This window comes from Myotis myotis, unplaced genomic scaffold (assembly GCF_014108235.1).
Source record: "Myotis myotis isolate mMyoMyo1 unplaced genomic scaffold, mMyoMyo1.p scaffold_m19_p_3, whole genome shotgun sequence".
Taxonomy (NCBI): Eukaryota; Metazoa; Chordata; class Mammalia; order Chiroptera; family Vespertilionidae; genus Myotis; species Myotis myotis.
Genome location: NW_023416335.1, coordinates 111964481 through 112252838, shown reverse-complemented (window position 1 = coordinate 112252838; position 288358 = coordinate 111964481). Strand labels below are relative to the sequence as shown.

Here is a 288358-nt window from a genome sequence, read left to right as displayed (position 1 = left end):
GCGGAGCCTAATAGAGAGGTGAAGTCTGTACCAACCAAGGGAAACAGAGGAAGGTCTGAGCTCTGAGGGTTGCTCTGGCCCCTGAATGCTGTGATCCCAAGCACCAAAAGCCCTCTCTTCTCTTCAAACTTGCCTTTGCTCTCCCTGTGTCTTTGGGTCTGTGGTTTCTACACTCCATGAGGGTTAGAACCAAGGGCTGTCCGCTCTGCAGCCTCCTCCGAGCCTGGCGTAGTCTCTAGAAGGTCTAAACGACAATACGAAAACCACCTTTTGTTGCTAATGTGTTTCTTTCAACACTACTGTGACTTTATCTAATTTACATGCTCATATTCCCAATAAGGACTCTGCCAGGGAAGAATGTGGTCTATGGGTTGAGGAACTCCTTAAATCCCTGAATCTGGTTTCCTGTACCCAAGACTGGCTGTGGCCCTCAGTCAGGTCCTGCCAAAAAGCCCGGGTTCCGCAGTCCTGACACACCTATTTGAAAGTCTGGCTCTTGATTTTCAAAGATGAGATGAGAGTCTTACCCTTCCTAGAATGACAGCCAGCAGAGCTGCCAATTTAACTGTGATCTACAGTGAAGGTGAAGCTGTTTTCTCTGTGAAATCCCAGCGGCTATGCAGGCAGCAAGCAATTCAGTTTTCTCTGAAATATCTAAACTAGGCAGTAGGAACTTCAGCACAGTCTCAGACAGGATACCCAGGAATTAGGTGTGCTGGTGTTGGCCTTGGACGAGCATAAAGGGGAGAGAACCCACAGACACTTGGAACCCTGCTAGGCTACCTACACGCAAGTGTGTGTTTTTTTAAACATATCTATCCCCAGAGCAAGTGGTTTCTTTCTCCCTCTTACTTGACCTGGTATCTGAACTTCATATTAATTAGCATTCTCTCTCTCTCTCTCTCTCTCTCTCTTAATTTCTAGCTGAATTACTATGATTCCATCAAAGCCTACATTTCAAGCTCCAACAAGAGGTCCACTGCTCTAGTAATAGGGACCGCTTTCACACCTCTTGGATTCTTTTCGTGTGTCAGATTCTCAGATGTATCCCATTTTTATGATTTCTGCATTGCAACAGGCATCGCACACTCTGCTGACAACTGCTCATGCAGCTTAACATGTGACATCCTCCACTGTTGCTGAGTAGGCAGAGTGAGGGAGGGCACCCATCACAGAGAGTGCTTCGCATGTACTGGGAGCTCTATCAGTATTTGTTGAGTTGTAAAGTAAGAGCAAAATCCACTTAAAACAATCTCAGGCGTCATCATTTAAGCACCCCTAATATGCTACATAATATTAAATACACAGTAATATCAATATATGACAACTAGAGGCCCGATGCATGAAATTCATGCAAGAGGCTTGGCTCTCGTAGCCCCTTACGGCCTCGGCCGACCCTTGCAGCCCCGGCTTCATCCAGAAGGTCCTCTGGATGGTTGTCCGGAATGTGGTCCAGACAGTAGTTCTGCTGTTTGGTCTAATTAGCATATTAGCTCTTTATTATATAGGATGGTCTTGGGGGCTTTGTGTGAAGTGGGACTTGGAAGTCTTTAAGAATTCAAAAGGCATGCTGGATTTAGTAACAGCTTTCTGTGGTGGCAGCAGGAAGACCCAGGGCTAGAAGACATTTAGATTTTCTGGAAGCTGGACTTTCACCAAGTAAATTCAGAGATGGGCCAAGGGAGAGCCCAAATTCCAATCCATGCCTCATCATACAGCCCTTAGTGCATGGTCAGTCTGGACATAGACTTGACCAGGCTGGGCTTGGTTCTCTGGAGCAGGGTGTGTGGCAGGGTATGTCTGTGCTAGTCACGTGGGAGCCATTTTGTGTGGACCAGACTGAGGAGTTATATCCCAGAACTGGCTGAACTTCAAGAGGCTGGGCTGGCCACAGATTTGAACCAGGAATCCAATCCCTTTACAATGGGACACTCCCTGGGTGCAACCTCTGCCTGGCCCTGGCACAGTCTCAGGAGAACATCGCAAACACTGTGCTAAGCTCCTACCATGTAGTCTTTTATTTAATCTCCAAAACAACCTCATGATTGGACCCTATTATTAGACCCATTTTACAGATTAATAAGCTAACCTAAAGCAGAGAATTTTCAGATATTGTTCAGGGCTTCCCCCCCCCCCTTATATTGAAAGAAATCCAACTCAAACTGACGTAAGCAAAAAGGAGAATTTTTGGATAGCTTATTTAACTTGAGAAGGGCAGCAAAGCTGCTCCATCTTGGGAACTCTTAGAAACAGGGGATCAAACACTCCAAATCTGTTTCTCTTCCCTCTGATTCCCTTTGGATGTCAGTTCCCTCTGAAGACAATGAGCCCCTGCCTCCCAGGGCTTTGCTGCCAACAGACTGGCCAATGCTCATGGTCACCAGTACAATCACCCTGGGAAGGTTCTCATTGCATCAGTTTGGTCCATCTTTGGGACAATCATAATCATACTGATGAATGAGGGCAGGGGCAATAAGACCCTGGCAGAACTCATTTGAACCAGGTGATTGGTGTTTGGGAAGATGTGCTTTCCAGAAGTGGGGCAGGGATAGCAGGTCTACAAAAGAGTGAAGAGTGACTATTGCACTGAGTGAAGCAACTCAGAGAGGGCAGGCCGGGAACTTGAACCAGGTCAGTATGTCTCCAGAGCTTGTGGTTTCAATCCTTGGGTCTGCAAAATGGCAGCACTTGGAAGTGTGGCGGAAGTGCAGAGAGAATCTCAGGGCCCCTCAGAACTGAGGAAGCAGAGTCCACCTTTGAAGAAGGGCTGTGGGGACTGGTATACTCAGGTCTGAGAAGCATCCTCTAATCCCAAGAATGTAATTTTTCCCATCTTTTCTCTATTATTCTAATATGTTTTATAATTTTTTCTAATAATTTGCCCCTTAAAGATCTTTTTCTTAATTCTTCACAATTAATTTATTAAGCTTTATACTTATTTTGTGAAGCTCTTGCGAGTATGTTGAAACGCTCCATCCAATTACTCAAAATCACTATCATCATATTTAATTTTCAAGTTGTGACTAATGATGGTTTCTTATATGGCACTTACTAATGTATAAAGAACTTTCACATTAGCAGTGGCTCTTGGTCTTGGCTGCCCACAGAATCATGTGGGGAACTTCATAAAATCTGGTTAATGAGGTCTTTCCTTCAGGATTCTGACTTAATTGGTCTGTGATAAAGCCTGGGCATTGTGACTTTTAAAAATTCCCAGTGACTCTCTCACTAATCATCCGAGAGATGCAAATCAAAACAACAATGAGGTACCATCCACACCTGTCAGACTGGCTATCATCAACAAATCAACAAACGACAAGTGCTGGAGAGGATGTGGGGAAAAAGGAACACTTGTGCACTGCTGGTGGGAATGCAGACTGGTGCAGCCACTATGGAAGACAGTATGGAGTTTCCTCAAAAAACTGAAAATGGAACTCCCATTTGACCCTGTGATCCCACTTCTAGGAATATATCCCAAGAAACCAGAAACACCAATCAGAAAGGATACATGCACCCCTATGTTCATAGCAGCACAATTCACCATTGCTAAGATCTGGAAACAGCCTAAGTGCCCATCAGTAGATGAATGGATTAGAAAACTGTGGTACATCTACACGATGGAATACTATGCTGCTGTAAAAAAGAAGAAACTCTTACCATTTGCAACAGCATGGATGGAACTGGAGAGCATTATGCTAAGTGAAATAAGCCAGTCAGTGAAGGAAAAATACCACATGATCTCACTCATTCATGGATAATAGAGACCATTATAAACTTTTGAACAATAATAGATACAGAGGCAGAGCTGCCTCAAACAGATTGTCAAACTGCAGCAGGAAGGCCGGGGAGGGTTGGGGGGCAGGAGGAAGGGGGGTAAGAGATCAACCTAAGGACTTGTATGCATGCATATAAGCATAACCAATGGACATAAGACACTGGGGGATAGGAAAGGCTAGGGGACTGTCAAGGGCGAGGGGAAAAAAAGGACACATATGTAATACCCTTTGTAATACGTTAAGCAATAAAATAAATAAATAAAAAATAAAAATTCCCAGTGACTCTAATAAGATTAAAAGCCACAGTTCAAGGTGGTGTACCCCACCCATCTGCATTTTTTTTTTTTTTGGCACTTCACAGTGACTAGTTTGCAGCCCAGGTCAAAAACCACTTATATGTGTTATATTTATTATTTGGTAGCCAGGTGAGATATGAATCATGTGCACTCCCATTTGACAGGTGAGGACATGTAAACCCAGAGAAGTTGCCGATGAGGTCAGTTAGTTGGAAAAGGTTGAATTGAGACTCAACTCCAGTTTCTCTGACCCCAGTGCCAGTTTCTACCTGCCACTCTTTAGATCTCAGTCAACAAAGCCCTAACCTTCAAGCCCTGCAGCTTGTTCTGGAACAGCCTCCATTCAAAGAAAGATTCTGACCCTGAAGCAGAATAAATCTCTGATTGTGGTAAAAAGAAATGCTGTCATTCACCTTAGGGTAGTGAGGAAGTTGTAGCCAGTACAAGCTGCCTGTGATTGCCAGGTGGGTTTCCTGTCTACCTGGGCTGAGAAAAAAAAAGTCAGTGAAGAGCCCAGACAGACACTCTGCTCCACTGCCTCGCCTGGCTCCTGGACAGGGAGATCAGGAAGCTGGGAAGGCAGGAGTTTATCACCAAGAGGATAGTCATGACTTTTGTGTCACCCTACATGAGAGTATCTCCAGGTATTCATTTGTTCTTGACTTTTCTAATTGTCCCTCACCTTCTCTCTATCCTCCCTGCAGCTCCATCCCTGACCCCACCCCTGAATTTTAAGAGCCTGGTTTGAGCTCACCAAACAGTGCATTTGTAATGAATAAAATATTTAACACCATTTTATGGGACTCAGGAGTCAGCCACCCACACAATGACGACAGCCATTTATTCAATCTATGATGCCTTTCTGCCTAGCCCTGACTGTGGGTATTTCTGAAGCTTTTGGAAAGGCTGAAATCCTAGTTTTGTCCTCTTTTACTTTCGCATCTTGTTCCAGTTGCCACAGAGCATCATGGAAGATCAGTAAGGAATCATCTGTCTGTGAGACACCGCCTGGCTGCTTTGTTGACAGGAATCTTCCCTGAGGCCCCTCCACCTTGGATTTATAGTCTTCCAGCTCCCATTATCGTTCCAGGAGAGCTTCCTTTATACATTTCACATTTGCTGATATTTAAATCAACAGAGTGTTAGAAAAAGATGTGCATGGCTGAGAAGTTTCTTGGAAATTTTCATTAGACTTTCTTGGAACTAGGAAACTATGGTTTTCTAGAACATCTATGGATATGAATTTTAAGAAACTGAAACTCAGCTTTCAGAAACTGATTAGGTCAAAATTCAGTGTATTTGGGGGCAGAACAAAAGCAATGAACCCAGATTCCTCAAGAAATCTAATGAGACCCTCGATGTTGTGATAAAGAACCAACTAGAAATTAAGCATACACTGACTGAAATAACGAATATTATACAGACACCCAACAGCAGACCAGAGGAGCACAAGAATCAAGTCAAAGATTCGAAACGTGAAGAAGCAAAAAACACCCAACTGGAAAAGCAAAATGAAAAAAGAATCCAAAAATGCGAGGATAGTGTAAGGAGCCTCTGGGACAGCTTCAAGCGTACCAACATCAGAATTATAGGGGTGCCAGAAGATGAGAGAGAGCAAGATATTGAAAACCTATTTGAAGAAATAATGACAGAAAACTTCCCCCACCTGGTGAAAGAAATGGACTTACAGGTCCAAGAAGCACGGAGAACCCCAAACAAAAGGAATCCAAAGAGGACCACACCAAGACACATCATAATTAAAATGCCAAGAGCAAAAGATAAAGAGAGAATCTTAAAAACAGCAAGAGAAAGAAACTCAGTTACCTACAAGGGAATACCCATACGACTGTCAGCTGATTTCTCAACAGAAACTTTACAGGCCAGACGGGAGTGGCAAGAAATATTCAAAGTGATGAATACCAAGAACCTACAACCAAGATTACTTTATCCAGCAAAGCTATCATTCAGAATTGAAGGTCAGATAAAGAGCTTCACAGATAAGGAAAAGCTAAAGGAGTTCATCACCACCAAACCAGGATTATATGAAATGCTGAAAGGTATCCTCTAAGAAGAGGAAGAGGAAGAAAAAGGTAAAGATACAAATTATGAACAACAAATATGCATCTATCAACAAGTGAATCTAAGAATCAAGTGAATAAATAATCTGATGAACAGAATGAACTGTTGATTATAATAGAATCAGGGACATAGAAAGGGAATGGACTGACTATTCCTGGGGGGGAAAGGGGTGTGGGAGATGCGGGAAGAGACTGGACAAAAATCGAGCACCTATGGATGAGGACAGTGGGTGGGGAGTGAGGGCGGAGGGTGGGGCGGGAACTGGGAGGTGGGGAGATATGGGGGGAAAAAAAAGAGGAACAAATGTAATAATCTGAACAATAAAGATTTAATTAATTTAAAAAAAAAAAAAAAAGCAATGAACCCAGATTGAGAATTTCTCCATTGTAGCCTGGGCTCTGCCTCTAATAAAGCTGAGACTTCGGGCCTCATTTTCCTCTACTGCTCAATAAGAGCATTACACATGAGCTCGAAGAGTCCATCCAGCTCAGATTCACAGTTCCCGCATTCTGCTGTAAGTCTCCTGTCCATCCCTCCCTTCTCTCACATTACAGAAAGCAGGGGCACTAGAATTGCTTACAGCCTGAAACCACTGTTAGGTGTCTCTGGAGATGTAAGCAACCCTTTTATAGAAAGAAACACCTGCCCACGTGCACACCCATCAGTGTCATTGCAGTCCCTCTGAATTGGGTATTTAAGGCACGCCAGGCATGATGATAAGGTGACAATGTTGAGACTCAGCCATTGGAGCGGAAGTCTGAGGGACAGTTGCATCACACCCTTGAGGATACCCCTGACCCCACCAGGACCATTGCTGTCAGTTACCAAGTTTACATCTCCAGCCTCTCCCTGTACTTCAGTCTGATATTTCCAACTTCTTTGGATTCTAAAAATCATCTCCACTGGGCTATCATGGACATCAAAATTAAATCCAAACCTGAATCTCTCTCTTTTCCTTCATACCATCGTCTCCATTTCAGTTGTCCTAAGCCATCCTCCAGTGGCTCCAGATTTTGCTCAGGCCAAAATCTTGTATTCACTCTTGACATATCCATCTCACAGTGCACATCCAACCCATTGGCCCTGCCTTCATAATACACCTTGAACCTGGCCTCTTCTCCCAGCCTCACTGCTACCATCTAGTGAACACCACTGCCTTCTCTTCCCTGGCTTGCGGCAAGAACCTAACTGCTCTCCCCACCTCCATCCTACCCCGATAGTTCCTTCTGCACCCAGCAGGAAGAGAGAGCCTGTAAAACTAGAAGTTAGGTCTGTCCAACTCCACCACTGGGTTCCCATTTCACTCAGAGTTAAAGCCAAAGTTGTCCAGGGCTGTGTGTCAACCCAACCCTACATCCCTGGCCTGATCTCCTACTGTTCTCACTGCCCCATGCTATTCTGGCCCAGCAATCTCCTTGATTATAATTAGGATCTTTTCACTGGTTCTTCCTCTGCTTGGAAGGTTCTCTCTGCAAATACCTATGTCGATCACTTTTTCACCTCCTTGCAGTCTTGGCTCAAAGTCACTTCTCAGTGAGGCTCTTCTTGCCCACTTTGTTACATACTGGGACAGCCAGCCCCTGCCCCTGACATTTCAAATTCTTTTTTTCTTGTTTAAATCCATACATCTAATCATTTCTAATGTGCTTTATAATTTATCTTCTATGCTTGTTGTTTATGATGGTCTGTCTTCCGTCATCAGAAGGCAAGTCTCACAAAGGGAGGGGCTTTTGTCTGTTTAGTTCACAGTTATGTCTCAAGTGCTTAGAGTAGCACATTGCATGTAATAGGTGCTCAATAAATACTTACTGAAATAATTTATTTGTGAGTCAGAATTCATAACAAATTCATCTCTCTCCCAAAGCAGCGCTCTGAAACATACACCTGGAAAACTGGGTTCTGTAGTGGAAAGCTCTTCAAGGGCCTTTCTTCTCTTGTGGCCTTCTTCTTCCATCTCCCATCTGCCCCCCCCCCCCCATCCCTCACCACATGTGTCCCTAGTGTCCTATGCCCACATCACTTCTTAAGTTGGGTAGTATGTATGTACACACACACACACACACACACACACACACACACACACACACACTCCTCTACTATGTGCTATAGCACAAGCATCCCCACCCATAAATGGCCACTAGAAAGTCATACCCTGTCAGGAAACAAGGGAGATAGTTCCCCCCATTCCACAACTCCTTTTGAATTAGTTCTGGTCTCCATTTCTGTTAAGAGCCCTCCCATAGCCCCTTAGGGGTCCTCCTGGACTTCAAAACTCAGCTTAAGGCAGCTATATATTCTGAAATAAGCTCATCACAGGCAAGAGGGAAAACCATCACAGAAAAACCAACAATTGCAAAGTAGGGACTGCTTTCAACTCATTCGTAACTTAAGATGATTCAAGGCAGAGATCTTGGGTTTTGTGTTGGCCTTGAATGTCTCCCTTCCTGCAAACCTAATCAGGGTTCCACTTGGTGACAGCAGATCTGTGACCTCCCTCCATGCTCCAGAAATTGATGGAAAGGAGGAATAAGCTCTAGGGAAGGATGGGAAGGAGAGGCCTCAAGATCCAACTCCAAACAGGAAGGGTGAAAGTCTGAGTTTTGGGGGAACACACCTGCTGACCCAATGGATGCTCTGAGCCCATGACTGTGGATGTGGCCTCTGGGTCAGCTCTGATCTTAGAAGCCATAGTGAACAATCAGAATTCAGCCACCAGCACCCAGCACCCAGAAGTCTTATCTGCTAGTTAGTGTGCTGGGGATCTGAACCCACCTTGAATCTGCTCTAGGTTTCCATGGTGATTGCTTAAACTTTTCATCATCTCTCCTTCAGACCTTGGGAGAGAGCAATGCTCACTGGTTTCCATAACAACCATTTAAACATGGATCTCTGTCTGGCTCTGTTGGAAAAGCACTGCTAGAGATTATGCAAATGAACTGGCTACTCTCCCTTTACTTAAAAATAAAAATAAAGCAGCACACCTAGTTAGAAGTCTCAGCTCTCTGCTGGAAATGAGAAGGGTCTAAAGAGAGTGCTTCTTTGTTTTGACACCTCAGGTGCTCACCCAGATACACAGGCTCACTCTGCTGTCTTAAGTAATTATCCTCCCTGCCCCCTGGCTTAGCAGATGGAAGAGCTGCAAGTTCCGCTGTGTACCTGCCTGCTGCACAGGAAAGGCAGGAGGGAAGGACCGAGGCACAATGACTAGCTGACCACCCTGCCCTATCCAGCCCTTCACCACAGTTGGAGGAAGCCATGGAGAATAGTTGTTGCCTCAACTCACTTTCAATATGCTGACCAAGGATGGCCCAGGACTTAGATTACAGCCCCAAATAATGTGGAAATCACATGCCCCAATTGTTTAAAATTGATTCTGCTTCTCTACTGAAATTCATGAACTGGAGACTCCACAGAAGGACGGGGGAAAAGCTGAAAGATGAGGCCCATCCTCCCTTCCTGACACTGCCCTGTCCTCCAGCATAGCAACATGCCCCTAAAACAGAGCTTCAAGAGGCAGCAGTGGGCCAAGCAGCCACAGAGTGATTTAAAATGGGTACCAGCATTTAAAATTCTGGAAGTTTCCAATGAAAATAGAGATGTCCTACTTCTCTCAAAAAAATCAGTAGGTCTGCATTGGAGTCCTGCTTCACCAGGTGGGCAGGATGGCAGCAGCACTGCCCACCTTTTGGGCAAAGTTCAACCTTGCTGTGGTTGAACTTTTGTGAAAAGCAGAGTCTTCTCCCTGATTCCCAGAAAACCATAGAACTTTTAACTTGTGATGGCAGACACAAGACTCAGACAAAACCAGTTATCCCTCAACTAGTTGCTAGAGTCACAAAAGATGAAAGAAAATTCTTATTTGGTGGTAAGGGGGAAGAGGAGGCTGAAGATTAAATATTTTTCCACCTTCTTCTTGCAGAGTCAGCCACCTTGGACAAGGCTGAGGTCAAAGGTCAGAGTGAGCTGGGTGGGGTGAATGGGACATGCACTGGCGAGTACATTGGGGATTTCCTTCATGATCTTCTAGTGAGACTGATGTCTAAAACCTACAGGAAGGCCCTTGATTTCTTCTGCACAGTGCTCCTATTTTAATTCTATTGTTCAGTAGATTCAAAAGCCAAAAAGTCATTTGACTAAAAAATATCTGTACAAATAATTATAGGACAAAATTGGCTGCTTCGTTGATGAAACTGAATGGTTAAGTCAATGAGCCCAATTTAGGAGTCGGACAGTTACAGGTTTGAGGCTTGGCCGCACCATTTTCCTGATGACAAGATGTGTAATCTCTCCAGGTGTAAGTTTTCTTACCTGTAGGATGAAGGTAAGTATGCTTTCCTCCCTGAGCTTCTGTGGGGGGTCAAAGCAGATCCTGTATAGAAGGACCCTGGCACGTAATGGCTGACCCTTGGTAGAGATTTAATAAGTTCATTTCCTGAGAATGAGAGGCTTCTTTATGGTTCCTTATCCCCTGGGTGACCCTTCTGGCCACTTTCCAGAGAAGGAGGGAGACAAAAGCTTGTACACATTGTTTTCACTCTTCAGACTATCTATGCTGAACAGATTGGGTTGAAAGGGGAAGGAAACATAATCAGTGCTATAGGTGAACCTGAGACCTTTACAATTCAGTCACTTGTCAGGAATTGACTGATCATATGAAGAAACTGTGTTTTGTTTTTCTGTAAATATTTTAGGGTACACTATGGGAAAAACAAATGTCAAGCTAAAGATCAAAAAGATAAAGAATGTGAGAAAAGGTGTCAAAGCAAGAACAGGACAGGTATTCCTTGCTTGGTCCCAAAAGTGAGCAGAATGTGAGCAAAGGGTGTTTTTCATCTACATAGAAATCAAGGCATTTTCATTTTGTAAGAGAAGGAACTTGCTGCTGACAGGTGGGGTGTATCCAATCATTAGGGTTTGGAATCCTTATTTGCCTGGGTAAGTTTATTTCTTTGTCCAACCAACAGGGCCACTGATCTAGTAAGGCACACAAGAGCAGGACTGGGGGTCACTAGCTTCCTTTGAAATAATTTAAGAACCCCTGTCCAAAGTTGATGTGCCTTAGGAAACTTCTGTTTATGGCCATTAAAGGTTTATTCCTTGGGACTAATAAGCAACTCATTTAAAAGTAAATATCCTGGAAAGATAAAGAGACTGCATGGAGTCATCACTCACTCACATTTTCCTTAATCAGATTGCTACCTTCTCAACAGTGAACCATGATCAGTTGCACAGAAACTAAAGCTCCCAGGAGTTAAGTCACTTTTTGCCAAGTCGTCAGTTTACTTTCCATGTACCTAGCTCAGCCAGGCCTAGGTTTACACCCACTTGTGCACTAATTCAAATGGGTTAGCCCCATCTGAATGAATAACTCCACCACCCTGAAGGATAGCAGAATTGACATAAGGAAAGAAATTGGTCTGAAAAGCCTGGATGTAAGGACGCAGAGGAACGAACTGCCCAAACAGGGTGGCAAACTGTCACTGTCACACCCTCCATGTGTCACCATTGTGCCCCCTAGACTCAGGCCCCACCTTCCAATGGGAGCATCTCCAGAGCAAGAGCTCAGTAACGCTTTCTTGATGATAACAATAACCACCACTTTATCCAGCTTGTACTTTGTACCGGGCACTGCACAACACATACATCATCTCTAATCCTCACATCAACCCCATTTACAAATGAAGAAATGAAGTTCCCAGGAGTTAAATTATTTTTTTTAATATATTTTATTGATTTTTTTACAGAGAGGAAGGGAGAAGGATAGAGAGTTAGAAACATCAATGAGATGCCTCTGCACACCCCTTACTGGGGATGTGCCCGCAACCAAGGTGCATGCCCTTGACCAGAATCAAACCTGGGACCCTTCAGTCTGCAGGCCAACGCCCTATCCACTGAGCCAAACTGGTTAGGGCTAAATTATTTTTTGAAAGTAAGGCAGAATGAGGGTTCAAATGCAGATCTGGCTTCTTCTAAAAGCCAATATCATACTTATTGATAAGAATTGAATATAGAGGAGAGTGGGAAATGGGAGTTGCCTTCTCGTGCACTGATAGTAAGGATTTCAAGGTAAGAACAAGTCACCCAGGGTGTGCCAGGGTTCCTTGCAGGGCCTTTGCACCAGGCATCAGTGGAGGACCCTTGAGTGACCCAGGCCCCTCTCAGTAGGAACAGGCAGCAGCAAAGCCATGCTGCCTACCAGAGAAGCCTCTGGGACTGATCCTGCCCCTGTCACTTGCTAGCCCCTGGATCCTGAGCAAGAGCTGCAGTCTCAGTTTTCTCATTCAAATGGTGATAAGCAGAGTACCGACTCCTAGAACAGTAATCAAGGTTACAAATGAGATCATTCCACACAATGGCAGGTGCCTAATAAGGAAGAAAGATAATAATTTTCTACTCATTTCTATCACCTCAGGCTCCAATTTGTCTGGTGATTGAGAACAATTTACTTTTTTTTCAGTCACTTGGTTAAAAAAAAAATGTGCTCACCTCAGCCCTTCTTCCTTTCCCCCATCTCCTGGTCCCTGACCACTACACACCCAGCCTGGGTCCTTGGGCACACTGTGATTCCCTCAGAGCCCCTTAAAATAAACTTATAGTAGAAAGACACACACCCCATCTGAATGCTGCATAAAGTGACGACTTTCATGGGATCCACTCCAGCCCATCCTGAGTGCCCCCTCATTTCTTCCTCTTATAGAGACATTATCAGCAGTGGAGAAGCAAGGCCAGGCTTCACCTCATGCCCAGTTGTGTTGCTGTAACGAGGTGTTATTTCCTTCAGTCTTTTTCATCACACAAGATACTTGTCTCTTTGTAGAGGCATATACATAGCCCTCCTCCAGGCTGAATAGACTGTCAGATCCCAACCAAGTTTAGTCTTGCACTTTTATTTAGAAACTGAAGGCCCGGTGCATGAAATTCTTTCATAGTGGTGGTGGGGGGGGGGGAGGTCCCTCAGCCCAGGCTGCACCTTCTCGCAAGCCGGAACATCCCTCTTCCAATCCGGGACTGCTGGCTCCTAACCTCTGGCCTGCCTGCCTGATCACCCCTAACCACTCTGCCTCATCACCCCTAACCCCTCTACCTGCCGCATCATCCCTAACCCCTCTGCCTGCCTGCCTCATCACCCCTAACCACTCTCCTGCCTGCCTGATCACCCCTAACCACTTGCCTGCATGCCTTATCACCCCTAACTGTATGTCCCTAACTGCTCACCTGCCTGCCTGATGCCCCTAACCACCTCTGCTGCCACAGCTTCCTCCAGAAAGACATCCGGAATGACATCCGGAAGGTCATTTGGCTGTCCCGTCTAATTAGCATTTATGCTTTTATTATTATAGATAGCAGATAGAACTGCTTAGTGCTCATCTGTTCTTTTTCTTTTCTAGAAAACCAACAGGTATGCTGAAAAGCCACATGGCTCCAGGGATCTACATCCAGGCGTCTGCTGAAGACAACAAAATGTTCACCATGTCTACTGACAACACCACTAAGGTCTTTGCTCTTTTACATTTGGACACTTTATTCTGTGTGGTTTTTCAGACAGAGGTGTTCCTTTCATGGTCCTTTCACCCTCTCTGCAGCTTCAGGGGCTTCTGCTCAGCAGATGCTAAAATGGTGTTTACATTTGTGAGCTTACTTTGGAAAGGGAGGACATGTGGACAGTTGACAGGTCGCCTCTTAGAGAATCTGGTGTACTATGTTGGGACAAATAAACCTTACAGGCTTTAGCCCACTGCTTGCATACTGTCCAGAGGTTCCCTGTGAGAGTGTGTGTTGAGGAGGGGGAAGGGAGCAGGAGACAGATCGGGGACATAAGGGAGGCAGCAGCCCTTGCCCCTAGCATTTATCATCTCATTTTGCGATTCACATAAGATAAATGGTCCCTTTCTGAAATGTTGTCCATAAGGCATAGGATCTAAACATCTCCTACCCTGGTGGAGTGTAGCAATATCATGATCTTCATTTTTGCCTAACACCTCTCTTTGCAACCAAGGTCCTGTCCTCCTTTAAACTTTGGTTAGCCTGTGATCTTCCTAACAGTTTTTTATATAAAAAGAGATATCTGGAGGAACCAAGATGGCGGCATAGGTAAACACCGGAGATTGCTGCCTCGCACAACGACTTCAAAAATACAACTAAAAGACAGAAGGGACATCACCCAGAACCACAGGAAGGCTGGCTGAGGGGAAATTCTTCAACTAGAAGAAAAGAGAACAGCATGCCAAGACTCAGAGGAGGCGCAGTGCGGAAAATACAAAGGTGTGGAGATGCACGCGGAGAAGGCTGGCTGCTGAGGGCGAGGTTGTCTGTTTCAATCGGGAGGGAGTCTCAGGCTCTGAGCTCCAGTTCTGGGCAAGTCTCTAGGGACCCAAACTCAAACAGGAGAAGCGGGACTATCTGGCATCGGTCGGAACTCAAGGGCAGCTTTCTCTCCGAGGTTTGCAGCGGTTGCTGGGACTCTGAGAGGCAGAGCTTCTGGGAACAGGACTGAGAGCAGCCATAACTGCTAGCTCCGCCTTGTTGATCCCCTGGGACCTGCCCCGCCCAAGCCCTGCACAGAGGCATTTGCTGGATAGCCTCAGGCAAGGGCTAGATTAGCACTTCCCTAGAGGACAAAAGTCCTCCCACTGCAGACACAGCTGATTCTCACAGCCAGTTGGCCTGGAGGTCAAATTACCCCCAGTATTTCCTACAACAATCAAGGCTTAACTACAACAAGACTGCGCACAAAGACCACAAGGGGGTGCACCAAGAAAGCATAAAATATGCGGAGACAAAGAAACAGGACACAAATGTCGATGGAGGATATAGAATTCAGAACCACACTTTTAAGGTCTCTCAATAATCTTCTAGAAACTGCCAATAAACTTAATGAGATCTGCAAGAAATCTAATGAGACCCTTGATGTTACGATAAAGAACCAACTAGAAATTAAGCATACACTGACTGAAATAATGAATATTATACAGACTCTCAACAGCAGACCAGAGGAGCGCAAGAATCAAGTCAAAGATTTGAAATGCGAAGAAGCAAAAAACACCCAACCAGAAAAGCAAAATGAAAAAAGAATCCGAAAATACGAAGATAGTGTAAGGAGCCTCTGGGACAGCTTCAAGCGTACTAACATCAGAATTATAGGGGTGCCAGAAGATGAGAGAGACCAAGATATTGAAAACTTATTTGAAGAAATAATGACAGAAAACTTCCCCTACCTGGTGAAAGAAATAGACTTACAAGTCCAGGAAGCGCAGAGAACCCCAAACAAAAGGAATCCAAAGAGGACCACACCAAGACACATCATAATTAAAATGCCAAGAGCAAAAGATAAAGAGAGAATCTTAAAAGCAGCAAGAGAAAGAAACACAGTTACCTTCAAGGGAATACCCATATGACTGTCAGCTGATTTCTCAACAGAAACTTTGCAGGCCAGACGGGAGTGGCAAGAAATATTCAAAGTGATGAACGCCAAGAACCTACAACCAAGATTACTTTATCCAGCAAAGCTATCATTCAGAATTGTGGGCCAGATAAAGAGCTTCACAGATAAGGAAAAGCTAAAGGAGTTCATCACCACCAAGCCAGTATTATATGAAATGCTGAAAGGTATCCTTTAAGAAGAGGAAGAAGAAGAAAAAGATAAAGATACAAATTATGAACAACAAATATGCATCTATCAACAAGTGAATCTAAGAATCAAGTGAATAAATAATCTGATGAACAGAATGAACTGTTGATTATAATAGAATCAGGGACATAGAAAGGGAATGGACTGACTATTCTTGGGGGGAAAGGGGTGTGGGAGATGCGGGAAGAGACTGGACAAAAATCGTGCACCTATCGATGAGGACAGTGGGTGGGGAGTGAGGGCGTAGGGTGGGGTGGGAACTGGGAGGAGGGGAGTTATGGGGGGGGGGAAAAAGAGGAACAAATGTAATAATCTGAACAATAAAGATTTAATTAAAAAAAAGATATCTCACTGATTTGTTTCATTCATCATCTCAGAGCTTTTCCAATAAATATGACAAGTTTTCACAATTCATCCACCTTCTTTCCCAGGATGTCATGGGGCCAGAGGGTAAGAGTTCAAAGCAGTTTGAACCAAAGATGTTGGAACCTCAGAGAGAGGTGAGTATCACTGTTTTGTATCAGCTCACTTATGTAATAAATGATTGATAGATGTGATGTATATACCCTCAAAATTCATACATTAAAGTCCTAACTCCAGTACCTTAGAATGTGACTATATTTGGAGAAAGGGTCTTAAAAGAAGTAATTAGAGGTCATATTGGTGGACCCTAATCCTGTATGATTTGTGTCTTGGAGATCAGGACACACAGACTAAGGACATGTGAGGGCATAGCAAGAAAGCAGTCATCAGGACTCCAAGAAACTAAATCTAGCCACATCTTGATTTTGGATTTCAATCCTCTACCTTACACCAATACAAAACTTCACTCAAAAGGGATTATAGACCTAAATGTTAGAAGAGCTATAACTATAAAACTTTTTAGGAGAAATCATAGGAGTAAATCTTCATGACCTTGGGTTAGGCAATGTGTTTTTAAATATGTCATCAAAAGCATAAGAGACAAAAGAAAAATAAAGTTGGACTTCATAGAAAGTAAAAACTTGTACTTGAAAGGGCATCATAGAGAGAACCAAGATGGCGGCATAGGTTAACGCCGGAGTTTGCTGCTTTGAACAACTACTTCAAAAGTGAAACCAAAAAACGGAAGGGACATCACCCAGAACCACAGGAACGCTGGCTGAGTGGAAGTCCTACAACTAGGAGGAAAGAGAAACGCATACGGACACTCAGAGGAGGCGCAGTGCTGAAGTCAAATTCTGAGGTGCGGAGCGGGCTGGGAGCGGAGGGCACGGTTGGCGTTTTCAATCGGGAGGGAGTCGCAGACTCTGAGCTCCAGATCCGGGCGAGTCTTTAGGAACCCAGACTCAAACGGGAGAAGCGGGACTGTCTGGCTTCGGTCAGAGCGAGTGCAGCTTTCTCTCCGAGCTTTGCAGCGGGTGCTGGGACTCAGAGAGGCAGAGCCCCTGGGGACAGGACTGAGAGCCGCCATAACTGCTCTCTCCGGCCCACCCTGTTCGACCTGCCCCGCCCAAGCCCTGCACAGAGGCATTTGCCGGATAGCCTCAGGCAAAGGCTAGATTAGCACCTCCCTAGAGGACAGAAGTTCTCTCACTGCTGACACAGCTGATTCTCATAGCCACTTGGCCTGGAGGTCAAACCCTCCCTGGAATTAGCTACAACAATCAAGATTTAACTATAAGGCTGCGAACAAAGACCACTAGGGGGTGCACCAAGGAAGCATAACAAAATGCGGAGACAAAGAAACAGGACAAAATTGTCAATGGAAGATATAGAGTTCAGAACCACACTTTTAAGGTCTCTCAAGAACTGTTTAGAAGCCGCCGATAAACTTAATGAGATCTACAAGAAAACTAATGAGACCCTCGATCTTATATTGGGGAACCAACTAGAAATTAAGCATACACGGACTGAAATAACGAATATTATACAGACTCCCGACAGCAGACCAGAGGAGCGCAAGAATCAAGTCAATGATTTGAAATGCGAGGAAGCAAAAAACACCCAACCGGAAAAGCAAAATGAAAAAAGAATCCAAAAATTCGAGGATAGTGTAAGGAGCCTCTGGGACAGCTTCAAGCGTACCAACATCAGAATTATAGGGGTGCCAGAAGATGAGAGAGAGCAAGATATTGAAAACCTATTTGAAGAAATAATGACAGAAAACTTCCCCTACCTGGTGAAAGAAATGGACTTACAGGTCCAAGAAGCGCGGAGAACCCCAAACAAAAGGAATCCAAAGAGGACCACACCAAGACACATCATAATTAAAATGCCAAGAGCAAAAGATAAAGAGAGAATCTTAAAAACAGCAAGAGAAAGAAACTCAGTTACCTACAAGGGAATACCCATACGACTGTCAGCTGATTTCTCAACAGAAACTTTGCAGGCCAGACGGGAGTGGCAAGAAATATTCAAAGTGATGAATACCAAGAACCTACAACCAAGATTACTTTATCCAGCAAAGCTATCATTCAGAATTGAAGGTCAGATAAAGAGCTTCACAGATAAGGAAAAGCTAAAGGAGTTCATCACCACCAAACCAGGATTATATGAAATGCTGAAAGGTATCCTTTAAGAAGAGGAAGAGGAAGAAAAAGGTAAAGATACAAATTATGAACAACAAATATGCATCTATCAACAAGTGAATCTAAGAATCAAGTGAATAAATAATCTGATGAACAGAATGAACTGTTGATTATAATAGAATCAGGGACATAGAAAGGGAATGGACTGACTATTCTTGGGGGGAAAGGGGTGTGGGAGATGCGGGAAGAGACTGGACAAAAATCGTGCACCTATGGATGAGGACAGTGGGTGGGGAGTGAGGGCGGAGGGTGGGGCGGGAACTGGGAGGAGGGGAGTTATGGGGGGAAAAAAAAGAGGAACAAAGGTAATAATCTGAACAATAAAGATTTAATTAAAAAATAAATAAATAAATAAATAAATAAATAAATAAATAAAAAGGAATACCAAAAAAAAAAAAAAAAAAAAAGAAACGGCATCATAATAAACGTGACTAGACAACCTTCAGAATGGGAGAAAATCCAGGATGGCGCAAAAGTAGGTTTACAGTTGTGAGTATGTAAAGCACAGAGTTCATTATTATTATTAATTATTGTATTACTTTCCATATAAATAACTGTAAGTCTATAATTTTGCCTTTATCTATAAACTGTTTTTCTGTAAAGGAACTTGTATCTAGAATATAAATAACTCTTAATGCTCAGCAATTAAAGTGAAAATAGCCCAACTTTTTAAATGGTCAAAGGGCTTGAATACAAATTTCTTCAAAGAAAATATTTAACTGGCCAATAAACATATGGCAAGATGATCAACATCATTAGTCATTCGGAAAACGCAAACCAAAATCACAATGAGAAACCACTTCATACCCATTAGAACGGCTGAAATCAAAAGATAGATGATAACAAGTGTTGTAAGGATGTGACTCAATACTTCTGGTGGAAATGCAAAATGATGCAGCCACATTGGAAAAAAAATGGGCAGCTCCTCAGTGTTAATCAGAGTTACCATATAACCCAGCACTTCCACTTCTAGGTTATACCCAAGAAAAATAAAAGCATGTTCACACAAACACTTGCATATGAAAATTCATAACAGCATTATTCATAATAGACCAAAAGTGGAAATAACCCAAATATCCATGAATTGATAAATGGATAAACAAAACGTGGTATATTCATTCAATAAATATTATTCAGCAATAGAAAAGAACTGAAATGCTAATACATTTACAACAAGAATGAATCTTGAAAGCCTTATATCAAGTGAAAGCCAGTCACAAAAGACCATGTACTGTATGATTGCATTTATATGAAATGTCCAGAATAAGCAAATCCACAGCGGGGTAGGGGGAAGCGCGAGGTAGCCGGGTTGGCTCAGTGGATAGAGCATCTGCTTGTGGACTGAAGGGTCCTGGTTTCAATTCCGGTCAAGGGCATGTACCTGGGTTGAAGGCTCCTCCCCGGCCCGGGCAGGGCCCTGGTCAGGGCATGTGCAGGAGGCAGCCAATTGATGTTTCTCTCACATCGCTATTTTTCTGTCTTTTCCTCTCTCTTCCACTCTCTCTAAAAATCAATGGAAAAATATCCTCAGATGAGGATTTTTAAAAAAAGTTGCTAAGGGAGCGGTGTGAGGTGAGACTAGGGATTGGCTGCTCATGGGTATGGGGTTTCTTTATGGAATAATGAAAATGCTTTGAAATTGGTGGTGAAGGATGTACAACTCTGGGAATGTGTTTTTAAAAAACCCCACTGAATTGTATACCTTAAAATGCAAATTTTGTGGTATGTAAACTATATCTCAATAAAGCTGTTATTTTTTAAGATGAGGGAGGGAGGGACAGAGGAGTCAAGAATGACACCAAGGTTTTGCACCTGAGCCAAAAACTGAGACAGGAAAGGGAGTGGGTGAGAGGAGTTGAGAGTGGATGTGCTGGATGGAGTCATTCTGAGTCGAGGGGAGACATTTAGGGTTGGAGATATAAATCTGATAGTCATTAGCATTTATATGGAATTATAAACCCTGGAGTAGATGAGATCTCAAAAGGAGTGAGAGTGGGCAAATGACAGAAAAGTCCCAAGGTCTGAGCATGGGGGCTGTGATATGCTAGGATTTTTCTGGGTGGGAGCCAGCACAGTCCTCTATAGTGAGTTTGTAGTACACATCCATGGCAGTGATGGGGATATCTATATATTTAAAAGGCTAATATGCTAAGTGTCCATCGAACTGGTGGGGGCAGATGGTCAACGCAGGAGCTGCAGTGACACACACTGGCCATTTACAGAAAAATGGCACTGTGGACCTGGTGCCCACAAAGCAACACTTGGCTTCCTCCAAGTGGGACACAGGCCCTGCCACCACCCCAGAGTGATAGCCCACCAAATCACAGCCAATATTGCCAAGACCCCATGGCGCAAAATGCAGTCCGCAGCCCAGCCCAGCCCTCAAATGGTGGCTGTGGGCACCAGGTAATGACGTCATGTAGCAACACCTGGCTTCCTCTCCCTAGCGACTAGCCTCCTGGGAGTTTCTTCAGCCCAGGAACACAACTTGGTTTATAGCCAGGTGCAAACATTTTACACTTTAACCAAATGTCTGTGAAGCATTTTCCCATGCCTCATCTCATTTGATCTCACAGAAGTCCTGGAGTAGGTAGATAGGAGACTCAGTGGAATTCTTTTTTCTTTTCATTAGCTGGAAAATGGAGACTTAGAAAGCTTAGGAACTTGACCCAACTGAAAAGAAGTAAGAAATGGTGGACCTTGAAAATGACTTCAGGTTTTCTCACTGTGCAGAATATAGTCAAACCCTCTGTTCTCCCTGCATGATCTACAATAATAATCTGCTTCATGTTGATATTCACTGCTGTGTTCCTGACAATTACCTGAAAGAGAAGTTGGGGTGCTTCACTGGGCTGGACAAAATTTAGCTAAATCAGAAAGCAGGTCTAATTAAGCAAGTTTATTCTATACCAATAAAAGGCTAAGTTGACTCGCACATATGCGATACATATAAAGTTCTCGCTGGCGCCAATCGCATGTGTGTGTTTCCATCTGTCATTGTCAATCGTGAATTTAGTTGACACTTCTATTATAGAGAAAGGGCGAATAGAGATACTAAAATATTTTTTTCTTATTAATTTCTTTTCAATGTGCACGAATTCATGCACTACTTTCATATAAAAGTGTATGTAGTTTTTTTTTGTCAGTCCCCTCAGCCTCTGCTGCAACCCCCCTGCCAGTGTTCCAGCACCACTTGGGCTGGCGGTCTCCACGGGAGGGAGCAAGGCGATGGGTGGCTGGACAGGCAGCCGACAGGGGCAGCCGGTGGTCCTGTGTGCTGGGCAGCAGCTCCATGGGGTCAGCATGAGGTGTCAGGTGCTCCGAGGCATTCCCAGTGCTGCACCGAGAGGACCTGTCTCCTGTGGACTGGAAGTTCTGTGGACTGGGAGTTTCTGGAGAGCCGTGTTTGTGAACAGCTGGCAGTAATTTCCTAAGTCCCATCTCTTCATTTTCCTTTGTGTTGCATTTCGTTTCATAACATCCAGAAACCATGAACATAAACAACGTTAGTAATGAAGAGTTTGACTGCCATTTCCTCAATGAGGGCTTTACTGCCAAGGACATTCTGGATCAAAAATTAATGAAGTCTCTTCTTCCAATGATAAGGATGCCTTCTATGTTGCAGACCTGGAAAACATTCTAAAGAAACATCTGAGATGGTTAAAAGCTCTTCCCCAGGTCACCCCTTTTTATGCAGTCAAATACAATGACAGCAGAACCATAGTGAAGACCCTAGATGCCATGGGACGGGATTTGACTGTGCCAGCAAGACTGAAATACAATTGGTGCAGAGTCTTGGGGTGCTCCAGAGAGGATCACCTATGCAAACCCTTGTAAACAAGTATCTCAGATTAAGTATGCTGCCAATAACAGAGTCCAGATGATGACTTTCGATAGCGAAATTGAGCCGATGAAAGTTGCCAGGGTACATCCAAAGGCAAAAGCTGGTTTTGTGGATTGCCACCGATGACTCCAAAGTGGTCTGTCCTCTCAGTGTCAAATTTGGTGCCACACTCGAGACCAGCAGGCTTTTCTTGGAATGGTCCAAGGAGCTAAACATTGATGTCATCAGTGTCAGCTTCCACGTGGGCAGTGGCTGACCTGACTCTGAGACCTTTGTGCAGGCCATCTCTGATGCCCGCTGTGTCTTTGACATGGGGGCTGAGATTGGATTCAACATGTACCTTCTGGATATTGGTGGTGGCTTTCCTGGATCTGAGGATGCAAAGCTTAAATTTGAGGAGGTCGCCAGTGCAATCAACCCAGCCCTGGACAAGTGTTTTCCATCAGACTCAAGAGTGACACACAGCTGAGCCAGGCAGATACTATGTTGCATCAGCTTTCACACTTGCAGTTAATATCTTTGCCAAAAAAACTGGAACTGGTCTTAAAGGAACAAACAGGCTCTGATGATGAAGACGAGTCAAGCGAGAAGACCTTTATGTATTTCGTGAATGATGGAGTATATGGGTCATTTAATGGAATACTCTATGATCATGCGCACGTGAAATCCCTTCTGTAGAAAGGCCCAAACCAGATGAGAAGTATTACTCATCCAGCATCTGGGGCGGCGCATCCACCTGTGACGGCCTCCATCGCAGCGTTGAGCGCTGCGGCTTGCCCGATATGCATGTGAGGGACTGGATGCTCTTGGAAAATATGGGTGCTTACACCGTGGCTGCTGCTACTACTTTCAATGGGTTCCAGAGGCCGAGGATCTACTATGTGATGTCAGAGCCGACATGGCAACTGATGCAGCAAGTCCAGAACCACGACTTCCCGCCGGAGGCGGAGGAGGATGCGGGTGCCCTCCCTGTGTCCTGCGCCTGGAAGAGCGGATGGAGCGCCTCCCAGCAGCCTGCGCGTCAGCCTAGGTAAACGTGTAGACGCCATTCCTGTGGCTGTTATGTAGTGTAGCTTGACTTAAGGGATTTGGGAGGACCATTTGACTTAATTATTGCTAGTTTGGAATGTCTTAAGTGGGGTTGGCGCAGATGGAATAAGGTGGAAAGCCTAAGTGATGGGGCACACTTATGTGTTCCTGAGGAAACTATTTGAATATTTATTTTATATGGATTTTTATTCAGTTCTCAAACAGGCTACTGCAGAGCGCCCCTCAGCTGCCAGGCAAGCATTTGTAGCTTGTGCGTTAGCAGAACCGGCCCAAGGCTTAGTGTTGTGACCTGTTTTAACAATAAAGTACCTTGGAAATTAAAAAAAAATAATAATAAAAATAAAATAAAAGTGGATGTTGAGTTCACAGACAGTGATACAACTAGGACCCAAACTCAATACAGCCCTCCAAACAAGTGGTTAGAGCATCTGCTCACATACCAAAGGGTCCCAGGTTAGATTCCCAAACAAGGGCAGGAACCTGGGTTGCAGGTTTGATCCCCAGCCCCAATTGGGGTGTGTGCAGGAGGCAACCAATCAATCTCTCTCTCTTTCTCTCTCTCTCTCTCTCTCTCTCTCTCTCTCTCTCTCTCGCTTTCCCCCCCCCCCTTCCACTCTCTCTCCTCTACCCTCCCCTCAATTAGTCCTAACTGGTTTGGCTCAGTGGATAGAGCTTCGACCTGCAGACTGAAGGGTCCCAGGTTCCATTCTGGTCAAGGGCATGTACCTTGGTTTTGGGCACATCCTCAGTAGGGGGTGTGCAGGAGGCAGCTGATCGATGTTTCTAACTCTCTATTCCTCTCCTTCTCTGTAAAAAAAACAATAAAATATATTTTTTTAAAATGGTAAGATTTGTAGACTTTAATTTGTACTTATTTTGAAAGTCAAAAGCATCCTCTCAAACTACACAGTTGGAGACTTCATAATTTTAGTGAGCATTTTAAAAAAACTTGCTGCCATCAAATAATCATAATTCTGTATGAGGACATGTCTTCTATTTTCTCTTCCTGGTCCTCTCTACCAGGTATTTTTTCCAATCTAAACTCATGATTACAAGATTAGCATCTTGCCTATGATAATTCAGGCATATTGAATTCCTTCCCAAATTGTGTTTAAAATATATTGAAGTCTTGTCTTGGAAATACGGTATGTAATTTATTTCAGAAGATATTATTGCTATCAAATAAAAATGAATCAACTAGGAACCAAAGAGCTAAATTTTTAGCATGCCTGATCAGATTGTCTCCATTCTTTGAATTGATTTTTCAGCCCAAATATTTCACTTCTGCAAATCATGGGGGCATACTGAATACTTCAGGAGTCTGCTGGTGTCTGGCATTCTCTGAGAGTAAGCCCTGGATGCAGATTTCTATTTTCAGAAATTTGCTGTGAATTTAATGGATTCAGCAATGGTACTCTGTTCCCGGACTCCCTGCCTCTCCTTCTCTGCTACTTGGTGCCCCTGGACTCACCAGCTCCTGCACAAAGACTTTCTCCTCCCAATTAGCAGATACCCTAGATGTCCACAGCCTTGAACTCACATCTCAAGTCCAGTTTTACTACCAGCTCCTGCCAGAAAAATCCAAGGTGGACCAGGCTTGGGTCCCCATGTCTACCACTTACAGTCAGGACAGACAGCAGGTAAGTTGGCAATGCTTGATTTGTCACAGCTAGTTTTATTTAGGGGGTTTAATGTCAACATGCCAAGTCACCTCAACGTCATAGGAAGAGCTCCTCCCTATCTTTTTCATTCACGGATCTTGCCCGGGGCCCTCTGTAGCATCCCACCAGAGGTCACTCTTCCCTGGCTCCAGAATCTCCTCTACCCTCCCCTCATCAAAACTCTCTTTCTCACTGTGGCTGGTGTTTCTCAGTGGTTAGAGCATCTGCTCACATACCAAAGGGTCCCAGGTTAGATTCCCAAACAAGGGCAGGAACCTGGGTTGCAGGTTTGATCCCCAGCCCCAATTGGGGTGTGTGTAGGAGGCAACCAATCAATGTGTATCTCTCTCTCTCTCTCTCTCTCTCTCTCTCTTTACCCCCCCCCCTCCACTCTCTCTAGAAATCAATGGAGAAAATATGCTAGGGTGCAGATTAAAGAAAAAAAAAACTCTCTTTCTCTCAATAACATTATCTCATAATGTGAGAAGAAATAAACAGATAAATGGATTCCCATCATGGTATATGTGACTGATAATACAGTGTGTGTTACCTTCCTATCCAGGTGGGAGGCTATTCCTTAATGAGCAGCCCTCAGAGTCACCTTTTCCAGGATTATCTCTACTGTCACCCCTATGGCTACCTCCCAGGATGCATTGCTCCCATTTTATGCCCCAAAGCCCAGATGAAAAGGTAGGCTGGATCTTTCAAAATGAGTGTGCCTACTACAGGGGAGAACTAAAGGAAAATAAAGAAACTATAAATATATCAAATAAAAGTCTGGCTTTAAGAGGTAAAGGCTTCAAATCTCATGATAACTGATTTGCTTCCTGGAGTCTTAACTGATGGGAAAGAAGCCCCATGCAAGCACATCCCACCTACTCTAATCCTTAGATTCTCCTGTGCAGCTCTGGAGGGAAATGGGCCTGAGACTGAGCCCTGGTTTAGCTACTGACTAGCTCTGTTAACTCAGGTGAGTTACTTAACTGCACGGGAACCCAAGGATGATGCCTACCCCCCAAAGCTGATTTAAGAGGGTGTTAGTTTGCTATGCTGCTGCAACAAAATACCACAAACAGGGGGGCTTAAACAACAGACATTTATTGTCTCACAATTCTGTAGACTGAGTCCAAAATCAAGGTGTTGGCAGGGTTGGTTCCTTCTGGAAGGTTTAGTCCAGACCTCTCTCCTAGCTTCTGATGGTTTCTGGCATTCTTTGGCATTCCATGGCTTATAGAAGCATCACCCCTCCCCCGCCATCTGCCTTAATTTTCATGTGACAATCTCCCTCTGTGCATGTTAATCTCTACATTTCCCCTTTTTCTGAAGACATCAGTCATGTTGGATTAAGGGCCCACCCTACTCCAGGGTGATGTCATCTTAACTAATTACATTTGCAACAGCTCCATTTCCATATAAGACCCCACATTCTGAAGTACTGGGGGTTATTCAACATAGAAATCTAGGGAGGGAGACATAATTCAACCCATAACAAAAATAAATAAAACAGGGTATATGACGCATTTAACACAATGATTAACACAATGCCTGGTGCATGTTAGCTCACTAAACAGCAGCTGCCTTTGTGATGAAAATGACCTTTCCAATTTTACTGTGATCCATCTGCTTCACCTAGACATGCAGCCATTCCTCAGAGATCTCATCAGATCATAGTACCTCAAGATAATACTAGATTCATGGCATGATCTATGTACTCATTATAATATTAACAATAACATCATCATTCTAATAATACTATACCATTAGACTATGTTCTAGCCACTATCCTAAGCATTCTATTTTTATTAACTTGTTAATTCCTTAAAACAACTCTATAAGATAAGTACTGTTATCATTGTCCCCATTTTACAGATGAGTAAACTGAGGGAAAGCTAGTGTTGTAATTAGCCTGAGGCTAGCCAGCCATTAGTGATAGAGCTGGGCTTCCAATCTAGGCAGGGGTTCTGGACCTCCATGACTTTGGCCAATAGCCACAGTAAGTTTGTTCCCTTGTCCTCCAAATGTCTTCCCAGTGGCCATTTTGAGGACCTGTGTTAAGAAATGGGAACAAATCTGGGGGACAGAGGTAGCTCCATGCCACAAGTCAGACCCATAGTGTCAGCCTCTGCTGTGACATCTCCTCGTGGGGGCTTGGCTGCAGGTGTCCCCATCCTCATGCAGGGTCAGCATGGCAGAGGTGTTCAGGAAAACCGGCCCCACTTCCTGCTCCCTTTACAAAAATCAACACTGGAACCCCTTCGGTGAGGTGGGAGTGTCAGACTTTGGTCAAGCTGAACCAGACCTCCAGAGCAGAAACAGAAAAACACACAGAAACACAGAAAGACAGGCTGTTCAAGACCTCCTTTAACTCTTCCCTGCTTCCTCCTCAGATCTGGAATCTGGAGACTGACCGCTGCTTGTTTTCTGCTTCCTCCAAAGCCAGCAGTGCTAGGGAGGAGCTGGCTGCTTGCCTCCCTGCCCCGTCCCAAAGCCCTGTGTGTGGCCACAGACACCCTTGCACTTCTGCACCTGAGACTGAAGTCCCCTCCTGGTCCCACAAGGTCAGCTCTCTAGGGGCACTGCTGAGCCCAGTGCTGCTGCTTCCTACCTTGCACCTAATGTGACCCGTGAAGGTCTCTGTGCAAGCTCCCAGGCTGAATGCCGTGTTGCTAGCTTGCACTATGTACTTGGTGAGCCCTTTTAACATGTCCCATGAATTACTCCAGCACCACCTCCCTATATTGTCCCAAAGTCTGAAATCTGCCCCGTAAGCTGTATGTATTCTAGAGTGAAGAGCCCGAGAAGCCCAGGGCTGCTGATTCAGACCCAATTTGCAGTCCCATAGACCCAGCAGTGCCACACATCTGAGACTCTGTCTCTAAAGTGGGACAGCCTTTCAGAGACAGCAAACACCCAGGTGATTAGATGTGTCCTTATGGAGGGTTCCCTGACCGGCTTCTCCCACCCAGGGCCTCAGTGTCAGAGAGCTGGAATGCCTTCAAGACCTAAGTCTGCCACCTTGGGTTCCTTTGCCACATTGCTGTTGCCTCTTCAGCAAGAAAGATAGGTGCCTACCCACTTTAGCTTTTCCCACTCAGAGAAGTCACCAAGACTCTGCTCTCTCATCACTGAACGACCACTCCAGGTGTGTATCTGTCCTAACTGGGCTGATACTGTCTGGCCTTACTGAGCCTCCCAGGTACCAGAAGCCATCTAGTCCAACTCTGAAGTTTTGCAGATGAGCAAGCAGAGGCTTAGAGAAGGGAACGAATTACCCAAGGCCCCTCAGAGAGTTAGGAGCAGAGCTGGGAGCAGTTTTCCTGTCTTGAGATGTGTGATCCCCTGACTTCTCCCTCCACCACGCTGCTCCCACCAAAAGGGCAAAAAAGGCCTGAAACTTTAAAGGGGGAGCTTCATACTCTAATAAAATAAGACACTAGAAGGCACCTTGGCTACCCTGCCTTCCCCAGGGCCTGAAGAAAGGGCATTTCTCAGATGGTTCTGAGGCACCTACAGGAAGTTAATAGAACTGGCTTTGCCTCCCTGGGCCCAGTGGCCTTAGGGGAAGTCACAGCCTTCCTTCAGACTTGCCCACCTGGCAACCCTGGCAGGGAGGCCACCTGTGTTTTAAAAACTTTCTCTTTGGGCTGGTACTCCCAGACTCTACTTCCACATACTGAAGCCAGGGACCATCATGAGAAAGTTCTAATCATCCTTCTGCCAATTCTGTTCTTTTTTAAAATTAAATTTATTGGTGTAGCATTGTTTAAAACATGACAGGTGTATCCTATCTAATAAAAGAGAAACATGGTAATTAGCCATACATCCGCTACCCTTCCCATTGGCTAATCGGAGCGATATGCAAATTAACTCCCAGCCAAGATGGTGGCCGGCAGCCAGGCAGCTTGAAACTAACATGAGGCTTGCTTCCTTCAGTGACGGAGGACTCCAACGTTCCCCGCCTGCCGCTGCCGGCCTCTGAGCTTGCAGTTTGAAACATTGTTACAAATATAGAAGCTAAACAAATCCCCAGAAACCTGCTTTCAGCCAGCCGGGATCTCAGAGCTGGAGTTGAAACAGTGTTTCGATTATAGAACCCAAACAAACCAGATACCTGCTTTCAGCAGCAGAGGCTTTAGAGCTGGAGCCAAGCCTCAGAGCTAAAGCTGGCCCAGAATAAAAAAAAGAAAAAGAAAAAGAAAAAAAGGAGCAGTTGGGAGCTTCAGTCACCCCCAGCCTGAAAACAGCCCTCAGCCCCTCACCCAGAATGGCCAGGCACCCCAGTGGGGACCCTCACCCTGAAGGGTGTGTGACCAGCTGCAAACAGCCATCATTCCCTCATCCAGGCTGGCCAGGCACCCCAGTGGGGACCCCCACCCTGAAGGGTGTGTGGCCAGCTGCAAACAGCCATCCCCCCTCATCCAAGCTGGCCAGGCACCCAAGCAGGACCCTCACCCTGATCCAGGACACCCTTCAGGGCAAACCAGCCAGCCCCCACCCGTGCACCAGGCCTTCTTTCCTATATAGTAAAAGGGTAATGTGCCTCCCAGCACCGGGATCAGCTGAGCCGCGAGGCCTCCTGGCACTGGGATCAGTGTGACAGGGGGCAGCACCCAAAACCCCTGATCAGCCCTGCTCTGTGCCTGATAGGGGGGAGCTCCCTAACCCCTTGATCGCCCTGCAACTCTGTGTGTGGCAGGGGGTAGGGCCACAACCTCCCTATCTGCCCTGCTCTGTTCATGACAGGGGAAGGCGCCCCAACCCCCTGATCAGCCCTGCTCTGTGCCTGATAGGGGGGAGCTCCCCAACCCCCTGATCACCCTGTGGCTCTGTGTGTGACAAGGTGCGGTGCCCCACACCCTGATCCGCCCTGCTCTGTGTGTGACAGGGGGCGATGCCCCAACTCCCCTATCGGCCCTACTCTGTGAGTGACAGAGGGGAGCTCCTCAACCCCCTGATCGGCCCTGCTCTGTGCGTGACAGGGGGGAGCTCCCCAACCCCCTGATGGGCCCTGCTCTGTGCATGACAGGGGGGATCTCCCCAAACCCCTGATCGATCCTGCTCTGTGCATGACAGGGTACGGAGCCCCAACCCCCCTGATGGGCCCTGCTCTGTGAGTGACAGGGGGCAGTGCCCCAACCCCCTGATTGACCCTGCTCTGTGTGTGACAGGGGGCGGTGCCCCAACCTCCCATCGACCCTACCTTGAGTGTGACAGGGGGCAGTGCCCCAACCCCCCAATTGGCCCTACCCTGAGCGTGACTGAAGGTGGCATCGCAACCTCCCGATCCGCCCTGCTCTGTGCATGACAGGGGGTGGCGCCCCAACTCCCCAATCGGCCCTGCTCTGAGCCCGACCAGGGGCTGCACCTAGAGATTGGGCCTGCCCTCTGCCACCTGGGAGCAGGCCTAAGCCAGCAGGTCGTTATCTCCCGAGGGGTCCCAGACTGTGAGAGGGCACAGGCCGGGCTGAGGGACACTCCCTCCCCCCGAGTGCACAAATTTTTGTGCACCGGGCCTCTAGTAACTTTATAATATGGCATATACAGAGTGTGCAAAAAGTGAGTTTACAATTATTCATATGGGAAATATAATAATTAATAAGTAAAAGTGTCTGGCATTAAGGTGGGTGCTAGAGGGGATCCTTTCTCCAAGACAGAAATACTGGCATAGGCCATTATTTCTTTTTTGAGCTCTCCCCCCACAGAGTTGGCAAGCAGACACCCTATCTGAGTCTCCATCAACCTATCACTCTTTGCCCTCTCCTGGTTCTTCCCTGAGACCTCACCCACCAACTTGTGGGCCCACAGTTTGCAATGGCTTTTTCTTCCAAATGGCCTGTCTTGGCTTATGCTTCAGACTTTCCTAAAAATCTCATAAACAAGTAGGATCTGGCATCCATGTGCCCTGTATCTCTCACTAAGTGGCCCCAGGCCTGACATTAATGGTGGCCTCTCCTGGGCACCTCCAATCCCAGCACAAGTAACAGCCACCTTCAGATCACATTGTAGCTCATGCTGGTGGCCCCAGGCAAAACACAGGCAGTGGCTAATCTTGGCCTATACCTTCTGGGAGGCCTCCGAACCAGTGCACCTGGTAGACAACTTCAGACCACATCAAAGCACCACCCAGCCACCCCCACAACCAACACACTCAAGGAGAAGACCGAGCTGGGCCCTTGTACAGCTGATCCTCCATAGTTGCAGGCAGTTCTCCCAGCTGATTGGCCTGGGGGAAAATCCCTCCCATTGATGTGCCAACAGCAATCAATGCTCAACTACAACAGGTGTACACAGTCCACACAGAAGGGGGGTGCACCTGGAGTGCCCAGCTCAGGTGAATAGGGAGGCTGTGGCACTGGATCCTATATGATGTCTACTATATTAGGCCACTCTACCAAGCCGGGAGACATAGCAGTTATACCTAACACATAGAAATAAACACAGAGAGGCAGCCAAAATGAAAAGACAAAGGAACATGTCCCAGATAAAAGAAAAAAAATTCCAGGAAAAGAACTAAACAAAATTCCAGGAAAAGAACTAAACAAAATGGATACAAGTAATCTACCAGATGCAGAGTTCAAAGCACTGATTATAAGGATTCTCAGTGAACTTAGGGGTAGAGTAGATGAACTTACTGAGAACTTCAACAAAGAGATAAGAAACATAAAAATAGAGATAGAAAACATAAAAAAGAACCAGTCAGAAATGAAGGACACACTAACTGAAATGAAGAATAATTTATAGGGAATCAACAATAGAGTAGATGAAGCTGAGAATCAAAACAGTGATTTGGAGTATAAGGCAGCAAAAAAACACCAAATCAGAGCATCAAAAAGAAAAATAACCCAAAAATATGAAGATAGTGTAAGCAGCCTCTGGGACAACTTCAAGCATACCAACATTTGCATCATGAGTGTGCTGGAAGGAGAAGAGAGAGAACAAGAAATTGAAAACCTATTTGAAAAAGTAATGACAGAAAACTTCCCTTACCTGGTGAAGGAAGTAGACATATAAGTCCAGGAAGCACAGAGAGTCCCAATCATAATAAACCCATCTCCTGCACAGCAACTCTTCCACTGTAGTCACAGCTGGCCCACACAGCTGATTGGCCTAGAAGGTCAATCCCTCCCAGTGATGCCAACAGCAATCAAGGCTCAACTGCAACAGGACAGTGCACACAGCCCACCCAAGGGAGTACCTAGAGTGCCCAACTCAGGTGCCTGGCAAGGCTGAGCCACTGGACCCTACAAGACACCTACTACACAAGGCCACTTTACCAATTCCAGGAGACATAGCAGCTCTACCTAATACATAGAAACAAAAACAAGGAAGCAGCCAAATTGGAGAGACAAAGAAACATGCTGCAAATGAAAGAACAGAAAAAAATCTCCAGAAAAGGAACTAAATAAAATGGAAGCAAGCAACAGAATTCAAAACAATGGTTATAATGATGCTCAAGGAACTTAATGAGAACTTAAGGAACTTAGTGACAACTTCAAGGAACTTAGTGAGAATATCAACAGCATAAAAAAGGACCAATCAGAAATGAAGGATATATTACCTGAAATGAAGAAAAGTTTACAGGGAATCAACAGTAGAGTAGAGGACGCCAAGAATCAAATCAGCGATTTGGAATATGAGAAAGCAAAAAACACCCAATCAGAACAACAAAAAGAAAAAATAACCCCAAAATATGAAAATAGTGTAAGGAGCCTCTGGGACAAATTCAAGTGTACCAACATTCACATCATAGGCATGCCAACGGAGAAGAGAGAGAGCAATAAATTGAAAACCTATTTGAAAAAATAATGACAGAAAACTTCCATTACCTGGTGAAAGAAATAGACATACAAATTCAGGAAGCACAGAGAGTCTCAAACAAGATGAACCCAAAGAGACCCACACCAAAACACATCATAATTAAAACGCCAAATATTAAAGACAAAGAGAAAATTTAAAAGCCGCAAGAGAAGAGGACTTAGTTACCCATAAGGGACTGTCAGCTGATTTCTCAAAAGAAACTATGCAGGCCAGAAGGGAGTGGCAAGAAATATTCAAAGTGATGAATAGCAAAGACCTACAACCAAGATTACTCTACCCAGCAAAGCTATCATTTAGAATTGAAGGTCAGATAAAGAACTTCACAGACAAGAAAAAGCTAAAGTAGTTCATCACCACCAAACCAGTATTCGAAGAAGAAGAAGAAGAAGAAGAAGAAGAAGAAGAAGAAGAAGAAGAAGAAGAAAAGATTAAAAATATGAACAGTAAAATGGCAATAAATACATATCTATCAACAATTGAATCAATCTAAAAATCAAAATAAATGAACAAGAAATCTAATGAACAAAATAAACTGATGAATAAAACAGAACCAGAGGCATGGAAATATGGAACTGACTGACGAATCTCAGCAAAAGAGGGGCAAGGGAGAGATTAGCCAAAGAACTTATATGCATACATGCATTACACATGGACACAGACAATAGGGTGGTGAAGACCTGGGGTGGAGCGGGATCCAGGTGGAGGGGGGCAAGGTGCGGAAAAGAGAGTCATCTGTAATACTCTCAACAATAAAGATTTTAAAAAAGAAAAAAGAAGCATTTACCTTCCAAATTTACCAGAATCACCCAACTCCAAGGAAGCTAGCCTTTCCACTATCTCAGCCTCTAGCACATTCCTGCCTCAGGCTCTGTCTAACCTTTTACCATCCCCACCCTGGAATATCCTGCCTTTTCCTTCACTCACATTAGCAATCCTTGAAGGCCCAACTCAAGTTCCACTTCTGCCATGAAACTTGTCTTTACCATCCTGACTCTGGCATCTGCCTCTCTCTGATCCCCACAGTACCTGGCACATGGTGTGGGGCTATATTCTCACCTTCCCTGCTGTTTCACATGCACAAGCCTCACCTCTCTAACAATCCAGCAGGCACTTGAGGGCAGGGATCAGAGTACCTATTTCCTCCTTCTTTCCTTCCTGATCTGTCAAAACCCTTCTTAGTCTTTAAGATTCAACCAGAAATCATCCCCCTCCTCAATTCTGGTAAAAAGAATGGCTCCCTTATCATTTGGCCTTTGAGCTCTATGGTAACACAGGCCCTCTCACAAGAACAGTGCTTTTGATATTCGTTTCTTCTAATACTTGCTGAATTAAATTACTGAATTGAGAATTTAGTTTGTAGATTTGTTGCTGTGTGAAATCATTGTACCTTTATGCCTACTGTCACAATCCATAGCTTCTAAACCACATGGCACTTTTCATATTGTTAAGGACAGAATACAGTAGATCCTCGGGTTATGTTGGAGATCCGTTCCTATGGCGGGCGCAACATAAACACCTATGTTACTCACATGGAGCACATACACAGCAGTAATGAAGTGAAACAGTAAAAAAATAAAAGAAAAGAAAGATAATTCCTGACCTTTACTTGTGGTAAATAAATAATAATAATAAAAAAATAAAGCACATATGTACATTCATCAAAATAACGGAACTTTTTTTAAAATAAATGAATGGGAGATGGCGATGTAACCAGGAAACGACGTACATCGAGTCCGACGTATCCCGAGGACTGTCTGTATAGCCAAGCTCCTCAGGCAGTCTGAATTTATGAATACCACTATCCCACATACAAAGTGTCTATTGTAATATTATGGAGAGCAGATGAAGGCACCTAAGCTGTAGACAGCCCTAGGACCCTGGTGTCATAAGAGGACAGAAGAAGGGAAGCAAAGGATACACTACTGAAAATCTGAGCCAAGCAATTTGAAATTGACAACAGTGTGAGAACCCTCTGGTTTGTGGTTTGGAGACTCCAAAGTTTCTCCAATGTCAATGGGGCAGCCTCTGACAAAGTGGCAGATTAGAGGGAACAGCAGTAGTCCTAAGAAAGGCTGCTGTCCTCACACGTTTCTCCTTCCCCATTGTCACTGCCTTTGAGGTGTGGGCTACCCCAAGAGGAAGCCCTTCCTAAGGACTGAACCAGTCACCCTTTAAAGATGATTCTCACTCAAAAGTAGCTCAAGAAACAAGGCTGAAAAGATGTAACTGGAAGACTGGAACTATTTGAACTAAGGAGAATCTTAAAGTTCAGGGTTTAGATCCTCCCAAGAAAATGGGTCATCTTTTTCAATCAGCTTTGCATTGGTGGCAAATAAATTTTGCTGCTCAATATTCAATTTATACCTATTTTACCCAAGCCTAGATGGTCAACAGATTTTTATCCAACGATTTCTAAATCTTTTGAGTGTTAAATGATCTGAATTGTGTTCACCCAAAATTTATATGTTGAAATCCTAACCCCGAGTACTTCAGAATGTGATTGCATTGGGAGATAGGGCTTTATTAAGTTAAAATGAAGCTGTTAGGGGAGGGACCCTAATCTCATATGACTGGTGTCTTTATAAGAAAACAAAATTTGGACACTTAGAGACACAAGGGATGCACTTCTACACAGGAAAGCTATAGAGAAAAGTTAGTGAGGATAAAATGAGGAGAGATGCCTCAGAAGAAACCAAACTCTGCCAGTACCATCCTCCAGAATTGTGAAAAAATTTATTTAAGTTCTACTCTCTCCACCCCCAGTCTATGGTATTTTGTTTTGATGCTCCCAACAAACTAATCCACTCAAGTAAGCCAACTTGTATGGGAAGTAAACTGTTAGCTTTCATATCTACGACACTAGACCTCTAGATATAAGTTGTCTTTAATTTGACAGCCAGTATCTCCAAGTCATGTGTTGTTGTTTTTTTCTAATTTCCTGATACAGGTGCTGAAAGTGTGGAACTTTAAAACAGGAAGACTGCTGTCTGAATTTATTGGGGTTTATGGCAATACTGGAATCATTTCTCTGACCTTTGACTCCAGTGGGAGAAGGTAAATGCCTTCTCCAGTTTTTTTCGACCATTGGGCAGGTGATCCCTGACATGCTATCTGACGGGAGATCCTGTTTCCTAGACCAGTGATTGGGAGCAGAGATGGCTGAAAATATGGGGCTGTAAGAAGGGGCATTGTCTGCCCATCCTGAGACATGAAAAGTCACTTTCTAACAAGGGTCCCCATCAAATAATGATGCACAGTTAAGCATTTGTTGTCAATGTAGAAGAAATCAAAGGAGATAAGATCTAGGATGCCTTAAACAATGCTTTTTTCCTGGCATTTCATTTCCAATGACACTACAATTCTACTTAGGGGGGAACATACTTGGCATAAATCAATGTGCTCCTGGCTATGCCTCTAGCATGTGTTTCTTCACTACGTGGTTTCTACTTGGTTTCTCAAAAAAGCTTCACCGCCCTAACCGGTTTGGCTCAGTGGATAGAGCGTCAGCCAGTGGACTGAAGGGACCCAGGTTCGATTCTGGTCAAGGGCATGTACCTTGCTTGCAGGCACATACCCAGTAGGGAGTGTGCAGGAGGCAGCTGATCAATGTTTCTCTCTCATTGATGTTTCTAACTCTCTATCCCTCTCCTTACTCTCTGTAAAAAATCAATAAAATATATTTTTTTAAAAAGCTTCACCTTTCAAAACCTTTAAAAATAACATAAGTCAAAATCAATGTGAAGAGCTAAAGCTAGTCTCTTTTATGTGTTATTGTGATTTTTTCAATGATACTTATTCTACTTATTCCTGTGCACTTGCTATGTCTGTTTTTGGTGAAATGAGCACAATTCTGGCTGGTAAAACTTCCTATGAGAAAGGTAAGAGGCAAACATCAGAGTATAAATGAAGTAGGAGTAAAAAAAGACAAAATTTACTCAAAGGAACGAGTGTGTGGTTCCCAGATCTGTCTTTGACCTGCATGCATTCATGTGTTCATTCACTCACTCAGAAAGTGCTGGGTTCTGCAAGGGTCCCTTCAGAAGAAGAGGAGCTCTTCCCACAGCTGAGAAAAGGCAGAACTAGCTCTTTCAGGCAATGATGGTGGCAGGAAATCAGCAGGACTTTGATGGCTTCAAAGACACCTACCTGTGGTGTCCTAAGTGAGTAAGTCCTAAATTTTTCCTAATCATCAGCTGGATTAAATCAATATGCATAAGCTGATTCAGGACTAATTGAGACTTGTTTAATATAATGTTGATAATGTTGTCATTCTAGACAAAAAGCCAGTGAAGTCTGTGATTGTACCTACTTGAAGTGAACTAAAATAAGTGAGTTATATTCAGTGTAAATATCAGAGGGGCTTCTATATCACATTCCCTCACCCCTAACTGATGGTTACCCAATCTATCACTGTTCATCCCTGTAGTTGCTTCCTCCTTCCCCTTGGCTTGTCTCTATGCCCTAGAACCTCTTGAAATAGAAGAGAAGACAAAATGCCATCATCCATCAGCATCTATATGGGTTATGGCTTAGAGGTGGGGGAGGGGATGAATTGACAGGGGAAGTTGGTTACAGCCAAGTTTTCAATCTACCTGTGGCATTTTATGTCCCCTGCTTTGCTATGCAGAATAGTCATCAATTTCCAAAAGTCTTTAAACATCAAAAGTAATTTATTTATTTGATGCACAGCCTAAATCTTGCATCCTCAGATTATTTGAGAGATAACTTTCTGAGATGTCTTGGAGTTGAATCTGTTCTTCGGTATCACAGGTTCTGGAAATGATGGCTTTTTTTTTTTTTTCACATTCAACCACTATGAGTATTATTATGAAGGCAAAGCTGTGTAGACCATGTGTAAGAGCTTGTCAGCTGACATATGATTTGCTGAAAAGCAATCACCCAAACGTCAGGCGTGGATTGCTTTTTATTCCCACTGGCATCAGGGGAATTTGCTTTGACATTTTGAAAAGCTGCATCACTGGTGGGGTGAGGAGCAGGGTCCTACAACATGCCAATGCCTTCTCTCTGAAATTTTGAATGTGCTGGCAGCTCATTTCACTGCTTGTACATCTCCTGTTTTGCTTTGGAAAAGGAAACATCATGAGACTTTCATCATTTCTAGAAGCTGCAGCCATATTGGCAAGATGACCTGGTGAGCCCTGGTCCATGGTCTGGCTCTCAACCCGAACAGTGGCATATGATGAGGGTCTCCTTCACAGAGGGGTGCATCTTCTGATCCTGCCTAGGGCAGCCTTAAGCATCTCAAAGGCCTCTGTACTGCAGATTCATAATTATGGTGCAGGTAGAGCCAGAGCACTGAGCAGTAGGCAGCTACTTCTGCTCTAGGAAGAGTGATGGTCCCATGTTCAGGTTGAGGTGTGAGGTCACAAGAGCAAATCCATGTAGCTCTCCCTGAATCCAGCTGGGGGTCCTGTGGTGTAGGAAGGGCAACTGAGGATGTAGTGGGTGTGACTTTCCTCAAAGAGGCATCTAATTCCTGCTTCTGCCTATCATGCAATATTGTACCCACTCACTACCATCTTTGGGTGTTTAAGGAGCCTAGGAGATGATATCATGCTGCCCCACAATCAGGGGACTTATTGTGATTCTTATCAGCACTCAAAATGGCCCCAACTTTGTATAGCTTCCCAAGATTGAATGACCTTCCTCATAATTATCTGGATACCAAGCCAATAAGACAAGTGTTAGGAAAGGTCACTGCACCAAGTGCCTCTGTCCCACTCTACCTAATGATCCCTGTAAATATTCCAAAGATATTAGTCACAAATTCCATGGACCTAATCCAGTGCCTGAGTAATAGCAGCTACCCAATAAATACATGTTCATTCAACCAGCATTTGTCCAATGCCTATAATGGGCCAAGTGTATGTTCTCTGAAGATGCAGTGATGAGCAAAATGGCCATCATGTGGTTTCTGCCTTCTTGGCACTTGCAGGTTAGTGAATATTGAACAAAAGAACAAAGTTATGCAGAAAATACACAAGGGAAGCGTGGCCATTGCAAGAGTGGAAGTCATACAAGAGTCAGTGAAGTGTTACTTCATCCAAATGTTTTTTCATTCAGTTATCAATTTGTTCAGCACATGTTTATCAAACACTTTCATAGTGCCATGCTTAGTGAATGAGCACAAAAGACACAAATGGGGAAAAGTGTGATCCTGGCTCAGATTCTTACAGACTGTGAGAAGATAAAATAAGAAAATAATAACCATACAATGTGACATGATGTAATAATGTATAAACTGCGGAGAAGCACAGGGGTGGGAACTACTAACTTTTCTCTAACTTTTCGTAAGGGATATTAACTATGACAAGGATTTTCCCAGGAGACGAGGGCAGGGAAAAACATCTGGATGAGGGGAAGGGCATGAGCCATGTCCTGAAGTGGGAGAAGCAAGTTGTTTGGAAGGTCTATGAAAGTTCGAGGGGGCAGAGCATCAGATACAGGAGGAAATTAGGTCAGAAAGTTAAATTAGAGCTTGAAAGTCATGCTAAGGTGTGTCCTCTTCATTGTGCAGGCAGTAGGAAGTGGGGGGGGGGTGCAGGAGGAGGAATGCAGACTTTGGTGCTCACAGTCTGTGAAGGAGGCAGGATTGGCGGCAGAAGGTTGTGGGAAGGAGAGAGCCATTGACCTCTTTTCCAACATTCGTCCAATGAGACCTTCACAGCTGCTTTCAAGCAGAAGGACATCTTAGGTCTTCAAGGTCTCTCTATGGGGAATTATGGAGACAAGGGAGAAAGGACACCTTTCCAGGGCAAGAGAAGCCAATTCTCTTCACATGAAAACTGTACCCGTGAGAAAGTTGAAAGGACAATGGCCAGGGACACTTTGAAATCTGAAGCACTGGTCTTAAACCATTTTGGTTTTTTATCTTTCTTAAGGGTCCTTATCCAAAACTCCCTCTTTTGAAGGAGAGTAGATGTTTTAGTTCCTAACACCACATGTAAGTCACCATGGGGCAGGGGCAGAAGGGCCGCTCAGGGAGGGAGTCAGGAACACCACTTTTTGGAGTTGGACCTGGGGCTGCTGGAAAACCAAACCGCCTTGGCCAGAGCTTGTGTTCCATTGTTGCATTTCAGCCCCTAACAGGGCTCCTTATAAGTCATCTGTTTACCAGCAATACGGGGAGGGGAGGGAGCTGCTGAATAGCAATTCCCTGGGGAGGGGGATAAAACAGACCAGAGGAGGTGAAGCACCTCTTCATCCTCTGGGCGGGGCCACAGGTTCCAGGTGAGTCCCTGGTGTGAGCAGCCACAGAAGGAGGAACCTTTCTGCTCCCTTGGTTGTGGGGGTGACGTAAAGGGAAGTTAGCTTTGGGCAACTGGGTATTTGATTTCTTACTCTGTTCCTCCCTGTCCTTTCTTTCTCAGAAACACTGCACGGGGAGGACATCCTCTGTGTGGCTCAATGCCCACCTTTCTTTCTTGCAAGTTCTAGCTATGACAGGGAGATTATCATTTGGAATGTCATCTCAGGCCACATGTACTGCAAGTTGAATATACCAGCCCCCAGCAGAGCAGGAGCTAGAAAAGGCAGGCAGAAACAAAAAACAAAACAAAACAAAAAGGCAGGCAAGGGGCAGGCTCTGCAGCCACTCCACACAGGCCCCAACGGGCTTAGACTACTGGTCAGTTGTCTAAAGAAACCTCAGATCTGAACTGCTTCCCAGGTGAAAGGGAATGGCCTAGTTTCAGGTTTAACTTGAAGGATGGATTCCCAAAGCTAGGAGGGAGCTCAGGAGTTCTGCTAGCTCATTCACATCCCCAGGCACCTGTCCATCAAAGCCCATCTCATGGGCCAGCTCGCCCCCTCCAGGAACCCTTTTCTCATCCACTGCTGTCCTGAGGGACTCTCTCTCCAGCTGAGATTCTTGAACTTTGTTGGTACAAAGCTCTCACAGCACTGATTTTACTCCTCCATCTTCAATACCACCACCCACATGCTCCTTCCACCCAGCTAGCAAGCCTGCTCCCACAGTCCACATCAGACATCATCTCCCGATGTGCCACTCATCTGTGTGGCTCACAGATCTTTATACCACTCTCATCTCAGCCCCTTCCGGGTGCTCTGGCTTCCAGGGTTCTCCCATTGCCCAAATTCTCCTATAACCCCCACCTGGGTCTATCTTACTACTTGTACATTGCTTTGCCAAATTTTCCCCACCCAAAATTTTCTGCCCCACTCTACAAAATTTTCTGCCTTGGTCTCATACCTCTTTCTCTGCTAATGTGATCATGTGTCATGCATTCACTATTCATTCAAAAACTAGTGATGAGCTCCTGCTATGTGCCAGGCCCAGTGCTAGGTGCTGCCTGGTAGTCACATCCTTCTCCAAGTCATGAACCTTCTGAAAAATACATATGGGAGACAAATGGGGCATTCATTTATCTATCAGTTTCCTTGCTGGCTGTGCTGGGTTGGAGAGCAGGCTGGAACCACAGCCCATTGGGCTTCCTACCACTTCTTTTCCCACCTGCAGACTCCAAGGTCATTATTCCCAAGTGGCAATCTGCAGGTACTCACCTGCCATCAGCCAGGGGACCCACTGTCTCATACCCATCGAACCTGACAGGGGAGATACAGGGTATTGGGTATTTTTGCATACAATTGGGGATTTCTTACATCTCCTGAAGCCTGACAAGCAAACCCTTAGAGAGCCATGAGCTCCAGATTGCAATCTCCTGCTTTAGGCATGTGATAATTTACCAGCCAAGGAAATGCTTGAATGACTCATTCCATCAGAAACTATCTTTGAGCCTCTCTTTTGGACACAACCCCATGGAAAGTGGGTGGAGGAGTCTAGAAAGATATTAAGCCTGGTGCTCCCTTCAGGGCTCAGAGTCTAAGTTCAGAGATAAGATGCACATGCCCAGTACATGTAAGATAATGATACAGCATTATCTTCTCTGTGCTTGAGAGACACTGGAGGACAGTGGTTAGAACTTGAAATCAGTGGACACAACAGGATTAAAATGAAATTTTTACCTGTATACTTACTATCCTATCTATTCCTGTCTCTCTTCACTATAAAAAAAAAAAAAAAAAAAAAAAGATTTTTCTATGGAGCTCTTTCTGAGAGTGCCTACGAGTTTTAAAAATCTCTGGGGGAAAGTGGTGCATTTCCTTCTAAAGTTTTATTTTCATTGCCATTAAAATGAAAATAAAGTCACCAGCCAAGAACACAATGTTGACCTTTCAGCCAGCAGCTCTAAATTAAAACCCTGTTTGCAAGAGCATTTACTACTTAAAGTTATGTGACAGCTGGTTTTGGGAAACTCCTTTTCTGCTCCCAAAATGCTCAGCCATCCATAGCTACCAAGAATTCATGTCTGTGTTGCAAAAATGGGATGTAAATATGTGAAAGTTTCTCATTCTTCCAGGAATGACAGTACTGGCTCTTCCTGAAGGTCAGAGTAGAACACGATGGTCCTTACATGGGGCTGGTTAAGAGGTCGCCGTCATATTTGGAAAACCATCTAGACAATTCTTCTGAAGTCATTCTCAGTAGAGAGGGGAGCTGAGAGAGAAAGACAGTTGTGCAAGCAAAGCTGGATGAGCTGAAAACAGGATATTCCTGCCTTTTCAACATTTTACCTTCACTGTTCATTATATTGGGGATTGTTAGCTTCTTCCCCTGAATCAAGGAGAAAGAATTCAAGAGTGAAAGAGAGAGACCGAGGGATTTCAACCAGACTAAAATCCAGGAAATCGGTGAGTTCACTGGGAGACTACGGCCTTTTTCTTTTCTTCTTTTTTGATGTGGTAAAATACACATAACATAAAAGTTACTATCTTAATTTTTTTATTAATCTTCACCTGAGGATATTTTTTTCCATTGGTTTTTAAAAAAAGTGAAAGGGAAGGAGGGGGTGGGGGGGGAGAGAGAAAGAGAGAGAGAGAGAGAGAAAAAGAGAGAGAGAGAGAGAGAGAGAGAAGAGAGACACATCAATTGGTTGTCTCCAGCATGCAACCTGAGGCGGGCCAGGGATTAAACCTGAGACTCTTCGGAGCTCAGGCTGATGCTCCAACAACTGAGCACATCGGCCAGGGCTATCTTAATTATATTTAAGTGTATAGTTCAGTGGTATTGAATGCATCCACAATGTTGTTCAGCTATCACCACCATCCATCCCCATAACTCTTTTTATTTTGTAAAACTGAAACTCTATACCTATTAAATTATAAGTCCCCCTTTTTGTACTCTTTCCCTGGTTCCTGGCAACCACTATTACACTTTCTGTCTCTATGAAGTTGACTCTAAGTACCTCATATAAGTGGAATCATACAGTATTTGTCTTTTTGTGACTGGCTTCTTTCACTTAATATGGCATCTTCAAGTGCCATGTATGTTGTAACATATGTCAAAATCTTCCTTTTTAAGGCTGAAGAATATTCCATTGTATGTATAAACCACTATTTGCTTTTCCATTCATCAGTTGGTGTACACTGGGTTGCTTCCAAGTTTCTGCTATTGTAAATAATGCTGCTATGACATGGGTGTGTACAAACATCTCTCTGAGATCCTGCTTTAATTCTTTGTTCGGCTATACATTCAGAAGTGAATTCCTGGATCATATGTTAATTCTATTTTTAAGTTTTTGAGGAACCTCTGTTCTGTTCTCCCACAGTGGCTGCCCCATTTTACATTTCTACCAGCAGTGAATATGGTTCTTATTTCTCCACATCTGCACCAATACTTGTTATATTGTTTGTTAGTTTGTAATAACCATCCTAATGGCTTGAAGTGGTATCTCATTGTGATTTGACTTGCATTTCCTTAATGATTAGTGATGTTGAGAATCTTTTCTTATACTTAATGGCCATTTGTATGTCTTCTTTGGAGAAATGCCTATTCAAGTACTTTGCCCATTTTTTAATTGAGTTGTTTGTTCTTTGTGTTGAGTTTTAGGAGTTTTCTATATATCCTGGGTATTAATCCCTTATCAGATATATGATTTGCAAATATTTGCTTTTATTCTGCGGGTTTGCTTTTTACTTTGTGGAGAGTGTTTTTTGATGCAAAAATTTAAAAAAATTTTATGGAGTCCAATTGTTACCTGTGCCTTTGGTGTCATAGACAAGAAATCAGTGGCAAATCCAATGTTGTGAAGTTTTGGCCTATGTTTTCTTCTAAGAATATTATTGTTTTAGGTCTTACATTTAGGTCTTAGGCTAAGCCCTCAAAGGCCCCCCATCTGCTTGGGTTTCCCACGTCTCTCAGCAGCTCCCTCAAGCCCACACCAACTCCCCAATCCCTGTCCTTCTCCAAAAGTCCTGGAGTGCTGAGGCAATGCCTTCACATCTGACTACACCACCTGAAGCTGGGCTGGTTCTTAACCAGTGAGGCCACCTGCACTGCAGTGCACACCACGCCTGCTTCAGGTGCAGGTCCAGGGCAGCTCTGTGGCACGGGGACAGCCACAGAAGAGAGCAAGAGAAAGCTGTGAGCTCTGTGGGAGCACAACAAAATCTCTCTTGTCACCAGGCCCAGACATGTGTTACTTGCCTCACCTTTCTGAACAGTTGGGCAGTCAAGTTGGCAGCTGCTGCTTCCCTGCTGACCACCGGGCCCCAAGGTGAGAGTGGGCCCCACAGGGCTGTGCTGCTCTTTCTCAGGCAGGCCATTCCAGGCTCTACTTTGGCAAGTGAGAGTCCCTCAGCATTCACAGCTCCCCTCTGCTCCTCTGGCTGTTCATTCTCTCTCCTTGGAGCCCAGGCTGACTAACCCCTGCAAAGTTCCAAAAGCACAGCACCCTTTCTCTGCTGCTACCACCCAGACGCTTTCACCTTCTGGAGGCTATTTGGTGGGGCTGGTCCCATGGCAAACTTCACTCCTGTAAGTTGGGCAGTTGATGGAAATAACTTCCACGCTTCAGGTTTGTTTGATTTTTTTGACACCATCCTGGCTGTGTGACATGGGAACTCTGCTGGGCTCCAAGTCCTTAGCTTTTACTTATCTACACAGCATTTCTAATTACTGGAGATTAATACGGCCGTCTAGTTCTTACTATAAACAAGTAACAGCATTTCACTTGCCATCATCTGACAGGTAAGCTTCATCTGTGATGGGCCGTGTGTGTGTGTGTGTGTGTGTGTGTGTGTGAGAGAGATGGGCCCTGTGTGTAGATGTGTATGTGGGGGGTGGGCAGAGGGTGGGCATGTCTTTCAGTCTAGAGACAAAGTCCAAGTCAGCAGCTTTGAGGAGACAGCAGGAGACGCCCTTGCCTATGTGGCTGACCAGGAAGGCTTTGTGCATGTCTGTGACATCAAGGACCGTGGCCTGCGGGGACCAGAGCCTCGGCCTCCCAAGAGTAAGCAACAGCTCTTCATGTTAAATACTGTGCTGGGCACAGCCTCACTTTTAGTTTACTATTCTGGTTGGTAAAATTAAAATGTGCCAGTGAGAAGGGGTCTTTTAAACCCTTTAGGAATGGATTTAGAGACAAGTATTTTTATGAAGGTATTCAGTGTTGGCAAGAACACAGGAAAATAGGCAGGCATAGCTCTTGGATAGTTGGCACATTGGTGCATACTATATGAAGGGCAAGCTAACAGCATGATCTAGAGCAAGCATGTCAGACTCACGGCCTGTGGGTCGCACACAGCCCACACAAATATTTTTGTGGCCCAGCCAATATAGCAGCATGTAAGAAATGTTTTAATAAAAATGTTGTAACTTAACTTTTACAATATCCTGTTATACATAATCTATATATAAAAAAGCCTAAGCGACCAATCAACCAGTTGCTATGATGCACACTGGCCACCAGGGGCAGATGCTCAATGCAGGAGCTGCCCTCTGGTGGTCAGTACGCTCCCACAGCCAACCTCCCACGGCCAGCCAACCTCCTCTGGTCCCTCTCCCGGGCTGGCAAACCTCCTGCGGTCCCTCCCTTCATCTCTCCCCACATCTGGCACACCCATCTGGCAGCCAGCATGCCCTGGTCAGCAGACCCTGACCAGCAGCTGGCTGGGCCCCTGGCCCCAGCCAGCAGGCTCCAATCAGAACTGTCCCAATAGGCCCTGATCGCTGGCCAGGCCTAGAGACCCCACCCATGCATGGGTTTTGTGCACTGAGCCTCTAGTTATTAATAACGAACTACAACATTTACTAATGACCAGTTACTATAATAGTGTTGCATTCATTTCTCTTACATGTCTTATGTCCCTTACATGCAGGCGCACCATTTCTCTCCACTAATACTAGCAGCAAATATTTTAGTAGCCAATTGCCACGTCATTAGTCTTGGACTGACTTGTTTGGTGTGTGCAACAGGAAATATTTTGCTTTCGGAGAACAAGAAAAGTAGATTTATTTGCATTATGCTTATTAATTTTTGCAATTATTCAGTGTCTGGTAAGTTAATGTTCAAGAAAAATATTAATTTTATTAAAATGTTCTATTATTTTATGTTAATGATTACTCATTTATTTCAGCCCTTTGTATTCAGCATGTCTCTATTGAAATAAACCTCTGTTTCTATGAAAGTTTAAGCTTTTGTGTTTTTTTGCAGCCCACACAAATTTAAACCTTGTTTATTTGGCTTGTTAGCCTTTGAGTTTTACATGCTTGATCTAGAGCTTCAAACCAGCAAGTCTGCTTCGAAGGATTTGACTGAAAGAAATAATTAAAAATATACAAATATTTAGTTATAAGGTTGTGAATAGACATGCTGTTTATAAAGAGAGAGTACCTAATTAGAGACAGCCTAGATGTCCAACATAAGGGGAATTGATTAACTAAGTGATGGTGAAATGCATTGGAATATCATTGAGTCATTAAATAATGATGCTGTATATGAAAATAATTTCATGGGAAAACTTTTCATGAAAAAGTTAAGTGAAAAAATCAAATCGCAAAACAATGTCTTTGTTAAAACAAAGAAGTATATGGAAGGTTGAAAATCTGGAAAGATATACACCCAGATTTTAATGAACATTCTCTCTGTAGATTACATTATAGATATATTTTATTCATTTTATTTTCAAATCATTCTTCTCTAATTTTTCTGGATATATAATTCTTTGGTAATAACAAAAATATGTTAATAATTTTAAATTCCTTTTATACCACTATGAAAGTGCTCGTTTTTTAGGAAAAAATAAAACAGTACTAAAGAATAAAAAATTAAAAAAAATAGAGAAGTTTTTTCTGTGACCTCCTCTACAACCTAACCTGCCATTTCTGCCCACTAGTAGCAGTGTTCATGAATTTCAATTTCCATCCATAAATTATATATATATATATATATATATATATATATATATATACACACACACACACATACACACACACACACCCTGTCAGGAAGTACATTTAAAAGCTGGCCTTCCTTATGTGAGAAATGCTTACCTGTCTGAATTCAAATAATGGGCTCAGAGACAGAATTATGGCAAATCCTGTAATCAATACTTTTTATTGATTTCAGAGAGGGAGAGAGAGGGAAAGAGAGAAACATCAATGATGAGAGAGAATAATTGATCGGCTGCCTCCTGCACGCTCCACACTGGGGATTGATCCCACAATCTGGGCATGTGCCCTTGACCGAAATCGAACTCAGGACCCTTCAGTCTGCAGGCTGATGCTCTATCCACTGAGCCAAACCAACTAGGATGAAAATGAGACTTAATGTACCCTCGAGAGCAGGTGTCTGCCTGGTTGGCAAATTTTGTAACAGGGATAACTCACTGGCCTTCAGTGGCTTTAATGTGAAAGTACTATTTTATTTTATTTTTCTTTACAAAAATTGCTATTTCTGCAGCCTACGGATCTGATTCTTCAAGGAAAAAGACTTGGGCGGTAGGGGGTTAAAATGTTTTGTTTCCCACATTTTTCTTTCTGAGTAGACTGTAACAACATGAAATCTCAAATATAAGAAGAGATCTTAAAAACACAAACAAACAAAAACCCCTACAGTAAATAAATGAGTATTCTCAAAAGTATGGATGGGGACGTTAGCCTTAGAATCTTGTTTCACACTCACCCAGCACAGAAAAATGACCTCTGGTTCTGAGTGGCATAAAGCCCACACATCAGAGTCAGAGGATTCCCTATGTTCACAAACCAGCGAAGAGCAAACTAAGTCCCCAAAAGATAGGAAGCAAGCAAAGTACATCAATAACTGAAATTACATTACAGACACACAGACAAGGACTTTCACTAGCTAAGAGTTTCTGGTGGCTGACACCCTGAGAGGGAAAGCAGGAAGAGTCCCCAAAATTAAGAATTCTCGGTAGGAGAAACCAAGATGGCGGCATAGGTAAACACCAGAGATTGCTGCCTCTCACAACCACTTCAAAAATACAACTAAAAGACGGAAGGGACATCACCCTGAACCACAGGAAGGCTGGCTGAGGGGAAATTCTACAACTAGAAGGAAAGAGAAAAGCATACCGAGGAGGCGCAGTGCGGAAGTAAAATACTAAGGTGCAGAGGTGCGTGCGGAGCAGGCTGGCGGCTGAGGGCGCGGTTGTCGTTTTCAATTGGGAGGGAGTCTCAGGCTCTGAGCTCCAGTTCCAGGCAGGTCTCTAGGGACCCAGACTCATATGGGAGAAGCGGGACTGTCTGGCAGTGGTCGGAACTCAAGGGCAGCTTTCTCTCCGAGGGGTTTGCAGCGATTACCGGGACATTGAGAAGCAAAGCCTCTGAGGGCAAGACTGAGAGCAGCCATAACTGCTAGCCCCGCCCTGTTGATCCCGTGGGACCCACCCCGCCCAAGCCCTGCAGGGAGGATTTTGCTGGATAGCCTCAGGCAAAGGCTAGATTAGCACCTCCCTAGAGATCCAGGAACCAGGAAGCCCAGAGGTCAGAGTGGGACCATCCAGTTTGCAGCTCTGTGGAAACATAAAGGACACACTCAGGGGGCAGACTCAGTGAGCACCAAAGCCCCATTGAAGCAAGTCTTGCCCCAGAGGGGTGTCTCTACACAGAAGTTCTCCCACTGCAGACACAGCTGATTCCCACAGCCAATTGGCCTGGAGGCCAATTCCTCCCAGTGATACCTACAACAATCAAGGCTTAACTACAACAAGACTGTGCACAAAGCCCACAAGGGGGTGCACCAAGAGTGTCCACCTCAGGTAATTGGGGAGGCTGAACCACTGGGCCCTAGAGGACACTTAGCGCAGAAAGCCACTCTATCAACACAGGGAAGCATAAAAAATGCGGACAAAGAAAAAGGACACAAATGACAAAAATGGAGGAAAGCAAACTACAGGATATAGAGTTCAAAACCACACTTTTAAGGTCTTTCAATAATTTTCTAAAAACTGCCGATAAACTTAATGAGATCTACAAGAAATCTAATGAGACCCTCGATGTTGTGATAAAGAACCAACTAGAAATTAAGCATACACTGACTGAAATAAAGAATATTATACAGACTCCCAATAGCAGACCAGAGGAGCGCAAGAATCAAGTCAAAGATTTGAAATACGAAGAAGCAAAAAAACACCCAACCAGAAAAGCAAAATGAAAAAAGAATCCAAAAATATGAAGATAGTGTAAGGAGCCTCTGGGACAGCTTCAAGCACACCAACATCTGAATTATAGGGGTGCCAGAAGATGAGAGAGAGCAAGATATTGAAAACCTATTTGAAGAAATAATGACAGAAAACTTCCCCATCTGGTGAAAGAAATAGACTTACAAGTCCAGGAAGCGCAGAGAACCCCAAACAAAAGGAATCCAAAGAGGACCACACCAAGACACATCATAATTAAAGTGCCAAGAGCAAAAGACAAAGAGAGAATCTTAAAAGCAGCAAGAGAAAGAAAGTCAGTTACCTACAAGGGAGTACCCATACGAATGTCAGCTGATTTCTCAACAGAAACTTTGCAGGCCAGAAGGGAGTGGCAAGAAATATTCAAAGTGATGAATGCCAAGAACCTACAACCAAGATTACTTTATCCAGCAAAGCTATCATTCAGAATTGTGGGCCAGATAAAGAGCTTCACAGATAAGGAAAAGCTAAAGGAGTTCATCACCATCAAACCAGTATTATATGAAATGCTGAAAGATATCCTTTAAGAAAAGGAAGAAGAATAAAAAGGTAAAGATACAAATTTTGAACAACAAATACACATCTATCAACAAGTGAATCTGAAAATCAAGTGAATAATATGATGAACAGAATGAACTGGTGATTATAATAGAATCAGGGACATAGAAAGGGAGTGGACTGACTATTCTTGGGGGGGGGGGGGTGTGGGGGATGCGGGAAGAGACTGGACAAAAATCGTGCACCTATGGATAAAGACAGTGGGTGGGGAGTGAGGGAGGTGGGTGGGGTGGGAACTGAGTGGAGGGGAGTTATGTGGGAAAAAAAGAGGAACAAATGTAATAATCTGAACAATAAAGATTTAATTTTTTTTAAAAAAAAAGAATTCTCAGTAGCTGCTGGGGCATTCCTGCAATCTCTGCCAGGTGTTCAGTCTCACCACAAATAGCTGCCCCTGCCCCCCAAGTGGGACGTGCCCCATCTTTAAACAAGTTAAACCAAACAACAAAGAGACACAGAACATCAACAGAAACACACTTATATACAACTAGAGGCCCGGTGCACAAAAATTTGTGCACTTGGGGGGGAGGGGGTCCCTCAGCCCGGCCTGTGCCCTCCTGCAGTCTGGGACCCCTAGGGAGATAACGACCTGCTGGCTTAGGCCTACTCCCGGGTGGCAGAGGGCAGGCCCAATCCCTAGGTGCAGCCCCTGGTCGGGCTCAGAGCAGGGCCGATTGGGGAGTTGGGGCACCTTCCCCTGTCATACCCAGAGCCAGGCCATCAGGAGGTTGTGATTCCACCCTCAGTCACGCTCAGGGTAGGGCCGATTGGGGGGTTGGGGCACCATCCCCTGTCACACTCAAGGCAGGGTTGATGGGGAGGTTGCGGCGCCACCCCGTCATGCACAGAGCAGGGCCAATCAGGGGGTTGGGGCATTTCCCCCTGTCACTCACAGAGCAGGGCCCATCAGGGGGTTGGGGCTGTGTACCCTGTCACGCACAGAGCAGGGCCCATCAGGGGGTTGGGGCCCCACCCTCTATCACCCACAGAGCAGGGCCGATCAGGGGGTTGGGGTGCAGCCCTCTGTCATGCACAGAGCAGGGCCCATCAGGGGGTTGGGGTGCCGCCACTCTCACACTCAGGGCAGGGCCGATGGGGAGGTTATGGCTCTACCCCGTCACACGCAGAGCAGGGCCCATGGGGGGGTGGGGGTTGGGGCACCGCACCCTGTCACACACAGAGCAAGGCCGATCAAGGGGTTGGGGCACCACACCGTCACACACAGAGCCGCAGGGAGATCGGGGGTTTGTCACGCTGATCCCGGTGCCGGGAGGCCTCACAGCTCCGCCGTTCCCGGTGCTGGGAGGCATATTACCCTTTTACTATATAGGGTAGAGGCCTGGTGCATGGGTGGGTGCCAGCTGGTTTGCCCTGAAGGGTGTCCTGGATCAGGGTGGGGGTCCCTACTGGGTGCCTGGCCAGCCTGGGTGAGGGGATGATGGCTGTTTGCAGCTGGTCACACACCCTTCAGGGTGGGGGTCCCCACTGGGGTGCCTGGCCAGTCTGGGTGAGGGGCTGAGGGCTGTTTTCAGGCTGGGGGTGACTGAAGCTCCCAACCGCTCCTTTTTTTCTTTTTCTTTTTTTTTTATTCTGGGCCAACTTTAGCTTTGAGGCTTGGCTCCAGCTCTTAGGCCTCCGCTGCTGAAAGTAGGTTTCTGGCCTTTGATTACAATGTTGTGATCCTGCTGGCTGAAGCCTGGAAGGTTTCTGGGGTTTTGTTTAGCTTCTATGTTTGTTACCATAGTTGCTTGCAGCTCAGAGGCCTGCAGCGGCAGGCGGGGAATGTTGGAGTCCTCCGTCACTGAAGCAAGCAAGCCTCATGTTAGTTTCAAGCTGCCTGGCTGCTGGCCACCATCTTGGCTGACAGTTAATTTGCATATTGCCCTGATTAGCCAATGGGAAGGGTAGCGGTCGTACGCCAATTACCATGTTTCTCTTTTATTAGATAGGATATTTACAGGTGTGTACAAACCACAGATAAAAGCCTCACACTGTGCTCCCTGTCTGTCCTGTCACAGACACCACAGAATGCCCTGCATAAAAAATAAACCACCGAAGTAGAGCAATGCCCCCTGTCCCTGGTTGGGGACTGCCCACCCCCCTCCAGAACCTCAGCATTCTCCCCAATGGACTATACAGGGGAATGTCTTCCATAGGCCTAGAATTTTTGTTTCTCATCCTCAGAAAGTCCCCTGTGACTAAGTGCTCAATCCCTCATATTGGAGATTTCTTGAACTCCCCAAGATCTTTATCCCTCTCTGGCTGCTTCCCTCTCAGGAGAACAGAACTGCAGATCAGAACTCCACACACGCTTTCTGTCCAAGACACATCCCAGTTACATATACTCGACCTCCAAGGATACCAATCACCAAGGAAGTACTTAAAGTCCAATTTCCCACCTTGGCCCATGCATGAGATTTGTCTGGTTGCCACGTGTGTACCTGTTTTTCTGTCCTCCTTGAGTCATTTTTGCCATCTTCTGAAGAAAAAGTTGTAGGCCTATTCTATGGAGTCTGCGAAGAGACACAGGTCTCAGGCAAAAAGGCCACCCCAAATCAGGTGGGACTCATGTCCCCTTCAACCAGAGCCACCCTCTCCGTGTACATAGAAGTCCCAGATGCGCCCCCAAATTGTGAGAAATGCTCACCTGTCCAAATTCAAATAATGAGCTTGAAGTCAGAAATATGGCGATAACAAGACTTTTGATACACTCTCGAGAGGGGGTGTCTGCCCAGTTGTACAAGCACACCTGGGGCAGCAAACACAGCCCACTTATCCAGTCCTTCCTCTGGTTCCTCATTGGCTGAGCATCATGGGGTCACCTGTTTCCTCATATGTCACCTAGGTCTTGCTGTCTCCCATTGGGCCATTTTAAAAAAATTGGGCTGAGGCGTTCTCTAGTTGCTTCCACCTCCCCCTGTCTGGTTGAGGCAGGTGCCTGCGGGGTTTTCACCATGATGCTGGCCCACGGGCATAGTTTTTTGTTTCTCTATCCTCTTCCCTCCTCCCTACATTCTGTTAGCCCTGGGGGAATTCAGCAAATTCCATCAAAAGCCGACCATGCTGAAGATGGATCACAGAGGACCATTTCCTACACTGACAAATGAAAGGGAGAAATGACGGGTTTAGTGTCAAAGTCTATAAAAGCCAAAACTGGAGCAAGAGGCTTTGAGGGCCAGGGTAGATGAGCCTTGATTTAGAGCTCAGTGAATTATATGCATTTCCAAGAAATGCTTGCCCTGTAGTAAATGGAAAAGAAGGTCATTTCATGAGCTATTGCTCACTGGTTATGTTACAACTCATAGCAGGACACCTGCTGTGCCAGCAAAAGGATGTCTCTTAGGCTTTTCCTTGGCAGCCTTCTAGAATGCTGATCACATGGCATAACCTTGCCACTGGCCTGCGTACAGCCCCAAGGGACCAGGCAAGCATAGATCAAGGACTCCTCTCTTGTCACATTTATACAGTTGAGCCCTCAAAAGCATTCCCAAGGTTATAAAGAGGGGCCCCGACAGCTCTCAGATGACTCAGATGTGGCCACACAGCAGTGTTGGCCCATTTAGAAATATAATAATTTCTGTGTGCATTTGATATAGAGAAAATAAATGAGTTCATTAATTTTTATAGGCCCACAATTTGGAAAACAAAAGCATAGGGGGAGGTGAAAACAGAGAAACAAGGTGGGGCGGGTGGGGGGGGGGGTGTGCTGACATGCACAAAAGCCTGGGTTGGATGCTGCTCCACAAGGACTGAGAGAATCAGACTGCAGATGTAGGAAGGGTGAGTGAGGGAGGGCAAGGTGGCAGAGAGGGGAGAAAGGAGAAGGGAGGGGGAGGGGGCAAATGAAGGAGAGGGAAGGTACTCAGTTCAACAAAATCAAAACATACAACTTGCCTAATGTTTGCTCTCCAAGAGTGACCTTGATGTTGTGTAAGAACACTACATGTTTCTATGTTTATTATTCTGTCCAATTTGACTATAAGTATCTCTGGAAACAGTCTGTGAATTCCTTTCAAGAACACACACACATACACACACACACAGAAAACAAATGAATAAATTAGCCCTAGGCCACTCTATGGGAATCCAAACTATTACAGAATAAGCAGTGCTGGTTATGAGTCAGAGTCACCTGGGTTCTACTCTCAGGTTCTCCTTAATCAGTTTGTGACTTCCTGCAATCACTTCTTTTGATCTATAAAATGAGGGTGTGATTAGCTGATCTTGAAGTTTTATTCAGCCCTAAAACTATTATGTTTCTTTGAATATTGGTTTTGCAAAATGAAACACGTTGATTGGATTCTTGGTGTCAGTAGCAATTCTTCCAGGATGCCAGCATATCAAACACAAGCACAACAAAAAGAAGTTGACCGAGCCAAAACCGGTTTGGCTCAGTGGATAGAGCGTCGGCCTGCGGACTGAGAGGTCCCAGGTTTGATTCCGGTCAAGGGCATGTACCTGGGTTGCGGGCATATCCCCAGTAGGAGATGTGCAGGAGGCAGCTGATCGATGATTCTCTCTCATCGATGTTTCTAACTCTCTATCTCTCTCCCTTCCTCTCTGTAAAAAATCAATAAAATATATTAAAAAAAAAAAAAAAAAGAAGTTGACCGAATGCAGAAAATCATCCACCTGGAAAACATCCCATGAGTTGGTAGTTGGAAAATGGAGGGAAAATGCTCTTATACCCAACAGATTCAGCTACCCTGGGTCTTATTCTAACATGGAAAATCCATGTAACTGACAAATTATCCTTGTTGCCTGTCAACTGTGTGACCATGGGTTCCAATTCCCATACCTGATTCTTCTTCTTCCAGCCTGGAAAGACCTCTACCCCTCACTCACTTTCCAGAAGACTGCATCCTTGAAGCTGAGGTGGAAGAAGACAAAAATCAATGGTATGCATTTGGCACTGGCAGGTCCACCTAAAAAGGAAAATGTCCACGTCAAAGCAAAGGTCCTCATGACATAAGACAGCCTTTCCTAGACCATCATGTCATCTGCATGAGTCACTTGTCCCTAAGCCCCCGAGCCTGTGAGTATAGTGAAGTCACCACTAAACTTTTACCAGTTAATGTATTATCTGCATGATTCAGGACACTCCAACGAGCCCTATTTTTGTCTGGTCATCCCATGTGGTCAAGGGCCGCTCTCTGAGGTCCTACAATGTACTCCATGGCTGACATTGCTGTTCTCGAGGCTGTTAGAGGCAGGACTGCCTCACTGCTCCTTTCACAGGAGCTCTGTGGAACCACCTGACCTCCTGAGGGTGTGGATAGAATTAGGCCCTGGGGCTCCCAAAGCTGGGAAAACCTGGGGACCATGAAGGTCCTATTACAGAATAAGCAGTGCTGGTTATGAGTCAGAGTCACCTGGGTACTAAGGATAGTAAGAATCCAATCAGCGTGTTTGGTTTTGCAAAATATTCAGAGAAACATATTTTCAGGGCTGAACAAAACTTCAAGATCAGCTAATCACACCCCTCATTTTACAGATCAAAAGAAGTGATTGCAGGAGGTCACAAACTGATTAAGGAGAACCTGAGAGTAGTAAGGATAGTAAAAAGCTAGAAAAATCCCTTGGCAAGTGGAATGGGGAAACTGAGACTGACAGCTGAACAAACTGGCTGAGCAATTTACAGCAGATACAGAAGGTCACCTTCTTAGAGATAACATCCAGGCCTCAGTTGTATTTCAGCTCCGGGCCCAAAAAAGCAGCAAAACCAGATGGGTGACACCAGTTGCAATGACTAATGACCCCTTTCCCTGGTGCCGACCAATTAATAAAGACCACGTCCTGAAAGAGCACACCTGGAAAACTGATGAATATTCTGCTGAAACCCTCCCTTGAACCCTCCCCTAAGGTTCCCACCTGCAAGAGAGAGAGAAAAACCCTTAAGAAAAAAGACCAAGCTTGCGCTCTCCCTCCTGGGAGCACACCTGCACCATTCCCTTCTTTCTCTTCTTCCCCCTCAGGCCTGCATCTCCTAAACTCTAAGGGTACCCACAAGACTTGCAACCAGGGGAGCAATGGACAGTGGCAGCTAGTCCAGGGCCCTAAACCTGTCTCTAAGGCCCCCTTTTCTCTGACTTCCAAGTGAGTTAAAGCAGCCCCACCTAGGCTCTCTCCTGTTGCTTCTTCTATGCTAAGCCCTTTCTTGTTTCACTGTCCCCAGCTTTAATAAATGTACTCTCAAAATCACCAGGTCCCATGTTATGAAATCTGTCCTGCATGAAGTCAAGAACCCACACACTACCACTCAGGGTTAGGCCCCCTGTCTGATAACACTACCTGCCCTTATCTCCCTACACTGGGCCATGCTGGTTCTATAGAAAAGTAGGCAAAGAATAAATGCCTCTCATTCCTTGGTCTAATCACCAAGTTCAGGAGATGAAGTGTGGTGATGGTTGTACAACAGTGTGAATGTATTAAGTACTGGCACTTATAAGTAGTTAAGATGGTAAATTTTATGTTATATGTATCTTACCACAACTAAAAATTAAACAATGAGGAGGTTAAAAATGGCAGCGGAGTAAGTGGAAGCTACACTAACACTCTCTCACAACCAAATTGGAAATATAACTAAAATACAGAAAAACCACCCTGAAAAATCTACTGAAGACTACCTGGAAAGAACCCAGATAACCAAAGATGGAAAGTGGAGACTGCATAGACACTGGTAGGAAGTGAGGAGATGCGAAAGGAGTGGCTGGGCTCCCACAGACAGCACCTGAAGGTCTGGAGGGATATATCAGCTGTGGGGGGTTCCCATTGAGAACTCTGGGGTCTAAACCCCAAGCTGAGTCCCCCAGCCCAGAGCACCAGAACTGATAAAGGTGCCCACATAACACCTGGCTGTGAAAAGCAGCAGGGTTGCTGTTTTCCAGCCAAACATGGCTGGAAATGCAGGCACTCTCTTAAAGGGCCAATGCACAAATTTTCCTGTGCAGCCACTCACCTTGGGTTCCAGCAGAGGATGGGCAGTGTGGACTGGAGTTGTGTGAGGAGAGTCCAGGGTTGGGAACTCCAGGGTTGGAGCTTGGAGGCAGCCACTCTACTTGCCTGTGCTGAGTCCTTCCCTCACACTGTAGAGAACATCTTTCTCCTATAGCCCTTTGCTATCCAGGTGGTTTTGGCCTGGGGGAATGGCAGTTATTGCATCCTTTTGGAAGAACTTCCGCCCCACCCTGTGGTCCATAGCCTAAGGCCAATCAAAGCTGACAACAATCAGGCTGCAGGCAGAGGTGGATCTCTGGATGCTTTGAGTCTTTGCCTGATCTCCTTCTGGGCCTGGTGCACATCTCAGACCCTTTCCAAAGGCATCCAGTCCCAGCAGAGGCATCCACAAGCTTTGGATTTCTGATAGCCCTAAACAGGGTGCTCAGGGCCAATCAGAAACAGCGTCTGACATAGTCCTGCACTAGAGATTGGGAGTCGTAGCACATCTATCTAATACATAGACACAAACCCAAAATGGGGAGGCAAAAAACAACCCCCAAATAAAAGAGCAAGATAATTTTTCAGAAGAGATAAATGAAATGGAGATAAGAAATTTATCTGATATAGAGTTCAGAATAATGATGCTAAGTATGCTCAAGAGCAGGAGAAAATGTATAGTAACTATGAAAAAATAATATCTTTATTTCCAGTCATAAATAAAGAATGACATAGCACTAATAAAGAACACATTGAAAGAGTAGGGGAAGCTGAGCATTGGATCAGTGAATTAGAAGGCAGGGTAGAAAAATCACTCCATCAAAGAATCAAAAAGAAAAAACATTAAAAAACAGAAGGCCTTCTTAAGGGAGCTGTGGAACAACATGAAACGTATAATATTTGCATAATAGAAGCACCAGAATGGGAAGAAAGTGAGTGAGGGGTAGAGAAGTTGTTTGAAGAAATAATGACAGAAAACTTCCCTAACCTGGTAGAGGTAAATTCATACAAGTTCAGGAGGCACATAGAGTCCCAAGCAAGAACCCAAACAGGCCCACAGACACATCATAATTAAAATGACAAAAATTAAAGACAAAGTGAGAATCTTAAAGGCAGCAAGAGAAAAGCAATTTGTTACGTACAAAGAAGCTCCCATCAGGCTGTCACCTTATGTCAATCCCTCTACAATAGCCCAGATCACTCAGCCAAATGGTTCACAGGAGCACCAGAGAGCAGCAACTGCATTAGGCAAAGACTAGCATTGCAATAGTTCTAGTCTTTGCAGGTATTAGTGCAGCAGATGGAGAGATAGAGACTGGACACATTACACTATCTCTGGGCTTCACCTAGCCTCCTGAAGCCACACCCAAGCTCCTGGTGAGGTGATCCATCTCCTTCGCTGAAACTACCCTCGCCCACGAAGAGACTGCCACACAAGCACTGGGGACACCCAGCAGGCATCAAGCTTCAGGGCTCAGTAACCTGGGCAGGGGGAATACCTACATCCTCTGCCTGCTTCCTCTCTGAATGATGGCCCAGGAGCATTCACTTCTGGAAAGCAGCAGGTCAGCTTGTCAGGCCTCCAGAAAGCCAAGACAGGAAGTGAAAACCAACGAACCCCACAGTGGTGAGGAGGGGGATGCAATTAGAGCAAATTCTGCTTACAGTTCAGATTTAATATTCGGAAGGGATAATTATGAAATAAGAGATTGCCTGATTTCTCTTCCAAGTCTGTGAATGGTTCATTAGCTCTTATTTGACATTTGATGATTGAATCTGATTGGCCTTATTGTGGAGTTGGACTTCAAGAAATCCCAAAGACAGAGCAATCAAGTTTCACAATGATCTCCAACTGCAGATTTAAAAACATAAATGGCAGCTGCGCCTGGACCTCAATCCCATGCATGCTGTGGGGAACTTGTATTTCATCCTCACTTAGTGAACCTCACTCTTGCTTGGTACGGCGGGGCCCCTGGCTCAGAATTAGGATTTCCTCGGCAGTTCAGCCTGGGCGCTGCCCACAGAGAACCCACAGACTGAAGAATCACAAAGACGAGCGTGCCCCCATCTCTCGTGGGGCCACTGAGGCACCGGAGAAATGTGGGATGGAGGTCACACGCTGGGTAGGATGCAGGCTAACTGTACAGATGGGTCATTTGTAACAAAAACAGAAATGACAAAGGTGGCCGATGCTTGGTTCCATGATGAGAGAGAGTAGGGCTACAGGAGTTCCCAAGAAGAGAGCAGGAAGGACCATGGACACAGCTGGCTTCCTGGAAGAAGGGACTTGAGCGGGACATGGAGAGGGCAGGGGAGGCATCCTGGGCATGAGATGTGAGAAAAGGGCTGGAGGAGTGCAAGAGCTCCCCCACTTCCTTGCTGGAGGCAGAGAGTGTCTCCTCAGGGTTCCTGCCACACAGCACTGTCCTCGTCTGTCCTTACCAGGTCATGGGCACTTTGAGGGCAGGACTATCTTACCCATTTCTGAGCCCTGGTACCCAGTAAATGTTTGTCGGCCAAATGAAGAACTGCATCTAACCCTGTTACATGCTCTCAGTATGTGTTTACTATTACTGTTCTAATGGTGTACAGGAACTAGCATCTATGGCATTTCTTTGAGAGACCAGGATTCCAGGATTCCAGGAACCTCTGTGGGGTAGTGTTTATGGAAAGTTAGTAAACCTACCCCCCAATGTTCTCTGTAAAAGGAGTGTTCTACAGCCTAGGGCTGTGGGAGGAATCTGTGAGTTTGAACCGAGAGAGCCCGTAGGTGAGGCCCTGGCCCATCATCAGCTCTGGGGGAATGCTGGCTGGCATCCTGTGCTCTTGCTTCATCCTCCTCATCCTCATTTTGCAGCCAAGGTGTGTGTTTTTCAATCCCACAGCTGATAGCACTGTCCCTCAGAGAAGCGAATGATTGGCTCTAGTTTACACAATAGTGGGACCTTGGCTCTGCCTGACTTCAAAGCCACAGCATCCAGACAGGTGCTGGAGGGAGGGGGGACTTGCAAAAGGGAGAACAGTTCAATCTGGCTGCTGAGGACTGGATGCCATCCCGGGTCCTCCATTAATTCCCCAGCTCCCAGGCAGCTGCAGTAAGTGCTGCTTCCCTCAGCCCCCTGCCCGAGGAGCATCACTAGGAACTGTCACAGTCATGTTGGTAGGACTCCCCTAGACATAAATATAGGGACAGAGAGGTTTTCCATCACTCCTCAAATCAAACAGCATAAATGTCTACTCAACCAATAACTCTCAGGGAGATATGGATTCATTAAGGAACCAGGGCAGTTATTCTCTCTCTGCCTGCGGTGTTCCCTGCCCTTCACCAGGCAGCAGCCCTGATTTTTTATTTATTATTTTTTTGCATTTAAACACAATACCCAATCCCCTAGCAAGAACATAAACAAACCTGAAAGGGGCATGTGTGTGTGTGTGTGTGTGTGTGTGTACAATGTGGGTAGACTGAGAAAATGATCCGAAGAGAAGACATAGATTAAATGAGATTCAGATACTAATATTGGGGCACAAATTTGGTTCTGGGTTTCAATTTGGTCATAGCAAGAATAGAACATTCACTGGGTCACCAACTTCTCCAGAAAAACGCCAAAACTGCATTTAGGAGGCTGTTGGGAAACCCACCACACCTTGGTTTATACAACTCCCCAAACAAGGTCATCCAGATTGGCTCTGCTCCAATATACTGATCCTTATTTAAATTTGTAATTTCTCCACTTTACGCTTAAACCAATGGTTCTCAACCTTCTGGCCCTTTAAATACAGTTCCTCATTTTGTGACTCAACCATAAAATTATTGTCGTTGCTACTTCATAACTGTAATGTTGCTACTGTTATGAATCGTAATGTAAATATCTGATATGCAGGATGGTCTTAGGTGACCTCTGTGAAAGGGTCGTTCAACCACCAAAGGGGTCACAACCCACAGGTTTAAACTTAAATAGTTCAGAGCTCTGGTTCTAGAGCCAGACCTCCATTCTCACTGGGTCCACTTCCTCCTCCCCTCTCCTCTCCATCCCACTCTGATGGAATTTTCATAGACTACTTTCCTGAAATTGATCTTGTCAAAGTCACCAACAACTTCTCTGTTGCCAAAACCAGGGGCAGTTCTCAGCCTTCCTCTTAGCAGAGCTGACCCAGGGGAGCATGCTCTGGTTCCTAAACTCTTTCTTCACTTGGCTTCAAGACATAAGTCTCTTTTTGGTCTCCATCTACTGCTCTTTCTCCATCTGCTTTGCTGGGTCCTCCCGCTCTGTCTTACCTTTAAATGTTGTAGTGCCCGGTTATGGCTCAATCCTGGGACCTCTCTTCTTTTTCATTCAGTCACTCCCTCATTCCAGTTTTGGGACTTTTAAGTATCAGATACTCCCTGATGACCACAACATGTGTACCTGTAGCCCACATCTCTAGTTACATGTCAAACAGGCATCGCAAACTGAACATGTCCAAACTTTTGGTTCTCTTATCAGACTGATTTCCCATCTCACTAGATGGCAACACCATCTGATTTTGAACAACCATCCAAGGAAACAGAAAATCCTGTGGTCTCTGACTTCAATGAACCTACAGAATCCAGCCCTTCTTTACTGCCTCTATTCTGACCTCTCATCTGAGCCATTGGCACAGCTCTGTGAGTAGTGGCTCTATCTGTTTTCCTGGTTGGTGTATCCCTAGTAGGTCTTAGTAAATATTTTGTTAATTAAATTATTGAATGCCCTAGAGTTTGCTGGGCTTATAAGACTCAAAAAATATATGTACCTCAATAAATAAATGATTTCACAACTATAAAAATAATAACAACCAACAGTTTTTGAATACTCACAGTGTGCCAGGCCCCTTACATATGACAGGAGATGAATGAGAATCATAGAAGTAGGAAATTGTCCAAGGTCAACATCTAATGATTGGTGGAGTAGATATTTGAATCATAGTCATTTATTCAAGTTATCAAGTATTTGTTGAGCACAAGCTATGTGCCATATATTGTTTGGGGAAGAAACAAAACAGACAAATTTCTCACTCTAATAGAGATTATGTTGTAATAAGAAAAAAAATGCAAGAAATGAAACATACATTAAGACAGCCACTACAAGAAAGTAAGTTAAAGAAATGATTGTGAATAAGGAAAGCTCTTGAGAAAGGATGGTCTGGAAAGATGTCTTTGGGGAAATGACATTTGAGCAGAGACCTGGATAAAGTGAGGAGATGAGCTTGGGTAAAGACCAAAGACCCCGAGATATACAATATTTGGCATATTTGGGTGACAACAAAGAAGCTAGTGTGGCTGAAGCCCAGAGAGTGAAGAGCAGAGAATTTGGACTTGAGGGCGTAGATATGGAGAGGCACCACCGCAACCTTGGAGGCCAGTGGATTTTACCCCGAGTAAAATGAGTAGCCATTAGTAGTTTTGAGCAGAGGAGAGAAATTATCTGACTTGGATTTTAATAGAATCACTCTGGCTGATGTGTGGAGAAAGGCCTGAAGAGGGGCAAGAGTGGACATAGAGGGACCTTTTTGGAGATTACTCTTGGCCAAGCTGTGGTGCCCAGTTATTTGGTCAAATACTAGTCTAGACATTGCTGTAAAGATATTATTTTAGACATGAATAACATTTTAAATCTGTAGATTTTAAGTAATTAATGTGGGCAGGCTTCATCCAATCAACTGAAGGTTTTAAGAGCAAAGACCAAGGTTTCCTAAAGAAGAATTTATCCTGAAGACTGCAACACAGAACCTCTGCCAGAGGTTCCTGCCTGCTGGCTTCTTTTGCAGTTTCAGACTCAAGACTGCAACATCAACTCTAATCTAAATTTTAGACTGCCAACCTGCCCTACAGATTTCATAGTTGCCAACAATTGAATGAGCCAATTCCTTAAAATAAATCTAGAAAGATAGATCAGATGATTGAGATAGATAGATAGATGATAGATAGATAGATAGATAGATAGATAGATAGATAGATAGATGATAGATAATAGGTGATACATAGATAGAAAGATGATAGAGTAGAACAGGATATTTATCTCTCTCCCCTATTGTTTCTCTTTCTCAGAAGAATCCTGACTAATACCAGGTTGTTGCAATAATCCATGAGAACAATAATCAATGATGATGGCTTAGACTTAATAGCAGTGGAGATGGTGAGTTATGGGTAGAATCTAGAAGTATTGTGAAGGTAGAGCTACTGGATTTGCCTATGAATTAAACTTAGCAAGTGAAAGGCAGGCATCGAGAATGATTGCCATATTTTTGGCCTGAGCAACTGGCGAAATGGTAGTGCCCTCAACTGTATGGAAGAAACTGAGAAGCTAGAAAAATGAGTTCATAGCTGACAGAAGTCAGGCTAGGGAGTGGACAGGGCACCTACTGATGGCATTAAAGTTCTAGAGACTGGATAAAATCACCAGTCTTGGTGACTGTAGACAAAGGGAAGTGTCCTGAGGCCTGAGTCCTGGAACCCCTGCAAGCATGTCAAACTCACGGCCAGTGGGCCGCATGCCTCATTTAAATAAACGAGGCATGTGGCCCGCCAGCCGAGAGTTTGACATGCTTGCTAGGGCATTCTAAAGTCTGGGGGGTCAAAAAGAGAAAGAAAAACCAACTAAAAATACTGAGAATATGGGCCAGTGAAATTGACAGAAAATATGGAGAGCTTGAGTCAGACACTGAGTGGAGAAAGTGCTTTATTCCAAGAAAGACGGAGTGGTCAGCTGTGACAATTGCTCCTGGGAAAATGATCAGTTTGGAGTAAGGGAGAGACATGGATTCAGGGGCACCATGGTGGTGGGCACTTAACAGGAAGTCCAGTGCGAAGAAAGGAGCAGCCCAAACATGTACACACAGGCCAATTGTCACTCACTCTGATTGAGGCTTCCACACAGAGACCAGTCACAATCACTTCCCACGTTCCTAAAGGAAGTGTCCTGAGAAACATCAATGTACAGCGGCTCAATGGGCACAACAGCAAGGGTTTGTGTCTGTAGTTTTGATGGATGGAGGGTCATTCATGAAGCAAAGAGGAGGATATGGATTGATATATGAATTTGAGTCACGTCAATAGATAAGTCACAGTTATTCCCAATGAAAGAGTGACACATGATGGGCCCTGGCTGGAGGGGCTGGAAGGTGAAGAAGTAACAAAGACCATGGCCACAGGAGCCTCCAAACTCTACAATTTGTTCCTTGTCCCTTGGTGTGGGGCCAATAGGGCTAAGTTTACTCTGGTGGAAAGCGCAAGGATTTGGGAATCAAGCGGCCTCATGACAAACTCAAAAGCTAGAGATGGGTAATCTTTTACAAATGAGAACATGAGATCACAGAGGTGATGCACTTGCCCAAGGTCATACAGGTGGTCACACCTGGCTCTGGACAGATGGCAGGTCATGGTGTTTCAGCTGCACAGGACTAAGATCAGAACTGTTTTCTCTGTAGGGTCAGAGATGAGGTTTGTCAGGGAGGACTCCATGGAGAAGGAAAGGCAGGAAAATCCCGCTGGCTGCATGGCCTCCACAGGCCAGGCACATGCTATTCACCAGTCACGGGCTCCGTTGGGACGAGATTTTTCAGTTTGTCCTCACAATGGCCACTATGAGGTTGCTCATGTTTCATTTACTTATTGATGAAGAAATGGAGGCTCAGAGAAGCTAAGTAATTTATCTAAGATCACACAGCAGATAAGTCATTTAAATCCAAATCTTCTTCCCTCCAAGGCCTAAGTTCTTTTTCTTTTTTCTCTTTTTGAAAATATATCTTTATTTCAGAGTGGAAAAGAAAGGGAGAGAGAGATAGAAACATCAGTGATGAGAGAGAATCATTGATCGGCTCCCTAACCCTAACCCTAACCCTTCTGCACACCCCACATTGGGACTGAGCCCACAACCCAGGCATGTGCCCTGACCAGGAATTGAACCATGACCTCCTGGTTCATAGGTCGAGGCTCAACCACTGAGCCATGCCGGCCGGGCTAAGTCTCTTTTTCTATAACACCATAAGCTGATCAGAAGCAAGAATTCCATATATAAAACTTTCTCACCCCTCTTACTCTCACAGTGACTGTCTCTCTCTCTCTCTCTCTCTCTCTATATATATATATATATATATATATATATAGAGAGAGAGAGAGAGAGAGAGAGAGAGAGAGCCACTTTAAAATGGAGCCGAGCTGCCATGCCAGAGGAACTGCCTGGCATGTCTTTTGCCTCAAATCTCGGGAATGTTAAAACAGGGCAAACTAGCTTATAAACTGGGCCTAAAGCAACATTGTGCCCCAAAGAACTATTTGCAAGGATAACAAGAAAGCAGAAATTATGAATACCAGACTGATGGCTACCAGACTGAAAATTTAAAACCTTGTTTAGAATTTACATCACTATCTTATGTTATCTGCATTAATAGAAATGCCTTCCTCCTATTGATATAATCATTCACCTTCCTTTTCTCATCCTACTCCTTGCCTTTGTCTCCTAGTCAGAACATTATTTGAGCTTCTTCCTGAATCAGTGCTTCACAAATTAATATTCTTTGATATCAAATAAATGCTTATTGCCTCTCACTTTGAAAGGACTTATGTTTAGGTTCGCATGACATTAACATGGTGCTTGGCTTTGGTGGACCTTGGGTTACTCATCTGTGAGATGGAGACAATCATTACACCCATCCTATAGAACTGAACAAGATTAATGCCCATAAAATAGCACTGTGCCTCACACACAGTGCAGGTTCAAGAAATGAGAGCTGTTGTTACTGATGACTATTTTTAGTCCACAGATGAGAAAGCATGGGAGAGTCCATTAATTTCTTCAGTCTCCAAAGAGTAAAGGCTGAAGCCTGGATTCAAAGCAAGACATAGGAAATATCAAGTTAACTCTGCTTTTCCCATTTCACCACAAGATAAGAAAGGAAATGAGTTGCAGGCAGGTGGAATGCATCTGTGAAAGCATGAGAAGAACTTAGGCCTGTGCAGTAGGGTTGGTGTGAGGGAGCATGATGAGATGCTAGGCACAGGTTGGAAAATGGGCCTTCCCTGTTATGCATGGCTGCCTACTATATACCAGGCTCAGTGCCCTGCAGAACTGAGGCCTGGCAGGAGCACCGTTTACAGCTGCCTGAGTACGCACTGGAGATAACCCCTGTGGACTTTACTATCTTGTCCCTGACTCAACCTTCAACAATGGAAGCGTAGGTTCTGCATTGCCTAGAAAACAACTTTGAGCTTAAGGGTCTTGTTGTGGCACTTATTACCTTGAGAAGAGGGCGAGCCCAAATGGGCCCCATCACTCCCTTAGCAACCTCATGATGTGACTTTTCCATGATCTCACAGCTGCAGGCTTTGAACCAGGGTCAATCTGTCTCCAAGGCCGGGCTCTTTCCTCCAGGCTGGGGGAGGCTATTGGCGTCTGAAAGACATAGGCAGGTGAGATGAGCCAATCGTGGCCTGAGGACATCCAGGCCCCCTGGGAGATGCAGGCAGAGGCAGCTTGAAGACCTGGGCCCAGACTGATCAGAAGGATGGTCTTTAAACAAAGCTGGGAAGAGGGGGTGGAAGAAATGTGGGTTTAGGGCACAAAGAGTTCTGTATCTGCCCTCCTTCCCGGGGCCAGCCGTCTGCATCTTGTGCCCAGAGAACCATGGGCTGACCTGGGTCAAAGATACCTGAGTCTCCACTCTGCCATTGACTAGTCCCATGACCTGGGGCAAGTCACTTTAACTCTGGAACCTCATCTTCCCTGTTTGTGAAATGGTCTCCCTATTATCTTACTTGCTTAGGTATCTGGAGGAGCAGAGGAAAGTGGTGTGGTCCAAGGCTCACCCAAAGAGCCCACACACAGCAGGCTCTTGACACACATGCCCTGGGCCTCCTTGCCTTCGCTCCCCTTCTAAGAATGGACTCCAGGCTTGTCACAAAGTCAGCCAGGGGTCAACTCCACCCCAGCTGCCCAGTTAATGAGTGACCAGGATGCATAGTTTATAAAAGCTGCTAACCAGAGAAGCAGGTAGCAGCTGAGTGTATGGCTATGGTGGGACACAGAGGGAGCAAGATGGGTGGCAGGACTATGTCAAGGCTTCAGTCAGAGTGGCCGTGGCCCTCCTCATGCTCCTGCATAGCACACAGTCTGAATACGTCCAGGTGAATCCTTCCAGCCAGAATGGCCTTTGACTAAAAGTTCCCATGGTGGGAGGTTAGGAAGGAGAGAGGATGCTGGGAATTCATGAGGTACAAGGGGCACAGGGCCTAGGATTCAGCCCAACACACATTCACAGCCCAGGGACTAGGACAGCTGGGGGTGTGGATGGCCGGCATACCTATGGTTATGGTGATGGTGACAATAGCAATAATAATAAACTGCTGTTATTCAGCATGACTCTCCTCAAGGCTGGCCCATCCTGGTCAGAGGTCAGTGTGTGGAACAAGATGTGAAGCCTGTCCTTGAGACACTCTGAAGGCAGAGGGGAGACCCCTATATGCTCCCACAGCTCTCCATGTTCACCCATGTATGGGTGCAAGGGTGTAAGCACCAGAAAATTTCCCTGGCAGGTAACTTGAGTTGACATTGCAGGATGAACAGGAGGCACAGAAGACACAGGCTGCTCCCAACAGACGGCCCAGCATAGGAAAAGCCCAGCGAGCAGACAGCAGGGGGCCAGGTCTCCTTCCGGGGTGCCCGTGATGCTGGAGGAATCACAGAAACAGGTCTCTCTGTGTGAGTTTGCTGCTGGCCTCTCGGAAGTCTGTGCCTCCCACTCCTAGGGGTAGAGCCTCCCTGAGAAGAATAAAGGAGGTCCTGAGAGAGCCTCCACCTCCCCTGGCAGCCTGGCCACCCAGCTCCCACGAGAAACCCAGGCCTGTCCTCTATGACCAGTTGGACTCAAACCAGGACACAGATACTAGTCAAGCTAGCCAATCAGAGCAGAGTTTCTACCCAGAAAAGAGCTAAAGCTAAGACTGATGAACTGTGACAGTGCTATCTCTGCATCAGAGTCCAAACCTTCCTAAAGCAAGCCTTGCCAATTACAACTAAGAACTAATTACAGCAGAGGGCTTCATATGACCCACCAAGCAGAGCAGAGTCCCCTAGTCTCACCAATCAGAGCAGAGCCCCACCTCTGAATCCCACTAATCAGAACACTTCTCTCCCTCAAGTGTCACCAGTCAGGGAATTCCCAATCACCCATCAGAGAGGCAGCTACTCACCCAGCCTCTGGAGGATCTTATTGCCTTGGGCTCCTTGCAAACAGGCTTGACTTCTGCAGGAAACTTAGTAGAGCCACAGAGGGCAGGAATCACAAACTGACTTCAAACTGACTTTGGCTCCCAGTGCTGTGCTCCTGGAGCTCCTGGAGGCACTTGAGCGTCTTCACTGACTCAAGAGAAAAGGAGAACCTCCCATCCTGAGAGAGACATGTCCAGAGCATGAGGCCAAGTTGCAGCCTGCTCCCTGAGTCTTTCCTCCGGAACTGGCCCCTTTCCAGCCCCAGTGGCTCAAGCAGTGTTTATGCATGTTATGAAGAACGGAGAAAATGAATGTGACATGTCAGGGACACAATAGGTGCCCAATATGTGGGAGCCATTGTACTGATTTTTAGCGAGAGGTACAGAGCTGGGACCAGGACCAGGTTCCACATGGACATGCCCAGACTCTTTTCACCCCTGCCTGACAGCCATGTGGGCTGCTCACCTGGCCCTCAGCTCCAGCCTGCAGCCTGGTTGATGTTTGAGAAGCAATAAAAGGCCTCCCGAGGCCTGGGTGTGACAGAGAGTGGGGCCACTGCTGGGTGCCAGACTGCCTGTCGCTGGCATCCAAACTGGGGGCACACCATTCCCCTAGGACCTCCAGGATGACCATGTGAGTTCTGAGACCCAGGCCAGTGCTCTGGCTGAGTACAGGACTGAGAATTGAATCTGAGGAAGGATAGTGAGAAGCTAGAATTCCTTGGCAAGTGGAATTGGGAGCTATGACAGATAGCTGAACAAACTGGTCCAGCAATTCACAGCCAGATACAGACGGTCACCAGGGGGCCCTAGCAATGGTCAAAACTGGTACCAGACCTGGCCCCCAGCATGGCCTTTCCTCCTCTGGCATATCACTGGTCATGCCTGACCTTTCTCTGACATTTCCTACCTAAAGATAACCTCTAGGCCTCAGTTATATTTAGCTCCATGCCCAGTAAAGCAGCAAAACCAGGCAGGTGACTCTAGGATCAGCTACAATGACTAATGACCCCCTGCCCTGGTGCCGGCCAATCAGTAGAGACCACGACCCTGAAAGGATAGACCTAGAAAAGCTGATGAGTATTCAATTGAGATCCTCCCCTAAAACTTCTAAACTTCCACCTTTAAAATCCTCAAAACAATGGTCCCAGCTTTTCCCTTCCCCACAGGCATGCATCTCCTAAACTCTAAGGGTTCCCACGAGACTTGCAACCAGAGAAGCAATGGGCAGTGGCAGCTCCTCCTGGTCTAACCCCCTGAACCTACCTCGGAGACCCCTTTTTTTCTGACTCTCCCAGGAGCTGACAGCAGACCAGACCCACCTTGCCTCACTTCTTTCCTATAATGTTTCTAGAGAGCCAACGCCACCCCACCTAGTCTCCTGTTGCTTCTCCTACCCAAAGCCCTTCCTTGTTTTACTATCCCCAGCTTTAATAATCATACTCTTAAAATCACCTGGACTCAGAATAATCAACAGAAGACTGGCTGCAGAGAACCCTGATAACTGAGGACATAGAGACTGCATAGAGCAGTGGTTCTCAACCTGTGGGCCGTGACCCCTTTGGGGGGTCGAACGACCCTTTCACAGGGGTCACCTAAGACCATCAGAAAACACATATAATTACATATTGTTTTTATGATTTAATCACTCTAATTATGTTCAATTTATAACAATGAAAATACATCCTGCATATCAGATATTTACATTACCATTCATAACAGTAGCAAAATTAGTTATGAAGTAGCAACGAAATAATTTTATGGTTGGGGGTCACCACAACATGAGGAACTATATTAAAGGGTCGCAGCATTAGGAAGGTTGAGAACCACTGGCATAGAGACTGATAGGAGGGGCAGAAGTGCAAAATAGCAGGCCAGGCTCCCCAAAAACAGCAACTGAGGTTCCAGAGAAATATCTCAGCTATGGGGAGTTGCCACCAGGGAACTCTGGGGTCTAATCCCCAAGCTGGGCCCCCAGCAGAGAGCGCCAGAACTGAGAAGGTTACCCACATAACATCTGGCTGTGAAAAGTAGTAGGGTTGATGTCTGACGGGGAGAGAGGACTGGAAATTCAGGCACCCTCTGAAAGGACCAATACAAAAAATTCCCCGTGAAGCCACTCACCTTGTGCTCTGGAGCTGTGCGAGCAGAAACCAGGGTCTTGGGCTCTGAGGTTAGTGCTCAGAAGGCAGACTCCACAGTTTCCTGTGCTGAGTCATTCCTTCGTGCTATGGAGGTTATCTTTCTCATGCAGACATTTGCTAGACAGGCAGCTTTGCCTGAGGGGAAGAAAGTTGACCCACCCTATTTGAAAACACCTTGCCCTATGGTGCGGAGTTTCTGAGGCCCAGTAAGCGACTGAGAATAACAATAGGTTCCAGGCAGAAGCAATTGCCCCACCTGTTGAAAAAAAACTCATGCCACACCTGTGGATGATTACCTAAAGGTAATTGAAGACAGAATCATTTCAGTCTGTAGGTAGAGGAGGTCTCTGGAGGCTTTGAGTCTTTGCCTGATCTAATTAATTTGACACTGCCCTGCACTAGAAATTGAGAGGTGTAGCAGATCTACCTAATACAGAGTCACAAACTCAAAGAAACAACCCCCAAATGAAATAACAATTCTCCAGAAAAAGAGATAAATGAAGAAATTTAGATGATTTAGAGTTCAGAATAATGATGGTAAAGAATGGCATAGTACAAATAATAATGAGCACATTGGAAGGAATACACAGCAGAATAGGAAAGCTGAGGATCAAATCAGTGAATTAGAAGACAGGATTGAAAAATATCACTCAATCGAAGAAACAAAAAAAAAAAACAAAAAATGGCAGAAAACTTCCCTAACCTGGTAAAGGAAAAAGTCACACAAGTTCAGGAGGCACAAGCAAGAACTGAAACAGGACCATACCCAGACACATCATAATTAAAATGCCAAATATTAAAGACAAGAGAAACCAAGATGGTGGCATAGGTAAACGCCTGAAATTGCTGCCTCACACAACCACTTCAAAACTACAACTAAAAGACAAAACGGTCATCATCCAGAACCACAGGAAGGCTGGCTGAGTGGAAATTCTACAACTAGAAGGAAAGAGAAAAGCACACTGAGACTCAGAGGAGGTGCGGAAGTAAAGTACAGAGGTATGGAGGTGCACTCAGAAAGGGCTGGCAACTGAGGACATGGTTGTCTTTTCAATCAGGAGGGAGACACAAGCTCTGACTGCTCTGAACTCCAGATCTGGGCGAGTCTCTGGGGACCCAGACTCATCCAGGGAGAAACTGAACTGTCTGGCATCTGGCAAAACTAGAGGGCCGCTTTCTCTCAGAGGTGCTTGCAGCGATTACCCGGACACTGAGACTCGTGGCCTCTTAGGGCAGGGCTGAGGATCAGCCATAGCTGCTTGCTCCACCCTGTTGATTCCCTGAGACCCCGCCCCACCCAAGCTGTGTGCAGAGGCTTTTGCATATGAATGGCCTGGCCCTTTGCAATCTAAAATTGCCTAACAAACTGCAGCTGGGTCAGAGAAACCCAGAACATCCAAAAGAAGGCCCAACGCCCCACAGCAGCTTGCATTGCTTCACAGCTGGGCCTCATCTGGGCACCTCCAAACCCCAAACAAAGAAGAGGAATCTTCAGATCTCTCCATAGCTCCTGCTGGGTAGCCTCAGGCAGAGGCTAAATTAGAACCTCCTTAGAAATCCAAGAGCCAGTGTACCCAGTGGTCAGAGTGAGACCATCCAGATTACAACTCCTCAGATCCATAAGGGACACACTCAGTGAGCACCAAAGCCCCACTGAAGCAAGTCCTGCCCCATAAGAGTGTTTCCAGTTCTCCCATTGTAGACAAAACTGATCCTCACAGCCAATTGGCCTGGAGGTCAATTCCTCCCACTGATACCTAGAACAATCAAGGCTTAACTACAAGACTGTGCACAAAGCCCACAAAGGGGTGCACCAAGAGTGTCCACCTCAGGTAATTGGGGAGGCTGAGCCACTGGGCCCTATAGGACACCTAGCACACAAAGCCACTCTACCAACACAGGGAAGCAGCCAAAATGCAGAGATCAACCAAATAACTTGTATGCATATGTGCATAACTCATTCCACAAATGATAGAAATGGAGGAAAGCAAACTACTGGATATAGAGTTCAAAACCACGGTTATAAGGTTTTTCAAGAATTTTTTAGAAACTGCCAATAAATTTAGTGAGACCCTCAAGGATATGAACAAGGACCAACTAGAAATTAAGCATACACTGACTGAAATAAAGAATATTATACAGAGATCCAACAGCAGACTAAAGGATCGCAAGAATCAAGTCAAAGATTTGAAATACAAAGAAGCAAAAAACACCCAACCGGAAAAACATGAAGATAGTGTAAGGAGCCTCTGGGACAACTTCAAATGTACCAACATTCGAATTATAGGGGTGCCAGAGAAGAGAGAAAGATATTGAAAACTTATTTGAAGAAATAATGACAGAAAACTTCCTAAAAGTCTAATCAAAGTGTAATATGCTAATAATATGCTAAGGCTGCTCAACTGCTCACTATGACCTGCAATGACCACCAGGGGACAGACACTCTGACCAGTAGGTTAGCTTGCTGCTGGGGTCCAGCTGATCAGGACTGAGCCAGACAGGCCAGACACACCCTTGGAGCCCTCCTGCAGTCCCTCCCTGGCTGGCCAACCTCCCACATCCCTCCCTGGCGCCAATCATGCACTGGTGGGGTACCTTGGCCTGGCCTCTCTCACAATCTGGGACCCCTTGGGGGATGTCAAAAAGCCGGTTTTGTTCCAACAGCAGAATGGCCAGTCGCTATAACACACACTGACCACAAGGGGGCAGACACTCAATGCCAGAACTGCCCCAAGTGGTCAGTGTGCTCCCACAGGGGGAGCAACTCTCAGGCAGGTACCTCTCCCACCTCCACAGCAGCGCTAAGGATGTCCAACTGACGGCTTAGGCCCACTCCCAGTTGGACATCCCCCAAGGGCTCCTGGGCTGCAAGAGGGTGCAGGCTGGGCTGAGGGGACACCCCCCCCCCAAGTGCATGAATTTTGTGCACAGGGTCTCTAGAGCAGAAATAAATGACATAGAGACTATATATAATACACACACATACTAGAGGTGGGGGGGGGGTCCCTCAGCCCAGCCTGTGCAGTCTGGGACCCCTTGGGAGATAACGCCTTGCTGGCTTAGGCCTGCTTCCGGGTGGCAGAGGGCAAGGCCCAATCCCTAGGTGCAGCCCCTGGTCGGGCTCAGGGCACGGCTGATTGGGGAGTTGGGGCACCGCCCCCTGTCATGCAAAGAGCAGGGCAGATTTGGAGGTTGCAATGCCACCCTCAATCACGCTCAGGGTAGGGCCGATTGGGGCACCACCCCCTGTCACACACAGAGCAAGGAGGATCAGGGGGTTGAGGCACCACCCTCTATCACCCACAGAGCAGGACCGATCAGGGGGTGGGGGCGCCTTCACCTGTCACGAACAGAGCAGGGCTGATAGGGAGGTTGTGGCCCCGCCCCCTGTCACACACAGAGCCGCAGGGCAATCAGGGGGTTTGGGCGCTGCCCCCTGTCACACTGATCCTGGTGCTGGGAGGTATATTACCCTTTTACTATATAGGATAGAGGCCTGGTGCATGGGTGGGGGCTGGCTGGTTTGCCCTGAAGGGTGTCCTGGATCAGGGTGGGGGGGTCCCCACTGGGGTGCCTGGCCAGTCTGGGTGAGGGGCTGAGGGCTGTTTTCAGGGCTGGGACTGAAGCTCCCAACTGCTCCTTTTTTTCTTTTTCTTTTTTTATTCTGGGCCAGCTTTAGCTCTGAGGCTCCAGCTCTTAGGCCTCCGCTCCTGAAAGCAGGTATGTGGTTTGTTTCGGTTCTCAAAACTCTGTATCAACTCCAGCTCTGAGATCCCAGCTGGCTAAAAGCTCATTTCTGGGCGTCTATATTTGTTACAATGTTTGAAACTGCAGGTTCAGAGGCCTGCAGCGGGCCAGCGGGGAACTTTGGAGTCCTCCATCACTGAAGCAAGCAAGCCTCATGTTAGTTTCAAGCTGCCTGGCTGCCAGCCACCATCTTGGCTGACAGTTAACTTGCACATTGCCCTGATTAGCCAATGGGAAGGGTAGCAGTCATACACCAATTACCATGTTTCTCTTTTATTAGTGTAGATAAATCAGTGAGACCAAGAGCTGATTCTTTGAAAGGATAAACAAAATTGATGAACCATTAGCCAGGCTCAAGAAACAGAGGACCCAAATAAAATTAGAAATGAAAGCAGAGAAGTAACCACTGACATCACAGAAATGCAAAGAAATTGTAAGAAAATACTGTGACGCTCGAAGTACATACACCCTGGGCTGGCCCCCACCTCGGCAGCAAGCCCCAGACAAGCCTGATCCAACGGCCGGCACTCAGGGAGCCCAAAACCAAGCATGTTACGTCCTCCACTTGCGTTGAAAGTTAAGCTATACAACATGGCAGGCACAGTCTCCAGCAAACACTGCAGTCCCGACGCCCAGGGAGCAGGCATGTAGCCAGAATGGTCACGGGATCAGCCACCTCCAGCCCTTGGCGCTCTCTTTGGGCCCTGCAGCCCTTACACATAGTGCTCTCCAGGTCTGCGGAAAAAGGCTGCCGAAGCATTTCACCCACACACTGCCCCGGGCCGGCCCCATCTCGAGATGAGTGCCAGTAAAAGTCGGGACCAATGACCGACACACACTATGCGTGCGCGAGGGCGAGTTCTTCTTCCTCTCCAGGCTCAACGCTGGCTGGGGAAAGAACAGCAGAGGCGTTTCATGCACATAATGCCCCGGGCCGGCCCCAACCTCAATATTGAGCGGCCAGCAACCGACACCTACGTGTGTGCACGAGCCTGTCCTCTCCTTGCTCATCAAGCACCACCCAGGGTGCCGGCCTCATCTCCTGGGAAGGTCTAGCATTCTGGGACCAGACTCCCACTCGCTCCTGTATCCTTGGCAGAGCACTAGCCCAGCTCCGGTGGGCTGAGGAGAACCGATAGGTGCTGGTCTGACCAGTTCAGTTCCGTGCAGCCCCACACTTGGTCCGGGACTTCTGCGTGAAAAAATCACCTCCTACAGCACTGGAGGTACAACCTAGAGTGAACAAATGCAGCATGGATGGTCACGCGTGACCGGCACAACCTTGATACCAACACCGGCCCGCTGGAACTCCCTCTCACGCATCAGGACCACGTCCCACCTCTTAGGCTACTGCCCTGACCCTCGGCGTGGAACTGAACCAAGGATGTGCCTTACCCGGACCGTTGACAGGCACACGGCAGCTTCCACAAGCACGCGGACCCTAAGGGGAGTGGCTCCTGCGGACGGACGGAACCCCCTGTAGCTTTTGCGAAACGGCCCACTGTGGCTCCCGCGAGCAGGCAGACCATTCAGGTGAACCCTATACGAGCGGTATTTCTCATGGGCGGGCTCCCACGATTGGGTCTACGGTCAGCAGCTCCCGTGTGTGGACACCCTGTCTCCCACAGACAGGTCCAAGGCAGGGACGGGACAGGCGGCAGGCTCCGCGGACGGACAGGTACACAAGCTGGTGGTTCCCGCAGCCGGACAGAACCCCTGCAGTTCCCGACGGGCCCACGGCTGGAGGGCCCTACAGGCGGCGGCCTCCACGGGCAGACAGGCCCACAGCCGGTCAGAACCGCTGCAGCTCCCGCGGGCGGACAGGACCACAGCCGGCGGTTCCCGCAGCCAAACGGAAACCCCGCAGCTTCTGCAGACAGGCGGACCCTACAGACAGGTGGCTCCCGCAGGCGAGCAGGCCCACATCCGGTGGTTCCCGCAGCCGGACGTTCTGGAACCACTGCAGCTCCCGCGGGCGGAGAAGCCCGCAAGCCAGTGGTTCCCACAGCCGGGCCAAACCCCTGCAACCTCTGCAGGCGGGCAGGCCCACAGCCGGTGGGTTCCGCGGCCGGGCAGAACCCCTGCGGCTCCCACGAGCGAGCAAGACCCTACGGGCGGTGGTTCCCACCCGCGGCCAACTGGACCCCCTGCGGCCCCCACAGACAGGCTCACGGCAGGCTCGCAGGCTGGCTGGCCGGTGGTTCCCGCGGCCGGCTGTGGCTCCCCCACAGCGGGACCGGGACAGGATGACCCCATGGGCATCGGCTCCCGCGGGCGGAACCCTGGCGGTGTTGGTACCCGCCTGCTCACAGCTCAGCCAGAAGTTGCCCCAAGGCATATAGTCTATATGACTGCCGGTACAATCTCCAGAGAACCAATGAAACGTGGACACTCGGAGTAACCGGGGCGATCCTGATATCGCCTCCGGGCTCCTGGAACTCTGCCTCGGGCAACAAGATCAAATCTCATCCCTTACCGAATGCCCCGGAGCTACGGAGGAAGGCGGCAATATAAAAGTGGCCACAAGGTGGCGACTGACAATAGGGTAAAAGTCAAAGAGAGACGCAGCTGAAGGGTGGGGGAGTGGGCGAGAGAGCACCTCCGCCCCCCAAAACCCCCCAACTTCATCTCTTTCATCTCGGAGAGTCTCTTGTCTGGCTCCGAGCGGGTGGAAAGCGTCCAGCACGGCCCAAGGCGTCCACCGGGGACCTCCTGGCCGGCGCAGCGAGACCCTGGCCGCAGAAGGGGCATTTGGAAATATTTTTTTCAGGGAGCTGCGGGGAGGGGGACAGACTCCCCACGCAACTTCCCGGGAACGTGGAAACTCCCCAGACACGCGGGCGCGGGCTCCTGGAGGACTTATCTGCCCCGGGGCGTGGACCCTTGCAAGGCCTCAAGGGACTGCCATGGCCTAGGCGGATTTTAGTGTATAATTAAAACCGGGTGCTAACACGGAAAACACACCCTAATCGTTTTTATTTTTTCTCCGCACGTTTTCATTTTTGTGCTTTGCCTTTAAGGATCTAACAGCCGAGCTCCTTGCCCGGAGACCAGCAGACGGAGCCGGATCACACTAGTCCCAGAGCCAGACGGGTGCAGAAGCCAACAGATGAGCCACTAACCGGACAGGGGGCCCGGTGTGCGCAGACCCTGTCCTTGGGTCAGTGTTCAGAGGCCAGTGGTGCCTGGTGATTTGTGCTTGGCGGGGACCTAGATGTCACCCAATCAGACCTGCCAACCTTATGCTTTCTCTCCCCTTTCCCTTTCATACCCTACCTGGCTGAGTTAAAAATTCTCTCTGGTCGATATACCTGACGAGGGAGGGGCCTGTCCCCTGGCTGGACCTGGGGGCACAGGCAGCTCAAACGGGGGATCACAGTTCTCTGTGGAGTCCCCGAGACTCTGTCAGTTTCCCTCTCACGACATTTGACAAAGGAAGGAAGCAGAGGTGGTTTGGGCCTGACCTCTCCTCCAGGCAAGTGTCTGAGCCCAAGACACAGAGCTCCTCAACTGCTCCTGATGCTCAACACCTCCTTCCTGCAGCGGTTACTTTAACACTAGATTGCCCAAGGAAGTCATTTTGACTGCTTTTTAATTTCAATTAGAAAAACAATTATGTATATAAGGACACAATGTCTTAGAATTTTGTGACTTTTTGTACAACATATAAATGCGTTTATTAATAATTGTAGTTACCTCCCCCTCCTTCATTTCCGGTATATATATATGTGTTATACCTATATTGCCCAAAAGCAGTCATTTTGACTGCTTGGGGAAATTTTAAATAATCAAATGACTCTTATTATTGAATTGAGTAAATTTCTTATATGACCAGCTCGGCTCTGTATTGAAATAACAGTTTTCATTTTTTTCGATTACCGTCACATGATAACATACAAGTACATGATAAATTGGCGATACTTGATAAGTTGCAGTTGCTCAATAAGGTAAACTAGTACTTGGTATTCGAATCTTTATGCAGTGATACTTGTTCTAATAGGTTGTTTATTGTATTTCTTTTGCTCCCTAAATTCATGAAAGAAATGTCGAAGAGAAGGGAGTTACTGGAAAAGCTAACGAACATAAGTGAAGAGTGCTCCGATATAGAATCAGATGCAGCAAATTCTGAAGTATCGTCTGAAAATGAAGCGGATTATATTCAAAGTGAAACATCTGACACTGAAGATAGCGATGAAGAGTCGATCACCAGTGATGAAAAAGAAAGTGCCATCAATATGCCCAGGACAAGGTGTAGGGTGCTAAGTAGTTCAGACTCTGATGAAGAAACTGAACACACCATTCAGGAGACCGAAACAGCTGCCGATGGTACTGTGTGGTCAAAATTTGACGAAGGTGGTATTCCTGGAAGGTTACCATGTACTTGTATTTTCAAGGGTGTGAAAGGGCCAACAGGCTACGCAAAAAGGAACATTATGGCAGATAATCTTATCAGTGCATTCTCGTTGATAATAGATAACTATATTATCAAACATATAAAGAAGTGCACAGAAGAAGAAGGCCGCCGAATTTTGAGGAACGATTGGACAACATTACCGGAAATACGTGCATTTATTGGGATTTTATATGCTCGTGGAGCCTACGAGGCAAAAAATTTAAAACTCAGTTATTTATGGTCAGCAAAGTGGGGTCCCGAATTCTTCAGGAAAATTATGGCCAGAGAAAAGTTCAAGCAAATCCTACGATTTATTCCTTTTGACAGAAGAACCGAAAGAAGTAGGCACCTACAAACAAATAAGTTTGCCTTGGTTTCGGAAGTATGGGACAAGTTCATTGAAAAGAGTCAAGCTTGCTATCAACCAGGGCAAAATATAACAGTTGACGAGCAATTATTTCCGTCAAAAGCCAGGTGCAGGTTTACACAGTATATGCCTAATAAACCCAACAAATTCGGCATCAAATTCTGGCTTGCATCAGATGTTAGTAGCAAATATGTTTTGAATGGTTTTCCTTATTTGGGGAAAGATGAACAGCAACCATCGTCAATGCTTCTCAGTGAACACGTTGTTCTGAAATTTGTCGAGCCATATACAGGCTGTGGAAGAAATGTTACGACCGATAACTTTTTCACCAGCATGTCACTCGCGACAAAATTATTGGCCAAACAAACAACTCTACTTGGAACTATTAGAGGAAACAAAAGAGAACTACCCAAAGCAGCCAAACAAACGAAGGATAACATGCCTCGTTTTTCCACGCTGCTATATAAATCAGAGAATTGTGTTCTTACAATATATAAAAGCAAACCAAATAAAAGAGTAGCTGTTCTAAGTTCTAGGCATAAATTTGTGAAAATTGATAAGAGTAATAAAAAAATGTTACCGGAATCTATTCAATTTTATAACAGCACAAAATTTGGAGTTGATATGGCGGATCAAATGGCCAGAAAATACACAGTAAAAGCTAGTTCTCGTAGATGGCCCCTCCAAATATTTTTCAATATTTTAGATTTGGCTGCTATAAATGCTTGGATCCTTTACAAAGAAACGACAGGAATACAAATACAACGAAAAGAGTTCTTGTTTCAATTAGCAGAACAGCTTTCCACCGAATACAGAGCTGCAAGACAGAAAAATTCATCAGAACATGAAGACCCACAAAGATCAACTGCAACATCATCAAATGCAACCCATTCTAAGAAACGCAAGATTTGTCAAGTACGACTTTGCCACAACAACAAAACAAATAATATATGTGAAAAATGTCAAAAGTATGTTTGTGGAAGATGTACACATAAAAAGATTTCCACTTTCATTTGCATGAAATGTACAAATAATAATGCATAAATTATTTTTTTTCCGAGTGAGGTACATTTTTTTTGTTAATATTTACTAATACCTTGTTATATAACTGTAAATACTATACAAAATATTAAAAATTAATTTTAAACAAATTTCTTTACACATTATTCTTTCACAATGCAGTCATTTTGACTGCTTTTGGGCAATATAGGTATATACTAAATTTCAGTCTTTCTATTGTTAATGTCACTAAACATCTAGAAACAAAATGCGCTTGGCCATGGCATGTGTTATGCAAAGAACCCAGAGCACCGGCTGTGAAACACCTGGGTTTATAGCAGGACTTACGTTTGCATCGCATCGAAGTTTTCCTCTATGTCCCATCCGGCCTGCAGGTGGGATGCACTTGGGGCTGCCTGCCGGTGCCATTATTTTGCTGCAGCCCCGACTTCCCCACTGCAGAGTTCTATAGGAGACAAAACTAAGCCAAGCAGGGCCCTCAGGGGGAGGAGCTGTGCCCTGGGGCAAGCAGCTACCATGAGGGCTCACGCCTAGAAGTAGTTTCTCTGTGGCCTTTCTTAGTCCACGGAGCTGTCCAGGCTCCCATGGCCTCACAGGCGGCTTACACATTACTCGTGGCCTCACCATACCCCTCGGGGTGGGAGGGGGAGGGGGAGGGGGAGAACGGGAAGGGGCCCACACTCCCATTTCCCTTTCAGCATACATGCCCGTTTCTCACTGAGGCAAGTGAAAGAGTTACTGGACACTGTCTAGAAGCCCAGGGACCGGGGGGAAGAAAACAGATACTGCTGGTTGGGTATAATCCCCTCCTGTTGACCCGTGTGTACCGCAGCAGCTGGCTGCCAGGCCCAGCTGGGTCTTATGGACCCAAGTGGCCATAAAAGCATGTCCCCTTGGGACTTCCCTCCCCTTCGCCCTGAGTCAGGTGTGGGGGACTGGGGTCCTACTTGGGGGCACACAAGCAAGGCAAGCATTGTGTGTAGACAATCTTGCCACCCCACAGTTCATATGAGTGCCAACAGATGAAAGGGAGCGTTTTGAGAGCAGCAGAGAAAGCATGGGCCCCCTCCTCCCGCTGCAAACTTCTGCCCCGAGGGCCTCTGCAGCCTCTGCAGTGTGATCCGGGCAGGTTTGCAAGAGGACAAGACGTCCCCGCCGGCATCTAGGACCTTATGCAGCCCGTTTACACCGGCTGATGCTGTTCTTGAAACAGGAATTTCAAGGGTGACATAGGGCAGGTTTAGCACATTTTAGAAATTAAGGGGACCATGGAGGAAGCACAGGGCTGCAGAGCAGCAGAAGGTATATTTCCATGGAATAGAGGAGCTGAAATGCTGCAACAGGTGTATTTCCACAGAATGAGGGAGCTGAGATCAGCAAAAGGTCTATATTACAAAACAAAGGAGAGGTAGCCCTTCATCTAGAAGGAGAAGAAGAAAGCCCAGAGGGAATAGGGAGACAATAAGGAAGGAGGGGAGAGGACCTCATGTGAGGTCCAACCTTTGAGCCAGGAGTTACTGTAGTAACCAGTCCAAGCGAATAGTAACCAGTCAGAGGGGATATCAAGGCACAAAGATCTGCAGCCTTTACAAGATGTCCCGCTTAATTATTTTGCAAAATCCTCATTATCAGCTGGTACACCTATGTATAAGCCGCAGGGAAAAGGAACTCCGTGGGACCCTTCCCCCCCCCCCCCCACGTGGGAGTCTGTACTTGTTCTTCAATAAACCTCCACCTTTGCTCTAACCAAAAAAAAAAAAAGAAAGAAAATACTGTGAGCAACTATATGCCAACAAGCTGGACAATATGGATGAAATAGACAAATTCCTAGAAAAATACTAACTCCCAAAACTGCATCAGGAAAAATCAAAAAAACCTGAATGGGCCAATAACAATTGATGGAATAGAAGCAGTAGTCAAAAAAACTCCCAGTAAATAAAAGCCTGAGTCCAGACGACTTCACAGGGGACTTTTACCAAACATTCAAAGAACTAACACCTATACTCCTCAAACTATTCCAAAATATCCAAGAAGAAGGAACAGTTGTAAGCTTAATTTTTTTTCCCCAAGAGGCCAGCATTATTCTAATTCTAAAACCAAATAAAGACACTACCAAAGAAAGAGAATTACAGGCCAGTATCCCTGGTGAACTAAATGATAAAGTCCTCAACAAAATATTAGCAAATTGGAGCCAGCAATATATTAAAAAGATCATAAATCATGACCAGAGATGTAAGACTGGTACAATATTCGCAAATCAATAAATGTGATACATCACATAAACAAATTGAAAGATAAGAGTCACATGATCATATCAATAGATGCAGAAAAAGCATTCAACAAAATCCAACAACCATTTTTTTAAAATATGTTTTTACTGATTTCAGAGATGAAAGGAAAGGAAGAGAGAGATAGAAACATCAGTAATGAGGGAGAATCATTGATTGGCTGCCTCCTGCCCATCCCCTACTGGGGATCAAGCCTGCATTCCAGGCATGTGCCCTTGACCTGAATCGAACCTGGGACCCTTCAGTTCACAGGCCGGCACTCTATTCACTCAGCAAAACTGGCTAGGGCCCAACAACCATTTCTGATAAAACCATTTCTCAGCCAAGTGGGAAGAGAGGGATCATATATCAACATAATAAAGGCCATTTATGAAGAACAGAAAGCTAACATCATACTCAATGGGCAAAAACTAAAATCATTTCCCTTAAGATCAGGAACAAGGCAAGGTTGTCCGCTTTCACTACTTTTATTCAACACTAGAGGCCCAATGCACGAAATTCGTGCAAGGGCTCAGCCATCGCTGCCATGTGGCTTGCCTCAGCCCTCGCTGCCACAGTGGCTTGCTTCAGCCATCACAGCTTTGGCTTTGTCCGGAAGGTTGTCTGGAAGGATGTCTGGAAGGTCATTCAGCTGTGTGGTCTAATTAGCATATTATACTTTTATTATTATAGATAGTACTGGAAGTACAGAGATCAGACAAGAAGAAAAAATAAAATTGAAAAAGAGGATGTAAAACTATCAATATTTGCAAGTGACATGATATTATACCCCAAAAAACCCTAAGGACTCTACCAAAAAGACTATTAGATTTAATAAATGAGGATGTAGAGAAAAGGGAACCCTAGTACGCTGCTGGTAGGAATGCAGACTGGTGCAACCATTATGAAAAACAGTATGGAGTTTCCTCAAAAAATTAAATATGAAACTGCCATTTGATCTAGTGATCTCAATTCTAGAAATATATCCTAAGAAACTTGAAACACCAATCAGAAAGAATGTATGCACCCCTATGTTTGTAACAGCACAATTTACATTAGCTAAGATTTGGAAACAGCTCAAGTGCCCATCAGTAGATGAGTGGATAAAAAAGCTGTGGTACATTTACACCATGGAATACTATGCAGCTATAAAAAAGAAGGATCTCTTACACTTTGAGATAGCATGGAAGGACCTAGAGAGTATTATGCCAAGCGAAATAAACCAGTCAGAGAAAGGCAAGTATCACATGGTCTCACTTATATGTGGAATCAAATGAACAAATAAACTACTGAACACAATAGATTGAGAGACAAAGAAGCATGTAACAGACTGTCTAATATCAGAGGGAAGGTTGGGATGGGTGGATGGGAAGAGATCAACCAAATAACTTGTATGCATATGTGCATAGCTCATGGACACAGACAGTAAGGTGGCGGAGGCCTGGGGCTGGGGCGAGGGCGGCTAAAAGGAACCAATGGGAGAAAAGGGGGGACATATGTAATACTTTAAACAATAAAGATTAAAAATAAAAAGAAAATGCATGTCAAAAATAAATAAATAAATAAACAAATAAATAAAAATAAATGAATTCAGCAATGTAGCAGGATACAAAATTAGTGCCCAGAAATTAATGGCGTTTTCATACACCAATAATGAACTCTCAGAAATAGAAACTTAAAAAAATCCCATTTACAATTGTAACAAAAAAATTAAGATATTTAGGAATAAACTTAACCAACGAGGTAAAAAAAAACACCAGTATTTGGAAAACTACAGAATGTTGAAAAAAAACATAGAAGATGTAAACAAATTGAAGAATAGACCATGTTCATGGATTGGTAGAATTAACATAATTAAAGTGTCCATACTACCAAAAGCAAAATATAGATTCAATGCAATCCCTATCAAAATACCAATGGCATATTTCACAGATCTAGAAAAAATACTACAAAAATTTATATGGAACCAAAAAGACTCTGAATAGCCCCAGCAATCTTGAGAAAGAAGAACCAAGTTGGAAGGATCTGAATACCTAATATCAAGGTAGACTACAAAGCCACTGTACTCAAAACAGCCTGGCACTGGCATAAGAACAGGCATATAGATAAGTGGAACAGAACTGAAAACCTAGAAATTGACCCAAGCCATTATGCTCAATTTATATTTAACAAAGGAGGCAAGAATATACAATGGAGTAAGGACAGTCTCTTCAATAAATGGTGTTGGAAAAATTAGACAGATACATGTAAAAATGAAATTATACTGCCAACTTTGAGTTTATTTTGAGAATAAACTGAAAATAAATAAAAGATTTAAATATAACTCATGAAACCATAAAAACCCTAGAAGAAAATGTAGGCAGCAAAATATCAGACGTCTCACAGAGCAGAATTTTCACTAATCATTTCCGAGGAAAAAATAAATAAATGGGATGACACCAAACTATAAAGCTTCTGCACAGCAAAAGAAATCAGCATCAAAATGAAAAGGAGCCCACTGTTTGGGAGAACATATTTGCCAATGATACATCTGAAAGGGGTTAATTTCAAAAATATAAAAAGTACTCATGCATCTCAACACAAGGAAAACAGACAACCCAATTGAAAAATGGGCAGAAGATCTGAACAGATATTTCTTCAAAGAGGACATACAAATGTACAAGAGACATATGAAAAAATGCTCAATGTCACTAATCATCAAAGATGCAAATTAAAACAATGAAGTACCACCTCACACCTGCCAAAATGGCTATTATCAATAACTCAACAGACAATAAGTGATGGTGAGGATGTGGAGAAAAAGGAGCCCTAGTACACTGATGATGGGAATGCAGACAGTGTGGAGTTTCCTCAAAAAATTAAATGTGGAACTGCCATTTGACCCAGTGATGCCACTTCTAGGAATATATCCCAAAACACCAATCAGAAAGAATATGTGCATCCCCATGTTCCTAGCAGCACAACCTACAATAGCTAAGATCTGGAAACAGCCAAGCACCCATCAGTAAATGAGTGGATAAAAAGCTGTGGTACATTTACACCATGAAATACTATGCAGCTATAAAGAAGAAGGATCTCTTACTCCTTGAGACAGCATGGAAGGACCTAGAGAGTATTATACTAAGTGAAATAAGCCAGACAAAGACATGATCTCATTTATTTGTGGAATCTAATGACCAAAATAAACTGATGAACAAAAAAGATCTAGAGACAGTGAAGTGTTGGTGGTGCATTCCTCTTTGGGGGGGGGGGGGGGAGAAGGACACCATAATTAGAGCAGCAGGTGAAGAGCAGGGAGTGGACACAGGGAAACTGAACGGTCTCTAGCCTCTGGAACCCAAACCGTGCAGTGCTCAAGGTCATGCCATGGTCAACTGTTTCACCATCACTTCCACTATCCCCTTCCCCCACTTCACTTAATTTCCAAGTTTCTAGGTCCATCTTTGTTAGTTCTTTCCAATATCATCTTGGAGAATACTTCCAATTCTTCTCCAGTGAATTAATTCCCCTTAGTTCCCTTCTGTTCCTTAGTTTCCTCATCAGCATATTAAGGAGTTGGGTTAGGTCTCTACTTTGCAGGCAGTGTATTGAGAGGCCTGGATTGCTTGGGTAGAGGAGGGTTGGAGGAAGGCCAAGGCACTTTTCTATATTGATAGATATTGTGCTTTTCTTAAGATGTCACTTGGGGAAAAGGTGGGGCATGGGCCTGCTATTTAAGATGATAGATATGGAGATAAACAGACAAATAAAAAGGCTTGAGAACCTCTGGACAAGTTGTCCCCGGGGGTCACTTCCAGATTTAGTATTCGCTGGTGCTGCTTACTTTGTCTGCCTTATCTCTCCACCCCCTTTACTCTTTTTTTCCCTGCATCTCCTCCCTTCTAAAAATAAGCATTACCAAGTTTCCATCTTTACTTCCAAACTTACGTTGAACTTGAGAACCAAACTTGAGGCCTTGCTCTTGTCTTCATGAGATGCTGTGAGGTCATGTGAAGGAGAAGGGAGAAATAAAATCAATCTGTAATTTCTCCCATTGTTATTCTTTTCCTTATTGATACACATTGAACCACAGATTGTTGAGAACTTGACCTCCTGGAGTTACGAAGTATTCTTGCTTCCCCTCAGTACGCTGTGCAGTGCAGAATCTTGAGGAATGGGAGCATGCTATTTTTAATGACACCACAATGTTTATATGGCTTTTATCATTTTTGTTTTTGTTTTTAAGGCAAGAGGAACCATTCAGATAGGTTTTTATGTTCAAAATGTACTCTGGAGTTCCATCTTGGGGAATAAGAAGGCATTTGTTCCTCTTTCTGCTGCAGTTTTACTTAGTTTCCACTGATACTAGCTCTAGAAGAGTCTGAATCAGCCATAAAATATGCCCATTCAGGAAACTGGCAAATTCATTTTCATTATTCTTTGCTGGAGGGGAAAGTGCAGATTCAAGGAGAGCTGGCAGGGAGGTGGAGTGGGGGGAGATGTTTGAGAAATGCTGGATAGAGCACGCCATTCTGCCCCTGCTCTGTGTGGTCTTCCTAGGCCATGGGGATTTATTTGAGGAAGAAGTGACTGGAACTATGCCCCCACACTGGCGGTGCCTACCTGGTAGAGTTCTGGACACTAGTTGGGTCAAGAGCAACCTAGTGCCTGACCCTTGACTGAGGCCCTTCTATCCTGGCTACACACAGAAAAGAGAACAGCCAGGCTGAGACCGAGCATGTGGACACCTCACCTGCTGATTGGCTAGCCTGAGAAGCAGAGCTTTCTCCCATTGGTTGGTTCAGATTGGCATAGGTAGCAGGTGAGGGCAGTCTTGTGGCCACCAAAAACCCTTTGCCTCGCTAGTTCCCTGGGTTCTAAATGCCCCCACCAAAACAAAACAAATGAAAAAATAAACCATTCTTGTGCTCAAGTAACACAGTCTAGTGGGAGAACTATAAACAGATCATGATAAAATAATACTTTACTGCCCTAACTGGTTTGGCTCAGTGGATAGAGCATCAGCCTGCAGACTCAAGGGTCCCGGGTTCGATTCCAGTAAAAGGGCATGTATCTTGGTTGCGGGCACATCCCCAGTGGGGAGTGTGCAGGAGGCAGCTGATCGATGTTTCTCTCTCATCGATGTTTCTAACTCTCTATCTCTCTGCCTTCCTCTCTGTAAAAAATCAATAAAATATATTAAAAAATAATAATAATACTTTACTACACAGGAGAGACACACAGGGAGTTCCCAGGGGAGCTAACAGGAAGCTTTCAGGAGGTTTTGCTGGGATTCCTGGGGCAAGGGAGGCCTGGGCAGTGGGAAGGGACAGGTGAGGGGGTGTGAGGTGGGGCTGGGCGGTTATGTGCGGGGAAGTGTGTGCATGTATGTGTGGTGTACATGGCATGAGATGTGTGATGTGTACATGTTTGTACACCTTAGGGTAGGAGGTTCAATGGGGCTACTGTAACCAGGGAAACTGGGTGTGGGTGCCTTGTGACCCCTGGGCGTCACTCCTTCCCCACCAGAAGTCACAGCCCTGCTCCACCATCTGTGGCTTCCAAGGATGGGCTTATTACTGTCAGTAGGGACCCTCTTTCCCTCTTCAACAAGCCCAGAGCTCCCCAACCAACTGCAGAACAGCCTCAGGCTGACTGTTTTGCTTACTTGACAAAACTGCTATGCCACCCTGATCTCTCCTCTTGAAACCAAGTGGGGGAAATGATGCACCTTATCAGGGACATGACCTGTGCGCACTCCCGTCGAGTTGGTCCCAGTGGCCTGAAAGACCCTGCTCAAAGGCCTGCTCCCACCGGCCAGTGAAGGTCCTCAGCCCTGTGTACCCACCCCCCGCCACCATGAAACAAACCAAAACTGGGATTGGCCATCTGTGAACTTCTATCTCCAACTCCGCTCTTCTAAAGAGGTCTTTATGTCATGGACCTTTAGTTGGTGTGAGGAATGGTGTTTGAAATTCACTATAGGCTAAAAAAACCTCTAGGTGGCATGTAGTCAATTCTTTGCAGCAGCTGAGGTGTTTTGGAGGTCCCAAGAGGGAAACAGCAGGGTCAACGAGGGAAGAACTAGGTAGCACAAGATGGACAGAAGGGAGGGTCCTATGCTAGGCTCTTGAGCTATAAACAAATAATACAACTGGGCCTCTGTACTCCCACAGGAGCAGGTGATGCAGAACTTTGAGAAGAGGTAGCATATAATTTAGGGTGCCCTGCGGGTGGGGGAACACAAGAGAGCAAACAGTTCACCAGGCTCTGTGCATGACTTGTCTGTCCACACTTGCCACCCCAGGATTGGATTTTATGAGTAATTTCAGATTTTGAGTATTCCCAGTTTTCAATGTTGCTTTTTTTTTACACCTGGGTCAGTGCATGCTAATTTTTACCATTCCGCTACCACAGAGAGGAGAGGCTTTGGTCAGATCCATGTTCTGATGGAACTTTGAACTTGGTCAGACTTTCACCCTTTTTCCACTTGTGAAACAGGAAATATCCTCCTAAGGATTACTGTGAAACCCAAGTGAGAGAACCTGGCACAGTGCAGGGTCACTGGAAGGCATTAAGGCATTTACTTCTCTTTGTGTAGACACAGGGCAGCCTCTACACCCCCACCCCAAATGTCAATAGTGCTGAAGTAGAGACCTTGCCATAAAGGAATCCACAGCGGTCAGCCCAGGCCATGTTACCTAGGCTAGGATTAGATGGAGATTCAGACAAGCTGAATGATCTGCCTAAAAACCATAGTGCTTGGGATGAGGGGTGGGGCCGGACAATCTGGATTGCACTTGAAACCAAATTTTTTCCTCCCCAAAAGCTGCTTTTTCCACCATACCATACAACCACCTGTCATGAGGTAGAGTAAGGGTTAAGGGGCCCACACTTCACTACAGCTGAAAGTATTGTCATAAAGTAACAATTTACGTGAAAATTAAACATAAAATTCAATCTTTGTTAGAGCATTTATCCAACTTGGTCTATACATACAATTGTGTAGGCCACTATTAATATAAAATAATCCATGTTTTTGTCCTACATCCAAAAATGCAATTCTGAGGTCTGCAAACTAGTCAGTTGAGCCAATTTTTGAAATACTGCTCATCTTTACAGGAAAGTAAGGCTCAAAAATTTCTAACCTTTAATGAAAACAAACTGGTTTAGGCCAGACTGACACTACCCCCATTATCATCATCAGGTACTATTTGAGAGAGAAAAAAACTTTTTTATTCAGATTTTTAAAAAAAATCTTTATAAGCTTCCCAACTCTATACAGAAACCTATCTTCACCTCTCAACAGTATACAATGTACACCTACTGAGTATATATTAGTGGGCATTAGGGAGCATTAGAAAAACTATGAGACAGATTACAAAATTCAAGGCTTCTAAATGATAAAACAGCTAAAAGAAATTACAAAGTGGGGAAGAATGTTTGAATAGTGACAAGCGGTTAAGAATCTTAACATGTTATATAAAATCAACATTCCACATTTACAAATGAGAATGCATAGAATATTCAGTTCTTGAAATACAGAGGCAAACGAATTTAAAATGATGAAGTCCACACTAGACACACAAGTGAAGTGTGCGCTTGGAGTGTGGGCTTAGTTAACATTTAAGTGTCCAAGTTCGTTCCCAACTCTGATACTTCCCCTGTGATCATGGGTTAAGTATTAAACTTTGGTTGTTATCACCCCTGCTCCTCACTTCAGTCCCAAGACTACTTCAATCACCTTCTTAGACAATAAAAACCAGGTAAGGTTTACTGCAGCATTATTTAGAATAGCAAAAACTTGGGAAACACTTAAGTCCACCAATTGGTAAAAATACTTTATGTCTTTAATAGAATGGAATTCAGCACATCAGTAAAGTTTTAACAAATTATATGGAGTGTGCAAAAATAGGTACACAAGTGTCAATGAAGCTATTGTAATAATCATAACCAGCACGTTTTTTTCCCGAGGAACTGTAAACCTACGTTGCCCACCCCTGTATTCATTTATTTGCCTGGGATAGTTTTAAGACAGCGGACTATACAACACTATAACATAATACCCACAATGACACAGACCCCTGTCATTAGAAGGCTTCGAAGATAGGCAACAAGAGTTAATGCTTTTTTCTGGGTGGTGGATTCTAAATTATGTTCAACTTAATAGTTTTAAATTTTTAAATGTGATTAAACATACGCTACTTTTCTATCAGTAGAAAGTCATTTTCGGTTAGCAAAGAGGTAGCATATATAAACAGCAAAAAAGAAAGTGATTTTCACAGTGACTTCATTTCTCCTATAATAGTTTATACCACTCTCCCCAACCCCATTTTTAAGTCAGTGACACAACCGTTTAGAAATGACATCATAGATGAACTTTATTTTAAAGCTCATAAAAGGCTTTACAATACCAGTAACACACAGATCCTACATTTCCTCCATTTGACACCTCCACTTGACAGTGCACTGTGTAACAAGTGATACATTTGAAAGATATGTTCTGCATGCTGCTAACACATTTCACTAGCGCTTACATTACTCAATGCATTTTAATAATATCAAAGCAAAAAGTCATCTTCTATTGGACAGAATTTTAGAAAGCCCTTGTGAAATCAGATTGTATTGTTTATAAACATCCACACACATGCTGAAGTGGAGAGCAAGATGCAAGAAAACTACCTTGGCAAGAACAAATGCTTAATGATTTTACCCACAGCCCTCTTGAACAAGCAGTACAGTTTGTTTTAGCTTTCCCAAAAGACAAGTCAATTTCATCTTCAGTGATACAAATGGTAATATAGCACAGGAGCTTAGTATGAATTCACAATTCCACAGGAATCTGAAAGTTACCAAGGCAATTTTCCCTTTTAGGATCATAAAGACTATAGACGTAAGCTTTTCCTTTTTCCATATAGTACACAAAAGTTCTAAACATTCTTTAAAAAGAAAATATAAATAGTTTCAGTATGTCCTGTAGAGTCACATACTATGGCAAAAATATTTTATTAATTAAAGGATGAAGCCAATTTAATGTTATCTAGTCCAAGTCCATATTAATGGAACTCTTCTCATTAGGGTAACATTCACCATTCTGATGTGGAGGTTCAGCACCAAAATTATTTTTGCCTTGATCTAAATCGTCTTCCTTCTTATCAGTGTTTGGGCCATTTGGAGTTCTTTCCAGTTTGGGTGATTCGATTTTTGGTTTGGGTTGTGTTACAACAGGTTCACAGGTATTATTCAACTCCTAAAAAAGGAAAACAAAGCTAGTAATCAGACTGACTCAGATCCATATAGTTCATTTTCAATTACTTTCCTACATGCTTGAACCAATACTTTTCTACCAACTCCAATTACACTTACCTCAAAGAATCCCATTTACTTATTACACTTGCTCAAAACTATAGCTTGAAGCCTGATCAAAGAGAAGTGAATACTACCCTATGATGTCTCATGGACTTGCTAAGTATTCATACTTTATAATCTTTGCAATAGTATTAAAAGGTAGGAATTATTATACCCACTGATGGAAAAGGGAAATGATTCATTGAGGTAAAGTAACTTTGTCTCAAAAAAAACCCCCCAAAAAACAAAAAAAACCAAAGAGCTGAAATTTATTGTAGCCCACTTACTTCAAAGGCTTACGTTTCCGTAATCTTTACTGTGTCTGAAAATCCTTCCAGACAGAAGGCAGTTCCCGTTTTCTTTTTCCCCCTCAACTTCCTTCAAACTTCAGGCACTTGGCAAGGCCTTCCCTGTTAAAACCCTTACTTGGGTGCCCTCCACTGTCCAGAATTTCCTAACCCCTTCTAACTCTTATTTGTATCATTGGCACTTTATAAACCATCTCATATACTGCCATACGTGTTTACTGTCAAGTCTTCTTCACACTAGCAGGGCAGGGACTTCCTTTGTACACTGGAAGTTTAGCACCTGGTACAATGACTGACATGTGGCTGAACAAATACATTTGTTAAGCTAAATTAATACAATGAAAATTTAACAGAAACTTATAAAGTCTTCTAAATTTTGTGATATCAATTGTAAACCAAGAAATCTGGTTTTGGGCAGGAGGAGGGGAAAGTCTTATGGAAAAAATGGCCATGTTCAGGGTTCAAGTGATTGTAACTTGAGCCTCTAAGAAAACACAGCAATGAATAGACAATAACACTCACCTTTATTTTTGCTTTAATTTCCTGAGCACATATAACTGGATCCTGATCGAGACTCTTTCTAGCCTGTTCATTCATGACGTTATTCATCCACTCCATCACTTCATTCACGGATTTCTCGACCTTTTTCATTTCCGACTCATCAATATGGTTATATTTTTCATCCTGAATGGAGAAAGCATGGTCATTCGGCAGAGTTAAGTATTTAACATTGATAACAAACTTGACAAAATTTTCTATGAAGTTCAAATACCAAGAACAAATTTCTCATTTAAGAACATCATCTGTTCACCCTACAGGTTCCTCAACTTCACTATTAGCTGATTAAAACCCGCAGTCCCTTCTTTCTGGTGATAAAGACTTACGCTCTTTCTGAAGTCGGCTGCTATCTTGGCGTAGTGCTGCAGCCTCTGACCTAGTTCTTCAAATGCTTTTGGCCGTTCCTCAGCTTCTTGAAATCGAACTTTAATTGGCGTGCCAATTTTCTAGAACAAATGTAACACATTAGTACTTCTCATCATATTTTAAAAGTCTACAGTCTAAACCACAGGCACCGCTTTCATAGGGGAAAGAAGGGCCTACCATTAATTCTTCTAATTTGTCCACATAGGCTTGTTTTGCTTGGTCTTCTCCTTCCTCATAGAGCCAGTCCTCAGTCTTGGTGAGCAGTTGCAAAAATTTCTGATGGTCCTGTATGTGAAACATGAGAACCAACATGATGAAGAGTCACAGTCAGAAATGTTAAACATGAAGTATCTGTTCTCATTTCAAGAAAGGCACATGGGTCAATGGATTCTACTCATTAAAAAGTATGAAGGAGCAACATACTCTACCATCAGCCCCTCCTACCCAACTCATAAACTATGTGCTGCTATTCTAGCCTTAGGTTTGGGTTATCTCTATCTCAGAATCACCACCATAACCAATTTAGGAAATGTTAGGGCAGAGATGAGAACTGAACCATCACAAAAATCTTAGGACTAAAATAGATTCGTAAGATTAAATTCTTTTAACTTTAGAATTAATCTTTCAACCATCCTAGATATCTAGCCATTTTTTTCCCCCCAAGTCCCATCTTTCACAATTGTGCTTCTGGGATTTACTCAGAAGCCTACTGACTTTGAGAGCTTAGACAAGGGCTAAGGAGAATGGGGGCTGATAAACTTTGGAATGAATGGATAAACAAGATTTTTGGGATAAACAATAAGAGCAAGCTAGTCATAAAAAAATTTTTTTTGAGGTCTCTGAAAGCAAGGGCTTTCAATTTATCTTTTAAGCCTCCGTAACTGTGAATGGTAAAAACTAAAGAATCATTGGTATTAGCTAGATAGAAAAATTGTACACCACTAGTGAGCCTCTCTCTGGGGTTTTGTTTATACAATTTCTACTTTAAGTTGTTTTGTTTATCTAGTAGAGGTTCAAAGCTAAGTTTGATAATAAATACTTTATAGCTGAATAAAAACCAGACTCTAAACATACCTGCTCACAGATGAATTTTTCATATGGTCCGCAGAGCTTATCCCGGAACTCATACACATATTCCTCCACTGCGTTTTTAGCATCGTTTCTTTCCTTCTCCAATTTATCCTGCATTATCATCTTACCCTGTCAGGGAACAGAAAAGGTTAATTCCAGCTTTCTGTTATCTGTAACAAATTGTACCAAAAAAATTAGTATTAACAGTTCTAAATTATATCTTATAAAACTCTTACAACAAACCCTACAAAGTTCTTCATTTTCTAACATTATATAAAAAAATTACATAACTTTCTCATTTGAGATTTAATACTAAGGGGACAAAAACAATTCATGGCTTTTATATTATTTTGTTTTCTTTTATGAAGTTACATGGTTATCTCATCTTGGGATTAATATTGACCAATAGATAATGATCAGACCACTCTGCCATATTTGAAAATCAAGGATAAATTACTTATATTTACTGTTAAATTTCTAAACACAGTGTTCCTATCTGAATACAGGGAAAATGAATCTTAATTATCTCACACACTCTATGGAAAAGCACATGTTTTAACAGAAATATTCAATGTGGCCTAAAATACGAATTGTACTGTGCCCAGTGCTAGAAAATACTGGCATCCAATTTCTTTATAAGGACTTGGGATCAGTTTTATACCAAGCAGAATGGTATAGATCGCTTTTGTTATAAAGATGAAAAAACATAAAATTTGTTTAAAAATTTTAATTAAGCCCTCACCAGACAGCTCAGTTAGTTGGAGAATCATCCTAACATGCGGAGGTTGTGGGTTCGATCCCCAGGCCAGGGCACATACAAGAATCAACCAATTAGTGCATAAATAAGTGGAACAACAAATCAATCAATAAGAAAATAAGCTGAAAAGCCATTGATTTTGGTTTCATCCTATCTCTAAAACTGTATAAAACTTGGGATACTGAAAAGGATTACAGCCATTTATTAGAAATATGGACAATAGGGCCAAACAACTAAATACATTCTAAAATAAAAGTATTTATTGGAAGTACCTACCTCTGTTTCAATGTACATATTAAGCAGGTCTCTCCCCAGCTGATAGACCAAGTTGGCCTCAACAGGTAGCTCCACATTCACTACCTTGATTTTGGGTTTTTTAGCTTCTGGAGGCTGGTCAACTTTCTTTTCATTTGCCTTGGGAAGGGGGGTAAAAAAAAAAGAAAAAGAAATTCTTAAAGAATCCTTGAAAAACAAAACAAATAAAACTCCTTATCATACTTGATGACACAGGCAAAAATAAAATCCCCACAACTATGAAGTTAGAAGTAGGTATAAGCTTAGCTGATTTCCACCCGCCTGTTTTTAATGAGGGCTGCAATGACGCATAAGCATGCCACACTCTCATTTGAGAATTCACCCATACATTTCTCTTTTCATATTAAACTTAATCTCCCCTGCTAAAGCTTTTCTCCATTGGTCTTTACCTTGTCATCCCTTTAAGCAATGTTTGTGACTCTGAAGAGTCAAAAATATTATTAAATTGCTGCATCTTTATATTACAGTCTAGAATCTGACAATAACTGCAGACTGACCAATGCTAGCAATGTTAGGGTCAACACTATCTCTGTAATATATACATACTTAGTACCTAAGTCCTTACGTCCCAGTATTATACCTGCCTTGATTACAATTAGCACCATACTGATGAGTGCCTTTCAAAATGCCCTACTGAATTTGGAGATTACACACATGTATCTGTCTGTATATATACATATATCCCCATCCCTACTACGTGCCTCTGAGTCATATTACTTCTCAAAAGCAACTCCCCATGGTCAAGAAATAAGAGTCTTAAAATTGCAAATAGAACGATGCAGCTACTGCTAATTATTGTAGATTTTTCAAAATATTTAAATACAGGGCTAAAGAAGTAAGCATCTCCTATGGCCTTTAATTTTCCAATTCCAAGTCTTTTCTGTGTATTTCCAATTCTGCAGGTTCCCACTTGCACAAGTAGAAAATAGACTGGAAGATAACCAGGAGATATATCACATGTATTCTGGTTGGCTGGTTTGGTCAAGTAGGAAGAGAACCAGCCCACGGGTCACAGAAAGCTCTGCCAATGGATAACGTTGGGGAGCTATTAGGATATTAAAATTCTAGGCAGTTTATAGAAAAAACTGGAATTTGAAAAAGGTTCAATGGTTTGCCTAAAATTACAAAGACAGAGATGGGATGAGAACTTTTGTTTCCCAGACTTCTATTTCAGTGATCCTTAGAAATCCCACACCTGTTAACTGCTGTAAGCTGTCAGTAGCAATGACCCAGTCAGTCTGCCTATATACTCTCTCTGTCTTCCTCCCTCTAGTGCACAAGAGAGCTCTCCAATATTTTGTGCACCCTCTGGGGGCATGACCACAAGAAAGACAAATGGATCAGTTGATATCTACACTTAGCAAAACACGAGAACAACAGATGTTTGGGAAACGATTGGATGATAGTCTATGTCTGGCAGTTAAGAGTATCTGGCAATACAACATTAAGCCAACTACTGACAAGACCAATTATTATCACAACGTGGCATTTGACGTGGCATGAACAAGGAACCCTCCGAGGAGGTGTGTGAAAATGTTCCAAAGGGCCTGATGCTAGTGCTTCCTCCTAAGCTAAGAGCATGAGGCGCTACCAATGGCATGTTCCAGACAGGTATCAACATTATCAGCACCATCAGTTAATGTCAAAGTGAGTGAGGGGAGTGATGCTAAAATCAAGGAGCTGTTACTACAAACAAAGCAGTGCTGCTCCACTGGCATCATTAACTCTAGCAGGAGAAAACAAGGAAGGCTTTCAGAAACCAGAACCAGGACCAATTTCACATTGGGATCCCCACAGGAGCAATCAGGACACAAGCACATTCATAACTGGAAACTTCCACCAAGTGTAAAATGTATTTTGACACCAATGAACAATCCTGTAATTCATCAAGGGTAAAGAATTCAACACTCACAATGAGAAAACCAAACCACTAATGGAAGGTTAATAATTTGCATACAACTTGCTTGCTTTCTGAAAAGCACAGAGTGATATGGAGACAAAGGAAACTTTCTAATATTCATCTGACCATGAAATTTAAAGGTTTGATTAGAAAACGACATTTTTAAAGGGACACAATACAACTATTTAATTTAGCTTCCAACACATGCTGTGGAAACAGGGTAAAAGAACACTTACTTTGAAAGCAATCTGGTTATTTCCAGATCATCCTAATTAATTTATTCAAATTTGACAGGTGATTTGAAAGGAGGAGAAAGTTTACTAGACTCTTGTAGCCCATGTATTTATTATAAGACTAATTCAAGTGGAAACGAATCACACAGCCCTGCTCTTCACAGGTACTTTTGGCACTAGAGAAGACAACCAGTGCTACGTGTTCGTCTCTTGTTGCTTGGTGCGGCAATAAACCAAGAGAAGCCTTCAGGTCTAAAGCAGGATATTCAATTCCCTTAGTTGAGCTTAAGTACCTTCAGCTAGTTTTAGTTGAAAAATACATGGAAAATCAACAGGAGAAAAAAAAATCCTACTTAGACTAAATAAGACAATTTGGTGCTTGCTCTTGAAACTGCAGATTTAATATTATTAATGATCACATGTTGCAACATTGTCCAATGGAATGAACTAGAAGTATCACTCACTTTGTCAGCATCTGGGGTTTTGTTCTCTTCTGAGGTAAGTTCAGGTGAAGGGGGAGACTGTGAGGTCTGTTGACCATCAGTTTGTACCTGGGGCTGTGTTCCAGCTTCACTGCTGTCTTGCTGGACATTTTTCTGAAATGAAAGCCCAGGCACAAAGGATGTAGAAAGCAGGTGTACTTGGAAAATGTAAAGGTTACAGGGTACCCGAAACAGTATGTTCAATTTCTGAAATCTTAACAGGTGGGGAAAGACACTGGATAAAAGCAAAATGAACACAAATATCTGAAAACTTCTTTGAAATTTTAAATCCATAAAAATTATTCGAATGACAGCACTTCATATAGTTAAATAACACAAATAGTAGGCATTCTGATTGATGTGATGACATAACTCTCTTTTAAGAAACTTCCACCTAGCCTTGTACAGATATTGACTCTTGAAAGCAAAGGAAATAGGTTTACCCCAGGCCTGTCCCAGAGAAAAGCTTCCAAAACCTAATTTCACCAGAAGCCATCATGCATGTGGACATATCTCCTTTTCAATGAACTGAACAGTTACATGAAAGAGCCAACCATCAGTTATTCAGGGGCTCATCATGACAGCTCATAGACACGCAGACCCTCTGTCCCCACGCTTGTCATCTGACCAGTTACAACCAAATGATCTCAGATGAAAGATCACCGTATATGCCACATGGCAGTGACTGCAATCCTTCCTGCCCCACCCTCAAGACTCTTTTCTGTCAGAGCTTTGAGATTCTAAGGCTTAATCACCAGCCAACATTTGACTTCACAATATGTGGTCTATGTTTTTTTAAAAAAGTGTTCAGAAGCCAGGCACTCCTGATATGTCCAGAAGGTCCTAAGAGTGACACAACAGGCATTAGAACAATGGTGTTTGTAACCAAATGAGAAAGTACACGGCCCTGGTCATTTTACTCATTGTACTGAATTTTTTCTACATGAGAACAACACTAAGGCTCAGGTACTAATGTTCCTACGTGTTCCAGAGGTCTCTGACCACTATTGTCACATCTTAACTAAAACACTATACTGCCTGCCCCCTCATTTAAGCGATTTTTTTTATTATTACCCAGAAGTAAACTTAATGGTTGATCTATTTTAAAGTTTCTGAAAGGTCCTCTGTTAGCACTCATGCTAAAGGAAGGCTAAATTAAGAACATGAGCAGTAACAACTTTCTGTGCTATAGAAAGACACTTCCCTTCCTTCCTCCCACAATACAGCAAACCATGAAAAAAAAAAGCAAGTAAGTTCTAAATTGCCAAAACCAACTGTGACATTAAAAAAAAAAAATCAACTTTAATATTTGGTATATATTTCACCAAATAGTTTTTGTAGTAGTTTTTTTTTTCTCCTTAATCACCAGCCAACATTTGACTTCACAATATGTGGTCTGTTTTTAAAAAAAATAATATAAAGAAATTACTCCATTGTCATATGCCAGTTCAAATTAATCATAATTCACCACACTCCAAGCTATATATGAACATCATATAGCAACTGCTAATTATCATGATTATCCAAAAAGCTAACCAAAATTAAGCAAAACCTATTTTAACCCTTCTCTTATAGATTAGGATTAACTTAACTATGTATTCAAACTCAAAGGTTCATCCACACTTACCTCAGCCTCTGGGTTTTCTGGAGGTCTCTGGTTCTGACACTCTACATCTGCTTCCACAGAAGGCAGCTCACTGTTCTCAGCAGGGACTTTCTCCACCATAGACGCTGTAGAGATGGTGAAAATGCCATGGGTGTTGACTCGCACTTTCACTTTCACTCTTGATTTTTCTCCATCTTTCTGTGCAGAAACATTCTGAACTATGAAGCGACCTAAATAGAAATAAATTGACAATTTAAAAACTAAATCTACATCTCTGTAAAGAAGATAAAGGCTTCTTCACCCTGGCTGGTATGGCTCAGTTGGTTGGGTGACATCCTTTGCACCAAAAAGCTGCCAGTTCAATTCCCGGTCAGGGCACATGCCTGGGTTACAGGCTAGATTCCCAGGTAGGGGGTCAGCAGGAGGCAGCCAACTGATGTTTCACTCTCACATCGATGTTTCTCCTCCCTTCTTCTCTAAAAACCAAAAAAGTCTTAAAAAAAAAAAAAAGACATAGGCTTCTAAGAACTTAAAGCTTCGAAGTACTGCTATTCCAAAACCTTGCCGTTTTGGAACTGTATTAGATTTAACCTCCCACTTTACCAACTGTATTAGATTTAAGCCTTTTCATGTATACTATAAGCATAACCTCTTAAAATAGACAAGTCTCCAGTATAATTATAATATTTGGGCTTAATCTTAATATGCTGTGAAATGTCCAAAGGCCAAGGACACATTTGTGATTGTTTTTATTTAACATTTATGACCCAGCCACTATGTGTAAAACACTAATAATGACCAGTAGTCACTGCCTCCTCTTATCCTACTTCTCCAGGCAGGTGAGCACAAACTACAGGTGAAAATCCATTAGCAAGTGAAAGGCTGAATGTTATCAGGCCATGCTGCATTTTCATCCTATAGGGCAGTGGTTCTCAACCTTGGCTGCACATTAGAATCACCTGGAAATCTTTTTAAAATCCTGACTTCTGGGCCTCATCCTCCGGAAATTGTTTATTAATGTGGCCCCACCCCATAACAAAGAAACAGAATTTCCAGAGGATGAGGCCCAGAAATCAGGATTTTAAAAAGATTCCCAGGTGATTCGAATGTGCAGCCAAGGTTGAGAACCACTGCTCTAGGGCTTTCAGGGAATACATTCTTTCTGATTGAATAATCAAAACAGTTTTCTAGGTTTTTAAAAAGGTAAGGTGACCTAAAACCTTTATCAAAGCTTGAAATTATTACGCACAACAGAGTAGTTCCAGAGCACTACTGAGGAGTTGAATGCTGACTCTGACCTAGATAATCTGGGCTCCAATCCTGGCTGTGAGACCAGCTGCAAGTTACTTGACCTTTTCATGCTTGTAGTGTGAACATACTATGTGCAAAGCACTATATGGGCCCTGATCGGTTTGTCTCAGTGGATAGAGCGTTGGCCTGGGGACTGAAGGGTCCCGGGTTCGATTCCGGTCAAGGGCATGTACTTTGGTTGTGGGCACATCCCCTTGTGCGGGAGGCAGCTAATTAATGTTTCTCTCTCATCAATGTTTCTAACTCTCTGTCCCTCTCCCTTCCTCTCTGTAAAAAATCAATAAAATATATTTAAAAAAAAAAAAAGGCACTATATGGTATTGAACAGCCATGTACTTAAGGTGCTATCTACACAAACACAAGAAAGTTACAGGGTGAGATGTTGGAATAGACCTTCGTTAATGATTAATTCATTAGTTCAGGAAATGGTTGCCATTAAGACCCATTTAAAGAACAGCATTTATGCCTTGGGACTGTGGGTGTGGCTCAGTGGTTTAGTGTCAACCTATAAAACCAGGAGGTTCACGGTTCAATTCCCAATCAGGGCACATGCCTGGGTTGTGGGCTTAAGAAGATGTCTGAGGCTCTCCCACAGATTTCTACAGTTACTGTGGGTCAAAACAGATGTACAGTGTCAAGCCTCTCAAAGAAAAATGTACCAAAAAAGACGTACTTTTTAAAATATGTAGGTACATTTGAGAAGTAGCTCAATGGTTGCTAAGCCAGGTTTTATATTGGAATTAGGTGGTAATTCCTTAAATATTAATGATATCAGAAGAGGAACAATGCCTAAGTGTTCTTAAATATAGATCCTTAGAAAAACAGCAGCACTAACTAGCAAGTCATTTTACCTCTGTAGGCTAGTTTATTCATCAATAAACAAAGATTTCTCCATCCTAAACTGAAAATGGCCTTCACTTGGAATTATGTTCCACTCAACACTGTTAAGAATATGAAAAAATTTCAAGTTTGTGCATGTAAATACAATTAATTGCTTTACCTATTTTTGCTTCTGGATATGGAACTCCTTGAGGATCCGAATAGAAAGCTTCCAGTTCAAAAGGTCCGCTTCTCAAAAAGGTGAGAACTTTGGAGAAGGGAGCAGCATGGTTTCGACCGAACACTTCGTGAACACTAGCAGAAGGAAAGGCAGTCATTATGTCAAGTACTTAAGCTTATTGTGCTACATAAACAGAACAGGAACATTCCAAAGTCTGTATCAAGTCTATCTCACCATTTATAACACCAAAATGACAGAAATACTTTGATAGGTTTGGCTGTTGAAAAATCCCAGTTAGATTAATTAGACACATTAGCATAAAAGTCATTCTTTTATATTAAATCACATTACCTAAAAGTTATTTTCTCATACATACCCTTCAGTGACTTCTGAATCATGGCTCCAGACCAGAGATATGGGAAAAGGAACTGCATCTATGATGGAAAACTCTCTAACTTTAAATGCTGGAGACAGGATTGCACACTTCAAAAAAGAAAGATAGAAAGGAAGAATTATCACGAGTACACGAATAATTCCACTCACCTTTTAACAAAACTCAATTCAAACTGGATGAATAGGTTTAAATTCAAATTCAAACTTGCTGACAGTATATGTCAACTATAAAAACTTCCCAGGTTTCTGGGAATTAGTTGGCTAAGGAGGCATACCCCATTCTCAAGGAAAAAAACTAAAACAAAAACCCCACGATGGTTCCTGATGATACAATAGATAACCAGAAATAAGTAGCTACAAATTCTTTCCTTCTTTTAAGTTTTAAAGGGTAGTCCCTCTAAATACCTTTCTCCATAGAATCTCTTGCTTTATACAAAACAAAAAACTATGCTGCCCTAGCTGGTTTGGCTCAGTGGATAGAGCGTCGGCCTGTGGACTGAAGGGTCCTGGGTTCGATTCCGGTCAAGGGCTCAATCCCCACTGTGGGGCTGGCAAGAGGCAGCCAATCAATGATTCTGTCATCACTGATGTTTCTATCTCTCGCTCCCTCTCCCTTCCTCTCTGAAATCAATAAAAATATATTACGTAAATAAAAAAACCTATGCTAACCAGATCAAAACTCAAGCATATTAACTTGAAACTTTAGTTAAAACTATTTGACTATGTCCTAAATATAAACTAGTATTAATTTTTTAAAATCACTGACTTCTAGATTTGGTGTTTTTGCTTTGTCAAACATCAGGCCTCTGAGCTGCCTTCTTACCTGATAAGCAGGTTAAAAGCAATTTGGAGGGGCAGCAGCTGTTTCCTAAAAACAGTTAACGAATACCCTTACCCTGCAAACTTCGCCCCACATCAATTCTACATTACACCACATTGCCATTCAAATTCCCTCCTATGTGCTTTGTAACAACTGTGACCCCCAACACCCTGCAGCTAATTTCTGCATAACAGCCATTTTCTGTGACACCCCAGAATCATGCCAGTAGTTTCTCATCCCGTTTGAGAAACACTGGTTCTACTGTAGTCCTTTAAATTTCCTGATCTTCTACATTTGAAGATCCTCTTCTCCCTGTAGCCTTATGGACTTATTTAAAAATAACTCCCCTGTGGTATCTAATTAGGCACACCATGATACAATGAGGTGGAAGAGGTTCTGGCATGTGAGCAAGAGAAGGGCTTAGGAAACATACCTGCAGTGCACAGCCTCTGGCAACTGCTTCATCTGCATTGAGTGTTGTGCTAACATCTTTTCCAAAGAATTTGGCAATTTTTTCTTTCACAGCTGGAATTCGTGTAGTGCCTCCAGTGATCTCAACAGCACTCACATCTTCTACTTTGAGCCGAATCTGTTCCATCAGTGAATAAAGGGGAACTTCTATCTTTTGCAGGAGTTCAGCACAGAGTTCTTCAAATTGTGCCCTTAGTAAGAGGAACACTTTTTAAGTCTTAGAAAAATTACATAAAGGCCAATATCTTGTTTTAAAATAATAAATGTTATCAACCTGGTGAATTTCATTTTTTTTTAATCACACAAGTTTAACTCTTGTAATTTGCAACTTTTAAAAAACATAAACATATGAAACAGGTGCAGAAAGAGGGTAGAGGAGAAAAATCAGTTCTACAGGGTATCACTGGAAAAATCACTTTTACATAAAAGATTGACATTTTACTCCTAAATTATTTCCGTGATCCAATTCTCATTACTCTATTTATTTCCACTGATTTAAAAATATTTCTGTAAAATATTTGGTGAAACCACAATTCAATTACTGGCTCAGAAGTACTAAAAAGTGGAAAATACCGAAAAGACTTTCATCAGATCTTTGCAGAAGTGCCCCTCGCTGTAAGCGGGTTCACAGTCTGTCCAGCAGGCAGTGCACAACTGTGGGCCAAGACACACAGCACTCCAGTCAGAACCAAGCCCTGGCTCTAAGCCAGTCAGAGCTCTTCCCATTCATTCTAGCAGATTTCAGAACGCACCTGTTCATCTTTCCCATCACGTCCTGGTCATTCATGAAACACTCAATGCTCAGTGGCAGGTCCATACTGTTGGAGCTCATTAGCTTTTTCAATTTCTCACACTCTTGATACAGACGAAGAAGGGCTCGAATTTTGGATTTTGCATCCAACTTGTACTTAGTTTTAAATTCTGCACAAAAATGTTCTACTAACTTTTCATCAAAGTTTTTTCCTCCCAAGAAAGGATCAAAAGCTGTTCCCAGTACCTAATTTAGTTAAAACAACAACCTGGTTATTTTAAATCATTTTTTTTTTTTACTACATCGTTAAACATTCCTACTCAAACAACTGAAGATTAATAGGCTCAATATTCTATCTAAAAGACAACATGAAATCCAAGTCAGTTAGGAGAAATATAACTAAAATTCAAATGAAATACTGAATCTCTAAGATAGCTTTGATCTTTAATGATTACACAGATGACCTGAAAAAGCTTTTCTTCCCTAAACAAGAACATTAGAGCAGTGGTCTCCAACCTTTCGGACCTCGCAGACGTCCGCAGACCACCGGTTGGCGACCACTGCATTAGAGTATGCTGAGCCATCATCTTTGGGAACAATTCCTTATTCATACCATTACCCAACACTCTTCATTTCCAAGAAGACCATAGTCAAGAAGCTCAGTAGCTTAAGGTAATGACAAATATAACATTTAATAGGTTTTGGTCAGTTAATTCCCATTTTTTACTTTACCTTCAATTTCCCCTTGTTAAAGGCACAGGCAGAGACCTGAAGAGCTGAGTGTCCCATGTCAACAAAAACCACTATCCGAGGTTTCTCATCCAGGCCTGGGAGATCGGGCTTATAAATTCCATAGTTCAAAGCAACTACAAAAAAATTAACTGAGTTTCAATTCTTTCATTCATGTTTTCTTAGGAATGTCACTGTTATAACTAGTGTCCTGGTGCACAAAATCGTGCACGTTGAAAGGAAATTAATTAGGAGAAATATTTTAATATCGCTATTCACCCTTTCTCTGTAATAAAAGTGTCAACCAAATTCACGATCGACAATGACAGATCGAAACACACGCATCTGATTGGCGCCAGCGAAAGCTTTATATGTATTGCACATGCGCGAGTCAACTTAGCCTTTTATAGATATAGAATAAACTTGCTTAATTAGACCTGCTTTCTGATTTAGCTAAACTTTTCCCAGCCCAGTGAAGCACCCCAACTTCTCTTTCTGGTAATTGTCAGCAACACAGCAGTAAATATCAACACAAAGCAGATTATTATTGTAGATCATGCAGGGAGAACAAAGGGTAAAATATTTAACTGCAGCAGTGTTCAACTATACTCTTCGCAGTGAAAAAACCTGAAGGTCCACCATTTCTTACTTTCAGTCAGGTCAAGTTTCAAAGCTTTCTAAATCTCCATTTTCCAGCTAAGGAAAAGAAAATAGGATTCCACCAAGTCTCATATCTATCTACTCCAGGGCTTCTGTGAGGATCAAATGAGATGAGGCACATGAAAACGCTTCACAAACATTTGGTTAAACTGTGAAATGTTTGCACCTGGCTATAAAGCAAGTCGTGTTCCTGGGATGAAGAAACTCCAAGGAGGCTAGTCGCTAGGGAGAGGAAGCTGGGCTATACAATATGACGTCATTACCCAGTGCCCACAGCGACAGTGTCTAGGCTGGGCTGGGCTGGGGGCCACATTTTGCGCCATGTGGTCTTAGCAGCGTTGGCTGCAATTTGGTGGGGTGTCGCTTCGGGGTGGTGGCAGGGCCTGTGTCCCACTTGGGGGAAGCCGAGTATTGGTTTGTCAGCGCCAGGTCCATGGTGCCGTTTATTTTAAAATGGCCAGTGTGCGTCATGGAAGCTCCTGCATTGATCATTTGCCCCCTGGTGGTCAGTGCATGTCATAGCTACCAGTCAGATGGATGGACAATTAGCCTTTTATATAATAGATTACATATGTAGAAAACTTGACTATACTTCAAACATTTAAAGATGAACACACCGCTTTTATACCTGACTTCATACTAGTTTTCTTGGCATTGATTACCCTTTTCTGATTTTAGAATAATGCTCTATAATTTTTCAATATATGGAGAGAAGACATACAATGACATGCAACCACAACCAGTTATCAGACACATTATACCAATACTCACATTTTAACCATGACCTGCTAGGACACTGCTCATTCAGAAAAATTAAGGATATACAACTACAGTAACTCCATTTCCTACCAATTATATTTATATACAAGGCAAATAAATAACTGATCTCCCTTAAAGAGTCTGTTAGCTTTTTCTGAACTTTGAAGCTATTGCTTTTCTAAACATTTATACCTAAGAAAACGTCTTTATTGAAACTTTAATTAAAACTACTGGAAATGTGTTGAAAAAAGTCTTATTTGTTTTGCCCAAAACTAAAATGTAACTACTTTTTGTTCATCTGAAATTGTAATAAACTGATAAAAGCTCTAGGACGTAACAGTGACCACTTTGCTCAACATTATATCCACACTTAAACCCGATGCCTAGCAAACGGCACAGCTTAGCATTTCAGAGAGATGATCAATGCCTAACCATATATATTCGGGAAATACAGGAGGGAAACTATTTTACTATACCAGTTATTGCAGACAAGGTAGTTGTGAAACCCAGAATCATAAGATTTGGAGAAAATTTGTTTCTTAACTATAAAAACAATGTAAGAAAATTTAAAAACTAAATCCAACACACATAATTCAAAAAATAAATATATACAGGGTAGAGCAAAAGTAGGTTACAGTTTACAGTTGTTTATATGGAAAATAACACAATAAATAATAATACAAGAACAACTCTGTGTTTTGTGTACTCACAACTGTAAACATACTTTGCCCCATCCTGTGTGTGTGTGTGTGTGTGTGTGTGTGTGTGTGTGTATAATATTTAAAGGAATTTATAAATATTTAAAGGAATTTTCTAATGAAAACAGATTAATAAATCTGACAAAGTGCCAATTTCTCATTAAACGTAAGCATCTGAAAAGCTGGAAGTTGTGCTTTCAAATCTAATACATGTTTTTTAATAAACTGTATTTCTACATCAATGTGAAAAAATGTTTAGTAATTGTTTCTGATATGTCTTAATTGTAGTTATGATAGTATAGTTACTCCACACAAAAAGATTTTGCTTACCAGCTGTCATATCATTCATGAGTCTTAAGCAGTTCAGACCAACAATTTGTGCAGCATCTAATACAGATCGCCTCTCAGCATCTGTGAAGAAAGAGGGGACCTAAGGACAAGAAAAGAATTTTAACATACCTAGAACACAAAAAATATATACAAATTCCTTATAACAACTTGTACTAAATTCATAGGTGCCTTAGCTAGGTCATAAAACAGAAATAGACCTTTAGGCTTAGTTACTTAGCATTCAGAATAGTAACTTACTTTTGAAAAGACTGTCCTAAACTTAAAATATCAAGGGAAGGTTTTTTATGCTGTTGAGTGAGGCACTTCTAACGATTATTTTTACCACTTTTCTAGGACAGCATTTTAACTAGGATACTCTTCAAGAACATATAACATTACATTCATAGAAGCACTTAACTATAAAGTACATAAGGAAGACTTGGTGGCTTTCACATTTCCCCCCCTAAGTATTTGTAGATGCTTCAGAAAAAGACAAGAGCCAATGTGGGTCTCTGCTCACTTTTCAAATCAGAACACTGCTTTCATCAGTTTTTTCATCAAGTTAAAGAAAAATAAAACAGGAAGGACCACTGATTTATAATTTAACTAGAGGCCAGGTGCATGAAATTCATGCATGGGTAGGGTCCCTAGGCCTGGCCAGGGATCAAGGCCTTCCAGCTGCCGCTGGGGCCTCCCTTCATTCCGCATCGCCCCCTTGTCAGAGCACATCATAGTGAACAAGAGAACTCCCAATGGAACTCCCGCAGGGAGACTTTGCATATTAGCCTTTTATATATAGACTAGAGGCCCGGTGCACGAAATTCGTGCACTGGGGGGTGGGGCGGGGTGGGGTGGGGTCCCTCAGCCCAGCCTGCCCCTCTCACAGTCTGGGAGTCCTCAGTGGATGTCCTACTGACGGCCACAGTCTGGCAGTAGAGGCTCAGAGCAGTTGCTGTGTGTGTCCTTGCTGGGGGCCTGCCCTCAGCTGCGTAGGAGGTTCAGAACAGGTGCCCCTCTGTGTTGATCTCTCAGGCTCCTGGCCTCGCCTGCGTGTTGTTCTCTCCCTTGAGCTGTGGCCAGGGTGAGGCGCTGCCTGCAGGCTGCGCTCTCCTGCTCGGGGATCACCATGGCGACCGGGAGCAGGCCCTGCTGGGTGCTGCCTGCGAGCTGTGCTTGCCTGATTGCGGATTGCCGCGGCAACCCGCAGGCAAGCCCTGCTGGCGGCTGCCTGTGCGCAACGCTTTCCAGCTCCCAGATCCCTGCAGCGACCCGAGAGCAGGCCCTGCTGGGGGCTGCCTGCGGCCGTGCTTGCCTGCTCCAGGGCTGCGCCGCCAAGGCAATGCCTGCTGGGCTCACGATGCCAGGGTGACGCCGCCAGCGTCCTGCCCTGCCACTATGGGCGCCGCCATCTTTGTCGTGGAGTTACTGTTAATTTGCATATTACTCTTTTATTAGATAGGAGTCTTTAATTTTACCAGAGATTAATGTAATTTCTCCAAGCAACAGGCAGGCAACCCTCTAGTACAGCGGTTCTCAACCTGTGGGTCGCGAACCCTTTGGCAGTCAAACAACCCTTTCACAGGGGTCGCCTAAGACATCCTGCATATCAGATATTTACATTACGATTCATAACAGTAGCAACATTACAGTTATGAATAGCAACGAAAATAATTTTATGGTTGGGTCACAACATGAGGAACTATATTTAAAGGGCCAGAAGGTTGAGAACCACTGCACTAGTAGATCACGTTCTGTCTTACAAGGGCTAGAGGAGAAATTTTAGCTGTCTCTCTCTATTCTTTCATATCCTAGAATATACTGCCATAAAGGCTCTAACTAGTCTGGGCAAGCCACCCAAACCATGCTATCACACAAAGACCACAGTGTAGGTCAGTCCTGGGGAAGAGTTCATAAAGTTACCCTAGACATTTGGGAGAACAGAATTTAAAACTACCTTTTTGGTGTCCAAATAAAAGGTGGCCTTTGTCCATTTCAAATATTCCTTGATAATTTATCAATTGTCCATTGAAGGTAGTATGCTGGCTAGTGCTGAAATTCTAGTTTTGGCACTACTGGTAGGTTACATTTTAAAACTTCTAATGCACTGGTTCTCAATTTGAGGGTGGAATTTAGAAAAGCTCTCATGTATGTATACAAGTTGTCTAACAGTGAAGTAACTATTAGAATATCCCCATTCTACTAATCAGTCTGTATTTTCAAAAAGCCTCATAGGAGATTTTGATTTGTATCTCTGGTCAAGAACCTTTGCAACTTCTGGCTAAAAATACAACTCAAACCTCCTCTGAAATAATCCTGACTATGCTAACAAGGCCCATAGAATTTTGATCCCTAGTAACAGAACTGCTTTCACAAATTGTATACTTGAGAGTAACATAAAGCAGGTTAAAATAAGACACATTGCCTTGAGGAATTCTACTTACTGAAATAACACAATCTGTTACTGGTTTCTTGAGGTTGTTTTCAGCAGTTTCCTTTAACTTAGTCAACAGCATGGCTGTTATCTGTTCCACACTAAACAGATGTTCTTCATCCATGTACATTACCTATGTTGAAGAAAGAAAATGTTTTAACCAGTGGTAAAGTTACCTGCTAATATTAACTTCCAAATATTATCACATGTTCTTTCCCAGAAAATCTCTATTTTTATAGATGTTTAGGGAAGAAGGAGAAAAGGAAAGGGGGAAAGGAAAGGGAAGCAAAGAAAAAAAGGAAAAAAGAACTTTTCCCTAGAGATGAAGAGGAAAATAAAAACTAGAGCAGATTTTTCCCCACCCAAAGTACTAGTCAAAACATTATAGAAAGTAGCAAATTTCTACTCTAACTAAAGAGCTGAACCACTGGGTTAAATATTATTCTGTGTAGATCATAAGATGGGAATGCTTCTGCAAGTTTAAAAAAAAGATTTCTGGTGGGGTTACAAGGTTGCACTCCAAACAATGCAACTGAGCTGCACTGGACAGACTTTTAGTTTGACATGACAACACAACTTAGGATTTTTAAACACCACTAAATTTTACAATTGTCAGGAAGTTACAAGAAATACAAATTAAATTATAGCAGTATATACTGTTTGAGTAATTTTCAAAGACAATTTAAAGATATACCTAAAGTTTAAAAAAAGCTACGTGGGAAACAAAGGAATAAAAAAACCATATTGTCCAATTAAGAAATGAGAGTTAAATTTTCATTAAGAATTAAGTACCTTTCTCTACAGATGAGTTAGTTTCCTATTAAGATAATAAGTTAGTTGCTCAATTACCTTTATTCCAACTCCACCATTTTTCATCTGAACCAAATCATAACTTAAGTTTTCCTTCTCTTTTTGAATAAAGGGGTCATTAAATGCTCGGCCGTGAAACCTCTTGAAGTGAGACACTGTATTGTTTGCATGAGTGATTTGCTGCACAAGAAATTAGAGATTTTAAATTATTTTCTAATTTCAACACCTTTTAGTACTTAAACAATTTTACAAACAGTTTCTTGTAGAACTCAAACCATGTGGTTATAAGTAACTTTCCCAGAGCCCTGAATTTCCCCATCATTTATTCTTTCTCCTTTTCCTATAGGTAGGCAGTGAGGATGAACAAGAGGCAGTATTGTCACCAAAGACTAAAACAGATTTCAAAATCTGCAAGATAAACTGGGACTTTATTTCATTCTTGTTCTTCTCTAAACTCGTTTTCTACCCATTGAATGAATAAATAAGGAGATCTAGATGCACTACAGTCAAATTATATTTTTTTAATAAAGCGTTCATTGTTATAGTTTAATAAATTGCTAAGTGGGAAGGACATATGTACATTTTCTGCTCACATTAAGTAGTAACAGGTGAAATTAATTTCAATAGCTATTTAGCCTAATACATCTAAAATACTATCATTTCAACATGTACTGTAAATATTGGTGAGATACTTTATAAAATGTAAAAATATCAATGAGATATTTTAGTTTAAGTGTTCAAAATCTCATGTGTGTTTCACTTCCAACTAGGCACATTTCAAATGCTCAGCAGCTATCTATAGCTAACAGCTACAATATTAAGAGCACAGGTCTAGACAAAAAGTTCTCCGAGTCATACCTAATTATTAAGTAACCTGAAAACACTTTTAAACACAGAACTTGTAGAAGGAATTTTTAATTCTTAAATGAGTGTTATGTGAAACTTCACATAAATTAGATAAGTTAGAAAGTAGTGAAGTTACTAAAAATTAAGGTTGGCAGATTAGACAATAAAAGTAGATCTTATTCTCTTATTCAATAAAACAAGAAGGGAACAGAAGGAAAAAAATAACCATTCTAAGTAAGGGCTGATAAAGATACTCACATTACATTTTGGAAACTCAACAACAGACAGGCTTAGGTATTTCAAATTCCTGCATGTCCTTGAGATTTCACCTTTAAAACCTCCCCCTTAAAAAGTGACCAGAATTCTCTTAAAGAACATACCTGATTTTTGGCTGCAACTCCAATTGTTCTGTTTTTTGACCCAAATGATATGACTGACCTATAAGAAATAAAAAACGTTTTTAAAAAGTTTTTTAAAAAATGTGGACATTTTTAGCTGACAAGAGAGAAAATCTAATATAAAGTTCCTACCCATGGTTTGGGGCGGGGGGGGACAAGTGTAGCACAACTTTGGAGTCTAAATTTGGTCAAATACTCAGAGGGGGGTATGGGTCTGTCCATTTAACTGCTACTGAAAATCCAACCTACGTGGCAGTCCTACTCCCCCAAAATAAGTCTGCCCAGAGCTCAATTTCCATGTGTATTTTTACATCACATTTCAATTCTCCAAGCCCCATTATTAGAAGGTTCTGAAAATGCTTTGAATAAAGGGTGTTATTAACTTGGCCTATAAGCTTAACAAAAAGTATGGTGTGTAACTCAGGGGTCCTCAAACAATGGCCTGCGGGCCACATGCAAATACAAATTTTGTATTTGTTCCCGTTTTGTTTTTTTACTTCAAAATAAGGTATGTGCAGTGTGCATAGGAATTTGTTCATAGTTTTTTTTTAAAACTATAGTCCGGCCCTCCAACTGTCTGAGGGACAGTGAACTGGCCCCCTGTTTATAAAGTTTGAGGACCCCTGTTGTAACTCTACTTTCTCAGTCACGAAGCCTGCACAAATCTAAATATCATTGTTACTTCTGCTGTCCTGATAATACCATCTGCCTCTTTAGAATCACAAGTTTTTCTATAAACCTATACAAGTAGGCCTAAGTTATGCTTCTGGGGTGTAAAAGCACAAAAGAGAGTCATTCATGAAAGACTCTACTTCAGAAAGCCAAGTAAAAATGATGCAGAGAAGTACCACAGCAAAACTGAGCATAAACGTGAAGAGCCAGTTACATTAAGTCAGCTTTGAAGAGATGAAAAGTGCCGTAACTGTGAGCGCGCCGTCCCACAAGGGAAACAGAGTGAGGCACAGAGCGGAGACACACACAGGAGCCACAGGAGGTACTGTAGGTGAATTAGGTTTTAGATTCCACAGCAGGTAGTTGTAATGGTAAAGAAGATGAACAAAATGGGAGCATACTGAGGGTATTAAGTACCAGGCCAAATCAAGTTTAAATTTGCTCTAACACAGACATCCTAGACCTAGATTTTCTGAGCAGGTGTCATGTAACATCCCAAAAGCTAGGGCAGTGTTCAAGCAAAGACTAGAGCTTTTAAGGTAACTTCCAAAACATTATGAGTTCAAAGTAACTACACACTTGCAGAATGAATTTACTCATTTTCTAAGGAAAATCCAATTAATTATATTAAAAAGAAAATTACCAGTAGCCAATGCAGTTGAAATCAAATATCTATCTTATCTATCTTATCAAAAACATTAAAGGGAATCCCAATACTGCCCTCAGTTTACATTTTTGAGAGCTGTACCTGCTGTTTTAGTTTCGAAGTGGTCACTAACGCCACAGAAACCATTTTTTCCCTGCCTTCAGTTTTCTTTTTCATAGGGATCAGAGAACAAAGATGTCCACTGCACCTAAGCATGGAAGCCTGGGAGTGTCTTCTTCCTCACTGTTCTCCAATTACAGAACCCTTTGCCTGGCTAAAAGCAGGTAGGCTCAGAGTATGCGAAGGGAGTAAGTCCTCCCGGTACTGCTAGGATTGTCAAGTGTTTGCTTATTTTGATTTTCCATTAACTTTCATGAATGTTCATCTCCACTGATACAAGCCCAGTCATTTTACCTTTCCGTTCAATGTTTCATTCTACGACTTTTATCTTGGGTTTAAGGCATGTGAAAATAAATTAAGGCATTAAAAATAATAACCTACGTGAATTTCCCTGAAATGTAATCAGTTGTTATCATTAACACATGTAAGCACGTTGGCATGTTGGCTTCAGAAAATAAGCCCGGGGAAAAGGTTGCTTTTTAAAATGCCACCCCCTGCCCACTCCAGGCAGCTGGTGAACAGAACATTCAATTCAGTAACGACCTCCATCCTATTAAGTTCTAGCACTCTAGCACAAAAGTAGGCTACTTTTACTTTCTCTTCTTTAAACTGTGAAAATTTAATAAATGTTAGAATAAGATGTAGGATTCCTTTTTCGTAAAATGAGCAGAAGGACGTTTCCATCTTCCACGGCGATGCCGGCAGGACAGCGGCGTCGGGAACCAGCCGCGCGCTGGGACAGGGAAGGTTCATCTGCGGGAGGAGTGACTGCGGGCGCTAACAGGCTAGGCAGGGCGCACGGGCTCTGGAAGCTTCCAGCTCGTTTGGAGATTCATCAGGCGGAAGAAACCGCTCCGCGGCGGGGCCCTCCGAGCAGCCAGGTGCGGCGGGGGCGGCGCGGGGGCGCAGCTGCAGCTCCGCTGGGAGAGTCCAGGCGCGGGCTCGGCCGCTGCCCGGCGCCCAGCGGCGGCCCAGGGCGATTCAAATCGCGGCCCCGCGTGGCCCCCGGAGTCGCCTTCACCGGTTCCGATACCATAACCAGGCCGTGGGCAGGCGTCCATTCGGCCGCGCCCCGGGGCCCCCCACGCCGCGCTCCATCCGCCCGCTCTCCTGGCCAGCACGCCCCCAGGAGCCTCTCGCGCCGCAGCCCGCTCCGGGCTCCTTCCCTTGCCCGTGCCCTTGCCCAGCACCCCGCAGGTTCCACTTACGGGGTGCACCGGTCGCTGAATTCGTTGGCGATGGTCTCGATGCCCCCGGCCCGGGCCACCGCGATGTAGCAGCTCTGGGAGCCCACGTCCAGCCCCACCACCGACATGACTGGCTGGCGGTGCGCCTCCGCCCCGGGTCTGGGTGCGCGTCCTCCGGCCGCTGCTCGCGGCTCCCGCGGGGTCCGACTGCTCCTCGGTCACTGCGCGCCCCGGCTTCCCGGGAACAGCGGCGGCTCGCAGAGGCTCACCCGGAGGCAGGCGGCGCCGATTCTCCGCGGGCCGCTCCTGCGCCGGCCTTGATCCGCAACCGCTGGCTCCCCGCTGCGCGCCCCAGTACCGACCCAAAAGGGGAGGTCTCAGCTCCTCAGCTTTATGTATCGCACTGATCAGAAGTTTCCAGAATCTGCGGCATTTACTCACCGGCGCCTCCACCGGCCCCTCCACGTGCCACTTCCGCTTCCTTCTTCTCGAGCCTTCTCGAAAGATTCCACCCAATGGGGCCCTGGTCCCTGCAGGGATGACCGCCGTTGCCATGGCGCAGGAGAGCCGCTCCGGAGCTATTGGCTCAGCCGGCAGGGCCACCCGCCCGCGCCTCCCCCCTCCCTCCCGGCCCCAGGCTCTTGGCTGTTAATCCAGCGGATAATGAACAAGGACTCGAAAAATCGTCATCTTCGTAGTTTACTCGTGGGTAACGCTGTCCGACCCCTGGACTCTAACGAGAGACTGAGAGGAGTGAGAGGACGGAGGAAACCCCCAAGCTGAGGGGGCGACCCGTTGTCAGGAGAGCATATAGGGAAATGTAGTCTGGCTGGCTGTCCGTGTGCGCCTTGCATGCTGGGACCTGTAGTCTCGGCCGCGGTGCGTGCTGGGACCTGTCTTTGTTTTGTAGAACTCTCGCGAGAGCCGGCTTTTCAGCAACGCGTTTGCGCACGTTCTGAAGCCTTGGTAGTGCTGTGTTGTGTGCTGGTTTGTTTTGTATTCATGTCTGATATTGTCTAGGTTACCCCACAATTGGGGATTATGGACAAGGAATTTCCGTTTAAACCGAGAATAATAAGCACAGGGTCTCTGTTAAATGTTCTTGTATTCATCAGCCGGCAAGTTATTCTTTTGTGGAATATCTGGGTGTTTCTTTTTGTTTCGTAACGAAAGCATTTTTGGATATCACATGATTTACAATTCTGGGGTATCACTTGCTACTTACATTTGACTTGCGCAGACTTTGTTCTGTCCTGCCACTCCTAGCCATAGTTCATTACATAACGTTTTATTTGTTTGATCTGAAACACTTTTTTTGGTCTCACCCTGAAAAACAATGTTCCTGTTAACTTTTCAGTAAAGACTCAAGCATGAAAAGAAAAGAAAAAAAAAATGTTGGAGCTCTGCTACCATTTCAAGTCTTTTATACCCGTCCACGTCTAAGTTTGCCTGATAACTTCTTTCCCTCAGGCTCATAGAAGTACAAGCACAGTTCAAACGCACTTAACTAGGTAAGTTAGGGGCTGTTACCTAAAGTCACAAAAATCTAACTCCTGCTGAGGATGGCAATCCTTAGGTTAAATCAGAGACAAGACTAGAAACCCGGGTTTATGTTACATATAAAGTAAATTAGAAGTGTTTTTTGTTTGCTTGTTTTTTATGGATGACTTGGCACATAAGACACCTTGCTTAATCAGGTACTGCATTTAACTCACCTCTAAAATAGGAGCAATAATAGTAGCTATCAAAGGTGATGGTATCCTTTGCTAAAAATTTATTTTTATTATTGATAGTATTACAGGTGTCCACAATTCCTCCTCTCCCATGGTCCCCCTCCACCTGGCTCTTGTCCCACCCCAGGCCTTCACCATGATATTGTCCATGTCCATGGGCTATGCATATATGCATATTCGTTCTTTGGTTAATCTTGTCACACACACCCCACACCCCCACCCTCTGAGATCTGTCAGTCTGTTCATGCACCCATGTCTCTGTCCTAATTGGTTCATCCGTTTATTTTGTTCATTAGATTCCACATGTAAGTGAGGTCATGTGATATTTGTCTTTCTCTGACTGGCTTATTTCCCTTACCATAATGATTTCTAGGTTCATCCATGCTGTCACAAAGGGTAAAAAATCCTTTATTGTTGCATAATATTCAATTGTGTAAATGTACCACAACTTTTTTATCCACTAATCTACTGATGGTCACTTGACTGTTTCCAGATCTTAGCTACTGTAAATAACACTGCTATGAACATAGGGCTGCATATATTCTTTCTGATTGGTGTTCCAGGATTCTTAGAATATATTCCCAGTGGGATTGCTGTGTCAAATGGCAATTCCATATTTAATTTTTTGAGGAAACTCTACACTGTTTTCCATAGTGGCTGCATTTCCCCCAGCAGTGTACTAGGGTTCTCTTTTCTCCACATCCTCTCCAGCACTTGTGGTTTGTTAATTTATTGATAGTAGCCATTCTGGCAGGTGTGAGTTGACACCTCTTTGTAGTTTTAATTTGTATCTCTCTGATAATTAGTGACCTTGAGCATTTTTTCATATATCTGTTGGCCATCTGTGTGTCCTTTTTGGAGAAGTGTCCATTTAGGTTCATTTAATTGAATTCTTTGTCTTCCTTTTGTTAACTTGTATGAGTTCTCAACACCATTTATTGAAGAGACTGTCTTATTCCACTGTATGTTCTTTCTTCCTTTGTCAAATATTAATTGAGCATAATGGCTTGGGTCAATTTCTGGGTTCTCTGTTCTATTCTATATGTCTGTTCTTGTGTCAGTACCTGGATGTTTTTATTACAATGGCTTTGTACTATAGCTTGATATCTGGTATTGTGATCCCTCCAACTTTGTTGTTCTTTTTCAAGATTGTGGGGGCTATTTAGGGTCTTTTTTGGTTCCATATAAAGTTTTGGAGTATTTGATCTAGGTCTGTAAATTATGCTGTTGGTATTTTAGTGGGGATTGCATTGAATCTATAGATTGTGTTGGGTAGTATGGACATTTTAATTATGTTAATTCTACCAATGCATGAAAACAATATATCTTCCCACTTGCTTATATCTTCCGCTATCTCTTTTTTCAACATATTTTAGTTTTCCAAGTACAGGTCTTTTATCTCCTTTGCTAGGATTATTCCCCTAAATTTCTGAATTATTTTTTGTTATAGTTGTAAATGGGATTATTTTTTTGTTGTTGTTGTTAGTTTCTCTGAGAGCTAATTATTGGTGTATAAAAATGCCGTCGATTGCCCTGGCTGGTTTGGCTCAGTGGATAGAGGGCTGCAGACTGACTGGTCCAGGCTTCCATTCTGGTCAAGGACACATACCTCAGTTGCAGACTCCTGGGCCTGGTCCGGGGTATACGGTAAGCAACCAATCGATGTCTCTCTCTCACATCAGTATTTCTCTCTGTCTCTCCCCCTCCATTTCACTCTCTTTCAAAATCAATGAAAAAATATCCTCAGGGTGAGGATTAACAATAGCAACAAAAAAATGCCACCGATTTCTGGGTGTTAACTTTGTATCCTGCTACATTGCCAAATTCATTTATTAAATTTAGTAGTTTTTTGGTGGAGTCTTTAGGATTTTCTATATACAGTATCATGTCATCTGTTAATAATGACAGTTTTACTTCCTCCTTTCAAATGTGGATTTTTTTACTTTTTTTCCCTGTTTGCTATGGCTAGGACTTCCAGTACTTTAAGAGCAGTGAAAGTAGACATCCCTGTCTTCTTCCTGTTCTTAGGGTTAATGGTTTTAGTTTTTGCCCATTGAGTATGATGTTGACTGTAGGTTTGTCATATACTAGTATAGCCTTTATTATGTTGAGGTATTATCCCTCTATTCCCACTTTGCTGAGAGTGTTTATCAGAAATGGTTTTGGATTTTGTCAAATGCTTTTTCTATGTTTATTGATATGATCAAGTGATTTTTTAAAAAATCCAGACCTAAGGATATTTTTCCCATTGCTTTTCAGAGAGAGTGAAAGGTAGGGAGGGAAGATGAGAGAGAGAAACAGAGAAACATCCATGTGAGAGAGAGGCTAATTGTTATTTTTAATCTCTTAAGTGGCCTCAGGGCAAGGTGTTTTCTAGTAGGGCGAGTCAACTGTTTTCCCAGCAGGTAAGGCAACTGTGTATATGGGAAAGATGTCCTCTTCTGTGTAAGGGAATGACTCAGCCCAGGAAAATTGGGGTGTCTGCCTTTTGAGCTCTATCTCCTGAGTCCCCAGTCTTGGCTTCTGCTCTCATAGCTCCCATCCACTTCACCCTCCCTCTGCCGGAGCACAGGTGGGTGGCTCCACAGGGAATTTTGTGTGTTGGCCCTTTAAGAGGGTGCCTGAATTTTCAGCTGTTACTCCCTAGCAGACAGCACCATGCTGCTTTTCACAGCCAGATGTTATGTGGGTACCCTCCTCAGTTTTGGTACTCTCTGCTGGGGGATTAGATAGATCCCAGAGTTCTCAGTGGCAACCCCCGACAGCTGAGATATCTCTACGGGACTTCAGTTGCTGTCTGTGGGCACCTGGCCAGCCCTTTCACACCTCTGCCCCTCCCACCAGTCCCTATGGGGTCTCCACTTTTGGTCCTTGGGTATCAGGGTTCTCTCCTGCGAGTTTTCCATTGATTATTCAGGAAGTTTTTCTGTATTTTAGTTGTAATACCAGTTTGTTCCTGAGAGCATGTCCGTGCAGCATCCACTTAGTCTGCTACCATTTTTAATCCCCCCTATAGTCTTTTACATGCTGATTAGTTCCCACTAAGTTACTTGTAGATCCCATAAGTTCCTTGTAGTTCTCACTATGTTCCTTAAACATCCTTGTAACCATTACTCTGAATTCTATGTCTGATAAATTGCTTACCTCCATCTCATTTAGTTCTTTTTCTGGAGATGCCTTCTTTTCTTTTATTTGGAGCTTGTTTCTTTTGTCCCCATTTTGAAATGTCTTTCTGTTTGTTTCTATGTATTAGATATGAGTCCTATGACTTTCAGTCTTCGTGAGGGTTGCCTTTTATATTAAATGTCTTGTGGGACCCTGTGGTGTGGGCTCCTTGAACTCCTGAGCTGGATGTTCTAGGAGTGTCCCTTTTGTGGGTTATTTTGGCTCTCCTGTTGTAATTGGGTCTTGACTGTTGTCCCATTCATCACTGGTATCTCCTCTCAGGCTGGCTGGCTGTGAGGGTCAAGCCTGACCATGTTGTATGAGCTGTTATACAGGTGCAGTCTTGAAGTAGGTTCTGCCCTTAGTTTTTTAAAAAAGTCTCCTCTTAAGCTAGTCTTCAGCTGAATATTCCCAAATTTATATTTAATTCCAGCTTGATTCTGGGAGAAGGTGTGAGAAAGACCCACCAATTCTGCCTCCATCTTATGCCCCTTTTGTTTAAGTTTAAAAGTCTTGCTCTTTGAAAGGACTCCTAATGAAATGATGGTAGAAGCCCAAGCAGCAACTGACCCTGCCACCTTTTGCTGTATGGTACGGTACTCCAATCTACTGACAAGGTGATTGCATTCTTAAATTCGAAAATATAATTAAGTATAATTATTTTTGTTGGACTTTACAAAAAAACTCCCCCACCACCATTTTTTATGCATATCAAAACCTTATATTAAAATCCATGGACTCAGCATTTTTTTTTCCCTAGGGGAGAATGTGAACGAGTCCCCTCTACCACAAATTATGCAGTCAAGTTTCCCACAGTTGGGGAAATCCCAGGGTCAGCACACCTGGATTACATGCTGATGTAGTTGCCACCAAGTTACTTGTAGATCCCGTTAAGAATTTGTTTTTATTGAGCAAGTCATACTAATTTTACCCAGGTGTGCCAAGTGAGATGAAATCCTCCTCCTAGAAAGTTCAAGAGAGATGGTTACCTGCTTGCAACAGATGGGTTAATGATCTACAGAGGATGGTGGAAGTGATAGAATAAATAACATTTTTCAGGATTTGCAAAGAGTGAGCCTTGCCCTAGGAAAACCACCTGCCTTATCCTGGTATCTCCCATGCCAGGTAAGTATAGTAATAATGGCATTTTTGAACAGATACAGAACTTTGAGATTTTTTGGTCTGATTCTCATATTCTATATGAAGAGACTTGTACACAAAAGAGAAAGGAACAGTTTTAAGTCTTTGGAGTCAGATAGATTTGGATCAGGTTTAAGTCCTGGGGCAATAGTAATATACTCAACAGTACAGCTTGTAAGAGCACCAGCCCTCCTGGAGTTAGACTTCATGGGCTTGAATTTTGACTATATATACTTATTAACTTGCCAACTGTGTGACCTTGAGAAATTACTAAGCCTTCCTGTATCCCACTCCATAGGCTGTATATAATAATTGAAAATGTATGTAAAGCATTAAACATGTCTTTATTAGGTAATAGCTATGTAATCTTCCAATTCTTCTGTGGCTCTCGGTTTCCTCATCTGTAAAATGGAGAGCATACCCATCTTGATGGGAATTTAGAACAATTAGATATAAATAAAACATCTAGTATATTAGTAGGCATTCCACAAATCATAGTATTAGTAAAATTATTCAAGAAAAGCCAGAACTTCTATTTCAACTCCTATTGCGGTGGAAGCTAATTTGTACATTTTTTATAGCACCTTTTATTTAATCAGTCCATCTTAACTATTTATTAGAACAGGTGAGTGTGTAGGGGCCATCAGTATGAGACACTTTACTAACTTCCTGAAGAGGAAGCTGGTGGCATTTAAAATTGGGTAGAAGTTGGAGCCCAGTTTTTTTTTTTAATATATTTTATTGATTTTTCACAGAGAGGAAGGGAGAGAGACAGAGAGCCAGAAACATCGATGAGAGAGAAACATTGATCAGCTGCCTCCTGCACATCTCCCACTGGGGATATGCCCGCAACCCAGGCACATGCCCTTTACCGGAATCAAACCTGGGACCTCTCAGTCCGCAGGCCGACGCTCTATCCACTGAGCCAAACCGGTTTCGGCTGGAGCCCAGTTTTTAAGCTAGTCCTGAGACTAGCCCTATCTCTGGATTTAAGTTATGTGAATTTAAACATCTCCTTACTCTTTAAGCCAACTTGAATTAGGGGTTTCTGTTATTTGCTGAACAAAACGTCCTTATTTCCACAGCAGGTAATCCTTCCTTGACCATATTATCTAACGCACCTCCCAGTTACTCTCTGTCATTTCCCATGTGTTTCTTTTGCACTGGATACCACAATCTACAATTATCTTATTGACTTATTTCCTTTCTGAATTGTGTGGCTCAGGAAGGCAGTGACCTTGTTTTTCTTCTTCCCAGTGCCCTATAGATGCTCAATAAATATTTGGCAAATGGTTGAATGATAAAAGCATATTATAAACTTAATTGGGAAAAAGAGACATTTATCAGCTTTTCTCTAATACAGGTTTTCTCAGTCTTGGCGCTGTTGACATATTTGGCCAGGTAATTCTTTTGTGGGACACAGACCTGTGCATTGTAGGATGTTTAGCGTTATCCCAGGTCTCTGATTGAGAACCATTGCTATAATATCTACAAGATTTTATTTAAACTTAACTGGCAAAAGAATAGCATAATCTGAGGTCATGTTTTTGAGATAAAATGGAGTAATGTTTGATTTCTGAAACACAGAGTCTAAGAGGTGACATACTGTAAATGTGTTAGACAACTCCAGCTGTCTTCCATCCCATTGGTGGGGAGGGGTGGTGTGTCTCCCATTTAGCTACAGGACATGCTTGCTCTTGTGAAGATGTGTCCTGACTATTCTAAGAAGTTAATTTTGACTGTGGTTGAGGAGTTTTTTTTATAATTATAAATTATTTCCTTCAGGAAAAAACTCATCACTTTCTTTGGCCTTAGTTTTCTTATTTAGGAACTAATAATTAGAATGCCTGCAGTTACTGACAATTATTAAGTAACTCTTACATTTATGGCCACCTTAACAATTCTATTTTTAGTAGAGGAAATAAAGAAATTTAATATTTGGATAGCCAGGATCATTGTTGCCCTATATAATATTCTGATTTTCCACCCTCTAAACAAAATTCATATCCTAGAAATAGATTCCTCTTGTCTTCTTTTCTTTGTTTCATCAGCACATGTGAGAAAAAGAAAAGGGAGGAAGAGTTAGTATCCTGTGTCTTCTCTATTTTGAACTATAATGAGGTAAATTAAAGTCCTTATACATAAAGATGAGTCATTTCAGTATAGACTATTTGAATTTGCCCTGTTGAAAGGAGGTGCCTTCATTTAGGGGGGTAACAGTTATCAAACTGTTGGTGTATTTTTTTATGTCAGATAGATTCTGAAACCAGAATATGTCTGAGTTCCAGAGATGTTGGCACTATTATGGATGCCATCCTTGGGTGGTACATTGAGTTCTTGGAACCCAAATGGGTTAATGATCCATGGAGGATGGTGGGAGTGGTAGAATAAATAACATTTTCAGGATTTGCTTTTACTGAGCAAGTAGGACTGATCTTACCCAGGTGCGCCAAGTGAGATCTAATTCTCCTTCTAGAAAGTTCAAGAGAGCTGGCTACCTGTTTGCAAAGTCAACTCTTGGCAAGGATGAATATAATCACAAAAGTCAGTTGTCTAATAGCAGACTAGAGTGATGTGGAAAAGAGACAGACATGAGAACTAAGAGTCATGCAAATTGAAGTTGCTTTATTTAATTCCCCAACATAAAGGAGAAACAGCAAGAAGGGTATTTCTTGCTGATTCTGAATGATGAGTCTCTCCAGAGTCATTGCTTATGCCTCCCAGCTACTTTCTACCTCTGAAGATGTAAGGCTTAAGGTATGTTAGAAGGAGTGAGGAAAGCATTGGAGAAGACATACCTTCCAACTTTAGAGAGAGAGAGAGAAGAGTGCAATGACTGTAAGGAAGCCAATATTGCCAATTAATGACCCTGAAGCCAGCTATTTATATTGTGTAACGTCAAGTCTGTTTATCCTGAGTAAGTTTGTAAATGGGTATCTTTCATTAAAAACGGGTACATTCCACAAATATGTTATTGTACTTTATGCTTGCAAAGGCTTTCTTCCAAGGAGTTCATATATCAGCTCTTGTTATTTTTCGACTATAGTATAAAAATTTCTTCTTTATTTCTGAAGGGAGGTGGAGGGTCAGTCACAAAAGTCTGTCTTGAGCTCCCGACCCTGCCTTTCTATGCCTGTCTCCAGCCTCCTCATTCACTATTGGGTGTGTCTCCTAAAGGTCCCAGAACACAAACCCATTGCTTCCTGTGTCAAGGTGCTTAAGCAGGATAGGGCTGAGTGGCCTAACCAGCCAAAGAATTCCCCAACCATCTTACAGCATCAGTTAGCTGCAAGGCAATGAAAAGGTGCCCTTCTTGCCTAGAACAAACCAGGACAGGCTGTTTTCCCTGAGGTCCTGCACTGTCCTGGCCTGTTCTATGGTGAGGACATCCCCGAGAGTGGAGGGAGTACTATCTAGGCTTATTACTCATGGAGGCAATGATGAAAGAACAGACCTTTTTTGTTTCTTGAGAGAACAGGACACCTCACTCTTACTACTGTGACCTATGACATGTCCTTGAGGGTCACCTTTGTCCTTGAACAGAGAATCACAATTCTTTCTGAAGCAAAGTGTTTCTGTTTATGAGTAAAGGGATGTGGGGGTGCTTGGCAGGGATGGAGGAGGGGATTGAGGTATTGAGGAATCTTGGGCTGTTTCCAAGGAAGGTTCCAGGGACCTTGTTTACTTTCTTCAATGGCAGTGTGTCTCCAGGACGTCAATCGTGCTAAAATAAAGCCAATATGGCCAAACCTTTGTACTGTTAAATACACCCTTACAGACTGCATATTGAAAATGTCTATTAGCCTGCAGATTAAAGTACTTTCTAATGAGTCCACTGTACACTTCGCTCATACAAGTAGCCCTGACTTCACCTATGATGGATGAAAATATCAGTCTACCCTGGGGATATGGTGATGGACTCAGCAAGGTTCAGGAACAGCCAGCAGACTGCAGGTTCTGTGGTAGTGAGAGTTACAGACAATATACTGGATTCTGTGTCTGGTGTCAGATGGATCTGGGTGTAACTCCTGGCATTGCAACCTCTCTTGGGCAACAACCTAACCTCTCTGAAATCTCACCTGTAAAATGTGGATAGGAAATCCAGTGAATTAAATAAAATTTGGGGGAAAGTTTTTAAAAAATATATATATTTTTATTGATTTCAGAGAGGAAGGGAGAGGGAAAGAGAGATGGAAACATTAATGATGATAGAGAATCATTGATCAACTGCCTCCAGCATGCCCCTCACTGGGGATCAAACCTGCCACCCAGGCATGTGCCCTGACTGGGAATCAAACCTTGACCTACTGGTTCATAGGTCAAAGCTCAACCACTGAGCCATGCCAGCCAAGACATGAATTAATTTAACATATGCTAAGTGCCTGCCACAGCAAGGGAGCACGGTAAAGGGCAGTTATGGTTTTATTGCCTGGATTGATCTAGTCACCTACAGTGGTCGGCAAACTGCAAGCCACATGCGGCTCTTTGGCCCCTTGATTGTGGCTCTTCCACAAAATACTGACTTCTGCGCATGGGCCACGAAGTTTCAATCGCATTGTACGTGCGTGCCTGCACGTGGTATTTTGTGGAAGAGCCACACTCAAGGGGCCAAAGAGCCGCATGTGGTTTGCGAGCTGCAGTTTGCCGACCACTGACCTAAGACATCCAATTACCTTCATTTCCCTGTAATTCTCTCCCAGTAAGAAAACACAACCCTGTTTACTTGTCCTCACCTTTCAGTGTGCTGCTCATAGTGCATGACTGCTTAGGTAATCAACAAACCACAGATTTCATAAAATTAGAACCATATGTGCTAATAACTTTACAGATCATTCAAAATCAGAGAATCCAATTCTAGCAGGGAGGTTGACTTTATTTTCTTTCATTATTTGTTACATTTTTCTTGAAACCCTCTCTTCAATGTTATTTTATAATATTATGCTTCTATTTAGTGTATAATATTATAGCTTTTACATCGCTATAGTGATGATATCAGTACATTTTATAAAGGAATAATACAATACCATGTCAGCCACCTTTGTTCAGCAGTGGAAATTTCCCCAAGTCCAGGCATTCATCCATTCATCTAAAAAACATTTGTGGAATTCCTCCCATGGAAAGCCATTCTGTAAAAGTATTACAGTTGATTCAAAGATTATTATTGACAAAAAATGTTTGCCTCCCTGCTAGAGTGAGGGATACAGAGAAGTGTAAGTGAAGGGCCACAGGGAGGTGTAGGTGAAGCTAAGAGCTTATAGACCAGAGAGAGCTGTTGTCACACCCCAGCTTTCCCACTACAGCTGTGTGACTTTGGGAAGTTGCATATACTCTCTGAGCCATAGAATTTTCACCTTCAGATTGTGGATCCACCATCATTCAGTCGACAGAAATCCTCTGATGAAATCCTCACCACCACAGTACTATAGGGCATCTGGGCAACAAATGCTATTTCATCTCCTCCTATCCTTCTAATTATATATTCATTTAATAAACTTTGGGCCAAGTCCTGCACTAGGAAGCACTTGTTTTAAAGAAATGAAGAGATAAAGACCAGACTTCAAACTTCTCAGCCTAACTGGGGACACCCATAAGCCGATAATGAGCCCATGTAGCCATCATAAGATGTACCATGCATAGAACATAGAAGCAGGACATGTAGCCCAGCCTGGGTCATGGGTGTGGAATGGGGAGACAAGGTAGTGACACCTGAGCTGCGATGAGGAGGCTGGAGAAAGGGGACTTCATTTCCCTGACAGAGGAGGCAAATACACAGGAGGTGGACTATACCTGTGAGGATGAGCAGCTTAGTGTTTCTGAAGAGCAAGGGTCACAAGGAATGAGTGATAGGTATGTAAAAATGCAAGCATAACAGAGTGCCAATTGCTAAGGATGTTTCCAGATCGTCTCTGAGAACTAAAAGGTTGGTAAGGGTGTCAGGGGCCTTGTTGACTTTGCAATAGCAATGGCTCTCCAGAAAATTGATCATCTACGTATATAAAAGCCTAAGTGACCAGAACCACTTGAATGACCAGTTGCTATGACATGCGCCGACCACTAGGGGGCAGACACTCATTGCCAAATGGGCCTGCCGGCCAACCTCTCAGTCCCTCCCCAAGGCCCTGATTGCCTGATCAGGGCTGGGCCCCAGGGAACTGGGGGTGGGTGGTTGTGGCCAACCTCCTGTGGCACCCGGGCAGGAGGCTGTGACCTCTCGCCAGCTACCTGGGGGCCAAGGGGGACAGGGACAGAAGTGTGGTAAGGATGCAGGGTGTCCACCAAGCTCGCTCTCAGTCCCCCTGCTACCCTCCCCAGGGACGCCAGGGTTTGCACACTGGGGAAGCCTCTGCGCTCAGGTGCCAGGCCCCCGCGGGGAGCCCGCCCCACACCTGTACTGGGTGAGCCAAGCAGCAGCCGCCAGGATCGCAAGTGCTGGTCAGGCCCCCCATGAATTCGTGCAGGAGCTGGTCTGCGAGGCTGGCCCAGCTTCCCCACACTGTGCCCTGTCCCCCGGTGTCTGGCCATGTTCACTGCATCTCTGCATGGGGACTCGGGTGCTGTGACTCAGGCGGAGGGGGGTCCACGGGGGGCCCAGCAGCCCAGGTGCTGCCCAGGGCCCAGAGGTCAGCTGGGACCTGCCCTTCCACACCAGATGCTCGCACTTCATTTGCTGGCCAGGCCTAGGGACTGCACCCATGCACAAATTTTGTGCACCAGGCCTCTAGTGATAAAATAAAATCAATATGGCTAAACTTTGTGTTTTCAAATATTTCCTTACAAATTTTATAATTAAAATGCCCATTGGCCTGAATTTTTTTCAATTCTGCACCTGCCTCATTCAGGTAATCCTAATGAGGCTAGTTAATAGTACAGGGCTTTTAAAAGCATGATGGACTGTGGGCTGGTTCTCACGGTTGGTTGGCAAAACATTCTAATAATTCCCAAGGGTGCTTTGTGTTCTGACTGCTTCTAGAGGAGGGTGACCTGCTGCCTCCTAGCTTGGGTCACTCATTATGCCATTGACCCAAAGCCAAGGGCCACCCCAAAAAGGACCAGTGGGGAATTTGACCAGCTCACTGCTGACAGCACCACCACAGCTAGGAGAGCAGTTGGACCACAAAAAGGAAATCTTTGTCCAAGCATTTGTGGGCTAAGAGTAAAGCCAAGTATGTCAGACACTGGGGGAGTCATGTCAATAAACTGCAGAAATGAGAATGCTTATGCAGGAAGCAGGAATCCTAGAAAATTGAATTTACTAGTATTCTCTTTGCCACCCAGGGGAGCCAGAGACTCATGAAAATCTTATACAAAGCTGCCAAGGTGAAGAGCCAGGTCACAGCAAATCAGTATTTTAGTTTGGGCTTGTGCATTTACAGGCAAAAACAAAAAACAAACAACAAAACAAAACAAACAACAAAAGGAATTTATTGATTCACAGAACTTGAAAGTTTTGGGATGTCTCTGGTGTAGGCTCAGCCACATATAAGGGCTCCAGTGAGCTCATCAGGACTTACAGTCTTTGTCCATTTCTCAGCTGAGCTCTGTTCTGTGTTGCTTTCCTACTTTCATGGGTTTTCCTCAGGTTGGAAAACGTCAGACCCTGCAGCTGCAGGTGGACACAACACTTACCACTGGGGAAAGGAGAGCCACTGGTCATCACACATGTTTTCCAGAAAACCTCTCAAGGTCCCTGTGAGATAGGTATCTTCTGTTTCATCCTCATTTTGCAAATGAGAGTGAGACTCAGCTGGTTAGGTAATTTCCCCAAAGGACACTGGTAATATGCAGCCAGATGTTAAATACCAAGTCCTCACTTGATCAAAGGGGAGGGACCATGGAGGGGGAGAGCGTGGGCACTGGCCTACTGGCTGGGAGTGAAAAAGCTAGTGGGTGTGGGTGCAAGCAATGTGAGGAGACAGGTAAAGTGCTTTTAAGTAGTTCTTTCCTTTTCTTTAAGCACAGCCTAAGCCACAAATCCTAAAGGGTAAGTCCCAAAGAACAGATCGGGATTTTCGTTAGAGGTACAGATTAGCACCTGGTGAGGCCTCAGGAGTGTAGGCAGGGATATTCCTCCTGTCTGATATTACACCCAAGAGAAGGGGCACAGAGGGTCTGCAGGCTGCTCCCAGCGGGTGAGGCTGTTCTAAGAGGCTCCCCTATGTGTGGAACCTCCAGGCTTCGGGTACTGTATTTCCATGTTAGTTGAGTGAGTCAAGCTGTTAGATCTTCCCAGAGGGGCTGCCATGAGTTCAGCAGGGGTGGGAACAGCCCCCAGAGATGAATCTGGATGCATATTGGGGCAGAGGAGGGGCTGCCTGGAAGAACTGGGGAGTAACTGCATTTAGAGTGACTATAAACTGTGAGCTAGGTGTCTCTAGAAAGCAAGGGTTTGTAACAAGGAGAGCTGACGTTCCAGTGTCTCCTTGAACTGAAGAGGATGCTCAGGATAACACTAGGTGACGGGTACAGAGAACATGTGACAGAGACAGATGGAAGCTGAAGCCAGAGGAAGCCAGGCCTTGTTCTTGAAAATTTAATTAACCTGTGACATGGCTAGTCATTGTGAGGTCATGGCCCACGCACAGCAGTGACTGGTTTTATGCTATTTGTATTTCCTATCTTTTGATTTTACCTAAGAATTTTAAAGTATTGTATTCTGTTTTAGTTACGCTAGAGAGGAAGGGAGGGAGGGAGGAAGAGAGGAAGAAAAAGGAGACATATGCAAAAAGATTTTTGTGAGCTGTGTTAGGGTTAACATTTGGATGGCACCTGTGTCCCCAAGGCCTGTCTTCCCATAGTCACCTCCTTGAGTATCTATAGAGAACAAGGTCAGGCAAGGGGCCCTCATTACTTTGAGGCTTTGCTTCAAACCCCAGTGCAGAAGTCCTTTGGTGGTGGAGGAGGTCCTTTTACTTAGGCTAGCAGCCAACCTGAAGGAGCATCCTGTTTTATTTCATCCTGGATCCATACGCATTGACCATTCTGGCATTCATTCATTTTCATTCAACAACATTCCCTGGATGTCTCTGACATGCGAGGCACTGGCCTAGGCACTTAAATCCTTGTCCTCATGGAGTTTATATTTTATTTTATAGGAGAGAGAGAGAGAGAGAGAGAGAGAGAGAGAGAGAGAGAGAGAGAGAGAGAGAGAGAGAGAAAGAAGAAGGAGGAGGAGGAGGAGGAGGAGGAGGAGGAGGAGGAGGAGGAAGAGGAGGGAGGGGAGGGGAGGGGAGGGGAGGGGAGGGGAGGGGAGGGAGGGAGGGAGAGAGGCATTGATTTGTTGTTCCACTTATTTATGTATTCATTGGTTGATTCCTGTATATGCCCTGACCAGGGATCAAACCCACAACCTTGACAAACACACAACACTCTAACCAACTGAGCTATCTGGCCAGGGCCAGAGTTTACATTTAATAGAGGGAAACCACCACCCCTGCCCTCCCCTCCCCCCCAAAATGATGGCTTATAGTAAGAACTATGAAGAAAACTAAAACAGAGTAAGGAGGGAATGGATGGTACAGGGGAGTGTGTGTGCGTGCGCGTGCGCGCGCGCACACACACACACACACTTATGCACTTGCACATGCCTGCCTGTGGGCTCCTACTTTATATAGGGTAGTAGCAAATGAGCAGAGACCTGAAGGAACTGAAAGATGACACAGATATCTGGGGGACAAATTCTCACAGAGGGAAAAACATTTGCAAAGGCCCTGGGATAGGAGCTTGGTTGGCATGTTCAGCACGTAGCAAGGAGGCCAGTGAGCCCTGAGTAGAGTGGCAAAACAGGAGTGATGGGAAAGAGGGTTCATAGAGGTAGTTGGGATCATCTATGATGATCTAGGCTTTATAGGCTACAATAAGATCTTTTCTTTGCCTCTTAGTGATGTGTAAAGCCATTAGGGAGTTTTGCGTAGAGGAGTGACATGATATTCATGAATCTTAAAGGATAGCTCTAGGTGCTGCATGGAGTCCACAGTAGCATTGTTCAATACAAATATAACAGGAACCATTGCAATTTAAAAATTTTTTCTAGTAGACACATTAAGAAGTAAAGAGGTCTTGTCCACCAAAAAGGCTTCAGGTTTGACTCCCAGTCAGGGCACATACTTAGGTTGCAGGTTCGATCCTCAGTTGGGGAGAGAAGGGGAGGCAACCGATTGATGTTTCCCTCTCACATGGATGTTCCTCTCTCTCTCTCTCTAAAAATAAAAAAATCCTTGTGAGGATTTTAAAAAAAGTAAAAAGAAACAGGTGAAAATAATTTTATTATGTTTAATTTCACCTAGTATAGCTAAATTATTAATAGTACAACATGTAATCAATATAAAATTATTAGAGATAATTTATACTTTTTATACTAAATCTTTGATATTTGGTATATATTTTATTCTTATAGCTCTTCTTAATTTGGAATAGTCACATTTGAAGTACTTAATAGCCTTATGTGGCTTGTGGTTACCATACTGTGTAGCACAGGTCTACTCCATGGGGAGCAAGGTAGAAAAGGGTCACCAGTTGGGATGGTCTTGTGATGGTGCCGAGAAGAGATCATAGTGAGGAAAGATGAAACTAAGGTCCAAAGCACACCAAGGACTAGCAATCCAGAGGAGTAACAGCTTCTCCTTAAGGCAGGGTGTGGAGCTTGCTGACTCACTCACCCCTGCTCCCTGTAGGTAGGGAGAAGGCAGAACCCTGTTGGGAACAGCTGACATAACCACCACATTGGAAAGAGTAGAACCCATATGCAGTCATATTCATCCCAAATATGGCTGAGCCATATGCATCCAGCTTAACTGTTGCCTAGCCATGGGGGTGACTATTCAGGCAATACTTGGGCTACTATTTCTTGGATGTGGGACATGTAGGAATAATTCCCCTAGGCAGTGGTCGGCAAACTCTTTAGTCAACAGAGCCAAATATCAACAGTACAACGATTGAAATTTCTTTTGAGAGCCAAATTTTTTAAACTTAAACTATATAGGTAGGTACATTGTTATTAACTTAATTAGGGTACTCCTAAAGCAGGGGTGGGCAACCCCTGGCACACGTGCCAAACATGGCACGCCAGTAACTTTTGCTGGCACGCGAAACCCTCTCTTATAATCTCCCATTTACAATTTTTTTCTTAATATCGACTTTTTTATTTTTTAGATAAATTCAGTGTAGGTGCATCTTAGATAAATAATAATTTTACATAACAAGTTATCTTAAAGACCATAGACATGGATTGACGAGAGAGGGGAAGAGCAATTTCTATGCCTCTGCCTTAACTCTCCCTGCCTTCCTAGATCCGACCAGTGTTTTGGTTTCATCCACATACGCTTGTGAATCTTTGTTCTCAGCGATGAATTTTGTTAAGTCTCATAATAGGAGTAGCCTGACGGATGAAAGTAGTAGCTTGTGCATATCTCTGAAGGTCACGAAATATAAACCTGATGTAAAATCTCTGTCATCAGTGATGCAGCAACAAAAGTCCCACTGATAATATCAAACGGAGTCATAAAGTTTTCTGTCGGACTATCAGTGTACATGTATACATTAAAAAATAAATGTATTTTTCACCATCATATACTGTGTTTTTGTCGCTCGAATGAATTTTATTATTTCTTCAAGGTTCTTCACATATGTACACCTTAAGAGATATCAAGCAGGCGTAACATGTTCTCAAAAAATTAGGGTTGGCATGCAGAAGAATTTTGAGTCAGAGATTTTGCTGGTTTTGGCACGCACTCACAAAAAGGTTGCCCACCCCTGTCCTAAGGCTTAGGAAGAGCCACACTCAAGGGGCCAAAGAGCTGCATGTGGCTTGCGAGCCGCAGTTTGCCGACCACGGCCCTAGAGGGGAGGATGAGTGGATGATGTCTTCAAACACCAACTCAAACCCTAAATAAATCCTTTGACAGCATCCCATCTACCATCAGTTTCCTCACGGGTAGGATTTCCCAAACCAGAGCAGCATTCTAAAAGTTCACCCGTAGTTTTGGGTCCAAATGGCCCTTTGTGAAAATTTAATGTTGTCTTGAGGGAGAAGTAAACGCAACAAAATAAAGAATAAGTGCTTAGTCAAGACTGAAGGCCTATTTCAAGTTGGCTTTTTTAAGACAAGGATATGTTTTGGGGTTTATTGGAAGTATGTTGAGAAGTGAAGCTATAAAGCATCATGTAGAGTCAACCAGCACCCAGGAGCAGCGCCCATCAGGCAGGTGCTCGGGCTTCCCTCACAGGACTCCCACACTTATTTATTAACACGTTTATACATTGTTGCCTACATACCTGGGCTGTCAGCAGTATAATTTAAATGACTAGAATGAACAGTGTCGAGGACCAAAACACGATAGTATTTTTTAAACAAGTATTTCACAGTCAGATAATGCCCATTAGAAAAATCATTGAGCCCTGAATGCCCAAACTGAATAGAATTTTCAGAAATGGGAATTGGGATTATTTAAAGTATATTTCCATTGTTCTTTTAAAATTTCTGATTAAAAATTGCTCAAATAACTGGGCTTTTGGCTTTTGTGGGGAAACTCACATTTGCAAATTAAATATTTGGTGTCCAAATACTTTGTTTCAAAAACCAGCCCAGAGCTGGAATTTTTATCAGCCCCAGACCTGAAATTGGGTTGTCATTCATTTGTGCCCTAAGGCATAAATCCAGGGCTGATAGAAGAGAAAATCTAACTGAGACAAGTGTAAGGACAGCTTAAATGAAAAACCAATTTATTTGACTTTTAAACTGTGTTATTCAGATAAATCAGGCAATATACCAGTTGCTACAACCTGTCATTACTGAGAAATGATGGGAACTTGCAACTATTTATAAAAATGATTTCTAATGTTATATAAGTTAATTCAACATATATTTATAAGGACCTACTTTGTGTCAGGCACTGTGTGATTACAAAGGAAAATTAGACCAGGTATAGAAACAGAACTATAGTAAACGAGGGGCCCAGTGCACGAATTTATGCACCTTGAAAGGAACTGTGGGTCGTAAGGCTGTGGTAGGCACAGGGGCGGATCTTGGCCCATCCTCTGCACCCCCACCTGGCCCCTCCCGCCTTGGCTCCAGGTCCCCTGTCTGCCACCGCCACAGCTCCCATGCGCTGATGGCACCGGCCCTGCTCACACCCACTGACAGCATAGAGCGATTGGGGCCGGCACCAGCAGTGGTGCTGTCAGTGGGTGTAAGCAGTGGCTGCTGCCCCGATTGCCCTTCAGGAGCAGGCAGCGGTGGAGAAGCCCTCAGGGGCTACCAGGGCTGGCAGCCACCACTTGCACCTGCTAATGGCGCCAAGTGATCGGGACCGGTGCCAGGCACCAGCAGCAGATGCGAGCAGTGGCTGTGGGGCCGGTGTTGGCAGTGGGTATGAGTGGTGGCTCTGATGCCAGCAGCGGGTGTGAGCAGGGCCAGTGCCGGCAGCAGGTGTGAGTGCTGGGCAGGATCACAGCACGCAGGAGCAAAGAATTTTCAGTAACCACCAGAGGCTCACCCTGATGACAGTGACCAGCGCCCCACCTTGGTCTGGTGCCCCCATTCACGTACTCCACCATCCTGCTGCGGCCGATGCCAGCCATGTTCTGCACACACCCCCTGGTGGTCAGTGTATGTCATACTAACTGGTCGTTCAGTTGTTCCGGTTGTTCTGCCACTTGGTCTATTTGCATATTAGCCTTTTATTATATAGGATTGTAATAGATGCTATGAATATGATACAAGGCTGTGCACTTAGGCTGGGGTAGGGATAAAGACAAGAAAACATATTAGAACTTGTCTTTATATTTTTTATCTTATACTTTAAGTTTTTCTATTTTTGTGCACTTTTAGACATTCATAATTGGTACCCCCCAGATGGGTGCTGAACTGGTGTCCTGCCATTTGCCTCTTTCAGCTCTTCATGACTCCTGTGAACTTCTTTTCCTATTCTTTTGTGGATCGCTTTAAATCTGTATTTCAATCATGGACTCTTCTCTAAGTTCCAGTCCTCATGTCTATTTGTATCGAACATTTCTATTTAGATGACTCAACCTCCCCTCAAATGCAATTTGTCTAATACAGAACACTGAAATCTTTTAAATTGAGCCTGTTTCCCTCGCTTCTCCAACCTCAGTTCTTAGCCGCTCAGACTCCAGACTTCAGAATCATGTTTAATTCCTTCTGGTTACCCTAAATCTGTTTGATTTGTCCTTCATGCCTTCATGATAACTCTGACATTCATTTTCTCTTTCTAATCTTGCAGCCCAGACTCTAGTTCAGCTTCGTAATTACTCTGCATGGACTACTGCAACAAGCTGCCAAATTGCTATCCATTTGCTCCCTCCAGTGCCTCCTGGACTCTGTCTCCAGTATCTTCTTTGTGGGTTGCTTTGATGAGTGTCAGCCACTCAACCACACAGTGACCCCCACTGACTATCAAAGAAAGTGTGACTTGGTGCACCTGCCATCTAAGGCCGCAGCCCTGTCGCTTCATCTTCCTTACTCTATTCTAACATTATTAGTCTATGATTTAATCTTGAACATTTAAACAGACTAATGGGCCCTGGCCTATATAGCTCAGTTGTTTGGAGCATCATCCAGTGCACTGAAAGGTTGTGAGTTTGATTCCTGGTCAATGCACATACCTAGGTTTTGGGTTAGATCTTCAGTCTGAGCACATGCAGGAGGCAGCCAATCGATGTTTCTCTCTTTCTTTCTCCCTTCTCTCTCTGAAAATCAATGAACCTGTCCTTGGGTGAGGATTAAAAATAAAATAAAATAAACCGACTAAGGGATATAACCTTGCAGAGATCAGAGAAAGACTATGTTGATTCTAATTACCCAGAGGTCTTTTAAATGCTATGCCTGCAGTGTTTCTATCTCCCATTATCACCACTGCTCATTTTTGTTTCTACCTTTTCTCAGCCAACCTCCCAGTACTTCCATGGATCATGGCAGCTTCCCTGAGCACAGGCATAATGTACACCTAAATGTTTGGGTTTTTCTTCTTTATTCTCTTTTATCTCATGTCCCTCCAAAAGTAAATGTCAGTCTATAAGGCAGAGAAACACAAAAACAGGATTTGCCTACTCACAAAAGCCAAAGAACATGACAACTGATTGCAAGCAAGAAAACACCAACATCTGCTAGACGTACAGCTCTTAAAATGCTATTTCTGAAAATTGTATTTTCATTTGTGTAAACATCACACCACGGCTATTTTATTGTTGTTGAATTTGAGGGACTATTTCTAAGAATGTATTTCTTAGGGAAAAAGAGACATAGGTCCTACTTTGGTTCTAGCTTCTTCAATGAAAACAAGTGATGTCTGTATCTTTAAGCTTAATATTTCTCTTGCCAGCAAGCGAGAAGTCCTCAGGGCCAGTGACCTCCTTTCCTGGGTCTGATCAACTGAACCCCTCTCTTTCCAGGGACCAAGTGCTCACCAGGGCCAGGGCCCCACTCTGAGCTGACTACTTTCCTCTTCAAAGAGCTTTCCTATCTTCTCATCCCCATGCCATCTTTGTGTGTTAGCAATATATTTTATGACATGATTAACTGTAGTCATATTGGTGTGTCCACTTTCTGCAAATCTCTCTCTTACCTCACTGACTTTTTGTGTTTATATATTTTCATTTCTACCAGTTTTGGTCCTTCTCTCATTTCATGACCTCTATTCATAGCCCACCTTCTCTCTGAAACCATCCTTGATTATCCAAGCCAGGGTTTTCTTTTTTCCAAGAACACTCGAAGCTGCTTGATTGTCTGGACTTCTCTAACTACCTTGTTATAGAATTATTCATGTGGTAACTTAGAAAATAGTTTAGAGCTATATAAAGGTAAGGTGATATTACTTGTAGTTGTATCTTTCCTTTCCAGATATTTTGTGAGTCCTTGAAGGGCAGAGGTTAAGTTCTCAACCTTGTCTATGCCTCCAGGTGCTGAGCATCTTTCTGGAGTAGATGATGGGTATTTCAGGATGGTGGCACCAAGGAAGAGTAAATGGTTGGGGATATCTTCTGTCTCTTCTGGGCTACAGAGGATTACAACTTTCCCACCCCGCAGTGAAACCCCAGCAGTGGCAACAGTGTCGTTGTTACTTATGCTTGACTCACTAGTGTGCCCCTCCCCTGCAACAAAGACTGTCGAGGAGAACTCAAGTTGAGCCTAGAGGTCACTGACAATGAACCATAGCTGGCTTGGAGTTTTACCTGGGCCAGAAGCAGACTTGGCCTCACCAAGAAAGCCTTTGCAATTTAAAGCCACTGAAATTTCAAGTTGTTTGTTACTGAAACATAGCTTCGCCCATTTCACCATCACTTATTATTTTAAAAGGGTTCTTGGAAATTTAGCACCACAAAACAACAAATCTAAACAAAATGGAGCAATTCAGGGCAAGACCAAGGGCTTTGGAGTCAGGCTGGCTGGGGTTTGAGCACTGGCTCCCACAATTTACAAGAGCTAGGTCCTGAGCTGGCAGTTTTCAAATCTTTTGGTCTCAAGACTCCTTCATACTCTTAAAAATTATTGAGGACCTCAAAAAACTTGTTGTTTCTCCAAAGAACTTTTGTTTATGTGGGTCATATCTAGGAATATTTGCTGTATTAGATATAAGATCAAGCTATCCTATATCATAAAAGAGAAACATGTAAATTGACCATCCCTCCACTACACTCACCAGCCAATCAGGAGTGAGTATACAAATTAACCTGACAAAGATGTCGGGTTAATTTGCATACACAGGTGCCGGGTGGAGAGCAGAGCAGGAGAGCTGATGGAGAGTGGAGCGGCTTGGGGAAATTGGCTCCCCAAGCCACCAGACGGAGAGCAGAGAGGGAGACCTGGCAGCTTGGAGGACTTGGCAGAGTGGGAGGCCATGGGACGGAGACAGAGCAGGAAGGAAAACCAAGATCACGGGAGCACCAGGAATTCTGGGAATAGTAGTTTTGGTGGCAGCCCCAGGACTGGAAGTGGAAGCCCAGAGTGCAGGGAGCACCAGGAATGCTAGGAATCATAGTTCTGGTGGCAGACGGATCTCCTAGTCGGCAAACTGCAGCTCGCGAGGCACATGCGGCTCTTTGGCCCCTTGAGTGTGGCTCTGCTCTTTATTCATTTATCAATTGAATACCAAAGAGCTGCATATGGCTCGCGAGCCGTGGTTTTCCAATCACAGTCCTAGATACTAGAGCAAAGTGAGCCTGGAGCAAGTTACTGTTGTGGTGGGGGATGGAGGGAAAGCAAAGGTGAGAGGCATAAGTAAAATCAGTGTCTAGGAAAAATTAAAGGAAAGATACCCTAAAACTTCCAGGAAATCTTTACCAATGAAGCAAAGAAAAAAAATGCCTCGGGAGAACCAAGATGGCGGCATAGGTTAACGCCGGAGTTTGCTGCCTTGAACAACTACTTCAAAAGTGAAACTGAAAAACGGAAAGGACATCACCCAGAACCACAGAAACGCTGGCTGAGTGGAAGTCCTACAACTAGGAGGAAAGAGAAACGCATACGGACACTCAGAGGAGGCGCAGTGCTGAAGTCAAATTCTGAGGTGCAGAGTGTGCGGAGCGGGCTGGCGGCGGAGGGCGTGGTTGGCGTTTTCAATCGGGAGGGAGTCGCAGACTCTGAGCTCCAGATCTGGGCGAGTCTTTAGGGACCCAGGCTCAAACGGGAGAAGCGGGACTGTCTGGCTTCGGTCAGAGCGAGTGCAGCTTTCTCTCTGAGGTTTGCAGCGAGTGCTGGGACTCAGAGAGGCAGAGCCCCTGGGGACAGGACTGAGAGCCGCCAAAACTGCTCTCTCCGGCCCACCCTGTTGATCCTGTGCGACCTGCCCCGCCCAAGCCCTGCACAGAGGCATTTGCCGGGTAGCCTCAGGCAAACGCCAGATTAGAACCTCCCTAGAGGACAGAAGTTCTCTCACTGCAGACACAGCTGATTCTCATAGCCACTTGGCCTGGAGGTCAAACCCTCCCTGGTATTAGCTACAACAATCAAGGTTTAACTATAAGACTTCGCACAAAGACCACTAGGGGGTGCACCAAGGAAGCAAAACAAAATGCGGAGACAAAGAAACAGGACAAAATTGTCAATGGAAGATATAGAGTTCAGAACGTCACTTTTAAGGTCTCTCAAGAACTGTTTAGAAGCCGCCGATAAACTTAATGAGATCTACAAGAAAACTAATGAGACCCTCGATGTTATATTGGGGAACCAACTAGAAATTAAGCATACACGGACTGAAATAACGAATATTATACAGACTCCCGACAGCAGACCAGAGGAGAGCAAGAACCAAGTCAATGATCTGAAATGCGAGGAAGCAAAAAACACCCAACCGGAAAAGCAAAATGAAAAAAGAATCCAAAAATGCGAGGATAGTGTAAGGAGCCTCTGGGACAGCTTCAAGCGTACCAACATCAGAATTATAGGGGTGCCAGAAGATGAGAGAGAGCAAGATATTAAAAACCTATTTGAAGAAATAATGACAGAAAACTTCCCCCACCTGGTGAAAGAAATGGACTTACAGGTCCAAGAAGCGCGGAGAACCCCAAACAAAAGGAATCCAAAGAGGACCACACCAAGACACATCATAATTAAAATGCCAAGAGCAAAAGATAAAGAGAGAATCTTAAAAGCAGCAAGAGAAAGAAACTCAGTTACCTACAAGGGAATACCCATACGACTGTCAGCTGATTTCTCAACAGAAACTTTGCAGGCCAGAAGGGAGTGGCAAGAAATATTCAAAGTGATGAATACCAAGAACCTACAACCAAGATTACTTTATCCAGCAAAGCTATCATTCAGAATTGAAGGTCAGATAAAGAGCTTCACAGTTAAGGAAAAGCTAAAGGAGTTCATCACCACCAAACCAGGATTATATGAAATGCTGAAAGGTATCCTCTAAGAAGAGGAAGAGGAAGAAAAAGGTAAAGATACAAATTATGAACAACAAATATGCATCTATCAACAAGTGAATCTAAGAATCAAGTGAATAAATACTCTGATGAACAGAATGAACTGGTGATTATAATAGAATCAGGGACATAGAAAGGGAATGGACTGACTATTCTTGGGGGGAAAGGGGTGTGGGAGATGCGGGAAGAGACTGGACAAAAATCGTGCACCTATGGATGAGGACAGTGGGTGGGGAGTGAGGGCGGAGGGTGGAGCGGGAACTGGGAGGAGGGGAGTTATGGCGGGGAAAAAAGAGGAACAAATGTAATAATCTGAACAATAAAGATTTAATTAAAAAAAAAAGAAAAAGAAAAAGAAAAAGAAAAAAAAATGCCTCTATTATTCTGTGAGCAACAAACCAAACTGAGTTGGGGTCTCAGACAATTCACTCATATGATTGCAAAGACAGACAGAAACTCCCGGATTGGAGAGGGCTCCCCTGAGGGCTCCCAGATTGGAGAGGGTGCAGGTCGGGCTGAGGGACCCCCCTACACTCCCCAGTGCATGAATGTCATGCACTGAGCCTCTAGTCTATACTAATAAAAGAGTAACATGCTAGTTAGACTAGACATCTTCCGGATGTCATTCCAGACGTCCTTCCTGACAAAGCCGGGGGTGTGCCAGCCTGCAAATTGCCTGAGGTGGTCCCATGCCCAGGCCGACCCCGCCTCCCAGCGGGGACTCCCACCCCAATCGGGGGAATGGCTAGTCTGCAGACCACCCGCAGCCCCCCCCCCTGGCTGGCCCCACCTCCCTGTGGGGACCCAACCATGATCAGGGGTGTGGCCGGCCTGAAAACCACTGGTAACCTCTTGCCCAGCCCGGCCTCACCCCCCAGCAGGGACCCCCACCCCAAACGGGGGCATAGCCAGCCTCCAAACCCTATGGCCCCTTGTCCCGGCCGGCCCCATCTCCCATTGGGGACCCCCCCACCCAGATCCAGGGCCCGCTTCAGGGAAGGCCAACCAGCCCCCACCCATGCCTCTATCCTGTATAATAAAAGGGTAATATGCAAATTGACCCTAATGACAGGATGACCACTGGACTAGTCACTATGAGGTGCACTGACCACTTCTTGGTCCCTTCCCCTGGCCATCAGGCACCCGATGGTGAATGGGGAACTGGGGGTGGGTGGCAGTGGGGGCTGGGACTGGCTGCGGGCAGCTGCAGAAGATGGCCCTGATCGCAGGCCAGGTGTACGGACCATACCCATGCACGAATTTCGTGCACCGGGCCTCTAGTCTATATATATATAAAAGGCTAAGCGACTGGCTAACTGGCCAGTATCTATAATGCACAATGACCAACAGGGGGCAGATGCTCAATGCAGGAACTGCCAAGCAACAGCAACTTTGCAGAGTGCTTTCTCACACTCCAGGATCCCTCGGGGAATGTCTGACTGCTGGTTTTGGCCAGGCTGAGGGACTCCACCTGCTGGAGGGACCCTGCTCACTCCACAGATGCCCTTGGGGCCCCAGCACTGCCTCAGGTGCAGCTGGCCAGGGAGGGACTGTGAGAGGTTGGATCCAGGGCAGGTCTGGCCTGTCTCGCCCAGTCCCGCCCCGCCAGCCACCTTCTAATTAATTTCCTTTCAATGTGCATGAATCCATGCACCAGGCCTCTAGTTTGAATATATTCATTTATTAACTCATTGAAAATAATAATTAACCTGTCACATTAATATACAGCAATGAGCAAAAGTAGGTTTACAGTTGTAAGTACACGAGAGTTTACTCTTATATTACTAACTAGAAGCTCGGTGCACAAAATTCGTGCATAGAGGGGCGGTTCTCTCAGCCCAGCCTGCACCCTCTCCAATTGGGGACTCCTTGAGGGATGTCTGACTGCCAGTTTAGGCCCGACCCACAATCTGGGACCACTGGCTCCTAACTGCTCACCTGCCTGCCTGCCTGATCACCCCTAACTGCCTTTGCCTGCCAGCCTGATCACCCCTAACTGTCCTCTCCTGCCGGCCTGGTTGCCCCTAACTGCCTCTGCCTGCCAGCCTGATCTCCCCTAACTGCCTGATCTTGCCATCAATGGCCCTCCTCTACTGGCCTGATCTTGCCCCCAACTGCCCTCCTCTGCTGGGCAATTTGGTTCTGATTGGTCGGTTTCTATGCCAGTCAGCATCAGAAGCTCCACCTAGGCATCCATTGGCTCCTCACAGCACCCACATTTGGTTCTGATTGGTCAGTCAATATGCCAGTCAGCATCTCTGGGTCTATCTCTGGGTCTGATCAGAGAGGCAGGGCTGAACAGCAGCCCCCATGAAGGCTGGGAGAGAAAGAAAGGCCCAGCTGCTGAAGAAGCCTGGAAAGAAAGAGGGAGAGAAAGAGAGGCAAGTACTGATCAACAGCTGCCACTGAGGCTGTGGATCAGACCCTGCCTCTCCCTCTTAGTCTCATTTCCCTGGGCAGTCAGTGCTGGGTCGCCACAGCAACCCAGCACTGACTGAAGGACTTCCAGGTTGGTCAGCCTTCGGTCATGATCGGTCATTACGACCCTGGGCTTTTATATATTAGGATTATTGTATTGTTTTCCATACAAACAATTATAAACCTACCTTTAAACACCCTGTACTATATTTTTATGAAAAATAAGATTAGTTTTCAAAAGAAAAAAATAGAAAAGTATCATTATTACATTTTAGTACATTTTTTATCTGGTTTATAGAAGATGGGTCGATTCTCACATTTGCTTCTTCATTTATCTGTTGGGATCTTCTTTTGGGTGAAGTAAATTAAGAAAATCCAGCTGTACACAGGCACACAATTGGAATGTGGAGGAATATTTTAATAACCTTTTCATATAATTGTGGACATTCATTGACAACTCACCAAAACTCGAGACAATCGGGAGTGTTTTGTTGTTGTTGGTTGTTTTTTTTTTCACTTCTCCAGTCAAGGAAAAGAAGACTTAATTGAGGCCCCAGGGCCACGGGGTTCAGGAAGAAGGCCGTCGTGTGGGCCTGAGGAGGTGGTAGAGGGGCCTTATTTACCCTTCTCCTCAAGTTGTTGGTGTGGCCGCACTTCTTGTGGCAATAGATTGTGCAGGGGTGCAGGTGGCCGCAAAACTTGAGGCAGATTGTCTTGTTGCAGTTGTACTTCTGGGCAAGTTGGCAGAGGGAGAGGTCAATGATGCCACCCTGCAGAGGAAGCACCAAGTGAAGGGTGGACTCTTTCTGAATATTGTAGTTTGAGAGAGTGCAACCATCCTCCAGCTGTTTGCCCACAAAATCCCTGTCTTGGACTTTAGATTTGACATTCTCAATGGTGTCACTGGGCTGGACCTTGAGGGTGATGGTCTTGCCAGTCAGGGTCTTCACAAAGATCTGCATCTCTGTGTCTGCTGGGGAGGTTGCTCTGTCTTCTTGAAGAGAGAGAGCCAATTAGAAGTTTCTTAGTTATAATGTAGAATCTGAAGTTACACAGTGAACCTTTGTACCTTGTTACCTTAAAATCCATTGGTCTTTCTTTTACTTTGAATGGAACATTTTTGTAATATCACACAGAGGTCACAACAATATGTGGGTCTTCCAAATGTGGGCTCATTTTGTTATACAAGATTTAAAAAATCACATTTGTAAACACCGCCATTGATTTAATTGAAAAGTCTTTAAGGATTGAAAAGCTATTGTTAGCAACACGTAACATCTTTGAGGTGACACATTTGCTTTGTTATCTTTGAAAACATATTAGCCCAGTTCTTAATGCTGAATAACCATAGTTTGTCTGCCAGTGTTTCTATTAACTGCGGAAAACACACACACAATTGACTCAGCTAGTTCAGGTTGCAACTCAAGCACTCACACAAGTGCTTTTTCTTGATATGCATACCTTGATACACAGTGTAAGGACTTTTATGCTACACCTCATTTTGCCTCACACAATTTAAAAAAGATGTGTGCTCAAGGGGGCAATTTAATACATTTAATAATGTGCGTGCTTCCTCTAGGATCTTCCTAAGTGGACTTGGCCTTTTTGCTGCCACCACCTTGATTAGTGCTAAGGCAGTAGTCCCTCTCACCCACTGATGCTCTTGCACCAACACAGAAAAAAAAAGCAAGTGCTTCAGTATTGTCATAAAAGGTTTGACCTTGCCAACCTGGGGACCTGTAAGAGGATGGTGGACCCCACTGTGAGAAGTGCTGTCCTCAGGCATGTTCCTTAATCTCTCTAAAGCAAGAGCAAAGCAGTTTTGAGAATTAAACGAAGTATTATCTAACAAGAAATAATGTACGCACAGCATGTAGTAGAGTGCCTGGTGTATAACAAGTGTTTATTAAATTTAGCTGTTGCTTTTCAACTGCTGATATTGTGAGGGTACATCATTTGTAACAGTAGTAATGATAATAATACTCCATTTTTCTCCACAAACTCCTTCCTCTGGCAGATCTCCATTTCAGTTAACTGCTCCATCTGGCTCTCTGCGGCCATCCTCTGCGCTGCGGTCTGCATGCTGGCTCCCTCACAAGCACTATTGATCTGGCCTCTGCGGAGCCTTCAGAGACATTCCTTCCCTGTACTCCTGTTGCTACTACCACCTCAAAGAACCTGATTTTGTGGAAACACTGCTGTTAATGGCAGCTCTGGCTATTGGTATTTGACCTACCTGAGACTCAGTTTACTCATCTGTTTATTCCGTGGGAACCAGAACAGTCTCTCTCTTTGTGAGGGTTAAATAAAATGGTATATTTAATAGTAACAGGCAGAATGCCCAGCTATAGCATGTGTACAGCAAGTTTCCCTTTCTTTCTCCTTTTCTCATGGTTTTGTTTTGAAAAGTCTTCCTTCTTTTCCTTCCCCTCTCCAATATATCCAGACCATTACCACTGAATTAATTTTCTCACAGCATAACTTTTTCATTAAATCAATACCAGCACCCCTAAATGGGGTATTCATTCTCACTGGCTGTCTGATAAGGTTGCAGACTCAGTCTCGCAGTGGGGAATGTTGACACATCTTTCCCATCTCTCCACTGCTGCACTCAGCAGAAGGTCAATCTTCTTAGCATGGCATTCAAAGTCCTCCCTGAAGCGGCCAGACCATGCCAAACCGAACTCATCAGCCTCTAAACCCACAGTTCCCCTGACTTCCATGTCCCTGCCCGCCCTGCTCCCTCTGCTGCATGCCCTTCTCCCCTTCTCCAACTGATGACTGCCGATCTGTTCTTTAACCCTCAGTTCAACTGCCTCATGTGTGTGAGGCCTTCTCCTATCCCCAAGAGGGTGTGCTGCACTTGTCAAATTTCCTTCAGGTGCTTCTGAGGGCACTTGCTGCGTTCTACATGTGCTCATGGCTCTTTAGGTATACCTACTAGAGCAGTGATGGCGAACCTATGACACGTGTGTCAGAGGTGACACGCGAACTCACTTTTTTGGTTGATTTTTCTTTGTTAAATGGCATTTAAACATATAAAATAAATATCAAAAATATAAGTCTTTGTTTTACTATGGTTGCAAATATCAAAAAATTTCTATATGTGACACAGCACCAGAGTTAAGTTAGGGTTTTTCAAAATGCTGACATGCCGAGCTCAAAAGGTTCGCCATCACCGTACTAGAGTCTGATCAATCCAGGAAAATGCATTTCTCTTCCCATTTTCAGTAGGTCACATGAGGGCTCCACTCCTGAAGTCACTCTGACTTGTTTCTTGATGGATAAATGAAAAAAGTTGACTCATTTTGTTGAGCTTGTGAACCAGAATCCTACATATGAAAGCAGCTGTTGTAAAATGAACAACTACCTATCGGCAACAACACCAAAACACCAACACTTTCATGTGGGCTGCGGAATGTTCACAGCCCATGCCATCTTTTCTTAATAAAAGTCCAGTGCTCCTGTGAGTATGCCGGTTAGGAGGGATTCCACAGGAATATTTACTGAGAACAGGAGGACATGTGATTCTAGAAAGGAGAACAAAATAGCCTAGGGGCTACTCTATTTCTGATCAGAAGTTTCTAGGAGATAGCTCATTTTAATTTATTTATTATTTATTTATTTATTGTACAGAAGCCTTTATACCACTCTGTGTCTTCCAAAGAACAGAACATTGAATGGCAATAGCTTTGCATTTCTGGGCTTATCCTGGGGGCCTGTCAAGATGGCAACCTCTGTTGTATTTATTTCCTGGATCTTGGTTCAGGGACTGTCAGTAAGAATCCTGTGGGTAAGCCTCTTCTGGCAAAATCTTGGTTGAAAGTCTGACTAGACAGACTGGGTTTTGCCTATAATTTGTGAACAGCTTAGGAGCACAGTGACATACGCCCCTCTAGGGCAGTGGACAGACCTCCTTTTTTATGCATCAGAGCCTTCTTCCTAAGCTCCTGCTGCCAAGGAGGCTGAGCCACTGGATCTACTCTGATGAAGGTTTTTGCTGGGTCTTTCTTCCTCTCACTCTTCTACCATAGGGGGCAAAGGTTCTCTTGTTTCCCTAAAGGTTATAGCATCAGGGACAGTGACTAGTTGCTTTCCCATTACCAGGCGTGCACTGACAGTGTGGGACATGATTAGCAACTGGTTAAATAGATCTGATGATGATCAAAATTATTTTATGCCTTTGAGACCCTAATTCAGACATTAGAATCTCTTGTCAGACCATTGGCCTGATTTTAAGTTTGGAAAATAATCCCTAAGGCCACTAATAATTCATAAGGCCACTCCTGTGTGTGTGTGTGTGTGTGTGTGTGTGTGTGTGTGTGTGAGAGAGAGAGAGAGAGAGAGAGAGAGAGAGAGAGAGAGAAAAGAGAAGGGCCCCTTGAAGCCATGTGAGGGCCACTGAGGGTGCCCAGGAGGCCTCTTCCAAGTTACTGGGTGAGGCATCAGGCTAGAAAGGACCCGGTAAGACACCTGCGCCACCTTATCCCACTCCCCCCACCCCCGCCACTCCTTTGGCCTGAGTTGTGTCCTGCATGCCATGCCTCTGCCTGGGATGTCTTTCTTTTCTTTCTGAACCCAGGACCCTCCTATTTCTCCTTTAAGACCATGTAATAGTTACTTCCCCCTTTCTGACCAATTCCCAGGGCCCTGACAGACCTCGTCTTTCCTTCTGTAGTTTCCATCTATCTGTACTATAGCATTTATCACTTGGCAGTGAAATTACTTATATTGTTGCCTCCCTAATGAGACTGCATGTTTCATGCTTCTTGGTATTTTCCTGAGAGACTGGCAATGGGCATGCTAGCAAGAGCGTGTTCACTATGGGTTGAATGAGTGAATGGAGTCCAGACTTTGGTCCTGCGGGGATTGGGCCTAAACCAGCAGTCAGACATCCCCTGAGGGGTCCCAGATGGAGGAGGTTCCAGGCTGGGCTGAGGGACAACCCCCCAGTGCATGAATTTTGTGCACCGGGCCTCTAGTAGTAACCATAAGATCACAACCATCTGTTTAGAACTTGTTTATTGGATTATTTCGCTATCTATGGTTTTATGCATATTTCTTCATGTTCTTTAGTATTTAGAAAATTCTTTTGAAAATGACCAGTGTCTTAATCATGTTGCAATAGTGACTCCTTGCTTCATGCCTGTGCAGGGCAAGGGCATTCTTTCCGGGGCCAGCATGAGGGCGGGTGAACTCCAGGACAACAGAGCTATGGCCTGCTCTTTCTTCATAACATAATCTTAGAGTACATAAGGCAGTTATTTGTCTTTTTTTTTTTTTTTTTGCTAATGGAAGTTGTCCCCTTGTAGTTGGTATTCCTGGTAGTAACAGCAGCACCAAGGTAATCAAGCCCTTTCCATGCATCTGTAATGTCCTCATGAGCACGTTTTGTTCCAGGGAACTCTCGACTTGTAATGGGGAAAGAGAACTCCCAGCAAGTCCATTTATCATAGGACTGCAGTAAGTGAAAGGTAATCTTTTTTAAAATGTGAGTTATGGTGCTCTGTGATGTGCCATTTATCCATGTCTGTGTGGAAAGGAAGAACGCAGGCGAGTTTCTTACTTACATAGACTGTGCTCTCCCTGTGTTTAGAGCCCCTCTCTCTCCCTGCACCGCACAGTGACACTCTGACATGACAGATTTTGATGAAAACATTCAGCAGCCCAGAGTTGCTTGTTACCAAAAGTGGAATTGGTATTTGAGCACATACTTGGCAAGCAAGCTATTTAATTATTAGGCTTCTATGTCTACTTAGACCCACCTTACTTTCATGTTTAATATCTAATGTGAGACATATTTTCTTGGAAGAAAGCTGAACAGCTTCAGAAATTGTACACCTTCTAGAACTCTTAACCAGGAAGGTAAATTTTAAAAGAAGGAAAAAAGGGACCAACCATAAATTTGAAAGGACTCAATGAGAAAATGAAAGGAAGGATTCTTACATTTCTTTCCCTCCCTTAAAAATGGTATTGATGTGTAGCCACAAACCTTGGCTGAATGGAACAAAATGGCACTATTTACACTCACACAAAATGGGTAATATGCACAACATTCAGCTCCTAGTGTTAAGAAGTCAATATAAATCAGAAAGAGAAAACCAATTGTCTCCAGACTTCCTCTTTTTAAAAAACCTGCAGCAGCTTTTGCATGGACAAATGACAAGGGTGTCCTAATGTACTTGAGGTCATATTCCTACCAGCATTCAAGTTTATAGGGCCCATGACAACAAACATTTATTCAGCACCTCTTCTCTACCTCCCCACATCTCACATATATTCTAGGGCCTAGTACTGCTCTTCCTTTGATGTTTAGCAACTGGGTGAGTGTTACAAGTCCCCCTGGAAGATACTGGTGTTTACAGACTACTTAGCATAGTCCCAGGTACATAGTAGGCATCTAAAACATATAACCAAGTGTGAAGGGAAACATGGATAGGACCTTCAGGAAGTCGTGGTTCTAAACTCAGGTAGGCGATGAGCACTTGGCCCTATCAACTTGCTAAGACATCAATGAGTCAAGGCTTGGAGGAGGCACAGCGGTGCAGAACCATGAGAGGGGTTTGCAGTCCTTCCTTTGTAATTGCTGTCCTCTTCAGTCCACCACACAACCTAAGGGGCACCATCACTGCCAGGACTACCATTCTTCCTAGCGGGAGGGAGCCCCTGGCCAGTCCCGCCGTTTCCGCTGTCAACTGACTTCTGTGTATTACACAATTAATTAATTTTTTTAAAAATATATTTTATTGATTTTTTACAGAGAGGAAGGGAGCGAGATAGAGAGTTAGAAACATCGATGAGAGAGAAACAACGATCAGCTGCCTCCTGCACACCCCCCACTGGGGATGTGCCCGCAACCCAGGCACATGCCCTTGACCAGAATCGAACCTGGGACCTTTCAGTCCGCAGGCCGACGCTCTATCCACTGAGCCAAACCGGTTTTGGCACAATTAATTAATTTTTATCAGACGTTTTGAATTCCTTCCTTCCTCCTCCATTATAGTGAATGCTTAAAATTACATTTATATGAAATTACATTTACACAAACTTCTATTAAAGCCATGTTTCAGGCCTAAGCTACTGGCCAAATCCATTAAAAATGGATATTAAGTCCGGGCAGCGTGACTCAGTGGTTGAGGGTGGACCTATGAACCAGGAGGTCACAGTTCTAGTCTGGCCAGGCTCGATCAGCTTGATCCCCAGTAGGGGGTGTGCAGGAGGCGGCAGATCAATGATTCTCATTGTTGATGTTTCTCTCTCTCTCTCTCTCTCCCCCTTCCTCTCTGAAATCAATAAAAATATATATTTTTAGAAAAGGATATTAAGTAAATTAGTTGAGCTGATTAAAAACACCTTCATCAAAGTAGAACACTGGTGCCAACAATAGCGAAGAGTTGAATTACTGTTTTGAAACAGCAGGTGGTACAATAATAGAGAGGAAAAGTGACTCCCCTGCATCACTTTGTGGGGGGGGGGGGGTCAGATGGGGAACTACTGATGTATTGCTAGAGATCCAGGAAAAAGAGCTGACGGAATGAGGGTAGAGGATGGGGCTCAGCAAGGGAGAGGGAGGGAGGCGGGAGCCCAGCTCAGACGCCTGGAAGGAGGGTGCTGAACGGCCACCTCTGCTCAGAAAGGGCCAGGCCGGCGCTCCCGCTGCCGGCCGCCAGAGGGCGCGGGCGGAACAGGCGGCGGAGGTGGGGGGGGCGCGCGCTGAAAAAGGGTCAGCCTGTCTGCAAGGGCGGCGGCGGCGCAGCTCCGCTCCCCGCGCGTCTTCGTCCCCGCGTCCAAGCAGGGCGCGCAGCCCCGCTACCCGAATGCGGCCGCCCGCCCGCCGCTGCGCGCTCCTGGCACGGCTTTGGCTCCTCACCTGCTCGCTGGGTAAGTAGCGGGCGGCCGGGCGTGCACGGGCGGGGCGCGGGCGTTCCGAGCGCCGAGGGCAGCGCCGGCGATCAGCCCCGAAGCCCAGTGTCGGAAGCCGGCCGTCTGGCCCCCCGCAGCAGCGCCCCCTCGCGTTGCCCGGTGGACCCGGCTCGGGAACACGACGCCCTGGCCCCTCTCGGCTGCCCGGTTCCTGCCGTGGCCGGTCCGTCTTGCGTCTTCCGCCTCCTCCGCCCGGAGCTGGCCGCCGGCCGAGCTGCAAGCGCGAGGCGTCACTCCCACAGGAAGCGCGAGTAGCTGTGCGACTGCAAGAAACTTTGGAAGGAGGGACGCGGGCCCGCCCCGCCCGCACACCCCGTGCGCTGCCCTTCCGGTGCTCCCCGCACCTCTCCGCGTCCCCCCGAATCTCTTCGCGCGCCCCTTACCTCTCGGCCCTTCCTGCCCGCACCGGCCGCACCACCCGCGGGGCTGAGAGGCGGCGCCCGTGTGCCCACCGACCCCTCTGGAGCTCACTGCGTGGGCCGACGGACATGCCCTGGCCCCCGAGGTTACGATGCCAACTTAGCACGGGTCCCTCCCACCCCCAGATTCCTTGACGGGGGAAGACGGGTACCCCCGGCCTCAGCGTGGGCGGTCCTGGCACGCGGGAGGCCCAGCGGAGCCCCCTCCCCCCAATCTTGGGTCTTTATGGGGGAAAAGTAGAGAACTCTACTGGAAACAATGCCGGTCAGACCTGCTGCTGTAATGCCTCCTCCTATTTTCCTTCCATCCTCACAAGAGCTAGTTCTCCCCTTCATTATAAAATTATGTTGATAAAAGTTTTTCTTTTAAAATAATTGTAATTAACTTTCATGTGAGATTTGTTCAAGTTTGAAAGCTTGTGGAAACATGATTCTCTTCAGTGTTCTCAGGGTTATTGTCGTCTAACCCAGACTTTTGTGTGTCCAGCCTAAGAGGCAGTAATTTCTAGAAATGGCAGAATGGTGCAATTTAGGAAAAGATGTCGTGTTGTTTGTTGCACGTCGCTGTTTGGTGGCCCACCTATAGGAACTTGCTGCCCTGTTTTGTTTGGATTTAAGCTCTCTGAATACGGACCTTATTTTCCTACCCCGGGCATTTCTATAGGTGCTCACTGTGGGAAAATTGAGTGGGATCAATTGGTAATTAATTGCCCACACGCATGATTTAGTAAGTAACAGTGCAATTAAAAATGTGCGGGCACCTTGGGCAGATAAGGCTGTGAGGGACAGTTGGGAGCCACAAAGATCTGCTTTAGCGGAAGGAAGTGCACTGTTGGGGCAGCCCTGGGAGAAGGGAGGCTGGAAGGGAGTGGACTAGGTGACTGCTAGCTGCATTAGTTGGCCTGCTGCCTGGAAGTTTTGCACCTAACCAAAGCTGGTGGGTGGTAGCTGAAATTAAGATTCTATTTATAGCCTTGCACTTTATAGTGCTGTCCTGGGAATATAAGGTTTGTACATAATACAATCAACATATGGGCTGAAAGGCACATTTGTATTGCTAAGTGTACCGATTTTTATTGCCCTTGAGGGGATATCTGCACTGCCCAAAGTTGGAAAGGACATTCAGAATGAACTAAAATGTCAACACAGTTTGAGAGATGTCTATTCGCATTGTGAAGCTTTCAGATAAGCACAACAAAGCCTGAGAACTGGCTTTGTGAACTGGCTTTCGTGGATTGGTGCAGACAGGAAGCTGTATTCTTGGAGATCTGAAATAAATCATGAATTCATTTTATTGAACTCTGCTAGGGCAGGTTGAGGGGCACTCTACAAATCTTGAAATAAAGATTCTTGGAATCTAGCTGAAACAGAGTTCGGAGGCATTTGGGCACTCCGGATTGTGTTTAAAAATGCCTAAACATTCCCTTATGAGGTTGGCCTGACTGAATATAGTTTATTTTCCCCACAAAGTATAGCATATTCATTAGAGAAAAATCCATATAGAAAATTTATTTTAAACACTTATACCGAAAAAATTCACTACAATTTCAGTTCTATAATCAGAGATTTATTCATGCTTTTAGGTCAGCCACTGTGTGATTTCTTGTGGTTGTTCTATAAAATGAGAGCCATAGACTAGATAAAATACTGAAACTTTGCCTGGCTGGTGTGTCCTGCCAGGGCACATGCACAGGTTGCAGTCTCACTCCCCACCCAGTAGGGGGCATGCAGGAGGCAACAGATTGATGAGTTCCTCTCATCGATGTTTCTGTCTATCCCTCTCCCTTCCTTTCTCCCTAGTAATCAATAAAAAAACAACACTGGAATGCATGTAATTAGAGGAAAGGCCATGGGAGGACACAGCTAGAAGATAGTCATCTACAAGCCAAGGAGAGAGGTCTCAGTAGAAACCAGCCCTGCTGACCCCTTGATCTTGGACTTCCAGCCTCCAGAAATGTGAAGAAATAAATTTCTGTTGTTTAAGTCAACCAGTCAATGGTTTCTGTATGGAAGCCCTAGAAGAGCAATAATACCGTGGGCAAGAGGAAGGGTGGAGGAATGCTGATGATGGTGGCAGTGTGTCCAATAGTTTCTCAGTGGCCCTTGCAAATATGGGTAGCCAGAGAGTTCTCTGTAGAGATTTTGGGGTGGGTCTTGGTAAAGCTTATTAAAGGTGGCTGACCCCGCTGGATGCAGGCCATTTTTGCCATTGTTTCATTCTTCTTCCCATTTCCTATTATGTGAATTCGATGGCTGGAGCTATGGTGGCCTTCTTGTGACCAGGAGGTGACTTTAACGGAAGCCAGTGGTAAGTATGGTAAGAGCAGAAAGGATAGCGACCACCTGGGTGCCAGATGGATGTGGAGCACCATGCTAGTAGCCCTGTATCACCTATTACCAGACTTGTATTTTCTGAGATTACGAATAAACCTCTGTCTTATTTAAGCACTAATTGTCTGGGTTGTCTATTAATCCTAATCGGTCCTTCTGTGTACCAATTAATTTTAACATTGTTACAATGTTAAAATAATAGATATTCAGTTTTATCTTTCTTATCTCTATTTCTGCTCTGTATGGGTCAAGATTGTATGTCTTAGTACCTGCCAAAATGAAGGATAATTTTTTTTAAAAAATATATTTTATTGATTTTTTACAGAGAGGAAGGGAGAGAGATAGAGAGTTAGAAACATCGATGAGAGAGAAACATCGATCAGCTGCCTCCTGCACATCTCCTACTGGGGATGTGCCCGCAACCCAGGTACATGCCCTTGACCGGAATCGAACCCGGGACCTTTCAGTCCGCAGGCCAACGCTCTATCCACTGAGCCAAACCGGTTTCGGCTGAAGGATAATTTTTATTCTGAGCCAGATCTTGCTCAGGTTCTTTTTACTGCAGTGAGCCAGATATTTAGAACATCAAGAGTCAGACCTGACTCTGGGTTTTTTGGCGTTTTAAAATTTTTGATTTTTAAGACCGTTTATTTCTAAGGGAATACACAGACATTACTGGCACAGAGTTTAACAATCTGGATGGATTTGTTGTCGTCCGGATAGTCTAGGACCCCCAGGTTGTCATGGCCCCCTTGGTCATGAATTTGACCCAAGGGAGTTTGCTTATAGCCAATACTCAAGCTCTTTGGGCTAGGGTCTAGGGCAGCCGTGGGCAAACTACGGCCCGCAGGCCAAATCCGGCCCGTTCGAAATGAATAAAACTAAAAAAGAAAAAGACCGTACCCTTTTATGTAATGATGTTTACTTTGAATTTATATTAGTTCACACAAACACTCCATCCATGCATTTGTTCCGGCCCTCCGGTCCAGTTTAAGAACCCATTGTGGCCCTCGAGTCAAAAAGTTTGCCCACCCCTGGTAGGGGCAGTGGGATGGGAGGTGGAAAGAGCCTCTTTCAAATGGGGGTGGAATGGGGAGGAGATGTTGAGACCTTTTGTTATCTTCCTCTCTGGCAAATGTGTGGGCCTTCAACTTGAGCAAGTCCCTATAATTGACCTCATTCAGATCACAAAGGGCTGAGTTTATAATTTTGAATTAGAAACATATAAAGCAAGCATAATATCTAGGCAAAGGGATTACTTATGGGGAATTTGCAAATGTTACATGTTTTGCCTCCTTGTAGCATTAAGTGTGATCCATCTTTGGTGTTGCACAGATTCTTGCTTAAGAACAATATACAGGAGTGTTAATTCCATCTCTCCCAATAGAAAGGAAAAGTTATGGTGAGTGTTGGCATTCATCAGACCCATTATTGATCCAGAGGCTTCTTTAATACCCATTTCAAAGCTCTGTTCACTAAGCCCTCTCAAAGAAACCCGATTCAGTGTAGGTGCTGATTTGGACTACTAAAGGTTAACCATTTAAAAGTGGTATTAAAATAGTAGGAAAAACTGTACTCAAAGTTTCATTCCATTTATTCAAAAAAGGGTTGAATATCTACTATGTATCAAGGATTGGGGATTTTGCAGAAAGAAGACAGATCTAGTTTCTGTCCAGCCTCATGGAGCTTGGAGTCTTGAAGGGAAGGTAACATTAAGTACTAACTACACGGGAAACTGCGTAATTGCAGCTGTACTCGGTGCTGTGGCAGGAGTTCATTCAGGGAGATGTGTGCTTTAGCAGGAAGTCTGCATACAGCAGTGGTTCTCAACGGGGTGATCTCAGAAGTAGAGATGGTGAGGGTGTTCCTGGAATGTTTGTCCTGGCCTAGAGACTTTGGGGCTGTCATGGGTGATTTGTCAAGGAGTCCTACTGGCATCTGGAGTCAGTGGTGGTGTTGAACATTGCTCAGCATGTTGTTGAGCAATGCAGAGGACAACCTCCCTCAAAGAATCAGCTATCTGGTCCAAAGTGTCAGTAGTGCCATTGAGAAACCTTGGAGGAGGGGCTCAAGAAAGGCTTTCTAGAGGAAGGGACATCAGAACACAGAACTGAAGGGGAAGCAGAAGTCAGTGGAGGGAGGAAGGGAGCAGGTCTGGCAGGGGGGAGAGCTTGGTGCTGGAGGAATGGAGTGAGAAGGGACTTGTCTGAAGAGGCTGAGAGAGGGGCTGGGAAGACCAGTAGGGACCTGGTTATGCAGGGTGAGCATTTTGCCCTAGCCTAGAGCAAAGGGAAGCTGCTGAAGGGCTGTCATAGGCAGTGAGACATTTGACTTCCCTTGTAAGAAGTTCCTCTGGTTGGCCCGTAGAACAGGGATTAGAGGGGGCTGATGTGGAAGTGGAGAACCAATGAGGAGGCTGCTAGACTCAGCTACATGAGAGATGATTAAGAATCGCTAAGATACAGTGATTGATAGGTGCAGCTGGTACTGGGACAGCCACCTACAGAAAGAGTGGGGTTAGGGAGGAGTCAAAGGTTTCTATCCTGAGCTGTAGGCAGAGAGGGGTGCTGTTTATTGGTATGGGCACTCGTGGAGAAGGACTGGATTAAAAAAATAGATTTATTATAGTTAATGTATAAATAAAATTTATCACTTTAATCACTTGTAAGTTATAGTTTTTTTGTCATTACTCAGACATTTTTCTAACATTTACTTTTAGGGGTGGTGAGGATGATGAGCTCAGCTTGGACAAGTTGAGGGTGTGTGTGAGATGTTCAGGTACCATGTCAGATGGGCAGTTAGATCTGTGGGTCTGGAACTCAGAGAAGAGGTCGGCTGGAGAGAGATGATTTGGGGGCAATTTGAATAGATTTTTTTTTTTTTTAAAGAGGAGAGCCTTGATTGAGAAGTCGATTTATTTAAGCCTTTATTCAAAATGTATGTGCACCAAAAGATTTGGTAGAAGCTGGGGAGGAAAGTCTTTATCTGTATGATGTAAAACTACAGGTTTAGGGGGAAAAAAAGTGCATAAAAGTATCATCAAATAAGTTTTGAGTGTATTCAAGTGTAGCAGTGCCATATCCCCCTAGGGCTGTGACTTATTTTTGCTCCTGAAAGAATATTTTATGATCTGGAAAGGTGTTATGATTTAGTTTACATTGTTGCTGCCTGTGAGGAACTCAAGGCTCTTTGCACATCACGTTTCATTTATCTTCTCGAGATCCTGAGGGTATTGATGCAGGAGCTGGCTTTTTCATTTATGAAATGAAGGGAGGAAAGGCAGGTAAGGAAAAATGTCCAGGGCTTGTTGTGAAAATAGACCCAGTCATTTTCCTTAGGGGCCTGCCCAACTGTTCATCCCAATATGTGTCAACCTTTTGCACACACAAGAATCACCTCAGTGACCTGAAGAGTCCCCTTCAGGGTCCCCTGTTAAAATACAGATTCCTGGTTCCAGATCTTTCTGATTCAAAATATCTGAAATGAGGCCTGTGGATTTGCATTTCCAGCAAGGCCCCAGGTGAATTGTATATGCTGGCAGGTGCAGGAACCCTGCCTGGGCTACCGAGGCCCAGGTTATGTAAACTAGATGACTGCTAGTGGCTTTGTCTTAAAAGATACTAGCGGCTGTTTCCGGAGACAGCAACATATGGTATCGAGGCTCAATACTCAGCAGTCAGGCATTTTGCCTACTGGGGAAACAAAACCGAAACCCCCCGAATTCAAACTAAGAAGTTTTTCTCTGGTTCCAGCATCGTTTGGCAGATTTTCAAGTGCTTCTGGAGGGAATATTATGTGTGGGTTATAAGTCTCCAAAACTAGGGAGTGGGTTGTTACAGCAAAGATTTTTGGACACCAGACAAGTAAGTTCCTACAGGCATTAGAGTGTCATAGACTGTGGGTACTGTGGAGTCAGTGGTCCTGATGGGTGTATTTAAAACCTACTTTTTGTATGGCAAAAATAAGATAACCAACATTGAAGCATAGATGTGTTTCTATAAGTTAGCCTGACAGTTAATGGTTCAATAATATTCCTGCAATGTGAAGGAATTATACAAAGTGCTGATGTCCTGTGTTTTGCTCTTTGCTCTTTTGGACCTCCTTTGTGCGTTCTGGAGCAGGTTGTGTGACCTGGGACTCCTCTGCCCCTTACCTATAACTCAGCTTGTTTTGAATCTCCCCTAAAACTCTGTTTGAGTTGGAATTGTCTTCTTTTTATATCCTGAGTGGCACATGGGTTCTTATATCATTTGTTTAAATGAGATATGACTCAAAGAAGCAAATGAACTTTTTCTTTCTAAAATATATGGTTATTTTCTACTTATTTTCTTCCTATTTCCTGTCCTTCCTGTAAATATGTTTGCCCTATGGCATATAGACTCTGTTGATCGTGGCAAACTCTGTCACCAAGTGATTTTTCCCCTCTGACTTCTTCCATGAAACAGGAGATGTGTTTCAAGTGGGGGTAGGTAGTGGGCTCAGGAGATGATGGATGTCACGTCTGTCTGCTCTCTGCCATCCTTGGGTGGGAGCCACGCCTCCTCGCATTCCTTCTCTGAAAAGGCTGAATCACTGCAAGTGTGGTAGAACCCATGGAATGGGCAAAGGGGTGTCCTGACCCTAAATGTTGTCCAGTTCTCTACTTGCCCTGGTAGCAGAATTGTGCTGGCATCACCCCCAATCCAACATATCCCTTTTCCTAAGAGTGTGCTGTTGGCACCTGAGCAAAAGGCTCAGTGGCTTTTTCCATAGGACAGATCCTGTCCTGAACTTGAACAGGTAATAACCTATTTCTTTCTTGTTTGACCCCGCTACCCCCCACACTTTACAGAAATGGAGCCAGAGGCTTCAAGAGGCCCAGTAATTGGTCCCATGTTGCTTAGTTATTAAGCAGTAGAACCTGGATTGGATCCCAGGTGGCATGAGTCTAGACCAGTAATGGCGAACCTATGACACGTGTGTCAGAGGTGACACGCGAACTCATTTTTTTGGTTGATTTTTCTTTGTTAAATGGCATTTAAATATATAAAATAAATACCAAAAATATAAGTCTTTGTTTTACTATGGTTGCATATATAAAAAAATTTCTATATGTGACACGGCACCAGAGTTAAGTTAGGGTTTTTCAAAATGCTGACACGCCGAGCCAAAAGGTTCGCCATCACTGTGTCTCTGACCAGGGACCTCATGGTACAGCAGGCCGGGAGCCAAAGGCCTGTACATAGGGATCACCTGTGCTCACATCTCTCTCATCATCCTTGTGGATCCTCTTTGCCCCACCCATATCCACTGCTAGGATCTTGTCCCTAAGCCTGTCCATTCTGCTTCTGTAGTATCCCCAACACTTGCTCTTGCTCACAATCCTACTGTGCCCAGGCACTGCCTCACTTTAAGTCAGTCCCTTCTCTCTCATTGTCTGGCTCAATTAGCTTCCCAGATGATGTATTTGTGTCTTCTTATGTCCTTCTCATAGCCCACCCACACACCACCCCTAGAAAGCTGTGTAAAGCACACATTTCAACACAGCACTTGCCTCCTTAAAAAGCTTTTGTGGCGCTCAGAATACAACCAGTCTCCCCAACACCAATCCCTTTCGTGACATGGCCCCTGCCATCTCCAGCCTCATCTCTTCCAGGCCCAGCCACTCCCTCCCCTCAGGTGTCCATGCTCTGGAAACACTGGACTGTTGGCAGTACTTTGTGTGCAGAAGCCTGTTTCCAGGCCTCCTTGCTCTTGTCCTTGAAGTCTCTGTGTCCTGGACGTTACTTTCTTAAGTCCTGAGCTTCCCAGTCTAGAAGCCTCTTTTACCTCTGCCCCCTGCTTGGGTGAGGTGCCCTCTGTCCACCCCCAGGTGCTTCCTACGCTACCATCAGGACAACTGCCATTAGAGCCACACTTCTGCGCTTGGCATTGATGGAAGGACTTGTCTCCTGTGAAACCACGAGCTCCCTGGAGAGAAGCTCATCCCTCCTCTTCTCCACTCCCAGCATCATGTGTGGCTTAGAATGCCCAGATGGCCACGTTTGAATTTTCTGTTGAACAGTTGAAAATATAAATTCATAATGATAATGGTAATAGCTGCTGTCACCCAGAGCACTTTGCAAGTGCCAGGCCCTGTTCCAGGAACAGTACACATGTTAACCATGTGATCCTCAGCCACTGCTACAGTGGTTCTGTCCCCAGCCCATGGAGCGTGACAGGTAGTCCATCCTGTGCTCGGGCATGGCTGGATGGAGCTGCTACCCAGTACGTCCACAAGCTCAGGGACAGTGGGTTTGTCTGAGGATGAAGGAAGGGCAGGTCTGCTCACTGTGGCTGAGCTAGAGTTAATTTGTTTCTGCTCCCTCTGCTGCCATGGATTATCTTCAAAGCAGGTAATTAGAACCAAATAAATTGGCCGAGGGCTGTGCATCCTGGAGTTTACGGCCCGCTTTGGAAGACCTCGAATGAAACCTGGAAAGCTCCAGGAACTGAGCTATGGGGCGGAGATGTGCTGAGTGAGATGTTTTGTAAGTAGGTCACAGGAAAGAAAGGAAAGCCCCCAAAGCTGCCTCCCACGGTGTGTTACGTGTGCAACCCTGAGGGAGGGCACCCACTGTCAGCTTCTGGGTGAGCTGTGAGCAGGTCCTGATGGCAGGTCCAGGGGCACGTGGTTTTCCTTCTAATCTTGGCTTGTGTGCAGGGCACACCCACACCTAGACACGCCCAGACTGATAGTGTGTTACCATATCCACCACCAGCAGCAAGGCCATGATCACCCGCTGGGCTGGTCATCCATGCCCAGCCATCCTTAACTCACTTAATCCTGGCAGCACCCCTGGAGGTGTTATTTATTTATTTATTTATTTATTTATTTTCATTTGGTTTCTGTGATAGATGTTACTTGGAGAGTTTGGGAAGACAGATTGGGGAACAGGAACAAAACAGAGCACGAAGTTAGAGGGACACTCATCTTTCCTGCGTGGGCATGGGGTCCTGTGCTCCCTCCCAGGAACAAGAAAAGATAGTTGATTAGTGTTGATTAAATGCAGTGCAATTAATTCCTCTCCAGTTTTCTTCGGGGAGCCCATAAATCTTTGTCCCAGGTTCGTTTTAAAATCTTGATTTATTTCTCAGGATGGGAGTCACACATTTGTTGGCTTGAATTTTAAGGTTATAACATAAAGGGTCTTACTTCTTTGCCCTGATTTGAACTTTACATATAGTTTCCTGTAGCAATTTACAGAAATTCATGTCAGAAATGGTAAAGGGAAAATTACTTTTAAAGAGCAGTTTGACATATAAGAACATGAGTAACCTTGCAGTATTTCTCCTACTGTACTGTGCCTTCAGGCCAGGCTTTCCAGAATTTTTTTCCCCATTGAATCTGGAAATTTGTGAGGCCAAACATCACACACACACACACACACACACACACACACACACACACACACGCATGCATACACAAGGAGCCCCCAAGGGTTCCCCCTACTTTTTCTCACTTTCCTCCTCTATTTGTACGTTTCTCCTTCATTTTTTCCTGCTGTAAATTTCATTGTAGGAATTCTATAAATGATTCATCATCTTATAAGGCCAGGCTTAATAATGGTATAGTGTACTCTGTCTTCCAAATGCATTTGGTTCCTTGATGAGTTCTTGTTTTATTTGGATTATGGAAGCAAAGATAAAACCAATTAGTATTTTTTTTTTCACATTCATCTAATGGTGATGATTTTGCCATGTGATTTGATCTTATGCCTGAAAGTACTCTGATGTGTTTCTATCAGGGGAAAAGTTCTTAATTTCACAGCAGAATGATGGAGGGAAATGGCAACTTTCATGATTTTTTTTGTTTTCGTTTTTCAGAATATTTAATTGTAGGCCTGTGTATTTTTGGAATGAAAATGTTTGCCCTCTCCTCAGCCTTATCTGAATAAAGGCATGGGGTCTTGAGCATGACAGGCAGGATTTGTGGAATCCATTTGATTTATTAGGAATAGCTTTTCTTTATGTAATTCCTAATTGAAACAGTAACGTCATCAAACAATATTAGCTGCTTATTTTTGAAAGGTGATGTATTAGTCATTTTCAGAACTAGTACCACCAAATACAGTTACTTTTTCTTCAGTAGAGTCTACATTCTAAAGGGCTTCTGTGTTGACATAGCCATCTGACCCTGTAAACAGTGACATAAGACTAAGTGCTGGTTATTAGATGGCGAGTCACTGTTCAGTTGATATTATTTTTCTTATAGAAGAGTAAACTCCAGCCCAGAGAGTTCTTTGACTGTCCATGTTTGACATTAGGAATTGATGGGGTTGGCAGATGTGTATTTTGCCATCAAAGTCATGTATTAGATTGACCACAGTTTTTATAGCCTGCAAGTCGTTGAAATATCCTATTTTCTAAAATTCTGTGATGCTGAGTGAGGTTAACATGTTGTGACCTCCCTGTCTGATTTTTGTTACTAATTCTCTATTTGATTCTTCTTGTGGGTTGTAAATGTGCATACTAGGTTGGAGGTATACTATCCATATTAATCTCCTCACCCCCCACTAAAAAATTGAATACCTAGAAGCAAAATTTAAATAGTTAAAGGGTGTTTGGTGTTAAATCTCTCCTTTCTTCTTAGAACTTAATGAGTGATTTGGACTGTGTGTGTGTGTGTGTGTGTGTGTAAAAGTAAGAAAATAGGTCAAATCCTAGTGAAAACAAATTAAGGTTGGGGCACTAAACTGTTCCATTCTACTGGGTGGAATGCTGCCTAGTGTAAGGAATAGACAACCCATAAGTGTTGTGACTCCAGGGACATCATGGAGACTTGCATTCACTCACTCATTCACTCATTTATTCATATTTAGCACTCATTAAATAAATATTAATAATATTAATTGATCTTCTTGTGTGTGCTGTCTGTGCCCTATGTTCGTGGGCAAGTAGTAAATAAAACCACATTCTTGCCTTCATGGAGCTTACAATGAACTAATATATAAGATAAGCAATGAACGATTAAACATATATTATGTCAGTGGTGGTATGTGCTCTGTAGGAAAGTTAAGGAGGGGAGAGGGAAAGGCAGGGGGTGGAGTTGGGGATTTGCTATTTATAAGAAGTGGTCTTAAGGAGGCTTCCTGTAGTATCTGCTGTTATCTAAATTTCACACATAGAGGTTCATTTCACTTACATCTCAATTTCATTCTGCCTTTTGAAATGTCATTAGGAAATGGAAATGATCAAACCACCTTCATGATTGGCTTCTTAGTATGACTATGTTTTAGATTATTTCCCTTGAGCAAATGTTAATGGAGAGAGTCAGAGGCTGTGATATATAGGATGGGGCTGGGAAGCACCCAAATGAGTGAAGTCCTCTCCTGCTTCTGTCACCTGGGGAGCCCCACTACCCACATGCCTTATGCTGCATTACTGCTCCATGGAATTGCCTGTTCCACCCTTGAAGTAAATTCTTGCTTAATGGCATTGCCCATTTTTTCTGGGGATGCTGATTGGAGAAAGCAAACTGTGAAATACTTTTGAGAAATGCACTGTAAAATTAGGATTATTTTTTGCCCAGTTCACCTTCCTGTTTGGTTTATTATTTTGATTTACATTTACAAAGTGTTACTGTTATTATTATTATGAGAGGCCCGGTGCATGACATTCATGCACTGTGGGGCGGGGGGTCCCTTAGCCTGGCCTGTGCCCTCTTGCAGTCTGGGACCCCCTCAGAGGATGTCCCCCTCAGAGGATGTCCTTAGCACTGCAGCGAAGGCAGGAGAGGCTCCTGCCACCGCCTCTGTGCTCGCCAGCTGTGAGCCTGGATTCTGGCTGAGTGGCGCTCCCCCTGTGGGAGTGCACTGACCACCAGGTGGCAGCTCCTGAATTGAGCATCTGCCTCCAGGTGGTCAGTGTACATCATAGCGACCGGTTTTCCTGCCATTCGGTTGATTTGCATATTAGCCTTTTATTATATAGGACTAGAGGCCTGGTGCACAAAAATTTGTGCACTTGGGGTGGTCCCTCAGCCCTGTGCCCTCTCGCAGTCTGGGACCCCTCAGAGGATGTCCACCTGCTGGCTTAGGCCCACTCAGTGGGGGATCAGGCATAAGTTGGCAGTCAGATATCCCTCTGGCAGCCCAGGAACCCTCGGGGGATGTCTACTTGCCAGTGGGAAGCAGGCCTAAGCTGCAGTCAGACATCCTTAGTGCTGCTGAAGAGGTGGGAGAGGCTCCCACCACCACTGCTGTGCTGGCAGCCATCATCCTGGCTTGTGGCTGAGCAGAGCTCCCCCTGTGGGAGCACACTGACCACCAGGTGGCAGCTCCTGCATTGAGCGTCTGCCCCCTGATGGTCAGTGTGTGTCATAATGACCAGTCATTCCCAGTCTTTCTGCTGTTAGGGTCAATTTACATATTACCCTTTTATTATAGAGGATAGAGGCCTGGTGCACGGCTGGGGGCAGGCTGGTTTGCCCTGAAGGGTGTTCCAGGTCAGAGTGGGGGGTCCCACTAGGGTGCCTGGCCAGCCTGGGTGAGGGGCTGAGGGCTGTTTTCAGGCTGGTCAAGCCCCCCAGTGGGACCCTCACCCCATGGTGTGGCCAGCCTGGGTGAGGGGCTGATGGCCGTTTTCAGGCTGGCCACGCTCCCCCGGCCACGGAAGCTCCCAGCCTCTCCTTTTTTTTTCCTGGGATTTTTTTATCTTCTATAATTGAAAGTTTGTAGCCTTGAGCGGAGCCCAGGGCCAGCCAGGGAAGGCGGGAAGCTTGGCTTCCTCCATCACTGGGAGCAACCCAAGCCTCCTGCTCGATCCAGCTCTGTGGCCGCCACCATCTTAGTTGGGTTATTTTGCATACTCACACCTGATTGGCTGGCGGGCGTGGCTTGTGGTTGTGGCTTGAGTGTAGCAGAGGGACAGTTAATTTGCATGTTTCTCTTTTATTATATAGGACTAGAGGCCCGGTGCACAAAAATTTGTGCACTTGGGGGGCTGGGGGAGGTCCCTCAGCCCGGCCTGTGCCCTCTCACAGTCTGGGACCCCTCGGGGGATGACCATCTGCTGGCTGAGGCCTGCTCCCCAGGGGATTGGGCCTAAGCTGACAATCAGACATCCCTCTGGCAGCCTGGCAGCCCTTGGGGGATGTCAACTTGCCAGCGGGGAGCAGACCTAAGCTGCAGTCGGACATCCTTAGCGCTGCTGAGGAGGCGGGAGAGGCTCCCACCATCACCGCTGTACTGGCAGCCATCAGCCTGGCTTATGGCTGAGCAGAGATCCTCCATGTGGGAGCACACTGACCACCAGAGGGCAGCTCCTGCTTTGAGAGTCTGCCCCCTGGTGGTCAGTGTGTGTCATAGTGACCAGTCATTCCCAGTCTTTCTGCTGTTAGGGTCAGTTTTCATATTACCCTTTTACTATATAGGATAGAGGCCTGGTGCATGGGTGGGGGCTGGCTGGTTTGCCCTGAATGGTGTCCCGGATCAGGGTGGGGGTCCCGCTTGGGTGCCTGGCCAGCCTGGGTGAGGGGCTGATGGCTGTTTTCAGGCTGCCCGCACCCCCTTCAGGGTGGGGGTCCCCACTGGGGTGCCTGGCAAGCCTGGATGAGGGGCTGATGGCTGTTTTCAGGCTGCCTGCACCCCCTTCAGGGTGGGGGTCCCCACTGGGGTGCCTGGCCAGCCTGGATGAGGGGCTGAGGGCTGTTTTCAGGCCCCTTCAGGGTGGGGGTCCCAACTGGGTTGCCTGGCCAGCCTGGATGAGGGGCTGATGGCTGTTTTCAGGCTGACTGCACCCCCTTTAGGGTGGGGGTCCCCACTGGGGTGCCTGGCCAGCCTGAGTGAGGGGATGATGGCTGTTTTCAGGCTGCCTGCACCCCCTTTAGGGTGAGGGTCCCCACTGGGGTGCCTGGCCAGTCTGCTTGAGGGGCTCAGGGCCGTTTTCAGGTGGGCCAAGCCTGCCACTGAAGCTCCCAACCTCTCCTTTTTTTCTTTTTTTTTTTTTTATTCTGGGATTTATTTACCTTCTGTAATTGAAACACTGTTGCGGCTCCAGTCTGAGGCCCCTGCTGCTGAAAGCAGGTATCTGGGGTTTGTTTAGCTTCTATAATTGCAACATTGTTTCTTAGAGTGCAGCTCAGAGCTCGGCTGCAGCAGGCGGGGAATCTTGGCTTCCTTCATCGCCGGGGCAACCAAGCCTCCTGTTTGCTTCAGCTGCCTGGCTGCCGGCTGCCATCTTGGTTGGCAGTTAATTTGCATATCGCCCTGATTAGCCAATGGGAAGCATGTCGGAGGTACGGTTAATTACCCTGTTTGTCTTTTATTAGATTAGATTACTTTTAATGCAGATCCTAGTTGTGTCTCTAGGGATCTATCTATAATAATAAAAGCATAATATGCTAATTAGACTGGACAGCCAAATGACCTTTCAGGCGACCTTCTGGATGAAGCCATGGCAGTGGGGGCTGAGGCAGAGGGTGCTGCTGAGGCAGAGGCAGTTAGGGGTGATCAGGCAGGCAGACAGGCAGAGTGGTTAGGGGCGATCAGGCAGACAGGCAGGCAAGTGGTTAGGAGCCAGTTGGACATCCCCCAAGGGGTCCCAGATTGCGAGAGGGTGCAGGCCAGGCTGAGGAACCCCCCCCCCATGCACAAATTCCGTGCACTGGGCCTCTGGTATCTTTATAAATGGGCTCTGACTCAAAACATTAAATTGCTCTAAAAGGGGAATGGTTTTAATTCCTCCCACTCCCCTGACCCTATGGCTTCAGTAGGGTTCCTTTAGGTGTCCCAAATGTAGCAGCAGTGTCTGCACCACACTTCTACCCCATGATCCCTGAGATGGAAATCTGGTGCCACATTTTGCTCTGTTGCCGCCAGGCTCTGGCAGTGATTGTGAGTGTGTGGATTTCCAGATGCTTACGAATTCCCCTTTGCTTAAGAAGTGACACAAAAAAAATAGCTGAGGTGACCTAAATTAAATTACAGTGGCAAGTGAGTGAGAGAAAGAGAATAGAGTATTTGAACAGTTTCTAGCTACCGGTCAACTAACAGTAAACTGCTCACCTTCCTGAATGTCTGTTGGAACTTTGAATCTACCTTCAGGCTCCATTAGTGACCAGCAGACACCACCGCCTATGCAGGAACCTTCAGTACTGTTGCCCACCACCAAAGTAGTAAACATTTCTTCCTTACAGGCTGTTCACCTATCCTAAAACTGCCACCGTCACCTTTTCCACCTCTCTGTTTGTAGCCAATGTAAATTCTTTCAAAACAACATCGATCTTTCTTCTCCCAAACATAATAAATAAAAACTACCCCCAGCCCAAGACAGCGGATATGTTGTCTTCTCCACACCTGCTGCTGGTGGCTTAGACTGCACACCCCAGGGCCTGATCCTTTTGTAGCTAGTGTATGGCTCAATACCCTCTTTTTTTAGAAGAACTTTTGGCTGTGAAAGTGTTTTTGTTTACCATATGGCACCAGAGTTGAGGTTTCAAAGAAGTTGTATTCTGTGTGCGTTTATTTTGTGATTTATATCTATAGACATCAATGGTATACAAAGGCTCTAATTTCTCTGATGGAGTATATTTTTAGTTTTGTAGCCTGAGTGTCTGTTGGCTTTCACTGATAAATTATTTTAGGTCTGGAGATGAAGGCAGTCAATGGTACTGGTTTGTGGCAGTGCAGCCGCTTTTAAAAATGAGCAAAATATGTCATATCATTATTTTTTTATTTTAAGCAGAATTGTTCTATGTGAGAATAAATCTTAATGGCCAATTTTAATATAAAAATGTTTCCTTTTTTTCCAGCTTTTGCATTGGCTTCTAAAGATGTAAAGGAGGTCACACCATCTAAGGTACTGATTCTAATGATCAAATCTGTCCTTCTCATCTGAGGTTCGTTTGTGATTTCTTTAATGGGAGCTGTCATGAATTTTTTTTTCAGTGAAGTTTCTTTTTTTTAAGAATTTATGAAATTTTGGTCAACATAGATTTTGAATTTCTAGCAGCAACCAACAGATAGACTGGCTTTTAAGAAAATTCTCCTATAGTTAAAGCATATCCACTAGGTTTCAGATTTCTTTATAAAGAAGATGTTCTGATGTGAAGTTAGACATTTTAGAAATCTTGCTTGGATATGATGGTTTTCTCCAGTTGTACTGCATCTTAGCCTTGGGTTTAATTTTCCCAGCCTGTGAAAGGACTGTGCTGTGTTTCCAGGGTCACCTTGAGAGCAGCACCATTAGAGGGCATCTGGGACTAACTGAGAGATCCAGACTCTATGCTCAGTCAGAACCAGAAACTGAGATCTGGGGCCCCGACGGAGAGAGGACAGCACTCACCCAAATCTCTGAGCTGCTGCTTTGTCATAATTTCATCATTGATTTTGTTCCAGAACCTCATCTAAATTTTACCATGTGGGCTTCGTACAAGGGTAGTTTTAGCACATGAGAAGGAGAAACAATACTTTAAAAATAGGAGTTGTTTTTGCCATATTAATTAAGGCTCAGTTGACCTCCCCCCCCCCCCCCACACACAATTAGTATAAAAGCATTTTAAAATAGAATGTTTCTTTTACCTGTTCTAGCTATACTATGGGATTCCTACATGGGGGAAATAATAATAATAATTTCTTAAGATTTAAAGATCCTTTATAGTTAATTAAGCATTTTCAGACATTTCATTTAATTTAGTCTTCTCAATGATTCTGTTACTGCACAGCAAAGCAGATATTCTTTTGGAAAGCTAAGAAAATTTACCTTCAGAGAAGTTAAGTGGTTCAGCTGAGGTCACGTAACTATTAAGAGGTGAAGTGAGAATTCAAATTTTCTGAATTCTTGAATTTTTCACACCAATTTAATATTACACAGCCATGTGCATTATAAAATGTGAGTGTGTGTGTGTTTGGCAACAATGAGGCTCATTTATAATAAATTTAAAGTGCCACCCAAGATTTACTAATAGGGACCTAAAATTTTATCTAATAAATTTAGAAATACTTTCAAATACAGGTTTTACTTAATCTTTTCAAATGAAGAAATATATGTCTTCTTTGCCTTAAATACATATATAAATCTAAATATAGAGGTAAAGGGAAAGTCCTCTATCTTAGTGTCATTTTTCATGCAAAAGTGCCCTTGAAAAATGTCATTAAGCCCATCTGTGCTAAGGCCACAGAGCCAAATAAGCCATTAATCCCACGAGGAGAGGCAGTGATGAAATGCCTTCTGTAGACCATACCCAAGACTGGGAGACAGAAAAGAATCAGCTTGTCCAAGATCAACCAACCTGTAGCAGGCTTGGAGACAGGAGTTATTCTCATTAGTTTATCTGCCCTTTCAGTGCTGCTCAGAAGTAGCCTGCTATGTTTCCCTCACTTCACTGCTCACTTGGTGACATGCCCTAGAGCACAGGCCAGCCCGATACAGGGTCGAGGGCCTTCCCAAAACATGGTTCATATTCACCGGTTGGTGCCAGGTGGCTTCACATGAAAATCCTGAGTGCTGCCAGTGCCTTGAGGTCCTGTCTGGGGCCTGGCCTCCAGGCCCAGGCTTCTCTTCTGGGCTCCTGGCCGCTGCATTGTCCTGGATTGGACCTGCCCACTTTCAGGGAGCCTGTCCTCCAGGCTCTGGTCCAGGTCCTGGATGCTGCCTCAGCCATGCCCATGTACCTGTTCGGCCTGCAGATTGACCTGGCCTTACATCCTAAGGTGACTCATGACATTGTATTCCATATGACAAGGTGTTAGAACTGGACACTGAAGCCACATTGCAACGGGTCGCATCCCTTCTCCAACAATGACCTGCTGTGGAACTTTCCAAACCTTTCTGTGCCTCAGCAGCCTCAGTAAGACTGGATAATATGGCCTGTCTCAAAAAGCTCTTTGAAGATGAAGGGGTGTGTGTGTGTGTATGTGTGTGTGTGTGTGTGTGTGTGTGTGTGTGTGTGTGTGTGTGTCCATCACGTAGAACAGCCCAGGCCCCATTTAATATGACAGCAAGAAATGTCCTATGCAACTTTTCAAGAAGAACCTAAACAAATAAAAAAGAAGAGCCATGGACATTACTGCTTTTGTCAGTTAATCTCTGTTACAATGGTAGTAGATATTACGTAAAGGAGGCGATGATGATAGAAAGTGTGAGAGCTAACAGTTATTGAGCATTTGCTTTGGGCAGACACTATGCTTAGCATTATATAATCTATTAAAGCAGGTCTTGTAATTATGGTTCCTGCTGTACAGATGAGAAACTGAGGCTTGAGCTAGTAAGTTGTGGAGGTGGAAAGAACACAGGCCCACCTTACAATGGAGGGCTCTGATGAACACGTCCTGCTTAATCATTTTACTGAGAATCTCAGGGCTGGTGGTGGCTGTTGGTGAATGGGTAGAAGATGCCATTTTATCCCTATTCCTTCTTAAGAGATTTCATATTACATTCTTTTGAGGATGCCTTATTTTCTTTTAATGAAGAATTTATAACCAAGCCTCACCTAGATGGATTGAAAGTGTTCAGATCTGTGGTGCATTAAAAATAAAACTGGACTAATGGTGCTTTGGTTTAGTCATATTCTGGCAAGAGAAGGAACTGTCTGTGAGACATAGGTGTTAGAAACAGACCTCTTTCTGATCTGAGTAGCAATTCAGTAGGCTTATGAAACATTGGCAGTGAGCACATTTGGACTGATATTGATAGTCAGTAGAAGAAGCGTATGGCAGCAGAGATAATAAAACACACCATGTCTATCTTTTTTCTTAGGAAGAATTAAGCCTTTTCATGAGGGAAGTTGGAGACAGAATTTTGAATGTTCTGTCAATTAGTTCACTTAGTCTAATTTTCTTTCTCAAAGGGGAACTTTCTCAAGACTATTTTGGTTCCGTCAGTTCACTGAATCCAAGGGTTTCTTGGATATTTTATTTTTACTATTTACTGGTATAAATTGAGCCACTGGAAATAGCTAATCATTTCCTAGCTGTTGTGTCAGCTAGTCGGTGCAGCAGTGCTCGATGACAGAGAGCTATTATTTTGGTTGCTCTTCTTTGGTTTCACAAAGATCTCATGGGAGGAAGTCCAGTGGGATTCCCAGCTTGGAATCATTGAGTCAGGATATTGTTGATCTTCCGACTTGTTCATGAAGGTGACTGTTGTTGTGTTACAGGAAAGGGGACCTGGCCCTTAGCAGGTCAACCTAAGGATGGCTTGGAGTATGTGGGTTCTTGACTTTGTACAGGAAAGATTTCACAATACGAGTCCAAGTGATTTTGAGAGTAACTGTATTAAAGCTGGGACAGTGAATCAAAGAAGGGCTTAGGATAGAAGAAGCACCAGGAGAGAGACTAGGTGGGGCTGCTTTGGCCTCTAGAAATGTTACAGGAAGGAAGTGAGCCAAGGGAGGCTGCTGTTAGCTCACTGGGAAGTCAGAGAAAAGGGGGCCTTGGAGACAGGTTCAGGGGGTTAGTCCCAGATGAGCTGTTGCTGCCCATTGCTCCCTGGTTGCAAGTCTTGTGGGGTCCCTTAGAGTTTAGGAGATGCATGCCTGTGGAAGAAGAAGAGGAGGAAGGGAAAGGTGCGGGCATGCTCCCTGGAGGTAGAGGGAGAGCTGTTTTTTTTGTTTTGGGGGTTTTAAAAGCTGGGAGTTTAGGGGAGGTCTTAAGGAAGGATCTCAATAGAATATAATTAGCCTTTTCAGGGTCCTGATTTCCACTGATCAGTCAGTGTCAGGGCAGGGAGCCACTAGTCATTGCAGCTGGGCCTGGCATCACCCACCTTGTTTTGTAACCAGATAATCAATGAGTCTGGGCTGCCTGTCACTACTTGAGTCAATACAGCAGAGACAGGATTGCATGAGCACTTACTCCAATAATGCCAGCAATGTGGAGAGCAGCAGGTCATCCACAAAAATCTGCTCTGCCTCCCCACCATAAGCCAGCTGCTTATATTGGGATGAAGATTATATGGGGAAGTAGGCAAAAGGGTATGCCAAATGGGCAGTTTACAGGTAATGGGTGCTGAGGATTTGCAAAGGCCAACAGGTATGCAAAGGACTGGGATCTTCAACAGGCTGGTGATATGTAAAGGGCTGGGGGGTCTTCAAAGGGCTGGTGGCTCTGGTTTCTGCAACAAGGTGGTTAATCTTTACATGGTAATTGACAGCTCCTGGATGTGGAGGATAGGCCTCATTTCCAGGTGAGCTCCCAGGTCCCACGTGTTAGGATGTGCTTTCTTTAATCAGAAAAAAACAATCATGGTTAATAGAGCCTGATTAATATTTCTTCCAATTGTAGTTGGTCCTCAATATTCTATTTTTGCTTCTATCAGTTTGCTGCTTTTCTGGGCCTGGAGCTGAAATACAACTGAAGCCTAGATGTTATCTCTAGGGAGGGAAGGTCAGAAGGTCTAAACCTAAACCTCATGACCAGTGATATGTCAAAGGAGGAAAGGCCACCCTGGGAACGAGGTCCAGTGCCAGTTTTGTACATTGCTGGGCACCCAGGGCTGTTCGTCCTGGTGATCTGCCTTCTCTGGCTGTAAATTGCTCTGCCAGTTTGTTCAGCTAGCTGTCTCAGTTTCCCCATTGTACTTGCCAAGGAATTTTCCTAGCTTCTTACTATCCTGCCTCAGTTGTAGGTATTGTTTTTAGCTTACTCTCAAAACCTGTCTGCTTCTAATGTGCGCATTTTCTGAAGAATTGCTCTGGAGGCAGGCTGGATGTGCATTTTTCATGGTGAGGAGGGGGTGTAAGAAAGGAACATTAGAAAGGAGTCAGAGACCTAGATTTTCATCCTTACATAGTGATGTTAATTTTCATCCTAACTAGAATGACTATTGGACAATGGGTGAATCCTTCATCTTTTCTGAGCCTCCATTGTCTCATTTGTAAAAGGAGAGTGTTGTATTGGATTATCTTCACTGCTGGTTTTTAAAATTGTGGTAAAATACACATAACATCAAATTTACCATATTAACCATTTTTAAGTCTATAGTTCAGTACTGATAAGTACATAAATATTGTTGTGCAGGCAATCTGCAGAACTCTTTTCATCTTGCAGACTGAAACTCTGTGCCCAAGAAACAATAACTCCCCTTTCCCCATTCCCCAGCCCCGACAACCATCACTTTACTTCCTGTCTCTATAAAGTTGACTATTCTAGGTGCTTCATATAAGCAGAATCCTAAGGTGTGTGTGTGTTTTTTTTTCGTTTTTTTTTACTGGCTTACTGATAGGTTAATTGGAAAGTAAAAGGCAAAGTAAGAGGCAACAAGCATTTGTGTGAAATCCAAAAGAATAAGCTATTGGGGAAGCACTGATTTAGGAAGAAACCCAGATAGTGTTCTGATAAGAGACAAAGGCAATGGGTATTTATGAGAAGATGAGAAGAGGAAGAGTCCATTAATAGAAAGAAAGTATTTCTATTGGTGCAGATAAGCTTACATAGTGATGTTAATTCTTGTTTTTCTTTTCTTCTTCTTTTCTGTGATGTTAATTCTAAAGAATATTTTTAAGTTTCAGTCCTGTAGCCAGTCCAGTAGTCATAAGATCTGCTTTCTTGTTATCTTTGCAAACATTTTTATGCGGGAACATAATGTTGCTTTAGTCCCAGTCCAAAGGTTATTTTGCCCTGTTTTAACATTCCAAGGTTTGAGGCATGACTGTGCAAGGAAGTTCCTCTGGGATGTCAGCTCCAGCTCCATTTTATTATTATTACTAGAGGCCCAGAGCATGAAATTCATGCACTCGGGGAGGGGCTGTCCCTCAGCCTGGCCTGCACCCTCTTGCAGTCCAGGAGCCCTCGGGGGATGTCTGACTGACGACTGATGGACATCCTTACCGCTGCCACGGAGGCGGCAGGCGGCGGGACTGTGCTTGCTAGCCATGAGCCCGGCTTCTAGCTGAGCAGCGCTTCCCTGTGTTAGCGCACTGACCACCAGGGGCAGCTTCTGTGTTGAGCGTCTGCCCCCTGGTGGTCAGTGCATGTCATAGTGACTGGTTGTTCTGCTGTTGGCCCCAAACCAGCTCTCTGACATCCCCCAAGGGGTCCCGGATTGTGAGAGGGTGCAGCCAGGCCGAGGGACCCCACCGGTGCACCATCAGGGCCAGGGAGGGACACAGGAGGTTGGCCAACTAGGGCGGGACCGTGGGAGGGTCCAGGGTGTGTCCAGCCCATCTTGCTCAGTCCCAGTCGCTGTACCCCAGCAGCAAGCTAACCTATCGGTCGGAGTGTCTGCCCCCTGGTGGTCAGAGCACATAATAGTGAGTGGTTGAGAGGCCTTAGCATATCATTAGCATATTATGCTTTGATTGGTTGAATGGCTGACTGGACGACTGGACATTTAGCATATTAGGCTTTTATTATATAGGATTATAGGGCCCAGTGTCGCTTCTCAGGCAGGAGAGGACATCATGGTACCATTTTTGACAGTACATCTGAGCCCAGATGATGTTCATCTTCATGGGGAACACACTGCCAGAACTGATGCAATCTGTGATATGTTTGTAATGCTTAGAGTTTACAAGTGTTAAAAAAAAAGTAAAGAAATGGAATTACTTTAGAATGGAGCGGAGCTGCCATCCCAAAGGAACTGCCTTGCACATCTTATGCATTAAATCTTTAGAATGTTAAAATTGGGCAAAATAGTCTTTGGACTGTATCCTTAACAACTGTTTGCAGAGATAACGAAAGAAGTTATGACAACTACTGAATTGAAAATTAAAAACATTGTTTAGAATTAAAATCATATTGTTTTTGGTGCACACAAGCTAACATAGTGATTTTAATTCTCATGAAATGACTGCCCAAGATCACATGTGAAAGAGACGGCCCCATGGGAAGGTTGTGCACCATACAGAAGGGCATCCTTATTGCTTCCCCCCCTTAATACTGGTCTCTGTTTGTAGAGAAGCACTTTCAAGCTCTCATCTTCAGTATCCGCCCCCTCTGAATGTTAATATGTAACACGTGTTCATTCAGTGTATTGTTAGCTTTGTTATGTGATGAGGTTTATTTCTCTCTCTCTCTCTTTTTTTAAATACAGAATTTGGAGAAAAGTGGTATATCAAGGAAAAATGACATAGGTATGTAATGATTTTTTTTTTAACTTAAGAGTATGTACCGAGGTGTATTTCTTGTAAATTATTTTTCAGTGAAATTCATTTTTCTTTCTGATTTTATTTATGGTGTAAATATTGTTGTGTTTCCAATAAGGGCAGATTACCCTACCAGGTGAATAAGACAGTGTCTCTGTAACTAGAGGTCCATACTTGTGGGAGAAAAGGACACACTGTGGCCTTTATTCATGCCCTCTTCTGCCTGGAGCCAGGTCCTCCACTGTGTACTCACAGACACCACTTGCCCTTCAGGTACACTCATTGACATGTCTCCTGTCAGACTCCTCCTAATCCCTGGCTTGCTCCTTGGCAAACACACCACACTTCTGTCACAGCCCATATACACCCTTATTTGCAACCTCTTTTAAATGCATATTTCTCCCTTAGCATATTGTGTCTTCAGGGATATGACCATAAGTGAGATTTTTTTTTGTATTCTGTGGGAAACATACCGCACCGTGTCAACGGGAGGGTAAGGTCACACCTTTGTCAGTAGGGGTTGGTCTTTTCTCAAAGGGTGTGAACTTTGTTACTGTCCATTATTCAGGGTGGGCAATGGAGACCTGGAAGATGGGCTGGGATAGGAGGGAAAAGGTATGTCTTCCTTTGTAGGCCTTTCCTTCCTGGGCCCAGATTCTAGGGAGTCAAGAACACTTGTGTGGGGGTGGTGGTGGGGTGGCCTGTGCTGAATAGGTGAGTCTGAGGCCCTGCACACACAGGGGAGCTTGGGGCATAGGTGGGGGTCTGTGGGCTCTGAGAGCAGCCTTATTTAAGGAGCCACATTGCTTTGTTGCCTTTTCTTCTCTGTGAAAACATTCTTTGTGGTTCAGCCATGCCTCCCCATGTGGAGATTTCTCCTTTGCTGCCAACCTTGTGGGTTTGGGCATTTGTTTATATATTTATTTTATGGGAGCTGATGGGTATCCTCATAATAAATGGTTATTAAATGGACTAACGACCATTGTCGGGAACATGGGTTTGAAAGGACCAAGGGAAAGTTACCTAGACTTGCAGTGCAGATGGCCAATCTGGTGATAGTTAACTTGGTATCTGATCATCTGAAAAGGACCCAGGGGATTTCTCAGCCACAATCGTGAGTCTGCAGGACTAGGGGCTGCTTAGGCAGCTACCCAGTAGAGCCAGAGAACTTAGGCCATGGTCTCACAGTACTCAGGGCTGGGTGACAGCCTCCAAGGATGGGCAGTCTGTTTTTTCTGACTTACCACCAAATCCATAGATTCACTAGTGATGTTATTCTAATCAAGTAACACATAATTAGAGAGTGACTCTTCATGTGTGAGTGCATGTGTGCATATTTATCCTCTAGCTTTAACTCATGAGCCAACTTCTTATCCAGCTTTGCCACATTGATTTCTCATCAGAAAAACACCAGTCTTGTGAAATCCATGTTTCCAGATAATTTATGATCAGGAAGGATCAGTGTTTAGAGTGTTTGGCACATGACAGGTGCTTAGCACCTGCAGAAATAGAGGACCTTTGATTTCTTCTACCTTCATAGAAGAATTGCTTCTCCTGAAGGGACCCTTTCGAATCTCCTTTGGCTCTGTTGCCTGTACTTAATACTCTGCAGCTGTCCACTGGCTTCAGAACCACATTGATCCTTTCCATATACTTGACCAAGTTCTTTATCTTCTTGTCATACTCATCATTATTGTCAGGCACTTAGTGTACTACCCATTTGTCACACATTCCTGAAGGAGAAACAATGACAATCTGTATTGAGTGTTGGCATTGTCTGCTAAAAGCAAGTTGCACTGAGTTTAGAGAAGGGCAGCCAAAGTGAGGAGAAATAGTGGAGTTGTCTTGTTAGCTTCAGTGACTGGGCAGTGGGAGCCTAAGAATCACACAGCCGAAAGTGTCAACAAAGAAGACTCTACTAAGGTGACCCATGTGATCTAGACGCTGTTAGAATGTGACTCAGTGAGGAAGGGTTTAGGACATGTGACAAAATATTTCATGAAAAAACCATCCTGAATAATTAACTGAAGATTAATTGGAAAGAACCCTGACCAAGTACAGAAAGTGGAGACCACATAGAGACTGGTAGGAAGTGTGGAAGCATGAATGGGCTGGCTGGGAATCCACAGACAGCAGCTGAAGTTCTGGGGGGATTATCTCAGATGTGGGGGATTCTAACTGAGAACTCTGGGGTCTAAACCCCAAGCTGGGCCCCCCAGCCCAGAACACCAGAACTAAGAAAGGTGCCCACATAACATCTGACTGTGAAAAGCAGCAGTGTTGCTCTCTGTCAGCCAGAGACTACTGAAATGCAGGCACCCACTTAAAAGGCCCATGCACAAAATTTCATGTGCAGCCACTCACCTTGGCCTCTGGCAGAGGGAGGGCAGAGTGGACTGGAGCTGTGTGAGCAGAGGCCAGAGTTGGGAGCTCTCAAGTTAGGTGAGACCTCCGAAGGCAGACACCCTGGTTTCTTGTGCTGAGTCATTCTCTCACACTGCAGAGGATATCTTTCTCCAGTGGACCTTTGCTATCCAGGGGTGGGGGAGGCATTTGCCCCACCCTATTTAAACCCCCTCCCCCCACACTGTGGAATTTCTGAGTCCCATTAAAAGACTGAAAATAACAATTAGCCTGCAGGCAGAAGCAATTGCCTCACCATGTTGGGGAACCTCTCTCCCCACCCTGTTGTCTATAGCCTGAGGCCAATGAAGGGTGAATACAATCAGCCTGCAGGAAGAGGCAGGTCTCTGAAAGCTTTGAGTCTTTGCTTCATCTAATTCTGGACCTGGGGCTAGTAAAAGCAGAACTTGGTGCACATCTCAGTCCTTTACAAAGGGACCCAGCCCCAACAGAGGGAGCCATAGCTGTGGGTTGCTGATAGGTCCAAACACGATATTCAGAGCCAGTCAGAAACATTTTCTGACTTACACCAGAGATTGGGAGTCATAGCAGATCTACCCAATATAGAGTCACAAACCCAAACAGGCAGCTAAAATGGGGAGATAAAAAAAACAAAACAAGCTCCAAATGAAAGAACAAGAAAATTCTCTAGAAGAGCTAAAATGAAATAGAGATAAGAAATTTATCAGACATAGAGTTCAGATGAATAATGGCAAAGATGCTCACCAGCATGAGAAAAGATATGGTAACTATGAAGAATGACAGCCCTAATAAATAACACAATGGAAGGAATACACAGCAGATTAGGGGAAGCCAAGGATTGGATCAGTGAATTAGAAGACAGGGTAGAAAACATCACTCAATCAGAGAATCAAAAAGAAAAACAATTAAAAAGCAGGAGGACAGCTTGAGGGAGCAGTGGGACAACATGAAATGTAGCATAATAGGAGTGCCAGAAGGGGAAGAAAATAAAGGGTAGAGAACGTGTTTGAAGAAATAATGGCAGAAAACTTCCCTAACCTAGTGGAGGAAAAAGTCATGCCAGTTCAGGAGGCACAGAGAACCCCAAGCAAGAAGAACCCAAACAGCCCATGTCCAGACACATCATAATTAAAATGCCAAAAATTAAAGACAGAGAGAATCTTAAAGGCAGCAAGAGAAAAGCAACTTGTTACCTGCAAAGGAGCTCCCATAAAGCTGTCACGTGATTTCTCATCAGAAACTCTATAGGCCAGAAAGGAATGGCATGAAGTATTCAAGGTAATGAAAAGCAAGGGTCTGAAACCAAGTTACTATATCCAGCAAGGCTATCATTCAAAATAGATGGTGAAATAAAGAGCTTCCCAGATGAAAAAAGGCTAAAGGAGTTTGTCAACACCAAACCAGCACTGAAAGAAATGCTAAAGGGACTGCTGTAATGAGAATAAATAGGGAGATAGCCAAAACTAGGCATACAAAATTAAAATGGTAATAAATAAGTACCTATCAATAATAACCTTAAATGTAAATGGATTAAATGCTCCAATCAAAAGACATAGGGTACCTGAATGGATCCAAACACATGACCCAATTATATGCTGTCTACAAGAGACCCATTTCAGAACAAAAGACTCACATAGGATGAGAGTGAAAGGATGGAAATTTTTTTTCCATACAAATAAAAACAAAAAAACAGTGGGGTGGCAATACTCATATCTGACAAAGTAGACTTCAAAATGAAGGCCATCACAAGAGACAACAAAGGTCACTACATAATACTAAAGGGATCGATCCAACAAGAGGATATAACCCTGGTAAACATATATGCACCCAATATAGGGGCACCTAAATATATATTTAAAACAACAAAACAACTTCTTGAGGACTTTAATGGAAAGATCAGCAGCAATTCAGTTAAAGTAGGGAGTTTTGACATTCTGCTGACTTCACTGGATAGATCTTCCAGACAAAATAACAAGGGAACAGTGATTCTAAGTGACACACTGGATCAGTTGGATTTAATTGACATGTATAGACCATTTCACCCCAAAGGTGTAGAATATACATTCTTCTCAAGTGCACATGGGTCATTCTAAAAGATAGACCATATGTTAGGACACAAAATAAGTTTCTACAAGTTCAAGAAAATTGAAATCATATTGAGCATCTTCTCAGATCATAATGGAATGAAATTAGAAATCAACTATAGTAAAAACACTCAAAAACATGGACGCTAAATAGCATGTTACTAACCAATAAGATCAAGAAAGAAATTTAAAAAACTTCCTGGAAATAAACAATGAACTCACAATAACTCACAATCTATGGGACACAGCAAAAGCAGTTCTGAGAGGCAAGTTCATAGTATTACAGGCCTATCTCAAAAAATAAGAAAAATTAATAATAAACTATTTAACCTTATAACTTAAAGAATTAGAAAGAGAACAGTAAGAAAAGCTCAAAGCAAAAGGAAGGAAATAGTAAAGATTAGAGCAGAAATAAATGATATAGAGACAAAGCAGTAGTTCTTTGAAAAGATAAACAGGATTGATGAACCTTTGGCCAAACTCATCAAGAAACAGAGAAGACCCAAATAATTAAAATCAGAAACAAAAGGGGTGAAGTAACAACTAACATCACAGAAACACAAAGAATTGTAAGAAAATATGAGCAACTGTGTGCCAACAAGCTGGACAATGTGGATGAAACAGACAAATTCCTAGAAAGATACAATCTTCCAAAACTCAACCAGGCTGAATCAGAAAGCCTGAGTAGGCCAATAACAATTGAGGAAATTGAAGCAATAATAAAAAAAAAAAACTCCAGCAAACAAAAGCCCCTTTCCCAACAGCTTCACAGGGGAGTTTTACCAAGCATTCAAAAAAGAACGAACACCTATTCTCCTCAAACTATTCCAAAAATTCCAAGAGGAAGCAACACTTCTCAGTTCATTTTATGAGGCCAGCCTTATCCTAATTCCAAAACCAGATAAAGACACTACAAAACGAGAATTACAGGCCAATATCCCTGATGAACATAGATGCTAATATCCTCAACAAAATATTAGCAAATTGGATCCAGCAATATATTAAAAAGATCATACACCTGGACCAAGTGGGATTTATTCCAGGGATGCAAGGGTGGTACAATATTCACAAATCAATAAATGTGATACATAACATAAATTGAAAGACAAAATTCCCATGATCAGAAAAATCATCAGACAAATCCAACACCCATTTTTTATAAAAATGCTCAGCAAAGTGGGAATAGAGGGATCATGCCTCAGCATAATAAAGGCTGTATATGGCAAACCTACAGCGAACATCATATTCAATAGGCAAAAACTAAAACTATTTCCCCTAAGTATAGGAACAAGACATGAATGTTCACTTTCCCCACTCTTATTCAACACTAGAGGCCCAGTGTATGAAAATTCATGCACTGGAGTTGGGATTCCTCAGCCTGGCCTGCCCCCTCTCACAGTCCGGGAGCCCTCAGAGTCAGGAGGTGACCTGGTGATCAGGGGAAGGTGATGCCCCCATTACACCTCTGCTGCTGCCACTGCTGGTAGTGCAAGCCTCAGTCGGCCCTGGGTACCCGAGCCTTGGTTGGCCCTGGGCGGCACCTGAGGTTTGCCTGCACCTCGTGCTGGCCCTGGGCAGCTGGGCAGCCAACATCTGAGGTTTGCCTGTGCCTTGGGCTGGCCCTGGGCAGCTGGGGGGCTGAGGGGACTGGGGGACTCTGGAGGCAGGCTCGTGGCTGAGGGGACTGGGCACCACCATCTTTGAGGGCGGGGCAGTCAATTAGCATATCCCCTCCTTATTGGCTGTGGGCGCCACCATCTTTGACGGTGGGGCAATCAATTAGCATATTCCCTCCTTATTGGCTGTGGGCACCAACATCTTTGAGGGCAGGGCAGTCAATTAGCATATTCCCTCCTTATTGGCTGTGGGCGCCGCCATCTTTGAGGGTGGGGCAGTCAATTAGCATATTCCCTCCTTATTGGCTGTGGGCGCAGCCATCTTTGCAATGGTGTGAGGGTCAATTAGCATATTCCCTCTTTATTAGATAGGATAGTATGGGAAATCCTAACCACAGCAATCAGACAAGAAGAAGAAATAAAAGGCATCCACATCAAAAAGGAAGAAGTAAAACTGTCATTATTCGCAGATGACATGATATTATATGTAGAAAAACCTGAAGACTCCACCAAAAAACTACTAGATTTAATAAATGAATTCAGCAATGTAACAGGATACAAAATTAACACCCAGAAATTGATGGCATTTTTATACACCAATAGTGAATTCTCAGAAAGAGAATTTCATTTACCATAGCAACAAAAAGCAATTCCATTTAACATGGGAACAACAAAAAAATTGAGATACCTAGGAATAAACTTAACCAAGGACGTAAATGACTTGTACTCAGAAAACTATAGGACATTGAAAAAAGAGATAAAGGAAGAATATATTGTGTTCATGGATTGGTAGATTCAGCATCATTAAAATGTCCATACTACTGAAAGCAATTTATAGATTCAGTGCAAGCCCTATTAAATTATCAATGGCCTATTTAACAAATACTACCTAGAACAAATACTCCAAAAATTTGTAGAGAACCAAGAAAGGCCCTGAATAGCTGCAGCACTCTTGACAAAGAAGAACAAAGTTGGAGGTATCACATTACCAGATATCCAGTTAAAAGCCTCTGCAGTCAAAACAGCCTGGTACTGGCACAAGAACAGACATATAGATAAATGGAATAGAACAGAGACCCAGAAATTGACCCAAGCCATTACACTCAGTTAATATTTGCCCAAGGAGGCAAGAGCATACAATGCAGTCAAGACAGTCTCTTCAATAAATGGTGTTGGGAAAATTGGACAGGTATATGCAAAAAAAAAAAAAAAAAAAGAAAAGAAAAAAGAAAAAAAAAGAAAAGAAACTAGACCACCAACTTACATACACAAGAATAAGAAAAGACTTAAATGTAAAATGCGAAACCATTAAAATTCTAGAAGAAACCACAGGCAGCAAAATCTCAGACATTTCTTGTAGTAATATGTTTGATACATCTCCGAGGGCAAAGGAAACTAAGGAGAAAATAAACAAGTGGGACCACATCAAAATAAAAAGCTGCACAGCAAAAGAACCATCAGCAAAATGAAAAGGGAGCCCACTGATTGGGAGAATAAATTTGGCAATGGTACATCTGATAAAGGATTAATATCCAAAATATATAAGGAACTCATACACCTTAACAAAAGGAAGACAAACAATCCAATTAAAAAATGGGCAAAGGACCTAAATAGACACTTCTCCAAAGTGGACACACAGATGGCCAAGAGACATATGAAAAAGTGCTCAAAGTCACTTATTTGAGAGATGTAATTTAAAATGACAATGAGGTATTACCTCGTACCTGTCAGAATGCTACCATCAACAAATCAACAAATGACAAGTGCTGGCAAGGATGTGGAGAAAATGGAACCCTCGTATACTGCTGGTGGGAATGCAGACTGGTGCAGCTACTATGGAAGAAAGAATATTTTTCCTCAAAAGATTAAATTAGGAACTTCCATTTGACCCAGTGATCCCACTTCTAGGAATATATCCAAAGTAACCCAAAACACCAAGAAGAAAGAATGTTTGCACCCCTATGTTCATAGCAGCACAATCTACAATAGCTCAGATCTGGAAACAGCCCAAGTACCCATCAGTATATGAGTGGATAAAAAACTGTGGGACCTAAAACTATGCAGCAGTAAAAAAGAAGTATTTCTTACCCTTTGAGATAGCATGGAGGGACCTGGAGAGTATTATGCTAAGTGAAATAAGCCAGTCAGAGAAAAACAAGTATCACATGATCTCATTCATATGTGGAATCTAATGAACAAAATAAACTGATGAACAAAATAGATCCAGAGACATAGAAGCATGGAACAGACCACCAACAATTGAATCTCAAAGGGAAGGTGGCGGTGGGTGTGTGGTTGGGAAGAGATCAACCAAAGAACTTGTATGCATATATGCATAACCCATGGACACAGACATTAGGCTGGTGAAGGCTTGGGATGGGTGATGGGGGCGGACTATAGGGGTTCAATGTTAGAAAAAAATGGGATATATGTAATATTTCCTATAGTAAAGATAAAAAAAGAAAATATTTAGTGATGCTGATTTACAGAACAGCGAGGAGTTAAGCACATAGACTGTTTTCAGCATTAGTCTGTGCTAACCTGGTTCTCTTCTGGAAGGGGCTATGGCTGAATGGCATGGAGATGATTTTCTGTCATTATGATCAGGATTTTAGGAACTGGGAGCACCTTTCATTTTTTGCCTTAATATCTGTAACCCCCACATATGCATCCTATTCCTTAGCCATACCTAACTGTGAGGGTCTTAAATTTCCCTAAGAAAAGATGAGAATACTGTCCTAAGGACATGCAGAGAAGAGAGGGGAGGACTGTGAAGGTTTGGGTCCTACTGTCTGGGGCCCCAGGCAGTTCTTGAGCATGTTTCAAGTTTGAAAATTATTGATCTGGAGTCCTCTGAGTGAAGCCTATAAATCCTTCATGATCTGATTTGGCTGAGGCAGCCTCCTTCTCTAACTTTATCACTGACTTGTTCCTGCATCCTGGCCTCAGAAGTGCCTGTCACACTTCCTTGTCACCCACTCAGGGATGCTACAGATATAAGGCTGCTGTGGCTCAGTGATAACCGTGCTTCCCTCTCTCTGCTGATCTGGAACTCCCCAAGCCTAAGCTGCAGAAAACGGCTGCTTTTTAAGGGAAGCTGGAAACACCTCCTCCAGAAGCTCTCCTTGCTGTGGCTCCCCCTCCCCTGTGTTCTCACAGCACACCATGCGGGCTCTGGCTTTGCCCTTTTGCTTTTGTGTTATAATGGCATACTTCCTTTATTTTTTAAATTTATTTTTAAAATTTAAGTGTAGATAGCATACAATATTATGTTAGTTACATTACTTTCAGGTAACTAACAATCACTATACAATATAGTGATTTGATATTTATATACCTTACAGTGTGAACCCCACACTAATTCGGGCAATCATCTATCACAATATTACTATGTTCCCTTCACCTTTTTTTTTTTTTTTACCCACCCTCTCATTGCCTCCCCTCTGGCAACCATACCTTTGGCCTCTGTTTCTACAAGTGTGTTTTTATTTTGTTTTGTTCTTTAGATTCCACATATGAGTGAAATCATATGGTATTTGTGTTTCTCTGACTGACTTATTTCACTTAGCATAATACCCTCTAGGTTTATCCATGCTGTTGCAAATGGTAATATTTCATTCTTATTTATGACCAAGTAATATTTCATTGTACCACATCTTTCTTCATCCACTCGTCTACTGATGGACACCTAAGTTGCTTCTATATCTTGGCTATTGTAAATGATGCTGCAGTAAACATAGGGGTGTATAAATCTTTTCAAATTAGTGTTTTTGGTTTCTTTGGATAAATATCCAGAAGTGGAATTCCTGGGTCCTATGGTAGTTCTATTTTTAGTTTTTTGAGGAACCTTCATACTGTTTTCCATAGTGGCTACACCAGTCTGCAGTTGATCAACAGTACACTGGACCATGCTGACATGATCTTTGCACTTCGTAGAGATTCTGCGATGTTTGCTAAATGAGTGCACATAGCATGCAAGGTTGAAGCACATGGAACAGGAAGGGGATGACTTCTTAGCAGAAAAAACATACAGCCCAGCTAGCATGGCTCAGTGGTTGAGCTTCAGCCTATGAACCAGGAGGTCATAGTTTTGATTCCTGTTCAGGGCATATACCCGATTTGTGGGCTCTATCCCCAGTAGGAGGTGTGCTGAAGGCAGCTGATCCATGATTCTCTCTTGTCATTGACCAGAGGCCTGGTGCATGAAATTCATGCATGGGAGAGGTGTCCCCCAGCCCAGCCTGCACCCTCTCCGATCCGGGACCCCTCGTGGGATGTCCGACTCACAATCCGGGATGCTGGCTCCTAACCGCTCACCTGCCTGCCTGCCTGATTGCCCCTAACCACCCTGCCTGCCTGGTTACCCCCTCCCCCGCCCTCCCTCCCCTCCGTGCCGGCCTGGTTGCCCCTAACTGCCCTCCCCTGCCAGCCTGGTCTCCCCTAACTTCCCTCCCCTGCTGGCCTGGTTGCCCCTAACTGCCCTCCCCTGCTGGCCTGATCGCCCCTAACCGCCTCTGCCTTGGCCCCTGCTATCGTGGCTTTGTCTGGAAGGACGTCTGGAAGGATGTCTGGAAGATGTCCAGTCTAATTAGCATATTACCCTTTTATTAGTATAGATGTTTCTATCTCTCTTCCCTTCCTCTCTGAAATCAATACAAATATATTAAAAATAAAAAACAAACCAAAACAAAACATACAGCTCACAGCACATGACCCGAATATGTGAGGGAAAATTTTTTATTTTTCTTCTTACAAAGCCTTTTTTCTGCATTGGACATGCTAAAAACCAGTGGGAGCTCTACTGGTCTGGCAGAAATGGTGGGAGTTGGTTACTGTGGTGATTGTAGCATTAGCCTTTGACACATGGATCTGCTTTCTTAAAAATTTCATTGTGAATTATTTTGTACATACAAAAAGCTACAAAGAATAACATAATGAACACCCATGGATCTATCACCTAGCTTAAGAAATAAAATATTACTAACACAACTGAAACCTTTGAACCATTATCCAGGTATGTTGTTTATCATTCTCAAGTAACCTTAAACTCACATCAGCTATATGTACTTATAGATGCATACTATATAGCACATATCCACTTTATGTGTTTATGTTTTTATAAACCATTGATTTATACAATTATTCCTTTGTGCTTTTTTCAGTAGTCTATCTGTACAGTTCATCTACAGTATTCATCTGGGTTGATGCCCATAGAACTAGTTAATTTTTATTATTGAATCTTTTTCCAATTTGTGTATCTTGTTAGTGCATACGTGAGTTTCTTCCATTGTTTTCCTTTTACACATCCTGCTGGGCGCATGCCCGCTATAGACCACTTTACACACGAGGGAGAGTTTCTCAATGTGGTAAATAGCAGTAGAATTCTGGGTCATTGGGAATGTCTATCCTCAACTTTATTAAATTTTGCAAAGTTTCTCTGAAGTTTTTTCTTAATTCTTTATAAACGTAAATCCTTATAACTCCTCTTTTAATATGTTGCTTCGTGTTAATGTTTTAGATGTAGTGGATGGAAAATTACATTTTAATTGAAATAGAAAACAGCATGTAAGCCCTTCAGTGTCCAATTTAGAGAGCCAAGAGCTGACTTAAAGAAAAGATCAATATGTAGACTCTTCATATTTATATACTAGTACACTCCTACCAGAGAGCAATGAGGTCATATTCAGTAGATGGTTCAGCATTTCCTTTTAAATTTTGTATTGAGTTTTAAACAAAGAGCAGTTTGGATTATTTTTAGGACCAAATGGCTTACTGTGGAGCTGTTTTTTGTATTAATATTTGAGTGAGTGAATAAATGAATGGAATTATAGGGGAGGATGGTCTCCACATTCATTTGCTGTAAACCTGGCTGGAGGCTACAATTTATGTGACGTCTGCCTTCTGCCAACACCACTGTCTGGTGGCAGGGTGCTGACACAGCGACAGTTTCTATTTGCTTCTTTATTACAAGCTCAGAACAGGGGGAGGCCAATGTGCTTCTCCACAGTGGGGCCTGAACCACCATGTCTGCTCAGGATGGCCTTTGATAGTCCTTCTGGTCGGGTGGGCATGTCATTCCAGGGGTTCTGCCCTGCTGGCCTTTGTAGAAAAGCCAGCCACCTTCCAGTGAATCTTTAGGGGGTTGGCAAATTCTGCCCGTGTTGTCATAGGTGAGCTTTTTTTGCTACATGCAACAGTTTTTTGCTAAAGCTTGCTTCTGTGGAACTGTGGCTGTTTTCCTGGAGAGAACACGCAGTTCTGGCTTGTGAGTTAGGGCTGGGGTGACTGAGTTATTTATTTGTAAACTCATGGGACATATGCAGTCACCTTTGAATGTCACCTTGTAGGGCCAGCCAGACAGTCTTGAGGTAGTGTGTTAGTTTGCTAGGGCTGTACAAATGAAGTGCCACCAATTATATGGTTCAAACAACAGAATTTTGTCTCATGGTTCTGGAGGCTGGAAGTGCAAAATCAAGGTGTCAGCAAGGTTGGTGTCTTTCAAGGCCTCTCTCCTTGGCTTGTAGATGGCTGTCTTCTTATGTCTTCACATCAGCTTTCCTCTCTGTGTCTGTGTGCACAGTTCCTCGTTCTATAACAGCGGTTCTCAACCTGTGGGTCGCGACCCCTTTGGCGGCCGAACGACCCTTTCACAGGGGTCGCCTAAGACCATCCTGCATATCAGATATTTACATTATGATTCATAACAGTAGCAACATTACAGTTATGAAGTAGCAACGAAAATAATTTTATGGTTGGGTCACAACATGAGGAACTGTATTTAAAGGGCCAGAAGGTTGAGAACCACTGTTCTATAAGAACACCAAATATATTGGATCGAGGCCACACTTTAACTTGATCTCTGTAAAGACCAAGTTCCAAATAAGGTCACATTCTCAGATCCTGGGGGTTAGGACTTCAATCTAAGAAGTTTGGGGATGTAATTCAATCCATAACAGGTAACAGCACAGTGTAGGATTATGTGTGAGTTATTAAAAGGCTACTTGCAAACAAGATTTTTCAGCTTCTAGGGAGGTAGTGTTCTAGACGTTTTCACACTTTCCTGTGTTTACAGTCATTCTTTTTGACAGAGGCAGGAGAAATCCATAGTTGCTTACCATAGACTTCGTCTAATACAATGAGCTTATTTACTTGCTAACTTCTGGGAAAGAAATATTGGAGATTAATTTCAAAAGATATTTTATCACTAGAATTATATATAAATTGAGTTTTCCTTTTAAGAGTTTATTTCCTGCAGGCTTATCTTGTAGCGGGGGGCGGGGGGCGGGGGTCGGGGGTGGGGACAGAGAGTTTAAACTTGTTTTCAAGATCATTTCAGTTGTCAAAAAATAAATACCTGAAAACTTTTTTCTTTTTTGGTTCTAGATTTGAAAGGAATTGTGTTTGTCATCCAGAGTCAAAGTAATTCTTTTCATGTAAAAAGAGCAGAAGAGTTAAGAAAAAGCATCTTACAGCAAGCTGCAGATCTTACCCAGGTATGCCAAAATAGCTTAGGATGTCTGCTAATTATTTATTTGTTGATATGTTTATGTTTTCCAAAGCTCTTGGTCTGTAGAGAATCAATTTTATTTAGATGAGAATAACTCTTCTGACTTGTTTTGCTTATTTAAATTGACTATTTATGGTTTAAAATGTGCTAGTTAATTGCTAATGCTCAAAGCATCATAGTCTAAATTATTATATATATTTTTTAATTTAGGAGAATTATATAATTGTATATGACTATTGTGGTTTTGTAATAAAGTATGATACAAAGAAGAAATAACTTTTTTAAAGCAGAGCTTACAATAGTAGAGATAATTAATGTTCAAAATTTTGGTAGCAAGTTCTAAGGAAATTATCATATTGAAATAACATTTACATTAACCTCAATGTGATGTTTCCTCTGTGAGTATCTTAATCTGTTTTTAATTAGACATTATTAATTGAACTTTTGATTTGATTATAATGTATTTTCTGAGAAGGATCATGGAGAGAAAGGTTGACATATACAGGTACATTTTGATAAAGTTTAAAATAGACATGAATTGAATTTAATGCTGGAGGTTTGGGGCAAAGGAAAATCTGTTTTCTTGTACTGCCATATAGGTGTTTTCCTCTTTGACCAAGCAGAAAAAAATTCCTCCATGCCTGCTATTCCATGCTACAGAAATACTACAGAAGTGTTTAACCCTGGCCGGTTTGGCTCAGTGGTTTGAGCGTTGGCCCCCAGTCCTCAGGCCCACAGACCTCGGGTTCGACTCATGTGTACCTTAGTTGCAGGTTCCCCAGCCTCAGTAGGGGCACTTGTGGGAGGCAACCAATTGATGTGTCTCTCTCACATGGATGTTTCTCTCTCTTTCTCTCTCCCTCTCTTCCCTCCCTTCCACTCTCTCTAGAAATCAATGGAAAAAATATCTTAGGGTGAGGATAAAAAAAAAAAAAAAGGAGAAGTTCTTGTCTGCACAAGAACTCTGACAGGAGATGTATGCTTGATGGATTGATATCCTTCTGTTGGTGGGGGCTGGGAAATAAAGGGTTGGACATAGCAGTGGAAAAATTAGCCACGTTAGTGAGATTGAAGGCTGAGATTAAGCTTTATTGTGTTTTATCTTGAAATGGTTTACATATAAAATTTATCCAGCCTCTCCACATCCTTGCAAGGACAGGTCCTTGGCTCCTCTGCTTTGAGCATCACACCTTCTAAGGGGGAAGAAACAATTGCCCGCTTTTTTTTTTTTTTGGTGATTGGAGCTAGGAGCAGCTTGATGAGTTTGAAATTCTTCTTTGTCTGGAAACACAGCTTTTAGAGATTTTCTTCTATAAACCTATTATGATTTCATCAGAAAGGCAGACATGCTGCCCTCTTGACTGATTGGGCATCTTCCTCTTGCTCCATGGAGCCCTAACGGAGTGGACAAAGGAGGCTACTATGGGGATGAAGGTGGCCAATAGCCCTGATAGTCCCTCTGTTGGATCCCAGCAAGTATTAAAGAATGTAGCTCCATTGAACTACAGCAATTACCCCAAGCTCAGTGATCAGGGATGAGGTGCTAGGAAAATATGATCTCACAATTAACTGAATCTTGGAGAGATAATATGGAGAAGAACCAGAAAATTCATTCACACATACACCAGAACAATGACTTAAGGAAGTTGGAGATTTAAGTCCCCTCCCAAACAGTGCAGCTATGGGTGGGCCAGCGGTGGCAGCTCTTCTCCAGGGTCCTCCATCTCATTACTTTATCATGGGCTAAGGTGTCCTCATCTGCATGATGAAAGCTGACTCCCCACCATTGCATCTGCGTGCCAGTGTGTGGAGGGCAAGCGGCTTTCTTCTGAGGATGTGACCTGACAAACCGTTGTCCAGAACGTAATCACCTGCATATACCTTGGCTGGGAAAGGTCATGTCTAGTTGGGTGGCCTTGATCAGACAAACTTAAGGGATTCTACTCACCAAACAGAAGAAGGCAGGAGTGAAGACTCAGACAAATTGACTCAATCTGCATTTCATTTACATGTCAGGGACTTGCCTAGTCTATGGAGGAATTTATCTGTGAGCCTCTCATTCACTTATTCAGTCTTGATAGAGCTACTGTGGGCAAAGTACTGGGTGTTCAAGGATCAGCAAGCCAAGATCCTTGGAAGAACCCACAGTCCAGCAGAAGAGACGGGTTCCTAAATGGGCAATTTTAAAGCAGAGTGGCAGTGCAGACACAGAAAGACATGGTTCTGCTTATATGTGGTATCTAAAATAGTCAAATCCATAGAATCAAAGACAGAAGGGTTTTACCAGGGGCTGTGGCTGGGAGGGGGAATGAGGAGTTATCAGTAGGCATAAAGTTTTAGTTAAATCAGATGGATAAGCTCCAGAGATCCGAATTACAAAATTGTCCTTTCAGCCAACAGTCTTATGTTGTATGCCTAAATTTGTTAAGAGGATCTGAGAGCCCATCTATACTAATAAAAGCCTAGGTGGTCCTTGTGCCCTTGTGTGCAACATTGTCACAAGATGGCTGCCACAAAGATGACCACCACAAGATGGCCGCACGCACAGCGGAGGCAGGGCCCGGTGGCTGCTCTGTGCGGTGAGGCCTGGGGGTTCCGTGGCTCCACGCTGTGTGGGCAATCAGGCCAGCAGGGGAGGGCAGTTGTGGGTCATCAGGCCAGCAGGGGAGCAGTTAGGCGTCAATCAGGCTGGCAGGGGAGTGGTTAGGCGGCAATCAGGCTGGCAGGCAGAAGCGGTTAGGGGCACTCAGGCAGGCAGGCAGGTGAGTGGTTAGGAGCCAGCGGACCCGGATTGTGAGAGGGATGCCCGACTGCTAGTTTAGGCCCGATCCCTGTGGCAGTTGGACATCCCCTGAGGGGTCCCAGGTTGGAGAGGGTGCAGCCTGGGCTGAGGGACCCCCCCCCCCCCCCCGCACGAATTTCATATACCGGGCCTCTAGTATTAAATAAAAAAATCAGTGGTAGGTAGGTTGGGAGAGGGTGGGAGTGGGGAGGGCTTTCTAGGTGGACAGCCAGGTAAAGGCAGCCAGGTGAGAAGCAGGAGCATGGTGTGTGAGGACCTTGCCTTGGGTGGGTGTAAAGGAGGAGGTGGGCATATAGGCAGCTGGCCTGGCGGGGAGCTCGGAGCCTGACCATGGACGTGCTGTGTGTCCTTGTGGACCCAGGCCTTTCTTGGGGCTTTACTGGCACTCTGAGAGATTTCTTTGATGTCCTCCTGGCACTAGGTATAGGAGCAACCCCTAGTCCCTGTACTAACAGTATTCCCTGTTGAGAATTACTGTTAGGGATAGTGCCTAGGGCTGTGGTCGGCAAACTGCGGCTCGGCAAACCGTGGCTCGCAAGCCACATGCGGCTCTTTGGCCCCTTCAGTGTGGCTCTTCCACAAAATACTGGCTCTTCTATAAAATACCGTCTTCTGCGCATAGGCCATGAAGTTTCAATCACACTGTACATGCGCTCCTGCATGTGGTATTTTGTGGAAGAGCCACACTGAAGGGGACAAAGAGCTGCATGTGGCTCGCGAGCTTCGGTTTGCTGACCACGGGCCTAAGGTGTTGACCTGCTCAGATTTTCATTTTAAAACTCTCACTGGTGGCTGTGAGGAGGGCAGCTTTAAGAGAGCCAAGAGTGGAGTGGGAGCCTAATTCTAAGGCCCTTGGACTCATCCAGGGCAATGCTGCCCAAAGTGGGAGCACAGACCCTTCTTCGTCACAGGCAGTTTAAGGAGCACTGGACTGACATGAGGGGTGGCAGGGGTGAACGTGGGGCCAGAATTGGAGGAGATTGGGCCCATGTGAGGCTGAAGGAGAGGTCAGGACAGGCATCGAACTAGGACTGAGGTGGGGTGGGGTGGGGCCACCATCTGAGGCTGAGGCTGACCGATTTGCAGGTTATGGGGTGCAGATGACTAAGATTTTGTAGATGAAATCTGAGGTAGAGGTTATCAGTGGCTAGGAGCTACATATTTGTTTGAAGCTCAGGAAGAAGGTTTTGGCCCAAGATGGCTGGTTTGGGAGTTAGCAGCATTCATAGGTAGTGACTGAAAGCTGGAACCAAGGAAGCAGTGGGACCCTGGGGGACTCTGGGGAACCATCCTGGGGCTGGTCAGGGCTTGAGCAGCCCTCTCTGGATACAGAAAGAAGGTGCCTCACGTTACGTCAGAGAACCTGAGCCTTGCACACAGTTCTGTCCCCAGGGAGGCCTGGTGGGAGGGTCTCAAACTGTCCATGTGACTGGGCTGTCTGTGTGGACTACTGCCTATGCCCTCACATCAGCAGGTGTCCCACCCACTGTTTTCTTGTTGCTGGTGCCACTGTTACTGTTGTTATTTTTAATTATGATTAAAAAAAACATACAACATAACATTTGCCATCTTAATCATTTTTAAATATACAATATTATAATGTAAAGTACCTTTACATTGTGCAACCCATTTCCAGAACTTTTTAACCTTCCCAACTGAAACTCTGTCCCCCTTCTTCAGCCCCAGCACCTACCATCCTTTCTGCCTCTATGGACCTGACTTCTCTAGGAACCTCTTATAAATAGAATCATACACTTCTCATGATTGGCTTCTTTCACTCAGCATAGTGGCCTCCAGACCCGTCCATCCTCAAGGTTGTAGCCTGTGGCTGCATGTTATTATCACTGTTATTTTGATGAACTTTCTTCCATGTTCTACTGGTAAACTTGGTGCTCATTTGAGGCCCCAGCATGGGCGCCCTGTGTGTCCTTGGTCCTCTAGGGCACTGTCCTGCCCTCAGTGTCAGAAGGAAGGGAGATCCCTCTGTGCTCCTCCCTGTATCCCCCAGGGCACTTAGGATGCCAAACACAACATCAGCAACTGTATTGTCATTGATGCGTTTTTCTCAGCTTCTAAAATATAGAGAACAGTTTTGTTCATCAGAAATAGTTAAACTTTTCTTGCACTTTATTCTGTGCTTATTTATTAGTTTGTGTGCATATACGTAACGTTATTGTCCTTGATATTTACGACAGCCTGTTTTGTAGGTGACCCAGTTGACCACTAGGTGGCAATATTGGTTTTACATTTAAATACATTTTAAGCAATCTCATTAGTAAATCCCCTGTCCCCAGCATTTAGTTTTTGTGATAATAAATGGAATATGAGCTAAAGCAGTAAGGGAGCCTCTCTTTAATGATAAGATAGCACAGTTTTCTTATTCTGAAATTCTTCTAATGCCCAAGTATAGTCAAGAACCTAACGTTGATAGGTTCTTGGGAACTGTGATTTTAAGAGAAGCGACGTTTAATGAAACCAGTTTCACCCTAGGCTAATTGATAGAAACAAGTGTTACATTTACATTTCTATGGCATATTTTTGGTCACAAAAACATCACCAGACTTCTAAATAACTCTTCTAATACTTCAAACTCTTCTAATACTGAAATCAAGGTGAGCTATATACCCATTTAAGAAAGATGAATAAAAAATGAGGTAGTGATTTTCCATCCCACTTATTCTAGTTCTGGGTCTCAGCAGCTTAGTACACAAGGTGGGACCCACCCTGGACAAGACGCCCTTCCATTGTGACCCTTCATTCATACCCATGCTCACACTCCCTCAAACTGGGACAATGTAGACACGTCAGCTAACCAAGCAGGCACATCTTTGGGATGTGGGAGGAAACTGGAAAGCAAGGAGAAAACCCACGAAAAATGGGGAGAAAATATCAACTCTACACAGATAGTAGCCCTGATGGGAATCAATTTTTTTTCCTCATCAGTGTTATAACAAAATAACATTGAATGAATGATGTTATTTGAGGACCTGTTTTAGTTATGACAAAACTTTAACCCTTGGATTTAATTCACTCACAAGATCCAGAGTGTCCTGTTAAGATTTAGATCATTTTATGTTTGGGTTAACAAGTCTTTTGGTTGTTCAAATGGCCAGAAAGATTTTGGAGTGGGCAACTAAACTTAATACTGTTTCCTTTTTTTCTCTTTATAGAATTTTTATGCTATATATGTGATTAAAAGTTGAATTTATCCCATGAATAGTATTTTATTTTTATTTATTTTAATTAAATCTTTATTGTTCAGATTATTACATTTGTTCCTCTTTGTTCCCCCCATAACTCCCCTCCTCCCAGTTCCCGCCCCACCATCCACCCTCACTCCCCACCCACTGTCCTCATCCATAGGTGCACGATTTTTGTCCAGTCTCTTCCCGCATCTCCCACACCCCTTTCCCCCCCAAGAATAGGCAGTCCATTCCCTTTCTATGTCCCTGATTCTATTATGATCACCAGATTATTTATTCACTTGATTCTTAGATTCACTTGTTGATAGATGCATGTTTGTTGTTCATAATTTGTATCTTTACCTTTTTCTTCTTCTTCCTCTTCTTAAAGGATACCTTTCAGCATTTCATATAATCCTGGTTTGGTGGTGATGAACTCCTTTAGCTTTTCCTTATCTGTGAAGCTCTTTATCTGACCTTCAGTTCTGAATGATAGCTTTGCTGGATAAAGTAATCTTGGTTGTAGGTTCTTGGTATTCATCACTTTGAATATTTCTTGCCATTCCCTTCTGGCCTGCAAAGTTTCCGTTGAGAAATCAGCTGACAGTCATATGGGTATTCCCTTGTAGGTAACTGAGTTTCTTTCTCTTGCTGCTCTTAAGAGTCTCTCTTTGTCTTTTGCTCTTGGCATTTTAATTATGATGTGTCTTGGTGTGGTCCTCTTTGGATTCCTTTTGTTTGGGGTTCTCCGTGCTTCCTGGACTTGTAAGTCTATTTCTTTCACTAGGTAGGGGAAGTTTTCTGTCATTATTTCTTCAAATAGGTTTTCAATATCTTGCTCTCTCTCATCTTCTGGCACCCCTATAATTCTGATGTTGGTACGCTTGAAGCTGTCCCAGAGGCTCCTTACACTATCTTCGTATTTTTGGATTCTTTTTTCATTTTGCTTTTCCGGTTGGGTGTTTTTAGCTTCTTCGCATTTCAAATCTTTGGCTTGATTCTTGCGCTCCTCTGGTCTGCTGTTGGGAGTCTGTATAATATTCGTTATTTCAGTCCGTGTATGTTTAATTTCTAGTTGGTTCTTTATCATAACATCGAGGGTCTCATTAGATTTGTTGAGGATCTCACTACATTTATCGGCGGCTTCTAGACAGTTCTTGAGAGACCTTAAAAGTGTGGTTCTGAACTGAATATCCTCCATTGACAGTTTTGTCCTGTTTCTTTGTCTCCGCATTTTTTATGCTTTCTTGGTGCACCCCTAGTGGTTTTTGTGTGCAGTCCTCCTGTAGTTAAGCCTTGATTGTTGTAGTTAATACTAGGGGAATTTGACCTCCAGGCCAGCTGGCTGTGAGAATCAGCTGTGTCTGCAGTGGGAAAACTTCTGTCCTCTAGGGAGGTGCTAATCTAGCCTTTGCCTGAGGCTATCTGGCAAATGGCTCTGTGCAGGGCTTGGGCGGGGCGGGTGGGTCGCTCGGGCTCGGGTTCAACAGGGTGGGCCGGAGAGAGCAGTTATGGCGGATCTCAGTTCCGTCCCTAGGGGCTCTGCCTCACAGAGTCCCAGCAACCACTGCAAACCTCGGAGAGAAAGCTGCCTTCGAGTTCCGACTGAAGCCAGACAGTCCCGCTTCTCCCGTTTGAGTCTGGGTCCCTAGAGACTCGCCCGGATCTGGAGCTCAGAATCTGAGACTCCCTCCCGATTGAAAGCACCAACCGTGCCCTCCGCTGACAGCCCGCTCCGCGCGCACTCCGTACCTGAGTATTTCACTTCTGCACTGCGCCTCCTCTGAGTCTGGGTATGATATTCTCTTTCCTCCTTGTTGTAGAATTTCCACTCAGCCAGCCTTCCTGTGGTTCTGGATGATGTCCGTTCCGTCTTTTAGGTGTATTTTGATTTGGTTGTTCAAGGCAGCAATCTCCGGCATTAACCTATGCCGCCATCTTGGTTCCCCACCATGAATAGTATTTTAGAGATTCAAAGATTGTTGATGACTAACATAGGATCTGAAGACAATACTTGGGGTAACAATGAAATACCCTGATCTAGAACTACTAGTACATGAAACTAGAAAAGATGAACTAACTACAGAGAACTGAATGCTGAGATGCACAAAACGAGGGAGGCAAAGTCCTTCTAAGAGGCACCTGTGGTCCCTAGTTAAAACTTAATTAGAACTTGTTTTAAGAAATTTACATATTCTCTAGAAAGAATGGACAGCTCATTCAGGAGCCGTAGAAACAGATTCTGAGGTGGAAGATGTCAGGATGTCCCCAGCACTGTGGCGGGGAGTGTTCTGGCTCCTTTAAGGGACAGTCCCAAGGGTTGGCAGGTGTGTAATGGACCTCTAATGGAATAGGCTGTCCCCTGGGACCTGACCACAAAGTCTTCATGTGGCAACTTTGGGTTTCTCCATCGCTTAACCCACCATGAGCAGTCACAAAAGTGGTTTAGTGAGGGAGGAACTCACAGTAAGTTTTATCATTTGAATATTTATCTTATAGCCCTGAATATTTATTCCTCCCATCTGATCAGATGTCTAGAATTGCTGTTTATTTATTCCTTACTTTTTGTCAGGTTGCACTTGACTCCAATATTTGCCCAAACAATTAAGGAGCAAGAATGAAATGGTTTCTGTGATTATGCATCTGCTTCTAGCTGTTCTTTCTGATTTGGCAAGTAATTAATTACCTGTGCCTATGTTGCCTCAAGGTGCTAAAATGTGGTCTTATTAAAAACACAAACATTGCTCTGGCCAGTATTGCTAAGTAGTTAAAACTTTGCCCTGAGCACCAAAGGGTCTTGGGTTCAATTCCCAGTCAAGCGCATGTACCTCAGTTGCTGGTTCCATCCTCGACACCGGGGTGTATGTGGTAGGCAACCAATTGATGTCTCTCTCTCTCATGGCTGTCTCTCTCTCTCTGTCTCTCTCTTCTCTGCCCCCTCCCCTTCCACGTTCTCTAAAAATCAGTGGAAAAAATATCCCCAGGTGAGGATTAAAAACAACAAAAAAAATCCAGAAACATTTTTTATCCTTATAATGCGTAAATATACAACTTTTTTTAAATATCCCACTTTCAATGTGAAATTTAATACTGCACTTAGAGCCATTACAAGAGTGGTGTAACTATTTCCTTTATTTTCTGAAATAACTAGAGGCCCAGTGCACGAAATTTGTGCACCGGGGGGGGGGGTGTCCCTCAGCCCAACCTGCACCCTCTCCAATCTGGGACCCCTCGGGGGATTTCCGATTCACATCAGTCGGCCATCCCTCTCACAATCCGGACTGCTGGCTCCCAACCACTCGCCTGACTGCCTGCCTGATTGCCCCTAACCGCTTCTGCCTGCCAGCCTGATCCACACCTAACTGCTCCCCTGCAGTCCCAATCACCCCCAACTGCCCTCCCCTGCTGGCCTGGTTGCCCCCAACTGCCCTCCTCTGCTGGTCTGGTCACCCCTAACTGCCCTCCCTTGCCGGCCATCTTGTGACTACATGGGGACGGCCATCTTTGACCACATGGGGGCAGCTGTCTTGTGTGAGGGTGTGATGGTCAATTTGTATATTACCTCTTTATTATATAGGATTGGGGTAATTGTAAGTTGTCACTCCCATCTCCAGGTTTTTGGTTTTTTTTCACTTTTCAGGACTGTACTTTTTTTTTTTAATCTTTATTGTTGAGATTATTACATATGTTCCTCTTTTTTTCCCCCCATAGCTCCTCTCCACCTGGTTCCCACCTCACCCCAGGCCCTTGCCACCCTATTGTCTGTGTCCATATGTACTGCATACATGCCTATAAGATCATTGTCTAATCTCTTCCCGCACCCCCCACAACCCCTCCCTCTGAGAATCATCATTCTGTTCCATTTCCATGCCCCTGATTCTATTCCGTTCCCCAATTTATTTTGTTCATCAGATTTTTTATTCATTTGATTTTTAGATTCACTTGTTGATAGATATGTATTTGTTATCACTTTGTTCATAATGTTTTATCTTTACCTTTTTCTTCTTCTTCCTCTTCTTAGAGAATACCCTTCAGCATTTCATATAATACTGGTTTGGTGGTGATGAACTCCTTTAGCTTTTTCTTGTCTGTGAAGCTCTTTATCTGACCTTCAATTCTAAATGATAGCTTTGTTGGGTAGAGTATTCTTGGTTGTAGTTCTTGCTATTCATCACTTTGAATATTTTTATCCACTCCCTTCTGGCCTGCATAGTTTCTATTGAGAAATCAGCTGACAGTAATATGGGTACTCCCTTGTAGGTAACTAACTGTTATTTTCTTGCTGATTTTAAGATTTCTTCTTTGTCTTTTGCCCTTGGCATTTTAACACATTGTTTGCGGGTAGTTTTTATCGCGTGTTAACAGGTGGCGTGGGCCATTTTTGCAGTTGAATAGATTGATTACCGTTATACCTGGAAGTACATACATAATTCACCATTGTATGTGTTAGAGACCCAAATTTTGTCCTTTGGAATTCGTATATCTGCATGTTAGCATCCCTTTAGAGCAATAAAAAAGTATAAAAATAAACGTATTTATACGTTACCCTCATTCTACCGCTAGTTTATAAAAAACGTATTAATACGTGTCCTGCGCTCTACTACCAGTCAACGTAAAACGTATAAATACATTTCCCGCATACAATGTGTTAATTATGATATGTCTTGGTGTGGTCCTCTTTGGATTCCTCTTGTTTGGGGTTCTCTGCACTTCCTGGACTTGTAAGTCTATTTCTTTCACCAGGTAGGGGAAGTTTTCTGTCACTATTTCTTCAAATAGGTTTTCAATATCTTGCTCTCTCTCTTTTTCTGGCACCCCCATAGTTCAGATGTTGGTACGCTTGAAGCTGTCCCAGAGGCTGCTTACACTGTCTTCATATTTTTGGATTCTTTTTTCTTTTTGCTATTCTGGTTGGGTATTTTTGCTTCCTTGTATTTTGAATCATTGACTTGATTCTTGGGATCCTCTAGTCTACTGTTGAATCCCTGTATATTATTCTTTATTTCAGTCAGTGTATGCTTAATTTTTGACTGGTCCTTTTCCATTTTTTTTTTTTTTTTTTTGGCATTCTCACTAAGATCCTTGAAGGTCTCACTAAGTTCCTTGGAGGTTTTTAGAAGATTCTTGAGTAACCTTTTAACTGTTGTTTTGAACTCTGTATCCAGTAGTTTGCTTTCTTCCATTTATTTCATTTGTGACATGTTTCTTTGTTTCTGCCTTTTGGCTGTTTCCCTGTGTTTCTTTCTATGTATTGGGTAGCTGCTAAGTCTCCTTGAATTGATAGAGTGGCCTTATGTTGTGGGTGTCCTGTTGGGCCCAGTGGCTCAGCCTCCCCAGTCACCTGAGGTGGACACTCTTGGTGTATCCCTTTGTGGGCTGTGTGCACAGTCTTGTTGTAGTTGAGCCTTGATTGCTGTTGGTATCACTGGGAGGAATTGGCTTCTAGGCCAATTGGCTGTGGGGATCAGCTGAGACTATAGTGGGAGAGCTGCTGTGCAAGAGACACCCTTATGGAGCAGGACTTGCTTCAGTGGGGCTTTGGTGTTCATTGAGTCTGTCCCTTGAGTATGTCACTTATGGATGTGAAGAGTTGTAATCTGGTATGGTCTCACACTGACCACTGAGTATACTGGCTCTTAGATCTCCTAGGACAGTGATGGTGAACCTATGACACGCGTGTCAGAGGTGACACGTGAACTCATTTTTTTGGCTGATTTTTCTTTGTTAAATGGCATTTAAATATATAAAATAAATATCAAAAATATAAGTCTTTGTTTTACTATGGTTGCAAATATCAAAAAATTTCTATATGTGACACGGCACCAGAGTTAAGTTAGGGTTTTTCAAAATGCTGACACGCCGAGCTCAAAAGGTTTGCCATCACTGTCCTAGGAGGTGCAAAGTCAGCCATTGCCTGGGGCCACCCAGCAGGAGCTACAGAGAGATCTGCAGATTCCTCCTCTTTGTATCAGGTTTAGAAGTTCCCAGATGAGGCCTTGCTCCTCCAGGTGGCCTCTGCAGAGGCGATCTCCCGCCTGATTAAAAACGCGGCACATCCGGGTGCTGGACCAGCCCGTTCCCCACCTCCATACCTCCCACCAGTCTCAATGCACTTTCTTTTTTACTTCTGTAATTGTAGTACTTCCACTCAGCCAGCTTTCCCATGGTTCTGAATAATAGTTGTTCTGTATTTTATTTGTAATTTTGATGTGGTTGTGGGAGGAAGCAAGTACAGGTGTTTACCTGTGCCGCCATCTTGGTTCCTCCCCCATCTCCAGTTTTAAAACTTATAATGGCTTTGATGTTTATAATTATATATTTCTTCTAATCAGTAAGCCAGCAGACTTTAGCAAGTGCTATTCTACGTGTGGAGTATTATTCTAGAATGCTATGGAGCAGAGGGTTGGAAGGGAATTAGAAAAGACATTCTAGTTCTTTGAATTACTGATAATTTAGATGGTAACTATTCCATAATAGAAATGACTACATAATTAAATAGGAATTAGAAGTCCAAAATAAGTACCTGTAGTATATTAAAGTATTACTCAAAAAATATGAATTAGACATCCATAGTTACAGTAGGTGCCTTTGAATATGAAATGACATCTCTGGACAACACATGGGGCCCTAGAGAAAGGGAATGCTTACTGGAAGCTGTTTAAGAAGCAGAGTTTAGGATGTGGGTTCAATCCCTGTTGGCCCATGTACGGGAGGCAACTGGTCGATGTTTCTGTCTCACATTGATGTTTCTTCCTATTTCTCACTTCCTCTTTTTCTTAAAATCAATTAAAAAAGCAAATACATATCCTCGGGTGAGGATTGAAAAAAAACACATTAGAAAAAAAAATGAAGTAGAGTGTAAAAAGCACGAGTTAGTAATGTGCTAATTGTGCATGTGAAGCCTGAGAATAAAGAAGGAGGCTTTGTCAACTCAGGTAGGAAGATTGGACATTAGCTATGGGATGTTGACTTAGAACCTGGAACCGGACTGGAAGATGCAGACATGAATTTCCTGGAGTTTACTTTTGGAACTGGCATTTGTGGAGGCACAATGTGGGGTGAGTAAAGCACCTGGGAGCAATAGAATGGCGATCTTTTTAGATCGGGAGCAGATGGCAATCAAAGTTGGTGAGACATGGGTATCTGGTGGACAAATGTGGTTCTTAAAGGCAAATGCACAGATATAAGGATACAGATTTTGAAGAAGTTCTATTTTTTTCTTGAGATTTCCAACCCCTTATATGATAGATGGAAGGGTCCTATGACATTATAAATATTGACTATTTAAAGAGGTGTATTATCAAAAAGCTAAGTGGAGGGGGCTCATGGAAGCCCACAGGAGTGTTTGGAGATGACCTCCGAATTAATCAGACATTTTACTGCATTTTCTTCTGTGTGCATAGCATCTGTGTGCCAATTACGATTTGACTTCTGTCTTTTTTTTTTTTTTAACTTAAAAAGAATTCCTTCTTAAGTGGCTATTTGTGTGAAAAATTGTGTATTTTGTTTGTGACATGAAATGGAAGCAAAGAGCTTCGAGGCTGAGGAGGGCTCCCGTGGAGTGTCCTGTGTTGATGTTATGATGGGCAGGTTGTCAGAGGAGGGTCTTTCTTCCCTTTGGATCTGGGGACCAGTAACCAGTGAGATCCTAGAAAAAGATAATTTCCACTGTAGCTTCAAAAGTGCATTAACATTGTCTAACATTACGGAAACCGTTGTCCTCCAAAGGAGTTTCAAAATGCTATGAAATTGGAAACAGTAAAGGAGAGAAGATAAAGCATCATTGTGTGGGGGCTTTTTAGTAGGTTCTAATAAAATAAGGATCCACACACCATTTTGAAGACTATAAAGTGTGACTTTGAACCTTAGTGCAGGGCAAGGATCATGCTAGGTTAGGAAATCATTTTGCATGGGGAACAGGGAAGTAAGTGACCGAAGGAGTGAGTGCTGGGAGAGAGTAGGATGGAGTTTGGAATGAAGGCAGGACCGGAGAAGAGGCAGAAACACAGATAAACCGCTCTGTGTGCTGCTGCATGAAGCTATGTCAGCACAGCAAGATAAACTGTGGTTCTATTTTTAAGGCAGCAAATACAGGAAAGCAAATTTAGAAGTAGGATATGCTTATGAGGTTTTATTTTGGGGGGTTGGTGCAGTTGTAAATTACATTTTATGGTTGATATTGGATTACATTTTTGCTTCAGGCCAAATGGAGCCAGGTGAGCTGCTAGAAATCTTCCCATTCTACCCCCCATCCCCCGCAAGTCAATAGCTTTTGAAGGGAACAGACACTTCTAATTTTATTGGCTTTTTGTGATATGAACTTTATTGAAAACCTGGCAGACTCTTAATCACACAAATAAGTGATTATGATTGCTTGTTCACAGAAAGTTTTGGAGATCACTATTTTCATGGGAAAAGTTAGTCAGGCCTTGGCTTGTTCGTTTAAAAAAAAATCTCATTTCCATAAAATAAGTCAGGAGAGCCAGAGCAAAGCTTTTCATAGGTTATAGTGTGAAGAAGCTTGAGAAAGATGGCCTTGTGTTTTCTGTTTTTAGAGATTTTTTAATTGGCAAGGAGACAGTGGGAGGTACTTCATTAAAAGGTTGGCATTGTTATGTCACTATCACTAAATTTCTTTTTAAGTGAGAGCAATTGGATGCTTAATGATTAAAAGTTCATTTTTTTTGTAGTAAATGATAGGTGTTAATGTGTTAAACTGCAGACTTGATTACATTGCTGTTGAATAAGAATTTATTCATTCATTTATGTAATAAAACTTTATTGGGCATTTACTTTATGCAAGGGCCTGGGCAAGATGCCCCAGTGAGACTACATCTGCTTCCAAGGTGCGGGGCTGTTGCTCAGCAGTAATTAATTCTTCATACCATGTGAAAGGCCGTGACATGAACATTTGTCTCTTTTTGGCTGCCCAACATTTGAACTCCTGTCAGTACTGGAGAAATCTACTCATGGGATTCTGGTGGGAGCTGGGCCGTGGCCCACTAAGAATGTCAGAGGTAGACACTGGGTTCCCTGAGCTCAGGGAGGGCACCTGTGGTTGAGTGTAGCTACTTGGACATTGCCAGGCAGGATTCTGAGTCTGGAGCCAGGGACCCATGGAAGCCAGTCATTTTAGAACCCACTCCTGTGGTGTGACCTCGGTGTCCAGTATCTAGTGTTCCATGTAGACGGTGCCCCTGGTGGGTGGTGCCCATCAGGTGGCTTGCTCCCAGTGAGTTACTGTGGATGTGTGAGCCCCACCTGCTCCTTATGCTGCTGCATGAAGCATAGCAAGATGAGGGCACAGGCAAGGACAGGCCAACACTGCCTGCAGTGTCGGGAAAGACTTTGTTAGGGCATCTGAGCCTGGAAGGACTAGTAAGAGCTTGCTAACCCCCTCCTGGGGCAACTGTGAGGACTCTAATGGGGGGAGGTCAATTGTGAGTTCCACTGGATGTTAGTGAATGGGTGAATGAAAGGAAGGCCAATGGCTCTGAGCTAACATGATGAGTTCATGTTTGGAAAGGTGGGATTGAAGGGACTAGTGAGACTTGGAGTATATGGGGTCAGGGCCTGGAATGGAGACAGACCTGGAAGGACAGTAGTCATCCTAGGTGACTCTCGTTGAGTGCACGTCTCTATTATTTTATTCAGTGCTCCTGTCAATAAACTGTGCTGTGCCATTTTCGAGTGTCCGCTCCTTTAAGTCTGTGAAGTGGTTACAGTTATTTTCCCATTTTTCTGAGAGGAAACTGAGGCTCAGAGGGATGGAGTGACTTGCACATGGAATATCACTAATAAATAGAGCAACCAGGCCGATATCTCAGTCTGACTGGCTCCAAAACCTCTTCGTCTGCTCTGCTGCCTCCTGACACACAGATGGGGCTCAGTCACGGCAGATGGGTGCAGCTGATGTGTGCGAAGAATTCCACGCTGGTTAGTCAGCAGTATCTTGTTCACTCCATCCCTTTACCTGGCTTTATTGTTTAATACCATGTATCCCTGATATTACCTTCTACATTTATTTGCTTATTGCCTGTCTCCTTCACTAGAATGTGAGATCCAAGGGGGCAGGGACTCGGCCCTGTCCTTTTACATCTGTTTACTGTGTTCCTAGAACTGTGCCTGGCACATAGTAGCTACGCAGATATTGTCGAATGAATAATAATAAAAACTATCACATACATATCATGTACCACGTGAAGGCATGCAGTAACTCACTTGATTCCCAGGACTATAGTTATCCCAATATTAGAAATGAGATAACAGAGGCACAGACAGGTCGAGGAACTTGCTCAAGGCTGCACAGCCCAGAGACATGGTGCGAGGATTCTCATATAAGCACTTTTGGTCCAGAAATCAGATCATTAGATGCTAAGTTTTACTGCCTCTCATGAGTGAATGAATGATTAGTTAAGACAGATTTATATGAGCTATAAAAATGTACTTAGTAAGGCATCTCAAAGTAGACAGTTAACAAAAATAAATTTTATAAATAATGAGGTGATATTTTTCTCTTGTTAATAAGAAAGGACAGTAAATGATTAAGATAGGGATCTGGAAAAATCTTTTATTTAAAATAGGCTCTGATTCCTGGAAGATACATTATAGCATCATATATAAACTACTGGTCCATAAATAATACTGGGTTTTTAAAGGCTAGTAAATCTGTCTGATACTATATACTTCAAACAGCAATATTATATATCTCTGTTATTATCCTCATAAGATATACCTATTTCTTATGGAAGAAATTATAACAGTAAACAGATGTTAACTTTCATCATAATTTATTTGTTGGTCTAAAAGCTCAGTTCAATGCTGAAGAACTATATAACAATTGGATTTTGGAAATACAGTTGAACTGGAATCACTCTTTAAACAGGGTCAGCCTTTTAAAACTTTTGCCTAATTCTGAACAAATGCCTGGGCTTTTACTTCTAATTTAGTCCTTGGACTGAATAGTCAGACTGAATTAGACCATAAATTCGTGTACTGCTAGGCTTATATTTTTAATTAAGGGATGGACAAGTTACAAATATTGGGAATCAGTTTGTGGACCGTGGAAAAGGGGTTAAATGAGTGGAATTCTTTCAAGGCAGACACAGGAAAACTGAAGTGCTTCAAAACCAAATCTGCCTAATGAAAGCAATTTGTGATATTTTTAACATTAATCTGTTTTCATCCACATTCCAATGTTGGTTTTTTATTTCATTCTATTCATATTTCTAGCTATCAGTTTTTCATTGTTTTCCCTCCATATCAAGAATAATGGGTTTTCTCCATTCTCAGAGCCTTTTTACAGTGCTCAGCTCTGGAGTTGAACCCGGTTCCCTAATGAAGATGATGAATATGTGTAATAAGCAGGTGATGAGTTAGATGTAGATTTTGAACTTGTTTGTTTTTAATAATTATTAGAGGCTTTAAATGTGAATATAGGCCTTGACAAGAAATATGCTCAAAGGAAGTACTGACTGAAAGTCCAGTGGGCTTTCTGAGTGTAAAGTGCCTGTTAGGACACTGGTAGATGTTGAGGATGGAAGTAGAGGTAGACTTTGGTTCAATGAGGTAGGTCGCGGTGACATAAAAAGTTTAAATCATTGTGATAAAGTTTTTCATTTTCTTTCCCTTTTCTGTCATTTCCCCTCATTGAGCATTTGTATTTTTAGCCCCTTTATGCTTGCCTCTGCTGTGGCATAGTTTTCTTAGTGATAGGATTTTGTCTTATCTTTTAGGTTTGAAATAGCATGGTTTGGTGAATGGACACAGCTCAGAGAGACAGCAGACAGGGCTGCATGCACAAGTGTTTCTTCTATAGCCTTTACTTTCCCCTTGATTTTTTATTTGAAAACTGATTTTTAGTCATTCATGCAATTACATATTAGAAAATATGCTTTTCATTTAAAGTGCCTTAGGCTGGTGGTGATATGGCACCTTAGGAGGTCTAAACCCCGTTTTGGTATTAGACAAACAGAAAGAACAGAAATGATTACAATTCCAAGTGGTAAGATCTGGGGACAAGACCATTTGATGGGAAATTTATTGGGATCTTTTAAACTATTTTATCTTAGAAGTGCTAATACACATGAGTAATATGTATATCTGTTTGGGTTTTTTGTATTCACACACTGAATATATACATACATATATACATACATGCATATATACATACATATACATATACATGTACTATATAAAACAAGAATAAAAGCTTTTGGGGCTTTTTGAGTATTGTTAATAGATAAAAAATTATTTATAAAGTGGCCTTGGCTTAGTGAAGAGTTAAATCAAGACCAGGCTTCTGAGTGTCAGGGTAGAACTTTATATATTTGAGAACTTTGCTTTAAAAACCCTGTGGAGACAGTTAATGACAGCATACAAGTTTTTGAAGGGTTTCTATTTGGAAATATAGGGGTACAGAAAGCTTGATTGCCATTTTTGTGTTCACCAACTGAAGTAAATACAAAATCCTGGCATATGATTAGTGAACAAAGAAGTAATGATTACAGTTCACCAGTAAACCAGAGAGTTTATTTTAGTCTAGAATTTAACTTCCCCTCTGTGCTGACTAAACCTGTGCCTGCTGCACTTTTCTTGTGACTGAAATTAGTCATAAGCCTGGCTTTGCATCTCTGTCAGGAAAGTGCCCTCACAGCCTTTCTGCTGAGATTACCTGTCTAGGTTTAATATCTAATGACATCACTTACATACAGGGTGGGGCAAAAGTAGGTTTACAGTTGTTCGTATGGAAAATAATACAATAATATATATATTATTATATATATGATATATTATATATATTATATATAATATATTATTATATATTATATTATATATATACATATATATATTTCATATATATATATATATGAAAGCCTAAGCGATGGCTTGACCTTTTGACCAGTAGCTATGGTGTGCACTGACCACCAGGGGGCAGATGCTCAGTGCACAGGCATGGAAACATGGAATAGACTGATGAACCTCAGAGGGAAGGGGAAAAGGGGGAGGGTATGAAGAGATTAACCAAAGACCTTATATGCACACTAGAAGCCCAGTGCATGGATTTGTGCACTGGTGGGGCCCTCAGCCTGGCCTGCAGGGATTGGGCCGAAACTGGCAGTCCAACATCCCCTGAAGGATCCCAGATTGTGAGAGTGCACAAATCCATGCACTCGGCCTCTAGTTATTAATAGTACAAGAATAAACTCTGTGTTTCGCATACTCACAACTGTAAACCTATTTTTGTCCCATCCTGTATTTACTATAGCTAAGAAGGATAGTACTCATTGGGGAGAAAAATGTTGAGGTTCACTCCTTTTTCATAAAGACATTTTTAAAACTAAACTATGTTTTAACTACATTAAAGGGTTTTTAAAGCATGCATGTAACGCCTTCTGTCATCTTGACGTGAATATTTTCATTTTTCTGGTTCCTTTCTAGTCTCTCTTCATATGTGAATTTGTTTTATGTTGCTGGAATCATGTGTTTTTCCATTCAACATAAAGTTGCTTCCATTGTTATAAAGTCTTCACTATTATAATTTCAATTGCTATATAATAGCTCATTTGCTACTTATTTTTCTTATAAAACTTTATTTAGTATTTACTATTTCTTTTCTAGTTTGCTCATATTAGCATGCTCCCATAATTATTTGAAAATTTTATTCAAATATTATCTTTATTAGTTTTCTTCATACATGATATTTATTTTTAAATAATCCCTCATGAATATATGTGTGTGAGTGTATAAAACTTATAGTATTTTTTTTAAAGGCAGTGAAAATTACTGAATAATTTAGACTCAACAATAGGAAAGCCCTGATTATCTTGGGCAACTGTTAATTCAGCCTTTAGGTTTACTTTTTCTCTCTAACATGCTGTGTTGTTAGTCTGATTTAACCTTTGATTACTGTTTTTGCATTTCATATGTGTATATGGAAGTTAAAATAAATGCTACATTATGTAAAGAAATGAAGCTTATTTGATATTTAACTCCAAAGATTTATATTACAACCATTTTCTTCTTAAATAATGAACTTGTATGAACTGTATGACTGATAGGGAATGTTATGCACTATATTTCTCTAGGAGCTCCCCAGAGTCCTTCTGCTTCATGAGCTGTCTAAGCAGGAAGGTGCATGGACCATCCTTCCACTGTTACCGCAGTACGTTTAACTGGAAATGTGTCAATTCCTGACATTTCTACCTGGAAACTCGTAAGCTCCCTAGTTTTCTTATAAGAGGGTGTGTGTGTTTTTTCTCAGAGCCAGTAAGTGAAGTAAATTTGAACTCAGTTTTTTATGACTATTACATTAACCCGATTTCTTCTTAACCATGAATGACTTTTATTTGTAAGTGTTTCCTTTTTAAAAGATAAAAAGTCTCTATATTTGATATTTATGTTTGACAATTATCTGTCTTCTGAACTGGTGTTGTTATGGAGAGATTTCACTTTAGGATCTCTAGCTGTTGTATAAACCATTATTATTTGGCTTTCCTATATGCTGAAACTATATGTTGAAAAAAAGTATAAGTAAAACTTTAGATTTCTTGCCATTTTATTTATGTCCTTCATCATTTCCTGCCTATCAGTTTTAAATCTTATTATAAACTTGCTTTATAGAAGTGATTACTAGAGCGTATTTCCTTTTGTCAGCTTTTCTGCAACATATAGCAGAAATTCATCATGGATTTTCTTCTGTGAAGAAGAGACAAGAATACGAGTTCCAGAACTCTTGGAAACACTCAGAAGATATGATACCTCAAAGGTGAATACAGTTTCAATACCAGTGTTTAGCTTTTGGGTGAAATGCTTAAAAGAATATTTTGACTATAAGGTTTTTAAAACTAATAAAGTAATTTAAAATGAAAGAGAATTTAATAATAGTTGAAAATCTGGAAGCAATGTTAAATAATTCTCTTTAAGTTTTGTTGTAGCTTTCAGAGGGATGGAACTTACCATGAGCTGTTCTTAAATGAGAAGAAAAATCTGCTTATATGTGCTAACAGTTTCAGAAAGTTCAAAAACTATAACCCAGAATTAAGTTATGCTTCTCTTTATGAACAGTGACCACATAGTATTTTAGATAAGAAATATATTTTGAGTACCACTGTAATAGCAGGGCACACAGACAAGAGTCCTGTCCACATGGATGGTACAGGATAATAAGAAAACAACAGACCATTAAGGAAGCAATTACAATAAAAAATGAAACGTTTTTTAATAAGGGAAATGTGAGGCGCTATTAGAAGCACATAGCCGGGCATCATATTTAATCTGGAAGGGTCACAAGTGGAATTGACATTTAATCTGAGTCACGTAGGATGAGTAGGAATTAACAGGAGAGAAAGTGTTCTAAGCAGTTATATGTAAGACGGTCTGGAGGTGAGAAGGGATGCATCTTATGTTAGGTACACTACTACTTTCGTATTTTATTTTGTGCAAATACGATATAGCCATTGACTCTTTTTTTTCTTTATTGACTAAGGTATTACATATGTGTCCTTATGCCCCCATTACTCCCCCACCCCCCCACTCTTGCCCTCACCCCCCTGTTGTCTGTGTCCATTGGTTAGGCTTATATGCATGCATACAAGTCCTTTGATTGATTTCACCCCCTTATCCCACCCTCCCCTACCTTCCCTCTGAGGTTTGACGGTCAGATCGATGCTTCTCTGTCTCTGGATCTGTTTTTGTTCATCAGTTTATGTTGTTCATTATATTCCACAAATGAGTGAGATCATGTGATATTTATCTTTCTCTGACTGGCTTATTTCGCTTAGCATAATGCTCTCCAGTTCCATCCATGCTGTTGCAAATTAGGTAAGAATATCTTCTTTTTTACTGCAGTGTAGTATTCCATTGTGTAGATGTACCACAGTTTTTTAATCCACTCATCTGCTGATGGGCACTTAGGCTGTTTCCAAATTTTAGCTATGATAAATTGTGCTACTATGAACATAGGGATGCATATATCCTTTCTGATTGGTGTTTCTAGTTTCTTGGAATATATTCCTAGAAGTGGGATCACTGGGTCAAATGGGAGTTCCATTTTTACTTTTTTGAGGAAACTCTATACTGTTCTCCACAGTGGCTGCACCAGTTTGCATTCCTACCAGCAGTGCACGAGGGTTCCTTTTTCTCCACATCCTCTCTAGCACTTTTCGTTTGTTGATTTGTTGATGATAGCCATTCTGACAGGTGTGAGATGATACTGCATTGTTATTTTGATTTGCATCTCTTGGATGATTATTGACTTTGAGCATGTTTTTGTATGTCTCTTGGCCTTCCTTAGGTCCTTTTTTGAAAAGTATCTATTTAGATCCATTGACCATTTTTTGGTTGGGTGGTTTATCTTTCTTTTGTTAAGTTGTATGAGTTCCCTGTAAATGTTGGAGATTACTAGTAAACCCTTATTGGTGATAACATTGCAAATATGTTCTCCCATGCAGTGGGCTTTCTTGTTGTTTTGTTGATGATTTCTTTTGCTGTGCAGAAGCTTTTTATTTTATTTTTATTTTTATTCTTTTTATGTATAGGGCATAATGTCACAGGAAGGCCATAGTATTCTGCCACCCGTGAGGTGTAAGCCCAAGTTGCTGTTGGATGTGTTGTACACAGAGAAGCCATTCTTCAGGCGCTCTGCTCTCTCCACACCCAAAGAAGCTTTTTATTTTGATGTAGCCCCATTTGTTTATTCTCTCTTTAGTTTCCATTGCCCTCGGAGCTGTATTAGTGAAGATATTGCTTCGGCATATGTCTGAGATTTTGCTCCCTGTGGAGTCCTCTAATATTTTTATGGTTTTATGGCTCTTGTTTACCTCTAATCCCTAGCACTAGAGGAGTATTGAATACTTAATAGGTGGTCAATAAACACTTGTGAACAACTGAGTAATCCTGTGAGGTCAGCTTTCCTCCTGGGCTCCGGTCAGTGCCCCTGCAGGTGTAGAGGGCTGATTCAGAGGCATCTTGGGAATAAATCAGGCTGCTCTGTTCTGGAGAAGCCTAGGTTACACCCTGATCACCTTATAGAATTCTTTAAACTTGGAATAAACAGAATGGGCCATTTCTGATACTACTGGGTGCCTGGCCCACCCATGCCCACTCAGAACTGGGTCAGGTTTAATGAGGACACCGGGAAGGAAAGGTGGCTTTTGGCTGCTTGTTTGGTTTGTTGATAATAGACCCTAAAAGTTGGGGGACAGTGAACATTAGATTTCTCAAGCACTAGAACGTTGTTACTGTCATAAAACCTCCAGTTTCGATGTTGTTTAAATGCTTGAAGGATCCATTGTAGTTTTTCTTCATGCTTTGCTTTCTGGGAAGATACAGTATAATTGAATGACACAGTTGTTAGGTTAAAAAATAATTCCTTCAAAAGAGAGAATTATGACCATGTCTGAGATGATGCTAACCAGCATCTATGTACCTTTTGCCATGGTTTATGTAAAACATTTGTTAGGCGTTTATGTTTCCTTTTGACTTGGGAAAAACTCCCAAATCTTTTTCAGGATGTAGGAGTTTTAATCTCCTCCAAGTGTTCATTTCACCTGGAGATTATTTTTCCATTATCCATAGCTCTAATTCTCTTCAGAAGATGGTGACTCACAGTGCTTTTTAATGAAAATTGGAATAAATTCAAAAGTTCAAAGCAAGTTCAAGAAAAGCAAGAACAGAGTAAAAGTGAGATGGTTCCCCCTCTTTTCTGAACTCTGCCATAGGAAAAAAATCTAGGATGCTTTATTTCTTTTAAAACTAGCACTTAGTAATAAAAATTACATAATGTTGAAGTTAGCTCAACCAGTGTTGTTCCCCCTCCCTCCCTCTACTATTTGACATTTTAGAAATAAAAGTATAAAGCAAGTCTGGCTTGGCTGTTGACACAAATAAACTACACAAAAATAATAAGATGTAATGTGGTAGAGTATCAGTTATTTTGTTTTATTCTGACATTTTTCCCTTCAATATCTTCCTGTCATTCTTACTAATGCAAATTTATGCTGTTGTACAATATTTTAAATGGAAAATTTAATCTTTATTAAAATAATTAATATTTGTTAAATTGCCTTTACAGGTTATTTCTATAAATTTCCATATCTTGATGAAGTCTTTCTTTTTCCCACTGTATGCCTTTAATATAAATGTGCATTTGCTGAGCTGTCTTGACTTTTTAATTTTTTGCATTATTCTACTACAGTTTGTTGACAATAATTATAATTTTTAATGTCTATTTACAATTTTATCTTATAAATGTGCCACAAGCAATTCCTATTATTGAATGTTTAAATTGGCATTTTTTTCCTTTTTTCTTTCTCTCTATAATACATACACATTTTTAATTTTTACTTTAGAGGTATCAGAATAGTGCCTGAATCGTATTACACTTCTAGAGTCCAAAATTTTCAAATACATGGAGCTGATACACGTGATTTGTACAGAATAGCAACCTGAGAATAATGAAAGAAAAATATTTTACAGATTTAAATAAAGAACTTTATTATAATTAAGATTTAAACATCCATTGCTATCACACATACGTGTTACGAAGTGCTGTATAAGTTCCTATAGAGACTTATATACATAATTAATACTATTAGTTATTTTGCCTCAAGTTTAACATCTTTCAAGCCATAGGTAATATTTTCTTTGAATTAATCAATATAAATTTTGAATATATAATCAGTAGAAAATCTTACGTAACCTGACACTCAAAAAAACCAACTATTATTTCTTAGATGTTCTAAATATTTTTGAAGGCAGACAAACATTTGTTTTAAAAGTTAAAAACTCAACAGGATCTCTGTCTTTTTATTTTAATCTTTATTTTTGAAAGTATTACATATGTGCCCTTTTTCCCCCCATTGAACTCTTCTAGCCCACCCCTCCTCCCACCCCAGGCCTTCACCAGCCTATTGTCTGTGTCCATGGGTTATGCATATATGCATGCAAGTTTTTCGGTTGATCTCTTCCCACTCACCCACCCTCCTCTGCCTTCTGGAACTATGTTTTTGATACAACTTTACATATTAATTTTTAAACAAGCAGTGACTATCTCTTTTGGATTTTCATTGCTAAGACAAGGCCTATAATACATAGCAGATAATTATTTATAAAATGGATAACATTTGGGAATTAATTCAATTTTTAGTGATCCAATATTATAAAATTTCCTGTAATTATGTCATTTAAAAATGAATATATACTTAAGAAATGTGAAAATTGTTTAATCACTTTAGAGCAGTCAAAATACAACACTACGATTGGTGTCTTGGTGTCAGAAAGCAATCATTTGGCCATATGCATCTTAATCTTTTATTTCATTCATTTTAAGTTGATGGTTAATTCAAAAACTGAGTTTTAATCAAAGTTGTTTTTAAACATTGTCATAATTTTATGTTGAAGAGTCAGATTAATGGCACTAGCCATTGCTTCTCTCCTCATCCACTCTTACTCTCTCTCCCTTGCTCTAAATTATAGTCTTTGAGAAGCCAAAGTTTACCGTTCTCTTGAGCTACCAATGACTGCTGATGTTCTTTTTTCTCATCTCCAAGGCACTTGTTTTGCATCTTATTTGAAAAATATTCTAGAGTGAATCCAGGGTGCCTCTGATTTTCTTGAAATACTTTTGCTTCCTTTGTATTCTGTTCCAGATGTTTCTGTATTAGTTCCTGTGTTCAAGCTTTTACTTCCCTTTCTAATGCTCCTTTTCTAAATTGGTTGAAGAGCTCACCTGAGGAAACCTGACATTTTGACTGGTTTGCCTAACTTTTCTAAGAGTCTGCATTTTTGATTTGTATATCCTTCTGTACAGAAACTTGACATTCAGACTCAAAAACCATTGTCATCACCAGACTGATGCATCACAATTAGGCCATTCAAGTGATTTTTCAAATCACCTGAGGCAGGATTTATAAAGGTGAAATGCTTTTTACACTCTGTATATGTTGTAATTCTTGATTATTAAATGCTAACTTGTGGTGATTTGGTGGTGTTCCACTTGAATGTGTAGTCTGATGAAAAAGGGCAATAGAGTAAGAGGTTGTATCTTCCATAGAAGATTGTATTTTACTTTCTCTTTAGAAGGAGAATCATTCTGTTTCACTTCAGCAAATTTAGGTAACATTTCTGATTCGGAATCACTGCTGCTACGTTCAGACTCTGACGAACTGCTGCTGCTCTCACTCATTTGGGAACAAATTTCAACAATAGTCTTGGATGATGGAGTTTTCTCAGATATTGGTTGACATTTTCTGGAACTTAACTCATTATTGACATCCAGTAATTGCTTTTCCAACTCCTATTTTTTTCTGTGAATGAAGTTCTTCATTAAACTTCATTATTTCCTTACTGTGAGGTTTTAGGGGTCTTTTCCTTAGACATGCAGCAACATATTTTTCTAGCTATCTCAGTGTTATTGTTTGCAGTGTTTCAAAGTCTATCTCTGTCTCATCAGGGTTGGAATTTCTCAGTGAAGGGTCTCTTGATTGTATTATATGAACAACTTTTCCAAATTTATCTTGAGGAAGTTTGTTTATATCCAAATTCAATCGCCTTTTTTCCTTATAGCATTATCTTCATCCTCAGATTTCAGAGCCAATACTGGTTGTTTCCTCTTCTTTGGCTGATTGCTCTTGGATTTTTCCTTTAATTTTATTTGCTTAAACTTTTTTCTTTTTTTTTCCTTTATTTAAATTTCTTTTTTTTTATTGCTTAAAGTAATACAAAGGGTATTACATATGTGTCTATTTTTTCCCCTCCCCGCCCTAGACAGTCCCCTAGCCTCCCCTATCCCCCAGTGTCTTATGTACATTGGTTATGCTTATATGCATGCATACAAGTCCTTTGGTTGATCTGTTACCCCCCTACCTGCTGTCCCCCAACCCTCCCCGGCCTTCCCGCTGCAGTTTGACAATTTGTTTGAGGCAGCTCTCCCTCTGTATCTATTATTGTTCAAAAGTTCATAATGGTCTCTATTATCCATGAATGAGTGAGATCATGTGGTATTTTTCCTTCATTGACTGGCTTATTTCACTTAGCATAATGCTCTCCAGTTCCATCCATGCCGTTGCAAATGGTAAGAGTTCCTTCCTTTTTAGAGAAGCATAGTATTCCATCGTGTAGATGTACCACAGTTTTCTAATCCATTCATCTACTGATGGGCACTTAGGCTGTTTCCAGATCTTAGCTATGGTGAATTGTGCTGCTATGAACATAGGGGTGCATATATCCTTCCTGATTGGTGTTTCTGGTTTCTTGGGATATATTCCTAGAAGTGGGATCACAGGGTCAAATGGGAGTTCCATTTTCAGTTTTTTGAGGAAACTCCATACTGTCTTCCATAGTGGCTGCACCAGTCTGCATTCCCACCAGCAGTGCACAAGTGTTCCTTTTTCTCCACATCCTCTCCAGCACTTGTCGTTTGTTGATTTGTTGATGATAGCCAGTCTGACAGGTGTGAGATGGTACCTCATTGAAGTTTTGATTTGCATCTCTCGGATGATTAGTGACTTTGAGCATGTTTTCATATGTCTCTTGGCTTTCTGAATGTCCTCTTTTGAAAGGTGTCTATTTAGGTCCTTTGCCCATTTTTTGATTGGATTGTTTATCTTCCTTTTGTTAAGTTGTATGAGTTCCGTATACATTTTGGAGATTAGGCCCTTATCAGATATGACATTGGCAAATATGTGTTCCCACACAGTGGGTTTTCTCGTTGTTTTGTTGATGGTTTCTTTTGCTGTGCAGAAGCTTTTTATTTTGATGTAGTCCCATTTGTTCATTTTCTCTTTCGTTTCAAGTGCCCTAGGAGCTGTATCAGTGAAGAAATTGCTTCGTCATATGTCTGAGATTTTGTTGCCTTTGGATTCTTCTAGAATTTTTATGGTTTCCTGTCGTACATTTAAGTCCTTTATCCATTTTGAGTTTATTTTTGTGTATGGTGTAAGTTGGTGGTCTAGTTTCATTTTCTTGCATATATCTGTCCAATTTTCCCAACACCATTTATTGAAGAGACTATCTTGGCTTCATTGTATGTTCTTGCCTCTTTGTCAAATATTAATTGAGCATATTGGTTCAGGCTGATTTCTGGGCTCTCTATTCTATTCCATTGATCTACATGCCTGTTCTTGTGCCAGTACCAGGCAGTTTTGAGAACAGTGGCTTTGTAATACATCTTGATATCTGGTATTGAGATCCCACCTACTTTGTTCTTTTTCAGGATTACTGCAGCTATTCCGGGTCTTTTTTTATTCCAGATGAATTTTTGGAGAGTTCGTTCTAGATCTATGAAGTATGCCGTTGGTATTTTAATGGGAAGTGCGTTGAATTTATAGGTTGCTTTGGGTAGTATGGACATTTTAATGATGTTGATTCTACCAATCCATGAACACGGTATGTTCTTCCATCTGTTTATGTCTTCCTCTATCTCTTTTTTCAACGTCCTGTAGTTTTCTGAGTAGAGGTCTTTTACCTCTTTAGTTAAGTTTATTCCTAGGTAGCTTAATTTTTTTGGTGCGATGGTAAACGGGATTGTTTTTATAATCTCTCTTTCTGAAAGTTCACTATTGGTGTATAGAAATGCCTCAGATTTCTTGGGGTTAATTTTATATCCTGCTACATTGCCAAATTCATGTATTAAGTCTAGTAGCTTTTTGATGGAGTCGCTAGGGTTTTGTATGTATAATATCATGTCGTCTGCAAATAAGGACAGTTTTACTTCCTCTTTTCCAATTTGGATGCCTTTTATTTCTTCTTCTTGCCTAATTGCAATGGCTAACACTTCCAGTACTATGTTGAACAGGAGTGGTGAGAGGGGGCATCCCTGTCTTGTTCCTGTTCTTAGGGGAAATGGTGTTAGTTTTTGTCCATTGAGTATGATGTTGGCTGTGGGTTTGTCATATATGGCTTTTATTATGTTGAGGTATGATCCTTCTACTCCCACCTTACTGAGAGTTTTTATCAAAAATGGGTGTTGAATTTTGTCAAATGCTTTTTCTGCATCAATTGATATGACCATGTGGTTTTTTTCTTTCAATTTGTTTATGTGATGTATCACGTTTATTGATTTGCGGATATTGTACCATCCTTGCATCCCTGGGATAAATCCTACTTGGTCATGGTGTATGATCTTTCTGATGTACTGCTGGATCCGATTTGCTAAGATTTTGTTGAGGATTTTGGCATCTATGTTCATGAGGGATATTGGCCTGTAATTCTCTTTCATTGTGTTGTCTTTACCTGGTTTTGGTATTAGGGTGATGCTGGCTTCATAGAATGAGCTTGGAAGTGTTCTTTCCTCTTGAATTTTTTGTAGTAGTCTGAGGAGGATAGGTTTTAGTTCTTCCTTGAATGTTTGGTAAAACTCCCCTGTGAAGCTGTCTGGTCCTGGACTTTTGTTTGCTGGAAGCTTTTTGATGACTGCTTCAATTTCTTCCATAGTTATTGGCCTGTTGAGATTTTTAGATTCTTCCTGATTGAGTTTTGGAGTGTTGTATTTTTCTAGGAATTTGTCCATTTCCTCCAGGTTGTCTAGTTTGTTGGAGTAGAGCTGTCCATAGTATTTTTTAACAATCGTTTGTATTTCTGTGGGGTCTGTTGTTATTTCGCCTCTATCGTTTCTGATTTTGTTTATTTGGGTCCTCTCTCTTTGCTTCTTGGTGAGTCTGGCTAGAGGTTTGTCAATCTTGTTTATCCTTTCAAAGAACCAGCTCTTGGTTTCATTGATTTTATGTATTGCTTTTTTGGTCTCTATGTCATTTATTTCTGCTCTAATCTTTATTATCTCCTTCCTTCTGCTCACTCTGGGGTTTTCTTGTTGCTCTCTTTCTAATTCTTTGAGTTGTAGAGTTAGATGATTTACTACCATTTTTTCTTGTTTTTTGAGATAGGCCTGTAGAGCTATAAACTTCCCTCTCAGGACTGCTTTCATTGTGTCCCATAGGTTTTGGATTGTTGTGTTTTCATTGTCATTAGTTTCCAGGATGTTTTTAATTTCTTCTTTGATCTCATTGGTAACCCAATCAATATTTAATAGCATGCTATTCAGCTTCCAGGTGTTTGAGTATTTTGGGTTGTTTTTATTATAGCTTATTTCTAATATTATGCCATCGTGGTCTGCGAAGATGCTTTTTATGATTTCAATCTTCTTGAATTTGGGGATACTTTGCTTGTGACCCAATATATGGTCTATTTTTGAATATGTCTTTTGAGCATTTGAGTAGAATGTATATTCCCTGGCTTTGGGGTGAAGTGTTCTGAAGATGTCTATTAAGTCCATCTGATCTAGTGAGTCATTTAGGATTGCTGTATCTTTGCTGATTGTTTGTCTAGAGGACTTATCCAGTGCTGTCAGTGGTGTATTAAAGTCCCCTACTATGATTGTATTGTTGTCGATCTCTCCTTTGATATCTTCCAGGAGTTTTTTTTATGAATTTGGGTGCTCCTGCATTGGGTGCATATATGTTTACCAGGATTATATCTTCTTGTTGTATTGATCCCTTTAGTATTATGAAGTGGCCTTCCTTATCTCTTGTTATGGCCTTCACTTTGAGGTCTATTTTGTCTGATATAAGTATTGCTACCCCAGCTTTCTTTTCGTTTCCATTTGCCTGAAAGATATTTTTCCATCCTTTCACTTTCAGTCTGTGTGAGTCCCTTCTAATGAGGTGGGTTTCTTGTAGACAGCAGATGTATGGGTCATTTTGTTTATCCATTCAGCCACTTGATGTCTTTTGGTTGGAGCATTTAGTCCATTTACGTTTAAAGTTATTATTGAAAAGTACTTGTTTGTAGCCATTTCTTTTTTTGTGTGGCTGTTTTCTTTCTGAGCTTTTTATTTCTTCTTTTTATACCAGTCCCTTTAGCATTCCTTGCATTGCTGGCTTGGTGTTGATAAACTCCCTTAGCCTTTTTTTGTCTGTGAAGCTTCTTATTTCCTCTTCAAGTTTGAATGATAGCCTTGCTGGATAGAGTATTCTTGGATTCAGTCCTTTGCTTTGCATCACTTTGTAAATTTCCGTCCATTCTTTTCTGGCCTGATGTGTTTCTGTTGAGAAATCATTTAATAATCTAATGGGAGATCCCTTGTATGTAACTTTCCGTCACTCTCTTGCAGCCTGTAAGATTCTCTCTTTGTCCTGAACATTTGCCATGGTAATTATGATGTGTCTTGGTGTGGGTCTTTTCGGGTTCACCTTGTTTGGGACTCTCTGGGCTTGTGTGACTTTTTTCTTCCCCACCTCAGGGAAGTTTTCTGATATTATTTTTCGAATAGGTTTTCTAATCCTTGTTCATCTTTCTGTTGTTCTGGCACCCCTATTATTCGTATGTTGTTTCGTTTCATGTTGTCCCAAAACTCCCTTATGCTCTCCTCCTGTCTTTTAATTTTTTTCTCCAATTGCAGTACATTTTGGGTGTTTTACTTCCTTGTCTTCTAATTCACTAATTCGGTCCTCCACTTCTCCTAGTCTACTGTTGATACTTTCAATGGTGTTTTTTATTGCAGCTATATCACTCTTCATTTCTTCTTGGGTCTTAAGTTGTTGATTTTTTTATCTGTTTCTTCTAGCTTCTTCCATATGTTATTGATTTTTTCATCTGTTTCTTCTTGCTTCTTGCATAGGTAGTTGACTTTTTCATCTGTTTCTTCTTGCTTCTTGTAGAAGTTGTTGATTTTTTCCTCCATCCGGTTTATGCACTCTAGGACCCTTATTCTGAACTCTTTTTCTGTCATGTTGCATGCCTCTGCATTACTTAGCTGCTTTTCTGGAGAGTCCTCCTTCTCTTTCCTTTTGGGGTTTCTTTGTCTACCCATGTTTGACCTCACTGACATATCTAGACGTTGAGTCGTTCAGTGGCTGCTCCCTGTGTGGCAGTGACTCCTTGGTCTGTGGTTGTTCTTCAGGCGGTTGCGTTAGCAGCTGCTCCTCAGTTGGCAGCAGCTCCTCTGGTGGGTGCTGTTCACAGCTGTGGTGGCTCTTCTGGCTGGTGGGGGGAGGCTTCACGTACAGCTGCTGTTCCTCAGCAGAGGGTGTGGTGCTCAGGAGGCTGCTGTTGCTTGGATCTGCTGCGTTGATTTAAAGGCACAAAATACAACACAACAAGGCACCACGTACCAGGCACTAAACACAAATATATTCACGATATTAATAACCCCCAAAAAAGGTGACCACCTGAATTAAGAGAATTAGGGGATAAGGAAGAAGGAAGAGAAAAAGATAAAAGAGAAAAAAGAAAAGAAAAGTAGGGACTAAAAAAAGGAGTGCAAAAATGAAATTGGGAAAAGGGAGGGGGGGAAATAAAAGTGAGAAAAGAAAAAAAAAAGTGAAAAGAGAGAATGAAGTGGAAGAGGGGAAGAGACTTTTTATATGAGGAGGATACTCCTATAGAACCGCCACTAATCCCAACAAATTCCAGCAACAGCTCCCTGGAGATGGATGCAAACTAGAAACAACTAATAATATAACGATGAAAATAGAATGGAGGACACTAATGCCAAAATAAAATAAAGAAAAAATAAAATGGCACTTTAAAAAATGGTAAAATGGTAGCAGTAATAATACTGGTTAAAAATAAGAAGTTAATAATTAAAAGGGTAAAATCAGGTGATGGAAAAAGAAGAAAAAAGAAAAATTAAAAAAAAGAAAAAAATTGGTTTCTTAGTTAAAAGGTGAAAAAAAAAATTGCAGTAGTGAAGGTCCTTTGGTTCTTGTATTCTTCAGTCTGGCTCGCCTTTAGTCCTGCCAGGTATTCAGGAGAGTGTTGAGTTTCCCTGCGATACACTGTTCCTCTGTGTTGTAAACCACAGTCCTTATTTTAAAGCAGGTCGTATTTGTTTCCCAGACTGCCTTATTTTGTGTTTAGCAAAGAGTCAGTTTGTGGCTCAGCCTCTGGGTGGCAGTGTTCTGGGGTTGGCCTCTGAGGCTATACTGCTTCTCTATCGCATTTAAAACTGATTTGGAGAGGTCTACTATCCAGAGCTGGTTCCTTAATAGTTACCTGCTTTGTGTTGTTGCTGGGATTGAAAATCCCTCTATAGGCCAGACCCTGTTAACTAACAGGGACTGATCAGATTATTTTAATCCTTGATCTCGTTCAGAGTGGAATCTGGGTGTGGCTGTGCTCCTTGCCTGGGGGCTGGGGGGAGGAGTCTCACTCTCCAGAGAGAATGGCTGCCCCAGTCCTGGGCTCAGGGGTGTCTCAGCGCTCAATTCGCTGCCACCTCTCCCGGCCCCCCTTCTCTCCTCAGTCTCTCCCCAGATTCCACTCCTCTGCACCCTCTCCCTCTCTTCAGCACGGGTGAGTGTCTGTATCCGAAATATCTTATGAACAGGATTCAGTGAAAACAAACAAACGCCGGCCGCGGAAACGGGGAAGGCTTGGTTTCTGTAAGCTCTTCTCTTACCGGCACTGCATGGTCTGGTCAGCTCTTCAGGCTGCCCCCTTTAGGCTCAGTCCTCTGTGATCACAGGACCCAGCTCTCAAATCCCCTGGCGGTGCCAGGAATCCCTCGGATCTCCTTTCCCCAGTCAGGGGCTGTACCTGTCCCAAGGGACGCGGTCTCCCTCCGACTCTCTGGGCTCAGAGGTCTGGCAAACTTTCCTGCCCAAATCCCTGTTGTTTTTTTTTTACCTTTCCAGGGGAGTTCTGCCCTTCCCGGCTGCAAACGGTCTCACCAGCTGAGCAATTTCGCCAATTCGGGGTGGGTGTTATTAGTTTCAGCTGCTCACTCCATTTGCTCCGGGACACGACCTGGGTCGCGTCTGCCTATATCGCCACCATCTTCAGAATCCTTAAACTATTTTCTTGTATTTTCATCTGGGTTATTAACCTTTTCTTCTATCTTTTCCCTTTTATTGAAGAGGAAGAAAAAAATTATGAGCAATAAAATAGCAATAAATACATATCTTTCAATAATTATCTAAAAATCAAAATAAATGAACGAGGAATCTAATGGACAAAATAAACTGATGAATAAAATAGAATCGGAGGCATGGAAACATGGAACAGACTGATGAATCTCAGAGGGAAGGTGGGGGTGGGCAGGAAGAGATTAATCAAAGATCTTATATGCATATATGTGTTACCTGTTGCTCAGTGATGACTTAATATCTTTATAAAGTATGAAGAAGAAAAACATCAGGTGGAACTGTGAACCTAAACATACAGGTTATGTTCATTTATGACCCATTGCTGAATTGACCAATACTAAGACTCTGAAGGTATTTGTGACACAACCACAACTGGAAGGGGCTCTTAAAATATAGTACTGTATCCCTCCTGCTTTTATGTTCAGATTAGGATAAGGAGTGAGGTGATGATGGTTGGAAAGAGAAAATATGTAATATGTAAAATTATTAGAACTTAGGCTACTTGGTTTAAATTATATGCTTTAGTTTCTTTTTATAGGGGTGGTTGCCTTTTAAAGCTGTCCTGGGCTTGCTTTTAACAAAAAACTAGTGAGCACCTAGTACATGTTAGGTGTTCTGAGAACATAGCAGTGAGCAGAATGAACAAGAGCCCTGCCCACAGGCAGGGGTTATTCTTTTTAAAAAAAATATATATATTTTATTGATTTTCTTACATAGAGGAAGGGAGAGGGATAGAGAGCTAGAAACATTGATGAGAGAGAAACATTGATCAGCTGCCTCTTGCACACGCCCTACTGGAATGTGCCTGCAACCAAGGTACATGCCCTTGACCGGAATTGAACCTGGGACTCTTCAGTCCACAGGCCGACACTATCCACTGAGCCAAACGGGTTAGGGCGGCAGGGGTTATTCTTGATGCAGGAAAGATAAACAATAAGCAAAAATGCAAATAATGTGTAAGATGACCATTGGTGCTATGGAGAAAATAAAGCAGAATAGGAGGGATAAAGGATAGATTAGAGGTGGGCTTATTCTATGTAGGGTGTCCAGGGAATATCTCACTGATCAGGTTACATTTGAACAGAGGGTGAAGAAACTAAGGGATTGAGCCATGTGCTCCTTACTCGTATATCAAACTGCCTAATTAATACCTCCACTTATTTGTCTAATAGGAACCTCAAATTTAATATGTTCAAAATTGAACTCTTAATGACCCTTTAAACCCCTTCCATCTTTAGTCTTTCTCATCTCAGAAATGGCATTACCATCTACCCATTTGCTCATATGAAAAACCAAGCATCATGATTGATTCCTCTTTTTCCCTCAATCCCATGTTGGCATGTTCAGTTGACTCTACCTCCAAAATGCACCTCTCATTCATCCTCTCTCCATATTTAATACTACCACTCTGGTCCATGCTTTCATCATCTCTTGCCTTGACCATTATTAGAGCCTCCTCACTCATCTTCTTGTTTCTGCTCTTGCCATGCTAATACTCTAGCCTCTCTATAATTCAGTTGATAATCATTTACCTGCTTGCAAACTTCCAGTGGTTTCCCATTCCACCGGAGATAGTTTCACTAGATACAGCATTTTTGGTTGGCCAAAGTCTCCTATTACTGTAAAGATATTATTATACTGTCTTTCAGATTCTGTTTTTTTCTGTTTAAATGTCTGCTGTATGTCTTATTTTTATTCCTTTGAAAGAAATGTGTATATCCTTCCCAACTACTTTTAAGATTTTCTATATATGGTCTTTCAACCAACATATAACTATGTGTAGTTTTCTTTGTTTTTGTCTTTTTAAATTTTAATTAATTTATTTATTGAGAGAGAGAGAGAGAGAGAGAGAATGATTTGTTGTTCTACTTATTTATGCATTCATCGGTTGATGATCCAACCTGCGATCTTGGAGTATCAGGAGGATGCTCTAACCAATTGAGCTACCTGGCCAGGGCCTTTTTGTATTTTTTTTTTTTTATTGATTAAGTTATTACATATGTATCCTTATCCCCACGTTACCCCCCACCCCCACCCCCCCACTCATGCCCTCACCCCCCTGTTGTCTGTCCATTGGTTAGGCCTATATGCTTGCATATAAGTCCTTTCGTTGATCTTTCCCCCTTACCCCCACCCTTCCCTACCTTCCCTCTGAGGTTTGACGGTCAGATCGATGCTTCTCTGTCTCTGGATCTGTTTTTGTTCATCAGTTTATGTTGTTCATTATATTCCATAAATGAGTGAGATCATGTGAAATTTATCTTTCTCTGACTTTATATTTCGCTTAGCATAATGCTCTCCAGTTTCATCCATGCTGTTGCAAATGGTAAGAACTCCTCCTTTTTTACCGCAGTGTAGTATTCCATTGTGTAGATGTACCACAGTTTTTTAATCCACTCATCTACTGATGGGCTCTTAGGCTGTTTCCAAATCTTAGCTATGGTGAATTGGCATAAGAACAGACATATAGATCAATGGAATAGAATAGAGAACCCAGAAGTTGACCCAAACCACTATGCTCAATTAATATTCGACAAAGGAGGCATGAACATACAATGGAGTCAAGACAGCCTCTTCAATAAATGATGTTGGGAAAACTGGACAGATACATGCAAAAAAATGAAACTAGACCACCAACTTACACCATTCACAAAAATAAACTCAAAATGGATAAAGGACTTAAACATAAGACGGGAAACCATAAAAATACTAGAGGAATCTATAGGCAGCAAAATCTCAGACATATGTTGAAGCAGTTTCTTCATTGATACTGCTCCTCAGGCAATGGAAACTAAAGAAAAAATAAACAAATGGGACTACATCAAAATAAAAAGCTTTTGCACAGCAAAGGAAACCATCAACAAAACATCAAGAAAGCCCACTGCATGGGAGAACATATTTGCCAATGTTATCACCGACAAGGGTTTAATCTCCAACATTTACAGGGAACTCATACAACTTAACAAAAGGAAGATAAACAACCCAATCAAAAAATGGTCAATGGATCTAAATAGATACTTTTCGAAAGAGGACCTAAGGAAGGCCAAGAGACATACGAAAACATGCTCAAAGTCAATAGTCATCCAAGAGATGCAAATTAAAACAACAATGCAGTACCATCTCACACCTGTCAGAATGGTTATCATCAACAAATCAACAAATGACAAGTGCTGGCGAGGATTTGGAGATAAAAGGAACCCTTGTGCACTGCTGGTGGGAATGCAAACTGGTGCAGCCACTGTGGAGAACAGTATGGTGTTTCCTCAAAAAACTAAAAATGGAACTCCCATTTGACCCTGTGATCCCACTTCTAGAAATATATCCCAAGAAATTAGAAACACCAATTAGAAAGGATATATGCACCCCTATGGGCCTTTTTGTATTTGTCTTGATTAGAGTTTATAGAGCTTCTTGAATCTATGGCTTGATAACTTTTGTCAGTTTTAGAAGATTCTAAGACTGTATTTCTACAAAAATTGATTCCGTTTCATTCTTTTCCTCCTATTTTATTTTTCATTTATTTTAGATCTTTTCATGGTGTCCCATATTACTCTTACGCCCTTTTTTGTACTTTCCTGCTTTGATTTCTTTTTTTTTTTTTTTTTTTTTTTGTATATCAATCTGGATGTTTTTTACTGACTTGCCTTAGATGTCACTAATTCTCCCTTCTCTTGTGTCTAATATCCTCTTAAATTCCTAACTTCAGTTACTGTATTATTCGGTTTGGGAATTTCCATTTGACTCTTGTTTATATATTCTAGTTCTTTGGTAAACTTCTTCATCTTTTCAACTATTTCATTAAATACGTAAGTCATAATTATGTTTTTGAGAACTGCAAAATCTGATTTATCTGTGGGGTTCTGTTTTTTCTTTTTCTTTTGCTTTTGGTGGGGTCTTGTTGCTTGTCATGCCTGGTCATTTTTCACTAAACAACAGAAAAATTAAAGAGCCTGTGGATGTTAACTCATCCTACAGGAGAAATGAATATTCTAGGTTGTAGACCTTGTTTGGCCATGTCTATGTCCTTACTCTTATAACCCTTCTCCCTTGGCAGACCCTGTACTTCAGCTTGGGGCTCCCCTGCATCACTGTTGAAGTCTGTGCTCAGTTCTTTAGCCTCTGCACTGCTGTTTTCCACTTCTTGATTTTTCCTTTGACTTTGTTATTGAAGGAAGATTACATATGGAATTTTGGGCTCACGTCCCTGGGATCCTCTTAAATCTCTACCTTTTGAGCAATCCCCAGCTCCAGCCTCTGTTTTAGTCTAGTGAGGTTGCAGAATCCTCAGCTGCTGCTTTCTGTGGTGTGTTTCTCTCTGCTCTGGGAATCAGTAAATTCCTGAGAGTAAAAGGAGATGGATATGGGGTTCCATGGATGGGCACACCTTTTCTCTGGGTTATTAGCCCTTACTATCTTTGTTGTTTTCTGATGCTCTCAATCAATTTTTTTTAAGTAAGTTCTCCAGCTTTTATACTTGTCATCAGTGTGGGAGTAGGCCTGAGCCAGGCTATTCTGTTGTGGCCAGAAGTGGGAGTCTTCCACTGCATTTAGAATAAAGTCTATGTTACATTCCACTGGCATGTAAAACCCACTCTTATCTATCTTCTGCGTTTCTCTTATACCTCGTTTCTTCACTCCCAGTATATTCTAGCCGCACTAGATTTCCTTCTTTCATCAAATGTATCAAGCTCTTTCCCACCTGAGAGACTTTGTATTAACTGCCTTGACTTTTATTCCCCAGATTTGTGCATAGCTAACTCCTTAATAGTACTTGCTCTTTAGTTCAATTTTCACCTCTTTCCAGGATAGTCCCCTAGTCACTGTGTACATTTTCATCATAGCACATTGCAGTCACTGTCTGAACTCACTTTATTCCCTTATTTTCTGTCTTCCCACTATTGTGTAAGCTATGTTCCTGTCTGATGTGGAATCAAAGTTAAATGGTAATTGATAATAACTAATAATATATGTTAATGGAGTGAATGAATGAATAAATGAATAAAAGAGGCACTGATTCAGGAAGGAATTTTTCAAATTCTTTGCAAACTTCTGTGGGGTGTAAGGTAAACTGTTTACTTTGCCTTAATAATGTTTTGATACGGAATATTTTATAAAATACTACTTATATAGTTATGGTATAATGACTAGATTTTATTTATCCTGATGATATATTAAATTACTCTCTTTATAGACAAAAATTATGCTCTGTTAACTGTCATGAATATTAGTTATATTTTTGTTAAGAAAATTAAAAAATATATAATCTGTGCTAATTCTTTATTACCTCAAATATTAGCTAAAACTACTTATAAGACTTTGTTTTTGGTGTGACATGAATGTTTTTTTAAATGACATTTTATATCTTTATTTAACAGGACTGGTTTTTAGGAAAAGCATTACATGATGAAGAATCTACAATAATTCACCATTATGCCTTTTCTGAAAATCCTACAATTTTTAAATACCCGGACTTTGCTGCTGGCTGGGCCCTTAGTATTCCACTTTTAAACAAGTAAGAATTTATTAGATTTTTTATATTTTGTTGAGTGTTAGAATTGATGGATCTTAAATAGGTTTTCAGCCAGAGGTAGTGTGTGGTAGAGCAGAAAGTTCTTCTGCCTCATCACTTACTAGTCCCCTCAGACTCATCACTCAACCCCTCTGTGCTTCCTTATTAATAGTACTCACCTGCAAAATAAGGTGAATAATTAATTGTGATATAGGTGATAGATTATGCATGTGAAACCTGTATAATTTTATTAACCAATGTTATCCCAATATATTTAATAAAAATTAAAACAAACAAACAAAAATAAATTGTGAGACTAAGGGAGGGCACATACATGCTTGGAGAAGTCTACCTTCATGGATTATTACTGTTGTTGCCCTGGCTGGTATGTCTCATTGGTTCAACATCGTCCTTTGCACCAAAAGGTTACCAGTTCAATTCTTGTCAGGGCACATACCCAGGTTGTGGGTTTGATTCCTGTTGAGGGTGCATGAAGGAGGCAACTGATAGATGTTTCTCTCTCATATCAATGTTTCTTTCCCTCTCCCTCACTATTTAACATATCTCTCTATATATAGATATAGATATATAGATAAATAGATATATAGATATAGAGATATAGAGATATATACACATACTAGAGGCCCGGTGCACGAATTTGTGCACAAGTGGGGTCCCTTGGCCTGCCCTGTGGGATTGGGCCAAAACCGGCTCTCTGACATCCCCTGAGGTGTCCTGGATTGCGAGAGGGTGCAGGCCCGGCCCAGGGACCACACTGGTGCATGATTGGGGCCGGGGAGAGACGTGGGAGGTTGGCCAGCTGGGGAGGGACCACAGGAGGGATCCAGGGCGTGTTGGCCCACCTCACTCTGTCCCGATCAGCTGGACCCCAGCAGCAAGCTATCCTACCAGTTGGAGCATCTGCCCCCTGGTGGTCAGTGCATGTCATAGCGACTGGTTGACCAGTCGACTGTCTGCCCCCTGGTGGTCAGTGCACATCATAGCAAGCGGTTGAGCGGAATTAGCATATCATTAGCATATTACACTTTGATTGGTTGAATGGATGACCAGACACTTAGCACATTAGGCTTTTATTATATAGGATATATATATATACACACACATATACATATATATATATGTATATATATATATATATCTCAAAAGATTGTTATTACTGTTGTTAATGGATCTAGTTAACAATAAATAGGCCTGACTTTGTCAGTAAGAAAGCAAATCAGTAACACACCTGGGATTGGCAGTTGATTACTAGTCATGTGTATGGGTGTGCATGCTTAAACATGGGTCACACGGAGGGACTGGAGGCATTGTAGATACTCATACCCAGCTCTTTGTGTGTATAAGTACAATAATGCTTTTTTTATTTTATTTTTTGTTATTTATTTAATAATTTATTTATTTAATGCTTTTTATTTTATTTTTATTATTTATTTATTTAATTTTATGATGGTTTTTTAGATGTGGAAAATAAAGATAATTAAGTTGTAATTCTGGAGAAATGTGGTAATTAACAGGTCGTCTTTAATCTGAATACTTCAGATTATTATGTGTTTGTAATTTTTAAGGAATGGAAAGATGATAAAGCAGTTGTGGCCTTTATGTCTTCAAGGGTGAAAGTTTTCTATTATTTCTTACATGAAGTGTGCTATATCTAGGGTTTGGAGTCTTGAAAAGCTTCCTGGCCAGTTGTAGGTATAGAGGTAGTAGATACCTTGTCATTAGTGTCTGGCTGAAACTGCTTGATGAATCCCTTGACACTTGAAAGTTCCTTATAGTGTAATTCCCTCCTTGACAAAATATTTTCAAGGTTAATAATATTTTCTGTTGAGAATCCAAAAATTACATCAACAGCACTCGCTGTTTAGCCTTCCTTACTGTTAGGGAACAGCCCCACGTGGGGGCGGGGGTGGGGGGGGGGTGGGGCAGCTTCCATCAGGTAAGTGACCCATGGAAAATTCCTTTTGGGAACTGAGTTATAAGGAGAAAGAGATAATGCATGGGGAACCATTTGGTCTGAGAGGTTATGATAGGAGAGGGATCATTTGGGGTCTGGCAGCCAAGACAGTGGCTCCCTGATGATTAGCAGCTTCCTAATGGAGGCAGAGGCCACAATCCCTTGACCACCCATTTCTGTCGGGTTATTCTGACAATCTCTGCCTAGAGTTTCTTCTGACTTTCCAGTAATCCTGTGAGCCTCCTATATGCTTTTATAAATGTACTAGTGGCCTGGTGCATGAAATTTGTGCACATTAAAAGGAGATTAATTTGAGGAAATGTTTTAATATTGTTATTTGCCCTTTTTCTATAATAGAAGGGTCAGAGATGAAAGAAAATTAGTAAAATGTATATGAAAATCTTCCTCCTGTCAGAGCCTGGGGCGCACCATGGGACCCAGAGTCAAGTCCCCACCCACCCACGTGCGCCTTGAAATCACACGATAACCAGACCCGGCTAGCCCCACCCCCATTGGGCTAGATACAGACCCAGCCAGTCCCACCCCTGTCAAGCCCCAGTGGGCAGGGGGTGCAGCCTCAGGTCTCCTGGCCCAGTGCCGGGGTAGGGGGCATGGCCTAAGGTCCCCCGGGCTGGCACCGGGGCAGTGGGCATGGCCTGAGGTTCCCCATCAAGCCCTGCTGGGTGGGGGGCATGGCCTGAGGTCCCCCACCCTGGCACTGAGACGGGTGGTGTGGCCTGAGGTCCCCTGTCAAGCCCCACTGGGCAGGGAGCGTGGCCTCAGGTCCCCTGCCAAGCCCTGCTGGGTGGGGAGCACAGCCTGAGGTCCACACACCTGGCACAAGGGTGGGGGGCACAATCTGAAGTTCCCTGTCCAGCCCCACGGGGGATGGGAGTGCAGCCTCAGGTCCCTGCTGATTGCTCCTTAAGACTCTTTATGGGAACTTGGCCTCTGCTATGGGTGCAGCCATCTTGTGCTACGGAAACCCTGCCTCCACTGTGTGTGCAGCCATCTTTGTGATGGAGTGATGGTCATTTTGCTTATTCCCTTCTTTATTATATAGGATTTTGTGCTTAAACTGACGACAGTGGATTCTGTTATTTTCAACTAAAACTGTGACCCCATGCCTGTCCTGAGATAGCAGAGCAAGGACACCCTGCTCCCAGTCTGCACCAAGGCATGTCCACGAGGATCCTCAGTTTCCCTGCTCCATTCTTAGATGGGCTGGGGCAGAGGGCAGGGGTACTGAGGAGAGAGAATTGTCTTTCTCTTGAGAGAGGGACAAGTACAGCTGTAACCTGTCCTATGGTGTTCTCTGAGTGCAGACAGCACTTCCTTCCCCAGGGCCAAAGAGGAAACCAACAGACCTACAAAGAGCCTGTACAGAAAGCCTGGGGTTATAACCATTTCTCTGAAGCCAGTATAACTGCTTTCTCTATCCCACCCCTCTGAACTTGGAGGCCTCTCATCCTGGATACAAATCCTGCTAGTCTAGAGAGTTTCACCTTCCTTCTTCCATCCTTATTTCCCCAGCTAGCAAGGACCTTCTTGGAGACCTATTTCGATGCTGAATGCAATTCACCTTTTATTGAGTTAGGTGTAAGAAATACCTACCTTTGCCTGGCTGGCTTGGCTCAGTGCTTGAGCATCTACCTATGAACCTAGAGGTCACAGTTCAGTTCCCAGTCAGGGAACATGCCTGGGTTTCAGGCTCGATCCCCAATGTGGGGCATGCAAGAGGCAGCTGATCAATGATTCTCTCTCATCATTGATGTTTCTATCTCTATCCTTCTCCCTTCCTCTCTGAAATCAATAAAATACATATTAACAAAAATAGAACCAGAGACATAGAAGCATCGAACAGACTGTACAATCTATGAGGGAAGTGGGGGGTAAGAGATCAGCCAAAGGACTTGTATGCATGCATATGAGCAAAACCAATGGACACAGACAGTAGGAGGGTGAGGGCTTGTGCTTGGGGGAGGGGGTGGCAGGGAAGAGGTCAATGGGGGGGAAAAAGGAGACTCATGTAATACTTTAAACAATAAAGAATTAAAAAAAAACATATTAAAAAATAAATACCTACCTTCCCCTTTTAAACCAGGTGGTTGGTAATGATGTCTTGAACATGTCTTTGACTCCCACTATCCTCATACAGGTTAGCTTTGTCCAGTCTTATTGCTCGCCATGCTGGCATTAAGGCTTCACCTGGTGTATGAAACCTCTGGGTCTATGATTCCGCTCTCTGGCCTCACTGCTCACATATTTAGAGGCCACCAAGCATTGGCAGGTTCCACGGTTCATCTCCTAACTACCTCATGTCACCATGTGACCAGCTGCCAGGGCTTTGTGAATTGGGGCTGCAGGTTCTGCACCAGCCAACATATTCGACACTTATGATATGGATTGCCTGGCATCCTGTAGAAGTAGTCCCACAGGCACATCATTCTCTTCCTTGTGTTTATGAAGTCATTGAAAACACCCGTTGACAAGTGCCAGCTCACTCCCTTTTGGACAAGCTTAGTACCTCATGCCACTGCAGTAGTATGTGTAGGGAGCTACAGCTGAGGGAATTTGGGCCAAAAGACTAATCTTTTTCATGAGTTCAGAAAATTTCTAGTACTTGCCCCATAATTATAGCATGATAGAGGAAGGAGGCACCAGTTAGCTTCCATATTGAGTGTCATCTGCTTTCACAACACTGAACAATTACCAACAAACCATGGAATTTTTATAGTTAATTAATATTCATGGTCTTCTACCTGTCTTTCTTCCCTTTCCACTGCCAGCAGAAACAAAACAAAATAAAAATGCAGACTCTACCACAGGACCAAATTAAAAATTCTGCTTTTCTTAGACTGTATTTTCTTTTTCTCATGATACAGACAAGTAATCAAACAAAAAAAAATTATATAATCCATCTAGCATAGTAGCTAGTGTGACTCAGATACAGATCTCCCAATAGGAGATTCTTACTTATTTTTTTCAAGAAATTAGTATTATAGTTAGAATAAAGGAGGCATAAGTACCAATTAGCTCCATCAATTGCAAAACTGGTTCTTCCCAGATGGCTTCTCCCCATTCCAAAGCTAATGTGCCGACTTGATTTCCTCCTGTAATTGTGAGCTATGTAGTTCTCAGGCTGGATGTAGGACATATTATTACTGTTAATTCAAACCTCACTGATGTCTGAGGTCTGTGGAAGGTGAGGTCTGTGGTGGTTTGTTGCAGGAGATCAACAGTGTTGCTGAGGACCCTGGTTCTCTCTGTCTCTTCTGCTGAGTACACAACTTCAGTTGATCCTAAATCTGGTTCCCTTTGTGGTTTCAAGACACTATGGACTAATGTGTTTTATTTGTGTCCAGGAGTAGAGAACCTCTCTAACCATGGAAGTAAATGCTTATCCTCAGTCTTTAGTTGGACCTTGTCCAAGTGAAGTTGGTTGGATCAACTTCAGGCATGTACCAACCTCTGGACCATTAACACTTGCCAGGGAATTTCAGTGCTTGGGTTGGGCTCAAACTAATTCTGACCCTGGAGTCCATTTATCGAGTTCAAGAATTATTCAAAACCGAAATCTCTTGGGAAGAAGGAAGGGGAAACTGTATTGTGTAGGTGATGGACAGCAGCCTCTATAAAAATGTTGATTCCCTCTGTCTCCTTTCTGTGACTTTCTAGCTCATGCAGTAGGCAGAACAATTTATAGTTATAGTTAAAATGTGTTTCTCCAGCTCAAGTCACCAGACAAACTGGTTACTTAAAGGTGGTCAAGACACACTTTCTTAGACTATTTTCCCACCAAAAATATTACTTGCCCTAGCAGTCTCACATCAGTGAGGTTTGAATTAACACTGCTCAAAATTTCCTGGTGATCCACCTGAGGGATCTTCTAAGAGTATCCATAAAAACATGCTAGCATCTTCGGAGAAACTCATTAATTTCCAATAAGGTGATTTCTTAAGTTAGGTGTTACTACAGAACACTGTTACTGCTCGCCATTATTTTCCCACCAGCAAACCTTAACCTAGATTTCCTTCAATAGCTCACTCTGTTGACTGGCTTGCAAGTGGAACCAGAAAAGTCTCATGGGAAGATTTCCTGGAATGGAGTCGAAGAGGCCCTACATCTGTTGTAGTTTCCAGTCTAGCTGGTGTGCCCTTAGAACTGTTATTGGGGCATGACTTAACGCCTTCTAAAAATGGGAAAGCTGAATATCAAATGTCGTATTTGACAGGAACTGAATATTTAATGCGGAAATATTTTATCTAAGCAATTGAAATTTCTGGCCTTAATTGTTTTTTGGGGGGCTTTGTTGATTACTGAAATTAGCATTTAAAAAACCCTTGTGCTGTCTCGCTTGGTATATAGAAAAGTGAAAATAAGTTCCCACTACTAGGACTAACCTTTTTTTAGGGGAATATCCTGCATACTTTTTTTTTTCTTTATTATTTTAAATTAAATCTTTATTGTTCAGATTATTATAGTTTCCTTATCTGTGAAGCTCTTTATCTGACCTTCAATTCTGAATGATAGCTTTGCTGGATAAAGTAATCTTGGTTGTAGGTTCTTGGCATTCATCACTTTGAATATTTCTTGCCACTCCCTTCTGGCCTGCAAAGTTTCTGTTGAGAAATCAGCTGACAGTAATATGGGTACTCCCTTGTAGGTAACTAACTGTTTTTTTCTTGCTGATTTTAAGATTTCTTCTTTGTCTTTTGCCCTTGGCATTTTAATTATGATGTGTCTTGGTGTGGTCCTCTTTGGATTCCTTTTGTTTGGGGTTCTCTGCGCTTCCTGGACTTGTAAGTCTATTTCTTTCTCCAGGTAGGGGAAGTTTTCTGTCATTATTTCTTCAAATAGGTTTTCAATATCTTGCTCTTTCTCTTCTTCTGGCACCCCCATAATTCGGATGTTGGTACGCTTGAAGCTGTCCCAGAGGCTCCTTACACTATCTTCGTATTTTTGGATTCTTTTTTCATTTTGCTTTTCTAGTTGGGTGTTTTTTGCTTCTTCATATTTCAAATCTTTGACTTGATTCTTGCAATCCTCTAGTCTGCTGTTGGGAGTCTGTATAATATTCTTTATTTCAGTCAGTGTATGCTTAATTTCTAGTTGGTCCTTTTTCATAACCTCGAGGGTCTCACTAGATTTCTTGAGGGTCTCATTACATTTATCGGCGGTCTCACCAGTCTAGAAAGTTCTTGAAAAACCTTAAAAGTGTGGTTTTGAACACTATATTCAGTCGTTTGCTTTCCTGCATTTCTGTCATTTGTGACCTGTTTCTTTGTCTCCACATTTTTTATGCTTCCCTGTGTTGGTAGAGTGGCTTTGTCTGCTAGGTGTTCTATAGGACCCAGTGGCTCAGCCTCCCCAATTACCTGAGGTGGACACTCTTGGTGCACCTCTTTGTGGGCTTTGTGCACAGTCTTGTTGTAGTTAAGCCTTGATTGTTGTAGGTATCACTGGGAGGAATTGACCTCCAGGCCAATTGGCTGTGAAATCAGCTGTGTCTACAGTGGGAGAACTTCTGGGCTGAAGACACCCTTATGAGGCAAGACTTGCTTCAGTGGAGCTTTGGTGCTCACTGAGTCTGCCCCCTGAGTGTGTCCCTTATGGATCTGAGGAGTTGTAATCTGGATGGTCCCACTCTGACCACTGGCTACACTGGCTCTTGGATCTAAGGAGGTGCTAATTTAGCCTCTGCCTGAGGCTACCCAGTGGGAGCTATGAGGAGATCTGCAGTTTCCCCTTCCTTGTTTGGGGTTGGAGGTGCCCAAATGAGGCCCAGCTATGAAGCACTGCAAACTGCTGTGGGGCCTTGGGCCTTCTCTTGGAAGTTCTGGGTCTGTCTGGCCCAGCTGCAGTTTGTTAGGTAATTTTCAGTTTGCAAAGGGCCAGGCCATTCATATGCAAAAGCCTCTGCAGCAGCTTGGGTGGGGCAGGATCTCAGGGAATCAACAGGGTGGAGCAAACAGCTATGGCTGATCCTCAGCCCTGCCCTAAAGGGCCCGGTAATTGCTGAAAGCACCTCTGAGAGAAAGCTGCCCTCAAGTTCTGCCTGCTTCCAGACAGTCCAGTTTCATATGAGTCTAGGTCCCCAGAGACTCACCTGGAACTGGAGTTCAGAGCTGTCGGGGGCTTGTGACTCCCTCCCGATTCAAAAAGACAGCCGCATCCTCAGTTGCCAGCCCTTACCGCGTGTGCCTCCGTACCTCTGCACTTTACTTCCGCACCTCCTCTGAGTCTCAGTGTTTTCTCTTTCCTTCTAGTTGTAGAATCTCCACTCAGCCAGACTTCCTGTGGTTCTGGATGATGTCTGTTTTGTCTTTTAGTTGTATTTTTGAATTTGTTGTGGGAGGCAGCAATTTCTGGTGTTTACCTATGCCGCCATCTTGGTTTTTTCATCCTGCATACTTTTAGAACTAAATACATTTGCAGGTAACTGACTTAGGCTCACTGTGTCCCGTGGTCGCATGAGGTGACCCATCAACATGAACTTGGCGATGTTGAGGTAGCCATCACTCCATGGGCTGCTAGACACAGCCACTTAAAAATGTCAGTGCACATATTTATTTGTCCTCCAGTTGGTCATTGTTTATCTTTAAGACACAATCCTTGGTCTTCACTTTTCCCCTCTCTGAGGTTCCCCCCAAAGAAAAAAATTCAAGAATTGAATGAGAAACTTAAAGACAAAGGTAGAGGGCATATTTAGGCTAACAGTTTAGAGGTGTTTATTGTCTGTTAAGAAGGGGCATATGTAGTGTGACCATCTCACAATGGGTGTCGCCTGACATTGGATTCTGATCACAGCTTTGTGTCCCTTGCTTGTATCAAGGTGTGACTTTTTCTGTCTTTGGAGCCTAATTGTGGTCTGATCAGATTTTGGAGGCACTTGGCATGAGTCCAGTTTCCAAAGTTACCTTGATATCGTTTACTTATAAAAACTGGCTCCAAATTAGTAGAATTCAAACTGGATAAGATTCCATGCCAGGGCTGACCTTTTTTCTTTTGATGTATATTGGAATATGCCTGAGAATATTGTCCATTCCTTTACCATTGCCCACTTCAACTCACAAATCTGTGGGCAGAGACTGAGTAGGAATCGACAGAGATTGCATGGGGCTTCTTTTGGAGCCACCTGACACCAGGCTACGTTAGCATCAACCATGAGACAAATGCTTTATAACTAAACTGAAATTATAACTCTTCTTTATCTTTTCTCTAATAAAAAGTACTTTTTTGAAGAAATACCTCTGGCTTAACCAAGGCTAAAAACTCAGTAAACACTTTGGAAACTTATTACTACTTTCTTTTAAAATCACCGTTATTTCTTTATACTTAAAGTTTATATTAGGAGGTTTATAATTGGAATTGATGGTCTCATCTCTAACCCTGTATTGAATCTATAGAGCCATATGGAATCCCATTGGTCTTGGTAAGTATGTAATTCTACCTCCCTCAGCTTGGAATCAAAGAATATCCTGCCTGTCAATTCAGGCTGCTCACTGAATGCTCACTTTGGCCAAGGCACGGTGGGCAGTGCTGGCAGGACTCAGAAGGTGTAGCACAGGGAAGGATGTATGCACAACAGGCTAATGAATGTGACAAAGCTAATGGGGCAGTGCTTCCTCCTCTGGGATCAAAGGAAGTTTTCATTTGTTCTGGTGGGTAAGTCTGGAAAGGTTTCACAGAGAAGGTGGCCTTGAGTTTGGTCTTGAAGAAAGTTTGCCAAGTAAAGGCTGGGTGAGGGCTTTCGAGGCAGCGGTGCAGCAGGAGAAGAGATAAGGCAGGAATGTGCCCTGCTTGGGGCAGGTGGGTGCTGAGGGCCTGGGGAGGTGGAGAGGCATGGAGGGGGTCTCATGCCTGGGCCCAGGGGCTTGGAGCTTGATTGTGCATTGCAAGGAGCCACTGAAGATTTTTCAAGCAAGAAAATGACATTCTTCCCCAGCACCACATGCTCTCTTCCACTAAAATCTACACAAATTATAATTCATTTGGGTAGAAGTTGGAGGGTGAAAAGCAAGCTTTTTGTTTTTCTATCTTTTTCTTCCTCTGTCATTATTTAGTGTAAGGATTATCAGGAGTCAACAAACTTTAGGGCTTTTTTCTTTTTAAAGGCATTTTTATTGTGTTGTATTTTACATTATTTGCTAGATGTTATAATAATGAATGCTGCATTTGAAACAATCCTTGCATTTTCACAGTCCTTTGTATCACAGATATTAAATTCCTGTTTTCATTTTAAAATTTGTACTTTTGCCTGTTTTCAAACATGGGAAAATCTCAAGAATGTTTTATTCTTGTTTGACACTTCTGTTTTAAGAAAAACCATCAACTTGTCTCTATTTCCTAGGCTTACCAAGAGGCTAAAGAGTGAGGCCCTGAGGTCCGACTTTACAATAGATTTGAAACATGAGGTATGTCATGGTTTATTTGGTTAAAAGTCTCAGTAATCAGGAATTCATGTCTTCTGGTGTAAAAGGTGTTCTGTATTCCCTATCAGCGCATCCTCCCCCACCACCCATGCATCTCTCCCCACCGAGGGCATTCCACTCCGGCCAATCTGGATGAAGTTGTGTCTGCTGGTGCTTGCTCATCAGCTCATTTCTTTGTGTTTTTGTGGGTTCTCTGAGTGTTCCTGCTCCTTTGGAACTTTGTCTCACAATCCTCTGAGTCCTACATTGAGGTCCTGGCTCCTCAGCAAGGACTTGTACTTGCTTTTGCTGCCAGTTGTACCGATGTGGGGCCACTTTAAATCCCTCTGAGGTGTTTGGACCACGTAAGTGGCACAGTTAGGAAGGCCTAGCTTTCGGTTACAAAATCCCAGAGGAGATTTGGAGATGTTTCCCCTCCGTCTAGCTCCAGATTCCCAGCTCTGTGAGGTTTTCTGTTAGACACCCCACCTCAGTGGGTCATAGACTGTCTGCGCAGAACTCAAATCAGAAACTCCGCATCCCACAGGAAGGCTGTCGTCCTTGATGTCCTTGTCCCAGGTTCTCACTCTTGCATTTTTGTCCTTATAAGCTCCACACTCTTGTGCCAATTTAGCAAGCCATTTACAGTGATTTTAAAGATATTTTGTCTACATTTGTCAATATTTTCAGCAAGTCGGGTGGTTAGGCTATGTCATTACCATACTGCAGGAAACCAGTCATGATAATATTTTCTTGCATCTTTCTCTGTGATGTTTGGGAATCCTCATAATAGCTTCCCCACAATTGATTGTAACAACTTCGGAATTTTTTGCAGGTCAGAATATTGATTCTTAGTTCATTGTTGTTAATAAAAGATAGGTCAATACATATGGAATTACTATTTTTGTAAGTAAAGAGCTGTTGAATATTGACAAATTGACATGCTTCCATCTTATACTGCCTATAGAAAGTGTGATTGCTCTTCCTTGAACTGTTGCATACCTTCTATACGTGTGGCGTTGGTTGAGTTCGTTCCCTCACTGCTGGTCTCCCGCCTTCTGACAGATCGCCCTCTACATCTGGGACAACGGTAACGGACCTCCCCTTACTCCAGTGCCTGAGTTGTGTACAGATGGCATGGACGCCCACTGTGTTACTACATTCCACTCTTCCCTCCCCCTGTGTGTAAGTAATAGAAGAAAAACGTCCTTGCACGTCAAAGGATGATGTACCTGCTGTGCATATGTTGTCCCAGCACTTTACATACTGAAAAAAATTGTTTGTCGTGCCCCAGGTAAGAACTGTACGTCATGTTTCTATTAATAACAGCCCTCTCAGGTAAGCACTGCCGCCACCCCATTTTACAGAGGAAAGAGAGAAGCACTGAGGAATCCTTGCTCGAGGCTGCACAGTGACCAGCACAGCCTCCCCCAGAGCCTTCGTGCAGCATTGCCTGCCACGCTCTTCAGAGTCACTTCTTTTGTTGATGATATAACAAGTGTTTATTGGAATACCTAGTTCTTTTCCTAGAAAGGCAATTTCAAAAATTTCCCATGATACCCGAGCCTCTCCTCAGCCCATCTCATTACTCTCTCAGCTGGTGACCCCATGTTGATCTCACCTGACACTGTCCAGAACGTCCAGAATGAACTTCCTCTTTATGGCAGCCCTCAGTCCAGTCCCCAGGACAAGCCTGAAGACCCCGAAGCTCACTAGGTTGTGACGAGTTCTTCCGCATAAGGAAACATTTACTCACCACCCTCATATGTTTTCTGTTATTCTCAAGTCAGTCACACAGAAGTCTGTGTGTTGCATTTTGAAAGATGAATATATGTTCTTTCTTTTACACACACACACACACACACACACACACTGCAACAATGGGGTGAATCTGTAATGTTTGCTCAGTTGTAGACATTATACTTGCTTGTTCTTTAATGCTTGTTCTAGGGAATCTAGTGGGGAGGGCGACCTCCTAGTACCTTGAGTGACATGACAGAGCTGTGGTTAAATGTCACTATGTACCAATCCCAAGTGATGTAGGAGGCATGACTGAATTTTGTTGAAGGCCTGAACAGGTGATAAAGCGGTCAGAACTCCCATGATGCAGTCCGTGGCCTTAGGAGTGAGTTGTCCACAGATCTCTCTATCTGCCCCCTTTCATCTGAGTGATCAGCTGGACTGGAGCCAGCTCAGGGCTCCAGCCCTCCCCGCCATCAGATGTTTGAAGTAATTCTACCTTTGGCATAGGACAGAACAGCAGTGTAGCCTAGACTTGGATAGACAATAAAAGGACCATAAAAATACTTTAAACATCACAGTAAGTTCAGGCCCACCTAAAGGAGTCATCTCTTATTTTACACTGACATCCCCTTAGTTCTCTCCTTTTGTCAAAATCTTTACCAACCAGAAAAAGAAAAGGGAATAAAGCTGACATTTATTGGGCACCTATGGTGTACTTTAATAAAAGCAGTTTTACTGGTGGTTACTTCTCCCACTTCTTAAATGGCAGACTGAAATTCAGAGAGCGGAATGGACTTGTCCAGATGACACGTTGTATGAGTAGCAGAGCTAGGATTCCAGTCCTGGTCTGGCTGACATCAAAGGCTTTGTTTTCAGTTGAGCTACAGTTCCTTTCCCCCCTAAAACTTCTTCCTGGAAACAGAAAGATGTCCCTGACACTAATGCATTTGAGCTCTAGAGCATGTGAGATCTGAAGTGGATAGGAAGGTAAGATAACATGCACTCATATATGCATCCATTTTTCCTTGTTTTTTAGGGAAATCCAGTGAAGAAGGAGGATATTTTTGTTGCAGTAAAAACGTGCAAGAAATTTCATGATGATAGAAGTATGTTTTGGGTTATTCATTTTTATTGAATTTTTAGATTCCGAATTGTCATCTTAAAAAAAGTAAAAACCAGATATCAACTTAAGAAAGGCATAGTGACACATATATCGCTGAAGTGAATGCATTAATTAACCAATATTTCTCGTCATATCATTTCAATCACCGAGAGCAATTAGAAAGGACAATTTTATATTGGAACCTGAGTACTCCTAACTCTTCTAACTACTATTTAAAGCAGTGTTTTAAATGGGAAATGGACACGCTCAGCTGTTGCAATCTTGGAACACTATGTGAATAAGAATGCATTTTGCAAAACAATGTCCTGTTATATTGATGCACAGTCTCTGAACTTTCAGTTTGAGAATATTAGATGGGATTTCAATGTGACCAAGAAGGAATGTTTCTTAAAGACTGTTCCTTCTTTTTACATTTATCTCAAATGCACATATTGGAACTTTTAAGACATGAATTTTTTCATGAGTAAATATATCAGAGAAAGGGGGAAAAGTGCCTTATAAGCAGTGGTCCCTTCATAAGGAAATCCTGGCATGCAGGTGGATGTTTTTATTCAAATTTTCCATCCATACAGAATTCTAAGACATTGACATCAATTAAAATGTGGTTATAATCAACAGTATCTTAAAATAGGTTAACTATAAACCTTTATGTTTACCTAAAATAGTCATCTTAAGTTCCAAGTCATATTAAATCAGCCTAAATAAATATAACATTCATTATAGAAGGAGTCATAAAATACTATTAAATTCAATGTAGCAGGTAAATTTTTCATTTATCACAAATTTAACCTAGATTTAATATCCTTTTGCTTTTACCATAATCTAGAATGGCTTTGTGGGATGATTCTTGAAAGTATCTTTCACAAAAAGTATAAAGGAAATGAACTAGGCTGCGCTTTTTTTTTTTTTTTTTTTTTAACAGCAAACAGAAGTGTTTGAATTAATTTATTTTACTTGGATCTTGACGCTGCACATAGAGTAGTGAGTGCTTTGACATTAAAATGTTAAGAATGGTGGTGGAAGTGATAATGGTGGTGATGATGGTGGTGGTGATGGTAGTGGTATTTTCTCTTTTGAAACACATTTTTCAAGTGACAGTAAAATTAGGTACCATTTCTATTATATTTTTAATGTGCTACAGAAATGAAAAGTTGCTACTTTTAATCTTGTAGTTTTGAATAATCTGTTTTATTACTCTTATTTGCATAAGGTTGAAATAATCTTTTAAGATATCCATCTGATGCTTTTGTATTTTAATTTTGAGTCAAAATCTTTAAAAATTAAGGAATCTTAAAAATATGTCAGGAGCATTCAAACAAACCCACTTCCCCCCAAGCTAGGTGCATTTATTGCTGCTGTTAATTTGGATCTGGAGGTCAATGAAACCTAAAAGGCTTTCACAGGTGGGTTTCTGTGGCAAGCCCTCCTTAAACTTGGACTTGTTTGTTTGGAAAGATAGTCTAAGGCAGCAGGATTTTAGGGATTTGGAGTCCACTGGCTGGATGTAAGTGAAGCCTGACATGTCCCTGGGCTCTGCCTTCCTTTTTTTAAGTCTAGTCTAGCCACCAGTTGTGACAAATAATTATCTAGTAATAATGTTAGTTACAATGACAGTGCCACAGTAACTGCTGCTGACTGCTATCTTTTTTACATTTTCTGGTGTGTTTTTCCACATACATTCTGTCATTTAATTTCTTGTTGAATATTCTTTGTGATGTGATAACTAATGTTATTCACTTGATATTGTAGAGTAAGCTGAGTATAAATAGATACAACCGGCCCAAGTTCCTGTGGTCTATTGATGGGACAGCTGGAGCTCGGTTTTCTGGCTCCAAACCCCAGATTCTTTCTGCCATGGCACAGCTATACTGTGATCTCCTTGGATGTATTCCAAACCGAACACTTGATAAATCCTATTTGATATTTGTGTTGATGCTCTGCTATGTTCAAGGTCAAGTTTGACTTGGACAGATGCTGTGGAAGTAGCCTTTATTTTCAGCAACAACGGGGATAAACAGGAACTGAAATCCACAGGTGATCTCAAATATAAATCAAGCAGGGACTTTAGATTGCTAACCTGTCCAAGTATATTACAGCTGTAGTTGAGCAGGATACGTGGTTTGGGGTATATATTTTTTTCCTTCCTGTGGTAGAAACATTTGAAGTGACAAAGCCAAATGGCAATGAAGGAAAATAAGACTGTGTTTGCCTAACAAATTGAGAGTGGGAAGTAGCATTAGTGAGTTATCTGGTGGCAGGTTGTCACTTGTGGGTATGCTTCCCCCAGGGACTGAGCGTAAGTGGATACTAGTGACATCCTGTACTCCTGGCTCCTTATAATGTTGGCCAACCCCCAGGAAAAAGGGTGAAGGATGGACACTCTGTCCAAGACTCTAATCAAGACAAGGGAAAATATACATTGAACTCATTGCTTTATTCCTATAAAGCCACGTTCCAAAATTTTTAAAAAAGTTATTTCACCTCCTGTATTTTTTTCCCTATTAGTGAAACTAACAATTATGTAACTACTTATGTCTGGATTCTGATTTAAATGAAAAAAAAAAATCTTAGAACACGGGCAGCAAAAGCATATTTTGTCTTTTAGCTTAAGTAAGAAATACATGTTGTTACCATTGAAACAGCAACACTCTCTGAGACGCAAGCATTTAGTAGGGTTTTAAGAAACTGTAAGAATTATATAAAGCAAGGAAATTGGGCATAGCATGTCCGATTATATTTAAGCAAGGAGATCTCTGGAATTTAATATTCAGCACGATCACTTCCTCTTGGGTTAGTGTTCATCACTACGTGATGTGAGCTGTCAGAAAATGTGAAGAATGTTCTTTGCATCATTTTGCCTGTATGCATGTCCCAGGTATCTCAGGGCAGCCACGGTTCATGTTCATCAGATGGTTGATTGTAAGATGCTCCTCTGCCATCTCCTTCTAATTACAGAGGTTAAATTGCTATTTGCTCAGCCTTTAGTTCCTTTTCACGACTTCTTGAGCGCCTAAAAATAAACACTTTATCCTTTTTAGGTTAAAAAATACCCATTTGATATCTTTACTGCAGTGATCTTGTCCAGAAGAGGAGGATCTGAACAAACTTATTAAAAGGAGTTTGCGGTAGCTGTGTCCTCTGATTACCATAGAGAGTCTGACAGCTGCTGCCCTACAGTCTGCTAATTTAAAACGTGAGGCTTGGATTAAAATGCAGCAAGGGGCAAGGCTACACCCTAGGTTAAGTGGAGTGATTAGATTAATTCTTAAAGAGAGGAAGGGAGTCAAGTGTTGGCTCATTTGTTCTCTCCTGGCTTTGGAACAGGTGAAGATATCCCAGATTGCCCTAAAATGTTTCAGATCACCCATGAGGGATGCTTTACAGTCTTCCATCCACCCCATCTCTACAAACAGGAATTAGAACACAGTTTAGGCAGGTATCTCTAATTTTGTGGTCATTGACTTGCATATTGAGGCAACAATAGGTCTGTTTGTCAAAAACAGCAGATTCCATAAAATCAAGAATCACAGTTGATTGTGTGGTGGTTTTTGTATTGTGTTCAAGTGTCAAGTTCCTCTTCATTTGGAATTAGAGTTTTGCAGGTAAATTAACTCGGGGTAAAAATGTGTGCTCCTTGCCTCATAGCATGACACTGCTCTTCCCCCCATCAAGACTGGAAGGGCACGTGGAAGATTTATGCCTTTTGTGCAGTGGGGTTTTGTTGTAGTCCAATTTTTACTTTGCTCCAATTTTAACTTATCTTGCAGCAAACCTGGAAAGAGGCATTCACTGTTGTTTTATTGTATGGTAGAAAGTTTGGTTCTCTACCATATAATATCAAGTATCTATTAGCTAATGTGAAAATGAGATATTAGAGCATGTAACTATTTTGAAATATTTTTCAATGTTTAATATCTTTAGGAAAGCTCTGCTTGAATACTATATAAAATATAAGTAATATAATGAATTCAATTTAGAATTCAAATAACTAATAAAATAGACCAATATTTTTAAAGTGTTAACTAATTTAGAATCAACACTGTTTAATTGAAAATAAAGCCTTAACCTGCTGTTACCAGTATACAAAACTTAGCCTTAGCTTGAAATTCTTTGCAGTTGGCACATAGGACAAATCCACATGAGTTATAGTGACAGATAACACAAACTCTTGAATGCTTTTGGTATTATCGAGTCATAACACTTCATTATATTAAAATGGTTAGTTTATTTTTAAATGATTGGTAATGGGGATACCCATCTTGTACAAAAGAATCACTGTCATGAATAAAACTTTCCTTTACACTAGTTCCAAAAATAGCTGTAGGCTTCTTGTTGGAATTTCTACAAAATTTAATCCTCATTTAACTATTTATTAAGTGCCTAATACATCCCAGTCACTGTACTAGTTGGTGGGGAACCATTCATATAGTAATTCTGACCTTTAGTGAAATTTGTTTCAACTGAAAACAAAAAATAGAGGTAAAGAGCTAACTCACACTCGATTTTTATTTCATTTAAATCTGCTAATTGAGAAGAAATACCTATGCTGTTTAATAAGGCTTATTAGAGCCAATAGGAACTGACAACTAAGGGCTGAGAGAAATGGAAGTAGACTTTTTATGGCTTATAAAACCCAGTGCTGGGGACCGAGGAAAGTTCTTGACCTTTCCAGCCTTATGCATTGGGGAACATTTCACCCAAGAGTGGGAATATTTAGTGGCTGCAGGCTGCAGGGAGCCCTTTCTGGGGTAAGTCCTCTGCTCATTATGTGCAAAGCAGCCTGCCAGTACAATGTCATGATGAAGATTTTTATTGTGCTAGAATTTGGAAGTAGAACAGTGTGGATTATTTTTTCCTATAGCAGCCATATCATTTACTGCATCTTTGTTTTGACTTGGAGAAGTCTTTGTATCTGCCTTTTTTTATGATTGCAGAAATTTATATTTTAATGTATAAAATATATTTGGTGGGTTAGAATAGGTATTTTGGAGATTATTATAGAAAATATCCAGAATTTATAGGTCTTTATCTTTCTTAAAGTTGGTGAATAATGGACTACAAAATGGTGCACTTTTGCATTTTATGTACAAAGGCTATCTGAGTTTGACTGAATTTGTTGATTTACATAGCTAACCACTTAAATTTGGCATTGCATTGGCTGCTTTTGCATATAATTTATTTTTATTTGGTCTGGGAAAAAGGAAAAGATCTGATAAAGTCTTAAAATATTGATCTGAAGACTTTATCAGAGTTGAGATTCTTAAATTAATAGGGTATAAAATCTAGGTAGGAAGGCTTTTTCTATTAAAAATATGACAGAAACACCTTATTCTCGTTAATATTTAGAGATGCAGAAAGTAACTCTAAAAAACACACAAGCAAATAATTACTAGGATAGTTGGTCAAGTGAATTAATATCAAATAGTGATCAGGCAGAATTCTACGTCAGGCGTGGATACAGAGCTGCCTTTTAACCTCTCACCCTAAAATGCAGAAAACCAGGAAAGTTTTTTGTTGTTTGTGTTTATTGTATTAAAACAATTTATCTGTTAATGATGGAGTTTTAAAATCTGCAATGGTTCTCCAGATCTTATTTCACATATTTCAAAAGTACAATAATAACATCAGTCATTATATGGAGTGATTCCCAATGGTAGAGTTGGGACCACCCTTTATAGAGTTGGGTGGTCCTATTGGAATCTCTGGGTGAGACAGTGTAGTTTGAAAAGATACCCTCCCCCCATTTTAAAAGACAAAATAGCATCTCAGTCAGAACCATAAAGACTATTCTCATCTTTGGAAGTAATTATATTTTCCACCTCCCTAAAAAGCTTTATAAAAATCCACTCGCAAATTTTAAATGAACTCAGTTGGGCAAAGAGAAAAATTAGTTACAATTAATTTAAATGCAACAGTATAATCAGATTGCTGATTATATACTGATTAAACACAATAAGTATAATCAGAAAATTTATTATTATATGGAAGCAAGTGTATTTATTCATCACCAGGAGTAAAAAGTGCTTGGCTCTAGAGTATATTGAAAATGGCCCAGGAAGAGGGTTTTATTCATGTGCATATAGCATTTCTCAGGGTAGAAAAGCGAGTTCTAAGGCTTGGAACACTTGGAAACGAACAAGTAACAGTTCTCTTTCTTTATAGGGGATTGTGCTGCCCCTTTGAGATTCCAAACTTTTCTATACAACTGTCAGTGACTATCACTTCTCTCATTTTTTCAGTCCCCATTGTAAAGCAGACGTGGGCGGGTCAGGCCAGTCTCATTGAATACTACAGTGACTATGCAGAAAGTTCCATTCCTACAGTGGATCTGGGAATTCCTAATACAGACAGAGGTGAGTCCTTCATTCGTACCGCTCCTCTTAATCACATATCCATTCTGCAAATAGAATAAATTCAACTAATAATAAAATGAAATATCTTATAGATGCTATAATTTTTGCCTTATGTAAGTTTTTTTCTTCCTCTCTTCTCAACGTCTTTACTCATAGATATAGGCTGATTTTCTTTTTCAGATTAAGCACTGCATTATACATACTGAGACAGGTTGTAAGTTTTTAATAAGCCATATTGATATGACTGAGCACATGACAATTATGTTCAAGTTTGACAATACACTTTTCATACCTTCAGAATTCACTGTGGCCCAATGGGATGTTCAAAGTGAATTTATCATCTTTCCACCAAAGCTTCTCCTCATTTAATTTTAACAATTTAACCAGTCAGGATATTATCCAACAATTTAACCAGTCAGGATATTATCCAACTGCTGTATACCAGCCTATGTTCGATGCCAGGGGGAGTAGGAATGAATCTGGTAGTTTCTGCCCTCAGGAAGCTTATGGTCTGAGCTTGTTTTGTGTGCATCTTTGAGTAGCACTTAATCACATTCCACACTGGTTGTCTATTTAGCAAACTGTTGGAAGTACACTAGATTTTCTCTTCAGATTGCAGGCTCTCTAATTAAAAACATATGTAAGGTAAATGGTGTACTTGTTTTTGATTTATAGAATTTATCATGTATGAAAAAAGTAGAGACAAATATACTAAACCCTCAGATTAAAAAAGAATATTTTACAAATACAAACTTGATCTCTTGGGCATTTTTGTTAGACTGTATTTCCCCTCTTTTTAAAAAATCTTTATTGTTGGAAGTATTACATATGTCCACTCCCCCGTCCCATTGACCTCTTCTAGTCCACTCCCTCCCCCATTCCGCTACCCCAAGCCCCATTGCCTGTGTCCAGTGGTTAAGTGTATATGCATACAAGTTCTTTGGTTGTGCTCTTCCTGCCCATCCACCCTCCCCTGCTTTCCCTCTGAGGTTCTACAGTCTGTTCCATGCTTCTATGTTTCTCGATCTATTTTGTTCATTAGTTTATTTTGTTCATTAGATTCCACAAATGAGTGAGATCAGATGATAATTATCTTTCTCTGACTGGCTTATTTTGCTTAGCATAATGCTCTCCAGGGTCATCCATCCTGTTGCAAATGGTAGAGTTCTTTCTTTTTTACAGCTGTGTAGTATTCCATTGTGTAAATGTGCCACAGCTTTTATAACCATTCATATGCTGATGGGTACTTGGGCTGTTTCCAAATCTCAGCTATTGTAAATTGTGCCGCTATGAACATAGGGGTGCATATATTCTTTCTGATTGGTGTTTCTGATTTCTTAGGATATACTATTAGTCCTAAAAGTGGGATCACTGGGTCAAATGGGAGTTCTATTTTTAATTTTTTGAGGAAACTCCATACTGTTTTCCACAGAGGCTGCATCAGTCTGCATTCCCACCAGCAGTGCATGAGGGTTCCCTTTTGTCCACATTCTTGCCAGCACTTGTCGTTTGTTGATTTGTTGATGATAGCCATTCTGACAGGTGTGAGGTGGCACCTCATTATTATTTTGATTTGCATCTGTCAGATGATTAGTGACTTGGAGCATTTTTTCATGTGTCTCTTAGCCTTCTGTATGTCCACTTTGGAGAAGTATCTATTTAGGTCCTTTGCCCATTTTTTAATTGGATTGTTTGTCTTCCTTTTGTTAAGTTGTATGAGTTTCCCATATATTTTGGAGATTAACACGTATCAGATGTATCATTGGCAAATATGTTCTCCCGTGCAGTGAGGTTCTCTTGTTATTTTGGTTTCTTTTGCTGTGCAAAAGAGATGTAGTCCCATTTGTTTACTTTCCCTTTAGTTTCCATTGTCCTTGGAGATGTATCAGTAAACATATTGCTACGAGAGATGTCTGAGATTTTGTTGCCTATGGTTTCTTTTAAGATTTTTATTATTTCACGATTTACATTTAAGTCTTTTATCCAATTTGAATTTATTCTTGTATATGATGTAAGTTGGTGGTCTAGTTGCATTTTTTTGCATGTACCTGTCCAGTTTTCTCAGCATCATTTATTGAAGAGACTGCCTTGACTACATTGTATGCTCTTGCCTCCTTTGTCAAATATTAATTGAGCGTAATTGCATGGGTTAACTTCTGGGTTCTCTGTTCTGTTCCATTGATCTATATGCCTGTTCTTGTGCTATGAGGCTATTTTGAGTACAGTGGCATTGTAGTATAAAACTTGATATCTGGTATTGTGATTCCTCCAACTTTGTTCTTCATTCTCAAGATTGCTGTGGCTATTCAGGGTCTTCCTTAGTTCCAAATAAATTTTTGGAGTATTTATTCTAGATCTATGAAATATTCCATTGGTAATTTAATAGGGATTGTATTGAATGGATAGATTGCTTTGGGTATGGATATTTTAATGATGTTGATTTTACCAGTCCATCAACATGGTATATACTTCCACTTGTTTATAGCTTCCTCTCCTCTATCTCTTTTTTCCATGTCCTATAGTTTTCCAAACACAGGTCTTTTACTTCCTTCGTTAAGTTTATTACTCAGTGTCTTAACTTTTTTTTTTGTATTGGTAAATGGGATTGTTTGTTTAGTTTCTCTTTCTGAGAGGTCATTATTGGTGTATAAAAATGCCATAGAAATGAGGAGCCTGGGAGCAAGGAAGGCGGGCAGGGAGGAGGGAGTGGCCAGGGCGAGTAAGGGAGCAGCCTGGGAGCCTAGACATGAGTGGGAGGCCAGCCATGGTTATGAATTCATCACTGCCACTGTAGAGCACCTGGGTTACACCTTTGGTACCTGAAAAATTAAATTAAATAAATAAAATAAAAAATAAAAATGCCATAGATGTTTGGGTGTTAATTTTGTATCCTATTACATTGCCAAATTCATTTATTAAATCTAGTAGTTTTTTGGTGGAGTCTTTAGTGTTTTCTGTGTACAATATCATGTCATCTGTGAATAATGAGATTTTTACTTCCTCCTTTCTGATTTAGATGCCTTTTATTTTTTCTTTTTGTCTGGTTGCTGTGGCTCGCACTTACAGTACTATGTTGAACAAGAGTGGTGAATGTGGGCATCCTGTCTTTTTCCTGTTATCAGAGAAAATAGTTTTAGTTTTTGCCCATTGAATATGATGTTGGCTATAGGTTTGTCATATATGGCTTTTATTATGTTGAGATATGATCCCTCTATTCCCACTTTGCTGATAGTTGAGATATTGGCCTGTAATTCTCTTTCTTTGTACTGTCTTTATCTGTAAGTAGATACCTTCAGATGCTCTTTGTTCATCTTAATTTTTATCCGGTGTTCCTGCCACACTTCAAGTTTAATTTTCTGGTTCCCCAAACCCATCCTATATAATAAAATCCTAATATGCTAAGTGTCTGACCATTTGTTCGACGTTCGACCCATTGCTATATCTACACTGATCACCTGGGAGCAGATGCTCCAACCTATAGGTTAGCTTGCTGCTGGGGTCTGGTCGATAGGGACATGGGCGATCGGGACTGGGCAAGATGGGCTGGACACGCCCTGGAGCCCTCCTGCGGTCTCTCCCTGGCCCTGGTTGTGTACTGGTGGGGTCCCCCAGCCTGGCCTATGCCCTCTCATAATCTGGGCCCCCTTGGGGGATGTCGGAGAGCTGGGTTTGGCCTGATCCCTGCAGGCCAGGCCGAGGGACCCCCCTGGGCCTATAGTTTATGAATAAAAAAATAAAGTAGTGAATTGATTTTCTAGTTCTATAGAGTCATTTATTTTTATTGTTTTATGGTAATGTCACTCATAATGCCTTGATTAATAAGTACTATTAAAAGTACTATGTAGAATCATATATGCTGTTCCTGTAGTTATCAGTTCTTCTGACAAGGTTAAATGTATTACTGAATTTGTTATTGTCTGTTTTGGAAAAATTACTTGAGATGAATTTTTATTTTAAATCTTGCTTTTTAAACTTCTATTTAGTTTGGCTTTAATAATCAATTATTCATTCATTCTATATTCACTCTTATTTTTAATCCAATTTTATTGTTTATATTTATATTCTACTGTATTCTTAAAGGAATTTGAGGTGGCTTTCAAAAATACATACCATAATGGTTAAAAGTACAGAAAGAGATCATGAATAACAAAAATAATGGTCAAATTGAGTGGTTTAATATTAATTAATATTAGCTTGTTCTCTGGCATGTCACCAAATATTTTGTTGATATGAGAGGCATCTTTCTATTTATCAACTTGGGTTCTCTTCCCGAGCATTTTATTCTTATCATGGCCTCATCATTTTCCAATAACACATTGACATTTATCTCATGGCCCCAAAGCTTATGACTGTCTTAGTGCCTAGACTAGAACCTGCCACAGGATCCAGCATATTAAAACTTGACAGCAAGTACTTACAAAATGAATGAAGATTTAGAAGTCCACTTTTGCACCACTGTTTCCCTATGGTTGTGATACTTAAGGTTCTACCAGTTGCTTCAGAATAAGTATATCGAAGGACAGATGCCAGGCTTTGTAATTTTTTTCTTATTTGTTAGAGTGAAGGTACTAGTCTTATCTCTGCCTCATCTCATCTCTCTTTCTTCATTTCTTAATGTGTGAAATGAATGGCTTAGATTTCACGATTTCTAAAATTTCTCCTGGTTCACAATGCCTGTGAAAATTAGTGAAGCTAATTTTGAAAATTTTAAATTATTAAGGTACATGACAACATTTAAGCCTTTTCTTTTAAAAACTCAAAAACAAAAAAAATGTTTTTAAATGAATTATATATCTTTTAAAGAAAATATTACATTGTAAGTTTTCCTCTTGCCTTTCCTAGGTCATTGTGGAAAGACATTTGCCATTTTGGAAAGATTTTTGAATCACAGCCATGGAAAAATAGCATGGTTAGTCATTGTGGATGATGATACATTAATAAGGTAAGGAGTCATTCTCATCCCAGGATGGCTTCCAATTCTATATATATTCATATTTAGAAACTCTAGTGGGTACTTCTACATCTGGCCAAGATGGGTTAACAGGGACTGAATTTACTCTCACAGATGAAACAACTTCCCAAAGGGACTAAAATATATGAAATGAGAATTTTTAAAATATGTTTTATTGATTTTAAGAGAGAGAGAAGGGGAGAGGGAGAGAGAGAGAAACATTGATGTAGGAGAGAAGCATGGGTCGGTTGCCTCCTGCATGCTCCATGACTGGGATCAAACCCACAACCTGGGTATGTGCTCGGACTGGGAATAGAACTGTAACCTTGAGGTGCACAGGACAATGCTCAACCAAATGAGCCACACTGGCCAAGGCAAAATGAGGATTAAAGCTGAAAGTCTGGGAGACCAAGGCCACTAGAGTTTGTAGGACAGAGCACTGGAGAGGACAGAGCTGCACTAAAAGAGAACACAGGATATATCTCGAGGCACCTCTTAAATACTGATCAACACTGTATGTGAGGAAATTATTGAAGACTGGGGAAAGAATCTACCAAAATGATTAGAAGGAATGATGCCTGACACTCTCACAGGCCTGAGTATATGCCTGTTCACACAAGCTAGCCTGAAATACCCTTGTTCCATGAGTTATTGGGTAGAGCACTTTGAGGGTCTTCCTCTAATATTGGGAAATACTAACCTAAGACTAAGCACTACTCCAGTCCTGCCTGACACATCTTAAAAACAAGATCCTAAAAGACCAAACTGTTTCCAAGTAATGAGCTCATATGTGAGAACAGAACTCGAGGATTTATAGAAGTACCAAAATATCCAGCTCCCAAAAAGATTCACAATGCTTGGCATCCAATCAAAAGTTATCAGGCACACAATGCAGCAGGAAAATTCACCCATAATGAAGAGAAAACTAAGTTGATTAAAACTGTCCCAGAAACGATACACTGGAATTAGTGGTTTTAAAGCTGTCACTCATAAATAGTTATAACTCCATACTTTATGTTCAATAAAGAGACTTGGAAAGTATACATAAGACTGAAGTCGAACTTCTAAAGATGAAAACTACATTGTGTAAGGTGAAAACCCCTAGATAGTATTAACAGTAAATTAGACATCACAGAAGAAAGGTTCACTAATCTTGGGGACACTGTACAGTAACTACCCAAATGAAACACAAAAATAAAAAATAATTTTAAACAAGTGAATAGAGCATCCCTGAGCTGTGGGACAATTCCAGGTGTCCTTGTATATATGTGATTGAAGTCCTCCGAAGAGAAGGGGCACATGACAGATATTTAAAGAAATACTTTCCAAATTTAATGAAAATGCTAAACCCACTGATCCAAGCTCAGTGAACCCGAAGCACAGCTGTCAGCATCAAAGCTGCACATGGCCACCGCCACACTTTGTCCTTGTTGACAGTGTCTCGTGCAGCATTTACTGCATCTGTAACTGCAGCACTCATGCCACCGATCCAGGGCAGTTACTCCACCTGGAAGTTTTGCCAGATCTTCATTTTGTGTTTCTTTTTTTCTTCTCAATATTTACCAGCAATAATATCTAATTACTCAATGATGTCTTAAATGTGTTTTTGAGTTGAACCTTGTCATCTTTTTCTTTTGAAACTCTGACATCATCTTTGATCACCATGAACTCTAACTTTTCTGAAGTCATGAGGCTGAATAATTGCAATATTTAGGGTCAGTCCACTTGGATGGAATTGGAAATTGGTTGGCGTTTGCCACATTGACAGTTTATATGAAAGATGTGATAGTTTTCAGACTCAGCTTATGATTCTCCAGCTTTCAAATGAATGATATTTTGACTATGGAAATAGTAAATGTCATTAGGAAAAGAAATCCAGAGGAGATGCTGTATGTGTTATTTTAACCTCAGGAATTGAAGGTTGAGGGTTTGAAATGATAATTTTGCAATATGCAGGAGGAAGAGAAATACATTAATTTATTTTCTGGTCAAGAAGGAGACATGCATGTGGAGAAGGCTTCTGGAGAAGGCTTTGAGTTTTACAGGGCCTGTTATCAACCAAAGGCTGTGATTTCCTTAGGGACCTTCAATTCCATAACTTAGTGGTGTTTTATAGGTATCCACACACTTATTGGCCTACCCATGCGGAGCTGTTCATTAAACGACTTCCTCAAGACTGTTTCCAGATTAGCTGCCTAGAATGTTTAACTTGTGTGCCAAAAACAAGATTGTTTCCAAAGATCACGTTTTTTTGGCCATTCAGAAATTGCCAAATATCAGAGGCCTTGACCTTCATACAAATATAAACCTGATCAGAAGACTTGTAGATTCTTTCAGCACTGTACTTGTGAGAGATTTTTTTTTCATACATTAAATTTATTTTCTTCACTCTCAGCCTTAGGTCTATGAGCTAGGGAATTTTTGTAAGCAGCATGAGTATGGATTGAAAAGATGACCTCCTCTTCGGCATCTCTATTTTGTTTTCTTAGGATCCCACCATTCTGCCAAAAGAGAAAAAACAAAATACTAGAACTCTAGTGTTTTAAATGTTGGTACCGTCCTGTGAGAACAGACTAAGTAATAAATAATTTAGAGAAACGCTATCACATCTACCTTTTGGAGATGAGATGAATCACAGGCATGAGAAACATTGACATTTATTTAGCCAATTAAGAAAATGTAACCCAGGAGAGGCAGAGCCCAAAGGAGACAAACGCTTGATCTGGAGAGCCATTTCGCAGTTTTGTTTGCGGCCATTCACCTGGGCTCCAGAGGAGGGAGGGTGGTACAGACTGGAGTTGCCTAAGGAGAGTCTGGTTTGTGGCTTGGGAGAGAGATATGGGGGAGCAGTTGCTGAAATCCCTGTACTGGTTCATCCTCTGATACCACAGCAGCCATCTTCCCTGGGCAGTGCAACACCCTCCAAGTAGCAGCCGCCTGGGATTATCTCAAGAATCCCATTCACTCCACCCTGCATCTTAAGTCCTGCTGAGGAGTCAGTGGCATAGGCAGGAAGGGAAAGCCTGGGCAGACTCTGTGGGTGTCAGTGACTGGAATTGGGGCTGGGCCATTTTCCCCACTTTCCCACAAACCAGACTTGTGCTTCCCCTTCATGGGAGACCCTATAGGAACACCCTCCTGGCCTCTGGAAGACTCAACCTCTGGGCTCCAGAAGCCCCAGCCACCCGGCTACAAGACTAGGGGCTCCACCCTGCCAAAGTCAGGGAAAAATCTGAGACAGACTCAGACCTGTGGATCTGGATGGAGGATTACACCCACCATCTTTCCTAAAGTCTAAATAGCACTTCCCCCTCACAGGAGATCCAAAACCGCCCCTTGTGATTCTGCCTTTTAGAGACTAAGCCCTTTCCGTGACTAAGCTTAACAGCCAGCTGGAAGGTGGAGGCAGGTCCCAGGGTGACTTGAGAGGTTTGCTGACTAGCCCTTGTGCCACGTGCTGGTAAAATTGAGTTCTAGAGTGCAGCTTGGCCCTTCTCTTGTTTAGCCAAGGTCAGTATTACAAGCTGTGCATTACATGTAGCCTCAAACAAATTGCCAGGCTAGACATGGACAGCATATGACACTGGAATACACCAGAATTTCTCCAAAGAGACCCCAAACCAATACACCAAGTGACCAGCTTTAGACAATATTGGAGCAGGATTCAACAAGTGTCAAAAACAGCAAATCAAAAGGGAGACTTCAGCAGGCACTAAACTCTGCTGAGGGGAACTCCACTTTTTTATTCTTTTCTTTCTTTTCTCTTTTTTTAAAAAAATATTTTTTTACTGATTTCAGAGGGGAAGAGAGGGAGAGAGAAAGATAGAAACAACAATGATGAGAGAGAATCACTGATTGGCTGCCTCCCGTACACCCTTCCCCCTCCTCCCTACCCCCAACCCTAGGGATTGAGCCCACTACCCAGGCATGTGCCCTAATCGGGAATTGAACTGTGACATCCTGATTCATAGGTTGATGTTCAACTACTGAGTCATACCAGCTGGGATCTTTCCTCTTTTATACATCTTTGTTTTTCTTATTACTTTCATTTTTTAAAAAAATATTTTTTTCTTTTTCCTTTCCTTACTCTATCTATTTGCTGTTTAATTTTCATATTCTTTTCTTCCCATTTCTCTTTTCTTATCCTTTATTATTTTTAAAATTTTCATATTCTTTTTTTCTTTTCCTTTTCTCTTTTTTTTCCATATTATATTTAATTTTTTCTTTTTTCTTATTATTTTAATTGTTGTGCTGTTGTGTGTTTTTTTGTTTTATGTTTAGTTTTGTCAGCAGCTTGTATGCCATGGTAGGGGTTGATACTCACAGCTAGCCTGAGAGTCAGTTCCACCCACAAATGAGCCAGTAGCAATCAAGACCCAATTATAACAGGAGTGCCCACATAACCCACAAAAGGGGCTTTCCTAGAGCACCCAGCACAGGAGATCAAGGAGACTCAGCCACTGTGTTCCACAGGTCACATATTACATAAGGCCACCCCACCAAGACTGGGAATCATAGCAGTTCTATCTAATACAGAGAAACAAACAAAAAGAAACAGCCAACCTGGGGAGACAGCAACAACAACAACAACAACAAACAAACAGGCCCCAAATGAAAGAACAGGAGGAATCTCCAGAAAAATAACTAAATGAAAATAGAGGCAAGCACTTTATCAGAAACAGAGTTCAAATTAGTGTTTTTAAAGATACTCAGTAACATGAAAAAGGACATAGAGACCATGAAAAATAACCAGTCAGAAATGAAGAATACCATATCTGAGATAAAGAATATACTGGAAGGAATACACAGGCTGGATTAAGCAGATGATCAAAGCAGCTATTTGAAAGACAAGCTAGAAACCCCCCCCACAAAAAACAACAACACCCAATCAGAGCAGCAAAAAGAAAAAATAATTTAAAAGAATGAGGATATTTTAGGGAAGTTTTGGACAACATGAAATGTAACAATATGCACAGAAGGAGAAGAAAGTGACCAAGGAATAGAAAACCTGTTTGAAGAAATAATGACAGAAAACTCCCATAATCTGATGAAGGAAAGTCACACAAGTGCAGGAATCACAGAGTCCCAATCTAGATTAACCCAAAGAGACCCATACCAAGACATATAATAATTAAAATGGCCCAGATTAAAGACAAAGACAGAATCTTAAAGGCAGCAAAAGAGAGAAAGTTGCCTAAAAGGGAGTTCCCATAAGGCTGTCAGCTGATTTCTCAACAGAAACACTTCAGACCAGAAGGGATAGGCATGAAGTTTTCAAAGTAATGTAAAGCAAGGACCTGCAACCAAGATTACTATATCCAGCAAGGCTACCATTTAAAATTGAACTTGTAATAAACAGCTTCCCAGAAAAAATAAAAAGTTAAAATTTATTACCACCAAACCAGCATTGCAAGAAGTGTTAAAAGACTGCTTTAAGAAGAAGAAACAGAGAGAAAGAAACAGGTATAAAGAAAAATGACAATAAATGACTACCTATCAATAATAACCTTAAATGTAAATGGAATAAATGTTCCAATAAAAAAAAAATATGGTAGAATGAGTAAGAAAACATACTGTTTATAAGACACTCATCTAAGATCAAAACATTCACACAGGCTAAAAATGAAGGGATAAAAAAAAAGTATTCTATGCAACTGGAAACAGGAAAAAAAATGCTGGGTTAATGATACTTATATTGGACAAAATAGACTTTAAAACAAAAGCCATAAAAATACAAAGATGGTCAGTGCATAATACTAAAGGGATAGATCCAAAAAGAGGATATAACCCTGTTAAACATATATGCACCAAATATGGGAGCAACTAAATGTGTGTGTGTGTGTGTGTGTATATATATATGTATACACACACACACACACACTAGAGGGCATATATATATATATATATATATATATATATATATATATATCTATACTACAGGCCCAGTGCACAAAAATTTGTGCACTTGGTGGGGGAGTCCCTCAGCCTGGCCTGTGCCCTCTCACAGTCTGGGACCCCTCGGGGGATGATCACCTGCTGGCTTAGGCCTGCTCCCCAGGGGATTGGGCCTAAGCTGGCAATCAGACATCCCTCTGGCAGCTCAGCAGCCCTCGGGGGATGTCCACTTGCCAACGGGGATCAGACCTAAGCTGCAGTCAGACATCCTTAGTGCTGCTGAGGAGGCAGGAGAGGCTCCCACGACCACCGCTGTACTGGCAGCCATCAGCCTGGCTTGTGGCTGAGCAGAGCTCCCCCATGTGGGAGCTCACTGACCACCAGAGGGCAGCTCCTGCATTGAGCGTCTGCCCACTGGTGGTCAGTGTGTGTCATAGTGACCAGTCATTCCCAGTCTTTCTGCTGTTAGGGTCAATTTGCATATTACCCTTTTACTATATAGGATAGAGGCCTGGTGCATGTGTGGGGGCCAGCTGGTTTTCCCTGAAGGGTGTCCCGGATCAGGGTGGAGGTCCCGCTTGGGTGCCTGGCCAGCCTGGGTGAGGGGATGATGGCTGTTTGCAGCTGGTCACACCCCCTTCAGGGTGGGGGTCCCCACTGGGGTGCCTGGACAGCCTGGATGAGGGGCTGATGGCTGTTTTGCCTGCACCCCCTTCAGGGTGGGGGTCCCCACTGGGGTGCCTGGCCAGCCTGCATGAGGGGCTGATGGCTGTTTTCAGGCTGGCCACACCCCCTTTAGGGTGGGGGTCCCCACTGGGGTGCCTGACCAGTCTGGATGAGGGGCTGAGGGTTTTCAGGCTGGCCAAGTCTGCCAGTGACTGAAGCTCCCAGCCTCTCCTTTTTTTCTTTTCTTTTTTATTCTGGGATTTATTTACCTTCTATAATTGAAACTTTGTTGTCGCTCCAGCTCTGAGGCCATGGCCTGCTGAAAGCAGGTATCTGGGGTTTGTTTAGCTTCTATAATTGCAACTTTGTTGCTTAGAGTGGAGCTCAGAGCCTGGCCGCAGCAGGGAGGAAGCTTGGCTTCCTTCATCACTGGAGCAAGCAAGCTTCCTGCTCACTTCAGCTGCATGGCTGCCAGCTGCCATCTTTGTTGGCCGCCACCAAATGAGGAGCAGCTGCTGCCTCGACCACCCGAGGAGCAACCGCAGCCCGAGGAGCCACTGCTGCCTGAGGAGCAGCCCTCGCATGACTTGACACCTAGATCTTTCGGTGAGAACAAAAATGGGGAGACAGAGAAACCCCCAAAGGAAAGAAAAGGAAGAATCAAGAGAAAAGCAGCTAAGTTGAAATGGAGTCATACAATATGTCAGAATAAGGGCCATACAGTTCATAAACTGGATGGATGTAAAAATCAACAACTTATATAAGAATCAAGAAGAAATAAAGAGTGATATAGCTGCAATAAAAAACACCATGGAAAGTTTCAACAGTAGATTAGGAGAAGTGGAAGACCGAATTAGTGAATTAGAAGACAGGGATACAAAACGAACCCAACTGAACTGCAATTGGAGAGAAAAATGAAAAGACAGGAAGAGAGCCTACGGGAGCTTTGGAACAACATGAAATGCAGCAACATATGAATAATAGGGGTGCCAAAACAACAGGAAGAGGAACAAGGGTTAGAAAACCTATTTGAAGAAATAATGTCAGAAAACCTCTCTGATGTGGGGAAGAAAAAAGTCACACAAACAGAGAGTCCCAAACTAAGACACTTCGTAATTACGATGGTAAATGTTCAGGACAAAGAGAATCTTAAAGGCTGCAAGAGAGAGACAGAGTTATGTACAAGGGATCTCCCATTAAATTATCAAATCATTTCTCAACAGAAACACATCAGGCCAGAAAACAATGGAAGAAAATTTACAAAGTGATGCAAAGCACGGGTCTGAATCCAAGAGTACTCTATCTAGCAAGGCTATCATTCAAAATTGAAGGGGAAATAAGGAGCTTCACAGACAAAAAAAGGATAAGGGAGTTTGTCTCTACCAAGCCAGCCATGCAAGAAATGCTAAAGGGACTGGTGTAAAAAGAAGAAATAAAAAGGGAAGAAGGAACACAGGCACAAAAATTAAAAATGGCTACAAACAATAAATATCAATAACTTTAAATGTAAATGGACTAAGTGCTCTAATCAAAAGACATCGAGTGACTGAATGGATAACAAAACATGACCCACATGTATGCTGCCTACAAGAGACCCACCTCAGAACAAAGGACTCACACAGACTGAAAGTGAAGGGATGGAAAAATATATTCCAGGGAAATGGAAATGAAAAAAAAGCTGGGGTAGCAATACTTAAATCTGATAAAATAATCTCAAAGTGAAAGCTATAACAAGAGATAAGAAAGGCCACTTCATTATACTAAAGGGATCAATAGAACAAAAGGATATAACCCTGGTAAATATATATGCACCCAATGCAGGAGCACCCAAATACATAAAAAAAACTCTTGGAAGATATTAAGGGAGAGATTGACAGCAATACAATCATAGTAAGGGACTTTAATACCCCACTGCCTTCACTGGATAAATCCTCTAGACAAAAATCAGCAAAGAAACAGCAATCATAAATGACTTACTAGATCAGATGGACTTAATTGACATCTTTCGAACATTTCACCCCAAACGAAGGAATATACGTTCTTCTCAAGTGCACATGGGACATTTTCAATTATAGACGACATTTTGGGTCACAGGCAAAGTCTCTCCAAATTCAAGAAGATTGAAATCATACCAAGCATCTTCTCAGACCTCCATGGCATAATATTAGAAATAAACTACAACAAAACAACCAAAAAAATTAAAACACTTGAAAGCCGAATAGCATGCTATTAGACAATGATTGGGTTACCAAAGAGATCAAAGAAGAAATTAAAAACATCTATGGGATTTGAAAGTAGTCCTGAGAGGGAAGTTCATAGCTCTACAGGCCTACCTCAAAAAACATGAAAAGCTTCACAGGGGAGTTTTACCAAACATTCAAAGAAGAACTAAAACCTATCCTCCTCAGACTTTTCAAAAAATTCAAGAGGAAGGAACACTTCCAAACTCATTTTATGAAGCCAGCATTACCCTAATACTAAAACCAGATAAAGACAACACAATGAAAGAGAATTACAGGCCAATATCCTTCATGAACATAGATTACAAAATCCTTAACAAAATTCTAGCAAATCAGATCCAGCATTACATCAAAAGGATCATACACCATGACCAAGTAGGATTTACCCTGGGGATGCAAGGATGGTACAATATCCACAAATCAATAAATGTGATACATCACATAAACAAATTGAGAGATAAAAATCACATAGTCATATCAATTGATGCAGAAAAAGCATTTGACAAAATCCAACACCCTTTCTTGATAAAAAAAAAAACCCTCAGCAAAATGGGAATAGAAGGATCATACCTCAACATAATAAAAGCATTATATGACAAACCTACAGCCAACCATACTCAATGGGCAAAAACTAACACCATTTCACCTAAGAACAGGAATGAGACAGAGATGCCCACTTTCACCACTCCTGTTTGACATAATACTGGAAGTGCTAGCCATAGCAATTAGACAAGAATAAGAAAAAAAAGGGGTCCATATTGGAAAAGAAGAGGTAAAACTGTCATTATTTGCACATGACATGATACTGTACATAGAAAACCCTAAAGACTCCATCAAAAAATTATTAGACTTAATAAATGAATTCGGCAATGTAGCAGGATACAAAATTAACGACAAGAAATCTATGGCATTTCTATATACCAATAGTGAACTTACAGAAAGATTTAAAAAACAATACCATTTAGCATCGCACCAAAAAATTTCAGATACCTAGGCATAAACTTAACTAAGGAGGTAAAAGACCTATATGCGAAAACTACAGGACACTGAAAAAAGAGATAGAGGAAGACATAAACAGATGGAAGAACATACCATGTTCATGGATTGGTAGAATCAACATTATTAAAATGTCCATGCTATCCAAAGCAATCTATAGATTCAATGCACTCCCCATTAAAATACCAACAGCATATTTCACAGACCTAGAACAAACGCTCCAAAAATTTATCTGGAATAAACAAAAAAAGACCCTGAATAGCTGCAGTAATCCTGAGAAAGAAGAACAAAGTAGGAGGGATCTCAATACCAGATATCAAGCTGTATTACAAAGCCACCATTCTCCAAACTGCCTGATACTGGCACAAGAAAAGACATATAGACAAATGGAATGGAATAGAGAACCCAGAAATCGACCCAAACCATTATGCTCAATTAATATTTGGCAAAGAATGCAAGAACATACAATGAAGTCAAGACAGTCTCTTCAATAAATGGTGTTTGGAAAATTGGAGAGATACATGCTAAAAAAAAAAAAAAAAAAAAAAAAGAAAAGAAACTAGACCACCAACTTACACCATACACAAAAATAAACTCAAAATGGATAAAGGACTTAAATGTAAGACGGGAAACCTTAAAAACGCTGGAGGAATCATTGGCAGCAAAATCTCAGACATATGTCATATCAATATCTTCACCAATACAACTCCAAGGGCAATGGAAACTAAAGAGAAAATGAACAAATGGGACTACATCAAAATAAAAAGCTTCTGCACAGCAAAAGAAACCATCAACAAATCAAGAAAGCCCACTGCTTGGGAGAACATATTTGCCAATGTTATCACCGACAAGGGTTTAATCTCCAACATTTACAGGGAACTCATACAACTTAACAAAAGGAAGATAAACAACCCAATCAAAAAAATGGTCAACGGACCTAAAAATACTTTTCGAAAGAGGACATAAGGAAGGCTAAGATACATACGAAAACATGCTCAAAGTCACTAATGTTCTGAGAGATGCAAATGAAAACATCAGTGTGGTACCATCTGACACTTGTCAGAATGGCTATCATCAACAAATCAACAAAAGACAAGTGCTGGCGAGGATGTGGAGAAAAAGGAACGCTAGCGCACTGCTGGTGGGAATGCAGACTGGTGTAGCCGTTATGGAGATCAGTATGGAGTTTCCTCAAAAAACTAAAAATGGAACTCCCATTTGACCCAGTGATCCCACTTCTAGGAATATATCCCAGGAAACTAGAAATACCACTCAGAAAGGACGTATGCACCCCATATTCATAACAGCACAATTTACCATAGCTATGATTTGGAAACAGCCTAAGTGCCCATCAGCATATGAGTGGATTAGAAAACTGTGGTACATCTACACAATGGAATACTATGCTGCTATAAAAAGGAAGAAATTCCTACCATTTGCAACAGCACATGGATAGAGCTGGAGAACATTATGCTAAGTGAAATAAGCCAGTCAGAGAAAGATAAATATCACATGATCTCACTCATTTGTGGAATATAATGAACAACATAAACTGATGAACAAAAACAGATCCAGAGACAGAGAAGCATCTATCAGACTGTCAAACCTCAGAGGGAAGGTAGGGGAAGGTGGGGGTAAGAGGGAGAGATCAACCAAAGTACTTGTATGCCTGCATATAAGCCTATCCAATGGACACAGACACCAGGAGGGTGAGGGCATGTTGGAGGGTGGGGGGCAATGGGGGCATAAGGACACATATGTAATACCTTAATCAATAAAGAGAGAAACAATATATAAAAAAATAAAATAGCTAATTTCTAAAAAAAAAGGAAGTATAAACATCACATTACCATATTAATAGATGTAGAAAAAACCTTTGATAAAATCTAGCACCCATTTAGTATAAAAACTCTCACCAAAGTTGGAATAGAGTTGTGGTTCTCAACCTTCTGGCTCTTTAAATACAGTTCCTCATGTTGTGACCCAACCATAAAATTATTTTCGTTGCTACTTCATACCTGTAATGTTGCTACTGTTATGAATCATAATGTAAATATCTGATATGCAGGATAGTCTTAGGCAACCCCTGTGAAAGGGTCTTTCGACTACCAAAGGGGTCGCGACCCACAGGTTGAGAACCGCTGGAATAGAGGAATCATACCTCAACCTAATAAGACCATATATGAAAAACCTACAGCCAACATCATACTCAGTGTGCAAAAACTAAGTGTTTCCCTTAAGATCAGGAGCAAGACAGGGATGTCTACTTTCACCACTCTTATTTAGCATAATACCCGAAGTCCTAGCCACAGCGATCAGTCAAAATCAAGAAAAAATTAGAGGCAACCAAATTGGAAATGAGGAAATAAAACTGTCATTATATGCAGACGATGTGATATTGTACTTAGAAAATCCTAAAGACTCCACCAAAAAACTACTAGATCCAATGAAAGAATTCAGCAAAGTAGCAGGATGCAATGTTAATGTTCATAAATCAATGGCATTTTTATACACCAATAATAAACTATCAGAATAATAAACTAAGAAAACAATCCCATTAACTGTTCCACCAAAAATATAAGTTACCTAGGAATAAACTTAACTGAGGAAGTAAAAGGCCTGTACTCAGAAAACTGTAGGATATTGAAGAAAGAAATAGAGGAAGACACAAACAAGTACAAGTATATACCGTGTTCATGGATTGGAAGAATTAACATCATTAAAATATCAGTATTACCCAAAGCAATTTATAGATTCAATGCAATTCCTATTAAAATACCATTGAATGGGGCAATGAGGTCCTGGCGGGGGATGGAGGCAGGTTGGATGGGGTCAATGAGGGGAAAAAGGAGACATATGTAATACTTTCAACAATAAAGAATTATAAAAAATAAATGAAGAAAGAAAGAAAAGAAAATGCCATTGTCATATTTCACAGATTTAGAATAAATATTCCAAAAATTTAGAACCAAAAAGGACCCAAAATGGCCTCAGCAATCTTGAGAAAGGAGAACAAAGTTGGAAATATCGCAATACCGGATATCAAAGTATACTACAAGACCATTTTAATCAAAACAGCCTGGTATGGCACAAGAACAGGCATATAGATTAATGGAACAGAACAGAGAGCCCAGAAAACTCATGGCTTTATGGTCATTAATATCTGACAAAGGTAGGCAAGAGTGTACAATGGACTAAATACAGTCCCTTCAATAAGTGGTGTTGGGAAAATTGGATAGGTAAATTTTTAAAAAAAGTAGGCCATAAACTTAAACCATATACAAGAATAAACTCAAAATGGATAAAAGAGTTAAATGTAAGTCATTAAATCCTTAAAATCCTAGAAGAAAATATAGGCAGTAAAATCTGAGACATCCTTTGGAGCAACATTTTTGCCTATACATCTTTTCAAGGAGGACTTACAGATGGCCAATGGACATATGAATAAATGCTAAATGTCCCTAGTCATCAGAGAGATGCAAACTAAAACTGTAATGAAGTATCTCTGCACACCTGTCAGAATGGCTATGGTAAATAAGTCAACAAACAAGTGCTGGCGAGGATGTGGAGAAAAGGGAACCACAGTGCTCTGTTGGAGGCAATGCAGTTCCATGCAGCCACTGTGGAAAACAGTGTGGAGTTTCCTTTAAAAAATTGCCTTTTGACCCATCGATCCCACTTCTGGGAATATATCCTAAGAATCCTGAAACACCAGTAAGAAAGAATATATGCACCCCTGTGATCACTGCAGTGCTATTTTACAATAGCTAAGATCTGTTAACAGCTCAAGTGCCCATCAGTAGTTGAGTGGACAAGAAAGCTGTGGTGTATTTAAACACTGGAATACTACATAGCCGTGAATAAGAAGGAACTCTTACCTTTGAGACAGCATAGATGGACTTGGAGATTATTGTGCTAAGTGAAATAAGCCAGTCAAAGACAAATACATGATTTCACTTATATATGGAATCTAATGAGCAAAATAAACTGATGAAAAGGCATGGAACATTGGAACAGACAGGTATGTCAGAGGGGAAGGGGGTGGGAGGGATTGGATAAAAGAAGGTGAAGAGATTAGCCAAAGAAGATATATGCATAGCCCATGGTCACAGACAACAGTGTGGTGAAGTCCAGGGCAGGCGGGGGTAGGGGCTGGGAGGAGTTGTGCAAAGAGGGGGAAAATGGGGGACATCTGTCATAATATCAACAATAAAAATAAATTTAAAAAATAAAAAATATATTATTGGATTAAAAAAAAGAAAATGTAATCCAAAGTTATTCACCAAGGAACACTGACTAATGTCATGAGGGAACCTGGATTGGGTGGTGTGGAAGCTCTAGTTTAGAAGAAAGAGTGGAAGGACTTCACAAGGCATTTGTAAGTGGTATAAGTTCTCACCACATGGAAAAACTGGTTTTTCTTAACATCAACCTTTGTGTCACCTTAAAAAGTTATTTCTAGATTTTATTTTCTTGTGAAATCTTTTTTCATCCTTACAATAACTACAGTTGCAGGCATTTTTCTGACCAGCCCTTGAATCTTTTTGCGCTTTGTAAGCTGTCATTATTGACACATGATGAATAAGTATCAGAGTCAGAGATATAAACAAATAGACATGAAAAAATCACAGACTAGGGCACCTTACTCAAGGGAAACCCAAGCTGTGCATCATAATTGGAGTGTTTCCTGGAAATCCTGCTCACCCAAGTTACCTTCCTCACCTGCCAGATATGCTAATATGCATCTCATTTATTCCTCAAAAGTTCCTTTTTTGGCCATCAAGAATGAAAAAACCCTGCCTGGCCAGGTAGCTCAGTTGGTTAGAGTGATTCAATCCCCAGTCAGGGCACATACAAGAATCAACCAATAAATGCATGAATAAGTAGAAAAACAAATTGTTGGTGTTTCTCTCTCTCTCTCTCTCTCTCTCTCTCTCTCTCTCTCTCTCTCTCTCTCCTTCCTCCCCCCCCTTACCTCTCTCTCTAAAATGAATTTAAAAAATACAGCAAGTACATCTGAGGAGCTGTGATGATTAGTTCACACTCCCTGGGAAACAGGATGGGTAAAAGTGAGTTATACAGTACACTTGCTATATCACCTTCTTCATAAATCAGCCACCCAACCTGTGCTGCCAGGGGCTTATTAAAACTGGGGGGTAAGGCTTGTATTTCTCATTTTCCTGTTTTCAATAACGTTCAGTGTTCAATTCTTTTTTTTCTTATTAAAAATTAATTTCTTCTGTAAATCACTTGAATTTCATGTCTGAATAATTTCAGTATTATATTCTCTAATGTAACCAGTGGGTGTAAGAACCATAAAAATATTTACATAGCAGCACAATTTACAATAGCTAAGACTTGGAAACAGCCTAAGTGCCCATCAGCAGATGAGTGGATTAGAAAACTGTGGTACATCTACACGATGGAATACTATGCTGCTGTAAAAAGGAAGGAACTCCTACCATTTGCAACAGCATGGATGGAGCTGGAGAGCATTATGCTAAGTGAAATAAGTCAGTCAGAGAAAGATAAATATCACATGATCTCATTTGCGGATCATAATGAACAACATAAACTGATGAACAAAAATGGATCCAGAGACAGAGAAGCATTGATCAGATGCTCAAACCTCAGAGGAAAGGTAAGGGAGGGTGAGGGGAAGGGGGAGAGATCAACCAAAAGACTTGTATGCATGCATATATAAGCATAACCAATGGACAGAGACAGCACGGGGGTGAGGGCATGTACGGGAGTGGGGGGGGCGGTCAATGGGGGAGATGGACACATATTTAATATCTTAATAAATAAAATATAATAAAATATTTACTGAATTAAATAGTCATTGCTTATTTTCCCTTTGGAATCCTAGCATCTCCAGGCTCCAGCACTTGCTTAGCTGCTACGAGTCGGCTGAACCAGTGTTCCTGGGAGAGCGCTATGGCTACGGTCTGGGCACTGGCGGCTACAGCTACATCACGGGAGGAGGAGGGTAACTATGAGCATGGCTTTCTGCTAATTCTCTCCACATTACACTTCTGTTTCTGGATGCAGGGCTGGGTCTTCTGGTGGTGCTCTCTAAGCTCTGTAAATGGTAGCTGGAAGTGAACATCAATTTGTTAACCATAGTAAGGAATATTTTGTATCTTGAAGAGACAATATAAAAATGTTTGTCAAGGTATTTGGTAGAAATGTCCCTGTAGTAATGCTTGCTTCTGGGTAGCCAGTTAGTTTTGATTGTCTGTTTAAATGGAAAAATAATTGGATATAGATTTTATTTTATTTTCAGAAAACAAGTCATCAGATTTTTAAATGATCTAGTTCTGACAAATCATATTTGGGAAAAGAGTAGTGTAGAAGTTTAGACTTAAGCAATTAAGTGATGTTTGTATAGGATTTATAGGTTTCAAGTAACAGTTAAAATCAAAGGGTGGGAGTTGTTTTCTAAGATTTTTATTGACTTTTAGAGAGAGAGGAAGAGAAACATCAATGTATCAATGGGACACTGAGACATTGATCAGCTGCCTCCCTCCCACATGCCCTCACCGGGGCTTGAGGCTGAAACCCAGGCACATCCCCTGACCAGAAACTGAACCGGCAACTGCCCCTGTACCTTAGTTATTAAGTACTAGAGGCCTGGTGCATGGATTCGTGCACATTGAAAGGAAATTAATTTGAATAAATATTTTAGAGGCTGGGGAGGGACCGCGGGAGGTTGGCTGACTGGGGAGAGACCGCGTGAGGGCTCCAGGGCATTTCTGGCCCATCTCGCCCAGTCCTGACGCTGGACCCCAGCAGCAAGCTAACCTACCAGTTGGAGCAATTGCCCCCTGGTGGTTAGTGTGCATAATAGCGACTGGTCGAACGGTCGAAGGAATGGTTGGACACTTAGCATATTAGGCTTTTATTATATAGGATAGTAATTTAAACTCATCTAAAAGGAGTTTGTTGAATGACCATTATATTTTGGGTAAAATTCTAGGCACTGGATTATAAACTTCTGAAAGGCTAGGACTTTATATTTTTACTTTGCAGTCCCCAAGATAAGAACAGTTCCTACTATAGCAGTGGTTCTCAACCTTCTGGCCCTTTAAATACAGTTCCTCATGTTGTGACCCAACCATAAAATTATTTTCGTTGCTACTTCATAACTGTAATGTTGCTACTGTTATGAATCGTAATGTAAATATCTGATATGCAGGATGGTCTTAGGCGACCCCTGTGAAAGGGTCGTTTGACCCCCAAAGGGGTCGCGACCCACAGGTTGAGAACCGCTGTACTATAGGGTCTCAAGAATCATATCCAAGTGTTTCACTTTGGTCTATCTGATTCAGTTGTGTATGCAACATGGTCATGGGGGTGGCTGTTTCACAGTGATAACCAAGCCTGGGCAGGTCTTTGTTCAGCAGTGGCATGCATCTACCTAAGGTCATGAGCAACAGGAGATAGGGTCCACACAGGCCTTTGAAAAGAGGTTAAAAGGTAAGGCCGAGTACTGACCCTTTCATTTAAAAAAAATGTTCAAGCTTTTTATAGCCTTATGGTAAAGCGTTTAGTTTTCTGGGTGAAGTGTTGGAGCCAGTTAAGGCATAGTACCTATTAAGCCAGAACTCTCCACTTTTGAAAGGGGCCCTGGTGTTTGTATATGGGTTTATATATTTTGTAGCACAATGGTTTTAATAGACTTTTAAGCTAGAAGTGACTTTTTGTGTGCTTCCTGCAAGCAGACTCTTTAAAAATATCCTATATAATAAAACCTTAATATGCAAATCGACCGAATGGCAGAATGACTGGTCACTGTGATGCACACTGACCACTAGGGGGCAGATGCTCAACACAGGAGCTGCCCACAGCCCACAGGCCCCAGCTGGTGGTGGCAGCGGGGGGGCGGGGCTGGCGAGCTGGTGGCACCAGGTCAGCCAAGGTGGGTGTCAGCGGAGGCCCGCCAATCACCCCGCCTGTTGCCCCGCAGATTGGCCCTGATCATTGGCCAGGCCTAGGGATCCTACCCATGCACAAATTTTGTGCACCGGGCCTCTAGTATGTATGTATGTATGTGTGTGTATATACATATATATATATACACACACACATACATACATACATACATATACATACACACACACACATACATACATATATTATTGATTTCAGAGAGGAAGGGAAAGGGAGAGAAAGATAGAAACATCAGTGATGAGAGGGAATCATTGATCAGCTGCCTCCTGCATGCCACCCACTAGGGATTGAGCCTGCAACCAGGGATGTGCCCTGACCGGGAATCAAATCATGACTCCAGGTTCATAGATTGACACTAAACTACTGAGTGACAGTGGCTGGGCTCTGTAAGCAGACTCTTTTGTTGTCTTCCTGGCCTATTGGATTTTCCTGTTATTTCTGAGACGGGTACTAGAGGCCTTTTGAAGCTGGGTATTATCTTAACTACCCACATTGCCTTTTACTGTTCCAGTTAATTAGTCATTCATTCAGTCAAAAAGCCAGTGTGTGACAGGTGAGTGCCAGCTTCCAGTACACTGCTGGATTGGCCTGGGCATCCACTGCTAACCCATTAAGGTGGCACCTTTAGTCTCCTACATGTTGAACTTTTACCTTGCTACTGTCTTTTCTGACACCTCCAGTTTTCCCATCTTAAAACTTCTTCCTGCCACCACACCATCTCCCTTCTTCCCTTGAAAACATCTTAAGAATTCACTCCTCTCACTCTTCCACTTCCTTGGTCCCACTGCCGCCACACCTTAATCTGATTTGGGGCCAGATTAAGCCTAGCCTTCTGCCTAAACTACCTCATCAGTGTGATCCATACAGACAAATCCATTCTAGTCTTCATCTTCTTTAACCTCTGAGCAGCCTTTGATGAAGTTGACCGTTTCTCTTACTCTCTGGAGCGCCCTCCTATTGTTGTGTATTTCTGTTTTTGCTCATTCCTTCTCAGTTCCTGTTATCTAGTCTGTAAATGTCTGTTTTCCAGTCATCTTTTCTAGTCTTTCTTCTCTTCTCACTCTCTCACTGATCTCACCCATCCCCATGGCTGGGTGCCGAGTACACCTTAACTTCTATCCCTAGACTGGAACTCTGTTTTGACCTCCTGATTCAAATGTCCACTTACCAAAGGACTTCTCCCCTGGGATGATTAATGGCCACATAAACTCAGCACCTCCCATACTGACCTCTTTGTTTCTGACTTGAGCCTCTGGTTTTCTGTCTTTCCAGTGGTCCTCCCTTTCCAGGTAAGACATCAATGTATGCTGGTTCCTACCCCAGAAATTTGTGAGTCAGCTCTTACCCTTCCTCTTTATTCCCCACTCCCCTGCAATCGACTGGATTGCTAAATCATGTGGATTTTATCTCCTAAATATCTCTTATGTCAATACTTCTCTTGGTACCTCCACAGTTCTAATCTAGTTCACCATCATCTCCTGTGTGGTGGGTTCTGCAGCAGCCTCCTGGTCTCCCTACTTCTCCATGAAGTTGTCCACAATGTAGTCAGAGAGAGACCTTTCTCAAGACCCTTTCTCAAAGCCCTCTCCTACTCAGAGGCCTTTACTGGCTTCCCATTGTTTTGGTTTTTCCCCAAGAGTATGAACCCTTTTATTCTTTTGGCCTTTTTTTAAATATGTTTTTTATTGTTGATAGTATTACAGATGTCTCCCATCTTCCCGCCCCCCCCCCACCCCCATTCTTTACCCCCTTTCTGCCAGTTCCTACCCACGCCCCTGGGTCTTCACTACCCTACTGCCAGTGCCATGGGTTATACATATCCTATATAATAAAGAGGTAATATGCAAATTGACCACCACTCCAACACATAAGATGGCCGCCCTCATGTGGTCAAAGATGGCCAGCAGGGGAGGGCAGTTGTAGGCGATAAGGCCAGCAGGGGAGGGCAGTTGGGAGGGACCAGGCCTTCAGGGGAGGGCAGTTAGGGGTGACCGGGCCAGCAGGGGAGGACAGTTAGGCGTCAATCAGGCTGGCAGGGGAGTGGTTAGGGGGTGATCAGGCTCACAGGCAGAAGCGGTTAGGGGCAATCAGGCAGGCAGGCAGGCGAGTGGTTAGGAGCCAGCAGTCCTGGATTGTGAGAGGGATGTCTGACTGCTCTTGAGGGGTCCCAGATTGGAGAGGGTGTACGCTGGGCTGAGGGACACCTCCCCCCCCCCCCCCCGCACGAATTTTGTGCACTGGGCCTCTAGTCTATATATATAAAAGCCTAAGTGACCATTATGACTGGATGACTGGATGACCAGCCGGTAGCTGTGACGTGCACTGACCACCAGGGGCAGACGCTCAATGCAGGAGCTTTCCCCTGGTGGTCAGTGTGCTCTCACAGCCAACCTCCCGTGGCTGGCCAACCTCCCATGGCTGACCAACCTCCCACAGTCCCTCCCCCCGGCTGGCGGCCCTGATCAGCCCCAATCAGGACTAGGTGAGATGGCCCCAATTGGCCCCAATTGCCGGCCAGGCCGAGGGACCCCACCCATGCATGAATTCGTACACTGGGCCTCTAGTAAGTATATAAGTTCTTTGGTTTACCTCTCCAAACTTTTGGCCTTTTAAGACTAGGAGATAATCATTCAGATTTCAACAAGAGAGGCCTCATTTAATCACCCTGAGTTTGCCTAATCCACAGCCACCCAGGTCTCCTGAGGCCACTGCCTTGGGGCCAGAGTCTTTGGCAGGTCTTTTCATTCACCCTCCTGCTCTTAGGCCATTGTCCCTAAAAGCTGCCACAGTTTGCTCCCTGCCTTTGAAGTATGCCTTTCTCTACGAATTAGTCCATCTGGGCTTCATATCATCCATTTCTTCAAAAATTCCTTAGGTTAATGTGGTTATTTTTTCTTGTGGTTACCAAGGGAGTCTTTTGCATCCTTTTATAACTCCCAGTGCCTCCACATTCCACATAAAGGCTACCAGCCCTCTCATGATTTTGGCAAATGCCCCATTCATCTATACCCTGGAGCTTAAAGGATTCATGCTGAATTTATCTCAGTTCCTCAGAGGCCTAGTTTTCCCCTTATGTGGCATCTGCTGGTCTCTACATAGCATTGTTCTGCCACCTCAACTTTCTGCTTCTGTCACCTGGCTAATCCTTTATTTTTATAGAGTGGAAGGGAGTGGAGAGGGGAAGAGAAAGAGAAACATCGATGTGAGGGAAACACATCAACCAGTTGCCTCCTGCACACACCCCAAGCGATGAGCCCTTACCTGGGAATTGAACCTGTGTTCAACCTTCAGTTCAAGGGTCGATGCTCTAACCACTTACCAACACTGGCCAGGGCTCCTTTTCATTCTTTTGGACTCAATATAGTCATTTATTTATTCCTGGGAGCCTTCAGCCTCCTTTAGCCTCTCAAATCTGTGTTGATGCCTTTCTAATGTCATATGTGGAAACCATTATTTAAATGCCTAGTTACTTTTCTGTTTTCTGCCTAAATTAAGAATTATTTGAAGGCAGTGCTGGTGTCTTGTTTCCTAGCATAGGACTCATTTTTTTCATAAGATGCAATGAATAACTGAATAAACAAATGTAGATCACTGAGCACTGATCTTTACATAACTAACGTTGGCCAGTGTACTATTCTGTTGTTAATAGCACTTTTACTAGTACAAAGATGCAGAAACATTCTTCATGAGATTGTCTCATGTCAACCTTTGATAAAATCGGCAGACTCAATGTTGAATCTGTTTTCTAGTATTGCTTAGACCAGCGTTTCTCAACCTGTGGGTCGCGACCCCTTTGGGGGTCGAACGACCCTTTCACAGGGGTCGCCTAAGACCATCGGAAAACACATATATAATTACATATTGTTTTTGTGATTAATCACTATGCTTTAATTATGTTCAATTTGTAACAATGAAAATACATCCTGCATATCAGATATTTACATTACGATTCATAACAGTAGCAAAATTACAGTTATGAAGTAGCAACGGAAATAATTTTATGGTTGGGGGTCACCACAACATGAGGAACTGTATTAAAGGGTCACGGCATTAGGAAGGTTGAGAACCACTGGCTTAGACTTTTCCAATGGTCTAGTTGAAAAACCAACATCTATCTTCCTTCCTCCCTCCCTCCCTCCCTCCCTCCATCCCTCTCTCCCTCCCTCCCTCCCTCCCTTTCTCCCTTCCTTCCTTCCTTCCTTCCTTCCTTCCTTCCTTCCTCTCTCTCTCTCTTTCTCTCTCTCTCTCTCTTTCTTTCTTTTTCCCTCCCTCCCTCCCTCCCTCCCTCCCTCCCTCCCTCCCTCCCTCTCTTCCTTCCTTTTCTTTCTTCAACAGTAAGTCAGGATCAATTAATGGCTTATAAAACCAAAACTTTAAAATAATTAAATTTAGAATGGAATAGAATAAACTAGGAATATTATAGTGTATCACATGTAGTTAAGGGCAAGTATTGTTTTGTGAAATTTTTGTTTCCGTTTTATACACACACACACAAATGTTTCAATATCGGATGTGTTTCTTGTTTTCTCACTGTGGTTTACAGTCAAGTAAGTTTTTGAAAATTACTGTCTGAAACCATCCTGCTAAACTGGTCAGAGCTGAGTCAGGAGGAGGGTGTCACGTTTCTGAGGTGCTTTATCTTTTTTTAAAATTTTTATTGAGTTTGTTGGGGTGACACTGATGAACAAAGTTCTACAGGTTTCACATGCATAATTCTACAACGTATCATCTATATATCGTATTGTGCGTTCAAGTCAAGGCTCTATCCATCACTATTTATCCCCTGTTTACTCTCCTCCAGTTCCCCCCGCCTGAGGCACTTTTTTTCAGTGTGTGTTTTTGACTTTCTGGTATGCCCTGGGGCAGTTCCCTGTCTCCTATTTCAGTTTTTCTTATTATTTTTTAAATATATTTTTAATTATTTTTAGAGTAAGAGGTAGGGAGAGGGAGAGAGAGAAAGAAACATTAATAATGAGATAGAATCATCGGTTGGCTGCCTCCTGCATGCTCTGTACTGGGAATCAAGCCCACAACCTGGGCATGTGCCCCGACCAGGAATTGAACTGGTGACTTCTTGATTCATGGGTCAACGCTCAACCACTAAGCCACACCAGCTGGGCAGTTTTTCTTATTTTAAATTAATATGTTGTATGGTAAAGGAAATCACATTATTAGTCTTATTGCCTTTCGATATCTTTTCAATATTTAAAAGTTGTTAGATAGCAGACATACGATGGTATGACTGGTAACTTTCCATTTTGGGGGCAACTTCATTTTGAAAGAACCCAGCAGCACACTAATAAACATATGTCAGTAAAGGTCCTGTGTACTTATTTTATGTGAATAACAAATATAGGACTGCTCTGTGCGAGAAGGCACAAATAAAAATACTAGTAAATATTTCACCCTTGCATTTTGTCTTCCTATAAAGTAAAGTTTTTAAAGAGTGGGCTTATATAAAAAGCCTTTCTGATCTTTCTCATTCTACTAGATCCTGGCAAAAGGAAAAAAGGAATTATTTTTATTTAAATTGGGTTGACAATGGGCCGAGGAACCAAGATGGCGGCATAGGTTAACGCCGGAGTTTGCTGCCTCGTACAGCCACTTCAAAAATACAACTAAAAGACAGAACGGACATCATCCTGAACCACAGGAAGGCTGGCTGAGTGGAAGTTCTACAACTAGGAGGAAAGAGAATAACATACCTGGACTCAGAGGAGGCGCAGTGCTGAAGTCAAATACTAAGGTGCGGAGGTGCGCGGAGTGGGCTGGCGGCTGAGGGCACGATTGTCTTTTCCAATCGGGAGGGAGTTTCAGACTCTGAGCTCCAGAACCGGGAGAGTCTCTAGGGACCCAGACTCAAACGGGAGAAGCCGGACTGTCTGGCATCGGTCGGAACTGGAAGGCAGCTTTCTCTCCGAGGTTTGCAGCGGTTGCTGGGACTCTGAGAGGCAGAGCCCCCGGGACGGGACTAAGAGCAGCCATAACTGCTCACTCCGCCCGCCCTGTAGATCCCCTGGGACACGCCCCGCCCAAGCCCTGCACAGAGCCATTTGCCGGATAGCTTCAGGCAAAGGCTAGATTAGCACCTCCCAAGAGGACAGAAGTTCTCTCACTGCAGACACAGCTGATTCTCATAGACACTTGGCCTGAGGGCAAATCCCCCCCAGTATTACCTACAACAATCAAGGCTTAACTACAACAAGACTGCACACAAAGACCACTAGGGGGTGCACCAAGAAAACATAAAAAAATGCGGAGACAAAGAAACAGGACGCAAATGTTAGAAATGGAAGATATAGAGCTCAAAACCACACTTTTAAGGTCTTTCAATAATTTTCTAAAAACTGCCGATAAATGTAGTGAGATCCTCAATAAATCTAATGAGACCCTCGATGTTGTGATAAGGAACCAACTAGAAATTAAGCATACACTGACTGAAATAAAGAATATTATACAGACTCCCAACAGCAGACCAGAGGAGCGCAAGAATCAAGCCAAAGATTTGAAATGCGAAGAAGCAAAAAACACCCAACCGGAAAAGCAAAATGAAAAAAGAATCCAAAAATACGAAGATAGTGTAAGGAGCCTCTGGGACAGCTTCAAGCGTACCAACATCAGAATTATAGGGGTGCCAGAAGATGAGAGAGAGCAAGACATTGAAAACCTATTTGAAGAAATAATAACAGAAAACTTCCCCCACCTGGTGAAAGAAATAGACTTACAGGTCCAAGAAGCGCAGAGAACCCCAAACAAAAGGAATCCAAAGAGGACCACACCAAGACACATCATAATTAAAATGCCAAGAGCAAAAGACAAAGAGAGAATCTTAAAAGCAGCAAGAGAAAGCAACTCAGTTACCTACAAGGGAATACCCATACGACTGTCAGCTGATTTCTCAACAGAAACTTTGCAGGCCAGAAGGGAGTGGCAAGAAATATTCAAAGTGATGAATACCAAGAACCTACAACCAAGATTACTTTATCCAGCAAAGCTATCATTCAGAATTGAAGGTCAGATAAAGAGCTTCACAGATAAGGAAAAGCTAAAGGAGTTCATCACCACCAAACCAGTATTATATGAAATGCTGAAAGGTATCCTCTAAGAAGAGGAAGAGGAAGAAAAAGGTAAAGATACAAATTATGAACAACAAATATGCATCTATCAACAAGTGAATAAATAATGTGATGAACAGAATAAACTGGTGATTATAATAGAATCAGGGACATAGAAAGGGAATGGACTGACTATTCTTGGGGGGGAAAGGGGTATGGGAGATGCGGGAAGAGACTGGACAAAACTCGTGCACCTATGGATGAGGACAGTGGGTGGGGAGTGAGGGCGGAGGGTGGGGCGGGAACTGGGAGGAGTGGAGTTATAGGGGGAAAAAAGAGGAACAAATGTAATAATCTGAACAATAAAGATTTAATATAAATAAATAAATAAATAAATAAATAAATAAATAAATAAATAAGTAAATAAATTGGGTTGACAATGAACAAGATCACAACTATTGGAATACGAGCACACTTGTGAAATTGTCCTTGCTATGGCATAAGATAGGTGGCATTTAAGGGGACTGTTTACAATCCATGTGTGTCTCCTCATCTCCTATTCCCCAGGTCAGTGAGATGAGCTGGAGTTTGACACAGCCATGTACGCGTGAGGCCCAGGGTCATGGGTGGGCACTAGACTTTCTAAAAGAAAGACAATTTATGGTGAGTTTGAAGCTTGCGGTTTCCCTTTTTGTAGTTCTCCTCATACAGTCACATGTTGCTGTATAATCTTAAAGAGCTTCTTTTTTCTCTTGTCTGATCATAGTGTGTCTTCTGACTTGTAAGGGCAGGGAGAGCGTCTCCACATTGTTGCGTTGCCAGCTTGTTCACTTACGTTAGTTAAACTGCTCTGAACTGAGCCCAGCTGAGTGTGGAATCACCATTTTTGCATCAGTGATTATGTCCAAGCTTTGTCCTTTTTCCCTTCCTACTAGACTGATCCGTTGAACTCTTCCTCCTTCAGGAAGAAGATCTTTGCAAAGGGAGCTTCATTCTCACTTGTTTGATACATCAAAATTTTATTTGGTGCTTACTGTGTGTGAGGCCCCGTATTTGGCTGTGGGAATATATAGATAAATTTTAGAGTTTTGCCTTCAAGAGTGTTGTTACTTATTGGGAATGAAGTTGTGAACCATATTTGTCCCTTAAACCTTATCGCTACTGGGTTATTCATTATAGGAGATGATCCATTACCACCCTAGGACCAGAAAGGAAACCAGAAACCAATCTGTATATTTAAAAGGGGAATTTATTTCAGGAACTTGGTACAAAGTGTTGGAAAAGGGCGCAGTGGCCTTACCTAGAGGTGGTAACCAGAGAAAGCTATTATTGCTCCTATAGCTGGAGGAGCAAAGCAAATGCCATTTTACGGAACCCATTTGTGTGGGCTACTATGGCTGCTGCTGTCGGTCACAATGCTGCTTGTGAGCCAGACCTAGGACTTGCTCCTTGCTACTAAATGAGACTGCTGCCAACCTTCTGCTGGAGCCCCAGAGACTGCCAGTGCATAGGCCTTCCCCAGGGTTGTGCCCTATTTGTAAGCTATGATGGGCGGTGAGGGAGTCTGGAAAGGCAAGAATGGACATGAGTCCCACCAGAAGTACCCAACGCATCAGGTCAAGCACCATCAGAGCACTGTTTGAGGCTAATTAGTCTTCCTCCCTCTGTTTTCTCTTTTGTCTTTCTCAAAATCATGTTATGGAAGCTTCTGTAGACTTAGATTTGATCTCATTGTCGGTCATTACCTGTATGAGTGAGGTACCTACTTTTTCTGGGTCCATCTACCTGCTGGGAGTGTAGATTTTGTTATTGATCTCACTGAGATTTTGGAATTAAAGAATGATGCCAGTCTCCAATGGCATATAGAAAAAGGACATGGCATGGTATTAGCAAGAAATATATAAAGAAATAATACTACCTATTAGATAAATGTTTTTCCTTTCATAGAAAGCACAAAAGCTATTTACCCCAGAATTTATATTAAATATACTGTACTGCTGGTGTGATATTTTTTTCTATCAGAAATGTGGCCTTGGAATGATATTTCTTTATTCAGATTAATGGTTTCAAGGGGCAGCTGTAACCCTTATGTCTGCTCTGATTTCCCGCTAGAATGGTCTTCAGCAGAGAAGCCATCAGGAGACTTCTTGGCAGTAAGTGTCGTTGCTACAGCAATGATGCTCCTGATGACATGGTCCTGGGGATGTGTTTCGGCAGCCTGGGAATCCCTGTGACACACAGCCCCCTCTTCCACCAGGTGAGGACATGCTTTTTATTTCTACCTCAGAAGGATTTTTTCTCACTGAAAGATTCTCCTCCTTGCCTTTCACATATATTTTTCTGGAAACAGTCTTAAGAACCACATGGACAGGCTCTATAGGCATTCTTACTGACCACTTTGTCCAGGGGGTTGATGCTGTACCATGGGCAGCAGGAAGATGGAAGGCAGAACAATCTAGAAAATGAAATGGAGTCTGACCAGGACCCTTGGCTGTAACAACAGGGAAAATTTGTTCTCTTTCCCCTTTATGTTATTTTTATTTTTTTGAGTTAAAGAGTTGATGGCATTTAAGAATTATTAGAAATATACAGGATTGACCTAATATTGTCTTGCAGGCCATCAAATGTATGTAATTTTATACTGTCCTCCATTTTTATGCTGCCCATTGGCTACCTTTTTATTGGGCTTACCCCCTTTGGTTGCTATTAAACTGAGTGGCTAAACTTTATAAATCTCAATAAGCATATATTCTGGGGGTCATAGAAGAGACAAGATGATGTTTACCAGGGGTGGCTGGTGCTAGTAGCAGTTTGGGGTTGGAGAAGGCAATTTTTCTGCATTATTTTTAGTAAGTTTTTTAAGAATTGTGTCAGTGGATGTTCTGATATTGTAAGACTAACAGCAGATATGCTTTCTCTAAAAATAAGCATAGCCCACAGCCATTCAGTGCTCTTCTTCAATACAAAGCTTTTTGAAATTTGAAATGTAGGAATGCATGTGTATCTTCAGTGCTCTCCTTATATTGAAAACTTGGTCTTTATGATTCTGTAGCCAGCAGCAGATGCTATCATAGCAATATAGAAAATTGAGCGTGACAGAAATAGCATTATAAAAAGTAATGTGAGCAAGGTAAAGAAGATGCTTGCATCAAAAAGGCAGAATCCATTTCCACATTTTTGTGAACCACAAGGAAGGAAAAAAAAAATAGACCTTAAATAATAAGAAATGCATGAGAAACCTCCTTCATGGTACCAGTCAGAAGATACTTATCCATCTTTTAAAACTTTGAATGGTCTTACCCATTTCAGTCTATGTGTTGTGTTATATTGACTTAGAAAAGCAAATTATTCTCTCTGGCTTTCTCTCTTGCTCTATCTCATGTTTCTATCATAGAAAAGGAAGGGTGATTAAAACTTTTGGTGTATAAGGGAAATATATTATCTTTGTTAATATGTCTTGGATTTTTATGACAACCTTTTTTACTTAGGGAAAGAATACATGAGTAAATAACATGATAGGGAGAAAAGAAAGATGGAAATTTTCCTTGAGTGAAAGTCCTTTGAAGATAATTTTTAAAAATTGTTGTTCCCTACATCGTAAAACTCTTGATTTCTGTAGTCCACATAATAAATTTTAAGCCTTTACAAAATCATAAAATGTACTTAAACCCTGACCTCCCAACAGGTACTGTGATACCTTTTTGTTCTTAAGCCCTTTTAGAGAATTTGCTGTGTTTTGAATTTACTTTCCATTTGTAAGGTGTGAACACTGATCCAAAAACTATATTTGTTCATATTGAAAAATGGAGATGAGGCGAAAAGAGAAAATCTAGGATTCCTGATGAGTTAGAGATGCAGTGGGTATTTGGAAGCAGTCCCAGATGCAAAGTTGCCTGGACCACTCTCCTCTTTTTAGTCAGGGAAGGTTATGGTAAAATTATAGGTTTAGAAGGGAGCTTTAAGAAATGTGTATCCTAGTAATCCCTTTGTTACAAAGAAAGTTCCTAGAGCATATGGTTTTCTGTTCTTCCAAAATGATATGCTGCTGGTGGGTATAGCAACATGCAATGGCCAGTGAACCCTCTGCATAAAATTGTCAGAATAACCATTTCCAGATTCTGAAAATCAACCAGAAGCATTTACTGCTGAAAAACTGCTATAGTTTTGGGTAAGAACAACAGTGTCTGAGGTCTTCTGAGCCCTTTCTGCCAGAAGTCCCCCCAGTTTTACTGGTTGGGCCTGGATGGAGAGAACACCAATTTTGCTGTCAGAGTCAGTAAACTTGATTTGGGGAGGGAGAGATGAAACTAAAATTGTTAACTAAAATTGTCAAGTTTGATAGGAAACAAACAAGAAAAACATGCACCTCTTACAGGCCTGAAGTTGCAATCTAGGATACAGTGAAAGATGTACTAGTCAAAAATGTAACAATACCCAATACCCTGTAAATGAGAGAGCAAGAGTATGAATAGGAAAACTCCACACAATTCTTGGCCTGCTAAGAAACTATGTGTACACGCATAGGATCGTGGATGAGCCTAGTAGAAAGTAAAAGCCAAAACATGTTTGGAAACCCACTGAAGCTTTGAATGTACTTTTCAACCCACACATTGGTAAGAACCTGATGGACTCGAGGTGTTTGAGTGCAATCCCTGCCAATATCTTAAATTGATTACCAAGCTATTCAAGCACAAGGATAACTTCTAGCAGGCCACATACAAATAAGAACTAAACTTGAATGGAGATACCAGCAGCCACACACTGCAGGAAAAAAGATTCCACAGTGTAAGTCCAAGCAAGTTACTTAAAAAAAAAGTATTAATGGTAAACAGATTTATGAGTTGCTCTAATACATTATCTAAAATAATAATTAAAAAAAAATTATCATGAGACAAGCAAAGAGACATACTCAGGGGAAAATGTAATCAATAAACCTGACTTTGAGTGGGACCAGATCTTGGAATTGATAGACAAAGACTTCAAAGGAATTAATATTACTATAGGTACATAATTAAAGGAAATAGTGTTCATATAGTTAAAGGAAAATATGATGACAATAACAACAAATAGCATATCTTAATAGAAAAATAGAAACTATGATAAAGAACCAAATAAAAATTCTATAGTTGTAACATCTATTAACTAAAATGAGACATTACGTAGATGGACTTAACAGTAAATTTGAGATGGTAGAAAAAACAATTAGTGAATTTGAAGGCAAACAATATAAGTGACTTAATCCAAAGACAAGAGAGGGAAAAGACTGAAGAAAAATGAACGGAGCCTCCTTAGAGACATGAGTAAACCATAGAGTATAGCCACATACATTTAATGAGGGTACTAAAAAAAAGAGGGGAGAATTGGCCAAAACAATATTTTCTTAAGAAATAAGAGTTGAAACCTACCAAATGTGATGTAAACATTAATCTATAGACCTAAGGAGCTCAATAAAACTCAAGTAGGATAGTTATAAAAAGAATCACAAACTGTTGAAAGACAATGAAGAAGTGAAAAATCTTAAAAATATCAGAAAGCCTAATGAAAAGGGAAACAAAAAATAAGATTACTTGCTGATTTATTTTTCATTAGAAATAATAAAAGCCTAAAGGCAGAAAGAAAAAAAAGAACTAATCAACCAATGATTCTATGTCCAGTAAAATTTTCCTTCCAAAATGGAAGTGTATTAAAGACATTCCCAGATAAATAAAAAATGAGAGAATCCTTTTCTAGTAGACATTCCCTGCAAGAAAAACTAAAGGAAATCCTTTGGGCTGAAAGGATATAATTCCATATGGTAATTGGAAGATATCAGAAGGAATGAATAATACTGGGACGGGTTAACATGAGGGAAAATATAAAAGACTGTGCATTTGTTTGTATGCATGTATGCATATGTGTATATATGTAAATACACATTTATGGTTTGGAAGACACAATATTGCTATGATGGAAATTTTCACTGTTGATGTTTTTAAATTCATTAAAAAAATGTTTATTAATTTCTTATATTTTAAAAATTCACTTTATTATATTCTAAATGTGTACATGAAATATTCTGTATCAGAAAGATTTTTAAATTAAATTTCTCACAGTAAATAATAAGTACACCTTGGCCCTCCTCCCTCACAACCCTTTGACCTGGCTTTTTCCTCTAGGGCAGTGGTTGGCAAACTGCGGCTCACGAGCCACATGCTGCTCTTTGGCCCCTTGAGTGTGGCCATGAAATTTCAATCGCATTGGATGTGCGCGCCCACACATGGTATTTTGTGGAAGAGCCACACTCAAGGGGCCGCAGTTTGCTGACCACTGCCTAGGGCAATATTGATGAGAGCCAGGTCAATTGTCCTATACAAGTAGCCAGATACCTGTAGGCAAGGGATAAGAAAAAATCATCTTCTCTGTTTATAAAGGTGAGGGAGGCTGCTGTCCCTTTCCCCTTTTGGTTATATATATATATATCTATCTATCTATCTACATCTTCAGGGACCATATTCCTTTTTTAAATGTAATTTTATCCCTAGGGTGATAGTGTTCAGGTCTTCCTGGCACCTTGGGGCTTAACCTAGGGACTAATACAAGGATGTAACCATTGGACTTCTTCAAAAGATAAGGAAAGTTTTACTGTCATTTTGGGTCAGAGAAATTAGACAAATAGCTACAAATCTGATTCTCATGGGCTATGAGATGTTTCAATAGGCAGCTTTAAAGCTTTTCTTTTCTTTTTAATTTTTTTATATGAAAACTAATTCAGGGAAATTTTCTTTCCCCACACTCCCCAAATTGATCTAAAGATTCAGTGAAATCCATATCAAAGTCATAGCAGGCTTCTTTATAAAAATTGACAATCTGATTCTTAAATGTATATGGAAATATAAAACATTTTTAAAAGGAGATGAAAATTGGAGGATTTATACTTACAGGTTTCAAAACTTATAAAGCTACAATAATCAAGACAATATGAGGTTAGTATAAAGATAAACAATGGAACTGGATAGAGATTCTAGAAATAAACCCTCCCGTTTATGGTAAAGTTGCCAAGGCAACCAGTGGGGAATGGAACAAATGGTGCTAGAACAATTATATATATCCACGTAGAACCTTACCTCACACCATACACACAAATTAACTCAAATGGACCATAGTACAAAATATCAGACCTAAAGCTATACACTTCTGGAAGAAAACATAGGGATAATTATTTGTGACCTTTTTTGAGACAGATTTCTTCTGGCTTTATAAGCATGATCCATATAAAAATACTCACAAATTGAACTTCATACAAATTTTTAAAACTTTGCTCTTCAAAGGATATCATTAAGAAAAAAAAAATCCAAGTCATAGACTTGGAGAAATACTTGCAGTTCATATATCTGAAAGAGGCCTGTGCCCAGAATATGTAACAATCTTTTACAACTCAATAAGAAAACAAACCATGCAGTTTAAAATGGGCAAACATTTGAATAGACATTTCACTAAAGAAGATACATGAATGGCTAATAAGTGCATGTAAAGATGATCAATGTTACCAGTCTTTAGAGAGAAATGTAAACTAAAGTCTGTATAAGGCACCACCATACGTCTACTGAAATGGCTAAGCAGAACGAGAGACCATACCAAATGTTGACGTGGATTTGGAAAACTGGATCTCTCCTTTATTTCTAGTGGGAATATAAAAGACAGTCACTTTGGAAACATTCTGGCAGTTTCTTAAAAGTTAAACATACACATAGTAGGCAATTTATGACATAGTTCTCAATGGTCCCCTTCTGCTGATGTTCACACTCTTGTGTAATCCCCTCCTCTTGGTGTGGGTCAGTAGATATGGCAAAGATGATGGGATGTTTCTTTTGTAGTTAGGAGATTTCCATCTTCCTTGCAGGCTCTCCCTATGGCTTTTTTTGGTTTGCAAGGTTTGGTAAAGCAAGCTGCCCAGGGGGCAAGGAAGTGAGGCCCTCAGTCCACTGGCCCACAAGGAACTGAATACTACCATGACCACCAAGTGAGCCTGGAAGGGGCTCTTTTCTCAGTTGAGCCTCAGATGAAACCACATAGCCTGGGCTGGCATCTCCTGGAGATTATGAAGCTGAGCTCCCAGCTAAGTGTGTCCAGATTCCTGACCCATGAAAGCTGTGTGATCAGAAATGTTTGTTGTTTGTGTGGTATTTCCACACAATGCAGTATTGGTCAGCAGTAAGAGGAATGAACCATTGATAATGCAACTGTGCTACATGAAGGAAGCCAGGCACAAAATCTACATCTACACTAATAATAGAGAAACACGCAAATTGGTGTCACTCCGCTATGCCCACCAGCCAATCAGAGCAACTATGCAAATTAACCCAACAAAGATGGCGGTTAATTTGCATATGCAGGCACGGAGTGAAGACTGAAGGCTCCAGCTGGAGTGAAGACTGAAGACTGAAGAGGCTTGGCTTCTCTGCTGCGGCCGGACCAAAGGCCTGGGTCCTGGGTGCCAGAGGAAAACCAGTGGCAGCAACCAGGGGAAGGAAGGCCTATTGCACGAATCTTCGTGTAACCGGCTTCTAGTATAGATATGTAAAAGCCTAAGCAACCGTCTGACCATTCTACTGGTAGCTGTGATGTGCAATGACCACCAGGGGGCAGACACTCAACACACTGCATGGAAACATGGAACAGACTGATGAATCTCAGAGGGGAGGGGGAAGGAGGAGAGCGGGAAGAGATTAACCAAAGATCTTATATGCATACTAGAGGCCCAGCACACGGTGCGCCAGTGGGGATTGGACTGAAACCACCAGTCCAACATACCCCGAGGGGTCCCGAATTGCAAGAGGGTGCAGGCCAGGCTGAGGGACCCCACTGGTGCACGGATCTGTGCACCTGGCCTCTAGTTCATACTATATGATTCCACTGATAAGAAAGTTTTAGAAAAGGCAATACTATAGAGAAAAAGCAAATTAGGTTTCCTGGGTCTGCCAGTGGGGGCAGGGATTGACTACAAATGCTTGCCGGGGAATTATAGTGTTCTAAAACTGGATTTGTGGTTGGCTAACTGGATATTTACCCAAAATTTTCAAACTACCATAACAGTGTGTGAATTGTATATATATAAAGTACACCTCAATACAGCTATAACACATGGATATATGTCTAAGGAAATACAGTTTTAATCTCCATTTGTTGTACTATTTTGTGTGCTCTAATCTAACAGGTAAAAGATGTTAATTTTGCCCAATTTATGTTCTCCTGCTGACCCTGCCCAGTTTGGATTTCCTTTTGGCATTTTGGGCACAGAGGTGTGATTATGAGAGGTTATTTCTTAGTACACGTCTCGATGTTATAGATGCCTCTTGGGATCATTTCACTTTTCTAGTTTGTCATGTTCTTTTCTGTGACCTCATTTATCAGATATGATTAGCACCTTCTAATGCTTGTTAGGCCAGCTCTTCCCTTGCATACAGGGCTGCTGAGAAGCAGTTATCACTTTAAATTATATTAATAGATGGAAAGACAGTAGGTAGCCTCAGACTTTAGAAGTTTGTAGATCCATAAAATTACTTTCTTTTATTAACTTAGAGAAATAAATTGATTGTCAGGTTTGGGTTTTGTTTTTTGTTTTTGTTTTTTTGCAAGAAATTAATAAAGAGAAAGGTGTTACACATTTCTTTTCTTCCTGTTAGGCATATCTGTATCTCCCACCTTTCATTTCTAAATGAAAAACAAGCAGTGATTTGTTTCTACAGCTTTTTTTTTTCTTTCTTTGGGGGCTGTTGTGGGATTATCTGAGAATTGAATTGGGAGTAAGTTTCTCCTAGGGTTTCCTTCCTGCCAGCAAACTCTCTGACAGCCTTGCTAATAAACATCACAAAATACATGAATTCCCTCAGCTAATATTCAAAACATTCCCAACTCAATTAGACCGAAATCTAGTTTATTTTTGCTATCTCACTGTATTTTCCTTTTAAATTTCCTTTTTACATTTTTAACTCTATGAGTGCTTAGAATTTTTAAAGGGAAATACAGTGGCCATACCAACTGTTGACAAGTGTGAAGGTTCTTCCCGTTCATTACTTTGAAGCCTTCCTCACAGGTATTATCGTTTGAGCACTCATAAGAGCAGGATACATGTGCCACCACTGCACACAGCCTCCCAGGAAGGCTGGGGAACTAAAGCACAGGTGGTGTGCCAGGCCTGTGCACTGAGGTCCAGCTCAGGCATCCTGGTAGGATACTGGACTAGCAATTGGCACTAGCCCTTGCCCCCATTCCAGCATTTGCTAGTCATACTACCCCATGGAAGTCACAACTTCTTTGAGCTCTGGTTTCCTTATCTATAAATTAGAGATGAATCATGATAATCTGATTATCTTGCAAGATTGTTTCAAGGACTGGATGAAATAAAATTTTAATGAAGGTATTCTGGGAACCATTCACAAGACTTTAAATATTTACGAAAAATTTAAGCTAAATTTAATAAAATATTAGTCTAGAAAAGACTTGTTCTTAAAATGTATCATTTCTAGTTTTACTAAGGTATAGACTCTTAGTATTTCTAACCCAGTAAGTTATTATATAACACAGATAGGCTGTAGAGATGTATAAACAAGATGAACATTGACAGAAGATGGATGCTTTCTTTAGAGTGAACAAAACAGGATCTGGTATCAGTTTGCTTCCAAACCTTTTAAGCTACTTATTCAGTCTTGTCTGTCTAGGCCAGTGATGGCGAACCTATGGCACGCGTGTCAGAGGTGACACGTGAACTCATTTTTTTGGTTGATTTTTCTTTGTTAAATGGCATTTAAATATATAAAATAAATATCAAATATATAAATCTTTGTTTTACTATGATTGCAAATATTAAAAAATGTCTATATGTGACACGGCACCAGAGTTAAATTAGGGTTTTCAAAATGCTGACACGCCGAGCTCAAAAGGTTCGCCATCACTGGTCTAGGCTATATCTGATTCTACTTAAATTTCATTTCTTAAGTTTAGAGAATTTTGAAATGATAATACAAATGCTTTTTAGGCATTAAAATGTTTTGGGTTATGCAGAACGTCCATTTACACTTTTGGAGCCAGATGAGATGTTCAGGTAGGAGGTGAGTGGTCACTTAGCCTCACATTCCCTCCACCAAACCACACAGGCATTCCTAATGAGTTGTCAGCAGGAGACAGGCAAAGGGAGCCCTGAGAATGTCCTGCCCCACCTGGCCGGAGCACCTGTAGACGGACCTGGGAAATAATTTTTTCTGCCTTTTTGCAGAAGTCCTAATAGTAACTGAAATTACCATGCAAAGCCTTCTATATTTATTACCTGTGGTCGAGGAATCTCCCACAGAGGCATAAAGTGATGCATTTGGGATATTAAAGTACCTGGAGACGCAAAGGCTACAAGCCTACAGTGAGAGGAAAAGTTTTAGTGGAACAGACTTTCCTTCTTGCTTTAGATTAACATAATCAATATCAAATATTGAAAGAATGCAATCGTTTCATACATTCACATGCTATCCTGGGGCAAAATTGTTCTCAATGAAGGAGCGAGCATAATTCTCTTTTCTTCCTGCAGGCCCGGCCCGTGGATTACCCTGAGGACTACCTTTCTCATCAGGTTCCCATATCCTTCCATAAACACTGGAACAGTGACCCATTGAAGGTTTATGTCACGTGGTTGGCACCCAGCAAGGAAGACAAAGCGAGGCCAGAGACACGAAAAGGCTTTGAAGATGAGTTATAAAGCCTGGGGACCTAGGAGCACAAACAGAAGCCCAGACTTTAGCTTCCGCCTGTGGGCTGTCCATGTGCTACTTGGGGTATGCCGCAGAAGCTTCCTGACTTTTGGTGGACATCCTGTATGTGGTATTTTTTGAGGGGGGAGGAAACAGAATCATAAAGGAAACTTTTTCCTGGAAAAATCACTTGCTTTTGCATTCTGCATTGTTGTACTACACAATGATTCCTGTGTGGTTTTCAAGCTGTGGCACAGCAGCTTTATTACTGTCACGGGAAAATAAATAGCACCAGAAGTCTCCTTTCTGTTCCTTCTCTTCATTTTGATGAAGGTTTCAGTGGGCATGAGACCAGAGAGATGTGACTGTTTGTCATTCTGTATGGGTGCGTGTGTGTGTCCGTGCATGCACGTGTAGAGAGAGAGAGACGGAGAGAGAGAGAAGGAACATTGATTGACATGGATATTACCATGGTGTGAACTTGTAACTGTATTGTTGATGGTGAAAATTATTTGTTGGTTACCTGATAGGAATAATGCCATACTAGGGATGATTCATAAAACATCTTAAAGAGTCTAGCTATGAAATTCCCCATAGTCTGTAATCAGGGTTGTTATGTTTTATCTCTTTTTCTGTTTGTGCCTCATAAAAAAAAGAAGTCTTCTGTGGGGACTTTTCACTTCTTTAGTGGTTCTTCTGTGTCCTGTTTCTCCCTGAAGCGCTATCTTTTCTTGCTTGCTTGTAACAGGAAAATGTGCTGGATGCTGCCAGGAAATTGTGTCCTCAATATTTAAAAACAAAGTTGTCATGTTTTATTTAAGTCAGTGAGCTCTATGTAAGTCTCTGGAATTGAATTAAATTAATTTTTACCTGATGTTTTGCTCTTTTTTTTCTTTAAATGTTACTTAATGACTCTCTCTTGACCCAGAATAGGTATCCCTTCTCAGGTACCATGAAACCCAATTGGAAGGACAGCACGGTTGATTTGCCAATTTTCCTGAGTTCTTAAAGAATAAAATTTGAACATAATATTGTGAAACAGCTCTAATTTTCAAATTATATCTTTAATATATAGTGATTTAACACATTTACTATTAATTTGTAAAAAGTATTCTGTCATATGATGTTTTAATTACATAATTCCATTTTCTAAAGATATTTGCAGAAAATTTGACTTTGATACGTCTTAAACTAATTTTGGTATAGCAAAATACTTCTTTTCTTTTTTAAAAAATAAAAACTGCTATTTGTTAATTTTGCTTATAATGCTTGTATAGCCAAGCATAGGTTTTAAAGCCATACCACCAAAAGTCCCCATGTGTATGTGCTTTTTAACAATATATTTCTCTCGTAGCTTAGATTTCACTCATTTCCAAAATGATACCAGAGTGTTTACCATTTTTCCAAATCAGCAAATAAGAGT

The 288358-nt window shown here is 42.6% G+C and overlaps 4 protein-coding genes, 1 long non-coding RNA gene, 1 other non-coding gene and 1 pseudogene across 11 annotated transcripts; 3 read left to right on the top strand and 4 right to left on the bottom strand.

The window, feature by feature from the left end:
* The first annotated feature begins 21839 nt into the window (after positions 1–21839).
* Positions 21840–23235, top strand: LOC118650550 (annotated as a pseudogene).
* Positions 23236–46263: 23028 nt separating this feature from the next.
* LOC118652013 lies at positions 46264–70160 on the bottom strand. Of its 2 annotated transcripts, none has more exons than XR_004966402.1 (4): positions 70086–70160; positions 65993–66147; positions 54600–54726; positions 46264–46358 (listed from the first exon to the last, which is right to left on the bottom strand). It is a non-coding gene; the product is annotated as an uncharacterized LOC118652013 (long non-coding RNA). The 2 variants fall into 2 exon arrangements; XR_004966403.1 differs by lacking the exon at positions 70086–70160 and adding an exon at positions 67944–68051.
* Positions 70161–77895: 7735 nt separating this feature from the next.
* On the top strand, positions 77896–88545 carry LOC118650549 (piggyBac transposable element-derived protein 4-like). The gene is made up of 2 exons (XM_036298951.1): positions 77896–79527; positions 88480–88545. The coding sequence occupies exons 1-2, from the start codon at positions 77896–77898 to the stop codon at positions 88543–88545; spliced, it is 1698 nt and encodes a 565-aa protein (XP_036154844.1).
* Positions 88546–90233: 1688 nt separating this feature from the next.
* On the bottom strand, positions 90234–114288 carry HSPH1 (heat shock protein family H (Hsp110) member 1). Of its 3 annotated transcripts, none has more exons than XM_036301564.1 (18): positions 113876–114288; positions 111212–111269; positions 110025–110165; positions 109186–109308; positions 106745–106844; positions 104301–104434; positions 103570–103814; positions 102780–103008; positions 101510–101616; positions 101134–101267; positions 98844–99052; positions 97199–97330; positions 94563–94700; positions 93533–93658; positions 92636–92743; positions 92419–92538; positions 92057–92218; positions 90234–91128 (listed from the first exon to the last, which is right to left on the bottom strand). In XM_036301564.1, exons 1-18 carry the CDS (start codon positions 113980–113982, stop codon positions 90919–90921), a joined length of 2583 nt encoding a protein of 860 aa, XP_036157457.1. In that variant the 5' UTR covers positions 113983–114288; the 3' UTR covers positions 90234–90918. The 3 variants fall into 3 exon arrangements, with proteins under 3 accessions (XP_036157457.1, XP_036157458.1, XP_036157459.1); XM_036301565.1 differs by lacking the exon at positions 113876–114288 and adding an exon at positions 113049–113185; XM_036301566.1 differs by lacking the exon at positions 97199–97330.
* Positions 114289–120728: 6440 nt separating this feature from the next.
* Positions 120729–149199, bottom strand: LOC118651897 (ubiquitin-60S ribosomal protein L40-like). 3 transcript variants are annotated; one of them, XM_036301570.1, is made up of 3 exons: positions 149063–149199; positions 141655–142183; positions 120729–121929 (listed from the first exon to the last, which is right to left on the bottom strand). In XM_036301570.1, coding segments are annotated over exons 2-3 (501 nt in total). In that variant the 5' UTR covers positions 142155–142183; positions 149063–149199; the 3' UTR covers positions 120729–121928. The 3 variants fall into 3 exon arrangements, with proteins under 3 accessions (XP_036157463.1, XP_036157461.1, XP_036157462.1); XM_036301568.1 differs by lacking the exon at positions 120729–121929 and having other exon boundaries at positions 141590–142183; XM_036301569.1 differs by lacking the exon at positions 120729–121929 and having other exon boundaries at positions 141590–142186; positions 149063–149195.
* Positions 148891–287809, top strand: B3GLCT (beta 3-glucosyltransferase). The gene is made up of 15 exons (XM_036301567.1): positions 148891–149073; positions 165637–165683; positions 172857–172896; positions 186377–186486; positions 206573–206649; positions 207141–207252; positions 225724–225860; positions 236186–236249; positions 237312–237431; positions 239026–239095; positions 245352–245465; positions 250308–250407; positions 266083–266202; positions 277334–277478; positions 286776–287809. Exons 1-15 carry the CDS (start codon positions 149010–149012, stop codon positions 286941–286943), a joined length of 1488 nt encoding a protein of 495 aa, XP_036157460.1. The 5' UTR covers positions 148891–149009; the 3' UTR covers positions 286944–287809.
* LOC118652383 lies at positions 209016–209144 on the bottom strand. Its single transcript, XR_004966617.1, has one exon. It is a non-coding gene; the product is annotated as a small nucleolar RNA SNORA11 (small nucleolar RNA).
* Positions 287810–288358: the final 549 nt, after the last annotated feature.

What these genes read in the sequence shown, in the direction of transcription:
- HSPH1 (XM_036301564.1), bottom strand. Translation starts at nt 113,982, where the DNA reads ATGTCGGTGGTGGGGCTGGACGTGGGCTCCCAGAGCTGCTACATCGCG. An exon ending in CATGAATGATATGACAGCTG is followed by an intron (nt 104,435 to 106,744) that starts GTAAGCAAAATC and finishes ATTTTTTTGTAG; the next exon opens with TTGCTTTGAACTATGGAATT. An exon ending in TTAACAAGGGGAAATTGAAG is followed by an intron (nt 103,815 to 104,300) that starts GTAAAGTAAAAA and finishes TAACTAAATTAG; the next exon opens with GTACTGGGAACAGCTTTTGA.
- B3GLCT (XM_036301567.1), top strand. Translation starts at nt 149,010, where the DNA reads ATGCGGCCGCCCGCCCGCCGCTGCGCGCTCCTGGCACGGCTTTGGCTC. An exon ending in AAGCTGCAGATCTTACCCAG is followed by an intron (nt 186,487 to 206,572) that starts GTATGCCAAAAT and finishes ATATTTCTCTAG; the next exon opens with GAGCTCCCCAGAGTCCTTCT. An exon ending in ATCCTTCCACTGTTACCGCA is followed by an intron (nt 206,650 to 207,140) that starts GTACGTTTAACT and finishes TCCTTTTGTCAG; the next exon opens with CTTTTCTGCAACATATAGCA.
- LOC118651897 (XM_036301568.1), bottom strand. Translation starts at nt 142,154, where the DNA reads ATGCAGATCTTTGTGAAGACCCTGACTGGCAAGACCATCACCCTCAAG.
- LOC118650549 (XM_036298951.1), top strand. Translation starts at nt 77,896, where the DNA reads ATGTCGAAGAGAAGGGAGTTACTGGAAAAGCTAACGAACATAAGTGAA. An exon ending in AGAAACGCAAGATTTGTCAA is followed by an intron (nt 79,528 to 88,479) that starts GTACGACTTTGC and finishes CTCTTTGTGTAG; the next exon opens with ACACAGGGCAGCCTCTACAC.